Genomic DNA, 280,159 nt, shown 5'->3' with positions numbered 1-280,159 from the left:
GGTCCGGAGGAGCGGTGATGGTAGCTTGAATTAGAAAGGAAGCAGCAGAGAATGAGGAGTGAAAAGACTGGTTTCCATTGTGAAAGTAAAGCCAACAGGCCTTAGTCTGTTCATGCTGCTACCATAAAAATACAATATACTGGTGGCCTATAAAAATCAGAAATGGATTTCTCACAGTTCCGGAAGCTGGAAATCTGAGATAGGTGCCAGCTTGGTCAGGCTCTGGTACGAGCCTTTTTCCGGGTTGAAGACTACTGTCTTCTCATTGTCTCCTCACATGACAGACAGAAGGCTGGAGAGCTCTCTGTGGCTCTTATTCAAGGGCACGAATCCTATTCATGAGGGGTCTACTCTTATCATCTAATTACCTTCCAAAAGTCCCACCTTCTAATACTGTTCTATTGAGGGTTAGGATTTCAACATAAGAATTTGTGGGGGACGCAAACATTCAGTCCATTGCAGGGGAGTTGAGGGAAAGGCAAAAATCCAGGAGTTATATATAGTTCTCATTTTAGACCAGGAGTTCCATCATTCTCAATATATCCTTTTTTTGCTTAAAAAAATTCCAATTGGCCAGGCACGGTGGCTCACGCCTGTAATCCCAGCACTTTGGGAGGCCGAGACGGGCAGATCATGAGGTCAGGAGATCAAGACCATCCTGGCTAACACGGTGAAACACTGTCTCTACTAAAAATACAAAAAATTAGCTGGGTGTGGTGGTGGGCGCCTGTAGTCCCAGCTACTCGGGAGACTGAGGCAGGAGAATGGTGTGAACCCGGGAGGTGGAGCTTGCAGTGAGTGGAGATGGCACCACTGCACTCCAGCCTGGGGGACAGAGTGAGACTCCATCTCAAAAAAAAAAAAAAATCCCAATTTAAGGAAATGTCTAGGTGACTGGTCTGGATGGATCCCACCTAACGCTGAAATGATTCTTGATTCAGGAATGGGCAAAACCAGGTAAGAAGCCCTCTTCTTGGACTCACTGCAGCTGTGCAAATGACTCATTGGGCTTCTTCGGTCCCTAGCCTGGAGCAGAGTAGGAAGAGCCAGCTCCCAGTGGCCCAGCATCCTCCAGGCATGCAAGGTGTGTCAGTCCTCATCCCAAAAGCCCACTGCCCAAGAGGCTTTAGAGACAGCTTGGAATAAGCCCTCTACAGGAGTCCTAAGGATATCCCCTCTTCCCAACCTCAGTCAACAGCTCAGTATTTTGTCATAGGAACACTTGCTAAAGGAAAAACCCCTCCAGCCTCCAGGTCCTTAATCCACACCTGAGGGCAAAGAAGGGTGCAGGTGAAATGACTGACCTGCGGCTAAAACTGGGATAGCCTTTAACCCATCAGGCAAACCCTAGAGTCAACAGTTTTTAAAAACATTAAAGCTGAAGGGGCAACTTCAAATACCTCCTTTATTAGATAAACAAAAGTAGTTTTTCTAACTACTTAGAAATGTAATGTCCCAAATTCTACTCTTTTCATCTTTCAGGGGTATGTCATGGGTTGAACTGCGGCCCCAAAAAAGATACAGTGAAGTCCTCAGAACGTGACCATGTTTAGAAATAGGGCTGTTACCGATGTGATTCGTCAGGATAAGGTCCTACTGGAGCAGAGTGGGCCCCTAACCCAATATGACTGGTGTCCAGGCAAGAAGACACAGACACACAAGGAGAACACCATGTGGAGATGGAACACTGCAGAGATGCATCCACAAGCCAAGGAATGCCTGAGGCTACCAGAAGCAAAGAGAGAGGCATGGAACAGATGTTCCCCCGGAACCCTTAGAAGGAACCCACCCTGCTCTGATCTAGATTGATAAGGAGAATGGAGAACCAGGTATCCATGCAGCTCCTAAAGATAGGCTGAAGCTGGGATCTGGACCTTCAATCAAAGCCTTAAAGGGGAGATCTCAAGTTTCAACACCATGTGTTGGCAAAATGTCCGGTGCTTTACCAGCCTTACCTAAAGCTACCAGAAAGGCTTTTGGAACTGTCAACAGGGCTACAGAAACGCGAGTAAAGACCAACAGACTCCTCAAACTAAAACACCCAAATTTCTCTGCCAAAAAGATGACCAGGAAGACTGTTAAAGCAAAAAGCTCTGTTCCTGCCTCAGATAATGTTATCCAGAAATAGAAAAATTATTTCACTTCAATCTTCTAGATTTTGAGAGTTTTAACCAACCTGACGAGCACCAGATTACAGGCCTCCCCTTGAGTGGAGTACCTCTTATGATCCTTGATAAGGACAGAGAGCTTGAAAAGCTTTTTCAGCTGGGCCTGCCTCCACCTGTGAAGATGCCCTCTCCATCATGGGAACCCAATCTGTTGTAGTCTCTTTCAACCCTTCTGTTGACACTGGATGTTGAATTGCCACCTGTTTGCTATGACATAAATATATATACATATATACATATATATATACATATATACATATATACATATATACATATATATACATATACATATATACATATATACATATATATACATATATACATATATATATATACATATATATGTATATATATATATATATTTTTTTTTTTTTTTTTTTGAGACGGAGTTTTGCTCTTGTTGCCCAGGCTGGAGTGCAATGGCACAATCTCAGCTCACCACAACCTCCACCTCCCAGGTTCAAGCAACTCTCCTGCCTCAGCCTCCCAAGTAACTGGGATTACAGGCATGCACCACCACGCCCAGCTAATTTCGTATTTTGAGTAGAGACAGGGTTTCTCCATGTAGAGGCTGGTCTCAAACTCCTGACCTCAGGTGATCTGCCCACCTCGGCCTCCCAAAGTGCTGGGACCACAGGTCTGAGCCACCGTGCCTGGCCATGCTAGGATGTAAATATTTAAATTTCTTGATGCTTTAGGGTTTATGTGTATTTGTATTAATAAAGCATTCTTTGTTTAACAAGAAAAAAAACTCACCCTGCTAACACCTTAATTTTGAACTTCCAGCCTCCAGAACTGTGAGACAATAAATTTCTGGGTTTTTTTTCAATCACACAGTTTGGTGGACCATGTTACAGCAGCCCTAAGAAACTAATGTAAAGTCAACTGAGTGGAGAAGCTGAGCAATGACGCACAGTGGCAGGTCACTCGTAAAATCTGCTCTCCTGTCAGGAACCCGGGCACATCTAGGATGTGAAACTGGGGAGACCTAGGGTTCAATGCTAGCATACTCTTGTGTTTACTCCAGAAATGTTATTAACTTCTCTAGGCCCTTCTTCTAGGAAAACAAAGGGAGAATGGGATCAAGCCGTCTAACTCAAAATCCTACTGAGACATCTATGTCAGTTTCATTGATGATTTGGGAACATACACATTAGTTTTAAGGTGTTTAGGGGTTTTTTAACTAATTTATATGGGTCCTTTTGGTTTTTTGTGTTTTTAGTTTTTGGGGTTTTGTGTTTTGGTTTTTGTTTGGTTGGTTGGTTGGTTTTGTGTGTGTGTGTGTGTGTGTGTGTGTGTGATTTTTCTGTTGTTGTTTTGTTTTGTTTTTGAGACAGGGTCTCATTCTGTTGCCCAGGCTGGAGGGCAGAGGTGTGATCATAGTTCACTGCCACCTCTGCCTCCCAGGTTCAAGCAATCCTCCTACCTCAGCCTCCCAAGTAGCTGGAACCACAAACGTGCACCACCATGCCTGGCCAATTTTTTGTATTTCTTGTGATAGAGACGGGGTTTCACTATGATGCCCAGGCTCATCTCAAACTCCTGAGCTAAAGCGATCCACCTGCCTTGGCCTCCCAAAGTGCTGGAATTACAGGCATGAGCCACCACACCTGAGCTATTTTTTTATTTTTAATTTTTGTGGGTATACAGTAGGTGTATATATTTATGGGATACATGAGATGTTTTCATACAGACATAGAAAGTGAAATAATCACATCATGGAGAATGGGGTCTCCACCCCTTCAAGCATTTATCCTTTGTGTTATGAACTATCCAATTACATTGTTTTAGTTATTTTTAAACATACAATCAAGTTATTATTGGCTATAGTCACTCTATTGTGCTGAAAATAGTAGGTCTTATTCATTCTTTCTAATTTTTTTGTGCCCATTAACCATCCCCATTGTATTAATTGTTTTCACACGACTGATAAAGACATACCCAAGACTGGTCAATCTACAAAAGAAAGAGGTTTAATGGACTTACAGTTCCATGGGGCTAGGGAGCCCTCACAATCATGGCAGAATGCAAGAGGCACTTCTTACATGGCGGTGACAAGAGACAGAATGAGAGCCAAGAAAAACGGGTCTCCCCTTATCAAACTGTCAGATCTCACGATACTTACTGTCTACCAGGAGAACGGTATGGGAGGAACTGCCCCCATGATTCAATTATTTCTTACCAGGTCCCTCCCACAACACATGGAAATTATGAGAGTAACAATTCAAGATGAGATTTGGATGAGGACACAGTGAAACCGTAACACCCGTCTCCCCCAAAGCCCCCCAATGTTTGGGTTTATTATCATACATTGGGAAATAAAGCTACGATTAACCTTAAAGGTAATTCAATTCATTTTATGTCTTATGTATATTAGACTTTGGGGGCTGTGGTAGGCAGCTTCTAAGGTACCCCAATGATTCCCACCTCCTGGTATTGGAACCCTTATGTAATCCCTCCCTCTTAAGTGTGGATTGCATTTACTGCCTTGCTTCTAACAAATAGAAAACAGCAAAAGTGACAAGCTGTCACTCCCAAGATTCCATTGTAAAAGGACTGTGGCTTCCATCTTGAGAGTCAGAGTCGCTCTTTCTCACAGCTCACTCCAGAGGAAGTCAGCTGCCATGCTGTGAGGTAGCCATGCAGAGAGGCTCACACGGTAGGGGACTGAAACCTGACAATGACCACATGGAGTTGGATCATCTGCCCCAAAAGAGCCTTTAGATAAAACCCTGGGTCTAGCCACCAGCTTGACGGCCACCTCATGAACAACCCTGGGCCAGAGACCTCCAGCTAAGCCAGGTTCAGAATCCTGACACACAGAAACTGTGAGCTAGTACAAAGGTGCTGTTTTAAATCACTAAGCCAGGGTTGGTGGAAGGAGTCATTTGCCACACAGTAATAATGAATAGAGAGATGTCCTGTGGGAATCTGAGTTTTTGCAGCAGGGTCTGAAATGGGTATCCTGAAGACTGGAGCTTGGATGTTCCTCTAATGGCATGGAAATTAAAAGAACAGACTGAGATCAGGGTCAATTTCAGCACAAGGGATGAAACACACACCTCGGGTCTGTGTGCTTCAGGACAAACCTCCACCCCCAGCTCTCCCGGTGCCTGCTTCCTCCCATATCCACACTCCTTTTTTTCTCTTTTTTAACTTTTATTTTAGGTTCAGGGGTACAAATGCAGGTTTGTTATATAGTAAAATTGTGTCTGGAGAGTGTGTTGTACAGATTATTTCATCACCCAGGTACTAACCCTAGTGCCCAATAGCTATTGTTTTCTGCTCCTCTCACTCCTACCATCCTCCACCCTCCAACAGACCCCAGTGTGTGCTGTTCGCCTTTATGTGTCCATGTGTTCTCATCATTTAGCTCCCACTTATAAATGAGAACATGCATATTCGGTTTTCTGTTCCTGTGTTACTTTGCTAAAGATAATGGCCTGCAGCTCCATCCATGTTCCTACAGAGGACAGGCTCTCATTCTTCTTTTATGGCTGCACAATATTCCATGGTGTATATGTACCACGTTTTCTTTACCCAGTCCGTCACTAACGAGCATTTACGTTGATTCCATGTCTTTGCTATTGTGAACAGTGCTGCAATGAACACACATGTGCATGTGTCTTTATGGTAGAATAATTTCTGTTCCTCTGGGTATTTGCCCAGTAATGTGATTGCTGGGTCAAATGAGAAAACAATCCTCATCCACATTCTTTCTCTCCTTCCACCTTTACAAAATTGATGGAGGTCAATCTAGCTTTCCAAATCCACTTGTAGTGGACTGAAAGGCAGTTCCCAAAAAGATATGTCTTCATCCTAAACTCCAACACCTGGGAATACAACTGTAAATGATAAAAGATGTGATTAAGTTAAAGGTTTTGAAATATAGGAAACAATCCTCAACATCACTAATGATCAGAGAACTGCAAATCAAAACCACAAAGCAATACCACCTTACTCCTGCAAGAATGGTCATAATCAAAAAAGAATAGATGTTGGTGTGGATGCAGTGAACAGGGAACACTTCTACACTGCTGGTGGGAATGTAAACTAGTACAGCTGCTATGGAAAACAGTGTGGAGATTCCTTAAAGAACTAAAAGTAGAACTACCATTGATCCAGCAATCCCACTACTGGGTATCCAGAGGAAAAGGAGTCATTACACAAAAAAGATACCTACACACCCATGTTTATAGCAGCACAATTCGCAATTGCAAAAATGTGGAACCAGCCGAAAGGCACATCAATCAACGAATGGATAAAGAAACTGTGGTATACATATACAATAGAATACTATTCAGCCATGAAAAGGAATGAATTAATGGCATTCACAGCAACCAGGATGGAACTGGAGACTATTATTCTAAGTGAAGTAACTCAGAATGGAAAACCAAAATCATATGTTCTCACTCATAAGTGGGAGCTAAACTATGAGAATGCAAAGGTGTAAGAATGACACAGTGGACTTCGGGGACTCAGGGGGAAAAGCTGGGAAGGAGGTGAGGGATAAAAGACCATAAATAGAATTCAGTATACACTGCTCTGGAAATGAGTGGACCAAAATCTCCCAAATTACCACTAAAGAACTTATTCATGTAATGAAATACCACCTGTTCCCCAAAAACCTATGGAAATAAAAATTTTTTAAATTAATTAACTTTTTTTTTAAAAAAAACCTTAAGGGGCCGGGCGCGGTGGCTCAAGCCTGTAATCCCAGCACTTTGGGAGGCCGAGACGGGCGGATCACGAGGTCAGGAGATCGAGACCATCCTGGCTAACATGGTGAAACCCCGTCTCTACTAAAAATAGAAAAAAACTAGCCGGGCGACGTGGCGCGCGCCTGTAGTCCCAGCTACTCGGGAGGCTGAGGCAGGAGAATGGTGTGAACCCGGGAGGCGGAGCTTGCAGTGAGCTGAGATCCGGCCACTGCACTCCAGCCTGGGCCGCAGACTCCGCCTCAAAAAAAAAAAAAAAAAAAAAAAAAAAACCTTAAGGGTTTTGAAGGGAGGAGCTCATCCTGGTTACCTGAGAGGGCTCTAAGTCCAGTGAAAAATGTCCTATGATCGTGAGGCAGGGGGAGATTCCACCCACAGCAGAGTAGACAGTGTGACCACAGAGGCAGAGATTGGAGAGTGCAGAGAGTGCATCCAGAGGTCAAGGAAGACCCAGAGCCACCAGAAGCTAGGAGAAAAACAGAACTGATTCTGCCTGAGAAAACCTCCAAAAGAAGTGCAGCCCTGCCGACCTCCACCCCCACCCCAGCCCGTTGTAATCCTAACCCTAATCCTAATCCTAACCCTAACCCTAACCCTAATCCTAACCCTAATCCCTTCATCAGGGACCAAGCAGGGCTCAGGAAAGTCCACTGTACTATACCTTGGTGTTCAGGAATGTTACATGATCGCTCCTGATTTTTCCCCAGCCACAAGAGCAGAGCTACCCAAGGCCATGGGAACCCACCTCTCATATCAGTGTGGCCTGAATGTGAGACATGGAGTCAAAGGACATCATTTTGGAGCTTTAAGATTTGACTTCCCCGCTGGATTTTGGACTTGCATGGAGGCTGTAGCCCCTTTGTTTTGGTCAGTTCCTCCCATTTGGAATGGGTGTGTACACCCAATTCCTGTACCCCCACTGTATCTAGGAAGTAACTAACTTGCTTTTGATTTTACAGGCTCATAGGCAGAAGGGACTTGCCTTGTCTCAGATGACACTTTGGACTATGGACTTTGAGTTAATGTTGGAATGAGTTAAGACTTTGGGGGACTGTTGGGAAGGGATGATTGGTTTTGAAATGTGAGGACATGAAATTTGGGAGGGGCCAGGGGTGGAATGATATGGTTTTGCTGTGTCCCCACCCAAATCTTGAATTGTAGCTCCCATAACTCCCACGTGTCATGGGAGAGACCCAGTAGGGGATAATTGAATCATGGGGGTGGGCATTTCCCTGATAGTGATTAAGTCTCACAAGGCCTGATGGTTTTATAAAGGGGAGTTCCCCTGCACACACTCTCTTCTGCCTGCCACCATGTAAGACGTGATTTTGTTTCTCCTTCATCTTCCACCATGATTGTGAGGCCTCCCCAGCCATGCGGAACTGCAAGTCCACTAAACCACCTTTCCTTTATAAATTACCCAGTCTTGGGTATCTGTATTATCAGCATGAGAACTAATACACTGTCTCCTCAATGGGACCTCACCCAAGAAGGCTACCTGTGGGCAGAAGATGACCCCAGCAGAAAGAGACTTTGTTGGTAGTACTAGGCAGAGTGTGAGAGATCGGCTGGGCATCACTCACATCCAGAATGGTGTGGGGGCCGGGTGCGGTGGCTCACGCCTGTAATCTCAGCACTTTGGGAGGCCGAGGTGGGCAGATCACCTGAGGTCAGGAACTCAAGACCAGCGTGGCCAACATGGTAAAACCCCATCTCTACTAAAATACAAAAATTAGCCACATGTGGTGGTGCACACCTGTAATCCCAGCTTCTAGGAAGGCCTAGGCAGGAGAATTGCTTGAACCCAGGAGGCAGAGGTTGCAGTGAGCCAAAACTGCACCACTGGACTCCAGCCTGGGTGAGAGAGTGAGACTCCATCTCAAATAAATAAGCAAATAATATAAAAATAATAATAAAACAATAGTGTGGGCAGAGTTCCCAGAGGGGGACACCCAGCAGTACACCCCACATGGATGACAAGAGCACAGTTGAGGAGCCCTCTCCTTTTCCTTCCCTCCCTCCTCCCTTCCCAGACCCTGAAGCCGCTGAAGCAGCTGCTAGCATTGAGTTGAGTTAATGTTGGAATGAGTTAAGGGGAGTTAAGGGGAGAGGAGGTAAATCCAAGAGAGTAAGGACATTGGCCATACACCCACTGCCCATCCCCGCAACCTTCCCCACTGCGGAAAGCCAGGCCTGGGTCAGCTTGAATAGGAGAAGCTTTTTATTAGATGGGAGATAAAGATTTTTATTTAGATAGGACTGGGTTTATTTTCTTAACTTGACAAAAGCAGTTTCCTTTTTGCCTAACATTTTATAAGAATTTTCAAGCATACAGAAAAGTTGAAAGAATAGTATAATAAATACCTATATATTCACCACCAAGATTCAAAAATTATTAACATTGTGTGTATGTGTGTATACATGGTCTTGCTAAACCACTTGAAAGCAAGCTTCAGACATCATGACTCTTCATTCTTAAATCCTTCAATGTACAACTTCTAAAAGAATCAGACTTTTAATGTCTAAAATTGAAATTGATCTAATACCTGAAAAAAATGGGTAAACTATACTTAGCTGAAACATTTTCAAGGAGGGGTGCTGTGGTTTGAATGTCCCCTTCAAAACTCATGTTGAAATGTAATTGCTATTGTGATGGTATTAATAGCTGGGGGCCCGGCACAGTGGCTCATACCTGTAATCCCAACACTTTGGGAGGCCAAGGCAGGTGGATCACCTGAGGTCAGGAGTTCAAGACCAGCCTCACCAACATGGTGAAACCCCATGTCTACTAAAAATACAACAATGAGCTGAGTCTGGTGGCATGCACCTGTAATCCCAGCTACTTGAGAGGCTGAGGCAGGAGAATCGCTTGAACCCGGGAGGTGGAGGTTGCAGTGAGCCAAGATCATGCCACTGCACTCCAGCCTGGGAGACAAGAGTGAAATTCCTTCTGAAACAGGTGGGAACTTTAAGATATGATTAGGTCATGAGGGTTTTGCCCTCATTAGTGGGTTAATGCTGTTATCAGAGGAGTGGGTTAGTTATCCTGGAAGCGGGCTCCTGGTAAAAGGATAAGTTCAACCCCCAGTTCTCTCTGTGTCTCACTCTCACCCTCTTTCACCATGTGATGCCTGCCACCATGTTATGATGCAGCACTAAGGCCATCACTCGATGTGGTACCATGCTCTTGGACTTCCCACCCTCCAGAACCATGAGCCAAATGAATCTCTTTTTTTATTTTTTTAAATTACCCAGTCTGTGGTATTCTGTTATAGGCAACAGAAAATGGACTAAGACAATGTGGGGAGAGAGAAGCAACAGAACAAGTGCAAGGATGGAGGCAGAAGAAAAATAAAAACTATATCCTACTTTACACTCTACAAAATCCAGCCCATAAAATGACCCAGTTTCACAGAGGTAAGACAATTTCAGATCATGACAGGTGCTATGAAGAAAATCAAACAAGACAGAGGTGATAAGAGTCAGGCTAGAAGGTAAGGCAACATTGGAGTGGCTGGTAAGAAATGAAAATCCCCAGAAAAAGAAGATGACATTTGAGATGAGACCTTGATGACAAGGACGACCTGACAATATAAGACAATCAGGAAAACAGCATTCCAGTCAGGGTAACCAATGAGGCCAAAAGCCTGGAGGCAAAAGGAGCATGGAGTAATATTTTGGTGAGGGAGAGGTGGCAGAAAGCACTGAGGGAGGAGAGGTGATCACAGACCAGATCCTGGTGGTCAAGAAGAGGAGTGTGCGGAGAATTTTAAGCAGGAGCATGACTGATTTGACCTAGGTTTCTAGATGTTATGGCTGCTTAGTAGAAAAAGACTTGTTGGGGAGGGCCAAAGTGAAGCCAGGAGACCATCAAGGAGGCAGTTTTCAATCCTCCAGGTAAGAAAGTAAGGTGGCTTGGACCAGGGTGGTGGCAGTGGGGTAAGCATTATTGCTCTCCCCACTTTACAGATGAGGAAAGAGAGGCCCAGAGAAGTTAAGTGACTTGATAAACCTCATGCAGCCCTTATGTGGCAAGATGGTTAAAACGGTAAATTTTGTGTTACGTACATTTTACTACTTTTTATTGTAATGAAATATATATAACACAAACTTTACCATTTTAACCATTTTTAAGGGTACAATAAGTGGCATTAAGTATATTCACGATGTTGTGTGACCATGACTATTATCCATTTCCAGAACTTTTTCAACATCTCAAATAGAAACTCAGAACCCATTAAACGATAACTCACCTGTTACCCCTTTGTGAGCCCCTGGTAACCTCTGTTCTACTTTCTATCTCTGAATTTACCTGTTCTGTGTACCTCCTATAAATGGAATCATAAAATATTTGTCCTTCTGTGCCAACTTATTTTCTCTTAATGTTTTTGGGACTCATTCAGCTGTCATCGTTTTCTTCCATTTAAGACTGAATAATATTCCATTGTATGTTATACCACACTGTTTATCCATTCATCTCTTGATGGAGAGCCGGGACTTTTACCAAGATGTCTGATTCCAACGCTATTCTGGTTGGCGCTGTTGAGCCCAGTGCAGTACCCCCTGTAGCCACCAGAGGGAGCAGAGGGCCCACCAGGCGGGCACACTGCAGGCACCGGGCGGTTTCTGGGAAGAAGAGGAACAGATCCAGCCTTTTGCACACAAAATCTTACACGCAGAAACCATGCAAATAGAGGGAAGCTGGCCGCCAGGAAAGCACCCAGACTATAGAATCGGCCACAAGTGGAGAAAAGGAGAAGGGAGTGTTAGGGCTGGAAGGAGCTGCCCCTGTGATCCTGGTCCAACCCCTAAAATGGAAACAGACGCCTCTGGCCACCCACAGTTTCCCTGCCAGCTGTCCTCAGCATGAACAACCTCCATGCTGAAGAGCTCAGGAGGGAGGCGGAGCGGGGCTGGGTCCAGTAAGGCTTGGGTTCCCATTCCTGCCCTTCTCCAGCAGCGGCATGACCTCCAACCTGTGGCTTGCACATTTTACGGATGAGGAAACTGGGACTTGGAGCTGTTGATTGTCCAGAGCAAGTGGAAGAGGCAAGATCCGAATGCCGCCACGTGCCTTGTGATTCTCTTCTCCAAGCTCAGTGCCCTGGTTTCTTCAGCCGTATCTCATGATATGTGGTCTTTAGGGCTCTTCCCCACCTCATCTGTTTGGCCAGCCTCCCTAGAGGCGAAATGTACAAGGCCCTGTGGCTCTTGAGGCTGATCCGACCACCATGGCCTCCCTCCTCTGAGCACCCAGCCTCTAATAATGCTACCCAAGTTTGCCCTGGCTGGTTTTGGCAGCCACCTCATGTTGACTGAATTTCTGTCAGTTTCAATCCCTCGGCTTTTCTCACATGTGCTGTTGCTAAGCCATTTCTCCCCCACTGCATCCTCGTGCAGCTGGGTCTTTGGATCCGAGTCCAGGAACTGACATTTATCCCTGTCAAATTCATCTTGTTCATTCATCTGACAAACATTTGTTCAGTGCCCACGCCATACCAGGCACCAGGAGTACAGGAACGAAAGACAAGGCTGCTGGCCTAAGGAGTTCACATTGGTATTCATCTCAGCAGTAGCCACCAGTGAGTGAGGGACTACTGTGTGCCAGGCATACAGCCTCTGCGGGGTGCTGTACATAGGCTGTCTTCTTAACCCTTACAGCACTGCAGTGTCGGTGCCATTGTCCCCATTTTGCGATGGGAAAACCAAGGCTCAAAAACTTCATGAGACTTGTCTGAAATGACATTGCCAGAAGGAAGCAGGCCCAGTATTCAACCTTCCAATTGCTTTGGATCTTGATTCTGTCCTCCTACTTAGACACCTTGTATCCCAGCTTTGGGTTCTCTGCAAACCTGATAAACTTTACTTCTCTGAATTTCATCAACAGCACCGAGGAAGCTAAGATGAAATCAGAGCTCTGGGGTGGGCCACCCGTGCCCCCCTGCCCAAGAAAAACAGCCATCTATGATTCTGAACCCTGTGGGTGCAGCAGATACAAATGCACCCAACAGTGAACTCCCGCCCTCACCCCCAGCCCCAGGTTCCCTCCCGTGACAAGCAGCTATGTATATGGTTGCTGTCATCTTTATCATCAAACTGGTCCCTGCTGCCGAGTCCTCTACATGTAGGAGCTCAGCTGTGCTGGCCCTTGCCTTCATCATGATAAAGTTTCATCTGCCAATCCCCCTCCCCAGGAGGGACACTCCAAGTCCAAGGACAAGGGTGGCAAGAGGCAGCTGAGGGGATTTCGCAGGCTCTGAGTATCTTCCTTGTATCTGTGACTTCTCTCCCATGCTCTCTGCTCCTGGAGGCTCAGCCCAACTTTATCATTAAGCTCTTCTGCCACGCTGAGGGAGACCAACTGCAGAGCAGGCCTGTGCAAGGGCCATGGGCAGGAAATAAGGCAGGCAGAATACATGCACTGCTTGGTGGGGTTAGGTATAAAATGGGCTCCAAGCTCCTAGGCAGGACCCAGGGGACACCATACTTCATGACAGAGTTTGGGGTTACCACCTCACAGGACAACGTGCCCTCCCCTCCTCACACCCCTATGAGCTTGCAACAGTTATCATTCCGCCCATTTTTCCAGGCAAGAAAACTGAGGCCCAGCAAGTGTGGTCTGGGGCAGAGCACTACCTCTGCTAAGAGTGTTTCCTGAAAACAGATCTAGGATTTCCAGGGCCCCAAAGGACAGCAAAAAGCAGGGCCCTGCCATGGACACACCAGTGGAGGTAAAAGGACTACAGATGATGGAGGTGACTCCAGAGTTTTAAAGACCCTTAGGACATTGCTGAAAACCTCTAGTCTAGCTTTTTGTGCCTGAAGAGCATCTGGGGAATATAAATTCCCCAACTCCTGCCAGGGTTCAGAGAGTAGCAAACACATCCTTCAGGAAGGCCATGCCTTTGTGACCTTATAGTTCGGTGGGGAGAGGGCAGATAATAAGCAAGTGTATCATTTCAGAGAGTCATGAGTGCTATAAAGAGTGTACGGCAGTAGAGAGAACGCTGCTCTAGCTAGCACGGTCCAGGAAAGTCTCTCGGAGGAGGTGTGATTTGAGGAGCCGAGAAAGACCCAGCCTTGGAAACAATAAGCAAAGAGATGCTGAGTGGGAACGAGGCTCTCCACCCAAAGCATGGATGGCATAGCAGGGGGAAGACCGCATAGCCCAGATAGGAGATCCCAGTGGGGAAGTGGTGGGAAGGTGTCCCAGGGAACCTGACACCTGTCCCCTCCATTCTTCCTTCATTCTCCAAAGCAATGCTCTGTGTCTTCTCCATTTCCTCCCATCTTCAGAATCCATTTCTGCACAAGGCTTAGCCCAGAGCAAGTGCTGGATAAATGTTTGCTGAGTGAATAAACTCCTGAAGACAAGCTAGGAGGAACTGTGAGGACGCATCAGAGGAGATCCTACCTTCCTCTGCAAGGAATCACTTGATGGAGCTGATGGCCCCTTTAGGTGGTTCAAGCAGAAAAGACAAAGGGATTCCAGAAGGTGGGAGGAGGGGTCGCCTACACAATTGGAATATTTCACACGAAAGTCCAGATTTCAAGCTATTTTTAAAATATCTGAAGATCTGGCAACCGAAGCCTGCACATCCCCATGACAACACCGCCTGGTGCTGAGCGGCGCTGCCCCCTTCAGACTGGACATGCGCTCTGCAACTCCCCGCAGCCCCGCGCTCCCCTTCGCTGGCACTGGGCCCACCTCACTCGGCCACATCACCTGGCCCCCTGGGATGAGTCGGCCAACCCTGGCTTAAGACATCGGATGAACAGAAAGCCATGCTGGGACATGGGGACAGTGGCATGTGTCCCCTCCGCCTGCTGCTAAGGAACGTCAGCCTGGGGTCCCGCCCTCGAGTTCTTCGGCAGGTGTCCGGTGTGAGGGAGCTCCGGGAACCACATAATCCGTTCCCTGTGCTGAGTTCTTTGCCAGGTGGCGCGAGGGCTCCAAAATGCAGCGACGCCCTCTTGAGGAAAGAGGCGTCGTTCCAGTGCACACCAGAAGGGAGCGACTCTCCCAGCCGTGCCTTCAGAGCTGCCCATGAGGGACATTCCTAGCCTTGCCCTGGCAACTGGAGCACAGCCCTCGGAGCGTCCTGTGTCCCTGCCCTGTGCCACCTGAGGTGGCAGCTGAGGCCCAGGCTGCCTGGCAACACGATGGGCTCGACCAGAATTGACTGGGCCAGGGCCGCCTCCAGGGTCCCAGGGAGGCCCTCAAGAAACCCACGCACCTGGAAGCGCTTTCGGCCTGTGCCCCAAGGGCTGGAGAGCATTCCTCCTGTTCTGATCTCTCTTCCTCCTATTCTGGGAGTGTCCGGCCTTCCTGAGGCCTGTGCCCTCAGGGCTGACCCTGTCATTAAATACTGTGTGCTTGGCACTGTGCTCAGGCTTTATACACTTTTATTTAAAACCCCAACAATCCCATAGGTAGGTTTTATTCCCCATTTGGCAGTTACGAGTGAGGAAACTGAGGCTTAGGCGGGCATCACCTGCCCAAGTGCACGCAGCTAACAAGAGGTGGAGTCGAGATTCAAATTCAGGCCTGCGGAATCCCCATTCCCTGAACTGCCTCACTCCCATAAAGGAAACTTTAGAATCAACCTGTGAAGGGAGAGAGAGATTGGGGTTTGAGGGCAGAGGGCTCTTCTAGTCACCTTCTCTCCCACTTTAGCCGGAGCATCCCCCGACACCCACAGACCCCGCCTTACCCAGAAGACCTCTATTGTCTGCTTTATACATTGAGATTATGAACCCAATATATTGTTTGAATAAAAGGTTTCTGGTGCTTTCTTTTAAAGAGCCACTTAACTAATGAAGAGAAACAAGAGGCACAGAGAAAGTGATCTGTCCAAGGTCATATAACAAGTGCATCACACAATTCCTGATATCACTAATCCAATCACGTCCATTAGGGGTTGGGGGGCGCTGCCCGGATGCAGCTGCCCCTGGCAGGGCAGTTTAGATGTGTATACTCTGGCTTCACTCCAGCAGCCTCAGTGGGGAGTCGCCAGGCTCCTTTAAACAACATTCCACTAGGACAGGAACAGATGGATAACCCAAGCCAATTAGGAACCAGAAAATCTCCAAGAGGGCGAATGCCCAGAACAGGGGGAGCTCGGGGCAGCAGCCCAGCTCACTGCAAGCCGCACAGTCGAAAACCTTCCTAAAACAACCCCTTGGCTGCCTTGGAGCATAATTTAATCTTCCTTTGATGACTCCGGATCTCGCCCTGCCTCAGGCCTCTCTGAGAGCATCAATAACCGCTGGGCCCAGGTGGGAAGCCGAGGGGCAGGGCGGGACCCAGCTTGACCAGCTGACCCTGACCTGCGGTAGGAGGGAAGCTCAGTCTGGACCCTGCGGGCTGGATGCTGCCTTGGTGGAGAGGGGGGCCCGGGAGGAGAATGGAAAGCCCTCTCCAACCGTAAAGGGGAGCCCTAAGGGGGACCCTCCCTAGCCCCCAAAGCAGGTGGGAAGGGGCAGCTCCCAGGCGTTTCTGGAGGTAGGAACAGAGAGGTAAAAGGAAGCAGGAGTGATATTGAAGACCAGCCTAGGTGACTTTTTTTTTTTTTGAGACATAATCTCCCTTTGTCACCCAGGCTGGAGTGCAGTGGTGCGATCTTGGCTCACTGCAACCTTTGCCTCCCCGGTTCCAGTGATTCTCCTGCCTCAGCTTCCCAAGTAGCTGGGAACTATAGGCGCATGCCACCACGCCCGGCTAATTTTTGTATTTTTAGTAGAGATGGGGTTTCTCCATATTGGCCAGGCTGGTCTCGAACTCCTGACCTTGTGACCCACCCACCTTGACCTCCCAGAGTGCTGGGATTACAGGCGTGAGCCACCACACCCACAGCCTTCTAGGTGACTTTTTAAGGGAGAGGCAATATGTTAATAGTACAGTGCCCCCATAGGCTTCATAGAAAATGTTGGTTCTAAGGGAGGGAATGGGCTTAGGGCCACCCTGCCCTGCCCTGTGCTTCCTGGCTGGGGGATGGTGAGGAGGTCACTTAATCTCTCTTTGCCTCAGTTCCCTAATTATTAATGCTAGACTAGTCACAGGGCTGCCCTGAGGGTTAAACGAGCCTAAGGTTGGTGGCTAGAAGTCGGGGTCTTAGACCGAAGTCTCTGCTGAGGAAAAGACCAGAAGAACAGATAGGCTCTCAGGTGAGACTGGACATTTTGCTTTGTTTTGTTTTGTTTTCTTTGGCTTGTCTGTATTTCCCACATTTTATGCAAGAAACACACATTATTATATAATTAAACTAATATTCAGAGTGAAAATAAAACAGTAAGGACTGCACTTGGTCCCCAGGGGGAAGCGGCTGATCAGGAGAGAGGCCTGTCCATTGAGGGTGGGATGGAAGGGGACCGTTCACCTGTGTCAGAGACACAGACAGGGAGGTCCTGGCTGCTGCCCCAGGGGCCCAGGAGATGGCAGCCCTGCATCCTGGGGGATAGATGAAAGTGACATTTTCTGTCTGGGTATGCCCTAACACGTCCTGAGAGGCAAATCCCCTTCCCCTACTCAGGAGGTGCCAGGCAGGGGAGGCAGCACGAAGGAGAATGCTGCCTGCTCACGGGCACCAGTGTGCTTCCCATTGGTTGTCCTCAGCTCCAAGTCCTCTGAACATCAGTTGAGAAGGACCTTGAACCCTCAGCAGTCAGGCCAGATTCCTTCCCAGACTCTCCCCTCGGTGAGCCTGCCTGGGCTGCTCGCACTGGGTGGATGGACAAAACGGAGGCACCTCTCAGGCTTCCCATTTGGGCCCATGGTGTCCATCCAGCAGCCCTGCTAGGCTCAGCCACGCTGCCCCACCCCCACTGGCCTTCGCTGAGACAGCCCTTTGAGAAGTGCTGGGCTTGGTGGGTCCACAGCACTCTCCCTGCCAGTGATGTTAATCCACAAAAGAAAGTCAAACATTAGCCCGGGAAACAGCTTATGCCTTATATAAGCCCCCCTGGGGGAGGCACAAACACAGCTTGTTAGAGCTGAGCTGCCCAACTACAGCAGCAGCCGGCCCCTAGGACAGAGCAGGGACCTCAACTACACTGATCACCAGCCCCGTCGGACCCAGACCCAGCCACCAGGTGAGGAGGGACGGAGGGCCCCCAGCCCAGGCACCCAGGAATCCTCGGGAATCTCCCGCGGCCAGGCTCTCATTGCGACTGGCCAAGCCACTAGTGCCCTCTGAGACCCACTTCGGGCTCTTACAGATACCCCAGCATGGTGGGCCCAGCCCCAGGGAACTGCCAGAAGCCAGGAGGCTCTGGGCTTGGGGAGGCCTTTCCCACCAGGCAACCTGTACTCTGCTAACCCTGTGTATCTGCCTGGAGCAACTGGGGACATCTGCCACCCACCTCACAATCCGTCCTTTGTAGCCAACATCCAAGGCCGGGCCCCTTGGTCCCTGCTATGTGTCCTGCACTGCTCCGTGCATGCAGCATGTGCGACCAGCCTAGCTGAGCACACACACGCTCGTACTCGCAGGTGCACACACACACAGCACACACCCGAGTTCACACAGCTGTGTCCTTATGCTCCAGCCTAAATGAGCACATACCTATAGATACCTTTGTGTCCACACACCTGGACACACACTTACACCTTTGATCCCATAGCCCTCCATGCAGGTGGGCTCTTCCTCAGGCATCCGCACAAGAACCTGCGGCTCCACACGCCTGAGCTTCCACATCCTTACACAGTCACACACGCACCGCTCCACACACCTGTGCTCGCATAGCCACCTGGTTCACCCTCTCACATATGGTTCCATAGGCCCACGCACCACCAGGCACACGTATACCTCTCCCTGGCCTGTGCCCTGCCCACAGCTCTGGCTCATCTTGCCCCAGTGCCATGACCTTCTCGGAGATCCTGGACCGTGTGGGAAGCATGGGCCGTTTCCAGTTCCTGCATGTAGCCATACTGGGCCTCCCGATCCTCAACATGGCCAACCACAACCTGCTGCAGATCTTCACAGCCGCCACCCCTGTCCACCACTGCCGCCCGCCCCCTAATGCCTCCGCAGGGCCTTGGGTGATCCCCATGGGCCCAAATGGGAAGCCTGAGAGATGCCTCCGTTTTGTACATCCATCCAATGCCAGCCTGCCCAATGACACCCAGAGGTCCACGGAGCCATGCCTGGATGGCTGGGTCTACAACAGCACCAAGGACTCCATTGTGACAGAGGTACGCCTGGGCAAACCCTCTCCCTCCACTTACCCACGTACCCCATACCCTGGCGGGCAGCAGACAAGGCTAGGGTCTGGTGTTCCCAGGAACTGAGGACAGGCCACTGGGCAGGCAAAGAGGAAGGACCTGAGTGCAGAAGTGCCAAGAGCCTTGGCTTCTTCCCACTCGGAGTCCATGCAGTGCTTCAACAAACTGCTACCGAGGGCCTGTTCTGTGACAGGCACAGAGCTCAGCTCTGGGAATACAGAAATGCACCATGCCTGCTCCCAGGGGGTATGCAGCCTGGTGGGGATAGCACCCCTTAAGGAAAATACCACACAAAGAAGTGTAAAATTGCAACTTCAAAGTGACTTTGCACTATGACCTACCCCTGGGGTAGATGTGAGAGTGAGGGCGTGGGGAATGGGCACTGAAGGAATCCTCCCTACACAAAGGCCCCCTGGAACTGAGATAGAAACATCAGCCAAGGGCCAAACAGGCAGTGAGGGAAAGGAGGAAAATTCCATCTTGTGCAAAGGCCCCAAGGTGGGAGGGCTGTGGAGGAGGGACCGCACAGGCTTGAAACGCTCCACAGAAGACCCAGAAAATGTCTCATCCCCACACACAGGCACTCGTGGGTTCACCTCTCGTCCCCGCAGTCCTTCACTGATTCATTGACTCTCTCACCTGCCACCTCAGGGAAATCCAGAGTTAAATCGGACTCTTCAGGGAACTGACAGGCCAGTCAGGAGCCTACGCTAGGATGCAGATGAGAAATTGGGAATTGGCATGTATTGGACATCACTAACTGCCAGGCACATGGGGTGCTTTGTAGACACTGTCTTGCTTGATTCCAACATGATGCTCCGTTGAAGGTGAACTCCATCTCCCCTTACAGAATTTTTAAAAATGAAAAACCTAAGACCCAGAGAAGGGAAATGATTGTCCAGTGCTACATGGCTGGTCAGTTTCAGAACTGGAATTTAGAGCTAAAGCCCATGAGAGGTACAGGGAGACAAATGTTTATGGGAGTCCAAAAGAGGGAGAAACCGTTGGATTCAAGGGAGGCTTCATGGAGGAGGTGGCGTCTGAGCGGTGAGCAGAGACCAGTGTTTTCATCCTCCCTCGGGAACCATGAACCCCTCAAGGGCAGGATCCTGTTTTTCCTCATGAGAAGAGATGTGTTGCAAAGCCCTGGTGCCAAGCACTATATGTCTGTGGGCTCCTGGAGGCCCAGGAGATGTAATCTCTTTAAGAGAAGTATTATCTCCAGTTCGCAGATCAGGAAACTGAGGCTCAGCTTGATTCCATGAACTTCCTATGTTACACATGGCTAGAACCTGGCAGAGGCAGGATTTGAATTTAAGGCTATGTTCAGAGTCTGTGTGATTGCTATTCATTTGTTTAACAAATATTTTTATATAAAGTGCTTACTATGTGCCAGGCATTGTTCTAAGAGCTTCACAGATATTAATACTTTTAACCTTCCTGACAACACTATAAGATAGTTTGTATTGTCATTCTCTCTCTCAGATGGGGAAACTGAAGCACAGAGAGGTTAAGTAGCTTGCTCAAGGTCACATAGCTAGTAAGTTGCAGATTCAGGACCAAACACACACACCTGCACTCCACACCACGACATTTGCTACTCTCATATCCCTAGATTATATCTCCTCCCTGTCATGTTTGCCACTTTTTCCCCCCAGTACCAAGCATAATGCCTGAAACCCATCAAGTATCCATTTACGGACACCCAAGGCATAATACTAAGGACACAAAGTCAAAGAGCCGCTAGCCCTGCCTGCCCTCCAGGAGCACACCGCTAGTGAGACGCAGACCCACACTCAAGGATCCTGGGCAGTTTGGTGGAATACACACGTTTCCCAAGGCAGGGATTTTCTGCCGCTTTGTTTACTACTCTATCTGCAGCAGCTAGAATAGTGCCTGGTACAGGGGAGGTGTTCTGTGGAATGAATGAATGAATGAATATGTGCTTTGTACACTCAGAATGCTCTGAGGCCCAGGAGAGGGTTATCTAATCAGCCTGGAGTGAGGATCAAAGTCAGGCTGGAGTCAGTAATGCCCACACTGTTCATGGAGAGGTGGGAGTTAGTGAGCAGCGCACCCCAGGCAAAAGGAAGGGTGGCGGGGGAGAAGGGTTAAATGCAAAGGCACAGAGGCAAGAAGAAAGACCCAGCACAGTAGCTCATGCCTGTAATCCCAGCAGTTTGGGAGGTGAGAGTTAGTAAGCAGTGAACCCTAGGCAAAAAAAGAGTGGCAGGGAAGGAGGGTCAAATACAAAGGCACAGAAGCAAGAAGAAAGGCCGGGTGCAGTGGCTCACACCTGTAATCCCAGCTACTTTGGGAGGCCAAGGCAGGCAGATGACCTGAGGTCAGGAGTTTGAGACCAGCCTGGCCAATATAGTGAAACCCTGTCTCTACTAAAAACATAAAAATTAGCCAGGTGTGGTCGTGCCCACCTGTAGTCCCAGCTACTCAGGTGGCTGAGACAGGAGAATTGCTTGAACATAGGAGGCAGAGGTTGCAGTGAGCCAAGATCGCACCACTGCACTCCAGCTTGGGTACAGAGCAAGACAACCCCGCCTCAAAAAGTCAAGATTGCAAGGGCCAGGGGAAGGCTGGAGGAGTGAGCAGTAGGATGTGGGGGTCCCCAGACATGGAGCTGGAGAGGGCAGCAAGAGGGCCCATCTTGGATGATACAGAGGTGAAAGTGTAGCCTCTGTCGTAAGGGCAATGGGGAGCCAGTGACTGTGGTGGTGTTAAGCAGGAGAGTGGCACCACAGGTCACCTGCGAAGGCTTGTCACTCTGACTGCCCCTCAGAGTAGTTTGTGGAGTCTTTTAGTCCAGCAGCGGGGAGACCCATTAGCAAGCTGCACAGGGATCCAGGACAGAGACGACAGATAGAAGGGACAGTCAGAATAGACACCAGGAAGGTCAGGAAGTTGGAATCTCTGGGAGCTGGTAACTGAATGCAACTGAATGATGTAGGGAGTGAGGGACAGGGAGGGAGTCAAAGATGCCTCAATAGCCATAAGTAAGTTTCCAAATGTACTTGCCATGCACCTGCGACCTGCGAAGACAAAGAGGAGTAAAACTACCCAGGTCCTCCAAAAACACAGAACCTAGCCAAAGAAACAAAAATCTCACAGGGAACAATTACATCACCATCATCAATAACATTTACTGCATGCTCACACTGTGCCACATGGTTCTAAGCACTTCGGCCACATAAATTCATTTCATCTTCACAATAACCCTCTAAGGTTAGTACCTTTATTATCCCATTTCACAGATGAGGAAACTGAGGGACAGGTCACCGGCCAAAGGCCTCACGTTTCATACAGGATGGAATGAGGAGTCAAAGTCAGGAGTCAGGCTCCAGAGCCTACGGTCCTCAGGAATGCACAACCCCCAACCCACAATCCATAAGGCTGACTGTGCACCCCGCTGCCCAGGGCATCACAGATTGTCCTTCCCTGCCTCTGGTAGCATCTCCAGGGCAGGGACCATGTCTCTCTCACCCATCTCTGTCATCACGGGACTAGATGCATGGCAAGCGCTCAATCAACATTGAATGAAGGACTTGCCCCTCAGAGCCTGGTGGGAGAGACAGACGGGAGGGATGCAGACCCTGCTCACTGCGGGGAAGTGGCTTCCTTTCCAGAAAACCCCTCGAGCAGCCTCTAGGAAGGCCAGACGGAGAGAGAGGTTGCAGGCCTTGAACCCAGTCAAGCATCAGTTCACGCTTGAGCCAGTTCCCAGTCACCATGTCAGCAGCTGAGACAGTTGTGAACCGCCATCCCAACAGGACACCAGAGGTCGCCAGGCCTCAGGGCACTGCACCCTTCTCTGGGTCAGGTCTGGCCCAGGCATTCATCAGGCGCTGGATCCCTGGGACTCTCAGCTGTGAGAGCCCTTAGGAAGCACCCCTGCCCAGCCATGAATGCGTCAGTGGCTAAACCCAGCCAGCCACACTGGTACCGGCACAGCAAGGGCAGACCCTTTCATCTTTCTGTTTCTGGTTCAGCCATAACAAGTCCAGCTCCATGTGCTTGGGTCAGGTTCTGGCGCCCCTTGGCTAGAGACAGAGCAGTGGCTGGACCTTACCTAGAAGTAGGTCTCTGACACAGAGGCAGGGAACCAATACGTTGGCTCCAGGTGAAGAGGGTGGTAATGAGGAAGGCAGGGTATTTGGCGAAGAGCAAGGTCAGTCCAGGTGACACCCGTTAGTAGAAGCAAGGAGTCATCCCGCAAACAGTGAGGGATCGCGCAGCAGAGCTCACAACCTGCCTCTGCCAATGATCAGGAATATCATGATCCCTAGAAGTCTCAGATTCCTCATCCGTAAAAAGGGCTAAGAAAGCAAGTGTGAGGGTTAATGGGGATGACGCAAGCACGGCACTGAGCCCAGGGCCTGGCACACAGCATTCCATTTTCATGTTAGCTGCACTCCTTGCTGGTGCCATGCTTTTTTGCTGTTGTTGTTAATAGGGATGTCTGAGAGCTAGAGGGTTTGTTCCCATCAGAAGAGAAGGGGGATCCCCCAGTAAAAAAGGGTAGCCAGCTCTCGCCATTGTTTCTGGCTCACCCAAGCCCTGACTTTGCCTCCCTCCTCAGCCTGGCCCTCCTCTTCTGCTCAGATCCAGCTCCTCCCCTACAGTCAGCAACCTGGCAAGTGACCTCGCCACTCCAGCTTCAGTCCCCTCATCTGTAGAATGGGGATTTTAAGGATCCTCCCTCTTGGAGTGGGCAAGAGGCCTGGAGGACTGAGCTGGTGGAGTGCGCAAGCCCAGCACTGGGTCTGGACAGGAGTGGAGGCAGTCTCCCTCCCCCTTCTGATCCCCTAAGCTTTCCTGGCAGGGGTGACTACAAATTCCTTTCTCTTGGTGCAGCAGAGAAGGTCAAGATTTTTCAGAATGAGCTTTATTAGGACATTAAGAGGAAACAAAGGCCTTTAAGTCTGGAAAGCATGGGAACACGAGTTCTGGACGCTGGGCTCCCTGGAGAGGCACGTACCCCATAGTCCACACCACTGAACCTCAGCTTGTGGGCCTCAGGGCCTCGGCCGGGCCATGGATGAGCAAGACTCATTTCTCTAAGGGCCCTGGGCTTCCTCTCTGGGCCTTGAACCTCCCTGTCTTGTCTCCAGGGCTGCAAAAAGCCCGTCTCCCACCCTCTCCAGGGTGGAAGAGTGCTCCAAGGAGTCCCCAGGTCGGCTGCTGGAGAAGCAGAGAGGCTGCCTAGTGAGGCCTCCGGGGAGCAGACTTCTACCCGGGGAGGGTCCCCTGCCGAGTCTCTGGTCAGCCACCTCTGACCCTCCTTCATCCCGATCCCCAGTCCTCAGTTGCCCATCTCTCATCTCCAGCAGCACTTCCACTTCACACCCCCATTTGCCCACCCTCAGCCCTGCCGGGGGCTCGTCCTCCCCCATCTCTTTCCTCGCCTCCAATCTGACTCCTGGGAAAAGGCCTGAGAGCCCCCACCCAAACCACTTTTCAAGCCAGCCTGATCCCTATTGACAGCCCTGACCTAGAAAGCCCCTGATTATGTGCACAGGAGGAGCTGGGACCTTCCTATGAGCTCTCCAGGATCAGGAACTCACCAGTAAGCACCCACTATATGCAGGGCCCTGGGCTGGCGTTTGCATCCCTTCTCTCGTGACCCTGCCCATTTTACAGAGGGATATACTGGGCTCAGTACACTGGGCTCAGATCCAGATGGTGGCCTTCCCAGCCACGCTGGTGGGTCAAGCTTTTATAGAAGAAGGGGGGTGTTGAGAGGTCCTGACTACAGAATCCATGCCCTTTTTACTGCATTACCTGTCCTTGTGAGCACAGGCCTTACAATGACTTCATGACATTAACAGTGACAAGAATAATAAGACAGCTATTGTGAATTGAGTGCCTATTGTTTTCCAGGTATAAGTGCTGGATGCTTTTCATTCCTATGTCATTCACAAGCCTGAGAAGCAGGTACTAGGTACCTGTGGGTACTGATGAAGAGGCTGAGCCACACAGAGGTTAAGTAATTGGCCCCAGAACACATAGCTCCTAAGTGGCAGAGCTGGAAACTGATGTCTTTTTGACTGTCCCCAAGATACCTGGCTCATCCTCTCTGGTCCTTGTGCCCCAGCACAGGTTCCTTTGGGGATCCAGGAACGCACATGGGCAGCAGCAATTCTCCCCTAAGCTAGATCTGACCTAGCTCCAAAAGGCCCCTGAACTAAGGCAGGCTATTTCCTTGTTCCTGCTGTAGGGGGTAGGGACCACGTATGTGGTTCCAGGCAGAGCCAGCTCCCCACACACACGGCAGGGCCCCATCCCGCTGATCATGCTCCTGTTCACAAACAGCTCGTCCTGACTCTTTACAGCCCACTTTCTGCCTCATGCTCTGCAGGGGCCACCTGGCCTCGCTTCTTGCTGCTCACTCTTTGGATACGATGTCAGAGCAGCTCATCTGGCTCTGACCTTGACTGCCTCCTTGACCACAATCCCAGCCTATGCTGGGCTATGCTGTCTTACAGTGGCTCAGAGTAACCGCTCCCGTGTATGGTGCCTTTCCTTCAGCAGCCCAGGCCTCAGAACATGGCACGCAGGGAGGCATCGAGGAGATGTGCTCAGGGCCAAGGGCAGCATCTTGGGTCCAACAGACCTGAGTTTGAGTCTCTTTCTTGAAATGAATTAAGCTGTGCTTGAGCAAGCCACTTACCCTCTGAGCCTCAGGTTCTTTGTCTATAAAAAGAGATAACAATAGTACCTACTTTATAAGGTTATTATGGCGTTAATTGCAAAGCTTTCTCCTGAGCATAGTGCTTTTCTCTTTCTTCCCCACCACCTTCCTGATGCATCAGCCCACACAGGAAGGCATGGCAGTGAGTTTCCTACCCTTCCCTTCCAGAACCCAGCTCCCTCGGGGCTCAGCTACATTCCAAGAAAGGAAAAAGATGGTCAACAACACTGAGCTAGGCCAGGCGCAGTGTGGCTCATGCCTGTAATCCCAGCATTTGGGGAGGCTGAGGTGGGTAGATGACCTGAGGTCAGGAGTTTGAGACCAGCCTGGTCCAACATGGTGAAACCTCATCTCTACTAAAAATACAAAAACTAGCCAGGCATGGTAGCGGGTGCCTGTAGTTCCAGCTACTCTGGAGGCTGAGACAGGAGAATTGCATGAACCCGGGAGGCAGAGGTTGCAGTGAGCTGAGATCGCGCCACTGCACTCCAGCCTGGGTGACAGAGTGAGCTTCCATCTTAAAAAAAAAAAAAAGAACACTGAACTAGAATATTGGGAGTGAGAACATTACGTGGAATTGCCAAGTTGATGAGACGGATCAGCCACGGTCATGTCAAGGACTAGACAGAAGCACCAGGAAGTTGAGTAACTAGCTCTGTTCAACCAGCAAGTTACCTTTCTTCCCTCTCTGGGCTTCCTCAATGAAATAAGGATAATTAAATCCAAGGACTCCAAGTGGCACAGCCTATGCATGGAGACATAGTCCAGGGAAACACAAGTCACACTCAACACTTTGAGTAATAATCAAGACATCTGCTATAGGTTTTCTTTTTTTTTTTTTTTTTTTTTTTTTTTTGACACGGAGTCTGGCCTTGTTGCCCAGGCTGGAGTGCAGTGGCCGGATCTCAGCTCACTGCAAGCTCCGCCTCCCGGGTTCACGCCATTCTCCTGCCTCAGCCTCCCGAGTAGCTGGGACTACAGGCGCCCGCCACCTCGCCCGGCTAGTTTTTTGTATTTTTTAGTAGAGACGGGGTTTCACCGTGTTAGCCAGGACGGTCTCGATCTGCTGACCTCGTGATCCGCCCGTCTCGGCCTCCCAAAGTGCTGGGATTACAGGCTTAAGCCACCGCGCCCGGCCTGCTATAGGTTTTCTTAACAGAGCCTCCTTAGGGGCTTTGTACAGAAAGCAGGCCAAAATTCTCCCAGCCCTGTTCACTCATTAATTATTTGCTGAGGAAACATTAACATATACTACGTAGCAACTACTCTGCTAGCCATTAGACATAAAAACTCAAGGCCAGGCGCGGTGGCTCACACTGGTAGTCCCAGCACTTTGGGAGGCCTAGGCAGGTGAATCACGAGGTCAGGAGGTCGAAACCATGCTAGCTAACACGGTGAAATCTCATCTCTACTAAAAAGAAAAATACAAAAACTTAGCCAGGCATGGTGGTGCATGCCTGTAATCCCAGCTACTCAGGAGGCTGATGCAGGAGAATCGCTTGAACCTGGGAGGCAGAGGTTGCAGTGAGCTGAGATTGCACCACTGTACTCCAGCCTGGGTGATAGAGCGAGACTCTGTCTCAAAAAAAAAAAAAAAAAAAAAAAAAACTCAAATGAGACATTCTGTATCCTCAGCAAGATTACAGAATACAGGAGAGCAAACAAGTGAATTAGCAGCTAGAATGCCATGTAATAGGTACCTTACTGGAGGTAAGAACAAGAAAGGGAAATGAGGAACACCTTACCTACCCTGGGCGGCTAGACACTCCTCTCCTCCATTTATCGATCTGACAAACACTTACTGACCACCTGTTTGTACCAGACAACCATAAAAGAAGTTCCTGGCTCTCCAAAAAGATGATATTGACATGAGTTTCAAAAGATTGCCAACATTACTAGAATAAGGGGATCACAACCAACACCAAAGCAAAGAGGAATGCAATAGCCTGGAGGTTCTGCAGTGTAACCTGATTAAATCCAAGGACTCCGCATGGCTCAGACTATCATGGAGACACAGTCAAGGGAAACACAAGTCACACTCTTGATACCTTGAGTAATAATCAAGACATCTGCCATAAGTTTTCTTAACAGGGCCTTCTTAGGGTCTTTGCACAGAAAGCATGCCAAAATTCTCCCTAAATACCTTCCTCTCTCCCAGAAATTCCAGGATGCCTTTAAAATTCTCTCCCATTTTGCTCTACATCTGGTTCCCTATTGCCATGCTTGTCTAGTCCCAATCCTCTTCCGATCAGCCCTTATAAAGCCAGCAGGTCCTTCAAACATTCAGGAGTCATGCCGTATATTAGTTTCCTAGGGCTGCCATAACAAAGCACAACAAATTGGGTGGCTCAGAACAACAGAGATTTTATTGTCTCAGATCTGGAGGCTAGAAGTCCAAACTCAAGGTGTCGGTGTGTCCTCTCCAAAAGCTCTAAGGAAGAATCCTTCCTTGCCTCTGCCAGCTTCTGGTGGTTGCTGGCAACCCTTGGCATTCTCCAGCTTGTAGATGTATCACTCCAATCTCTGCCCCTCTGCATCATAACATCCCCATGTGTCTCTCTCTTTTCTTATAAGAACATGAGTCATGGTGAATTAAGAACCCGCTCTACTTCAGTATAATCTCATCATATTTGACTTAGCTAATTACATCTACGACAACTCTATTCAGAAATGAGGTCATATTCTGATCCATGAATTGTTAACACTTACATGTATTCTTTGGAGGGACACAAGTCAGCCCATAACAGTTGCAGATCTCAGATCTGAGTTTCAGTCTCTGTCTTGAACCACGCCATGCTTGGGTAAGTCACTTACCCTGTGAGATCAGGTTCTTTGCCTATAAAAAGAAATAACATGAGTATCTACTTTATAAGGTTATTATGGCATTATCTGCAAAGCTTTCTCCTGATCTTCAGGGAAGATTTGTGTTGGTCTTCAGGGAAAATAGATTTGTGTTGATCTTTAGGGAAGCCATGGCCACATTTTTCTCATCAGTTCTGATGTGCTTCATTAACCACGAAATCTCTGGAGCAATTTAGAGTGCAATTGAAGTTCAATTTTTTAAAAATATTTAACCACAAAGCACTCCTCCTTCCAAGCTTCAAAACTTCATTGAAGGATGATAATCCTCCAGTAGACAATTTTTCCATAGAAGGTTTTCCAATCTGACTGTGGAAAAAAAATACTTCTCTCCTGCTCACTGGCATGTGGTTATATCCTCAGCACATACAGCCTAGACACTATCCATCTTGACATGCGCTCACTCTGGTGAAATTAGGCAGTTCTCCACATAGCATTTGAAATGTGGGCCCTATGACCGACCTCTCATGTAGACATTGGCAGATCTCTAACTTCTAAGGCTTTCAGTCCCTCTGTTCTATCTGTGGAATGTTCACACATTCAATTCCACAAGTATTTATTGAGTGCCTACTATGTGTTGGGCGCTGTTCTCGACAATGAAAGTACAGTAGTAAACAAAACAGACTAAAAGCCTTATCTTCACCAGGCTGATATTCTTGGGAGAGGAACATGCAATAAACCAAAAAGAGGGAAAATTTTGCAGCATTCTGACGGTATAAGTACTGTGGAGAAAATTAAGTAGGGTAGAGAGGTATAGGCTACTGGGGGTTATAATTGTAAATAGGGAGGTCTCACTGAGAAGATAATATTTGAGCAAAGATCTGAAGGAGGTGCAAGCCAAGTAGCTATCTGGGAGAACATTCTAGAAAAAGAGAACAATATACGTCAAGACTCTGAAGTAGAAGCATGCTTGAAATGTTTATGGAGCAGTAAGGTAAACAATTCAACAAGAGTGGAGTACGTGAGGGAGAGGGCAGTAGCAGGTGAGAGCAGAGAGGTGACAGGGATAAAGATGTTAGCTGATTTTCCAGGGCCTCCTAAGCCATTGTAAGGATTCAGGCATGTTCTAAACAGGACTCAAAGTTTACTCCAGGAATGATATTTTCTATAAATTGCTCCATTTTCTGGTAGAAACCAGCTCATGACAGTTATTCTAAAGCCTACATGATCATGAGCATCATGGTAGAAACCAAGACGCAGCATATCTGGTCTCAGACGGTGGAGCAGGACAGCAGCCTGAAACTATTCCAAGCAGGTCTGACAATTGACCTTCTCATGATCCAAACAGATGATTGATTTCTTAAGGCACTAATTATCATGGAGGTTGGGATAAAAATCTAATTTCCATTTGCAACTTCTTACGGGATGATTCAGGATAGGCTAGGTTATTATAACAACAATAATTCATGGTTTGAAGAATATTGAAGTGTTTCTCTGTCTCACGTAACAGTTCCAAGGTGAGTAGCATTTTAGGCCAGTGGGTGGTTCTGCTCCACAGGGTCATTCAGGGACCCAGACTGACAGCAATTCTCCAGAGTTGTTCTAGTTGTCACCATTCCCACCAACAGGAGGGGAGAAAGCGTGCAAGTCCAGACTAGGGAATCCCTCTTAAGCAGATGACGTGGAAGTAACATCTCTTCTACTCACATTCCATTGTCAAGAACTACATGGCCCCACCCAGTACGAGGTCATCATCGAAATGTGCTATTTACTATGGAAGAAGGGGTGAATGAATTTAGGTGAACGGTAGGTCTGTCCTTTAGATGTTCCTAAAGGGACTTTACACAGCATGCCACAAAGTACCAGAGGTCTCTCTAGATGCCCACTTACATATTCCACCTCACACCCCCTTGCTTCTTTCTTTACCTTTTTCCCTCCCCCATCTCCTCCCAACACACATACCATGCGGACCCCCTTCCCAACTAAAAGGGACCACCGGGCTTGCTGGCCATGCTGGGCCACTCTGAGACAGCTGCAGGACCTGGAGACTCCATCCACCATCATCCTCCCTCACTTGCAGCTGAGGAAAGTGGGAAAGAGCTCCCTGGAATGTGTGGTTCTTCGCCTTTTGGAATGTTTTGCTTCTAAAACATTCTTGTGAGGCATTTCTATTGAATTAAATTCTCCACTTCATTGCACAAGTAATTCAGATGGCTGGAGCAAAGGGTGCATGTTGGGGATTAGCAGATTAGACCAGACAGGTAGGCAGAGGCCAGAGCATGGAGGGCCTCATAAACCTGTGTTAATGGGTCATTATCTTTACCCAAAGGGCAAGGAGAAGCCAGTGAGCACTTTAGGCAAGACCAGGCACCTGATTTGAGTGACGTTTTAGCCCTTCAGGTTATCAGTGAAAGAATGGCTAGGAAGGGATGAGGCCAAAGGGCCAGTAGACCTGTCAAGAGGTTGCTGCGGCAGCCTCATCTGGGCCTCAGTTCCTTTATCTGTAAAATAGGGTGATATTAGCACCTACATAATAAGGTTATTGTGAAGATTAAAGTTAAAACATGGAAAGAGTTTAGAACAGTGCCCAGTACCTAGAATGCCCTCAATAAATATCGGCTGTTATTATTAATCTAAGTGCAAGATGATGAGGGCTACACTAAGGCAGTAGTCGTGGAAATAGAAGAATCCACATTCAAGAAATACAAAAAAGCTAGAATCTTGAAGATCAAGTGATTGTGGAGTAGGAGAGGGAGGAAGGAACCAAGAGGGTTATCAGCATGATCTCACTTATATATGGCATCTAAAAAAAAAAGTCCAATTCACAGAAGTAGAGAGTAGAATGATGGTTACCAGAAGCTCGGGGGGGAAGGGGCTGGAGCAAAGGAATGGGGAGTTACTGATCAAAGGGTACGAAGTTTCAGCTAGATGGGTGGAGTACGTTTTGAGATCTGTTGCACAGCATGACGGCTACAGTCAAGAATAATGATGTATTGTTTATTTCACAATAACTAAAAGGGTGACTTTCAAATGTATCACCACAAAAAATGTCAAGTAAATGAAGTGATGTTAATTAGCTTGATTTCATCACTTCACATTGCATACACATATCAAAACATCACATTGTTTTCATACATGTAAAATAATTATGATTTGTCAATTAAAAATAATATAATTTTTTTTTTTAATAAAAATAAAAAAGAGGCCGGACGTGGTGACTCACATCTGTGATCCCAGCACTTTGGGAGGCCGATCACTTGACGCCAGGAGTTAGAGACTAGCCTGGGCAACATAGTGAGCTCTTGTCCATATAAAATATCCAAAATTAGGCCGGGCGCGGTGGCTCAAGCCTGTAATCCCAGCACTTTGGGAGGCCGAGACGGGCGGATCACGAGGTCAGGAGATCGAGACCATCCTGGCTAACACGGTGAAACCCCGTCTCTACTAAAAATACAAAAAACTAGCCGGGCGACGAGGCGGGCGCCTGTAGTCCCAGCTACTCGGGAGGCTGAGGCAGGAGAATGGCGTGAACCCGGGAGGCGGAGCTTGCAGTGAGCTGAGATCCGGCCACTGCACTCCAGCCTGGGCGACAGAGCGAGACTCCGTCTCAAAAAAAAAAAAAAAAAAAAAAAAAAAAAAAAAATCCAAAATTAGCCAGGTGTGGTCATGCACACCTGTAGTCCCAGCTACTTAGGAGGATGGCTTTAGCCCAGGAGATTGAGGCTTCAGTGAGCCATGATCATGCCACTGTACTCAGCCTGGGCAACAGAGTGAGGCCCTGTCTCAAAAAAAAAATTAACATAATTAATTAATTAAAAATAGAATGTTACCAGTCCCTTAGATTGGGACTTTAATAAGAAGTGGGGTGATAAGTCCCATTAAATCTGGGATGTGCCTGTGACTTTATCCAGGTGGAGTTCTCAACTGGGACCACTGAATCTGCTCCTCTAGGGGTCAGAAGAGAGGTTGGGCTGCAGGTGGAGATTTGGAATCTTCAGCATAAAATAGGAATTGAAGCCATAGGAACAGATGGCATCGCCTGGGGAAAGTGGAGCGAGAGAAGGATTCAGGAAGAGCCCTGGGAAACTTCAAGGGCTAGGCAGAGAGAAAGGAGCCATGAAGGAGAGGAGCGCAGAACAGCAGGAAGCCCGACGGAGGGTGAGATCAGCAGCATCCACATCTTCCAGAGGGCAAGCCAGGCCAGGATTCGGGACGTTGCATTGTACACTGTGACCTTGATAGGCACAGATTCAGTAGACGGGTTGGGGGCAGAATTGAGACATGAAAAGGAGATGAGGATGGAGTGATACCAAGTGCAGCTCCTCGTTCAAAGGAGTTGGCTTTGAAAGGAAGAGAGAAATGAAGTGAATGGGAAAGGAAAGAGGTGTTAAGATGGAGAGATTTGGACACACCTAAATACTGATGAGGAGGAGCAGAGAAAGAGAGACTGGATCTGCAGGAGGAAGAGAGGTGGCAAGGATAGAGGAACGTCCCTGTAGAGGAGAGAAGGCAAGGTCAAGGGGGTAGGCAGAGGGACTGGCCTGGGCTATGTGAGCGGCAGGGAGGAGGCAAACAGGGATGCAGGCAACTTGGAGGGGAGGAAGAAGTTGAGGTCAGACCTCGATGTGGCAGCTGAGTAGACTTTGAGACCCATACGAGAGGCCACACATGCCTGAGGGATGCAGGTCAGGGGCCAGAGTGCCACAGACAAACCAAGGAGCTCTGAGCCAGGCTGAAAAAGGAAATGGTCCTTGGGAGGTAGGGGCTGAGTCAGGACGCTGGGAGAGGAAGCCCACATGTATGAGGGCACAGGCTGAGCATGGCTGAGCAGGCTGTCTACACTGAGTCAGGCTAGCCCTACCTTTCTCTCGTGCAGTGGAACTTGGTGTGCAACTCCAACAAACTGAAGGAGATGGCCCAGTCTATCTTCATGGCAGGCATACTGATTGGAGGGCTCGTGCTTGGAGACCTGTCTGACAGGTGAGACATGGGGGCACAGCCCATGGAGGCATGACCCATGGAGACCCCTCCTTACTCTGCTCCACCCATGCACCCCCAAAGAGGCAAAGAGCTGGGGGAGGGTGGGATGACTCTTGCTGTGTGGCCTTGGGCAAACCTCACTACCTTTCTGGACCATAGCCTTCTCTCCACCCCAAGGCCCTTACAGCTGGAATCTTCCAGCCTTCCTTGTTTTTTTTTTTTTTTCTTAAGACAGAGTCTCACTCTTGTTGCCCCAGCTGGAGTGCAATGGCATGATCTCGGCTCATTGCAACCTCTGCCTCCCGGATTCAAGTGATTCTCCTGCCTCAGCCTCCCAAGTAGCTGGGATTACAGGCGTGTGCCACCACGCCTGGCTAATTTTTGTATTTTTAGTAGAGAAGAGGTTTCACCACGTTGGTCAGGCTGGTCTCGAACTCCTGACCTCAAGTGATCCTCCCATCTTGGCCTCCCAAAGTGCCCAGATTATAGGCATGAGCCACCGTGTCTGGCCTCCAGCCTTCCTTTCTTCCAGGGGTAAAAACCTCCAGGTTTTGGGACACAGCGTAGTGGCTGTGGAGCAGTGGAGGCAGAGAAGATGGACTGCTTAGAGATGGGTGGTCCTTTGACCCCTGCTCAGTCAGCTAAGCTGAGGCGGATGTAGAGGAGATCACTCATTAACTCAAACCTCTAATTGCAAACTTGTCAAAAATAGCAATTACCAAGAAAGCTCTGTCCGGGGAGGGAACTTCATGTGTCCCACAGGAAAAGGTTGGGGGTCGGGTCCAGCCCTTTGCCCCACAGCCTGCAGAGTCACTCCTCTTGGCAGGCACACTGTGGCTAACTCGGCCCCTCCTCTCCTTTGAGCCACAGGTTTGGCCGCAGGCCCATCCTGACCTGCAGCTACCTGCTGCTGGCAGCCAGCGGCTCCGGTGCAGCCTTCAGCCCCACCTTCCCCGTCTACATGGTCTTCCGCTTCCTGTGTGGCTGTGGCATCTCAGGCATTACCCTGAGCACCGTCATCTTGAGTGAGCTGCAGTGGGGCAGGGAGCTGGGCTTTGGGGAGCACCATCCAGAAGCCAAAAGAGAATGGGGTCTGGGTCTGGCTCAACCACAGGCTCCCTGTGACCTTCGTCAAGGTGCCACCCCCTCTCAGGACCTCAGAGGCCTCACTTAAACTTAATTAACTGTGACAACAAACGTAGTAATAGCAGCTATCAGTCTTGAGGACTCACCCTGGGCCTGATACTCTGCTGGGTACACAATCTCCTTCAATAACACCTGCATCAGCGACACTGTTATCCCCATTTTACAGATCAGGAAACTGAGGCAGAACAAGGAAAGTCACTTGCCACTGGAGAAGCAGTAGTTAAGAGCATGAGTTTGGAAACAGACACACCTAGGTTTGAGTCCTACTCCCTTGAGCCTCAGCTGCGGCATCTGTAAAATGGGGATGATGAACTTAGGGTTAGCATCAGAACAGCAGGAAGCCCCAGTGGAGGGCGATATCAATAGCGTCCATGGGGAGGTTATCAGTAGCCGTGGGGATGCAGAAGCTGGTGCCCCTTCACGGGGAGGTGCCTGGGACCTAGCAGAATGCTAATCTGGTCCTTGGACTCCTCCCACAGATGTGGAATGGGTGCCTACCCGGATGCGGGCCATCATGTCGACAGCACTCGGGTACTGCTACACCGTTGGCCAGTTCATTCTGCCCGGCCTGGCCTACGCCATCCCCCAGTGGCGTTGGCTGCAGTTAACTGTGTCCATTCCCTTCTTCATCTTCTTCCTATCATCCTGGTATGTGGCCCTCTCCTCTTCATCTGTTTCCTTAGGTGCCCCAGGGCCAAAAAGGGGAGCCCATACCTGCCCAGGCTGGCCAACTCTGTGTCCCCGGGCACCCTGTCCCAGAGTCAGGGATGGGCACTCCAGGAAAGAGGAATTACATAAACAAATGCATGCTGCAGGAGAGAGCAGGGATGGGGGCATGTGGGGAAGCAGGGCCTGCCTGCAACTGAAGAAGAGGGTAAGTGGAGGTGGATGGGATGGGGACCGGTTGGGAGTGCACAGAAAGCTGGGGGAGGCTGGACTTCATGTGGAGGGAGGTAGAAAGCCACAGAAAGAGTCTGTGGTGCTACAGGCCTGACCAAGTTTCCATCTGTGACATAATAGCCCAGAAGGACAGACCCAACTGAGTGGGGATAACAGACCGATGGGAGGGGACGGTGCAGGGAGGGGGATTCTGGGAGACTAATCTGGGATATACCTTGAAGGAAAAATCTGGAGAATTTGGGACTGCTAGAGTTGAAGTACAAAGGAAAGTTCAAAGAGGAGCCTGAGCCTGGGAACCTGGGAAAATGGAGGTGCCTGGGTCAGAGACCCAGAGTGGGCCGAAAGCTCATTACCAACATGTTGAACCTGAGGCCACACTGAAAGACAGGAAATGGGTCTTCAGAAAGTAGTCAGAGCTGGCCGGGCGCAGTGGCTCATGCCTGTAATCCTAGCACTTTGGGAGGCCGAGGCAGGGGGATCACTTGAGGTCAGGAGTTTGAGACCAGCCTGGCCAACATGGTGAAACCCCATCTCCACTAAAAATACAAACGTTACCCGGGCACAGTGGCGCATGCCTGTAATCCCAGCTACTCAGGAGGCTGAGGCAGGAGAATCGCTTGAACCTAAGAGGTGAAGGTTGCAGGGAGCCAAGGTCATACCACTGCACTCCAGCCTGGGCAACAAAAGCGAAACTTCGTCTCAAATCACAAAAAAAAAAAAAAAAAGTAGAGCCAAAGAGCAGGAAATCCCACAGGAGCTCAGGAAAAGAAGTGAAGTCTTGGAGTGACCTTTTATTGAGTATCTGCTACATGCAAGGCCCATTTTGGGCATCAAACTACATTGTCTGTGATTCTCATGGCTTCTCTGAGTGAGGGAGACATTATTGTCCCCATTTTACAGATGAGGAAACTGAGGCTCAGAGATATAAAGCAATTCCTCAGAGTTACATGAAAAGATCCAAAGCTGGGATGAAACATCAGCTCAGAAATGAGAATAGCAGCTCCCAGAGGGGATGGGCAACCTGGGGCTGAGAGCACTCAGAGTTAGGAGGCGAAATAAGGGTGGGCGATTAGCAGAGTACAGTTGAGAGCCTGGGCCAATTCACTGTGTGACTTGGGGCAAGTCCCATGCACTCTGAGCTTCCAGAATTTTCTAGGTAGCCGGGCGCAGTGGCTCACGCCTATAACCCCAGCACTTTGGAAGGCTGAGGCAAGCGGATCACGGGGTCAGGAGTTTCAGACCAGCCTGGCCAACATAGTGAAACCCCATCTCTACTAAAAACACGAAAAATTAGCCGGGCGTGGTGACACGTGCCTGTAATTCCAGCTACTCAGAGGCTGAGGCAGGAGAATCGCTTGAACCCAGGAGGTGGAGGTTGCAGTGAGCAGAGATCACGCCATTGCACTCCAGCCCAGGCGATAGTGCGAGACTGACTCTGTTTCAAAAAAGAAAAAAAAAAGAAAATGATTTTTCTAGGTAAAATGAAGATAATGTTGCCTGTCACCCAGAGTTTCATGGGTCTGGTACACAGGAAGGCTCACTAACTATAAGCCATTCCTGCCATAATTATCGGGAAGAGGAGGATAGAGTCCAGGCCTTGCCATGGTTTTGGGAGGAAGTCACTGATAATCTTGGTAACAGCAGGCTCAGAAGACCGTCAGGGCAGGAGGAGGGATAGTGATGGGCCCAGGAAGCTGCCACCATCAGCTGGGGCAGTGGCCTGAGGCCAGGTGACCAATGTCCACCCCCTAAGGGCCTCACTGGATCCAGGTCACCCACAGGGGCTACAGCTAAAGCTGACCCCGCCTTGGACCAGACTTCTCCAAACACCACTCCTTTCTCCCCACATCTCAGCCTCTTCCTTTCCTCTTATCCTAGTGACCCTCAGGGACTGCTCAGAATGAGCCAACCTCAAAAGCATAGCCTGGGGGCAAGGGAGAGTGGGGGTGACTGCCCATTTATCAATCCCAAGACCCCATGTTGTGCTCACCCACTCCCCACAACTCCCCCAGCTGAGTTAGTCCTTTGCAGGGAGAATCTGAAGGTTCCAAAGCCTAGTCCCTAACCTCACCTTAGCCTCCATCCCCCTCTCAAGCTGCCCTGTGGGTGCAGCCCTGCCCTGTCTTCTCCAGAGAGGCTGGGAATGCAGCCCAAGGAGGGCTGGGGAGGTGGATGTGCAGGACCCTCCAGCAGTCCAGCCTTGAACATGCCGTCCCCTCCCCAGGCCCCACCTGCCTTGGCCTAGAGCCTGGGGCTCCTAGTTAAGGAAGACACCCAACAATAGCAAGTGGCCCAGGTCGGGGGTGGAGGAAAGGCTCTTCTGGAAGGGGAAGAAGAGAACACTGGAATTTGTGCTGGCTGCAGGCAGCCCAGGTGCAGAGTTTGGCCAAGTTTAAATTCCATGAAACCTGCAGTGAGATAGCTCAGGTTTCTGGTCTTCCTACCCCTTGGCCCTGGCTGTTGATGTTCTTCCAACCTCTCAAAAGGGGCTCTGGAGTGGGAGGAGCCACTGTGACTGGTCTCTGGCCCCCAGGTGGACACCAGAGTCCATACGCTGGTTGGTCCTGACTGGAAAGTCCTCGAAGGCCCTGAAGATACTCCGGCGGGTGGCCGCCTTCAATGGCAAGAAGGAAGAGGGAGAAAGGCTCACCTTGGAGGTAGGGGCTGAGAAGGACTATAGTCTGGGAGCAGAACCCCTGTGCCCCACTCTGGGGCTGGCCCCTCCCCTTGCCTCTGTTTCCCTGGCTCACACCTGATTACCACATCTGATTCCCTGAGTTCCTCTAGAGGCACCAGGCCTGCATCTCCCTCTCTACTTCCTGTCCACCAGCTGGTCATTAATGGCACCCCTCCCCCTCCTCTGCCCCAAGGAGCTCAAACTCAACCTGCAGAAGGAGATCTCCTTGGCCAAGGCCAAGTACACCGCAGCTGACCTGTTCCGGATACCCATGCTGCGCCGCATGACCTTCTGTCTTTCCCTGGCCTGGTAACCCACCTCCTCCCTGCCCGCGCCCCTGGCAGGGGTAATAGACAAGGCCTCCAGCAGGCTCACCTAAGGGCAAGGCCTACGGCATCTGAAAGAGAAGTCAGGGGATCCCCTCTCCTGGGCCACCACAGCCCAGCCCCAACCCCAGAAATCTGCTGCATTCCTGCCCCACACTCAGGTCCAGCCATCAGGGTCTGCTTCCCTCTGGGGTCACAATGCCCCACTCCTCACCCCCAGGACAAATGCTCCAGACACCTTCCCCAGCTCACATCCCTGCTGCTCAGTGTCCCCATGCTCTCCCTCTCTGTCACTGCACCGCTCTGGGTCAGCTCTGTCCTCTGGAACCCCACAGAGCAAGGCTAGACCAATGGGTTTCAGACTTGAAGACAAAAATTATATTTCTCTCAAGTTTTCTCCTCTGTCTGACTTTCTCCAGCTCCCTGAAAGCCCTTTCTGTGACCTGGCTTCTGCTTCCCATCCTGGCCATTTCTTTGTGAATAGGATTCAATTTGTCCAGGAACCCTTCAAAGGGATCCCACAGTTCAGACAGAGGAAGGAAAACATGTGACCCAGGCATACAGCTCTATGCTCACCTCCCCAGTCTGGATGTTAAACTGCTACCCAACCAGGAGAGATCATTTACCGCCTCCTTTGGTCTCCGAGATTCCCTTCAGTCCTGATCTTCTCTAGAGTCAGTTATCAGCACCTTTGCCACCACACCCTGGACCATGCCCACATCAGACATGACCAATCAATCACAGCACTTTCTCCCTGAGCCCAGACACAATCTCAGAGACCTCAAAAGGACACTCAAATAGCCCCCATCATCAGACGCAGTTGGCACAAGAAGTGAAGCTATTCATCATCCTGGTGACCCAATGACCAGCATGGGGAGTGGCCTCTGCCTGGCTGTAGGTGCTAACCAATCCTTCTCTGCCTCTCAGGTTTGCTACCGGTTTTGCCTACTATAGTTTGGCTATGGGTGTGGAAGAATTTGGAGTCAACCTCTACATCCTCCAGATCATCTTTGGTGGGGTCGATATCCCAGCCAAGTTCATCACCATCCTCTCCTTAAGCTATCTGGGCCGGCATACCACTCAGGCCGCTGCCCTACTCCTGGCAGGAGGGGCCATCTTGGCTCTCACCTTTGTGCCCTTGGGTGAGAGACTGGGGCTACCCCAGAACCCTCTGGAAGAGGCTGCCAGGTTGGGCACCAGGGACTTCACTGCTAGCTCTGCTGCTAAGTCACTGTGTTACCTTGAATAACACGGTGAGCAGGTCACTGCACTCTCTGGCGCTCAGGGTCTCTCATCTAGAAAATAATTCAATTGGGCTAGATGACATCAAAGCTTCTTTCCAGATCTGACTTGGACTGGGCAAAGTACGGTGGTATCTGGATACTGTGAAAATTTTTGAAGTATTGGGAGTGTCCTGAGTGATATCACTGTAGAGGATAAGCTGAGATGGTAAAATGACAGAGCTCATGCTCAAGAAAGACCCCACAACCTACTCCATCATGACCTTGGAAAAGCTATGCTTATTTTATATGGGTGTTAGTTGGTCGATACACCTATATCCTTCCAAAAGAACTTGAGGTATTTTAAGACAAGAACAAGAACATATACAACAAAATATAAATGGAAATAGAGGATCAGAGGCAGGGGAAAACACAAATATAGCAGGACACAAGCATGCAAAGCATTAGGAAGAGCGGAAAGACTATTACTCAGCTTTAAGTTTGGATCTGAGCTTCCTGGAAGCCAAAGCAAAAAGGGAGACAAGATCAGCTAAGGAGTGAGAACTCGTGGGTGCTCCCGAAGCCCGAGGCCCACCACATTTTCTTCCCTCTGCAGACTTGCAGACCGTGAGGACAGTATTGGCTGTGTTTGGGAAGGGATGCCTATCCAGCTCCTTCAGCTGCCTCTTCCTCTACACAAGTGAATTATATCCCACAGTCATCAGGTAGGTGCTGGACCTGGGGCCAGGCCCAGCCAGAGGACACAAGTCAGGTGAGACTGTGGCATTTTCCTGTCCTCTGCCCAGGGGAGCCATCCTTTATGAACCCCACACACAGGCTGCCAATCCCTACTCTGAACCCTCGCAGGCAAACAGGTATGGGCGTAAGTAACCTGTGGACCCGTGTGGGAAGCATGTTGTCCCCGCTGGTGAAAATCACGGGTGAGGTACAGCCCTTCATCCCCAATATCATCTACGGGATCACCGCCCTCCTCGGGGGCAGTGCTGCCCTCTTCCTGCCTGAGACCCTGAATCAGCCCTTGCCAGAGACTATCGAAGACCTGGAAAACTGGTCAGTCACTGCCTCTGGCCCCATCAGTGCTCCTCCCTGGGGAAGCAGGTCTGGGCCCAGGGCTTTTCCTGAGCTCTCTGTCCCTAGGTCCCTGCGGGCAAAGAAGCCAAAGCAGGAGCCAGAGGTGGAAAAGGCCTCCCAGAGGATCCCTCTGCAGCCTTACGGACCAGACCTGGGCTCCAGCTGAGGACAACGGAACCCCCTTTCCCTGCCCTCCAGAGACTGATCCTAGCCAGGCACCTTAGGGGTACAGGGAGGCCCCAGATAGGTCCACCCTCCTAGGATGAAGCCTTCTGAGAGCTTGGTGAAGGTGTCTCCATCACCACCACCAGAGCCTCCTGCCCAGCCCTGGCCAGTTCGAAGGTTCAGCCATAGACCTTTCCATACCCATCCCTGCCCTCGTTCTCCCTGCAACCCAGGCCCTGCCATTCTTCTGTCCAGCCCTTCCCCACTGGCCACCTTCCTCCACTGTCCTGGTTCTCTTCCCCTGAGGTCCCCTGATGTCCCCTGGCTCAGTCCTAACAAGACTGAGTCTTAACAAGATAAGAAGTCCTCCCCTTCTTGACTCCCACACTTTTCTTTGATGGGAGGTTTCAATAAACAGCAATAAGAACTCAAGCCATGATGTTCAGGAGTGGGGGTGGGGATGGGAGCTGGCCACTGTGTGGACACGTGAGCATGCGCATCTGTCCATCCACGCTTTCATGTACGACAGGCCTGTGTACAGGCACCACAGGTACATACAAGCTGGACTGATGTGAACATGAGCAAGCATGTGTGAGTGCTCTGAGGTGTGTACACCACACCTGTGCATGAAAATACATGTGTGTGTCTACATGTCTCAGGATGCATGTGAGCAGATAACTGACCACGCCCAGAGTGGCTGCAGACAGAAGCCAGAGCCCCTCCAATCCTGATTCCCTTCCCCTGATCACCCCAAATCTCTGACCTATGTCTCAGCCCCATGCCCAACAGAGAGTTTTTCTCCTGTTAACTGAGAAAACTGCAACGGTAGCTGACTGCTGTCAATGTCTGCTGCCATGTTCCCGGTTCCCTCCAGCCACAGGAGAATGGCCAGTCCCTCCACATCCAGCCTCTCCCACCGGCAGCCATCCCTTTCCTTCTGGGGTCTCTGACCATTCCCTCTATCCTGGCTGCTGCCCATCACCAGTTAAACAAGCTTAGGCTTCTCCCAACTTAACAAAAATCAAAACAAACACATGCCAGGCTGCTGTATCTCCTTCCAAGGGCCACACTGGCCCTTTCTCCCCTTCGAAGCCAGACTTCATAAAGGAATTGTCTGCCTCCCTGTATCCACCTTCTAGCCTCATACATCTCCCCCACTGCACTCCGGCCCCGACCCCTTCTCCCCTTGGAACTGCTTTCACCAAGGACGCTCATCACCTCCCTGTGCTGAATCCATAAGTCACTCTTCAGCCCTCCTCTTACTGGCCTTTTGGAAGATTTGGTCCTACTGGTCACTCTCTTCTTCCTTGGTTTCTGAGAGGCCACGTGTTTGCAGCTCCCTCCCACACACTGGCTACTCCTTCTCAGGCCCCTCTGGGGTATCCTGTAAATGCTGCAGTGTTCACTTTGCCTATCCTGCCCTGACCCCTTCTCTAAGGATCTGCATCCCCAGAATCTGCCAACTGAACAGTTCCATGACCCACCATCTCTGGTAGTGACCAACTAGACCAGAGGCCACTCCAGATCCAAATCTCATTGATCACAAGGGCACTCCAGATCCAAATCTCATTTATCACATACTCTTTCCTAGGCTAGGATTTGAGATCTTAGAGGTTCTTTTCCATCTCTTTGTCCTTGCCCTGGGAAGACAAGCTAGCATGAGGCTAGGCTGGCCCAGATGCAAATAGAGCAGAGAAGGCCAGTTGCAGCAAGAGAATAAGGCAGATGCACAGAGAAAAAGAGAACAAGAGACCACATGGGCCCAGATAAAAAGAGCTGGTGGGGCCGGGCGCGGTGGCTCAAGCCTGTAATCCCAGCACTTTGGGAGGCCGAGACGGGCGGATCACGAGGTCAGGAGATCAAGACCATCCTGGCTAACATGGTGAAACCCCGTCTCTACTAAAAAATACAAAAAAACTAGCCGGGCGAGGTGGCGGGCGCCTGTAGTCCCAGCTACTCGGGAGGCTGAGGCAGGAGAATGGCGTGAACCCGGGAGGCGGAGCTTGCAGTGAGCTGAGATCCGGCCACTGCACTCCAGCCTGGGCGACAGAGCGAGACTCCGTCTCAAAAAAAAAAAAAAAAAAAAAAAAAAGAGCTGGTGAGGCGACTTCCACTGGTTCTTAACAAATTCCAGGTCTCGGTTCCTCATCAGCCCTGGATGCGCTTTTTACCTTGGGATTCTATTAAATATCCCTGAATTCTCCAAATAAATTCCCCTTTCTGTTTAAGCTAACTTGATGGGCTGCTCCTTGTAACCAAACAGCTCCAAAAGCAGATCCTCTCCCTCTATCATCTCTTCAACACTGATGTTCCCCAGGAATCTTCCCTAGGACCTCTTCCTGTAACATTCTTCCCCAGCACTGTCCAGGGGAAATAGAGTGTAAGCCACGTATGTAATTCCAAATCATCTAGTAGCCATTTTTAAAAAGCTAAAAGAAAACAGGTGAAATTAATTTTGAGTATATTATATAAATAATATAATAATATTTGGCCCAATATCTTCAAATATTGCATTTCAGGATTAATCAATATTAACATTATCAATTAGATATTTTATAACCTTAAATTCAGACTAAGTCTTCAAATTCTGGTGTGTATTTTCCACTAGCAGCATATTTCAGTTTGGACTAACTCAATTCAAGCACTCAGTAGTGGCTACTGGCTACCACATTGGACAACTCAGACATACTACAGGGCTTTAATTATCAGACACAGAGCTAATTACTCTCAAATCTGTATTTAGATATTTCAAAGACAGCTTAATAAATATGAAATGGGTCATAATGTACCCCTGCTTCAACATTCTGGTGACTTCCCAATGGGATAAAATCTAAAGTCTTTCACAAGGCCTGCCATGACCAGGCCCAACCTGCCTCAACAGCTTTGGTTTTTAACACTCTCTACCTTGTACCCAGAAATCTAGCCTCAACTGACTTTTTTCAGATGCTAGACTGCCTCTGCTCTTCACCATGTCCAGCGCTTGGCTTCTCCCCATCCAACTCCACAGCACTTGGCTCACGCCAACTCATCCTTAAGGCCTAGCTTGGATGGATTCCTCTGAAAAGCCTTCTGTGACCCCCTCCCCGCCCGCCCCAGAGCCTGGGTTGGGTACCTGCTTATCAGACAATGAACTATGATCACAGTTGTGTCTTAGTGGGTGTTTCCCTGGAAGCAGACTCCAAGACAAGAATTTGAGTCCAAGTACCGTAGATGATTTGGCAGGAGATCCTAGAAAGCATAAGTAGAGGAAGTCAGGGGTAAGTCAGGGAAGAGAATCAAGAGGCAAGAAGAAAAAGAATGAGAAGGGAAGAAGGGTCTCCCATCCCAGCCCATCTGTCACCCAGCCACGTGGGAAGCTGCTGGGACTGGCCATTTGTGATCATTTTGGATGCAGGACTCCCCCTTGCCAACCTGTAGATAACCTGGGGCTGGCACCTAGGACCAGCCATGTGCCACACTGCCCCCTGAGATCTGGCCCTTATGCTGAAAGTGCTATGGGGTTGAATGGGGAGAAGCCACCTAGTTTCTATCTTGGAACCTGGTTTCTACCTATAGAGTTTCTACCTTGGAGCCTAGGATCAGCTGACAGCAGAGCCAGCAATGCCTCCCCTTGGTTTGACTGGGTCTCAACCTGGAGGGAGAAGGACTAGGCTCAGGGAGGAACACTGACCCCACCATGCCCCCATCTTTCGGCTGTCCAGAATTCAGAGTGGTTGCCAGGATGTCCTGGCCATGACTATTCCTGTGCTGCTTCGGGGTGCTTATTGCAAGGACATGCATGAAGGGAAGGGAAGACACCCAGGAAATGCTTTCCAGGTACACGGTCAGGACTCATGGTGAACTGGGATGTTGGTCAGGACAAACTGGCCACTCACAAGACCGGTTCTTCTTGCAATCCCCAAATCCCCATCCTGGATTCTTCCTCCTCTCCATTGCTGCTTATTCCTCTACAACCCCAGCTCCGCTTGCTTTTTCTACTCCCTCCCTTCTGTCTCTAAGCAGGGACTCCACCTGGCTCGATGCATGGAGATCCAATATGGAGCACCACTTTTGGGCAGAGTCCTCATGCTCTGTCAACTCACAGGTCACTGGCCTCATGTCCAGTCTTTAAATGGAAGTCTTTGGAGGAATTTCTAATTTCTGCACCATCCATCAGCCAGGATAATCAGGCCACAAGGCACAAAGCTCACAGTGTATCTCAGAATTCCTTACTCAGAATGTTGCGAGGGGCCTGGCAGACACTTGGAATCTGCTGGACTCCTCCCCAAGTCAATCATTTCAAACCCATGGTTAGGGCATGTGATCTAAGTAAGACTGTTTTATATGATCTGTAAATTATTTATTTGAAACGTCTCACAAAAGAATAAAAACCAAAATCACAGGTAGTCCCACACTTTAAATCCCATTTATATAATGGAATAAAGTTATACAAAATCAGGACTTCTCCCAGAAAATCTGGGATATATGATGGCTGCTGGCATGGTAGGAGGAACAATGGAGTCCAAAGAGTTGAGTTCCAGACTTGCTTGCTGTGTGATCATGGACAAATCCTTTGCCTGCTCTGGGCCTTGGTCTCCTTATGTGTACAATGAGATGTTTTTACCTGAGTGATGGTGTTCAACTTAGATGGCATGTGGTTCTATGGCTCTGGGCCAATCAGAGATTCCCAGATTTGACCCTTTCTCAGTAAGTATGACCAGAATTTAAGTCTACATTCCAGTCAGCACAAGGAAGTGCAATTGTCAGGTTTCAGTGGCCCAGAAGTTTCCCCTAAGGGGCAGTTCCTAGCTCTGGAAATCACTTGCCATGCGAGTATGCCCATCCAAAAACTCTCCATGAGCCAGGAGGCTGCTGGGAATCCCTTGCCACTCAGATGATCCCAGGACCCAAATACAATTCAGGGCCCAGAGTCTCCAATGGAGGCTTTTCCAGACTCAGCCAGGCTCGGAGCTCGTCAGGCAGTCAGGAGAGAGCTCTTCTCCAAGGCGGGGTTGGCACAGGCTTAGAGAGGGAGGGTGCTTGTAGGGGCCCACCATCCCCTGCTGCCCTCAACACTCCACCCACTCCCCCATGAGGGCACCAGGTCCTAGCAGGAGACTGGCCCCACAGTCCCCAAGCTGTTTGTCCAGCTGTCCTCGCAACCCCAGACCACAGGACTCTTATGTATCTTGGCCTGGAGAATGTTGTCAGGCATCTGGATACCCACTGGGTCCCAGCCCAGAACCAACACCAGGTGGGAGGGGGAAGGCTGGGTTGAGTTGCATCCCTTTCTGGGCCTCCCCTTTTCTCTTTTGTACAAATGAGCCCAGATAATTTCCAAAACCCTTTGGGCTGGGCAGTCTACACCTCAACAGCAGCAGTTAAGAACTCAGCTTTGGGCCGGGCGCGGTGGCTCAAGCCTGTAATCCCAGCACTTTGGGAGGCCGAGACGGGCGGATCACGAGGTCTGGAGATCGAGACCATCCTGGCTAACACAGTGAAACCCCGTCTCTACTAAAAAATACAAAACACTAGCCGGGCGTGGTGGCGGGCGCCTGTAGTCCCAGCTACTCGGGAGGCTGAGGCAGGAGAATGGCATAAACCCAGGAGGTGGAGCTTGCAGTGAGCTGAGATCCGGCCACTGCACTCCAGCCTGGGTGACAGAGCGAGACTCCGTCTCAAAAAAAAAAAAAAAAAAAAAAAAAGGAATAAAGTGCTAATGAATGTTACAACATGGGTGAGCCTTGAAAACATTACATTAAGTGAAAGAAGCCAGTCACAAACGCCACATATCCTTTGATTTCACTTACATGAAATGTCCAGAATAAGAAATATGTACAGTCAGAAAGTAGATTTGTGGTTTCCAGGGGCTGGGTGGAGGGGAAACGGGGAGCAACTGCTCATGGGAGGAGAGTTTCTTTTTAGGGTGATGGAAAGTTTCTCGAATCAGATAGTAGTGATTGTTGTACAACTCTGTGACTATACTAAAAGCTATTGAATTGGGCCGGGCGCGGTGGTTCAAGCCTGTAATCCCAGCACTTTGGGAGGCCGAGACGGGCGGATCACGAGGTCAGGAGATCGAGACCATCCTGGCTAACCCGGTGAAACCCCATCTCTACTAAAAATACAAAAACTAGCCGGGCGAGGTGGCGGGCGCCTGTAGTCCCAGCTACTCGGGAGGCTGAGGCAGGAGAATGGCGTAAACCCGGGAGGCGGAGCTTGCAGTGAGCTGAGATCTGGCCACTGCACTCCAGTCCGGGCGACAGAGCGAGACTCCGCCTCAAAAAAAAAAAAAAAAAAAAAAAAAAGAACTCAGCTTTGAAGTTAGACAGAATAGGTTGGAACCAATCAAAGACTTCATGGATCTCAGGGTCCTGATGAATGATAAAAACCCTCCCAGCTTCATGCACAAGGCTGAAGTCTGCATAAACTACACAACATGAACAGGGCATCTCGACTTCTAACGAGAGAAGTTGGACATCAAACTACATCCCTTCAACAGCAAGACTTGGAGATTTCTGCCCCAAAGAATTGAGAAACATCCTTTCTTCTCATGACCCTTGGCATCGGCTCATTTGTATAGGACCTAGAGTGCTTTCTGTAAAATGATGGAATTCTAATCATCCATCATGTTTAGACACATGCCAAGAGAATGACGAAGCTAGGTGGAGGGGCAGTCAGCAGGAGCCAGGTTACCTAGAGGGACAGTTAGAGACCCAAAATGGAAACACATCATAAAGGGCAAGGAAGAGTCCAGCATGGTAAGCCAAGCTCAACAGTCAAGCTAGGACATAGTGGAGAAGGGTGTTAGAGCAGACACAGGAAGGTCAGTTTCCTGATTCAGCCACCCCAGTGATGGAAGTGGCTGGGTGGGCCCAGGCTGGGGAAGAGCTGCAGGCCTTTGGAGGCCAGGTTATCCAGCTGTCCTCCAGCAGAACAAGGAGGAGGAGGATTTCTCTTCCTTGCCTTCCAAAACATTTTCTTCACAAAATGAGATCATGGGGGTTCCTGGGAATATTTTGATAGGAGTCATCTTTCCTTGACCAAGCAGGTATAAGATTGATTATTAAACACACAAACTCTGCAACATCTTTTTTTTTTTTTTTTTTTTTTTCCTTTTTTAATGAAGCCTCACTCTGTCACCCAGGCTGGAGTGCAGTGGTGTGATCTCAGCTCACTGCAACCTCCACCTCCCAGGTTCAAGCAATTCTTCTGCCTCAACCTCTTGGAGTAACTGGGATTACAGGTGCGCACCACCTAACTTTTGTATTTTTAGTAGAGATGGGGTTTCATCATGTTAGTCAGGATGGTCTCGAACTCCTGACCTTGTGATCTGCCTGCCTCGGCCTCCCAAAGTGCTGGGATTATAAGCATGAGCCACTGTGCCCGGCCTGCAACATCTTTTAAGGTAGCGTTTCTCAATCTCAGCACCACTGACATTTGGGGGTCTAGATAATTCTTTGTTGTGGGAGCCTGTCCTGTGCATTGCAGGATATTCAGCGGCATCCCTAACCTCTACCCGCTAAAAGCCAGTAGCACCACAACCATCCCGAGTCGTGACAACCAAAAATATCTCCAGACATTGCCAAGTGTCCCCTGGGGGGCAAAATCACCCCCAGTCAAAAATCACTCTTCTTCGGATAAGATGTACTTAGACCCATTTTCTTTCTAAAATCAATGTGATAGTCTCACCTTTTCACCAGAAACAAGTAAGAAGAGTCAGTAACCACTGAATTACAGAGCATCTGAGCTACTTTAAGCTTCTTATCTATATTAGTTCATTTAATGCTCCAAAAACTCAAGGCAGCAAACATAGCTATTATCCCCATCTTGCAAATGAGGACACTGAGGTACACAGGAGTTTAGTCACTTGCCCCTGGTTCCACAGCCAATAAGTGTGGAGTGAGGGTGTGGGTCCAAGTAGACTGACTCGAGTCCATGTTTTATATAATATGAATTACACAAGTTAATAACAAGAAGCTGCTACCTACTGTCTCTCAGTGTCCCCAATCTGGGATCCAACCAACTGGATCCCATGGAAGCCCATCCAATCAGAGTTCCACACTTCCCTGATCACATGTGACTCAGGAGCCAAAACTCTGTTGGAGGAATTCATGTCATTGAATTCATATCATCTTAGAGTTGTGGCTAAAAATACAGTAAGGTCATGCTCATTGTTTTAAAAAATAACACTATGGCTGGGCGCAGTGGGTTACTCCTGTAATCCCAGCAATTTGGAAGGCTGAGGCAGGTGGATTGCTTGAGCCTAGGAGTTCAAGACCAGCCTGAGCAACATGGCAAAACCACATCTCTTAAAAATAAATAAATAAATAAATACATGTGTACTGGTGCACACATGTAGTTCTAGCTACTCAGGAAGCTGAACTGGGAAGATCACCTGAGACCAGGGAGGTCAAGGCTGCAGTATGCCAAGACTGTGCCACTGTACTCCAGCCTGGATGACAGAGTGAGACCCTATCTCAAAAATAAAGCAAAGAGGCCAGTCGTGGTGGCTCACGCCTGTAATCCCAGCATTTTGGGAGGCCGAGGGGGGCAGATCAGCTGAAGTCAGGAGTTCGAGACCAGCCTGGCCAACATGGCAAAACCTCATCTCTACTAAAAATAACAAAAATTAGCCATGTGTGGTAGCACATGCCTGTAATCCCAGCTACTCAGGAGGCTGAGGCACAAGAATCACTTGAACCTGGGAGGTGGAGGTTGCAGTGAACTGAGATTGCATCATTGCACTCCAGCCTGGGCAACAGAGTGAGACTGTGTCAGAAAAGAAAAGAAAAGAAAAGAAAAGAAAAGAAAAGAAAAGAAAAGAGAAGAGAAGAGAAGAGAAGAGAAGAGAAGAGAAGAGAAGAGAAGAGAAGAGAAGAGAAGAGAAGAGAGAAAAGAAAAGAAGAGAAAAGAAAAGGAGGTGAGGGGAGGGGAGATTGCACCATTGCACTCCAGCCTGGGCAACAGAGTGAGACTGTGTCGGAAAAGAAAAGAAAAAAAGAAAAGAGAAATGAAAAGAAAAGGAAAGAGACACTTTGGACAGAAGACAATATGACTAGGGGAAAATCCGAGGCTTGGAAGGGCCAGAAGAGCCACTGCAGAATCACCGTATGTTGTGTATGACATTGGTCTTAGGTCCCACTCCAAGAGCAGCCTCTGACCTCTGTTGTTTCTTCCAACTGAACAAGCCTGTGGTTCTATAAGACGTGAGCTGTCCCCAGAAGAACAACGACTGGAGTTGTCACATTTAGCAAATAAGGATACAGAGTGCTCAGTCAAATTTGCATTTCAAATCAATGAAGAATTTTTTAGTATAAGTATGTCCCATGCAATATTAGAGACATACTCATACTTTTAAAAATTCTTCATTGACCTAAAATGCAAATTTGATTGGGCACCCTGTAATTTCCCTGGCAACCCTTCCCAAAGGCAGACTATTTGGATATCATCCACTAAAAAGGGCAGAAACTCCTCAAGAGGCCACCACACTTCCCAGAGCCCAGTCTCATTCTTAAAAGGAAGACAAATAGATCCAATAGATCCCACTCTGGCTCCTCCTACCCCCAGATGCCCAGATGCCCCCCCAATACACCCCTCTCCCCACTCCTGCTTCAGTCCACCCTCTCCTGCCCTTTATAACCACTTGGAGAAATTCCACTGACACAAGGAATCCTTGGAGGGTTAATCCTTCTGATACCAAGTCACACTTTAACTCATTCCCTCCAGGTCAAGGATTAAAAGCTGCCCATACAAGGGTCAGGCCTCCAGCAGACCCTGAAAGCTGAGCTGCCCTGACCCCCGAAGTGAGGAGAAGCTGCAAGGGAAAAGGGAGGGACAGATCAGGGAGACCGGGGAAGAAGGAGGAGCAGCCAAGGAGGCTGCTGTCCCCCCACAGAGCAGCTCGGACTCAGCTCCCGGAGCAACCCAGCTGCGGAGGCAACGGCAGTGCTGCTCCTCCAGCAGAGGACGGCAGGCAGGCAGAGAGGCAGAGGTCCTGGGATTGGAAGGCCTCAGCCCCCAGCCGCTGGGCTGGGTCTGGCCCAATGGCCTTTAATGACCTCCTGCAGCAGGTGGGGGGTGTCGGCCGCTTCCAGCAGATCCAGGTCACCCTGGTGGTCCTCCCCCTGCTCCTGATGGCTTCTCACAACACTGTGCAGAACTTCACCGCTGCCATCCCCACCCACCACTGCCGCCCACCTGCCAACGCCAACCTCAGCAAGGACGGGGGGCTGGAGGCCTGGCTGCCCCGGGACAGGCAGGGGCAGCCTGAGTCCTGCCTCCGCTTCACCTCCCCGCAGTGGGGACCGCCCTTTCCCAATGGCACAGAAGCCAATGGCACGGGGGCCACAGAGCCCTGCACCGATGGCTGGATCTATGACAACAGCACCTTCCCATCTACCATCGTGACTGAGGTGAGGACCTGGGGCTCCCCATCCAGGGGCCAAGATGGGAAGATGGGGGCCTTTGTTAAAAAACAAAATGTGCCAGGCGCGGTGGCTCAAGCCTGTAATCCCAGCACTTTGGGAGGCCGAGACGGGCGGATCACGAGGTCAGGAGATCGAGACCATCCTGGCTAACACGGTGAACCCTCGCCTCTACTAAAAGAATACAAAAAACTAGCCGGGCGACGTAGCGGGCGCCTGTAGTCCCAGCTACTCGGGAGGCTGAGGCAGGAGAATGGCGTAAACCAGGGAGGCGGAGCTTGCAGTGAGCTGAGATCCGGCCACTGCATTCCAGCCTGGGCGGCAGAACAAGACTCCGTCACAATAAAAAAAAAAAAAAAAAATGTACATGGAGAAGTTAACTGCTGAGTTTTTTAATTGCTGAGTTAAAAAGAAAAACGCTCTCAGCTATCAGGACCAGAGAAGCAAAGGGCAAAGTGCCAGAGGAAGAGGGTGACATGGACCCCAGAGGACCAGCTGAAGGAGGGGAAGGGGATTCTCTGAAGCCAGGCTCATCCCTGCCTGACCCTTGCTCCTCTCCCCACAGTGGGACCTCGTGTGCTCTCACAGGGCCTTACGCCAGCTGGCCCAGTCCTTGTACATGGTGGGGGTGCTGCTCGGAGCCATGGTGTTCGGCTACCTTGCAGACAGGTCAGTCCTGGGTAGGGTCAAGGAACTGGGCTGGGATTAGGGGCTCAGCTGGGCTCAGGGGGTCTAGGTGGGAGCTTGGCATTGCCAGCCGGGGCTGGTTTGAGAATCTACAGCACCAGTCTCATAATACCACAGAGGTCCTCAAAATACCCCAGCCTAGGCATGATCCAGGGTGAGCCCTCCTCTCCTGGCTCAGCCTGGCCCCCATCAGTCTCCAGGGCCCTGTTACAGGTCTCCCCTCCTCCCACAGGCTAGGCCGCCGGAAGGTACTGATCTTGAACTACCTGCAGACAGCTGTGTCAGGGACCTGTGCAGCCTTCGCACCCAACTTCCCCATCTACTGCGCCTTCCGGCTCCTCTCGGGCATGTCTCTGGCTGGCATCGCCCTCAACTGCATGACACTGAGTGAGAGACACTTACCAGCCCACTCCCCTCTGGCCACCCAGCCCAGCAACCCCTTTCCAGCCTCCCCTCCCAGCCTGCCCCTCCTGAGCCCTGCCTGCCCTCCAGCCTCTCTCTTGGGTCTCACCTTCCTGCCAATAGAACCACCTTTTTCTCAGGCTCATGCCACCCTGACCCCTCATGTAAAAACAAGATTGCAAACTCCATTGTTAGAGCCAGCAGATCATGCAAGAGGCCAAGCAGGCCAGGTGCAGGAGGCATTAGGGAATGGTGAGAACTGTATTCAAAGGAGAGACACATTCATCCAGAGACACCCCAGGCACACAGCTGCTCCAGGCAGGAGATCCTAGGGTTGTCATAGCTTCCCCCTCCTCTTTGATTAATGTAAAATATCCCAGTGTTTTTAATGTTTGCAATTAACTCTAATAATAAACATAGGGTGAGGCGGCATCGTGCAGACAAGACGCGTCCATGGACTGAGTGTGGTCTCTCCATGGGCCATGGATGTGCATCCTCTGATAGATAAACCCCCCCCCCCTTACCCCATGTTTCTCAAATGAGGAATCTGAGGCTGAGAAGAAGGGAAAGGATTTACCCAAGGTCATTCCTCAACCACAGAAGGAAATCCAAGGATTTGGGATTCTCTAGACTAGAGGAATTAACCGGGACTGGGCTAGAACCTGGGCAAGACACCTAAGAAATCCAGCCCCCAAGTCCAGCCTAAGTATCCAAGTCCCTGTCCCAGCAGCCCAATGGGGAGCCCACGTGGACAGGAGGTAGGCCTCTCCAGACCACACCAGAGAGGTGGTCCCACTCCTACCTCAAGACTCCAGGATGCAGAAGAGCCACTGCCTCCTCCAAGCTGCTCTGGCCAGTGAGAGTGGAATCCAGTCCACAGCTGAGGAAGACCAGAAGAATGGTTGCTGTTGAAGACAGACCGAGTGGCCAGAGGTGCTCTCAATGGAGAAGGAACTCTAGTCAGGAGAATGGGTTGAGGAGGAGCAGAAAAAACAAAAAAGTCAAGAATGTGGAGGGGGCAGTTCCCGGATATTCTGAACCCAACTCCCCATCCATACCTCCACTGAAATTGCCCCACTCCCATCACCCCGGCGCTCAACTTACTCGATGCATTTTCCACTGAGCCTTGGGACAGGCCAAGGTTTGGATGGAGGGAGGGTCTTTACTAGCCCAGTAGCCCAGGTAGTTGCAGCATCCTGTCTTAACCCTCTTTCCAGATGTGGAGTGGATGCCCATCCACACACGGGCCTGCGTGGGCACCTTGATTGGCTATGTCTACAGCCTGGGCCAGTTCCTCCTGGCCGGTGTGGCCTATGCTGTTCCCCACTGGCGCCACCTGCAGCTGCTGGTCTCTGTGCCTTTTTTTGCCTTCTTCATCTACTCCTGGTGCGTGGGGCCTAGGGTAGGACATGGTCGCCACAGGAGCCCAGAGGGCTGTAAGGGACAGGGCATCTCCCAGAGCTCAGCACACATCCCATCCCAGAAATGTAGAGAAGGTCAAACCCAATACAATGCCTCTGTGTGGCAGACAGGGAGACCAAGGCTGCGGGGAGAAGGCTTTGCCCCAGGATATCCAATTCTCTGGCTTCCCCCACTCAGTTAGCCTGCCTGCTCTGCTCCCCCTACCAGCAACCAAGAGCTGAGCTTCTGGATTGGGAAATATGTCATTACCAAGCTGGGCACTGCCTCGTGGTCCTAGAGAGAGGGATTTGGCAAGGCCCCCGGGTTCCCAACCTTAAATAAAATCCCATCGCAGGCCCCTGGAAAGACCAGCCCCAGCCCCCCACCCAGCTGACTGGAACTGAAGCCATGCTGACACCCACCCCCACCCCTGCTCCCAGGTTCTTCATCGAGTCGGCCCGCTGGCACTCCTCCTCCGGGAGGCTGGACCTCACCCTGAGGGCCCTGCAGAGAGTTGCCCGGATCAATGGGAAGCGGGAAGAAGGAGCCAAGTTGAGTATGGAGGTGAGATCCCCTGAGACTTCCCATGATAACCTCCCAGGGCTTCATCCTCAAACCCCAAACCCAGGGCCCAGGGAACTCCTCTGAATAAGGGATTAGGGAGGAGCTCCTTGGGAAGATCCCAGGCCCTGAGCTCTGCCGGTCCCAGCAGGTACTCCGGGCCAGTCTGCAGAAGGAGCTGACCATGGGCAAAGGCCAGGCATCGGCCATGGAGCTGCTGCGCTGCCCCACCCTCCGCCACCTCTTCCTCTGCCTCTCCATGCTGTGGTAGGCCCAGAAAGACGGACAGACTGAGACAAAAGGCTGGCTGGGGCGGGAGGAGACACAATGGGTGGAAGAGGCCAGACAAGAGGGTAGGAAGGTCAGCAGACCTGCTGTGAGAAGCAGTAACCCCACACTAGGGATCACCTTTAGGAACCAAATGCCCCCCAGCCTCGACTCAGTCCCAGTCTCCACACAGGACACCAGTCTCCCCATCTTGTCTTTTCACTAGCCCTGTTCCAATATGGAGACACCTCATCAGGACCAATGGGCTCCAGAGTCAATAGACTTACATCATGAAGGCAGAGACCAGTCTGGCTTGCAAAATATTCATAGATTTTACTGGCTTGATGGTGCCTGCCAGAAACACAGGCACAGGCAACAAGATGACTAAAACTCATCTCCAAAGAACACTTTGGCCAAGGCCAAAGAAAATCTTCCTTTCCCTTTGCAACACTCCCCATTATCCTTCCTTCCCATCACCATAGCAATCCCATAACAGTTAAGGGAAACATGATCAGAAGGAACAATCCTGCCAATGAATTATTTGCTTCCAATTTGGGATTTATTCTGAGTCATGGGCTCTAGCCAATAATCTTGAGCTTCATTTTTCGGGCTCTTGACATCTTAAAAAGTACAACACTCATCCCAGGAACATGGACAGGTCCCAGAAGGCTCTGTACTCTCCCAGCTGCCTTGGCCCTGAAGATGGCTTGGATATCCACCTGCCCTCCCTCAGCCCAGCATCAACTGATAAGATGAGAACTAAACCTATGTAAATCCTACACAGCAACTAAGTGAAAATTCCCCCAATTAACTGGGACCCTAGTTATCAGAAGATTGAGAAATTTGGAGTATTAGAGGACTACCTCAATACTTAAACCCTGCAGTTTGATTATATGGTTAAATGAAGAAATATTAGCCAAGACAGATTCCAGCTCCTTAAGCAGGGTACCCAATGCAGCTCCCCCGCTTTTGAAAGAGTACCCCACTTTAAGCCTCCCTAACAAACTCTATACCCCTCTCTTTTCTCTGCTAGGTTTGCCACTAGCTTTGCATACTATGGGCTGGTCATGGACCTACAGGGCTTTGGAGTCAGCATCTACCTAATCCAGGTGATCTTTGGTGCTGTGGACCTACCTGCCAAGCTTGTGGGCTTCCTTGTCATCAACTCCCTGGGTCGCCGGCCTGCCCAGATGGCCGCACTGCTGCTGGCAGGCATCTGCATCCTGCTCAATGGGGTGGTACCCCAGGGTGAGCACCCATGAGCACCTTGGCCCCTTCTCCTCAGCCCCATCCCCACACATAACCCAACCTCTCAGAAGGGAGGGGGCCAATTCCTCCTAGCCTCCACTCCCAAGCTCCAGCTATCCCCCCTTCTTTCTCTCTAGACCAGTCCATTATCCGAACCTCTCTTGCTGTGCTGGGGAAGGGTTGTCTGGCTGCCTCCTTCAACTGCATCTTCCTGTACACTGGGGAACTGTATCCCACAATGATCCGGTGAGTGGGAGCCTAACAGGAGAATGACAGCCTTTCCTTGGGGAAAGACATTCTCCTGTGCACAGGTCGGACCCCAGAGCTAAATCAAGTACATCCCAGCCCAAAGGCCCCTCCCAGCACTCACCATTGCAAGGCACATCGTAGCTACTTAGTACACACCTCATGGCCTAGCTAACACAAGTGTTACTATCCTCTAAGCCCTTACTGGACCCTAGAAGAAGGGTCTTGTGCCCTTATCAGATTTCAGATGAAAGAGCAGTAATCCAAAGCACTCACTATGTACCAGGCAGTGTCTTAAACTTTTCACAAACATTAATTCATTTAATCTGCATAACAAGCCATTGTGGTAGGCACTATCATTATTCCCATTTACAAACATGAAAGCTGAGGCAAAGAGAAGTTAAGTGACTTCTCCAAGATCACACAGCTAACAAATGGTGAAGCACGCATTTGAACCCCAAGCAGTATGTCTCCTGAGTCAATGTTTTTAACCTCTTCTCTCATGAATAATGTTCTTAACTTGCAGATTCCAGCTCCCTCCCACTAGGGATTCTAATCCAATAGGTGTATGTTGGCTTGTTGCAACTATAACACAATTCCTCCAGGTGATCTGAGAACCGTAGTGTAACACAACTGAATCATTTGACATCAGAAACTGAAGCCCAGGGAGGGAAAGGGGCTTGCCCAAAGTCACACAGCAAGTTAAGGGCAGAGGCAAAATTCAATCTTAAGTCTCTTTATTCCTTGGCCAGAACTCTTTCCAATTTCTCTTTTGAAAAAGATCACCAACAGCTGTGGTGGGGGAGGACCATTTGAGCCCAGGAGTTTAAGACCAGCCCTGGCAACGCAGAGACCCTATCTCTACAAAAAAAAAAAAAAAAAAAAAAAAATCGCCAAATGGGTTTGCTAATTAAATGGGGAACGGAGGAGGTACTGGGAGTGTCCTGGGGGCTGAGCCTGAGCTGCCATCCTCCAAATGGGACCAGAGCCTGGGCATTCATGCCGGAACTCTAACCAACACCCATCCGCTGCGGGCCCTGCAGGCAGACAGGCCTGGGGATCGGTAGCACCATGGCCCGAGTGGGCAGCATCGTGAGCCCGCTGGTGAGCATGACCGCCGAGCTCTACCCCTCCGTGCCTCTCTTCATCTACGGTGCTGTTCCCGTGGCCGCCAGCGCTGTCACCGTCCTCCTGCCAGAGACCCTGGGCCAGCCACTGCCAGACACGGTGCAGGACCTGGAGAGCAGGTGCGCCCCCACCCAAAAAGGAGCAGGGATATATCCCAGGTCACACATGCAGGGTGAGGTGGCATGGAGACTCAAGCCCAGGCTTCCTCTTCTAGCCCAAAGCTCTGTGTCCCTTTGTCCCCAGTTGCCTGAGCTTCTCCTAGAATCCTTCCTGGGGATCCCAGCTCTGGGGAGCAGTAGGTGTTTGGGGCAGAGAGCAGGTGGCCAGGCACAGCTGAGTGGAGATCCCACGGGAGCCCCCATCTCCTGGCCCTGGCCTGGAGGCTACATACCCAGAGTGCCATTCTTCTGCCCCCTGCAGGAAAGGGAAACAGACGCGACAGCAACAAGAGCACCAGAAGTATATGGTCCCGCTGCAGGCCTCAGCACAAGAGAAGAATGGACTCTGAGGACTGAGAAGGGGCCTTACAGAACCCTAAAGGGAGGGAAGGTCCTACAGGTCTCGGGCCACCCACACAAGGAGGAGGAAGAGGAAATGGTGACCCAAGTCCAGGGCCTGTGGTTCAGGAAAGCACATTCCCAGGGGTCCACCTCCCTTTATAATCCCCACCAAAACCACATCATTAAAAGGTTTGACTGCATGCCATCTCTCCATGTCTCTCTTGTCTCAAATGGAATGGCCACTCCATTTTAGTCAGCTTCCAGCCCCAGAGGCCATACAGTCCCCTCCCACCCACTCCATCTCCAGGATTTTCCAAACCATCCTAGACAATTAGAAAAGACTCTTGCCTTTGCCCCTCTGTATCCCTCCTTTCCTCCCTCTTCCCTCCCCCATCCTCTAACCTATTCAAATATTTCTGTGAGATTTAGCTAAATATCTAATGCTCCTCCCTTCCCTGTCAGGCTAGAAATTGACAAGAGCTGAAATGACTGGCTGAAATGAAAGCAGCCAATCAGAGGCTTTGTTTCAAGCTCCTCCCCCTCTGTGAGAGCAGGTGGGAACCTCTGACAGCAAAGGAGAAGAAAAAGGACAACAGCTGGCCAGGTGTGGTGGCTCACATCTGTAATCCTAGCATGTTGGGAGGCCGAGGTGGGTGGATCACTTAAGCCCAGGAGTTCAAGACCAGCCTTGGCAACATAGCGAGACCCTGCCTCTATTAAAAAAAAAAAAAAAAAAAAAAACAGCTGTGACTTCAGGAAGTTGGCCCCTCTAGCAGCATGGTCAGGATGATGGAATCTCTAGATTCCAACAGGGTCTGGACTCAAAACCCGCTCTAGATTAGCCTGCTAGCTAACCTAATCCTGCCTGCTGCACTACCTGAGCTCTCTTGGTTGCTCTGCCTCCTGTGGGCTCTGGGCTGGTGGAGGGAAGAGAAGAGGGAAGGGGTTGTGGGGAACGCTAACTATGTGCCAGGCACTGTCCTAAACCATTTGCCTATATTAACTCATTTACTCCTCCCAGCAACCCTTGGAGATTACTACAATCATTCCCTATTTTACAGATAAGAAAATCAAGACACAGAGAGGTTAAGTAACCTGTCCAGTTCATACAGCTGGTACATTGTGGAGTCAGGATTAGAATTCAGACAATCTGGCACCAGGATGTGTGCGCCTGACCCTTCTGCTGCCAGGAGCTGTGAGGCACTGAAACTTTAGCCTCTTTCACCCCCAGGACCCTTCTCCTCCTTCCTTCTGGGCTGAAAAGGATGAGTAGGAGAAGAAGGGAGATGATCATGGGAGGAACCATGTGAAATGAGTTAGGGGTAAGGCAATTTAAGGGTTAAGGTCAGGAAAAGACCAGGATGTCCAGCACCTGTGTCCTCAAAGGAGCTCACTTCAGGGAAGCCTGGGGCAGCCCTATTCGCACCTACAGGTGGCAGGAGTGAGCCCTGCCACGCCCTGCCATAAATGCTCACTGGCACTCTGCCTGGAACCCTATCCCCAGTAGCCAGCCTGGCCCCCAGGGCCAGCCCCTTATCCCCGGGGGAAAGTCCACATTCCTTGAGCTGTACACACTGCCTTGCAGGTAGGACCCCAGGGGCTCGGGTTGAGTTAGGGCAATCTGGAAAGAGGGGTTGGCCTGAAAATCCCCTGAAAAAAAACCACACAGCCCAGGGGGAGCTCACAGCAACTCAGACAACAGGACTCTCCAGGGCAAATCTGGGCACAGCAGAAATCACCACAACCCACCTCACCTCCTGGAACATCTGGAGCCTTGGTGTTCCCCCTTGGTGCTGAAACTCCTCATGCTCCCATTGGTTGCTTGAGGGTCACCAGCCCTACTCACCCTGCAGTTTCTCAGGCAGCACTGCCCTCATGGCTGACCCTCATGGGGCATCTGGACTGAGACTGGGAGACAAGACACATGGATTTAGCCCTGCTTCTGCAGATCTGGGGTTTTGAGACCAGTGACTTGGCCTACTACTGGCTCCAGACCCTGCCAGCAACTCTGACATGCCCTGGTTCCTCCTGCAAGTCTCTCATCTCTGTGCTTATATCACCTGGTATCTGCAGATGCCTCAGCAAGGCTGCCCAGAGCCAGCCATAGCCTGCCTCAGCTGCACCCCAACTGGTACAAGTCCTGGGTGCTGATTCAGCCAGCTCAGACCATGCACACAGAATCCATTCTCCCAGCTCCTGGCCTGGGACTTCCTATACTCATCCTGTGTGCTTGACAAAAGAGAACCCTAAACCATAAACCTTCCTCCCACTTCTAAGTCACCAGTAAGTGACTTCTGACCTTGCCCCCCCAAGGAGTCAGCCCCAAACACAGGCTCAGATCCCATCCTCTAGCCTTGGCCCTGAGGCTGAGTTAGGACACTGTCATGCCCCACCATAGTGGCCTCAGATGCTCTCCCCATTTTTTTTTTTTTTTCTGAGACAGTGTCTTGCTCTGTTGCCCAGGCTGGAGTGCAGTGACACGATCTCAGCTCACTGCAACCTCCACCTCCCGGGTTCAAGCGATTCTCACTGCAATGTCAGCCTCCCAAGTAACTCGGATTATAGGCACACACCACCACACCTGCCTAATTTCTCTATTTTTAGCAGAGACAGGGTTTCACCATGTTAGCCAGGCTGGTCTTGAACTCCTGACCTCAAGTGATCCGTACACCTCAGCCTCCCAAAGTGCTGAGATTACAGGCATGAGCCACCGCGCCTGGCCTATCTCCACTTTTAACCATAGGTCCTATCGTCAGCCAGCTTGGCAGGGCCGTGTAGCCACCCTCAGTTTCCTGGCCAGGATGGTACACTCAGGAGCATCCTCAACTGCCTGGTCCTGTAGAGTGTTCACAAGAAGCCACATTCTCAGGGTTCCATGCTATCATCTCAGGTCCCACCTTGACAGCCCCAGTTTCACACCACTCCAAGCCCCTCCCTTAGGCTCTTCTCTTCCCTTTCCCAGGAGTTTGCATGACCTATTTGGGTCATGTATAGAGCAGATGCCCAAATAGCTAAATTTCATATCATGTGGGAGGCTGAATAATGACCAAATATGCCCACATCCTAATCTCTGGAACCTGTGAGTATGTTACCTTACATGGTAAAAGGGGTTTTGCAGTTGTGATTAAATTAAGGATTTTGAGATCGGGGTTGTGTTATCCTGGATTATCTGGGTGGACCCGATGTGGTCACAACAGTACTTACAAGAGAAAGGCAGGCGATCAGAGTGGGTAGTAGTTGAGACAACAGAAGCAAGAGTGTGGAGTGAAGCAAGAAGGGACCAAAAAGAATTTTCAAAAAACACATTCAAGTCAAAACAGAGACCATAAACCTCAATTCATTCAATAACTTATCATTCAAACCACTAAGTAAACGCATATGGTGATGTTAAAAAAAAAAAAAAAAAAAAAAAAAAAAAAAAAAAAGGAACCACCAGCCAAAGAATGCAAATGGCCTCTAAAAGGCAAGGAAATAGATTCTCCCCTAAAGCCTGCAGAAGGAACGCAGCGGGGTTGACATATTGATTTTTTTTTTTTTTTTTTGAGGCGGAGTCTTGCTCTGTCACCCAGGCTGGAGTGCAGGGGCATGATCTCAGCTCACTGCAACCTCCACCTCCTGGGTTCAAGCAATTCTCCTGCCTCAGCCTCCTGAATAGCTGGGATTACAGGCATGTATCACCATGCCCAGCTACTTTTTGTATTTTTTGTAGAGATGGGGTTTCGCCATGTTGGCCAGGCTGCCTCCCGAGTTCAAGTGATTCTCCCACCTCGGCCTCCCAGATAGCTGGGACTACAAGAGTGCACCATCACGCCCTGCTAATTTTTGCATTTTTAGTAGGGACAGGGTTTCACCATGTTGGCCAGGCTGGTCTTGAACTCCTGACCTCAGGTGATCTGCCTGCCTTGCCCTCCCAAAGTGCGAGAATTACAGGCGTGAGCTACTACGCCCCGCCGACATATTAATTTTAGACATCTGGCCTCCAGAATTATAAGAGAACAAATCTATACTGTTTTAAGCCACTAAATTTGTGGCAGTTCGTTAACAACAGCACTACGAAACTGATATGCATCCCTTGTTCCTAGATTCCTCCAGGGAGGCCCCTAGACAGTTTCTTTTTCCCATGCACCATAATTTTTGTAGGGATGGGATGTAATGTCTGGATCATCATAGGCCGCACCTCTCCCTACTGTCTTATAGCCTGTCAGATTCACAGAGTTTAAATTAGCCACTAGCCCTTGTAGACACTTAAGTTTGGGACTCCTAGACTTCTCTGTGCTACCCTCCCACCACTACCATTCCTTATGTTTAAAAACTGTGGAAGGAAAATTGTGTCACAGGTGCAGGAAGCAAAAGGAAAACACTGACCGGGTAGACCCCACTGCCCCACTGCACCTCCTCTTTCAAGAAAATCATTTGGATGTTCTCTGAGATGTGACTGTTTCCATTGGTTCATGTGATAGTCATAGAACAGTGGAGGACTCTACTGCAAAAATGCTGTAGTAATGGCTGGGTGCGGTGGCTTACACCTGTAATCCCAGCACTTTGGGAGGTTGAGGCAGGCAAATCACCTGAGGTCAGGAGTTTAAGACCAGCCTGGCTAACATGGCGAAACCCCATCTGTACTAAAAGTACAAAAATTAGCCGGGCGTGGTGGCAGGCACCTGTAATCCCAGCTACTCAGGAGGTGGAGGCAGGGAAAGCTTCAACCCGGGAGACGAAGGTTGCAGTGAACCGAGATCGCACCACTGCACTCCAGCCTGGGTGACAAGAGCAAGACTGAGTCTCACAAAAAAAAAAAAAAAAAAAAAAAAAATGCAGTAATAAGCTAGATGAACTTGAGGCTCAACTTCCCTGATCCATTCTAGTGAGGTCTGCTCCTCCTGAAACCCTCCCCCAAGAGAATCCTGCACTTCAGTAGCAACAGCAAGTGCCATGTAAACCACACCCATAGAAGAGACCAAGCAGCCTATAAGGGCTGAATGTAGGGTTTAGATGTAAGTGGCAGACAACGTTGATTCTGGACGGATGTCCAGAACTGTGGCAGCCATCTTGTAACCCAGAGGGAAACCAGAGCATGGACTAAGGCAACCAATGAGGATAATATAATGGAAAGATAGAACTAATCTGGGTGTTTGATGATTTAACCCCCACCGATTCAATCAATACTGGCACCACCTACCTCTACTCTGATTGTTAAGGGTAACAATTTAAATTTAAGTCCTCCTTTTACTTTAAGCCAGTGTGAGTTCGTTTTTCTGTGATTTGCAGTCAAAGATATCTTATATTTTTACAGCTTTATTGAAATACAACAGACAGTTGCTCAGGTGGTGGTGGTGGTGGTGGTGGTGGTGGTGGTGGTGGTGGTGGTATTGTTGAGACAGGCTCTTGCTCTTGGCCCCAGGGTGGAGTGCAGTGGTGCAATCACAGCTGACTACAGCCTCAACCTTCTGGGCTCAAGCAATTCTCCTGAATAGCTGGGACTACAGGCAAGGGCCACCACTCCTAGATAATGTTTGTATTTTTTTTGAAGAGACACGGTCTCGCTACGATGCCCAGGCTGAGTTGCACATATTTACAGTGTAAAATTGGATGCATTTCGACATGCATGAAACCATCACTACAATCAAGACAATGAACATATCCATCACCACCAAAAGTGTTCTCATGCTCCTTCTTCGTGTGGACATAGGTTTCTACTTCTCTTGAACCAGATTCTCTTCCCCAGATTAGTTTCATCTTTCCATTATATTATCCTCAAATATCAAGGAGTGGAATGGCTGAGTAGTATGTAAGGTGTAAGTTTAGCTTTTTTTTTTTTTTTTTTTTTGAGACGGAGTCTTGCTCTGTCACCCAGGCTGGAGGGCAGTGGCGCAATCTCGGCTCACTGCAGGCTCTGCCTCCCAGGTTGACACCTGCCTCAGCCTCAGCCTCCCAAGTAGCTGGGACTACAGGCACCTGCCACCATGCCCAGCTAGTTTTTTGGGGGGGTTGTTTTTGTTTGTTTGTTTTTTGTATTTTTAGTAGAGATGGGGTTTCACCACGTTGGCCAGGCTGGTCTCAAACTCCTGAACTAGTGATCTGCCTGCCTCAGCAGATCCCAAATCCAAAAGAGCTGGGATTACAGGCATGAGCCACTGCGTCCAGTCATATGTTTAACTTTTTAAGAAATAGCCAAACAGCCGGATATGGTGGCTCACGCCTGTAACCCCAATAACTCAAGAGGCTGAGGCAGGAGGACCCCTTGACCCTGAGAGTTCAAGACCAGCCTGGACAATATAGCAAGACCCTGTCTCTAAAAAATAAAAATAAATTAATAATTTTAAACCATGTTTTTAGTAGAGACAGGGTCTTGCTATGTTACCCAGGCTGATCTCAAACTCTTGGCCCCAAGTGCTGGAATTATAGGCATGAGTTGTCACACCAGCCAAAATTTTACAAAAGAAATAGCCAAACAATTTTCTTAACGTTTTATATTCCCACCAGCAGTATATGAGAGATCCAGTTGTTCCACATCTTTGCCAAAACTTGGTATGATTGCTTTTGTTGTTGTTGTTTGAGATGGAGTCTCTCTGTAGCCCAGGCTGGAGTGCAGTAGTGCAATCTCTGCTTACTGCAACCTCTACCTCCTGGATTCAAGCAATTCTCCTGCCTTAGCCTCCTGAGTAGCTGGGATTACAGGTGCACACCACCACACCCAGCTAATTTTTTTGTATTTTTAGTAGAGATGGGGTTTTACCGTGTTGGCTAGGCTGATCTGGAACTTCTGACCTCAAGTGATCCACTCGCCTCGGCCTTTCAAAGTGCTGGGATTATAGGCATGAGTCACCATGTCTGGTCTGATTGCTGTTTTTAATTTAAGCCATTCTAGTTAATGTGTACTGGTATCTTATTGTAGTTTTAATTTACATTTCTCCGAAGACTAATGATCTAAAGCAACTGTTTACGTGCTTATTTCCGTCTAGACCTCTTCTTTGGTGAGGTGTCTGTTAAAAAATTTGCACATTTTTAAATTTTGATTGTTTCATATTGTTGAGTTGGAAACTTTTTATATATTTCAAAAACAAGCCCCTTGCCAGATATGTTTTGCAAATGTTTTCTCCATGTTTATAGCTTGCCTTTTCAGTTTTGTAACAGTGACTTTTGAAGAACAAAAGTTTTTCAACTGTAATGAAGTCCAGTTTGCTGATTTTATAGTTAATGCTTTTTGTGTCTTTTTTTTTAATCTTTGCCAAACCCAAGGTCACTAAATTTTTCTCCTTTTTTTAATAGAAGTTTTATAGTTTTAGCTTTTATATTGAGGTCTATGATCCAATTTATTTTTGTAAATGATGTGAGGTAAACAGATTGTGGTTCATTGCTTTTTGCATATGGATATCCAATTGTTCCAGCACCATTTGTTGAAAGATTTTCTTTTCCTCATTGAATTATCTAAACATCTTGGTTGGAGATCAATTGGCTACATATGTGTGGCTCTATTTCTGGACTCTATTTTGTTCCATTGATCTATTTGTCTTTACATAAATCCCACACTGTCATAATTGATGTAACTTTGTAACTAGCCTTGAACATAGACAGTGTAGATTCTCTAACTTTGTTCAACTTTTTCAAAGTTGTTTTGGCTAGTCTACATGCTTTGCATTTCCATATAAATTTTAAAATCAACTTGTACATTTCTACCAAGAAAACTTCTATGATTTTCATTTGTATTATGTTGAATCATAAATCATCTTGGGAAAAACTGACATCTTAATAATATTGAGCATCCCAATCCATGATATAGTTCTCCATTTATGTAGGTCTTCACAATGATAGTTTGTATTTTCATTGCATAGGTTTTGTACATCTTTTGTCAAATTTATCCCTACAGATTTCATATTTTTAATACTATATTAAAAGAAAAACTTCAGACAAAATAAATGTAACAGATTTTATTGGAGCATTAAAGCATTAATGAGTTGGGCAGCACTTGAAATCAGAAGAGGTTCATGTAGCTGCACTTAAGCACTACAAGCAGATCTTCATAGTCTGAACACAAAAGTAAAGAAAAAAGAAATAACTTAATTGGCTGTAGGTAGGCATTTGTTTTGTTTTGTTTTCTTTGTAGAGACAGGGTTTCACCATCTTGACCAGGCTGGTCTCGAGCCCCTGGCTTCAAGTGACTCCCCCACCTTGGCCTCCCAAAGTGCTGGGATTACAGGCATGAGCCATCATGCTCAGCCACTATTTGTCTTACTTGGGTACCATCTGGTGGAAAGTTCCTAGTTATATAACTAAAGACTAACCAACTATTTGTGATTGGCTGAAGCTTGGTATCTGTTTTGGTTTTGGTTTTTCAAGATTAATTAGTTACAAAGAATGCTTCTAGGTTAAGTTTCAGTTTGCTTGTGTAAGGGTTTCTGGATACAGAAACAATTCCAGGCTAATAACTTCCTGCTTATTTTGCTTTAATAGTTATTATGAATGGTATTCTTATTTCAATTACCAATTGTTTGTTGCTAGTATATAGAAATACCACTGGTTTTTAATGTATCCTACTTGCATCCTGAAAACTTACTCAAATCACTTATTAGTCCCAATAGCTTTTTTGTAGATTCCTCAGGATTTTTGGCATAATCATGCTATTTGCAAATAAAGGTATATTTCCTTTTTTCTTCCTTTCTGGAATTCTTTCATTTCTTTTTGTTGCATTATTACATTGCCTAGAATCTCCAGTACACTGTTAAATAAAAGTGGTGAGAGTGAATACCTTTGTCTCTGAACTTAGGGGAAAAACATTGTCTTTCACAATTTAGTATAATGTTACCTATATTTTTTCCATAGTTGTCCTTTATCAAATATTTTTTGGGATGGGATCCTCCTATGTTGCCCAGGCTGATCTTGAAATCCTGGGCTCAAGGGATCCTTTTTCCTCAGCCTCCTGAGTAGCTGGGACTACAGTTATGTACCACCACACCCGGCTTATCTATTTTGAGAAGTTCCCTTTACGCCTAGTTTGCTGAGAAGTTTTATCATGAATGAATATTGAGTGTTATCAAATGTTCTTTCTGCATCTACTGAGATGATTATATGGTTTTTCTTTTTTTAGTCTATTAGTATGGTGAATTATATTAACTGATATTTTTTAATGTTAAACAAATCTTGCATTTCTGGAATAAACCCCACTTGGTCAAGATATATTACTCTTTTTATATGTTTTTGTTAAATTTGATAAAATTGTATTAAGAATTTTACATCTATCCCAGCACTTTGGGAGGCCGAGATGGGCGGATCACAAGATCAGGAGATCGAGACCATCTTGGCTAACATGGTGAAACCCCGTTACTAAAAAAATAAAAAAATAAAAAAAAATAAAAAAAAAAATACGAAAAACTAGCGGGCGAGGTGGCGGGCGCCTGTAGTCCCAGCTACTTGGGAGGCTGAGGCAGGAGAATGGCGTAAACCCGGGAGGTGGAGCTTGCAGTGAGCTGAGATCCAGCCACTGCACTCCAGCCTGGGCGACAGAGCAAGACTCCGTCTCAAAAAAAAAAAAAAAAAAGAATTTTACATCTATATTCATGAGAGATACCTGTCTCTAGTTTCCCTTTTTGTAATGTTTTGTCTGGTTTTAGTGTCAGGGTAATTTTGGCCTCATAGAATGAGTTGTGAAGTATTCCCTACTTTTCACCTCTCTGTAGGTGTTTGTGTTGAGTTGGTATTATTTCTTCCTTAAATGTTTGACAGAATTAATCAGTTAAGTCATCTGTTCCTGGAATCTTCTTTGTGGGGTGGTTTTTAAGTACAAATTTAATTTCATTTAACATTTCTTGCAGTGCAGGTCTGTCGCTGCTGTGTTTTTTCAACTTTTGTATGCCTGAAAAGACATTGATTCTATCATCATTTTTGAAAGATATTTTTGCTGGCAGAGAGTTTTAGGTTGACAGATTTTCTCTTTCAGCTTTTAAAGGTATCTCTCCATTGTCTTCTGGCTTACATCATTTTTGACAAGAAATCTGCTGCTATTCTTCTATGTTTTGCTTTATATTAATGTGTCTTTTTTTCCTCCAGCTGTTTGCAAGCACGATTTTCTCTTTATCCCCTGGTTCTAAGCATTTGATTATGATGCACCGTGTAGTTTTTATAATATTATCATATCGGCCGGGCGCGGTGGCTCAAGCCTGTAATCTCAGCACTTTGGGAGGCCGAGGCGGGCGGATCACGAGGTCAGGAGATGGAGACCATCCTGGCGAACACGGTGAAACCCCGTCTCTACTAAAAAATACAAAAAACTAGCCAGGCGAAGTGGCGAGCACCTGTAGTCCCAGCTACTCGGGAGGCTGAGGCAGGAGAATGGCGTGAACCCGGGAGGCGGAGCTTGCAGTGAGCTGAGATCCGGCCACTGCACTCCAGCCTGGGTGACAGAGCAAGACTCTATCTCAAAAAAAAAAAAAAAAAAAAAAAAAAAGATCATATCAGAGTTAATTTGCCTCCTTGGATCTGGGATCTGTAGCTTTTATTTTGAACTATTTTGTTTGTTTGTTTCCTTGAGACAGTGTCTCCCCCAGGCTGGAGGGCAGTGGTGCAATCGCGGCTCACTGCAAGCTCCGCCTCCCGGGTTCAAGCGATTCTCCTGCCTCAGCTTCCCAAGTAGCCGGGACTACAGGCGTGCACCACCACGCCCAGCTCATTTTTGTATTTTTAGTAGAGATGGCTTTCACTATATATTGGCCAGGCTAGTCTCAAACTCCTGACTTCAGGTGATCTGCCCTCCTCAGCCTCCCAAAGTACTGGGATTACAGGCATAAGCCACCGCACCCGGACTATTTTGAACTTTTTTCTGGGTCACAATAAGTTACTTTTCAAGGCTTGCTTTTAGGCTTTGTTAGGTGAGAGCAGAGATGCTGCTAATTTTTCCTCTCAAGTGATCTTTCTGAGTTTGCTATGCCAGTGCCCTGAATACTATGAGTTTTGTCGTCACTGTGGCTGGTGGGCAGATAAACTGTTCCTGGCCTGTGTGAACTCTGAGAATCATCTAGGTTCTTGCACCAAATGTATGCATCAACCAATACTCACCTGAAGATTCTATTAATAACAAAAACCACCTACAAATCTCCAGTGCTCTGTGCAGCTTTCTCCTCTCCAGTCCTCTGCTCTGTAAACTCTTGTCACCCGGGTCTCCCCAGACTCCCAACTTTGTTTCCTCAATGCAGGGAGACTTCTGGGCTCTGAGTAGATCCCCTCTCCCTGTTCTGCAGCCTGCAGAGTTTCTCCAGGAAGTAAATTGGTTCATAAGGCTCATTCTGTTTGTTTCCCTCTCTCAGGAACAACTGTCCTGAACTGCCTATTGTCCAATGTCTAAAATTAGTTACCATACAAACCTAATTTGTCAGGTTTTTTTATTAAAGGCAGGATAGTATTTACTATTTACTAGTCCCTGTTCCTCCATCTTGGTTGGAAGCAGAATCCTAACAACTGATATATTATTGTAGTCTCACGACTTCTTGCCAAATACATTTCCATAAACAGAAATGATTGAAGACATTAAAGACAATATTTTCTTATTTCTATGCATAGCATAACAACGGCATTGCAACAGAACTAAAGAAGACATCACTCAGAAATCTTTAACTTGGTTCCAGCTGTCAGGGGCATTCAAACCAGAGCAACTCCATCTTTAATAGGGGCTGGGTAAAGTAAGGCTGAGATCTACTGGATCGCATGCCCAGAAGGTTAGGCATCCTTAATCACAGGATGAGACAGAAGTTCGGCAGGATTGGTACCACAAGATACAGGTCATAAAGACCCTGCTGATAAAATAGGATGCAGTAAAGAAGCCCACGGAAACCTACCAAAGCCAAGATGGCAATGTAAGTGACCTCTGGTCATCCTCACTGCCCATTATATGCTAACTAACTATAATGCATTAGGATGCTGAAAGACACTCCCACCAGCACATCACAGTTTACAAATGCCATGGCAACATCCTGACGGTACCTTACAAGGTCCAAAAAGGGGAGGAAGCCTCAGTTCTGGGAATTGCCTGCCCCTTTCCTAGAAAACTCATGAATAATCCACTCCTTGTTTAGCATATAATCAAGAAATAACCCTAAAAATAGCCAACCACTAGCCCTCAGGGCTGCTCTGCCTAAGGAGTAGCCATTGTTTTGTTTGCTTATTTCCCTAATAAAATTGCTTTCACTTTATCCTATGAACTCACCCGAAATTCTTTCTTATGTAAGGTCCAAGAACCCTCTTTTGGGGTCTGGATCAGGACTCCTTTCCAGTAACACAGCTACGTGGAGGCTGAGGTGACAGGACAGCTTGAGCTCAGAAGGTCAAGGCTTCAGTGAGCCATGATGGTGCCGCTGCACTCCAGCCTGGGTGATAGAGTGAGACCCTGTCTCAAAAAAAAGAAAAAAAAATGCATCTCTTCTGCACCACATATGGAACCAATTGAGAGACACAGCAGTCAAATACCTCACCATGTGGTCAAAAACAATAAAAAAAAACACATGCTCTCTGAAGGTAAAGAGCGTCCAAAAGAAAAGAAGAAGGTAGCTATACATGCCCTGTTCTTTCTTCCAAATTCACCAAATAACCCACTCCTTATTCCATAAGGAAACAAGAAGCCAGACGAATGGAAGTTTCTCCCTCTACTGGCTACCCAGCATCCCCCTTTAGAGAGGAAGAAAGACACTTTCAATTACACAAGGAACACTGTTGTTTTGAATGCATTCAGAATGGAAAAGGAAACGTTCCAGTCATCAGGAAATAACAAACTTCCACAACAACTCTCCCATTGTAAAAAACTAGAAAACTGGGTCAGGCATGGTGGCTCATGGCTGTAATCCCAGCACTTTAGGAGGCCCAGGCAGGCGGATCATGTGGTCAGGAGTTCGAGACCAGCTGGCCAACATAGCGAAACCCCGTCTCTACTAAAAATAAAAAGTAAAAATAAAAAAATTAGCCGGTGTGGTGGCAGGAGCCTGCAATCCCAGCTACTTTAGAGGCTAAGCCAAGGAGAATCGCTTGAACCCGGGAGGCGGAGGTTGCAGTGAGCCGGGATCATGCCACTGCACTCTAGTCTAGGCGACAGTGTGAGACTCCATCTCAAAAAAAAAAAAAAAAAAAAAAGGCCGGGCGCGGTGGCTCAAGCCTGTAATCCCAGCACTTTGGGAGGCCGAGACGGGTGGATCACTAGGTCAGGAGATCGAGACCATCCTGGCTAACACGGTGAAACCCCGTCTCTACTAAAAAATACAAAAAAAAACTAGCTGGGCGAGGTGGCGGGCGCCTGTAGTCCCAGCTACTCGGGAGGCTGAGGCAGGAGAATGGCGTAAACCCAGGAGGGGGAGCTTGCAGTGAGCTGAGATCTGGCCACTGCACTCCAGCCTGGGCGGCAGAGCGAGACTCCGTCTCAAAAAAAAAAAAAAAAAAAAAACTAGAAAACTGAAGGAAATGTGGAAAATAACGAGATTCACACATTGGACGACAGGCAGCAGGCAGCGCAGGACTGTAATTGCTGTGAGAAGGCAAACAGATTATTTAAGGCCCACTATTAGGTTGCTGCAAAAGTAATTGTGGTTTTTGTCATTACTTTTAATTGCAAAACCCGCAATTACTTTTGCATCAACTTTTATCACCCAGGCTTTCTTCCTGGGAGCAACTTCTGGACTGCAGTGTAGAGAGGTAGAATCCAAACAGAGCCAGCAACCTCACTGAGCTGAGGAGAATAAAAGAGAAGTTCAGGATAGCCAAGATTTCTCAGGAGAGGAGAGAGCTATGCAAACAAATCTGCAGAATATAAAAAGTACTCCTACAACTCAATAAAAAGAAGTCAAACACCCCAATTCAAACACAGGCAAAAAAAGTTACACATGCGCTTCACCACGGGAGGTATATGAAGAGCTAATAAGCACATGGCAAAATGCTCAACATCATTAGTCATCAGGAAAGTGCAAGTTAGATCACAATGAGATGTCTCTTCATATTCCTATAAATGGCTAAAATGTAAAAGACCGGCCATACCGAGATGTCGACAAGAATATGGAATAACTGGAACTCTCATCCATTGCTGGTAGAAATGTAAAATTTGGAAACACTTTGGAAAACAACTTGACAGTTTCTGATAAAGTTAAATATACGACCCAGCACTTCTAGGTGTTCACCCAAGAGGTGTGAACGTACATGTCCCCTCACTATACACAAATGTTCATGGCAGCTTTCTTTATAATAGCCAAAAACTGGAAACAACACAAATGTTCATCAACAGGTGAATGAATAAGCAAACTGTGGTTGTACATAAAATGGAATACTATTCAGTATTAAAAAGGAATGGGGCCAGGTGCGGTGGCTCACACCTGTGACCCCAGCACTTTGGGAGGCCGAGGTGGGCAGATCACAAGGTCAAGAGATCGAGACCATCCTGGCCAACATGGTGAAACCCTGTCTCTATTAAAAATACAAAAATTAGCTGGGCGTGGTGGCACGCACCTGTAGTCCCAGCTACTCGGGAGGCTGAGGCAGAAGAATCTCTTGAACCCAGGAGGTGGAGGTTGCAGTGAGAGGAGATCACGCCACCGCACTCCAGCCTGGCAACAGAGTGAGATTCCATCTCAAAAAAAAAAAAAAAAAAAGGAGGGGGGAATGAACTACTGGCACCCTACAAGGTGGATGAATCTCAGAAACGTTTTGCTGAGCAAAAGAAGCCAGACACAAAAGAGGATATACTGTATAATATCATTCATTTGAAACTCCAGAAAAGACAAATCTATTGCCTAGGGTAGAAGATGAGAATTGGCTGGGATACAGTACTAGGGCACTGCTGTGGTGGGAGAGGCAGGAGATGAAAATGTTCTATATAGTGGTTATGTGGTATAAAAATTTATCAGAGCTGACTGTAAATCCCAGCACTTTGGGAGGCCGAGGCAGGTGAATCACCTGAGGTCAGGAGATTGAGACCAGCCTGGCCAACATGGTGAAACCCCATCTCTACTAAAAATACACAAATTAACCAGGCGTGGTGGTTCACACCTGTAGTACCAGCTACTCAGGAGGCTAAGGCATGAGAATCTCTTGAACCCAGGAGGCGACGTTGCAGTGAGCCAGGATCGCACCAATGCACTCCAGCCTGGGCAACACAACGAGACTGTCTTAAAAAAAACTGTCAGAACTTGTAAAAATGTACCCCTAAAATTGATGCATTTTATTGCATATACTAAACCCTAATAAAGTTTTACTCAGGTGCATGAACCATTTGCAAATAACCGGTACTCCCACCTAGGGCCTTGACTCTTGCAATAGAACACAAAGCTGCAGGAACATTTGGGAGATGACACACAACAGCATGTGAGGGTCCAGGGAGGAATGGAAACCTCCAGGGAATACTCCAGTGAAGTCCTAGCCAAACTGTTTCCTGGCCACCCTCAGCTCCTGCCCATTTCTGAGCCAGATTCTCATCAATCCCATGAGCAGCCCATTATCCTTCCAGTGATTTTCCTACAGCTTACATTAGCCACAGTCTGTTTTTGTTGTTTACACCCAACAACCCTGACTAATACAGCCATTCTATCACTCAGCCTAAGAGGCTTCCCTGGCTTCAGTTTCCCTGGCTTCAGTTTCCCTGTGCTTCCGGGTTATGGCTCTCTCTCTTTTTTTTTTTTTTTTTTTTTAGTAGAGCTGAGTTTGGCTCTACTTGCCCGGGTTGGAGTGCAGTGGTGTGATCTCGGCTCACTGCAACCTCTGCCTCCTGAGTTCAAGCAATTCTCCTGCCTCAGCCTCCCGAGTAGCTGGGATTACAGGTGCCCGCCACCACGCCTAGCTAATTTTTTGTATTTTTAGTAGAGATGGGGTTTCACTATGTTGGCCAGGCTGGTCTCGAACTCCTGACCTCATGATCTGCCCACCTCGGCCTCCCAAAGTGCTGGAATTACAGGTGTGAGCCACCACGCCCAGCCCAGGTTATTGCTCTTATGATGGAAGTATCAGCCAGGACTCTTTCAGTTGTAAGTGACACAAAACTAACTGGCTTAAGCCCTGCCTCCAAAAAAAAAAAAAAAAGCAGATTCGTTAGCTTCCATGATTCAGGCACCCAACATCATCATGGATCCAGGTTCTTTTCAACCCTCTCCTCAGCAGGTCAACAATTTCCCTCATGACAGCAAGAGGGCTGCCATGGCTACAGGCATCATCCCCTCACACAGCATCCAAAGGCATCAAAGGAAGTGACTCCTCACATATCTGTTTAGAAGAACAAGACATCTCTTTTGAAGACCTTTCCCAAAAGCCACCTCCCCCACAGTGGGCTTCCTGCCACATTTCTTGGCTAGAATTGTGTTACATTACAGATATAAGTGACAGCCTTGGGCTGCCATAACAAAATACCACAGGCTGGGTGGCTTAAACAACAGAAATTTATTTTCTCACAGCTCTGGAGGCTGGAAGTCCACAATCAAGCTGTCATTAGGTTTGGTTTCTCCTGAGGCCTCTCTTTGGCTTGCAGATGGCCGCCTTCCCACCATGTCCTCACATGGCCTTTCCTCTGAGCACGTGCCTCCCACCCTGCTGTCTCTCTCTCTTCTTGTAAGGATACCAGTCACACTGGATTAGGGCCCCACCCCATGATCTCACTTAACCTTCATTACCTCCTTAAAGGTTCTATTTCCAAATATAGTCACATTGGGGGTTGGGGCTTCAACATATGAATGAGGAGGACAGAATTCAGTCCGTAACAGGGGCCAAGATGTCAGAACACCTGGATTCGCCTGGGCCCTGTTCACGGCGCAGACCCCAGTATGCCCAGACCCTTAAAGAATGTGAAAGCACCTGATGGCTGTTTATCATGTCACATATACTGGTACAATTCTGGAAAGGGGGAAAAAAATGGGAGTGGATTAGAGAGGATATTCTGATGAGAAAAGAGACCCTGCTGACACACCTCTAACAAAGACTTCCTCCTGCAAGTGAAGGTTGAGCTGTGGCCTGGCCCTCAACTAGGGCTGAAGGCCCAGACTGCAGGATCCGCGCAGAGGCGATGCTCGCAGGTTAAGGGATTCCAAAGCCCACGCACCACAGCATTTCTACGTGGGCCCTTCAGAGTCTCCCCAGTTCAGTCTGGCTCAGAGTGAGGTAGGACCCGGCCCTGAGACAGGAGAGCTCAGCTCAGGCTTCATGCTCACACCATCTTGAGCTCCACTTCACCCTGGGTGCTTTCCCTTCCTCCCTACCTGTTCCAGTGTGGTGAAGAGGCTCAAACACGTCCCTCCCTCACAGGAGGGTACTTTCCTCCGCCAGATCCAACTTTACTTGCCCATTTGACTTCCTGGAACAAACGATTGACGTGATGAATCTGATAATTAAATGTCTGACTCTTGAGTCAGTTTAACTTGGTGCTTCAAAAGAAGTTATAAAAACTACTGGACCGGGCTCGGTGGCTCACACCTGTCATCCCAGCACTTTGGGAGGCCAAGCCAGGCGGATCACCTGAGATCAGGAGTTTGAGACCAGCCTAGCCAACGTGGTGAAACTCCATCTCTACTAAGAATACAAAAATTAGCCAGGCATGGTGGCAGGCACCTGTAATCCCAGCTACTTGGGAGGCTGAGACAGGAGGATCACTTGAACCCAGGAGGCGGAGGTTGCAGTGAGCCGAGATCGCGCCATTGCACTCCTGCACTCCAGCCTAGGCAACAAGAGTGAAACTTCATCTCAAAAAAAAAAAAAAAAAAAAAAAAAAAACCTACTGCTGGCCATTAGGGGGCCTAGGGCTACAGCAGACCCAGGAACTGATGAGTGCAGGAAACAAAGGCAGCCCCTCTCCTCCCCGTCCGCTGGAAGAAAGGAAACAGGTTGCTTGATTTGCAGACCCAGCCCCCAGTCACTTGACCAGGCCTAGTTCCATGGCCTTCAATGACCTCATGCAGCAAATGGGGGGTGTCAGCTACTTCCAGCAGATCCAAGTCACCCTGGTGGTCCTCCCAGTGTTCCTTCTGTGTTTGCACACTACTCTGCAAAACTTCACTGCCACTGCCTCTCCACACCCAACCCCTGCCACCCCCACCTGCCGCCCCCACCCTCAGCAAGGACAGGTGGCTGGAGGCTTGGCTGTCGCAAAACTGGCTGGTGTGGCCTCAGTCCTGCCTCCACTTCACCTCCTCCCAGCGGGGACCACCTTTTCCTAATGACACAGAGGCCAACAACATGGGGCCATAGAGCCCTGCATCAATGGCTGGATTTATGACAACAGCACCTTCCCGATGACCACTGTGACTGAAGTGAGGAGAGCTGGGCCCTCTGCCCCCTTCCAACCCCTGTGCCCTCATCTTACCATCCCACCTAAAGACGCAGACTGTGCAACCTTGACCCAAGTTTGTCTGAATTTGGGAAGACCCTGGAGCTTCGAAGAGTTTTACCAAGGATGGAGCTAGGGAGCTTCCTGGCGGAGGAGACATGAAGTCCTTGCAGAGAGCTGCTCTCTGCCTCCCAGCCCCTACCAGAGAGAGACACTGCTGCAGTTTAATGTTCTACCTCATTTTCTCAAAATGTCAAAAAACCCTGAGGGATAAGACAATTCCATAAGGTGAAGAGGTGATACAGAGAAAGGGAGAGAGGAGGAGTACACGTGGTGAGGGCAAAGGGGACATTCCCGAGCAGGGGATTCTGGACTCAGAGTCTTAGAAACAGAAACTGTTTGCTGACTTCATCTAGAAATAGCTCTTAGCAGCTGGGGCCAGGAGATGGAGAGCAGCCAAGGAACGAAGACGGGAAAGAGAAGATGGTTATGGGGGGGGGGGGGGGTCCTTTCATCTCTAGTGATTTAACGCCCCTCCCCGTAAACATACACACACACGTGCAATTGTAGCCACCCTGGCCTGAGTGGTTCATCAGGCTGCTTTCTGTACTTAGTAGCGGTCACACTCATCATGTTCTTAACATCTGTTCTAGTCAATGGTCTTTTGGTCATAAAGAAGAGAAGCCCCGTCGAATCAGCTCTTGGGAAAAGGGGGCATGACTGCAAGGATACACAGATTACAGGGAATTCAAGAACAGGAAGCAAACTGTGTTCAGGCCTCATGGAAACTGGAACCAGGAACTGGAGCACGAGAGGCATCTCTGTACATTGACTCCATTCCTCTCTCCTACTCAAATCCGTTTCAACTGTGTGCTCCTCTTAAGGGATGACTACCAGTCCCAGCTCTGATTCATTATTTCTCAGATTTAGAACCCAGCAGCAACCAGAACATTTCCGTGTATCTTAATTCACATTCCTAGAACAGGCTCTGATTGGCTTAGTGCCTCATATTGATGCACCGCCCCCCACCACTTAAGTCAGGTGTCAACACTTTATCTCATCAGTGTACCAAAGAGGAGTATAGTGAGATTTTGTGGCCCATTGTCCATTAGTCACAGTTGTGCAAAGAAAAGATGCCCTTGGCTGGGTACGGTGGCTCACGCCTGTAATCCCAGCACTTTGAGAGGCCGAGGCAGGTGGATCAGTTGAGGTTGGGAGTTCAAGACCAGCCTGACCAACATGGAGAACCCTCATCTCTACTAAAAATACAAAATTAGCTGGGTGTGGTGGTACATGCCTGTAATCCCATCTACTCGGGAGGGGGAAGCAGGAGAATCACTTGAACCCAGGAGGCGGAGGTTGTGAGCTGAGATCGCACCATTGCACTCCAACCCAGGCAACAAGAGCAAAACTACGTCTCAAAAAAAAAAGAAAGAAAAGATTACCTGAGAAGGGCTGCAGTCAGGCATAGCCCCCACAAACCTGCCTCATGCAGCAACTCTCTGAAACTGGTAAAAGTTAAGCAATATTCCTACTAGAAAGACCCAAGACACAGAAGCAGAAGGTAACCAATATGGCTAGTCTTCTTCTGATGCATGTAGGCCTCATATGCAATCCCCTCCATGCAGAGTTATGGATACTTTCTTCATTATTTGCTAGCCTCAACCCAAGTTCTGAGATATCTTTGTCCACCCACCTTAACTTGTATGTCATCCTCCCAATTCGGCTTCCCTATTTTCCTTCTTAAACTCTACTCTCTGTGTTCCAAGGCCAACAATACTCCAGGAACTATCAACCCACCTGTTGCTCTTCTGTTCAAAACCGCAGGCAGTTCCATCCAAAAGCCTAGATTCCTTGCTGTCCAGAGAATGTGGGTGAGTGAGCATCTTGGATTTCCTTCTAAATGGAGACTCGGTAGTAATCTCCTTACCATTTTTGGTGTTAGTAACTGACCACATCAGATGCACACAGTTATTTCATCAGGATAACTGTGTACATCTGATGTGGTCAGTTACACTAAATTCCAAATATGTCTATATGTGAAATGCCAGAAATAATCCAATCCTCTTCCAATAGGCACTGGGGATGGTACCATCGTCCACTACCACATATAGGCATGGGGCACTAAAAGGCCTATTTTATAACCACAGCCAAGAAACCTCTTCCTTGGGCCAATAATGTCAAAGCCTGTGGCTGCATCAGGAGAACATCTCATTAGAAGGATGGGTAGCTTGCATGCATAACCTAATGTGAAGCTGGATTGTTAAGCAAATGAAATGGCTCATAAGCCAACAGGGGTTACTTAAGAACAAAACATTCAGGACGGGCACAGTGACTCACGCCTGTAATTCTAGCACTTTGGGAGGCCAAGGCAGGTGAATTGCCTGAGCTCAGGAGTTTCAGACCAGCCTGGGCAACATGGTGAAACTCTGTCTCTACTAAAATACAAAAAATTAGCCTGGTGTGGCGGTGTACACCTGTAATCCCAGCTACTTGGGAGGCTGAGGCAGGAGAATCACTTGAACCTGGGAGGCGGAGTTTGCAGTGAGCTGAGATCGTGCCACTGCACTCCAGCCTGGGCGACTATAGCAAGAGTCCATCTCAAAAAAAAAAAATAACAAGACATTTTATCGTTTCATTGCAATGAAGACACCCCTGCCCCAAGGCCACATGGCTGTAACTGGTAAGCACAACACAGGTAGGTCACCAAAGAAAGACAAGCCCCAGGATGCCCCTCAGGAGGAACTCCCGAAGAACCCAGTATCCCAAAGGGACACTTCAGCACTCTGAATACAAAGCAAAACATTAATAAATATAACAAGAAAAACATGTAGGCCATGGGTTTTAATAAAAAGCCTAGCCAGGTGCAATGGCTCACTCACGTAATCCCAGCACTCTGGGAGGTTGAGGTGGGAGGACCGCTTGAACCCAGGAGTTTGAGACCAGCCTGGGCAACATAGTGAGACCCTACTCTATTTTTTAAAAAACTCAATTAGCTGGGAGTAGTGGTTCATGCCTATAATCCTAGTTACTAGGGAGGCTGAAGTAGGGCTGCTTGAACCCAGGAGTTCAGGGCTGCAGTGAACTTGTTACTACAGCAACCTCAATTCTTGCCTCCTCAGAAGAATTCGACTGAAGGACATAAGGCAAAAGAGATCGAGGCAAGTTTTAGAGCAGGAGTGAAAGTTTTTTTAAAAGCCTTTAAGCAGGAATGAAAAGAAAATAAACTACACTTGGAAGAAGTCCAAGCAGACACCTTGGAAGTCAAGTGTCCCATTTGACCCAGGACTTGGGGTTTTATATGCTGGCCTACCTCTGGCGTCTTGCATCTCTTTTCCGGTGGAATGCTCCTGGAAGGTTATGCAACAATTAAACGCCACCATTTTGCCTCTTAATGCGCATGCTTGAACTCACTCGCCCAGCTCCTGAGATCTTGTTGAGTAGTTGCCGATCACCAGTTACAGGTGTTTTTAATCTATTGTGAAACTGCCTTTCCCTGGTGATGACTGCGACCAATTATTACGTTAGAGAGGCAGTGTGACAACTGCCTGATCATCACCTGATGGTCGCCTGACATTGCTGGTGGGGTGGGGGGACCCTCTCCTGCCCCACTCATGCCTGGCTAGCTACCTATGGTAACAAGCTATGATCGTGCCACTGCATTCCAACCTGGGTGACAGAGACATCCCATCTCAACAACAGCAGCAACAACGAAACCCTGCCTGATCCCTCCTGTTATTTTCTTTTGAGTTAAATATCCTGGGTGATATGGTTTAGCTGTGTCCCCACTCAAATCTCACCTTGAATTGTAATAATCCCCATGTGGCAAGGGCAGGGCCAGGTGGAGACAATTGAATCATGGGGCAGTTACCCCCATACTTTTTCTCATGGTAGTGAATAAGTCTCCTGAGATCTGATGGCTTTATAAATGGGAGTTCCCCTGCATAAGCTCTCTTGCCTGCTACCATGTAAGACATGGATTTGCTCCTTCTTCACCTTCTGCCATGATTGTGAAGCCTCCCCAGCCATGTGAAACTGTGAGTCCATTAAACTTTTTTCTTTATAAATTACCCAGTCTCAAGTATGTCTTTATTAGCAGTGTGAGAACAGACTAATACACTGGGCAATAACTAGCAACATCTATCTGAACCTATATCTATAAGGACTCTTGTTTGCAAGTGGCTGTAATTCAATTCTAGCTAATTTGAGCATAAAGGGGGTGTGTATATAAAGGCTCCCATTACCAAAGCAAAGATGGATAGAGGTGGAGCTGGCTCTAGGGACATTGAGAACCAGGGTCATGTCATCAGAATTCTTGTGTGCTCTCATCTTTGCTTGTCTTTCCATGCTGGGCATGTCTGTTGCACACAGGAACCTTCATACGGTGGCCACTTGCCATTCTGGGCTCACCCCTAATAACCTTGTAACCAGGGAGAAAAAAATAAACGTTTCTGTCTCCCACCTCCAACTCTGAAATATCCCCCACCTCCAACTTTGAAACACTGATTGGCTGGCCTGAGTCATGTGCCTACACATTAGTCCACTGACTGTAGGGCAGGTGCGTGAGTTATTATGAATGACCCAGCCTAAGTCTCCTGTTCACTCCCGCGCTGCAGATGGATAACAAGCACCATTTCACCTCTCTGCTTCCTGGTTCCACTGTCATTTGTTTTCTCTTTTCCTCCTTTTCTTTCCTCTGAGGCCAGTCTCATAGCATCTGTCACTGATCACAGCTTTTATCAAGTTAGCAGTGCAGGGCTGTCCTGGGCAGTAATTCTCAGTGTCCCTCAAATCTAACCCTGTCTCTTCTTAGGTTTTGGTTCCTGTTAGTGATAAAGTAATTATCTATACTTGAGGCCCAGGAATACACGGAAATATGAGATCCCCAGGGGTTTCAGGTGTACATGAAGAGAACTCAGATGGTGAAAGCCATAATAACCCCAAGGTGGTACAAGCCCCCATGCAACTATTGCTTTTGCAGGCAAGAAGCACCTTAGAGGAAACCAGAGGCTGAGAGATTCTTGCTAAGTATTTTGTATGCATCAGTCAATCATTAATCTGGACTACATGTAGATTTCATCGTTAGACGGCATGTAGATTTTGTTTTCTTTGCACTCCTCTGACTTCTTGCCTCTTTCCTACATTCTCTTGCTTCTTATCTTCCCATTCCTCAGTTCCCATCCAGGCTGTCCTCATCACACGCACCATGGTGTGTCCCACAGGCATCTCCACAGCCATATTCCATTCACGTATTTCCATTAAAGTGCTGTCAAGTCAGCTCCCAGTCTTCTTTGATATAACCCCAGAATCTCTTTCAAATAAAAGTTATGTGGCCGGGCAAGGTGGCTCACCCCTATAATCCCAGCACTTTGGGAGGCCAAAGTGGCCGGATCACCTGAGGTCAGGAGTTTGAGATCAGCCTGGCCAACATGGCGAAACTCCATCTTTACCAAAAATACAAAAATTAGCCAGGCATGGTGGCAAGCGCCTGTAATCCCAGCTACTTGGGAGGCTGAGGCAAGAGAATCACTTGAACCAAGGAGACAGAAGTTGCAGTGAGCCAAGACCGTGCCACTGCACTCCAGCCTGGGCAACAAGAACGAAACTCCATCTCAAAATAGCAGTTATGTGAATAAAGTAGGGAAAAAAAGGCCATTCCTGTTTGGAGAAGGTGTTCAAATGCCAGTATCTCAAATTTTACATCATGTGGTATTTGCATCCACAAGATACTAAAAATACCACAATAATAATTACATTAACAAATAAGGATTTCTTGCCAACAAAATCAACATTATCAAGTAACTACACCTGAAGGATGAATTCATTTAGATATATATTAACATATTTTAGGGCCATTCCCTAATCATTCTGGTCATTCCAGTCCCTTTTCCTTTTTTCTGTTAACAAAAGAAATGACAGTTTAAAAATCCATTCAAAAATCCATATATTTAATACAAAAATGAGTTATTAATTTTAAAGAAAATGCCACAACTATTTGTCATTTTAACTTAATTTTAATGGTACATCCTTCAGCACTACGGATTTTCTACAGGGTATGGAGCCGTTTTACTCCAGTTAAGAGAGGAAGTACTTTCAAATCAAGAATTTTTTCTTAATTTAAAAGAACAACAAAATTATTCAAGAAAAAGAAATGGGGGCCGGGTACAGTGGCTCACACCTGTAATCCCAGCACTTTGGGAGGCCGACGTGGGCAGATCACCTGAGGTTGGGAGTTCAAGACCAGCCTGACCAACTTGGAGAAACCCCGTCTCTACTAAAAATACAAAATTAGCCGGGCGTGGTGGCGCATGCCTGGAATCCCAGCTCCTCAGGAGGCTGAGACAGGAGAATCACTTGAACCAGGGAGGCAATTGCAGTGAGCCAAGATCGCGCCACTGGACTCTAGCCTGGGCAACAAGAGAGAAACTCCATCTCAAAAAAAGAAAAAAAAAAGAAAAGAAAAGAAAAAAAAAGATATGAGCTATCAAGCCATGAAAAAACTTGAAGGAAACTTAAAAGCACATCGCCAAGTGAAAAAAGCCAGTCTGAAAAGGCTATACACTGCATGGGTCCAAGTATATGACGTTTCGCTTTTTTGTTGTTTTGAGGGGGGCAGGGGTTGTTTGTTTTGAGACAGGGTCTCACTCTGTCCCCCAGGCTGGCATGCAGTAGGATGATAATAGCTCACTGTAACCTCAAACTCCCAGGCTCAAATGATCCTCCCACCTCAGCTTCCCAAGCAGCAAGCACTACGAGCATGCACCACCTCACCTGGCTAATTTTTTCTTTCTCGCTTTTTGTAGAGATGCGATCTCACTATGTTGCCCAGGCTGATCTCAAACTCTTGGGGTCAAACCATCCTCCCACCTCAGCCTCCCGAAGTGCTAGGATTACAAACGTGAGCCCCTACACTAGGCCCAGCTATATGACATTCTGGAAAAGGCAAAACTATGGAGACAGTACAAGGGTCAGTGATCACCAGAGTTCAGAGGGGATAAAAAGACAAATAGAGCACAGAGGATTTTGTAGGGCAGTGAAATTACTGTATGACACTGTGAGGGTGGATATATGTCATTACACATTTGTCAAAACATGTAGAATGGGCGGGGTGCGGTGGTTCACACCTGTAATCCCAGCACTTTGGGAGGCCGAAGCGGGTGGATCACAAGGTCAGGAGTTCAAGACCAGCCTGGCCAAGAAGGTGAACTCCTGTCTCTACTAAAAATACAAAACTTAGCTGGGCGTGGTGGCACTCTCCTGTAATCCCAGCTACTCGGGAGGCTGAAGCAGGAGAATCACTTGAGCCTGGGAGGCAGAGGTTGTGGTGGGCCAAGATCATGCCATTGTACTCCAGCCTGGGTGACAGAGCAAGACCCTGTCTCAAAAAAAAAAAAAAAAAAAAAACATATGGAATGTACAACACCAGGAGTGAACCCTAATGTAAACTCTGGACTTGGAGTTCAATGTAGGTTCATCAGTTGTAACAAATACCACTCTGGTAGTGTTGTTGATAGTGGAGGAGTGTGTGTATGTAGGGACAGGGAATATATGAGAAATCACTGTACTTTCCAGCCAATTTGGCTGTGAACCTGAAACTGCTCTAAAAAACAAAATCTACTTCAAGAAAGAACAACAGGCTGGGTGTGGTAGCTCACGCCTGTAATCCCAGCACTTTGGGAGGCTGAGATGGGTGGATCACTTGACATCAGGACTTCAAGACCAGCCTGGCCAACATGGTGAAACCCCATCTCTACTAAAAATACAAATATTCACCAGGCGTGGTGGCGTGCACCTATAGTCTCAGCTACTCAGCAGGCTGAGGCAGGAGAACCGCTTGAACCCAGGAGGCGGAGGTTGCATTGAGCTGAGGTCATGAGGTCGTGCCACTGTACTCCAACCTGGGCGACAGAGCAAAACTCTGTCTAAAAAAAACAAAAGAACAAGAAAATTTACATTATTGGTTTAGTGCCAATTGTTGTTTATTCAGGGTTACAGATAACCAAAACTCTCAAATATGCTTATGCAGAAATGAAAAGTTAATGGAAGGATGTAAGAGTATTTCACAGAACACAGGGTCAGGAATTTGAGCCCAGCCTCATGAAGGACTAAGACCACGCAACTTGAGTCTCCATCTCTACTCTCTGGCACTGACTGAATCCTGGTCCTGACTTCTCTCCAACTGGATTACTTCATTTTACCCTCCCCTCTCACCATGGCCTCCTCTTCCTCCTCCTCCCTCTCTTCTGTTTTCTACTGTTTTCTGCTTTCACATTGGCCCAAACTTTGGGTCCCACTCCAACATTGGATGTCCTTACAAATCTCGCTTCTCTGAGTCACATTTCCTTTTTTTTTTCTTTTCCTTTTTTTTTCTTTTTTTTTTTTTTGAGACGGAGTCTTGCTTTGTCACCCAGGCTAGAGTGCAGTGGAACAATTTTGGCTCACTGCAACCTCTACCTCCTGGGTTCAAACAATTCTCCTGTCTCAGCCTCCCGAGTAGCTGGGATTACCAGTGCCCACCACCATGTCCAGCTAATTTTTGTATTTTTAGTAGAGATGGGGTTTCGTCATGTTGGCCAGGCTGGTCTCAAACTCCTGACCTTAGGTGATCCACCCACCTTGACCTCCTAAAGTGCTGGGATTACAGGAGTGAGCCACAGCGCCCAGCCTATATTTCCAAATTCATAAAATAGACTCTTGTTAGCTCAGTCTAGCCCTGGGGTCAGGTGTCCTCAGTTGTGTTGGGAAGAGACAGGCTCAGGAGGTAAAATAAGACTTCAGGAGTCCTGAGGAGAATGAGGGGTTAGTTCTCAGAAAAGGAAAATAGGCTGAGCAGGCACCCCAAAAGCCATCTTTTCCAGTTTGTAAAATAATTTGGCCAGGCGCAGTGGCTCACGCCTATAATCCTAACACTTTGGGAGGCCAAGGTGGCTGGATCATTTAAATAATCCAGTTGGAAGTGAGCTGTGGTCCCAGCTACTCAGGAGGCTGAAGTGGGAGGATCACTTGAGCCTGGGAGGCGGAGGTTGCAGTGAGCTGAGATTGCACCACTGCCCTCCAGCCTGAACAACAGAGTCAGACTCTGTCTCAAAAAAAAAAAAAAAAAGGGCCGGGCGCGGTGGCTCAAGCCTGTAATCCCAGCACTTTGGGAGGCCGAGACGGGCGGATCACGAGGTCAGGAGATCGAGACCATCCTGGCTAATACGGTGAAACCCTGTCTCTACTTAAAAATACAAAAAACTAGCCGGGCGACGAGGTGGGCGCCTGTAGTCCCAGCTACTCGGGAGGCTGAGGCAGGAGAATGGCGTAAAAAACCCGGCAGGCAGAGCTTGCAGTGAGCTGAGATCCGGCCACTGCACTCCAGCCTGGGTGGCAGAGCAAGACTCCGTCTCAAAAAAAAAAAAAAGAAAGAAAGAAAATAGTAACTTGAATAATTCTCACCAGGAAATAATGAGAAAGATTGGGTAGCAGGGGAGGAAGCTGCTCTTTATGTGCTAATCCCAATGTAAGATCCTCCTCTCCACGAGAAGAGACAGATTATTCTCCCCAGGTCTTGTGTGGGTGCCCATCAATGCCCGGCCAAGCCTGCCTGAGGTCTCCCAAGAAGACAGTGGCAATCCTTGGATTAGAACCCAGGACTCCTGCCAGGTGTGGTGACTCATGCCTGTAATCCCAGCAATTTGGGAAGCTGAGGCAGGTGGATCACTTGAGCTCAAGAATTCCGGACCAGAGGCTGGGCGCGGTGGCTCAAGCCTGTAATCCCAGCACTGTGGGAGGCCGAGACGGGTGGATCACGAGGTCAGGAGATCGAGACCATCCTGGCTAACACGGTGAAACCCCGTCTCTACTAAAAAAAAATTCAAAAAAAACTAGCCGGGCGAGGTGGCAGGTGCCTGTAGTCCCAGCTACTTGGGAGGCTGAGGCAGGAGAATGGCGTAAACCCGGGAGGCGGAGCTTGTAGTGAGCTGAGATCCGGCCACTGCACTCCAGCCTGGGTGACAGAGCGAGACTCCATCTCAAAAAAAAAAAAAAAAAAAGAATTCCGGACCAGCCTGGCCAACATGATGAAACCCTGTCTCTACTAAAAATACTAAAAATACAAAAAAAATTAGCTGGACATCGTGGCTCACACCTGTAGTCTGACTAAACCCTTGGGATAAAGCTTAAAAGTGTGATTATCGGGTCAAAAGTCCAAAAAACTGGTAAGACTTTTCACAGATATTTCTGGAGATATTCTACTCTCCAGAAAAGTGAGATTTTGCAAAAGTGTATTAGATACCCTCATTAACACTGAATGTTCTTGCTCTGAGAAGCAGAAAATAGTATGTTGTGTTAATTCACATTTATTCGATTCTGGAAGGAGTTGGACATTTTTTTCACATGATTTTGATCTATTTATAAATCTTTATCCTATAAACTTCCCATTCATATCCCTTATCCATTTCCTTTTTAATGATTTATAAGAATCATCTTTTACATGAATGATATTAACTTATTAGGGCTGGGCATGGTGGTTCATGCCTGTAATCCCAGCACTTTGGGAAGCCAAGGCAGGCAGATCGCCTGACGTCAGAAGTTCAAGACCAGCCTGGCCAACATGGTGAAACCCCATCTCTACTAAAAATGCAAAAGTTAGCCAGGTGTGGTGACACACACCTATAGTCCCAGCTACTCAGGAGGCTTTGGCACGAGAATCACTTGAACCCAGGAAGTGGAGGTTGCAGTGAGCCGAGATCACACAACTGCACTCCAGCCTGGGCAACAGAGTGAGACTCTGTCTCAAAAAAAAAAAGATATTAGCCTATCACCATATGTGATCAATAATTTTTGCATTTTAAAATCTTTTACATTTATTACTTTTTTAAAAATATTACTTTTTTAAAATAATGACCTTCTATTGCTTTATATAATCACATCTATCCATTTATTTCATATTCAGCTTCTGTGTTTTGGGTTACATTTAGAAAGGCCTTCCTCTCCCCCTAAGTATAAAACTATTCACCTAGATTTTCTTCAGGCACATATGTATTTGTTTGGGCTTTCATGTTGTATTATAGTTTCATCTGAAATTAGTTTAGCATAGGGTAGGAAGTAGAATTCTATTTTTTTTCCAGATGAGCTAATTGTCCCAAATACATTTAATGAATAGTTCCACCTTCCCTGGCTGGTGTGAAACACCACGCTTATCACATACTATTTCTGGACTATTTCATCTCATTGATTTGTCTGTCTATTCTGGTGCCAATAGTGTTCTGTTTAATTCTTAATTACAGTGTGGCACATATATGATTGTCTTCTGTGGACAGCTTCTCACTGTGCCCTTCACCAGTGCTGAGGCAGGACACAGAACATATCACATCTCAGAGCAAAGCTTCCCCACAAAGTGTCACTAAACATTGTCGATTTTTCCAAGACTTCATGGGGAGATAAAGGAGACGTTTACATCACATACCACACAGCACAAAAAACTTAACAGGCATTTCTGTTCTCCCTCAAATCCTTCCTTGGCTAACAGCCATACATGTTTCCTCTCTCTCCTGACTCTTCTCCCATTTAATCTCTGAGGTCTCCTTCACTGTCCTAAAAAATCATGTCTGGCTGTAAACTTGTATAAGTCACTCAGCAAAGCAAAACTCCTGCCATTAAATAAATCTTTACTTCTTAGAATTCATCAGTTCATCAGATCAGTTGTTACTTGAGCATTCCAGTGGGGAGGGATGAACACACACACACACATACACACACAAAACTTCCCAGTACAATCAACTTATACAAGCAAGCAATCATCAAAAGCTGGTCTCTTAGGACAGGGAATTAGAAGGGGAAAAAGGAGACCTATTGCTAAGTAAAAAATATTATTTTTCCCAGATAATTTTTTTTGGGGGGGACAGTCTCCCTCTGTCACCCAGGCTGGAGTACAATCAAGCAATCTCAGCTCACTGTAGCCTCCACCTCCCGGACTCAAGTAATTCTCGTGTCTCACCCTCCTGAATGGCTGGGATTACAGGCATGTTCCACCATGCCCAGCTAATTTTTCTTTTTGTACTTTTAGCAGAGACAGGGTTTTGCCATGTTGGCCAGGCTGGTCTTGAACTCCTGGCCTCAAGCAATCCGCCCACCTCAGCCTTCCAAAGTGCTGGGATTACAGGCATTAGCCACCGCACCTGCCCTTTCCCAGATAATTTTTAAATGTTGTCTAATTTCTGGCCAGGTGCGGTGGCTCGTGCCTGTAATTCCAGCATTTTGGGAGGCCGAGGAAGACAGATCATTTGAGCTTAGGAGTTTGAGACCAGCCTGGCCAGCATGGTGAAACCCTGTCTCTACTAAAAATACAAAAATCAGCCAGGTGTGGTGGCACGCACCTGTTAATTCTAACTACTCAGGAGGCTGAGGCAAGAGAATCACTTGAACCTGGGAGGCGGAGGTTGCAGTGAGCTGAGATCCGGCCACTGCACTCCAGCCTGGGTAACAGAGGGAGGTGTTCTCAATAAATAAACAAATAGAATTAAGGGAAGATTTTCTTATCTGCAATTGAAAGATTAAAAACTCCACTCACACACAGCACAGGGCTGATGTAAGGTCTAAAGCAGAGAAGAGATGTGAGAGTAGTTTGCCAGCTGCAGTTGCTATACAGATGTATCTTGCTCTCTGCTCCTGCCCCAGGTCTGTATTCTTCTTCAGCTCCTGCCCCAGGTCTGTAATCGTCCTCAGTTTCTACAGTTCAGTCATAAGTCTGCAAAGTTTGGAAATCAATATCTACCTAAACCAAGTGTTCTTTGCAACTGTGAATCCACTATTTTATTTATTGGGCTTTTTGGTCACCAGATTTCTGGGCCACAGGCCTACTCAAATGGCCTCCTTGCTGCTTTCAGAGATCTGTATTCTGGCTTGTGCAGTGGTACTCCTGGGTGAGCAGCTGCGGTGCCTCTGCTCCTGTCCTAATTCTTACCCAGACCCAAATCTGCCCCAGGTCAGCTACCTAGAAGGGTGGAAAAGACCCAAGATTCCTTCAAACTTTTCCTAGCACCTTGCCATCATCTTCATTCCCTTCCATATCAGTTATTCCTCTGCATTACAATGGTCATGTTAGGAAAAGACTATGCTACTGGATCTAGAACTGCGTCTTCATCTATACAAGAGAACTATGCCTATGATAATGTAAGTGAGTGAGGTTTTAGGGGAGGGATCCTGGGATAGGACAATCAGGCCCTAGAGCAGATTTCAAGTTGGAAAGGGCACAAAGGCCAATCAACTATTTCTTAAGGCAAGAAAGGAGGACAAAAACATGAAAAATCAAGGTAAATAAAAGACAAAAGGTAAGATGGTATCAATAACTCCAAACATCTAAGTCACCACAATAAATGCAAATGAATTAAATTTACCAATTCAAAGGCAAAGATATTCCAAATAACATTTTTTTAAATCTAGTTCATGCTTTTTACAAGAAACTCAGCTAAAATTTTGTGTATATAAATGTTAAATGTAGAGAGATGGAAAACGATATAGCAGACAAATATTAACCAGAAGAAAGCGATTAGCTACACTAATAGTAGTCCAAATAAACTTTAAGATCAAGAAAAGGTGCAATGGTTAAGAATTTGGCTCTGGAACCAAAGTTTTTGGTTCAAATGCTCAGTTACCTTAGTTGTAAAACAACAACAACAACATCAACAATAACAATAATGCCATAAATAAATTAAATAGAAAACTAAGATATAATATAGAAGCTCAACAAAACAAAAAGTTGGTCTTTAATAATATCAATAAAATGGACAAATCTTGGGTAACAATAATCAAAAAATGAAGGATAGAGGACATAAGCAAATATTATGAATGAAAAAAAAACAGAACTAAAGACTCAAGAGTCATTAGAAAGATGCAAAAAATCTATGAACAAGCCTATGCTGATGAATTTAACATTTTTGAATTTCAAATAACACTGAATACTTTATTTTGTAACAGCTTTACTTATATGTAATTCACATACCATACAAGTCATCCATTTCGAGTATACAATTGAATGATATTTAGTATGCTCATAGATATGTACAACCACCACCACAGTAAATTTTAGAACACTTTCATCCCCTCAAGCAGAAAACCTGTATCCTTTAGCTTTCAACCCCCAAACATTCATCTCTATCCCCTATCCAATCCTAAGCAATCACTAATCCTTTTTTTTTTTTTTTTTAAGGAGTATCACTCTTTTCGCCCAGGCTGGAGTGCAATGGTATGATCTGAGCTTACTGCAACCTCCGCCTCCTGGGTTCAAGTGATTCTCCTGCCTCAGCCTCCCAAGTAGCTGGGATTACAGGCACCTGCCACCATGTCCGGCTAATTTTGTATTTTTAGTAGAGACAGGGTTTCACCATGTTGACCAGGCTGGTCTCGAACTCCTGACCTCAGGTGATCCACCCGCCTTGGCTTCCCAAAGTGCTGGGATTACAGGCATGAGCCACCATGCCCGGCCCCACTAATCCATTTTCTATCTCTATAGATTTGTCTTTTTTGGACATTTCATATACATGGAATCATATACTATGTAGTCTTTTATGACTGGCCTCTTTTAGCATGATGCTTCAAAGTTCATTCACGTTGTAGCATATATCAGTACTTCATTCGATTTTATAGCTGAGTAATATTCCATCCTATGGAAATATCAATTTTGTTCATCCATTTATCAGTTGATAAACATCTGAGCTGTTTACACCTTTTAGCTATTATAAATAACGCTGCTATGAACATTTCTGTACAAGTTTTTGCATAGACACATCTTTTCATTTCTCTTAGGTACAGATTGAAGTGAAATTGCTGAGTCCATTTGGTAACAGTATCTTTAACTTTTTGAGAAACTGCCAGACTGTTTTCCAAAGTGGCTACCCACCATCAGCACGTATGAGGGCTCTATATCCCGACCAACATTCATTACTATCTGATGTTTTTATTACAGCCATTCCTAGTGGGTGTGAGGTAGTATATTTTTCTTACAATTTTTATTTTAGGTTTGGGGGTACATGTGCAGGTTTGCTATACAGGTAAATTGCATGGCACTGGAGTTTGGTGTACATATGATTTTGTCACCTGGAGCATAGTACCTGATAGGGTAGATTTTTTTTTTTTTTTTTTTTTTTTTTTTTTTTTTTTTTTTTGAGATGGAGTCTTGCTCTGTCACCCAGACTGGAGTGCAGTGGTGCGATCTCGGCTCACTGCAACCTCTGCCTCCCGGGTTCAAGCAATTCTCCTACCTCAGCCTCCTGAGTAGCTGGGATTACAGGCACACGCCACCATACCCAGCTAATTTTTGTATTTTTAGTAGAGATGGGGTTTTGCCATGTGGGCCAGGCTCGTCTTAAACTCCCGACCACAGGTGATCTGCGCACCTCAGCCTCCCAAAGCGCTGGGATTACAGGCGTGAGCCATCAACACCTGGCCTATAAATTCAATGCGATTCTGATCAAAATCCCATTGGCCATATTCAAGAAACTGGCTAGGCAAATTCTAAAATTTACATAAAAGTGCTAAGTGCCAAGTAGAATTAAGATGCTCTTTTTAGAAAGAACAAGGTAGAAGAAATTGCCCTACCAGAAGTTAGTACATATTATAAACTCTTACTGTATCACTGTAGTAATTAAGACAGTAGATGATGGTGCAGGATAAACAAAATAGGCCAGTGGAGAAGATCAAGCCCAGAAACACATAGAAGACACTTGAGGCGGGGCACGGTGGCTCACGCCTGTAATCCCAGCACTTTGGGAGGCCAAGGTGGGCAGATCACGAGGTCAGGAGTTCGAGAACAGCCTGGCCAACATAGTGAAACCCCGTCTCTACTAAAAATACAAAAAAAAAAAAAATTAGCTGGGAATGGTGGCAGGCGCTTGTAATCCCAGCTACTCGGGAGGCTGAGGCAGGAGAACTGCTTGAACCTGGGAGGTGGAGGTTGCAGTGAGCTGAGATCAGATCAGCACTCCAGCCTGGGTGACAGAGCAGGACTCCATCTCACAAAAACAAAAAAAAAAAGGAACTTGGGAAGTGACAGAGGCGGCACTGCAGATCACTAGATAAAACACGGACTATTCAATAAGTAGTACCAAAACATGTATTTACCCACATAGGAAAGAAATAAAATACAATCCATACTCCAACCTTAAAGAAAAATGAATTCCTGCTGAAGGGAGGAGAATTTAAGACACAAAAAGTGCTAGCAAAAAAAAAAAAAAAAATTGATAAATGTTTCTGGTTTCAAGTGTTTTAATTTGGGTCATCTGTTTTACTCTATAGAAGGTGAAAAGAGTAAAAGACGGAATTTACAAGGATTTGTATTCAGAATTTATAAAGAATTTCTGGAAATTGATTAGAAAAAGGATTTCTATTTCCATTAAAATAACAAAATTACACTGAAAATCATTGCCAAAAAAAAGGTATAAAGTATTTTTAAATAATCTTAAAAGAACCGAGGAACTAGAAAGCTAGTAAGGAAAAGATAACCTTAAAAGCACCAAAAAGCAGCCGAGCGCGGTGGCTCACTCCTGTAATCCCAGCACTTTGGGAGGCCGAGGCGGGCAGATCACGAGGTCAGGAGTTCGAGACCAGCCTGACCAACACGGTGAAACCCCGTCTCTATTAAAAATACAAAAATTAGCTGGTCATGGTGGCATGCGCCTGTGATCCCAGCTACTCAAGGCAGGAGAATCACTTGAACACGGGAAGTGGAAGTTACAATGAGCCGAGATTTCACCACTATACTCCAGCCTGGGTGACAGAACATGACTCCGTCTCAAAAAAAAAAAAGACTGGGCGCGGTGGCTCATGCCTGTAATCCCAGCACTTTGGGAGGCCGAGGCAGGCGGATCATGAGGTCAGGAGATCGAGACCACGGTGAAACCCCATCTCTACTAAAAATACAAAAAAATTAGCCAGGCGTGGTGGCGGGCACCTGCAGTCCCAGCTACTCAGGAGGCTGAGGTGGGAGAATGGCGTGAACCCAGGAGGCGGAGTTTGCAGTGAGCCAAGATCGCACCACTGCACTCCAGCCTGGGGCGACAGAGTGAGACTCCATCTCAAAAAAAGAAAAAAAGCACCAAAGAGCTAGAAAGATAGTAAGGAAAATGGGGCCGGGTGTGGCAGCTCACACCTGTAATGTCTTTGGGAGGCAGAGATGGGCAAACTGCTTGAGACCAGGAGTTCAAGACCAACCTGGCCAACATGGCGAAAACCCATCTCTACCAAAAAATACAGAAATTAGCTAGGTGTGATGGCATGTGCCTGTAGTCCCAGCTACTCAGGAGGCTGAGGAGCGAAGGATCACTTGACCCCAGAAGGTTGAGGCTGCAGTGAGCCAAGATCACGCCACTGTACTCTAGCTGGAGCAACAGCATGAAACTTTGTCTCAAAAAAAAAAAAGAAAAAAAAGGAAAATCTAGGCCAATCATCTAAGGAAAAGTGCAAACCCAGAGAGGTAAGCGAACACTATATATAAAATGAGAAAATATATATGCATTCACTTCAGCATCGGAATCAACTATTTAACACAGTACTGGGGGACCTGACCAATACCACTGTAGTAGGAAAGAAAAGAACATAAGAAAATTAAAAATTAAAAAAGAAAAGTTAGAAATCTCATTACTTAGAATATGTTCTAAAAATCTCATTATTCAGGCTGGGCGCGGTGGCTCAAGCCTGTAATCCCAGCACTTTGGGAGGCCGAGACGGGCGGATCACGAGGTCAGGAGATCGAGACCATCCTGGCTAACACGGTGAAACCCGTCTCTACTAAAAAAAACACAAAAAACTAGCTGGGCGTGGTGGCAGGCGCCTGTAGTCCCAGCTACTCGGGAGGCTGAGGCAGGAGAATGGCGTAAAACCTGGGAGGCGGAGCTTGCAGTGAGCCGAGATCCGGCCACTGCACTCCAGCCTGGGTGACAGAGCGAGACTCTGTCTCAAAAAAAAAAAATATCATTATTTAGAATATGTTCATCAACCTGGATAAATGAACAAAATCAACAAACAATTAAAACTAATAAGAGAGTTCTGCAAGGATGCTGGATACAAAACCAAATTACCAAAATATCAATAGCAATAACTTAAGAAGCGATAATCTAGAAAATATTGTTTTGAAAAGTAAGATACCACTCAGAATAGCACCAAAAGATGTATATCATTAGGGAATTAACAAAGGACACCCTGTTAAATTTGTTTACAGTTTTTCTTGATGCAAGAAGAAACAGAATTGAGAGCTTGGAGATAGACATGTAAATATGTAAATTTGATTATATCAAAAAGGATTTCTGCTTACTGAAGGACACAATGGACAAATTTAACAGATGACAGATTGAGAGGAGAGATTTGCAACTCTTTTTTTTTTTTTTTTCCTGAGACAAGGTCTGGCTTTATTGCCCAGGCTGGAGTGTGGTGGTGCTATCTCGGCTCACAGCAACCTCCACCACCCGAGCTCAAGCCATCCTCCCACCTCCGCCTCCTGAGTAGCTGGGACTATAGGCACTCACCACTATGCCCAGCTAATTTCTGTATTTTTTGTAGAGACAGGGTTTTGCCATGCTGCCCAGGCTGGTCTCAAACTTGTGAGCTCAAACCATCCACCTGCCTTGGCCTCCCGAAGTGCTGAGATTACAGGTGTGAGCCTCTGTGCCTTTAACACTGACAAGACTCCTTCAACAAGAAAAAGGAACACTAGTAGTAGACACACGGGCAAAGAAAATGAATAGACATTTTACAGAGAAAGAAATCCAGAAGATTAATCACCACATGAAAAATAAGATAGTGGCTGGGTGCGGTGGCTCACGCCTGTAATCCCAGCACTTTGGGAGGCTGAGGCAGGTGATTCATGAGATCAAGAGATCGAGACCATCCTGGCCAACATAGTGAAACCCCGTCTCTACTAAAAAGACAAAAATTAGCTGGGCGTGGTGGCGCATGCCTGTAGTCCCAGCTGCTTGGGAGGCTGAGGCGGGAGAATCTCTTGAACCCAGGAGGCAGAGGTTGCAGTGAGCCAAGATCACACCACTGCACTCCAGCCTGGTGACAGAGCAAGACTCCATCTCAAAAAAGAAAAAGAAAAAAGAAAAATGAGATAGCATTTTACACCCATTAAACTGGCAGCATTGGAAAGTCAGGTAATGGCAAGTGTTAGTGGCCACATTAGAATACAGGACTCCGATATCCTCACATGTCTCAAATGCACTGCTGGTGGGAGTGAAAGTTGGTACCACCATTCCGGAAAGCAATTGGCAACATTCACACCCATGAACACACACACTCCGGTAATTCCCTTCTTGGGCCTGTATCTCAGAGAACTTCTCACAAAGGCCCTGATGGAGACATGTACAAGGACATTCACTGCAGTATTGTTTGAGGTCATGGGTGTTGGCAACAATCTAGATCCCCATAGCCAGGGGAATGAGTGTTTAGGTAAAATGTGGAGACAGGCACACCATGGCATAGTATGCAGCAGCAGGTAAACACCATCGACATAAAAATCTCTTTAAAACAAAGTGCTGAATGGAATGAAAAATAGAATAAGATCTATTGCCTATACCACTAAAGTAAGTTAAAATATTTGCACACAAAACAATACACATTTTTTTTTTTTTTTTTTTGAGACTGAGTCTTGCTGGGTTGCCCAGGCTGGAGTACAATGGCACAATCTCGGCTCACTGCAACCTCTGCCCCCCAGGTTCAAGCGATTCTCCTGCCTCAGCCTCCTGAGTAGCTGGGATTACAGGCACACACCACCATGCCTGGCTAATTTTTGTATTTTTAGCAGAGAGAGAATTTCACCACGTTAGCCAGGCTGGTCTCAAACTCCTGACCTCAAGTGATCCACCTATCTTGGCCTCCCAAAGTGCTGAGATTACAGGCATGAGCCACCAAGCCCGGCCAACAATACACATTTTATAAGAACATATACAAATAAAAGAGTGCACATCAAACACAATACACTAGTTGACTTTGGCAGGAAGGGAATTAGAAGTGGGTAATGGTGATAAAGGGGAATAACATTCAAGGGTAAAACAAGGGGCCATTGCAAAGACAAAAATAGAGGGTCATGAAATTCAACCCTCTGCACCTGACATTAAAAGAGAAATGCAGAGAAGGAACCATCAGGTAGCTAGTTTAGATAAAATGATCAGGGCAATCAGGGAAGTCTCCTCAGTAAAGATCAAAGGTAAAGACCAAGTTAAAGACCAAGTCTGGGCTGGGCACAGTGGCTCATGTCTGTAATCCCAGCACTTAGGGAGGCTGAGACAGGCAGATCACTTGAGTCCAGGAGTTAGAGACCAGCCTGGTCAACATGTCAAAACCTCTATCTCTACTAAAAATATGAAAATTAGCCAGGCATGGTGGCGGGCAACTGTAATCCCAGCTACTTGGGAGGCTGAGGCAGGAAGAATTGCTTGAACCCAGTAGGCGGAGGTTGCAGTGAGCCGAGATAGCGCCACTGCACTCCAGCCTGGGTGACAGAGCAAGGCTTTGTCTCCCAAAAAAAGAAAAAAAAAAAAAAAAGGACCCAGTCTGATGGTTTTAATGTGTAAACAAAGGGACAGAGCACAAGATAAGAGAAGAGGTAGGCAGAGACCAGTCATATAGGGACGTATAATAAGGTCAGATTGTATTCTAGTAATACAATGGGACATCACTGGATGGTTTTAAGCAGAGGGTGAAATGATCTGAATTATGGTTTTAAGAGAATACTTTGGCTTTTGCATAGAGAATGGGGTGGGACCAGGGAATCAGAGTCAAGGTCAACAGTAGAAATGGGAAGACCCGCCAGGAGGCTACTGCAATAGTACAGGCAAGAGGTGAAAATCACTCAAGTGACAAGTTTGTATTAGTTCATTTGCATGCCGCTGATAAAGACATACCCAAGACTGGGCAATTTACAAAAGAAAGAGGTTTAATGGACTTACAGTTCCACATGGCTGGGGAGGCCTCATAATCATGGTGGAAGGCAAGGAAGAGCAAGTCATGTCTTACATGGATGACAGCAGTCAAATAGAGAGCTTGTGCAGGGAAACTACTCTTTTTAAAACCACCAGATCTGGTGAGGCTTATTCACTCTCATGAAAACCACACAGGAAAGACCCACCCCCATGATTCAATTACCTCCCACTGGGTTCCTCCCATGACACATGGGAATTGTGAGAGTTACAATTCAAGATGAGATGTGGGTGGGGACACACCCAAACCATATCAGTGGTGGACAGAGGTTGTAGAGATAGAGAGAAGGGAACTAACCATGTGTGAGTTTGGGAGGAACAGTTATCCAAATTCCTATTTTGGATGTGGAAAAATAAGGGAACAGGAGGCATCAAGGATAATTCCTAGATACTTGAGCTTGAGCAAGTAGGTGGTTAGAAGTGCCATTTACTAAGATGCGGGAGGAGCAAGCTTGGAGGAAGAAATGAAGAGTTCCTTGACCATACAAAATTTGAGAGGCCTTTTAGACACCCAAGTGAAGACATAGAGTAGCTTGATATGTAGCCTGGAGCTGGAGAGACAGGTTGGTTAGGAATTTGTTCAGTCACACAGTAAGTTCAGATTAGAACTGGAACCTAGACTTCCTGGTTCAAAATCATTCACTCCCCCTTTCCTTTTAGCTAAATTAAATGCGATCATTTGACCCTGCAGCAAATGTGAAAAGAGGAAGCCAGGGTGGCAGGCAGTGTAAGGGCACCCACAAGTCCCATGGTCCTCACCAAGGTGCTCCTCCTTCCCACAGGCAGAGGGGTCTGAGCATGACAACAACTACGACCAATGGTGGCACCATCCTAAGCCTACTGGTGGACATGGCTGCTGAGTTCTACCCTTCTCTGTCTTTATTTATCTATGGTGTGGTCCCTGTGGCTGCCAGTATCATCACTGTCCTCCTGCCAGAGATCCTTGGCCAGCCACTGCCCAACATGGTGAAAAGGTGGAGAAGGACCTGGAGAGAAGGTGGGCTGCACCCTCCCCCAAGCTTCTTTTGTCATAAAAGGTCAGACCAGGGGAGAGCAGGGACTTAGGCAGGGTCATGCAGCTGGTCTCTGATGGAGCCAAGGCTGAAATCCAGGCCCCCTGAATCCTATTCTCACACATTGGCTGAGTCCCAGGAAACCTCCCTGAGACTCTCAGCTCTTGGAAATAGTGGGTGGCTTTGGATATAAAGTAGGACGACTGAGCACAGACACTTAAAAAGAATCCCCCAACTCTACTCCTGAACGCTGTTTCTCCTTCCCTCCCAGGTGGAAAGAGAAACTGGGGCAGCAGCAACAGGAACAGCAGATGGTCCCACTCCAAGCCTCCTGAGGACTGAGAAGGAGCAGAGGGTGGAGAGGAGGAGTGCTGTATCTCTTGGATATCCACACCAGGAGGTAGGTGGAGAAATGGCAGCCAGTAGAGGGCAGGGCCTATAAGGTCTCAGAGAAATGCTTCCCCTGGGCCCCACACTCCTGGCCAGACCCACCCAAGACCACTTCATTAAAAGTAACTATGGAGCCAGCCCTCTAGTCCCAGCTACTTGGGAGGCTGAGACAGGAGGATCACTTGGGCCCAGGAGTTCTAAGCAATATGCCGATGGAGTGTCTGCACTAAGCTCAGCATGATGACCTCCTGCAAGCAGGGGACCACCAGGTTGCCTAAAGAGGGATGAACTGCTCCAGGTCAGAAACGGAGCTGATCACTAGTGGGATCACACTTGTGAATAGCCACTACACTCCAGCATGGACAGCATAGCAAGACCCTGTCTCTTTTTTTTTTTTTTTTTTTTTTTCCGAGACGGAGTCTCGCTTTGCCGCCCAGGCTGGAGCTCAGTGGCCGGATCTCAGCTCACTGCAAGCTCCGCCTCCCGGGTTCACGCCATTCTCCTGCCTCAGCCTCCCGGGTAGCTGGGACTACAGGCGCCCGCCACCTCGCCTGGCTAATTTTTTGTAGTTTTTAGTAGAGACGGGGTTTCACCGTGTTAGCCAGGGTGGTCTCAATCTCCTGACCTTGTGATCCGCCCGTCTCGGCCTCCCAAAGTGCTGGAATTACAGGCTTGAGCCACCGCGCCCAGCCTGACCCCGTCTCTTAAAAAAAAAGAAAAAATGCACGATTTATCCCATTGTTCCCCTCTGGCCCATACATAGTGGCCACTCCACATTAGCCAACCCTTGGTTCAAAACCCTTCAGTGACTATCTATGTAGAAAATCCAGTGGAATCTACAAAAACACTACTACAACTAAAACATGATATCAGCAAGGTTGCAGGTTATAAGATCAATATAAAAAAAGGAATTGTGGCCAGGCGCAGTGGCTCACGCCTGTAATCCCAGCACTTTGGAAGGCTGAGGCAGGCAGATCACAAGGTCAGGAGTTTAAGACCAGCCTGGCCAATATGGTGAAACTCCATCTCTACTAAAAATACAAAAATTAGCCAGGTATGGTGGCTCATGCCTGTAGTCCCCGCTGCTTGGGAGGCTGAGGCAGAAGAATCGCTTGAACCAAGGAGGCAGAGGTTGCAGTGAGCCGAGATCATACCACTGCACTCCAGCTTGGGTGCAGAGTGAGACTCCGTCTCAAGAAAACAAAACAAAACAAAAAAAGAATTGTGGCCAGGAGCAGTGGTCACGCCTGTAATCCCAGCGCTTTGGGAGGCCGAGGTGGATGAATCACCTGAGGTCAGGAGTTCGAGACCAGCCTGGCCAACATGGTGAAACCCTGTCTCTACTAAAAATACAAAAATTAGCTGTGCGTGGTGGCGTGCACACCTGTAATCCCAGCTACTCGGGAGGCCGAGGCACAAGAATCACTTGGACCCAGGAGATTGAGGTTGCGGTGAGCCAAGATCACACCACTGCACTTCAGCCTGGGCAACAGAGTGAGACTCCGTCTCAAAAAAAAAAAATTGTGTTTCTAAATACTAGCAGTAAACAATCAGAAATTGAAATTTAAAAAACAATACCATTTACAATAGCATCAAAAAATATAAGGAGACAGCAAAAAGATCAGTGGTTGCCAGGGGTTCAGAGGGAAAGGAGAGAGATGAGTAGGCCAGCATGGGGGATTTTTTAGGGCACTGAAACTATTCTTTATGGTACTATAATGGTAGATACATGACATTATACATATCAAAACCCTCAATAACCTATAAGGCAAGTAATAGCATTATCCTCAAGGTGAGGAAGGCTAGGAGATATATTTGAACCTGGAGAGTTAGCTTGGCAGAATTCAGGATGTGTATACACATACACACCCCTTACTCCTTTCCTTCCTTGCCATTTTCTCTACTCCCTTAAAGGTTTTCTTTTGGTGATAGAGAAAAACGTTATGTCTTGCTCCTCCTCCTCCCACTTCAGCCTTTCCTGGAAAGGTAAAAGGAGCTAAAAAGAAGGCAGCCAGTAAGGAGGCTTTCTTTGAGGCCCTTCCCCTCCCTGAGGTGGGTGCAAATATCTGGAAACAGGAGGCAAGAAGAAAGGAGAGAAGAATGCAGAGGCAGGGGACAATAGCCCCTCCTCCCTAGGCCAGATCCTGGCTGCAGGAGCAGTTTGCCACCTTACATCTAGGCCCTTGCCCAGGAAGTTCAACCCCTCAGCTAACCTTAGCTTTTCTGTTGTACCTTTGGACTTTTCTATAGCACTTCTGGACTTTTCAGTAATCCTGCCTCTAGAGAGCCCTAGGCTGGCAGTAGGGAGGCTTTTCGCACAGCCAGGAGAGTGACTGAGGTCTGATCTCCTCCAACCTCCATCCTCAGGTCTTGCCTCCTCCCCAACCCCTTCCTGCCTTTCCTGGGCTGGTAGGAGCCAGTGCTGATGGCACTGGGGAAACCGCATGAGAGCAGGATGAAGGACAGCCACGACCAGCAGTTCAGGACACAACCCAGGATGCCCGGGGCCTGCTCTGCTGCTCACATCAGGAAGGACCTGAGGGTGCAGGCCATGAGGTGCTCTGGCAGGGACTGCAGAGTGGCCAGAGCAGGGTGGGATGAAAGCTGTGGCTGCCCAGCACAACAGTTAACCATTCACCAGGTCCATCTGCCCACCCAAGGCCTGCTCTGGGCTAACAGGACCCTGCCCTAGGCCTAAGAGCCTGACTCCAGCCACATCCAGAGCCAGGCATGCACTGTCCCAGCCCCAAGGAGAGGAGGAAGAGGGCTGGCATTACCCACAGCTGGCCCTGCAGGGGAAGGGGGCAACCATGCTAAGGCTAACCCAACACGCAGGTCGGTCCTAGACGGGTGCTAGATTTAGTCTCCAGACCCACCCTTCTTCCCTGCCCTGATCCCGTCCCCTAGCCTTGGCCTGATGACCCCCAATCTACCAGCCCAGCCTTCAGACCCTGAAGGTGGCTCTGACTCACCCCCCAACCCCCCACCTCTCGGCCTTCGTGCTGCCCCAAGACCCTGTTGCCAGGGTTAATCTCCAGGCCTCATTTCCCTGGTCCTGCCTCAGCTGAGAATGCGAGGATCTGCACAGCCTTCTCTCTCAGCTTCTCCACCTGCTGCAGCTACCCTTCCTGATCAGATGGCCGATTCAGGGTAGTCCCCAATGTGAGCCAAGTGAGTGCCCCTTCCTCCATGTGTCCCCACCCCTGTCCCTGATGCCCCGCCCTTCCCTGGTCTTTAACTGCCTCTCAGTCAAACTCACACCACCATCAAGCACAGAGTTTCTGTCCATTACCTCACCAAGACTGGCTAATACCATTTCACAGGCCAGGAACATCTTGTCCAGCCCACTGCCATCCCCTGGGCCAGGCTTCTCCACCTAATTTCTTCCTGGCCCATTATTTGGTGTTCCTGTCCAGTCCATCCTCCCACGACTCCAGAAGGATCTTGAGTCACCAGCCTGCAGTCTACAGCCAAGAGTAGCATAGAGTGAGTGAAGCGTTGAAGCAATGGACTTACCTCTCCTGTCTGAGCCCTGCCTGATCCAGTCTCTTTTTTTTGAGATGGAGTTTCGCTCTTTCGCCCAGCCTAGAGTGAAGTGGCACCAACTCGGCTCACTGCAACCTCTGCCCTCCTCCCCCCGCACCCAGGGTTCAAGTGATCCTCCTGCCTCAGCCTCCCAAGTAGCTGGGATTACAGGCACCCACCACCACGCCCAGCTAATTTTTTTCTATTTTTATTTTTAGTAGAGATGGGGCTTCACCATGTTGGCCAAGCTGGTCTCAAACTCCTGACTCGTATCTGCCCACCTCAGCCTCCCAAAGTGCTGGGATTACAGGCATGAGCCATCGCGCCCAGCCCTAATCCAGTCTTTAATTGAAAGTTTGATATTAGGCCAGGATTACACGCCTGTAATCCCAGCACTTTGGGAGGCCAAGGCGAGCAGATCATGAGGTCAGGAGATGGAGACTATCCTGGCTAACATGGTGAAACCCCGTCTCTACTAAAAATACAAAAAATTAGCCGGGTGTGGTGGCGGGTGCCTGTAGTTCCAGATACTCAGGAGGCTGAGGCAGGAGAACGGCATGAACCTGGGAGGCGGAGCTTGCGGTGAGCAGAGATTGAGCCACTGTACTCCAACCTGGGCAACAGAGCGAGACTCGGTCTGCCACTGCACTCCAACCTGGGCAACAGAGCGAGACTCGGTCTCAAAAAAAAAAAAAAAGAAAGAAAGTTTGATATTTTGTTCATCGTGAACTTTTGCATTAATTTTGGTTTTTAAAAGCTACATTAAAATATTATTTATCATAATTGTTGAGTTTTTTTGCATCCTCTTAAATTTGCACCTCACCTCACCCTAGTCCCAACCCTGCCCTGCACACACACCTTCCTCGGCTGCCCACCGCTTAAGGGACATTCAGTGACTTTCATGACTGGCTCCAGCCAGGCTCTCTGGGCTCCTCTTTATGTGCCCACTGCCCCAGCTCCCAAACCTTTGCATGATCTCTATCATAATCTTTATCCCGTAGAAACCTGATGGTTTGTTTACTATTACCTGGGCAAAGAGAACACTAGTACAAAGTCCTTAAGTCGGAAAAGTGCTTGGCAGGTTCTGGGAACTGCAAGGCCAGTGTGGCTGGGGCAGAGCAGTGAGGAGTCAGTGGCAGGAAACGAGGCTAAGTAGGAAGCAGGGCTGCTCCTGTGGGAACTCAAGCTTTACTCTGAGAAGGCTGGAGAGTTGTGAGAGCATTTTGAACAGAGGAGAGACATGATATAACGTACATATCAAAAGGGCCTGAGACAGTAATCCAGGTGAAATACAACACTAGCAAGATCGCAGTGGTTGCACTCTGGATGTATTTAAGGAAAAGACAAGAGGATTTTCTAATGGATTAGGTTTGGCTTGTGAGAGAAAGAATGGAGTCAAGGCGGGGCTCCAAAGATTTTTGGAGCTACTGAGCTACCGAAAGGACAGGGTTGCCACCTGCTGAGATGGGCAAGGCTGTGGATAGAGCAAGTTTGGGGTTTGGGATGAGTCATGACTGAGATGATTCTACACATCCAAATGGAGCTGGCTGGCAGGCAGCAATAATGACAGTGGTAATAATAAGCATAGCTCCAGCCGTAGGGCTCACTCTGAGTCAAGCATTTTTCCAACACTTTCCATGTCTAAACTTATTTAATCCTCATCATGGCCCTAGGATGTAGAGCTATTATTATTCCCATTTTACAGAGGAGGAAATATTGGATAGACAAGACTGGTGTTCAGAGGAGGCTAGACATACACATTTGGGAGTCATTAGTGTGTGGGTGGCATAAGCTCACCTGGAAAGTGGGTATGAAGGTCCAAAGACTAAGCCCAGACGGGCGTGGTGGCTCACGCTTGTAATCCAAGAACTTTGGGAGGCTGAGGTGGGTGGATCACCGAGGTCAGGAGTTCAAGAGCAGCCTGGCCAACATGGCAAAACCCCATCTCTACTAAAAATACAAAAATTAGCCAGGCGCGGTGGTGCATGCCTGTAATCCCAGCTACTCAGGGAGCTGAGGCAGGGAGAATTGCTTGAACCCAGGAGATGGAGGCTGCAGTGAGCGGAGATCGTGCCACTGCACTCCAGCATGGGCGACAGAGCAAGACTTCGTCTCAAAAAAAAAAAACAAAAAAAAAGTTGAGCCCAGACACTCCAAAGTTCAGAGCAGGATGGCAAGGAACATCTGCAAAGGAGAATGTGGAACAACAGCCAGGGGAGTAGGAAGAGACCCAAGAGGCGGTGTCCCCAGAGGCTAAGCACAGCAAGGATTTCTAGAAGGAGGAAGTGCTGAAGAAAAAGCACTTTGGAAACTGCACATTGAGATCATCATATGAGGAGACAGTTTTGGGTTGGGCACTGGCCACTAACTGGCCTTTGGCAAATCACAGGGCCTCAGCTTCCCCATCTGTAAAATGGTTCTTTAGAGATTCCCCAGCTAGGACACCCTGTGGCAGGCCCTATCCTTAGCACCATCTCAGGACCACTGCTTGGACCAGGCTTACCACCCCCATCCCTCTCCTGTCTTCTCCTTACCCTCCCCTTGGCCCCAACCCCCACCTCCCACCATTTATCTCACTAGAATTTTCTGTTCATAATCTGCAATTTTGCTTCTAAGGGGTTCCCTTACCTTGAACCAGGCTGGGGGGTTGAGGGCAGTGTTACTGTAAATAGTTGTCCTCAACTCCTGAGATGCATCCCTCACTCAGCCAGGGTGCTCAATTGCTCTCCTCTGGCCCAGGCCCCTGGCTCGGGCCCAAAAACCAAGTAGGTTGCAGCTGCAGCTGGAGAGAGGAAAGAGGCTGCCTATTAACCCCCTAGAACCCAGAATCTCAGAAACTGCTTTGGAGAGGAAGGCTGGCGCCATGGGTGGGCAGTGGGACTAGGGCTTGGAGCTGCAGATCGAGGTGCAGGAGCGTGGAGCTGGGAGCCAGGAGACTTGGGGCTAGAGGCCTCATGTAGGGGATAGGAAATGAGGTCTGTTGATTGAAGGCTAAAGATGGAGGCTTGAAGCTGAGCCTGGGAAACTTGGGACTAGGGTCTGGGATTAGGAACCAGAAAACCACGTACTGGGGCTGAGGGTGGCTGTCACACTGACCCTACCAGAAGAGCCCAGACAGCACCCCTCAGGTCCTCTGGGAACTGGAAAGGACCAGAGAAGGGGCAGCAGGATGAAGTTGACCCCTCTAGGGGACTGAGCCAGGGAGGTCACAGGAAGCCAGGCGCAGGAAGGGCTCCCTAAAGAGAGTACAGTAAGGGGTCCAGAGGTGGGCAGTGTCTGGGAAAGGTTGGGGCCAGGGAAAGGAGTCCTTCAAGGGGGCAGGAGTAGAGGCCGAATGGGTGACGGGCGGTGCCTAAAACTATCACATCAGAGCTGGAGGTTTTCTAGATAAGCCAGTCCAGAGTGACCCACCTGTGTTCCTCAGAAGCCGGTCCTATGAGACGCTCCATGTTAAAAAAACATCCTGTGGAGAAATAAGTTTGGGAAATGCTAATCGTTCTCTTTGCCTCTCAGAGGCTCTCAACACACGTTTGCCATGTATTTGCTTGGAGAGGTTCCTGCAGTAAAGAAAGCCTAATTAATTTCCCATTTAATCACAGAGGCCTTTTTAAAAACACAAATAAATAAATAACACCTACTAACATCCACAAAATAGACTGAGGAACACTAGGCTAGCCTGAGTTCCCGTTTTACTTTCAGAGACACTGAAGCTCAGAGGATAGAGGGATCTGCCAGGACACAGAACAGAGTCAAGTCCCAGGTGTCCCATCTTCAAGGAACATCAGAGCTGGGAGAGCCCACTGAGGCTACCAGGTCCAACTTTGCCTCCATCTCCACTCCATGTACAGAAGAGCAGACTGAGGGTGGGAAAGAGGCCATGACTCCTCTTCTACAAGGTGCTAGACAGGGTCCTGCGACTTGACTCAGTCTGGTGCCCTGACATACCACACAACCTCCAAAACCAGATCACCCTCCCTGAACAGGCCTGCACCCTCCACATAGGGCCAGCTTCTACTGACCATCCGTCTACCTTCCTTCACCTTTTTATCCTGTTCCTGGGAAATGTATGGGCTCCAGTGTGCCCTAATACCTTTCCCAAAATCATTTTGTCTCCCCAACAAGCTCATAAGCCCCATGGTTTCTGGGCTCTGATTTCTCCTGTTCCCTTCCCTGTCCTTCTTGCCCCCGTCCCCTTTCCACAGAGATAGTGCCAGGAGTGTCTCAGCTCCAGACCTTGTCCAAGGAAGGAAGGAATGAAGGAAGGAGGAAGGGAGGCTTTTCCCAAAGGGCAACCTCTCAACAGGAAATGGTAGCAGTGCAGGGAGAGAGGCAGGAGCTGGGCTTGGTCCGTCTGGGGTTTGGATGGTGGCGGACAGCTCTGCTTGGGCCCAAGCCTCCTCATTTGTATCCCTGTGCCTTTCCCCCAGGGAAAGCACAGTGCTGGGCATAGACTCCAGTCCGATCCTTAGGATGGAGCTTTATTACCAAGCTGGAGGAGGCAGGACATGCTATGGGCTGCACTGTGTGGTTTTTAAACTAGTGAAACTCTGGTGACCTGTCCCCTGAATGCAGGGCAAGGGAACAAAGGGTCCCCATAAGGAGGGCTACAGCTGGGGCTGGGCTTTTATTCATGTGTTCCTTCAGGCTAGGCTGTTATAATAAGAAAACTAGAGCAGACTGGGCATGTGCTCAAGAGAGAAGTTGTTCACGCCTGGGGGGAAGACATAGGGATACAAGTGAGGAGGCTTGGACCCCAGCAAAGCAGTCTCCCATCATCCAAACCCCAGACAGACCCAGCCCATCTCCTGCCTCTCTCCCTGCACTGCTACCATTTCCTGTTGGGAGGTTGCCCTTTGGGAAAAGTCTTCCTTCCTCCTTCCTTCATTCCTTCCTTCCTTGGACAAGGTCTGGAGCTGAGACACGCCTGGCCCCACTATCTCTGTGGGAAGGGGGCAGGGCAAGAAGGACAGGGAAGGTTGTCTACATGCACCCTATACCCTCTGGCCCAGCACTGCTCATTCTCGGTCTCCTCGGTCTCCTCAAGGGGCTTCTTGCAAACCCCCAAAATCCCCAGGGAACGGAAGCTCTAGGCGGCAGGCCCCTCTCCCTGCCCCGGCCTCCAGCCACAGAGCTCAAGTCCTAACTTGATTGTGCACTGTTAATCACTGCGTGTGCCTGCCGGCAGAGTAAACAGGCGGCCTCGGAAATCCTCTCATTCTCATCAATCTCTGACCCGGTCAGGCCTCCATCAGCAATGGGGCTGGCAGGAGGCGCCAAGGGGGCGGGGAAGGGGGGCTGTGGGTCCAAGATCATGTCAGGTCCTAACGAAAAGGCTGATTGCCCCACAGTGGGAGCCAAGCTTTGGCCTTCGCCTCGGCGGGGAGGAGGGGGAGACTTGAGGACCCGGCGTTCAGGGAACTGGGGGAGGGAGCGGGCAAGGGGAGAAGGAGGCAGGAGATGAGGTGGATACATCGCCATTGACATTTGGGGAACCTTTAGGATAGGGGCAAAAGCAATGATTGGAAGTCAACTAGTCTGGCTCTGGCATGTACTAGCTGTGTGACCTTGGACAGGTTACTGAACCTCTCGGTGCCTCGGTTTCTTCATCTGTAAAATGGGAATAATTCTACCTGCTTCGTCAGGTTATTATGAAAATTAAATGAGTTAAAGCAGAAAACACTGAGAGGGTGATGACACATTGCTGGTGCTATGCAAGTGTTTGTTAATATAATGGGACCACAAAATGAAGGATTGCGGGAGACATCGATTTAGGAATTTCCCAGGAAACTCCCTCGTACAGATAGCAGAGGGTGTTCTCAGCTAGTTAGGCTCCAAGCTGTGGACAAAACTTGCAAACTGGGAAGGGGTTAAGAGGGCAGATTGTTACCTAACCTCCCTGGGCCTCAGTTTTCTGTCTGCAAAATGGGGACCTTAACTGCGCCTATATCGCGGGGCAGTCCTGAAGATTAAATGAGAAACTGCCCACAAAGATGTTATGAATGCGGTAGCGAGGAGCTAGCCCTCAATGAAGGGCAGCGAGCTCCTATGCCTTCCCAGCGTTAGCTCTGCCCAACCCCTTACCCACCCCCACCAACAAAAGGCCTGCACTGGGGCATGAAGGGGTTATAAGTGCTGTTATTCCTCTCCCTGAGAAGGAGAGTGGACGCTTGGCACCAGGCCCCTCTCCCAGCCCAGGCACTCCAGCCCCTCGCCGAGCCCCTCCTAGGCAGGGAGCTGGGTGGGCCCCCAGGGGCCGCGGCAGGGGCGCGGAGGGTCGTGGGCGTCACCAGAGCACCCCCGGACGGCAGTGACTGAGGTGGAGAACCCCTGGGAGCCAATAAACAAAAGTTCTCGACCCGGCAGGCCGGGAGGATAAAGGGCGACCCCCGACCCACCGACTTACTTGCGGCGCCTGTGCAGGGGCGAGGGGCGGGGGGGGGGTCTCGCGGAGAGGCGAGTACATTTGACATTGGGGGGACCTTTAGGATCGGGGCAAAAGCAATGATTGGAATTCTACTGGCCTGACTCTGGCACCTACTAGCTGTGTGACCTTGGACAGGTTACTGAACCTCTCAGTGCCTCGGATGTACTTCTGCGAGGGTCTCAGGAAAGGAACCGGGCTGAGGCTCCACTCGCCCGGCGCCTTCCCACCCATCCTTCGTCATCGTGGGCTTCAAGCTTTGGCCTTCGCCTTGGGGGGAGGAGGGGGAGACTCGAGGACCCGGCGTCCAGGGAACTGGGGGAGGGAGCGGGCAAGGGAAGGAAGGGTGAAACTTCGCTGGGCTGGGAGCAGGGGATCCTGAAATCTGCACTGCCTCACCCGGGTCACGACCCTGGACGAGCGGATTCCACTGTACAGAGTTGGGGGTTGTCTTGAGACCTGGACCTGCTCTGACCCCAAATTCCCGTTCGAAGCTCCTCGGGGCTCTAGCAGTTTCACGTGGGACCTACACTCGCCTGGGCCCGGGCGCGTACACCCTGTGGCGGAAAGCTGGGGAGCCCAATGTCCGCAGACCCAGCGAAGCAGGGTCGACGCCGTGAATCAGGTGTTTCGAGCAGCGAGTGGTGCGAGCTTCCATAGGGCGGGGGAAGGTGCCTGCTTCCTCCGTCGGGCCGCAAATCCACGGCACGTCCAACTCCAAGGCGGCAGCCAGTGGCCTGGACTTCCAGGTCATGTCCTCATAGGTGGGGACAGAGGACGCTTAGGGATGCCCTGTGGGAAAGCAGTTCCTCTCCACGGCCAGGTCCAGCGGGGAGTCCGAAACGCCACGTTGCATTATCTCAGGTCCCAGCATTCACTATCCCTGGTAGGACACTGGGCGCCCAGTCAACTCAGCGGAGTCTCCGGCCGGGCCATAAGGACCCGGGAAGGGCAGGAAAACACGCGAGGCGCCGCTTTCGCGACCACCCCAAAGCAACCTTTTCTTCGGGAACTGCCGGCAAGACTTGGGGCGGTAGAGTGGAGCTGCTTCTCCGCACTCCCCCTGCCCTCCGGCGCCCAGCACGTAGCCGGGCAGGAAAGGTGAAGAGTCTACGAGGCCTCAACTTCGAAACAGGACTCGGGAAATCCCGATTTCCTGTCCCAATAAGATGCCTTTGTTGTGGCCGCGTCCGCTCTCACCTCGGACGGCGGGGACTCTGGGGGCCCCTTGCTGGGCCAGCTCTATCCGCAGCCCCGCCCTGGATTTGAGTTTCTTGTTTTTCATCTGGGAATTAGTGTCTCCTGGAGTCCTGGCGGGAAGGGGTGCGTGGGAGAGAGGAAGTTGAGGGCCTAAGGCCATTGAAGGTGAAGGCGCGAGGAGGGGAGCCCTCAGGTCGACCCGCTGCCTCCCACCCGGACTCAGAATGCATGCTCGAGGACAGAGGAAGCAGCACGGTAAAAGTAGCACTTTTAGCTGGGTTTGAGTTTCTGACACGGATTAAAACCGAGGGGGCGAAGACTTACACTCCAGGTCTGCAGCGCACTCCCGGAGCCTGCTCACTTCCTTCCTCTACCCACCTGCGGCCTTTTCGGACCCTGGGAATCTTTAAAATGCTGTCCCACAGTCCCTGCCGTCCCCGGAACTGCAACCGGTGCTAAGCCCCAGGATGGCTCCAGGCGCACTGACCGCAACCTCCATGAACCACAGGGACTCAAGCCGCTTGTAAATCTACTCATCTGTAAAATGGGAATAATGGAACCTCCCTCATAGAGTTGTGAAAGTAAGTTAAAGAATATAGGCCGGGCGCGGTGGCTCACGCCTGTAATCCCAGCACTTTAGGAGGCCGAGGCGGGTGGATCACGAGGTCAGCAGATCAAGAGTATCCTGGCTAACACGGTGAAACCCCGTCTCTACTAAAAATACAGATAATTAGCCGAGAATGGTGGCGGGCGCCTGTGGTCCCAGCTACTCGGAAGGCTGAGGCGGGAGAATCGCTTGAACCTGGGAGGCGGAGCTTGCAGTGAGCCGAGATCGCGCCACTGCACCCCAGCCCGGGCGACAGAGCGAGGCTGTGTCTCAAAAAAAAAAAAAAAAAAAAAAAAAGAATAAAGAGGCCGGCTGGATGCGGTGGCTCACGCCTGTAATCCCAGCACTTTGGGAGGCCAAGGTGGGTGGATCATTTGAGGTCAGGGGTTCGAGACCAGCCTGGCCAATATAGCGAAACCCTGTCTCTACTAAAAATACAAAAATTAGCTGGGCGGTAGTGGCGCTCACCTGTAATCCCAGCTACTCGGGAGAATCACTTCAGCCTGGGAGGCGGAAGTTGCCGGTAAGCCGAGATCACGCCACTGCACCCCAGTCTGGGCGACAGAGTGAGACCCTGTCTCATAAAAAAATGTAGAGCACTTAGCAGTTCCTGACACATAGTAAATGCTCAATAAGTATTATAAATAAGAACAGCCGGGCGCGGTGACTCAGTAATCCGAGCACTTTGGGAGGCCGAGCGGGGTGAAGGCGGGAGGATCCCTTAAGTTCAGGAGTTCAAGACCAGCCTGGCCAACATGGTGAAACCCCGTCAATAAAAAATTTAAAAAGTAATAATGCCGGTGGGGTGGCGTGCGCCTGTAGTCCCAGCTACTCAGAGTGGGTGAGGAGATAGGGTTGCAGTGGGAGGATCGCTTGAGCCCGGGAGGCAATTACAGTGAGCTCTGATCGCGCCACTGCACTCCAGCTTGGGCAAGAGACTGAAACCGTGTATCAAAAACAAAAAAAATCCCACAATGATGGCTTTCACTCTCTGCAGACGCACGTGCCACATTTTACCTGCAGAAGCGCAACTAACCCGGCAAACAACCTGGTCGGGGAGGTATTTCTGCCCTTCTTGTCACAGATGAAGAAACCGAGAGGAAAAAAAAAAGAAACTGAGACCTAGAGAGGGGTCTAGCTTGCTCAGGCCGCTTCAACTAGAAAAAGGCCAATCTGTATCCGCACGCAGGGCACTCTCCTCCTCCACAGTAAGGGAGCCGAGACTGGGGCCGAACCGCGCAAGGGTGACTCCACGTTCCCTCCGTGGCACAGAGGAGTGAATTCTCTATCAGGCGACCAAAAATAACAACCAGCAGGAGCCGAGACCCGAGAGTCAGCCCCCACCCGACCCAGCCAGAGATGGGGGAGAACTGGAGGGGGTCGCGCGGGGGCGGGGCCAAAGCCCCACGTGCGCCGCCTGCAGCCGCTTCAAGAAGCCCTTTGTCGCTAGCAGCCGCGTTCGTGCCGCACTCGGCGGCTTAAAATAAAGACAATGTTCCCAGCCTCCCTGCGGCTAAATCGGGCGCGAGTGCGGGGGTGGTGAGCGAGCCGGGCGGGAGCGCTTCTCCGGGTCCTACCTCTCTTCTCTCCTCCTGCCTCAGTTTCCCCATCTGATAAGGGTGACCTAGCCAAGTCTGAGCAGGGAAGTCAGAAGAGTGATACAGTGGTGGGGGGGTGGGGGGGGCGTCATCCCCTTGCATCCGCGACTGCACAGACTTCAGAAGGAAGCCGCGTGGGACAGAGGGGGGCACTCAGGAGGAGGCAGGGGAAAGCTGGACACCCTCCCCGCCCGCCCACAAAATAAGTGTTTTTATTTCTAAAGGGACGTGTGCAGAGGCGGTGGGAGAAGAGAAAAGGGAGACCAAGGAGATTGGGGGGAGGTGGCAAAGAGGGAGCCTGATTCAGATTCGGAAATGGATGTTGAGTGTGGAGGCCTAACACCCCCACACTCAGCCACGTGTACGCGCACAAGTACACGCAGCCCCACCGCGCAGCCCAAGCCGCAGCCGCAAATCCAGGGCAGTCCAGCAGGGGGCATCCCGAATCCACGCCCAAGGGTAGGGACTGGTCTAGTTCTGACCCAACCCTGACCAGCTGAGTGACCCTGGGATGAAGGGGGATGCTCACTTAGATTTCTGTCCAAGCTGCAGCGTCTGCTTGACTTCAGCAGGGAGGAGGACAGGGTGCCTGCTGGAACCCCAGCTGGCTTTGAGAAGCACAGATGCCCCCACATGTACCTGTCATGTGTGCCCACCAGTAGCTGCTGGCCAAACCCCAGGAACTCCAGTTTCAGCTCCACTTGGCTCCATTGGCCAACTGGACTCCTGGGTGAGAAAGCCCCAGGTTACCCTCAGGCACCAGCATTGGCGGGGTTGTGGGCAGGAAGGGGGCGCTCAGTGGGGGAATGAGTAGGGGAAACCCCTGCCCCAGACTCCAGAGCCCTGCGCTTAGAGCCAAGGAACCCGAGTCCAAACACCTGCCCGGCACATGCTAATCATACCTCTGCTTTTCAGATTTCTCACCTACAAAATGGGGATAATTGATGCTCCCATTCCTTCCCGCCTCTCAAGCCAGGACTTTGACACAGCCCAGTGGGGCAAAGAACACAGCAGCCCCAGCAGGCAGTCCCTGCAGCCTCCAACTCTCCTCCTCAGTAAGCTCCCTGGGAGGTCTCTAGGGCCAAACAGAGGCGGTGCAGGACCCACATCTCTATGGCAAATGGCACCCCAGGGGTTCTATCTCTGAGGAAGCTCAACACAGAAGTCCAAACCAGCCTGGCAGGGAGGGATGCTGGCCTCACCCAGTAGGGCTGAGGGAGATGGGGAGGAGGACTCATCTCCTCCCAGGTACACACCTGTGAGCCCTGAGTGGGAGTCAGGGGAGACAGAGTTTGACAAGCTGGGAGGAGAGCTGTCTGTCTGCCTGTCTGTCTTCCAAGTGGAAGCTTGGGGTGGAGCAGGCAGGTAGAGGCTGCCTCACTCGTCAGAATTAGCAAGTTCCACAGTTGGGCAACACTCAGCCACACATCAGATACAGACACACGTGTGCACATGCATCCTGCCTCCAGACTGACAGGGTCACACCTGCATTTACACAGGCTACATGATGACATGAGGACACAGGGACACATACATGCAGGGCACCCAGCCGCAGATGGGGCAGGCACCTGGCCCTCTACTCATCCCCGAAAAGCAGACACCCATATAACCTCACAACGGGCTACGCATAGCCCAATGCTAGTGCACACAGCCCAGCACGCGGGCACGTTAGCTCAGCCCCCAGGGCGGGTGCGCCAGCCCTCTGGGTCTGTTCCAAGTTGGAGCCTCTCACGTGAGGCCCAATGTGTCATTTCCAAACAGAAGGAATCTAGCTCTCTCGCAGCAGGGAGGAAGAGCAGGGTGTGTAGTTGGGTGGGTGGGCGCGTGGGCATGTGCAGGGGGGAGGGCGTGTGTGTGAGGGAAGCAGGCATGTGAATACCAGGGCAAGTGTGTTAGGGCATGGTGCACATGGGTTGGGGGCTCTAAGGTTGGGTGGGGGAAGGAGTCCAAGGAAACAGTGTGCCTTTGTGAGGGTGTGTGTGCCGCTGGGTCTGTGCAGTGGGTGTGGGTGTTTGTCTCCCTGTATCCGCCTTCTCTACCGTCCTGGACTTTTAGCCTTCCTGGGCTCGCCTTCCTCATGTCCTTCCTCCTCCCTCTTGGGTCTCAAATTGGGTGCCCTGGTGAAGGAGGGGGGCACACTCTAGAACCTAGTCCAACCCCAGACGCTGCCTGAGGCTTCCCTCCAGCTCCCCTCCCTTCCTTTTCTCCCTTTCCTCCCTCCCTCTCTTTCCCTTTCTCCCTCCCCCCTAAGGCTGGCGTGCCAGGGGGTGGGACATGCCAATCACTGGCTGTGCCTCTCCCGCTGCCAGCACAGGGCGCAGCTCCCCCCGGGAGCCAGGTGTTTGGGTCCCTGGAGACGCCGCCGGCCCCCAGGGAGGCAGTGGGGCTGAGGACCCTACAGACCCCTCTTCAGCCCCATGGTGAGTACATTTGGGAGGGCTTGGGAGGGGCTGCTCTGAGGTAGAGGGTAGGAGGGTACTGGGGAGCGGGGGAGGGCAGGGACCAGAATGAGATGGAAATAGGGATGGACTCCCAGAGATAGGAGGAGGCCAGGGAGAGGTCTAGAGGGCAAGGGGGCTCTGTAGCATTGAACACTGGCTGCTCCAAACACTCGGCCTCCTGGCTTTGAGTGGATATATCTGATGTTTTTCTGGGCTTCAGCTGGCAGCGGAGATGGAGACCCCCCTCAGGAAACTGGACCTGAGGCCCAGAATGGATTAGGCTGCCTGGTAGAGGCAGAGCCCCCAGCACCCTAGGGGCAGAGTGGGAAGGGCAAAGGGCCAGGAAGCAGCCCTTGCCATCAGCATCCTGTGGGAGGTTGACTCCCATCTTGATGGGGGTGCCAGTCCTAGAACCTCCTCCTCTCCTCCCTCAGGACACCCCGAAACCCACCACCCCCGTCCACCTCAGCTCCCCCGAGATGGACTGAATCAGTCTGCTGGCCAGACAGAGAAGCTGGAAGCCAAGGTGGGTGTCGGGCCAAAAGCCAGCAGACCAGGCAAAGAGCCCCAGGGCTCTTTGGGGACAAATGGGCACATGAATGGTCACACTGGCCAGGGAACGTGGCCCTGACGTGCGCAGGGGCCCAGAGGACCATCCTTATGTTTCTAGTATCTTGGGTTCCCGCAGGGTGGATCTCAGTCCTATATCCAGTCAATGCATGGATACCAATGGGCACCCATGCCAGGTGCTCACCCCAGTGCCCGCAGACTGCACAATGTAGGGATGGTCTAGGGGCCATGAACTCTGATTCTCGTACAGCCATCAGCTCCTGGGCAGGCCAGCTGGAGGGGGGGTGGTCAGCTCTCATTAGGTCATCCAGACATGTGCAGTTTAGAGGTTATCAGAGCCAGTGGAGAGGGGTTCACCTCTTTGCACAAAACACACCTGCAGCTCCACCCAGACTGACCCAGGACCTCTGCCCAACTGGCTAGAAGGAGTCGGGCAGTCTCCGGTGGCCAGACGTCTCCTTTCTTGGGGTAATCAGCTGTTCACTGGGCTCTCAGATGAGAGTTCTCTGCCCTCTGACCTCAGCCACCTGGCAAGCTGAAGTCGCTATCACTGCTGAGATATGAAAAGGAAGGAGGTAGTGAAATGGGCTGCAGAAGATGTGAGTCTTGGCTCACAGCTGACAGCTGGCGGCTGGAGTTCTGAGAACTGAATTCTGAAGTGTAATGGGGAGTCCAAAGTGTCAAGAAGGGGCTAACCAGAGGTTAGAGGTCATATCAGACCTAGAAAGGAGCCTTTCATTGTATGGAGGGACGGAGGCTGAGAAAGGGAAAGGGACATGCTCATGGTCGGAGAAGAGATATGTAGGGATCCAGTTGGAGCTTGGGCTCCGCATCCTCAGCACAATGCTGCGCTGCCGCCTCCATGAGCAGGAAGATGGGGTGGGAGAGCAGGGGGCGCAGTAAGCTCTGAGACGCAGAAGCTTGGGCTCCCAGCAGGCGGGGAGAGGTGGGTGAATTGCACTGGGTTTCTGCTCTGCTGTGGTGCCATGGTGATGCCTACAAGGATGGAGGAGGGAGGGAGAGAGAAGAAAGGAAATGAGGAGGGGAGTGCAAGGAGCCAGGAGCAGGGGGCTTGCGGAGAGGAGGATGAGGGACCCAACACCTCTGATGCCACACTGGCAGAGTGAGGTCTAGGGTCCAGCTGCTCATGCCCACGCTCTGGCATGGTCTGGCCAAAGTCAGGCAACTGCTTAAGATCCATCATGGGTGAGCAAATTTGGCAGTGATTCTAGGGCTGATGCTCCTCTTCCAGCTAAGTGGTGTGTTTTATGCAGCATTTAACTGATGACTGCTGCCCTCCACAAGGCTGGTTGGCCCTCCCAATGGCAACTGTTGAGCCTTGAAAATATGATCAATTCTATCTGTTTACTCCCTCATTCCCAAAGCCAGGCATCAGGGGTGGAAGTTTTGTGCACCTTAATGGGTCAAGAGCTGCCGTCAAAGAAAAGTTAACCCTGAGGGGAGAGCTGCCCCATCTGGGCTGGCTTCTGGGGTCAGGCCCTAGCAGAAGGGACCAGTGAGTAGACCTGGCCAGAAGGAGCGCCCTCCTCATTGCATATGTGAGGCCTCAGGTGCCCAATCCCACAGCCCCCTCCACATACCTTCCACTCCCCAATATTATCCCCTCTCCCTAACCAGGGCTCTACCAGCTTCCAGGCCCAAAATCACAAGATGGCTCCGCTCCTCCCTCCTAAATCTCTTCCCCAGCATCCCTCATTCTCTCCCTCCCCTTCCATACTCCTTGGCCAGTGGTAAGTTCAGAAAAGCCTGGTGTTCAGGAATCCCTCTCCCCATTTCTCTTTCCCTGCCTCCCCCAGTGGTTCTCTCCCCTCCCAGTTCCTCTCTGAGCCAGATCCCCAGCCCCTAGGGATTGGTCCTGGGCGCTGGCAGTCAACAGTCTGGCCTGCTGTAATAAAGGCTCTGACCTCATCCCTTAACCCTTTGAGCCCAGGCTAACATTTTCCTCTCCCCAGTGATAAATGCCTTGGCATGTCCATGTCTGTCCTGTCACCTCACTTAGCTTCCCTGCAGCCGGGTGAGGCAGAGTTTCCTCGGTCCATTTTACAGACAAGGATGCTCTTGTCTATTTTTCTCCTATGCTCTCCAGCCAGGCAGGGCCTCACTCAGGGGTGCAAGGACCTGGCAGATGAGATGTGGGAGCTCGAGGGAGAAGAGGCGCCTCTGGACCATGCTCTGGACCTGGTCCTGACCCCCACAGGCTCACCTTCAGGCTCCAGGGTCTGCAGTTGAGTACACACGCGTACATTTATTTCACAGGTATTTACTGAGCAACTACTATGTGCCAAGCCCTGGGATAAAGCACTGAATGAGACAGACACAGCCCCTACCCTGCCCTTTAAAGGGCTCCAGCAGACCCACCCTCTTCCCACAGCGCTGTCATCACACATCACATGGATATACGACAGACACTGCCGCGCACACAAGGAGGCCAGATTCTGAAAGAAGGACCAATTGCTCATCGTTAACTGATTCAAAGCAGGGCTTGAGTAAGCTAACTGAGGCGGGCAAGGAGGCTGGCGAACCCCCCCAACCTCTCAAGAGCAGGAGTAGGGTTGGAGAGGTTGGTCTCGGAGGCAGACGGCCTGGATCCAAATCCTGGTTGCATCGCTGATGAGCTGTAAGGTCCTTCAGGTCATAATGCCTCAGGTTAGGCCTTTTGCAAACTGGGATAACAGGACCTACTTCCCGAGGAGTTGTAACAGATTAGATCGAGTTTATAATGGTTATGTATATAATGCTTAAAGCCATGTCTGGTATATAGTATGCAGCCAGTAAATACCAGTTACTATAATATTAGTAATTTTTCTTTGCTGCTATTTATGTGTAAGGAGTATTGGTAATGTTATTAAAGGCTTCTAACAGCTTTCATCAGGAGACCACAGTCCTGGAGAGAAGCGCCTCCCTGCTTTCTCACTATCTTCCTGAACTCCAGGCGAAACACCCTCTGAGGATGTGTCCCTACCCATCACACAAAGCTATGGGCCCACCTCCACCATTCCCAGCCTTGCTCAGCAATGCACATACCCTCACACACAAACACTCATCCTAGGAGTTCACCCCATCCCACAGAAGGACCACCAGGTCAGGACGGTCTTTTACCCAAGGTCACACAGCAAGACAAGAGCTTGCAGCTAGGCAGAGGCAGTGCCAAGGACTGCCTCGGGGGTCTTCCTGCTGCCCACTGCAATCCCCATGGACAAACTCACTGCATATGTGAGCCCCAGCCCCCATGGATGCCTTCACAGGACGTGCCCTGCAAATGCAGCTTCAAGCCCCCTTTTCAACCAGCTGGCTGTCCTGAGTCCCTCCTTTTTAGAGATTCTAGAGCTATCACTGAACCCCGCACCCTAACCCTCAGCCTAGGGCTGGTCTCCCCAGGGGAATCTGCCACAATCCTGGGAAACCAGGTTCTTTCACAGTCACCGTCTCACTGATCCCACAGGAGCCTTGGACAGGTAGAAGACTGCCCCACGTCGACAGTTAAGGAGACTTGGACAAGGTCACACAGAAGGGACTAGAGCGCATCTCCAGGAACCTTCTCCTGAGCTCTTTCTCTGTCCAAGAGAGGGCTGGGGGGTGAGGACCTCTGCTTCTGATACAGAGGAAAGGCAGTCATTCATTGATGGGTGTGTTCTTGGGCTGCATCATAGGGGCAGAAGATCTAGACAGTGGCAAGAATCAGGTTCCAATTCTCTGAAACTCTCTCTGGTGACTTCTCTTCCTGCCACCTGTCCCAGGAGAGAGGCCTTAGCCCTCATCTGGCATAGTTGGGGCAGAGGGGTTTTGCCGAGGAGGTGTAAAGGACACAGACATGGAGCCCACAGGTCCAGGTCAGAATCCCACCTCCGCCACTTCTGTGGGACCATCAGAAATCTACTTTGCAGCCTGAGCCTTAACGCCCTTATCTATAATAGAAAGATAGAGCATCCCATGGGATGTCACTGAGGTGTCCTGTGGTTAAGGGAAAGAATATATATTAAGTACCTGCCATCCAGGAGGCATTAATTATGGTGGTTAGCAATATGACTATTAAAATGGAAGATCTGATGGCCGGGCGCGGTGGCTCAAGCCTGTAATCCCAGCACTTTGGGAGGCCGAGATGGGCGGATCACGAGGTCAGGAGATCGAGACCATCCTGGCTAAGACGGTGAAACCCCGTCTCTACTAAAAATACAAAAAACTAGCCGGGCGAGGTGGCGGGCGCCTGTAGTCCCAGCTACTCGGGAGGCTGAGGCAGGAGAATGGCGTAAACCTGGGAGGCGGACCTTGCAGTGAGCTGAGATCTGGTCACTGCACTCCAGCCCAGGCGACAGAGCGAGACTCCGTCTCAAAAAAAAAAATAAAAAATAAAAAAATAAATAAAATGGAAGATTTGGAAGGGATTTCCAGACATCAAGGCAAGGGACTGCCGGCTTCTTCACCTCCAAGGACCCCTCTAAGAGAGGTCCTCACCCCCAAGGACTCCTTGAGTTACTGCTTCTCATAAGCCCCCTGTTCTGAAAGCATTTTTTAATTCACCAAAGTTATAGCTAGCCTTGCAATGAGCACCGTGTTCCCACCCCGAGCTGATGTCATTTCCAGCCCCAAGTGAGATCATGTAAGTGAGCCTTCAGCCTTGCCTCAGGGACCTGGGTTCTTTCTGTTCGGCACCTTGAGATGTTGGTTTCTGTACTCTGTAAAATCTCCCCAGACACCAGGCTTGTGCAACTCCTCCATTACAAATGAGCAAACTGGGAACCAGAGCAGAGGCGTGCTTGGGGTCTGGAGGGGAAGGGGCATGGTGGGAAGAGGCTGGGCATTGGATCAGGAGAAGGAGTGGAGAATAACAACAGACCGGGCACAGTGGCTCGTGCCTATAATCCCAGCACTTTGGGAGGCCGAGGCGGGCAGATCACTTGACATCAGGAGTTTGAGACCAGCCTGGACAACAGGGTGAAACCCTGCCTCTCCTAAAAATACAAAAATTAGCTGAGTGTGGTGGCAGGAGCCTATGATCCCAGCTACTCAGGAGGCTGAGACAGGAGGACTGCTTCAATCCAGAAGGCAGAGGTTGCAGTGAGCTGAAATCATATCACTGCACTCCAGCCTGGGTGATGGAATGAGAGTTCATCTCAAAAAAAAAAAAAAAAAAAAAAAAAAAAGAATAACAATAAGGCTTTAACTTTTTAACTGAGTGTCTGTTTCAGTGCCAGGCACTCTGAACGGTATCATCCTCACAGCTGGGGATGAGGGCAGCAGAGGAATGAAAGACTGACTGGTTGCTGATGGTCACACAGCAAGGAAGGCTCAGTGCCGAGCTTCAAACCCAAGACTGGGAACTACAAGGCCAGGACTAGGGTGAATCAAGCAAGGCACTCGCCTCGGAGCAAAATGTAAGAAGGAGACATAAAAATACTCACTGATCAAGAGAAATAATATCATAATAATATTTTTTTAAATCAAATAACAAATTCCAGCCCACAGGCTGGCTGGCTGTTTTTGTAAATAAAGTTTTATTGGAACCAGGGTCAGGATTAGGGTGAGGTGAGTGAGAAAGGGTTACACAAGTACAGGGTGGACCCTGTCTTTATTTAACATGTTGTTTATCTTGGATTTTTTTTGCATTAACTTCAATTTTTGTAAACATTACATTAAAATATTTTCTTGATTACTAAGTTTTGGGGCACCCCTTACATTCTGCATGGGAGGCAAGTGCCTGATTTTCACCTTACCCTAGTCCTAGTCCTAGCCTGCTGAGGTATAAGGAGTCAAGCTTTTTTTTGAGGCGGGGTCTCACTCTGGCACCCAGGCTGGAGTGCAGTGGCATGATTGCGGCTCACTGCAACCTCTGCCTCCTGGGCTCAAGTGATCCTCCTGCCTCAGCCTCCGAAGTAGCTGGGACCACAGGTGCCTGCCATCGTGCCTAGCTGATTTTTATATTTTTAGTAGAGACAGGGTTTCACCAAGTTGCTGAGGCTGGTCTCGAACTCCTGAGCTCACGTGATCTGTCTGCCTCAACCTCCCAAAGTGCTAGGATTACAGGCATGAGCCACCGCGCCAGGCCTAAGGAGTCCAGCTTTAAAGGCTGCACCATGCCCAGGCAGATGAGAGGCCCCTGCAGCAGGGCAGGGTGCAGCCTCTCAGGCTAGCGACTTCCTCTTGTCTAACTCAGCCTTTGCAGGTCTTTGTCCAGGGCCCAGAGCTACAGAGCTGATCCAAACTACCAGGAGGGTATGGCATGGGGGGCAGTACCCAATCTAGGAGCCAGGAGACCTTGGACTAGACAATGCCTTCTACTCCCTTTTCTCTGGGCCTCAGCTGCTCCCTCTGAGCAATGGGCATTAAGTAGCACTGAGCTCAGAAGATGACAGTGACAAGAACTGCACAAATTCTCAAATTCTAAAGGGTAGTGTTTACCAGTGGCCTCACTGGGGAGAGTGCCAGCCTAATCCCAGCCTCCAGCCCAATGGCTGACTTTGTTTAAGGGAAAGGGTATGGCAAAACTTAGTAATCAAGACAAATCATATTTTAATGTAATATTTTTAGAATTTGAATTAGCAAACTATGATCCCCAGGCTGGCCTTCAGTTCTTGTAAATGAAGTTTCATTGGAACAAACTGCTTGGGTTCAAATCCTAGTTCCTACCTTCCTTGCATGATCTCGTACAAATTCTCTTGCTTGGCCGGGCACGGTGGCTCAAGCCTATAATCCCAGCACTTTGGGAGGCCGAGACGGGCGGATCACGAGGTCAGGAGATCGAGACCATCCTGGCTAACACAGTGAAACCCCGTCTCTACTAAGAAATACAAAAAACTAGCCGGGCGAGGTGGCGGGCGCCTGTAGTCCCAGCTACTCGGGAGGCTGAGGCAGGAGAATGGCGTAAACCTGGAAGGCGGAGCTTGCAGTGAGCTGAGATCCGGCCACTGCACTCCAGCCCGGGCGACAGAACAAGACTCCGTCTCAAAAAAAAAAAAAAAAACCAATTCTCTTGCTTTTCTCAGCCTCAGCTTCTTTATCTATAAAATGGAAACAATAGCTGAAGTGAGCCGAGATCGCACCACTGCACTCCAGCCTGTGTGACAGAGTGAGACTCCATCTCAAAAAAAAAAAAAATGGAGACAACAGCAATCTCTTGATCATAGGCTCCTGCTAAGATTAAATGAGATTGGCCGGGTGCGGTGGCTCACGCCTGTAATCCCAGCACTTTAGGAGGCCAAGGCAAGCGGATCACGAGGTCAGGAGATCGAGACCATCCTGGCTAACACGGTGAAACCCCGTCTCTACTAAATATACAAAACATTAGCCGGGCGCGGTGGCAGGCACCTGTAGTCCCATCTACTCAGGAGGCTGAGGCAGGAGAATGACATGAACCTGGGAGTCGGAGCTTGCAGTGAGCCGAGATTGTGCCACTGCACTCCAGCCTGGGTGACAGGGCGAGACTCCGTCTCAAAAAAAAGAAAAAAAAAAAAAAAAAAAGAGAGAGAGAGAGAAAAAAAAAGATTAAATGAGATTATGCATATAAACCCTTTAGCAGCAACTGGCACTCAAGGGGCACTCAATAACAACAATGAGCGTTATTATTACTAGTTGCTGTTGTCATAGTATCAGACATTTCTTTTTTTTTTTTTTTTTTGAGACGGAGTTTCACTCTTGTTGCCCCAGCTGGAGTGCAATGGCACAATCTTGGCTCACCGCAATCTCCGTGTTCTAGGTTCAAGCGATTCTCCTGCCTGAGTTTCCAGAGTAGCTAGGATTACAGCCATGTACCACCACGCCTGGCTAATTTTGTATTTTTAGTAGGGACAGAGTTTCACTATGTTGGCCAGGCTGGTATCGAACTCCTGACCTCAGGTGATCCACCAGCCTCAGCCTCCCAAAGTGCTGGGATTACAGGCGTGAGCCACCATGCTCGGTCAAGAAGTAGATCTTTCTAGGCAGCCTAGCACGCTCATCGCTACACATCCTGAGAATTAAAGGAGACCTACTGTGTACCATGTGCCAGGGCCATTCTAAGCATCTTACATGCATTGATTCGTTTAATCTTTATCACCTGAAAAGAGGCAATGGTCTTGCTAATAGGTATTAATACCATTTTTCAATTGAGGAAACCTAGGCATATGGAAGTTATATCACTAGCAATAATCACACATCCAGTGAACAAGATAGACTGGATTCAAATCCAGACAGTCTGGCTCCAGAGTCCAGGTTGCACATGCCCCCTCATGTGCAAACTGTCCCAGACACACAAGCACACACTACCAGCCACAGTCCTTGCTCATTCTGTCCCCCACTGAACTCACCACGCTGAAAGTGACTTGCGCACACTGAGGGTTCACGGCAAGCCATGGAGATGCCCTCAGCCACAAACCACCCAGGTCACCTATCACAGCAGCCTGTCACAGGCCAGGTGCCCAAGGAACACCGGGGCTCAGTGGACCCTTGACCAACATCTCTCCCTTGGAATTTTCCCAACAGTATAGCCCCTGAAAGCCACAGCTGAGGGTCAGGGGACCATCAATCTCTTCAATGGACAGATGGACACCTGAGGCAGAACAGGAAGGGACCCACCAAATCACATGGCCGCAAAGCCCCTGGCTGAGCTGCCTAGACCCTCACCCTTCCATCTGGCTTCACTGTGGCTGTGGGGGCCTCCTGCCCAGCCAGCAGGTTGTTAAGGGCCGTGGTCTTTCTCTTTACTCAGCCTTAGTACCTGGACCAGATTCCAGATCCAAGAAAAGTCTGGGGGATCTTCCCATTCCCCTTGCTTCCCCCCACTTAGCTGGGGCCCAGGAACAGAGCCAGGAGAGGGAGGGAAGCCTCCCACACCCCATATGGGACCAGACCCCCCTGAGCTAGGAGCTGAGGCCCTCATTCCTGCTTCCTGCTTCTGCCCCAGACCTTCTTTTATTGGTGGTGGTTTTTCGTTTTTTTTTTTTTTTTTTTTTTTTCTGAGACGGAGTCTCGCTCTGTTGCCCAGGCTGGAGTGCAGTGGCACAATCTCGACTCACTGCAACCTCCGCCTCCTGGGTTCAAGCAATTCTCCTGCCTCAGCCTCCCGAGTAGCTGGGACTACAGACACCCGCCACCGCGCCCGGCTAATTATTTCCATTTTTAGTAGAGATGGGGTTTCACCATGTTAGCCAGGATGGTCTCGATCTCCTGACCTCATGATCTCGCTGCCTTGGCCTCCCAAAGTGCTGGGATTACAGGCGTGAGCCACCGTGCCGGCCTGCCCCAGACCTTCTTACTGCCAAGTGAGTGTCTGAGTCCAGCCCAATTTTCCCTGCTGCCCTCATGGAGAATTCAGTTCAGCCCCAAATACCACCCACTACATACATATGTAAACCCACATGCACAGAAAAACGTGCAGAAAAAAATATACACATGCACACACCCCTAAGGTCCCTCTGTTCCCATCTCTGTTGATCTTCTCAGGAGCTCCCTTTTCTTCCCATCTCTCCTTATTAGTGGAAGAATCCCACTAGAGCACCACATACCCAGGGAGGGTGAGAATGGGTTCTTTTCTTTTTTTCCTCTTTTAGGACACATTTCTGTTCTCGCGGGTTCTATCATACTATCTCTGTCACCACGGCCAAGCCTTGCAGCTGCTCAGAGCCACAGTTGCCTCACAGCGAGATGGGCGTAATAAGAGCCCTTTCTCCTAGACACGTACAACAGTTAAATTAGATAATTCGTTTAGGTGGCTAGCACTGTGTCTGGCATGCAGTGACTACTCAGTAAGTGAGGCCTTTAATAAAGTTGAGTGAAACGCTTTGAGAATTTGGCAGGACTGTATACAAAGTGAGTTTCCCAACTCCTGCCACCCGAGTTATGTAAGACAGGAATTTGCGGTCATTTCCCAGTGAGAAAATTGAGGCCAAGAGTCTGAATGGTAACACTGGAATGAAGATTCAAATCCCTGGATCCCAAAGCCACTCCACGCTGCTGGCAAATCCACTTATGGCTGGGAAAGTGCATGATAAATGACCATGAGTGGGCATCAGTAAGGGAGGCCGGTGCTATCTGCTCTGAAGCTCTGCAAGGGCAGGCGTTACATCCCCAGCATCTTCCAATAAGGGCTATCAGAAATGTCCAGTGGCCCAACCAAAGCCCATGTCCTCTCTTTTCAGGTGATGACTTTCCTCTGAGGAAGCCCTGTAGCGTGCCTGGAGGAAGGGGCTCTCCAACCCCAGCCCCGCCTAGCCACCATGAACACCTCAGCCCCACCTGCTGTCAGCCCCAACATCACCGTCCTGGCACCAGGAAAGGGTCCCTGGCAAGTGGCCTTCATTGGGATCACCACGGGCCTTCTGTCGCTAGCCACAGTGACAGGCAACCTGCTGGTACTCATCTCCTTCAAGGTCAACACGGAGCTCAAGACAGTCAATAACTACTTCCTGCTGAGCCTGGCCTGTGCTGACCTCATCATCGGTACCTTCTCCATGAACCTCTATACCACGTACCTGCTCATGGGCCACTGGGCTCTGGGCACACTGGCTTGCGACCTCTGGCTGGCCCTGGACTATGTGGCCAGCAATGCTTCTGTCATGAATCTGCTGCTCATCAGTTTTGACCGCTACTTCTCCGTGACTCGGCCCCTGAGCTACCGCGCCAAGCGCACACCCCGCCGGGCAGCCCTGATGATCGGCCTGGCCTGGCTGGTTTCCTTTGTCCTCTGGGCCCCAGCCATCCTCTTCTGGCAGTACCTGGTAGGGGAGCGGACAGTGCTGGCTGGGCAGTGCTACATCCAGTTCCTCTCCCAGCCCATCATCACCTTTGGCACAGCCATGGCCGCCTTCTACCTCCCTGTCACAGTCATGTGCACGCTCTACTGGCGCATCTACCGGGAGACAGAGAATCGAGCACGGGAGCTGGCAGCCCTTCAGGGCTCCGAGACGCCAGGCAAAGGGGGTGGCAGCAGCAGCAGCTCAGAGAGGTCTCAGCCAGGGGCTGAGGGTTCACCAGAGACTCCTCCAGGCCGTTGCTGTCGCTGCTGCCGGGCCCCCAGGCTGCTGCAGGCCTACAGCTGGAAGGAAGAAGAGGAAGAGGATGAAGGCTCCATGGAGTCCCTCACATCCTCTGAGGGAGAGGAGCCTGGCTCCGAAGTGGTGATCAAGATGCCAATGGTGGACCCGGAGGCACAGGCTCCCACCAAGCAGCCCCCCCGGAGCTCCCCAAATACAGTGAAGAGGCCAACTAAGAAAGGGCGTGATCGAGCTGGCAAGGGCCAGAAGCCCCGTGGGAAGGAGCAGCTGGCCAAGCGGAAGACCTTCTCACTGGTCAAGGAGAAGAAGGCGGCTCGGACCCTGAGTGCCATCCTCCTGGCCTTCATCCTCACCTGGACACCGTACAACATCATGGTGCTGGTGTCCACCTTCTGCAAGGACTGTGTTCCCGAGACCCTGTGGGAGCTGGGCTACTGGCTGTGCTACGTCAACAGCACCATCAACCCCATGTGCTATGCGCTCTGCAACAAAGCCTTCCGGGACACCTTTCGCCTGCTGCTGCTTTGCCGCTGGGACAAGAGACGCTGGCGCAAGATCCCCAAGCGCCCTGGCTCCGTGCACCGCACCCCGTCCCGCCAATGCTGATGGTCCCCTCTCCTGTATCCCTCTACCCCAGTCCCCAGGAGAGGTCAGTGGGAAGTGGGCAGGGGCTGCATCCTCAGCCCCAGGGCCCTGCTCAGGCCTCACCTGGCTTCCCAGGCCCCTGGGTCACCTTCCTGGGCAGCCCAGAGAGACCCTGCCAACTTTCCAGACTTTGCTATTCCCAGGCAGGGAGGGAAACCTGGGGAACTGGTTTTTCTGTTCCCTGCTAAGTGAGAATGGGCTCTTCACCAGGAAGAAGGCCCGGGAGGAGGATCCGGGCTTTGGACTCCTTGTTTGCCTTTAGGCAGGAAGTCAGGAGCCAGCAGGGCGGGCCAGGAGAAAGAAGGCTTAACATTAAGTATTCCTTGGCCCAGCGGCCGCCCGGATTGTGGTGTTGAGATGGTGCGCCGTGGGGGGCACAGTCAGGAACTGAACCGGCCACTGGGAGAAAAGCCTGACTACAGGGAGCTGGGGAACCCGACCTGGGGATCCCCTCACTTCATAGGCAGAGCCCGACCACCTGGGCCCTAGGCATACTCTCCAGGATTGTCCAGACCCCCGACATATGTCCCCAGAGGGTCCCTAGGTGGGTCAACTCCAAGGCAAATGTCCAAGCATCAGCAAGACAATGACACTGGAGGGGTCCGGCTTGGCTAGTCACACATCAAGTCCCAAGGCAGCAACAGGACCGGGAGCCAGGTGTGCTGACTGTCCTACAGTATCATTTTCCTGGGAGTGGGAGTCAAGTGTGTCTGCTATCCAGCCCCACATCCATACCTCCTGCCCCAGAGAAGCCTCAGTCCCTCCCTCCTGGCTCACAGCCACCACCTGGAGGATCTGCTCCATGCAGATGTAGCCAGGCCTCCCGCATGCTGCCTGCCTCCGGCCCTGCCCCACACAGGCCTGGCCCAGCCAGCAGGTTCTCTCCTGTGAGCTCCCCAATCCAACCCGTGCATGGCCTCCCAGCCACCCGGATCTCCAGGCCCAGCCTGGCCCCAAATGTTCTTTCCTTCATCCTCAGCAAGTGCTGAGTCTGTGAATAAAGCCACATAACCAGCAGGCACTAAGGTGCCTTCCTCCCTGTGTTGGCTCAAGGCCTTGGTCTCAGGCCAGGGCTGGATGGGGCAGGGAGGGCCCAAGTACTTTGGAATGTGGGCCGTGGCCCTGAAAGTGGTTCTAGGAGGGACAGCACTGCATGGTTGGATCTACTAAAGCCTGGGGACCCCGGCACCACGGAGTCCCTGGCTCAGGTGAGTGGGGCTATAAAAGGCAGACTTGACCTCTGAAAGTGAGGCAGCTGGGTCAAATAAACCACCCCTGCCCACATCCCTGCATATTCTCTATTGGCTCTGCCATACCCAGGGAGAACAGAACTCTTCCAAACCCCCACTTACACATGAGGAGATAAGGCCCAGAGATCCAGGAGGATTGTTCAGGGTTACCCCACAAAGCAACACCCAGACTTCCAGGTAATTCATAGCCTCCTGACCTCTGGACTCTTCCGTGAGTAGATGAGAGGCCTAAAGTATTTGGGCCAAAACACACCATGAGGATGACCCTCAGGTCAGGTTATAAGGCACTTCTTTGGAGAAGGGTCCCCAAAGCCCAACGCAAAGGAATTCTAGAGAGGTTAATCCCATAGTCTGGAGTAGTGGTTTCCAAGACCGTCACCGGGTTCAGCGATTTGCTAGAACGATGCATAGAACTCAGCAAAGCTATTATCCTCACAGTTTATTACAGTGAAAGAACACAGAGCATAAAACAGCAACAGCAAAAGGTGCACAGAGCAGAGACGAGGAGAGACCAGATACAAACTTCCAGCTGTCCTCTCCCAGTGGAGTCGTGCAGACTGTGCCCAGTCTTCCAAGCAATGATGTATGACAACAAAATGAAGTACTGCCAACCAAGAAAGCTCAGCAGAGCTTTGGTGTCCAATGTTCTTGCTGGAGGCTGGTCATGTAAGCATGGTTGACCACCCACATGGCTGACCTTACTTAGTCTCCAGCCCTTCCAGAAGTTAAACTGATACCTTGTGGCCCAAGGAGCAAAGGTAAGCAAAAACACTTACCAGGCAGGATATTCCAAGGGTTTAGTGTTATCTTCCAGGAGCCAGGCAAGGCCAAACCTTTCTTTGAAATGTGCAAATGTGCAGGGTTCGGATCATCCAGACCTACTGAGTGAATCTGTCATTTCACAGTGGTTCTGATCAGTAGCCTCAGTATCACCTGGGAACTTGTTAGCTATAAGAATTCTCAGGGTCCCCCTAGATTCACTAAATCAGAAACTCTGTGGAACTCACCACCTGTTTTTAACAAGCCCTCTAGGTGTTGTGATGCAGGGTAAAGTTTGAGAATCGTTGGCCTAGAGGGATGAGGCCTGGGTGGAGCTAAGCCCTTGCAGAGGGAGGAGTGGGGATTCAGCCCGCTTGTAGCTGTTGGGACTCCCAGGAGCCTTTGGAAGGAAGCTTCCAACACGATGGGAAATGGTATCCATTGAAGATCTAAACAGGATAGGCTAGCCAAGAACTACAGCACTGTGAGAATGACCCTAGGATCCAAACCCCATATCCCCTTCCCACCAGCACAGCTTACTGGGTTGTGAGTTCAAGATCGTAAGAGGGCCCCTCCCTTACCACTGCTCCCTCACAGCCCTAAGGCCCCTTTAAGGCTAAATGTCCTGCCCCGTGTTAAAGGCGTTGAAACTGAGGTCCTGGCAGGCAGAAGGACTAAGCAAGCTGAGCAGTGCTGGGAGAACAGGAACTTTGGGGTCAGATTAACCTGGTCTCTATTGAAGACCGGAAGTGGAGGGGGTCAAATCTGGTATTCACATCAGGAATGGGGCTAGAAGTTCACACTTGTCGCTTGTCCCAGATGCAGGTCTGACCTGCCATGTCCCTCACTGAACAACCTTACACATGTCTCTTCTGAATGTCTTCATCTCTGAAATGGAAACAAGCCCTTTGCAGAAGAGTTAGGAGGATGAGAAAGACTGTAGGGAAATGCCCTCAATGGCTCTATGATGAGTGTTACCACGGGACAGGGCTGCTCGCCGATAAATGCCAGAAACCAGGACTAGTTTCAGACCCAGCTCTGACCCTACACCTCCAGCCTGAGCTTTGAAAAGCCCATGCCCCCAGTCCAAGGAGAAGAAGCTGAAGCCGCGTCATGGCTTCGTTAAAAGAGTTTGGGGGACCAAGTTTCAGCGGGAGAGGGTGTGTGCATTCCAGGAAGGCTTCCCGGAGATGGGGTCTGTGCCCTCAGTCCTCTGAAGCAAGATTCCCACAGGCCCAGCTGCCAGAGAATTGGGGAAACGGGATAAGCCCAAAGAGAGGGTGGCTGGACATGGCAACGGTCCACCCCAAACACTCCACCACTACCCCGTTCTGAGAGTCCTTCTTGGCCCCAGAAACAAGGGCGAGTACGCGCCTGAGCTGGAAATAGGGAAAGAATGAAGCGGTTTTGTGAATGCTGTCTTCCCCCCACTGCTCCCGACCCCTTCTCCAGCCCTGAGAAGTTAGGATCCTCTCTCCTTCTGCACCACCTTCCTTCCACTCCCACCGTATTGCTTTAGCGCCATCTGCTGGCAATCACAGGAATAGCTCTGCCAAAACACGGCTCTTGGAACCCGCCTGGGCCTGCTCCTCAAACAAGACCACAGGACAAGATGGAGTAGGTGGTTTTGGCCACCCCAGTCCCTGCCCCCACGTCTCAGCAGGTACATCAGACCCCAGAAGAATCAGCTTCCTTGGATACCACTATAAACTTGCAGAGACAGGCCCTACCTCTCTGGCCAGTATACCAAATTCACCAACAAGGAGATAGAAGGTAGGGGGCTTGGCATCTAGGAACAGCTCCATCTTCTCCTAATCCCCCATGGCCCCAGGCCTCTGGAATCCTTGGTTTTATTCTTAGGACACTGGCTGGATTTCACAGGACTCATGCTGACCCAACTGGAAATTGAGACAAGTACCTGCCCACCTTTAGAGCACAAAAGTCTTTTGAATGCCCAGGTGCCCCACACCAGCCTCACACTCTAACGGGCTTGAGGGGGCTTGAGGTTATTGCTTCTGACATCGTTGTTGTTAGCATCTTTGGTAACACACACAAACTGGATAACCCCACAAATCAGACTGTCACACAAAATGGGCCTGAAAACGGTTCTCTTTCTTCACTGTGAGCCCGTCCTTCCCCTGCCCTTGAGTTTCACTTTCTCTCTTGATATTCTTGGCCTGGCTAGCACCACCATTCACACAGTTGCTCAAAGCAGAAAGCTGGGAGTCATCCCAGACTCCTTCTCTCTTTTACCCGCTGTGCTTAGCCTATCTCCCGAATAGTTCCCAAATTCATCCAGGTTTCTGCATCCTGACTGCCTCTAAACTAGTCCAGGCTTCTTGCCTGAAGTGCCGAAACAATCCCTTAATTCAGGGATTAGCACATTTTTTCTGTAAAGGGCCAGATAGCAAATATTTTAGTTTTAGACTCTGCAGACCAAGAGACAGAATCAAGAATATTATGTAGGTGCTCCAATGTTACACAGTCTCTGTCACTACTATTCCTCTCTGCTGATGCAGCCAAAAGCAGCCATAGACAATACATACTTAAATGAGCATGGCTGTGTTCCAAAAATATTTTCTTTGAATATCACTGAGATTTGAATTTCATATAATTGTTCTTGTGTCACAAATACTATTTTTGTTTATTTTTCAGCCTTTTAAAAATGCAAAATTCAGGCCAGGCGTGGTGGCTTACGCCTGTAATCCCAGCACTTTGGGAGGCTGAGGTGGGCAAATTGCCTAAGGTCAGGAGTTCGATACCAGTCTGGCCAACGTGGTAAAACCCAATCTCTACTCAAAATAAAAATTAAAAAATTAACCAGGTGTGGTGGTGTGCACCTGTAATCCCAGCTATTTGGGAGGCTGAGGCAGGGGAATTGCTTGAACCAGGGAGGTGGAGGTGGCAGTGAGCCGAGATCACGCCACTGCACTCCACCCTGGGCAACAGAGGGAAACTCCATTTAAAAAAAAAAAAAAAGCAAAATCCATTCTTAGCTAATGACTGGTACAAAAACAGGCCTCCTAGACATAGTCGGCCAACCGTGCCTTAATTGGTCCCACTCCCATCCATTCTCCATGCTCTAGCCAAAGTGATTTTGCCAAAACACAGATCTGATGCTTTCAACTCCTTGCTTACAGCTAGCCAATCGCTTAAAATAAAAATGCAAGCTCCTTAGCCTTCAAAAGCCTTCCCATTCAGCCCTACTTAATTCTTCAGCCTCTTCCATGACATCTCCCCGCACAGACCTTAGTCCCAGCCTCTGGAATTCTCCTGGTCCTCACACAGGTCCTCAGCTTACTTCTTCATGGTTTTACTCCTTTCAGTTCCTTTGCTTAGAATAGTCTTTTCTTACTTCACCTGGGAAATTTATATACTTCCTTCAAGAGCCAGAGAGAAAAAAACAGCCCCCACCTGAGGGGGTTGCAGGGTGTCCTCAGGGGCACAGCGGGTTTCAGTTGAAGCCAGATGGTGGAGGAAATGGTCAGAGAAGAGGCTCAGACGCAGAGGCACTGGCAGACGACTGAACAGAGAGGGCACAGCAGAGAGGGCTGGGAGGAAGGGCCCAGGCAGTAGAGGGAGGGGATATGTGGGACACATGGGGAAGGGTAGGGAAATGGCAGTTAAAGCAAAGACAGGCCGGGCGCAGTGGCTCGCGCCTGTAATCCCAGCTCTTTGGGAGGCCGAGATGGGCGGATCACCTGAGGTCAGGAGTTTGAGACCAGCCTGACCAACATGGAGGAACCCCATCTCTACTAAAAATACAAAATTAGCTGGGCATGGTGGTGCATGCCTGTAATCTCAGCTACTCGGGAGGCTGAGGCAGGAGAATCACTTGAACCTGGGAGGTAGAGGCTGCGGTGAGCCGAGATTGCGCCATTGCACCCCAGCCTGGGCAACAAGAGCGAAACTCCGTCTCAAAAAAAAAAAAAAGAAAAAGAAAAAAGCAGAGACAGACCCACATGAGCCCACTCCTCCTTCAGCAGTCCTCCCCAAAGACCCATCCTGCATCCTGGAGGGCTTTTTGTGCACTGGGCCAGCTCCAAGGTCCTGGAGAGTACGGATAGTGTCTCATTTTGTGGCAATCTCTGCCATCGCCTCACTCCCAGTGCCATTCCAGGACACCTACTGTGGTCCTCTCAGTAGGTGTAGGTCCACCACACCATGGATTGCTGGTGATTGAGCCGAGATTGCGCCATTGCACTCCAGCCTGGGCAGCAGAGCAAGACTCCATCTCAAAAAAAAAAAAAAAAAAAAAAAGAACCACTTTGGTAACGGCAGGACCAGGACAACCAGGGCTGTCCAGATCCAGAGCTAAACCAAGGTGTTATCTCAACACGAACTCCTCTGCTCACAAGCTGGATGACTTTTGGCAACTTTTTTAACCTCTATGAACTTTCATTTCCTTACTGGGAAAATACAGCTGCTATATTTTCCTGATGGGGAGTTCAGTTCAGATAAATATTTGCCAGGTCCCCACTCTGTTTCAGAGACTGTAGGAGCAGGGAACAGAGAAGTAACTAGAACATAGTCTCTGCCCTAGAGAAGCTCACATTCTAAGAGCTTTTAAAATGTGGGTTGTGACCCCATTAGTGAGTCATGAAATCAGAGTCATGATTAGCTTTTTTTTTTTTTTTTGAGACAGAGTCCCACTCTGTCACCAGGGCTGGAGTGCAGTGGCCGGATCTCAGCTCACTGCAAGCTCCGCCTCCCGGGTTCACGCCATTCTCCTGCCTCAGCCTCCGGAGGAGCTGGGACTGCAGGCGCCCGCCACCTCGCCTGGCTAGTTTTTGTATTTTTTAGTAGAGACGGGGTTTCACCGTGTTAGCCAGGATGGTCTCGATCTCCTGACCTCGTGATCCACCCGTCTCGGCCTCCCAAAGTGCTGGGATTACAGGCTTGAGCCACCGCGCCCCGCCAGCTTTTTTTTTTTTTAATGAACTTGTTTAAAAGATTTGAAAATACTGCGCTGTGACACATAATGAGGGTAAGTAGTACTTTTTGAAACTTTTGTTTCACTTTAGAAAGAGAACACAGATGCATGTTTGCATGCACCAGATCATTAGGTAAACTATTTCTAATGGTGGAACACGGTACTAGGAGTTTGAAATCTCCTGGACTGGGAGTCACTGAAAGGACTAAAGGAGATAAAGCACGTGGATTAGTTTCGTAGGGCTGTGGTAATGAGGTACCACAAACTGGGTAGCTTATAACAGAAACCCGTTGTCTCACAATTCTGCAGCCTGGAAGTCTGAAATCGGGAGCCTAGAAGTCTAAAATCAAGGTTTTGGAGCAGACTTGCTCCCTCTGGAACCTGTAGGGAAGACTCTTTCCTTGCCTCTTCCACTTCTGGTAACCCCAGGCATTCCTTGCCTTACAGCTGCCACACTTCAATCTCTGCCTCAGTCATCACGTGGCATTCTCCGCTCCTCTGTCTAAGTCTTTCTGTCTCTTCTCTTCTTTTTTTTTTTTTTTTTTTTGAGATGGAGTCTCGCTCTGTCGCCCAGGCTGAAGTGCAGTGGCACGATCTCAGCTCACTGCAAGCTCCGCCCCCGAGGTTCACGCCATTCTCCTGCCTCAGCCTCCCATGTAGCTGGGACTACAGGCGCCCGCCACCACGCCCGGCTAATTTTTTTTTGTATTTTTAGTAGAGACAGGGTTTCACGGTGTTAGCCAGGATGGTCTCGATCTCCTGACCTCGTGATCCGCCTGTCTCGGCCTCCCAAAGTGCTGGGGTTACAGGCGTGAGCCACCACGCCTGGCCTGTCTCTTCTCTTCTAATAAGGATACCAGTCATGTTGGATTAAGGGTCAATCCTACTCCATTGTGACCTCATCCTAATTAACCATATCTGCATTCTCTGGTACTGAGGGTTAGGGCTTCAATATATCTTTTTAGGGTACACAATTCAACCCGTGACATTATAGGACAGTGCCCAGCACCTCGTCAGGCTCTCAGGGAGAGTTCTTTGAGCTTGTCTCCTGCGGAGAGCCAGCCCAGGAGCCTTCAAGCACCTGTAAGTCTAGGGCTTCAAGTCTGGGTGCTTGAGTTGGGAAGTACTAAACCATCAGAACCTCTAGTTTCCTGTTGTTGAAACGCAATGCAGAAATCTTGCAAAGCCAAAAAATACTGTGCCTCCACATATTTCTCAGAGCATACCAGATCTTGAGCCTCTCCTCCCTAATTCAAACTTCCCTAATGCCTGGAATCCCTCCCTCTTCTTTCCTCCTCTCTTCTCCCAATCCCCCCAAAGGAGATGATATGGAGTATGGCAAGAGTTTGGGAGCCAGAGTTTTGTGAACATGGACGAGTCACTTCATTATTCCAAGCTTCAGTTTCCTCATCAATAAAAGGGGGACAAATCATGCTAAGCACGTTATATGTTAAACACTCAGAAAACACTGGTTTCCTTCCCCATTCCCTGCAGTCTTCACTTTCCCTTTATTCCTCTCTGCCTCTGCCCAACCAAGCCTAGGCCAGCACACTTCAGACCCTGACCTCTCAGAATCTGTCTGTGACATAGTAGGCAATAATTTTTTTTTTTTTTTTTTTTTTTTTTTTTTTTTTTTTTTGAGGCAAAGCCTCACTCTGTCACCCAGGTTAGAGTGCAGTAGTGCCTTTTCAGCTCACTGCAACCTATGCCTCCTGGGTGCAAACAGTTCTCCAGCCTCAGCCTCCTGAGTAACTGGGATTACAGGCATGAGTCACTGCGCCCAGCCTCCTCCTCTTAAATCTGGCCATCATCCTGGCTGGGTGACCCACTCAACTCAATAGTGCCAGTGTCATGATGTCTTCAGCCCCAAGGACCTTATCCTCTACCGTGTGTCAGTCAAATCCAGAGCCTTCAACTGCTCCTGCTTCAAGATCTAAAACCCCAATGTCTTCCCCTCTCACTCTCCCACCCCCTCAGCCTCTCACCTTCCTGCAGGCCCTGTCCTTGGCCGTCCTCAGCAAGTGCTTTCCTTCCCTGAACAGCCTGGACCCTGCAATCTTTCCTCAGCACCACCAATACTCACAATCCCCCGGCCCCTTGCTTCTACTAGAAATTCACCACCCTGGGTCAATGCCGCCACCATCCATCTTCTCTGACCCGACACATGGGCAGTCAAGCACTGCTGGAAAAAGCTCACACTCTCTGGCAGATTGCCACCAGAACAAATGCAGGGCTCCTGACCTCTGCTCAGGAGCCTCATGGTGCCACCTCACATCTTTGTGCTTGTCCTCAGTCAACTCCCTTGCCTTATTCCCAAAAGTGCTTGTTCTCCACTTCCACCTCACTTCATGGCTGCTCACTTCTCTGGCTTGCTGCCTGCACGATTTTTTTTTTTTAAGAGTTGGGGGGTCTGGTGCGGTGGCTCATACCTGTAACTGCAACGCTTTGGGAGGCCAAGGCACGTGGATCACCTGAGGTCAGGAGTTCAAGACCAGCCTGGCTAACATGGTGAAAACCCATCTCTACTAAAAATACAAAAATTAACCAGGTGTGGTGGTGGGCACCTGTAGTCCCAGCTACTCGGGAGGCTGAGGCAGGAGAATCGCGTGAACCCAGGAGGCAGAGGTTGCAGTGAGCCGAGATGGTGACACTGCACTCCAGCCTGAGTGACAGAGCAAGACTCCGTCTCAAAAAAAAAAAAAGACTTGGAGGGTCTCGCTCTGCCACCCAGGCTGGAGTGGCTCACTGTGACCTCAAATTACTGGGTTCAAGAAATCCTCCCACCTCAGCCTCCCAAATAGATGGGACTACAGGAACACACCACCATACCCAGCTAATTTTTTTTATTTTGTAGAGACAGGGTCTCACTGTGTTGCCCAAGCTCATCTCAAACTCCTGGGCTCAAACAATCCTCCTACCTCAGCCTCCCAAAATGCTGGGATTATAGGCGTGAGCCACCACACCTGGTTTCCATGTTGATTTAAATGAGACAATATTCTCAAATTCTTTGTTTGATTAAGAAATCTTGCAGTGACTGGGTTTATTCTACCTCATGGGCGTGGGAGAAGAGGAATGTGTCAATGCTCCCCCTCTGGCTTAACAAAGAAAACTCACAGGTATTTATACCTTCTAGAAAACAGAGATGTGAATTTAAATATTATTGCCAGGGCAACACATTATTAAGGAAGACAAGCAATCAGAACCACAAGCTTTTTAAAAGTTAAAGGTTACTTTCGCAGGACAAAGCAAGTCTCACAAATTTAATTGTCTAACAAGACTCCCTTGTTAGAAATAACATTTGCAAAGATGGTTTTACATGCACAAAAGAATCTGCTTTTTATTTCTGCTGCTGCAGAAGAAGAGGGCACATTTTCTCTTTCTTATCATACTGAGTTTTTTTTGGGTTTTTTTTTTGTCACCTCCAGTTAGAAGGACCTGGAGTCTTCAAGGCACCACCAAGAGAAACAAAGGCAAGCTGAGAGGTTGATCTCAAGCCAGTTGTTCCCACCACCCACTACATGGCAATCAACTTGCAAATGTCTCAAACAGTGGCTCTCCCACACTCCTACATCAGAACTTGTCAAATTTGTGTGTGCATAGGAATCACCTGGGATCTCATTAAAATGCAGATTCTGGGCCAGGCGCGGTGTCTCATGCCTGTAATCCCAGCACTTTGGGAGGCTGAGGTGGGTGGATCACCTGAGGTCAGGAGTTCAAGACCAGCTTGGTCAACATGACAAAATCCCACCTCTACTAACAATACAAAAATTAGTGGGGCGTGGTGGCACGTGCCTGTAATCCCAGCTACTAGGGAGGCTGAGGCAGGAGAGTTGCTTGAACCTGGGACGGTGGGGGTTGCAGTGAGTGGAGATGGCACCACTGCACTCCAGCCTAGGTGACAGAGCAAGACTCCGTCAAAAAAAAAAAAAAAAAAAAAATGCAGATTCCAGTTGAGCACAATGGCTCACATCTGTAATCCCAGTGCTTTGGGAGCCTGAGGCGGGAGGATTGCCTGAAGCCAGAGGTTTGAGACCAACCTGGGCAATGTAGTATGATCCCATCTCTACAAAAAGTTAAAAAAAAAAAAAAAAAAAAAAAAAAAAAAGCCAGGTGTGGTGATGCATGCCTGTAGTCCTAGCTACGCAGGAGGCTGAGATGGGAGGATCCTTTGAGCTCAGGAGTTCGATGCTGCAGTAAGCTTTGATGGCACCACTGACTCCAGCCTGATTGGCAGCAAGACCCTGAGTCAATAGGTTTGGGTAGACCTGAGAATCTGCATTTCCAACAAGTAAGTTGTTACTGTGGTTGCTACTGGTCGCCAGACAGATACTGTGAATAGGAAGGTCTGAGGTGTTTATTCACAATTTCTCCTTTCTCCCCAAACCTCCAACACTTGGAGGTTTATCACACCCCATAAATCTATATAATTATTATTAATTCTCTATTAATTTTTTGTTTCTTGAGACAGAGTGTCACTGTCGCCCAGGCTGGAGCAGTGGTGCAATCTCGGCTCACCACAACCTCTGCCTCCCGGGTTCAAGCGATTATCCTGCCTCAGCCTTCCGAGTAGCTGGGATTACAGGCATGTGCCACCATGCCCGGCTACTTTTGTATTTTTAGTAGAGATGGGGTTTCTCCATGTTGATCAGGCTGGTCTCGAACTCCCGACCTCAGGTGATCCACCCCCCCCCCCCCCCCATCCCTGCCTCCCAAAGTTCTGGGATTACAGGCGTGAGCCACTTCGCCAGGCCCCCTCAGCAGCATTTGACAGCATTCACCCCTTCCTCCTCACTTGGTCCCCAGGACCACATCCCTCTGCCTATCTCACTGTCGCCTCATACTTTGTCTGTATTGGTGGCCACCCTCATTTCTCCAACCTCTGAAGAGCTGAGTCCCGGCGCCTCTTCTTTTCCCTCTCTGCACTTACTCCTCTGACCACCTCCTATTATCTCATGGCTTTAAACACCAGCTGTGCAGAGGACTCCTAAATTCACTTCTCCAGCCCAGGCCTCTCCGTGAACAGCAGGGCAGTATGTCCAGCTGACGTCTTCACATTTCCACTTTAATGTCTAAGATTTCAAAGGCATTAAAGGCCCAAACTCAGCTGCCTATTTCTCCTTTTAAGTCCACTCCTTCTGCAGTCTTCCCCATCTCATTAAATGGCAAATCCAATCTTCCAGCTGCTCAAACCAAAAATCTTAAAATCACCGTGGATGAGGCAGAGGTTGCAGTGAGCCAAGACTGAGCCACTGCACTGCAGCCTAGGTGACAGAGCAAGACTCCATCTCAAAAACAAAATTAAAAACTAAAAATAAAATCAGGCAGGGCTCGGTGGCTCACATCTGTAATCCCAGCACTTTGGGAGGCTGAGGTGGGTAGATCATGAGGTCAGGAATTCGAGACAAGCCTGACCAATATGGTGAAACCCCGTCTCTACTGAAAATTCAAAAATTAGCTGGGCATGGTGGTGGGCGCCTGTAATCCCAGCTACTCGGGAGGCTAAGGCAGAAGACACGCTTGAACTCTGGAGGTGGAGGTTGCAGTGAGCCAAGATGGCACCACTGCACTCCAGCTTGGGTGACAGAGCGAGACACCATCTCAAATAAAATAAAATCACCATTAACTATTTTATTTCTAGGGCCACACTGACCACATCAGCATCATTGTGTGAATTTTAAAAGGGTGTCCCAGCAGAGCAGTGACAGTATCATGGGTGCATGATTTGGCAACTGGATGGAGTCGTTTTTTGTTTTTTAGATTTAAGGACTCACTCTGTCGCCTAGGCTAGAGTGCAGTAGTATAATCATGGCTCACAGCAGCCTCAATCTCCCCAGCCCAAGCAATCCTCCCACCTCAGCCTCCCAAGCAGCTGGGACTACAGGCATGTGCCACCATGCCAGGCTATTTCTTTTATTTTTTGTAGAGATGTGGTCTCGCTATATTGCCCAGGCTGGTCTCACACTCCTGGCCTCAGACAGTCCTCCCACCTCAGCTTCCTGAGTAGCTGGGATTGCAGTGGAGAGAGCCCTTTGTAAGAAGTAAAAGGTGATCTCCCTTTGTCCTTGAACTCGGGACACGCAAGGGCCGTTGCAAATGGAACATGTTCTGAATTTCAGCATCACCCACATCCCACCCAGGGTGGCCAATACCTTCATACAGCACGCCTTTGTGCCCAGCCACACACATCTTGGCAGAATGTCTCCTGGCGACAGCATCCCAGGCTGTTCCAGTTAAAAGACAATTGTACTTCCTGCTTCTTGGCGCTTGCTTCCTGCCCATTTTCCAAGTCTGGTCCTGTTTCCTCTTGGCAGTTCCTGGTGGCCTTCCAATAAATTCTTTTGCTGCTTCAGAAAACCAGGTGCTCCGGCCAGGCACGGTGGCTCGCACCTGTAATCCCAGCACTTTGGGAGGCCGAGGCAGGCTGATCACGAGGTCAGGAGATTGAGACCATCCCGGCTAACACGGTGAAACACCGTTTCTACTAAAAATACAAAAAATTAGCCGGGCGTGGTGGCGGGCGCCTGTAGTCCCAGCTACTTGGGAGGCTGAGGCAGGAGAATTGCTTGAAACCTGGAGGCGGAGCTTGCAGTGAGCCAAGATCGCGCCACTGCACTCCAGCCTGGGTGGCAAAGCGAGACCCTGTCTCAAAAAAAAAAAAAAAAAGAAAGCCAGGTGCTCCAACTGATACCATCTAGAAACATGTACAAATCCCTCTCACCCCTCAAATTTAAAAAATCAATTGCTCCACGTTCTCTTGGAAGTGCTCTGGAGAAGATCACCCGGAAACCACGGATGCTCTCCTTGTCACCAAATCTGAAGGCCACCTGGGACAGTTCTACCAATACCAACTGGCCTCTTCTTGTCTTCCTATCCCCAGTCCCATGCTCTGTTCTCTGCCTTCTATATGGGTCTCTCTTCAACTGTCTCTAGTCTATAGATGTTGCCAGTCCTCAGGGCTCCAATCTCACCCTTCCGCCCTTCTCCACCCACACACATCATTTATCCTCACGGCAAATCCCCCACCTCTACCCCCAGGGCTCCCAGATCTTGCCCTCTGCTGAGTTGTAGACTCTACCCTGCTGGAAACCTCCACCTGCAAGGAGAAGGGCACCCAGCGTATCTGCATGGAGCTGATCAGCTTTTTCCACCCTCAGCTACTTTTTTTTTTTTTGAGAGGGAGTCTCGCTCTGTCACCCAGGCTGGAGTGCAGTGGCACAATCTCGGCTCACTGCAAGCTCCACCTCCCGGGTTCACACTATTCTCCTGCCTCAGCCTCCGGAGTAGCTGGGACTACAGGAGCCCGCCACCTCGCCCGGCTAATTTTTTGGTATTTTTAGTAGAGATGGCATTTCACCATGTTAGCCAGGATGGTCTCGATTTCCTGACCTCGTGATCCGCCCACCTCAGCCTCCCAAAGTGCTGGGATTACAGGCGTGAGCCACCGCGCCCGGCCTCTTGTTCTTTTTTTGTTCTTTCTCTTGTTCTTATCTGAGCTTGTTACATAGATTCTAGTGTCCCATCCCAGACCTTCTGAATCAGAACATCCAGGAGAAAAATTCAAGGCTTTTCTTTCTTTCTTTTTTTTTGAGATGGAGTCTCCATCTGTCGCCAGGCTGGAGTACAGTGGCACAATCTCGGCTCACTGCAACCTGCAACCTCCGCCTCCAGGGTTCAAGCATTTCTCCTGCCTCATGCTCGGCTAATTTTTGCTATTGTAGAAGAGACAGGGTTTGACCATGTTGGCCAGGATGGTATCGATCTCTTGACCTCATGATCTGCCCGCCTCGGCCTCCCAAAGTGCTGGGATTACAGGCGTGAACCACCGCGGGAGACCAAGGCTTTTATTTCTAATCGTTGCCCTCGGGCATAACTCAGCAAACTTGGGAAACACTGACCTGCTCTAAGAATAATTTGGGGAAGGTGGCTAAAAATAAACTTCCAGCCAGGCGCAGTGGTCCACACCAGTAATCCCAGAACTTTGGGAGGCCAAGGTGGGTGGATCAGCTGAGGTCAGAAGTTTGAGACCAGCCTGAACATGGTGAAACCCCGTCGCTACTAAAAAAATACAAAAATTGAGTGGGACATGATGGCAAGCACCTATAATCCCAGCTACTTGGGAGGCTGAGGCAGGAGAATTGCTTGAACCCGGGAGGCAGAGGTTGCAGCGAGCTGAGATTGCGCCACTGCACTCCAGCCTGGGCGACAGAGACTCTCTCTCAAAAAGAGTAATAAAATAAAAGTGAAATAAACTTTCAAGCTCACACCCTTGGAGATTCACGGCATATCCCCCTTGGAGATTCTGATTTGGTGTAAGTTGGATGGGAAAATTTTTTCCAGAGGATTCTGCATAACCAGGCTGGGGACCACTAATCTATATGATGGGGTAAAGTACAGTCAACTTGAGCCATGGCTGTTAAAGCCCTTTGTGCTTCAGCCTCTGGTTGGTTCTCACCACTCTCCCAAGTTGTCCAAAATCATGCTTTATGTCCCAGTTACAGTTCCTCACACTCATCAGGCTGTCTCAACTGAGCAGTGGTACATAATGTTACCTTTTCCTTCACATGCATAACGTCAATGCCTACTAGTGCCTCAATCTCAGCTCACATGAAGGCTCCAAGAAGCTTTCCCTGATCCCTCTGGGGTTAAACTCCTCCTCGGTCCATCACGGGGCCTGGTGCTCTACAGCCTTTTGTTTTTTTGTGTTTTTTGAGACGGAGTCTTGCTCTGTCATCCAGGCTGGAGTGCAGTGGCACGATCTCGGCTCACTGCAAGCTCCACCCCCGGGTTCACGCCATTCTCCTGCCTCAGCCTCCCCTGAGCAGCTGGGACTACAGGTGCCCATCACCGCGCCCGGCTAATTTTTTGTATTTTTATAGAGACGGGGTTTTCACCATGTTAGCCAGGATGGTCTAGATCTCCTGACCTCGTGGTCCGCCTGCCTCGGCCTCCCAGAGTGCTGGGATTACAGGTGTGAGCCACTGCGCCTGGCTGCTCTACAGCCTTTATCTCAGCCCCGATTACTTACACATCTGCTTTCACTCCCCATCAGTGAAGGTCAGATCAGCAGAACAGTATTTTAGGTTCGTTTATGTCCCCAACACGTAGCACATCAATTGGAACCAGAAGAATGGCTCAGGCTGACAGAGATGTCCACCCTGACTCATGATCCAAAGGCAGGTAATTGGCCAGGGATCCCAGGAAGGACCAAGTCCATTGGCACGTGGGGCTTGACCATGGTACTAAGGCCTGGGTCTCAATGGCAGCTCCACTGCTGTGTCTAGAAAGGCCCCTTTACTTCTCTGAGCCCTCAGCCTCCATAAACAGGGTCCCCACAGTCCTCCTAGGTGTGTCATAATGACTTAAAAGTGAAAGTCATTAAACCAATGACTTGTTACATTGTTCTCAGTGTGTGGTGCCCTTAACCCTTAAGAGAGGGTCTCAGTGCTTATCACGTCAAGCATTTGGTCCTTTGGAGGTTGGAAATCGTGGAATTACAGGCATGAGTCACTGCGGGAGGCCAAGGCTTTTATTTCTAATCATTGCCCTCAGGCACAACTCAGCACACTTGGGAAACACTGACCTGCTCTAAGGTTAGAAAACAGGGTCTTGTTCACCCCTGTACCCAGAAAGTTGAGGATGGTACCAGAGACAGAGCAGTAACTCAAAAATGCTTGGTAATGGCTGGGCGCAGTGGCTCATGCCTGTAATTCCAGCACTTTGGGAGGCCGAGGAGGGCAGGTGAGGTCACAAGTTCAAGACCAGCCTGGTCGACATGGTGAAACTGTCTATACTAAAAATGCAAAAATTAGCGGGGTATGGTGGCGGGCACCTGTAAATCCCAGCTACCCAGGAGGTTGAGGCAGGAGAATCACCAGAACCCGGAAGGTGGAGGTTGCAGTGAGTCCAGACACCACTGCACTCCAGCCTGGGTGAAAGAGCAAGAGTCCATCTCAAAAGTAAATAAATAAATAAAATAGTAAATTTTATGCCATGTGTCTTACAATTTTTTTTTTTTTTTTTTTTTTGAGACAGACCCTCACTCTGTCACCCAGGTTAGAGTACAGTGGTACAATCATACCTCATTGCAGCCTCAACCTCCAAAGTTCAAGTGATCTTGCCGCCTTGGCTTCCAGGGTAGCAGGGACTACAGGCACATGCAACCATGCCCAGCTAATTTTTTTTTAAAATAGAGATAGGGGTCTCACTATGTTGCCCAGGTTGGCCTCAAACTCCTAGCCTCAAGAAACCCTCCCACCTCAGCCTCCCAAAGTGCTAGGATTACAAGCATGAGCCACCACCTGGCCTTACTATATTTTTCGTAAGTGAAAATCTCCCTGGTGGTCTAGTGGTTACAATAGGGGGAAAAGATGAAAATTAAATAAGCATATAACCATAATGAGGCTCCATCCATAACAGCACCATGATGAAAACTGTCTAAGAGGGGAGTCCAGGAGGCAGAGGAAGGAGAAAAGGGAGGGCTGGAGCTGGGACCCTGGGAAAGGACATGAACAGGGAAGTGTGGGGAGCCTCAGGAAGAGGCCCAGAGCGGGGAAGATCCAGAAAGTGGGGCAGTTACTGAGAGAGAAGGGAAACCCTAGGCAGAAGGAAACCAAGGCCCAGCAGGCTGGGTGTCTTCTCAGGAACTGTGCTCTGACAGCCTCAGGATCCTGGGCCTTAATTTGGGTCTTTTAATGTCTTGATCTCTCCCACTACACCAGAAAACTCTCAGAGGCCCAGGCCCACTCCAGGACACAGCCCATGGGAAGTGACGCCTGCACCAGTGACCTGCATTCTTTTTTTTTTCCCCAAGACTGAGTCTCGCTCTGCTGCCCCGGCTAGAGTGCAGTGGCGTGATCTTGCTCACTGCAACATCCACCTCCCAGGTTCAAGTCTGTCTCAGCCTCCCAAGTAGCTGGGATTACAGGCGCCCAACACCGCGCCCAGATAACTTTTGTATTTTCACTAGAGATGGGGTTTCACCATATTGGTCAGGCTCTTCTTGAACTCCTGACCTCAGGTGATCCAACTGCCTAGTCCTCCCAAAGTGCTGGGATTACAGGCATGAGCCACTGCGCCCAGCCAGCTTTCTTTTCTGTAAGAAAGCTGAGAGCCAAACTAACCCCAAGGGCCACGAGGCCTACGCAGATCACTAATACTGCAACAGGCTCCCATAGCAAATACTGCGGATCTGCTTGCAAAATAAACGCAGGACCAGCTGGGCGCAGTGTGGCCTGTAATCCCAGCACTTTGGGAGGCCGAGGCAGGCGGATCACAAGGTCAGGAGATCGAGACCATCCTGGCTAACACAGTGAAACCCCATCTCTAATAAAAATACAAAAAAATTAGATGGGCCTGGTGGCAGGTGCCTGTAGTCCCAGCTACTCCAGAGGCTGAGGCAGGAGAATGGCGTGAACCTAGGAGGTGGAGCTTGCAGCGAGCTGAGATCATGCCACTGCACTCCAGCCTGGGCAACAGAGCGAGACTCCTTCTCAAAAAAAACAAAAAAGAAACGCAGGACCCAAATACCACCTGTACTACTACCACCCTAAAAAGTATTCTAGGTTGCAGGAACAAACCATCTTAACTGGCCTGCCTGCTTGTTGGCTAGTAACAGCCAGTGAGTCTGTTAAATTCCAAGTGAGACCATGTCACTCCGCTCAAAACCCTCCAACAACTCGCATTCCACTCCCTCAGACCCTATGTGTAGTGAAGAATTAATCTTACTTGGAAGTCTGGCCTTTACCCTCGGCTACTGGTAAGTGCCTTCTAGACCCATGGAATGTCCTAACAGGAGTGAGCTTTGGGGACAGGCAACCTCTAGGGGAAATGGAGACAACTGAAGGCCTTAGCCCAAAGCTCCCTCAGGGACTGAAGACTAAAGGTCAGCCACAGAGCATTATGTGATTAAGCACCAAGGGAATTCGGCACACCCAAGGATCAAGTGAGCTTCCCTGGTTATGCCTCCATCATAGCCGGGAAGAGGTACCAGGACTCCATTGCAAGAAGACAGCAGGAAGCTTCCTATTTAGCTCCCTCCCACCCTGCCCCAGGCCTCTCATCCTTTGGCTGGTTCTGGGCATGCTTTTGCTGTAATAAAACCATAATCCCAATACCTTTCTGAGTTCTGTGAGTCACTCTAGTCTATTACCTACCTGAAGGTGGTCATGGGGATCCCTGAGCTTGCAGCTGGTATTGAAATGAGGACAGGGCCGGGCGCGGTGGCTCAAGCCTGTAATCCCAGCACTTTGGGAGGCCGAGACGGGTGGATCACGAGGTCAGGAGATCGAGACCATCCTGGCTAACACGGTGAAACCCCGTCTCTACTAAGAATACAAAAAAAAAAAAAAAAAAAACTAGCCAGGCGAGGTGGCAGCGCCTGTAGTCCCAGCTACTCGGGAGGCTGAGGCAGGAGAATGGCGTGAACCCGGGAGGCGGAGCTTGCAGTGAGCTGAGATCCGGCCACTGCACTCCAGCCTGGGCGACAGAGCGAGACTCCGTCTCAAAAAAAAAAAAAAAAAAAAAAAAAAAAGAAATGAGGACAGACTTGTAGGGATCATGCCCTCCAACCATGTAGGCTGCCAAACTCTCTGCACCCTATGTGACCACCTTATTACAACTGTCATGATCTGCCCACTCCTTGCCGACGAGACTTCATCCCTTTACTCTTCTCACTCACATCAGCCAGGCTCCCACCCCTCAGTCCCAGGAAGCCCCTTCCCCAGATACTCACCAGGTGAACTCCCTCACTTATTAAAACACTGTCACCATATCCAATGCACTACAACTGCTGTGTCTTTTTTCTGTGCTCCCCACATGAGTATCAGCCACAAGGAGGCAGGAATTTTTGTACTGTGTTCCCTGCTATGACCCCAGAACAGGGCTAGTTTCTGACACGTGCTGAGTGTTCAACAAATTCTTGAACGCATGACTTCTAGCATCCTTTAGAAACACCTTTTAAAAACCAGACCATCACACCCCTACCCTCCGTGAAAAGCCAAGTCCGCAAAAACAGGAAAATTAACTATGTTTAGCTAGATAGAGCCCTTTGCTGAGGGAGATGAAGTTAACAGTCGGCAAGACCCAGGATGTTGAGCGAGCCCCGTGGCCCGGCATGGGTGAGGCATGGGTGCTATCCCAGCCGACACCTCCATGCTGTTGACTTTGGGGGGCCCCCCTTCTCTGGGCCTTGGTCCCTACGTAAATAATGAAGGAGTTGGAGCAGTAGACTCATGGGAGGGGAGGAAGGAGAGAAATTCCTGCGATGAGAGATGCAGAGGGAAGACAAGACCTCACCAGGCAGGAGTGACTTTTATTTGAAGGCAGAAAACACCCTATTTGGGGGTTCATTTATAATCTGCAACAATTTTGTTTTTGTTTTTTAAAAAAGGGAAAAAAAGAGAAAAACCAGAACCCAGAGGGCCTGGGAAGGAAAGAAGGGTAGTGGGTCCACGTCAGGCTGCGGTCAGGCCGCATAGGGGAAGCGGAGCAACAGCCCTTCGTGAGGCTCCAGTTTCAGGCGCTCCAGCTCAAGCGGGGAGCCCTCCTCACGGCCTGGCTGGGTGCTGAGCACAAGGTCAGCCTTGGTTGGCAGGCTGGCGCTGGCGGGCAGGTCAGAGGCCTGCAGCCCAGCCAAGAGGCCCACATCCCCAAAGTTAAGCACTACCAGAAAACGCTCATTCTGGTCCCAGTGACGGATATAGGAGAAGAGTCCAGGCCCAGAGGAGAATGTATGGAAGTCCCCATGCAGTAGGGAGCGCTCCTTACTCCGCTGGTCACTCAGCTGCCGGAACAAGGAAAGGAGGGAGCCAGGGTCTTCACTCTGGCCCTAAGAATGATAAAAACATAGTGGAAGCATGTGAGGGGGTCCCCTGGGTACAGACTTCTACAAGCCCAGCCCACCCTCCACTGGTCATGGTCTGCCCATCTAAAACTCTTACCTTCACAGTCATGTTGGCACTTACAGCCCCTGGGATGTCAGGGAAGCTGGACTCATCCCACAGCATAACTGGAGCCTCCACAGGCTGAAATGCAGAGAAAACAGGACTTAAAAAAGGCCTGGGGTCAGGCATGGTGGCTCACATCTGTAATTCCAGCACTCTGGAAGCCCAAGGCAAGAGGATCGCTTGAGCCCAGGCATTTGAAACCAGCCTCAGCAAAATAATGAGCCCTCATCTCTGCTACAAAATTTTTAAAAATTAGCTGGGTGTAGTGTCCCTATAGTCCCAGCTACTGGGGAGGCTGAGGAGGGAGGATCACTTGAACCCAGGAATTTGAGCTTGCAGTAAGCCATGACTGCACCACTGTACTCCAGCCTGGGCAACAGAGTGAGACCCTGTTTCAAAAAAAAAAGCCCTGGGCCCACTGTCCCTTATCCCTCTTCCCATTCCCATCCTCATCGATATACAACCTCCCCTACTCATGTCTGGCTTTTTTTTTTTTTTTTTTTTTTTTAAACGGAGTCTCGCTCTGCTCAGGTTGGAGTGCAGTGGCACGATCTTGACTTACTGCAACCTCTGCCTCCTGGGTTCAAGCGATTCTCCTGCCTCAGCCTCCCGAGTAGCAGACTACAGGTGCTCGCCACCACACCCAGCTAATGTTTTTGTATTTTTAGTAAAGACAGGGTTTCACCATGTTGGCCAGGCTGGTCTCGAACTCCTGACCTCAGGTGATCCACCCACCTTGGCCTCCCAAAGTGCTGGGATTACAGGCATGAGCCACCACGCCCGGCCTGGCTAACTTCTACTGCATGAGTGAGGCAGGTCCCCACCTCAGGGTCCTCACACATACACTGTTGCCCCCCAGCCGAGAGCTCCCAGATGACTGCCAGCCAGCTCCTCTCACTTCCCTCAGGTATCTGCTTGGTTATCTTACCACATCTCCTATGGCTGCTCTCTATAAAACAAGCCCCATCATCCCCTAGTCTGTAGGCTACTTACCCTGCCTTCTTTTGCATAGTACTGATCAGCAGCTGGCATTTTATTTAGGCATATCTAATTATCTAACCACCTCCAGCTCTCTTGTGCAATGCTGTATCCTCAGTGTAACAAATAAAAATTACTCTATAAACATCTGTGGAATAAATGAATAACTGGTTCTATAAACATCGTGCTGATGGCAGGGTGCAGTGGCTCGCACCTGTAATCATAGCCGTTTGGGAGGCCAAGGTGGGAGGATCACTTGCGCCCAGGAGTTTGAGACCAGCCTGGGAAACACAGTGAGAATACACCTCTAGATTTTAATAATTAGCTGTGGCCAGGTACAATGGCTCACACCTGTAGTCCCAGCACTTTGGGAGGTCGGTGCAGGCAGACCAGTTGAGCCCAGGAGTTGGAGACCAGCCTGGGCAACATAGTGAGACCACACCTAATTAGCTGTGGCCAGGCACAGTGGCTCACACCTGTAGTCCCAGCACTTTGGAAGGTCAGGGCAGGCAGATCGATTGAGCCCAGGAGTTGGAGACCAGCCTGGACAACAATAGTGAAACCCTGTCTCTACAAAAATTAGCTGGGCGTGGTGGTGTACACCTGTATTCCCAGCTACTTGGGAAGCTGGGAGGCAGAATTGCAGTGAGACATAATCGCACCACTGGAATCTAGCCTGAGCAACAGAGCAAGACCCTGTCTCCAAAAAAAGATGAGCTGGGCATGGTGGCACACACCTATCTATGGTACAGATCCCAGCTACTTAGAAGGCTGAGGTGGGATGATCACTTCAGCCTGGGAGGCGGAGGCTACAGTGGACCAAGATCATGCCACTGCACTCCAGCCTGGCCAACATAGTGAAATGCTGTCTTTAAAAAAAAAAGTCGGGCATCAACACTAACCCTGCGTCTAAAGCTTGTGAATGCCTTTGTAGTAGTACCCCACCACGTATATCTTTCTTTTTCTTTTCTTTTCTTTTTTTGAGGAGTCTTGCTCTGTCACCCAGGCTATTGTGCAGTGGCGCAATCTCAGTTCACTGCAACCTCTGCCTCCTGGTTCAAGCAATTCTCCTGCCTCAGCCTCCTCCTGAGTAGCTGGGACTACAGGTGTGCACCACCACGCCTGGCTAATTTTTGTATTTTTAGTAGAGACTGGGTTTCACCATGTTGGCCAGGCTGGTTTTGAACTCCTCACCTCCAGTGATTCACCCGCTTTGGACTCCCAAAGTGCTAGGATTACAGGCGTGAGCCACCGTGCCCAGCCACTGCCATGTACTTCTCCACTTATTTGTCTGGCTCCCTCACTAAGCTATGAGCTTCCGAGGGCACAGAGTCTAGCACAGTACCCACTGTCCAAAGAATAAAGGAATAAATAAATGAATGGTGGCTACCATAGCAAACATCTGCCAGGTACCAGGCATTACCATTGAAAACATGCCCTCATTTAATCCTAATCAGCCTTCAAGAAATGCAGTAACACAAGGGATGACCAAAATTCAGAAAGGTAAAATAATTTGCCCAAAGTCACACAGCTACCCAAATACTGACTAGGAATCAAATGCGTTTTCACCCCAAGGCTCACGTCTATCTGCCGCCATCCCCAGAATCATCATAAGATGGATAAACAACCTCCCCGTGACAGACAGACAGCAAGCAGTACCTGTCCAGGAAGGGCAGCCGCCTTCAGGCCAATCTCATCTCCGTAGCTGAAAACAGGGGTCCCTGGCAGGGTGAAGAGCATCAGCTGGTAGAGTCGGAGAAGCTGAGCCGGCAAGAAGGAAGTCAGGAGCCCTGCCTGAGACAACTACAGGGAGAGACACTCTGGTGAGCCCCATAACCCACCTCTGCCTCCGTCTCCCAGCAACGCTTTCTTCTCCCATCTGCCCCCTTTCCCACCAGCATGGTACTCACACTCCAGCTGCACCAGCGATTGCCAGTAGCATTCAAATACTGTGTGACTAGGGATTTTGTATGCTCCCCAGTAAAGCTGGAATCAGACAGGTATGAGCTAGTCAACAGCAAGTCTTTGTTGGATTCGAGTAGGCTCACGATCTGCTGAAGGTCGGAGGAGTTAGTCCCTGCAATCAAGAGCCTGCAGAGGGGAGGGAGGGGGTCAAGGTTAGTATAAGAAAGAAAGAACGGGCCGGGCGCAGTGGCTCACGCCTGTAATCCCAGAACTTTGGGCGGCTGAGGCAGGCGATCACCTGAGGTCAAGAGTTCGAGACCAGCCTGACCAACATGGAGAAACCCCGTCTCTATTGAAAATACAAAAATTAGCCGGGCATGGTGGCACATGCTTGTAATCCCACCTACTCGGGAGGCTGAGGGAGGAGAATCACTTGAACCCGGGAGGCAGAGGTTGCGGTGAACTGAGATCGTGCCATTGCACTCCAGCCCAGGCAACAAGAGCGAAGCTTCGTCTCAAAAAAAAAAAAAAAGAAAGAAAGAATAAAGGTAAAGAAAGTCCTCTAGACTAGGAATCCCCCATTCTTAGGCCTAGCACTCCACTGAGGGGTTCCCACAATGGAACTCCGTCAGCAGAATGGCACCCGCACCCACCTATCTTCACTGAAGCCCTTGGTGATGTTTTCCCACTCAGCCAAGAATGAGGATGCATCCTAGAAAGAAAAAAGTAGAATCAAGGAACAGGGAATATTACTAGGCTCTGGCTGAGTCCCTCTGTTCTCGCCCAAGCTTTGTCCCTAATGTGGAAAGGGAACTCACCTTCAGATTCTCTATGTCTCGAACCTGGAACCCATCCACGCCAGCTTGCAGCCAAAACTCCAGAGCATCCTATAGGGGACAGAAGAATAGAGGACAGACATCAATTCTTAGGAAAAGGCTCAGAAAATTCCAGCCCACACTAAACCTCACCCACCCCACACTTATCCAGGAGCTGGGGAGAGAGGCCTGTGCCTTGCCTCGTCTTTCCCACCTGCACTACAAAGGTTTACCCTTTGGACCCTTCCAGTTCTACCCTTCCACTGATTTTCTTAGTGCTACAGCATTTTAGTTCTCTATTCTTGCCTCTGGCAAATCACACAGCTTCATCTTTGAAAGCTACAGAAAAGGCACCAGAGAAAAGGTACATCCATAAACAAAACTTCTTTTAACACTTAGCATTGGAATGTTAGTGTATCTATTTTAGAGATGAAAAAACAGAGAAGCAAGGAGACGCGTCCACGGTCATTCACAATCAGTGAGCAGCAGACAGGATCTAAAATGTCAGTCAAGATTGCCCCTCTCCTAGTTTCCTGAGGTCTGGGGAAGGTGTGAGCACAATAGCTGCTCAGAGCAAGGCCAAGGATGAAAGATTGAAATTCAAAGCACAGCCCCAGGGCAGTTTAGAGTTGAAAAGAGGCCAGTGCTGCAGAATGGAATCCTGGCAGTCATCCTGCACACACCACAGAACTTCACCCCCACTCTCCTATTCTTCCCTTTCTCTGGGCCATGTACCCTCTCCTCTGGTCTCCATTTCCATCTGAGACCCTCACGCCAAACCATCCAATCCAAAAACATTCCCTCATCAGCATCTTTTAACGGGTCCCCTAGTAACTGGCAAGGCCTAAACTGGATGATCCCAGGGTCCTACCCAAATGCTGGGAGTCCAGACTTCTATCTTAGCTACGAGCAGTGTCAGTATCTGCTTCCATTTTTGTTCTACCCATTCTGAACATGTCAGTGTCCTAGGACCCAGACATCAGGAGCTAGGGTAACATTCAAAGTCCTACTCCTAGCCTGCTGAGTATAGATTTGAGCCTATGGCAAATTAGATACCTTGTATGGTTATACAGGGAATTGGAAACATCTATAAAATACCTGGCACAGTCCCAGACACATAGAGTACCCCAGTGCTTATAATTTCAGACTGGGCTCTATTCCAAATACATCAAACAAGAACTGGGAAACCAGTCAGGGCAGGATTCCCACAGATAAAGGGCTTCCTCTCCCAAAAGAAAGAAAAATCAAACTTCCAGACTGACATCTGAGAAGGTCCCTTCCTGTCACTGTCTCATCCTCAGAGCCAAGGAAATAAGAAAAATAAGAGGTCAGAAAAGGAACAAGAAAAACAGGTGTGCTGTTGGCCTATCCTTTGGCTATAGGAGGAGGCGTTCCTGCTTGGTCCCAAGGAGCAAAGGGACCCTCAGCTGCAGCCAGGCTGGGTCTACGGGGCTTGCTGTGAAAGGACTATTCCAGCCCCAGCATCTGACTTCCACCAGCCATCAGCTCCAACACTCACCTTCACCTTGGTGGCCACACTGTCAACCTGGGTGGAGAACCACGAGTTCTCACCCCGGTAGTTGGGAGTGAGGTCCAGAATGACACGGATGCCTAGAACAATGAAGAAAGACGCAGTCATGAGACAGTCTGCGAGTTAAGGGGAAACAAGAAAATCACAAATGCAAGTCACTGAGTGTTTCCTATATATTATTTGGTACAAAAGCTTGAATTGCAACCCTGGCAAAATTCATTCCATTGATACAGATGTGAGCAAGGAAGGGCCTTAAGATACTGGAAGGCAGGCCAGGCGAGTTCAAAACCAGCCCAGTCAACATGGTGAAAATCGTCTCTACTAAAAATATAAAAATTATCCCAGTGTGGTGGCACATGGCTGTAGTCCCAGCTACTCAGGGGGCTGAGGCACGAGAATCGCTTGAACCCCAGAGGAGGAGACTGCAGTAAGCTGAGATCGTTCCACTGCACTACAGCCTGGGCGACAGAGTGAGACTCCATCTCAAAAAAAAAAAAAAAAAAAAAAAAAAAGATATTGGAAGGCAGAAAGTTTATAGTGCAGAGAAGTGGCCCCTGTGTTCACTCCCAAAGTGAACCTTTTTAAACATGTGTCTATACTGAGTTGTAAAACAATATTTGGGATTTTTCCCCCGCAAAGAACCTACTGTTTTACAAGTTTAAAACCACTGGTTTAGTAAATATCTACATTTTGCAAATAAAGGCACTAAAGCCCAGAAGTTAAATGACCTGTTCAAGATGCTACAGCCAAATAGAAAGCCCCCAAACGACTAGACAAATCCATTTTGGGCTGAAGACTAACAAATCTCCCCTCTACCTGCCCTAAGAAAACTCAGAGCTAGTTGGGAGGAAACGAGACAAAAGTTCTATTCTACTTTTCCTCTGGCCAAGTCTTTTCTAGCTGTTTCCTTGGGAACCCCAAGATACCCACTCTTTTTTTTAGCCGACTGCAAGAGACTGTCAAAATCTTCCTTGGAGCCAAAATTGGGGTCGATCTGCAGCAAGTCGGTCTGAGCGACATCGTCCTTCTGGTTCTTGTGAAGTGGGCCCAGCACAAGGCCCTTCACCTTCAGAGAGCTCAGGTAATCGAGACGCCCCTTCAGACCTGAAATGGGCGGCTGGGTTAACAGGTGAGGCCCCTCTGAGGGGCCCCTGACCTCCCCACTCTCCCTTCTCCCAGAGCCTAAGGATGGGACGGGGAGAAAGGAGGGGGAGAGGGGGTGATGGGGAGGCGAGGCTGAATCACCAGACTCAGAGGAGCTGATGTAAGGACTCCTGCACATTACTTGAGAAACCGGTTGCAACTGGCTTCTGGCACCGCGGGGAGGGAGGACGCTGAGTCACCCACCCTCGTGACAGAGAGGCGGGTCGGCTTTCTTCAAAGAAAGGAGGGAAGGGCAATGTGCCGGGGAGGGGGTGGGGGAAGAGGGAACGGTCATCGGTACCGGATGGAGGGGAGAACCATCTAGATTCGTCTGGGGACAGGGGAGGGGGTCGGTGCAGGTCACCAGATTCAACCCGGGGCACCCTGGGCGGCGGCGCGCTCCACTCACCCGCCAAGTTGCCCGAGCCGTGGCCCTGGAAGGCCTGAAGGTCACCGATGCGGTAGAGGGCGCCCGTGTGCCACCACTTCTGCGCCGGTAGCTCGCGACAGCGCGGCGCCCGCACGATTATGACCACGGCACCCGCCAGCATGCCGAGCCAGCCGAGCCAGAAGAGCAGCAGCAGCACCCAGCGGGTACGCACCCAGCCGGGACTGCCCGCCACCTTCAGCAGCTCCTCCTTGGACAGGCCCGTGAACTTAGCTGCGGCTGCTGCCTCCGCCTCGTCTTCCGCCACCTTGATCTTCACCAGACCATTCTTCTCGGCTCCCGCCACGGCCATGGCAGCCCCAGACGCCGCGTTCATCGGCTGCTTCTCGGGTTCTAACTCATTCAGCTCCACCTCCTTCATATCCACCTCGGTGTCCTGGCTCATGGTGCCTGCAGAACCGGCGACACGACGAAGCTTGAGGTCAGATGGTGGCTCAACCCCTGCCCGGACCCTCGGACCCAGAACGGTCTCCCGGCCTGTGTGCCTCCGCGCAGCTTCAGCTACTGCATCTGCTCAGCAACAGGCGGCCTCTGGGAAGGGGCAGCGGAGCCCCGCCCCAGCCCGCCCCTTAAGGTGGAACCTCGGGGACTGCCCCAGCCGTGGGCGGCTCAGGGTAGTAAAGTCAGGAACACGCCTCCGACAGTACTTCCTGCGTCGTCCAATTTCTGATCTCCAACCTGTCTAAACCTAAGGTTCTTTTCAACCTGACTCTGGGAAGGCTTGGCACGGAGCCACCTTTAAGTGGACGAGGCCTGTGATCCCGTCCCAAATCCCGAGGCCCCTCCAGTGTCCTTGAGGCCTTACCGCCCCCAAAGGCCCCTCTTCTTCCGTTCCAGCAGGCTAGTAACTACCCCAACACCATCCTCCATTTGCCCCTGGTTCACAGCTCCGGCCACCGCCGGGTTTTCCCAACTTCGCATGGCTACTTGCGCTCTCAGAGGCAGCCAGTCACAACTTCCGCCTTTTCCCCGACCAAGGCTTGCCCTCTCAGGCCTCTGGGACTTGGCGCTAGACCTCTGCTTCCATGCACGGCTTACTCCCACTCGTTTTTCAAGACTCATCTTGAATTTATTTCAAGTAATTCCTCATGCAGCAACTATTTATTGTGTACTCACTACAATACTTTGTTAACTTTATTGAATTAACAAGAATCCAGTCTTCTTCACAGTACGTTAAAATGAACGGTTTGGGCAGGAGAGTTGAGGTAGACACCCCCCTTCGTATCCTACCCCACCCCCAGCTGCTAGCACCTGGATTTGGCAGCTAGGAATCAGACATCCAGAAGAGACTGATAGGGCTGTAATGAACATAACAGAGCTAGGTCTCAGAGGCATCCACTTTCTTCCTAGAATAGACCAGAAGATGCCGTGGCCAGACTCTCCCACCTTGCAGGGTCTATCACGGTCATCCCAAACTCCCCCACGGTCCTGTCTCCCTATCACTTCACTATGTTAGGCCTTGGAGGCAGCTGATACTGCAAAAGCTTTGAAGAAGCCTAGAATTCCCTCTAGAATTCCCTCCACAGGGTCCTTGGATTGAAGTGGGGCAGAGAAAAGGTTCACAGCAGGAAAATACCAGACATCAACACCATGAGGTGCCAACACTCTCAGGAACTCCTTGTTCCTAAACAGTGCCAGTTGGGCTACTTTCAGAGAGGAGCTGGAGGAAACCGGTTCTTTCTCCCTTTCCCACCTAGGCTGGAAGCCAAGATTGCTGTGTATTTGGAAGAAAGCAAAAGCCAAGATCTTAAGTAATAGCACAGAGAAAAGGATCATCTTCTGCTAGCCCCCTCTGCAACCCCAGGCATCCATCCTCATCCCCACCCTAGGAACAAGGGGTGCAGGGGGCAGCCCCGGGAGAAGGCGAGCAAGTGGGTTCAGATCAGTGCTCAAAGATGATAAGAGGTCCAAGGTGTCCTGCATGTGCCAGATAAGAAGTGCCAACCAGAGGTTCTGAATGGACTTTTATCTCGAGCACAAATGCTCAAGGCTGGGTGCAGTGTGACTCATGCCTGTCACCTAGCCCTTTAGGAGGCCAAGGAGGGAAGATTTCTTGAGGCCAGGAGTTTAAGACCAGCCTGGACAACATATTGAGACCCAATTTCTAAATAAATAGATACATACATTTTAAAATTATCTGGGCCTGGCTGGGCATGGTGCCTCACACCTGTAATCACACCTGCTAATCCCTGTAATCCCACTTCTCATGCTGTGGCATGAGAATCCCTTGAACCCAGGAGGTAGAGGTTGCAGTGAGCTGAGAATGGGCCACTGCACTCCAGCCTGGGTGACACAGCAAGACTCTGCCTCAAAAAAACTAACAGGCCAGGTGTGGTGGCTGACACCTGTAATCCCAACACTTTGGGAGGCTGAGGCTGGCAGATAACTTGAGGCCAGGAGTTCGTGACCAGCCTGGCCAACATGGTGAAACCCCATCTCCACTAAAAATACAAAAATTAGCTGGATGTGGTGGCACACGCCTGTAGTCTCGGACTTGGAGGGGGGAGGCATGAGACTCGCTTGAACCCTAGAGGCAGAGGTTGCAGTGAGCCAAGACTGCGCAGCTGCACTCCAGCCTGGGTGACAGAGTGAGACTATCTCAAAAAAAAAAAAAAAAATCTGTGACTGGTGATGTGTCCCTGTAATCCCATGAGGTGCCAACATTCAAGGGAAGCAAAAGCACGAGGATCACTTGAGTCCAGAAGTTTGTGAGGCTGCAGTGACCCATGGTGGCACCACTGCATGCCAGCCTAGGAGACAGAGCAAGACCTCAGAACAAGGTTGAGAACTGTGGGGTCAGAAGCTGTCTTTGAGATGGTCCAACATGACACAGTATCTCACTCACAGACCCTCATGGCTCCAAATGGCTCAAGTCAATTCCTTTTGTTTTGTTTTGTTTTTTTGAGACAGGGTCTCACACTGTCACCCAGCATGGAGTGCAGTGGCACGATCTCAGTTCACTGCAACTTTTGCCTCTCAGGTTCAAGTGATTCTTCTGCCTGAGCCTCCCCAGTAGCTGGGATTACAGGAGGCGTGCACCACCACACCCCGCTTATTTTGTATTTTTAGGAGAGACGGGGTTTCACCCCGTTGGCCAGACTGATCTTGAACTACTTCAGGTGATCTGCCCACTTCGGCCTCCCAAAGTGCTGGGATTATAGGCATGAGCCACTGTGCCCGGCCTGAAGTTAATTCCTTCTGCATGCATAAAGAGGATAACAGCTTGCCTCTCCAATCTTACAAGCTACCACTGCTTCACAGGCACTACCCTCCAGCCACATCAGCCTTGAAACACCTGCCAGTCTCACAACACACAGGCTTTCTCAGGCCTCTGCATCTTGTACATGCCATACCTCTGCTGTTGGCCCTTCCTATTCGTCCACTCAACCTCATGAGTTCCTATTCATTCAAGATCTAGCTCAAGTGACAGCTTTTCTCAACTCCCCAGACAAAATTACTTTCCCTCCACCATGCATCTGCCTCTGCTACAATCATGTCCCATTTGTTTATTACATTTCTTTGTCTGGATGTCTCTTTATCCTTGAAGACAAGTGGCAGGCGCCTTGTGCTATTGTCAATGAACCTGCCTATTCCCTGCCTATTCGGAGGCAGCATATAATAGGCACTTCGCAAGTGGTTGGTAAATAAGTGGATGAACTATGTCAATCAAAACCAGTATTTCCCTTCGTAAAAACAACTAAACAGGCTAGGCGCGGTGGATCACACCTGTAATCAGCACTTTCGGAGGCCAAGGGAGGCAGATAATTGAGGTCAGGAGTTCAAGACCAACCTGGCCAACGTGGTGAAACCCTGTCTCTAATAAAAGTACAAAAATTAGCCAGTCATGGTGATAGGCACCTGTAATCCCAGCTATTCAGGAGGCTGAGGTGAAAGAATCACTTGAACCCAGGACGCAGAGGTTGCAGTGAGCCCAGATCACACCACCGCACTGCAACCTGGGCAACACAACAAGACTCTCTCTCAAAAAAAAAGAAAAAAGAAACAACCGAAAAAAACTAGCATGTGAAGACAAAGGCAGGAAAATGGAAAAGAATTTTAAAACACTGTATCATATCAAGATGAACCTGTTACTACAAGAAAACAAACCAAGACTTGTAACTGTTCAACCAAAATAAAACAAACTGCCAGGCACTGTGGCTCACGCTTGTAATCCCAGCGCTTCGGGAGGCCAAGGAAGTCGGATCAATTGAGGTCAGGAGTTCAAGACCAGTCTGACTAACATGGTGAAACCCCGTCTCTACTAAAATTACAAAAATTAGCCAGGCATGGTGGCGCCTGCCTGTAATCTCAGCTACTTGGGAGGCTGAGGCAGAAGAATCACTTGAACCCAGGAGGCAGAGGTTGCAGTGAGCCAAGATCGCACCATTGCACTCCAGCCTGGGCAACAAGAACAAAACTCCATCTCAAAAAAATAATATAAAATATAATAATAAAAACTAATAAATTAGGAGATGGAGGACAGGAAAACAAAGACTACAGAGAAAAAGACTAGAGAAAGGGACCGGAGGTAACTAGAGAGCCTCAGATCCTGCCATATGTGTTGACATAAAGCTTTATATTTACTATAGGAATGCGAAGAATATAATTTTTCAAGAGTTTAGCCTTCAAGAGAAGGCTGGGACAAAGCAAAGGAAAAAAAGCAGTTTGGCAGTCCAGATGCCAATAAGGTCCACTTGACACTCAGACAGGCAGATGGCGGTGGAGCCCTGAAATGCAGAGGGCCAAGTAGACAAAGAAAGTTCCTTTCTAACCCTCTGCTGCAAAAATCCGTTACATGCTTCCTAACACATGACAATTACTTGATTTTAGCCTAAAAATAACACATTTATTTTTCCTCAAACATGTAAAAAGGATTGACCAGGTACAGTGGCTCATGCCTTTAGTCCCATTGCTCTGGGAAGCCAAGGCAGGAGGATCACTTAAGCCCAGTAGTTCGAGACCAGCCTCGGCAACATAGGGAGACCCCATCTCTACAAAAATTAATAAATTAGCCAGGCATGGTGGCTCACTCTTGTGGTCCCAGTTACTCAGGAGGCTGTAGTGGGAGGATCACTTGAGCCCTCAGGTTGAGGCAGCAGTGAGCTGTGATCAAAATCACACCATCGAAGGCCGGGCGCGGTGGCTCCCACCTGTAATCCCAGCACCTTGGGAGGCTGAGGCGGGTGGATCACGAGCTCAGGAGATCGAGACCACGGTGAAACCCCGTCTCTACGAAACATACAAACAAAAAATTAGCCGGGTGTGTTGGCGGGTACCTGTAGTCCCAGCTACTCCGGAGGCTGAGGCAGGAGAATGGCGTGAACCCAGGAGGCGGAGCTTGCAGTGAGCCGAGATCCCGCCACTGCACTCCAGTCTGGGCGACATAGTGGACACTCTGTCTCAAAAAAAAAAAAAAAAAAAAACACACACTATCGCATTCCAGCCTGGCTGACAGAGCGACCCTATCTGAAAACAAACAGGTCAGGTGTGGTGGCTCATGCCTGCAATCCCAGCACTTTGGGAGGCCAAGGCAGGTGGATCACCTGAGATCAGGAGTTTGAGACCAGCCTGGTCAACGTGCTGAAACCCCATCTCTATTAAAAATACAAAAATGAGGTTGGGCGTCGTGGTGGGTGCCTGTAATCCCAGCTACTGGGGAGGCTGAAGCAGGAGAATCGCTTCAACCTGGGAGGCGGATGTTGCAGTGAGCCTAGATCGTGCCATTGCACTCCAGCCTGGGCAATAAGAGGGAAACTCCATCTCGAAAAACAAACGAAAAAACAAACAAACAACAAAAAACATATAAAAAGGATTTCTTTTTTGAGACAGAGTCTCGCTCTGTCGCCCAGGCTGGAGTGCAGTGGCACGATCTTGGCTCACTGCAAGCTCCGCCCCCTTGGTTCACGCCTTTCTCCTGCGGACTACGGGCGCCCGCCACCACGCGCAGTTAATTTCGTCTTTTTTTTTTTTTTTGTATTTTTAGTAAACACGCGGTTTCACCGTGTTAGCCAGGATGGTCTTGATTTCCTGATCTCGTGATCCACCCGCCTCGGCCTCCCAAAGTGCTGCGATTACAGACGTGAGCCACCGCACCAGGCCCATGTGTTACTTTTATAATTAGAAAAAGTTATATATCTTGGCTTACTACAGCCTTAACTTCCTCAGCTTAAGAAATAGTCCCACCTCAAGTGGTCCCTCCTACCTCAGCTTCCCAAGTAGCTGGGACCACAGGTACTTGCACTATGCCCAGCTAGTATATATATATTTTGTTTGTTTTTCTTTTCTTTTTTTTTTTTTTTTTTTGAGAAAGAGCTTCCAATAATTTATGTAGATCTTCCCTCTGCCCAGAGATACAGAGTTTAACTCTGTACCTTTTGAGTGTGGGCTGCGCTTAGTGACTCTCTTCCGAAGAGTGTGATGACAGAGTTTTGGAGGGCCAGGGGAGGGAGAAAATGAGGATGCAGTATTGTGTGATCATGACTGCAGAAATAGCTGGTGTTGGAGGGCCTCAGTGATTATTTTAAGGTCTCTTATTGCTACTTAGCTTTTTTGATGAGATTAAGTGTGCTGTCTCTGATCAGCTGAATATCTGATGTCATTAATCCAAGGATAATATGTTACAAGTACTGCCCCAGCTTTTCCATGTATTGACCTGCTATTTCTCTGGTGTTTATCTTTTAGTATTTGGTTGCATTTGCGAGAATGGCTTGCTGCAATGTTGTTCATTCGTCTAACTTACTTGAATACTGGATACTCTTCAGATGGTGCATTTATTTCTCTTCTCCTAAGAGATGACTTTGGTTCTATTTCTTTCACTCTTTCTGGCTTTTATCCCCACTTTGCATTCTTCAGCCTTTACTAAGACAACCCTGACAGTTCTCTTCTTTAGCAGCCAGTGTCCCTCCTGTAGGATTCATAGTAACAATTAATAGTATTCTGACATCGGTTCTTCAGATAGTAACTGCCAAGTGAACTGCTTTGGTTGGAGTCTCTTTCTCTGCTTTAATTTCAACCATGCTTTGACTTCCAAATGCTCAATTCCTTAACCTCACCCATCTTTCATCTTTCTTTCTTTTTTTTTTTTGAGACAGATTCTTGCTCTGTCACCGAGGCTGTAGTGCAGTGGTGCAATCTCAGCTTACTGCAACCTCCGACTCCCAGGTTCAAGCGATTCTCCTGCCTCAGCCAAGTAGCTGGGATTACAGGCACCTGCCACTGTGTGTCGCTAATTTTTGTATTTTTAGTAGAGATGGGGATTTGCCATGCTGGCCAAGCTGGTCTCGAACTCCTGACCTCGTGATCGTCCCACTTCAACCTCCTGAATAGCTGGTATTACAGGAGTATGCAACTATGCCTGGCTAATTTTTGTATTTTTTGGTAGAGACAGGGTTTTGCCATGTTGTCCAAGCTGGTCTTGAAACCCTGGGTTCAACTGATCTGCCTCCCAAAGTGTTAGCATTAGAGGCATGAGCCACTGCACTCAGCTAATGAATTCTTTTTTAAAAAAACTGAAATGCGGTGGGGCTCATGCCTGTAATCCCAGCACTTTGGGAGGCCGAGGCGGGTGGATCACAAGGTCAGGAGTTCAAGACCATCCTGGCTAACACGGTGAAACCCTGTCTCTACTAAAAATACAAAAAATTAGCTGGGCGTGGTGGTGGGCACCTGTAGTCCCAACTACTCAGGAGGCTGAGGCAGGAGAATGGCGTGAACTCAGAAGGCAGAGCTTGCAGTGAGCAGAGATTGCACCACCACACGCCAGCCTGGAGTACAGAGCAAGACTCTTGTCTCAAGGAAAAAAAAAAAAAAATGAAATGGCTAGGTGTGGTGGTTCTTGCCTGCAATCTCAGCACTGTGAAAGGCCAACGTGGGAGGATCTCGTTGTTGTTGTTGTTGTTTTCTGAGACAGTGTCTCACTCTGTTGCCAAGGTTGGAGTGCAGTGGCACGATCTCGGCTCACTGCAAGCTCCACCACCCAGGTTCACACCATTCTCCTGCCTCAGCCTCCCAAGTAGCTGAGACTACAGGCACACGCCACCACGCTCAGCTCATTTTTTGTATTTTCACTAGAGACGAGGTTTCACCATGTTAACCAGGATGGTCTCGATCTCCTGATCTTGTGATCCACCTGTCTCGTCCTCCCAAAGTGCTGGGATTACAGGCGTGAGCCACCATGCCCACCAGGAGGATCTCTTGAGTCCAAGAGTTCAAGACCAGCCTGGGCAACATAGTGAGACCCTGTCTCTACAAACAAATAATAACCAAAAAAAACCCCACATATACAAGAGTAGAAAGATTTGATGGGCACGGTGGCTCACGCCTGTAATCCCAGCAATTTGGGAGGCCAAGGTGGGCGGATCACAAGGTCAGGAATTTGAGACCAGTCTGGCCAACATGGCGAAACTCCATCTCTACTAAAAATACAAAAATTAGCCGGGCGTGGTGGCAGGAGCCTGTAATCCCCGCTACTCGGGAGGCTGAAGCAGGAGAATTGCTTGAACCCGGGAGGCAGAGGTTGCAGTAAGCCAAGAAAAGGGCCAAGAATAGTAAAGATATCTAAAGAAAAAAAAAATCAGCCAGGCGCGGTGGGTCACGCCTATAATCCCAGCACTTTGGGACGCCGAGGCGGGTGGATCATGAGGTCAGGAGATCAAGATCATCCTGGCTAACATGGTGAAACCCCGTCTCTACTAAAAATACAAAAAAAAAAAAAAAAAAAAATTAGCCGGGTGTGGTGGCAGGCGCCTGTAGTCCCAGCTACTCGGGAGGCTGAGGCAGGAGAATGGCGTGAACCCTGGAGGCGGAGCTTGCAGTGAGCCGAGATCACGCCACTGCACTCCAGCCTGGGAGACAGAGCGAGACTCCGTCTCAAAAAAAAAAAAAAAGAAAAGAAAAAGAATTGTATTTTTAAAGACAAATTCTACCAGATAGCAAGCATGTTATTTGCTAAAATAATACTTACCTGTAACCTCAACATTCTTGGAAGCTGAGACAGGAGGATCACTTGAGGCCAAGAATTGAAGACCAGCCTGGGCAACACAGTCAGACCCCGTCCCTACAAATAACAATAATAATAATAGATAAAGTATGGCTGGGCACAGTGGCTCACGCCTGTAATCCCAGCACTTTGGGAGGCCGAGACGGGTAGATCACCTGAGATCAGGCTGGCCAACATGGCAAAACCCCGTCTCTACTAAAAATACAAAAAATGAGCCAGGCATGGGGGTGGAAGCCCGAAATCCCAGCTCCTTGGGAGGCTGAGGCAGGAGAATTGCTTGAACCTGGGAGGTAGAGGTTGCAATGAGCCAAGATCACGCCACTGCACTGCAGCCTGTGCAACAGAGCAAGACCCCATACCAAAAAACAACAAAAAAAGACAAGTCCTACCAGGCAGCAGGCATGTTATTTGCTAAAGTAATAATTACCTGTAATCAGGCTGGGCGCGGTGGCTCATACCTATAATCCCAGCACTTTGGGAGGCCGAGGTGGGTGGATCACAGGTCAGGAGTTTGAGACCAGCCTGGCCAATATGGTGAAACTCCGTCTCTACTAAAAATAAAAAAATTAGCGGCCGGGCACGGTGGCTCAAGCCTGTAATCCCAGCACTTTGGGAGGCCAAGACGGGCAGATCGGTCAGGAGATCGAGACCAGCCTGGCTAACACGGTGAAACCCCGTCTCTACTAAAAAATACAAAAAACTAGCTGGGCGAGGTGGCGGGCGCCTGTAGTCCCAGCTACTTGGGAGGCTGAGGCAGGAGAATGGTGTGAACCCGGGAGGCGGAGCTTGCAGTGAGCTGAGATCCGGCCACTGCCCTCCAGCCTGGGCGACAGAGCGAGACTCCATCTCAAAAAAAAAAAAAACTTAGCTAGGCGTGGTGGAATGTACCTGTAGTCCCAGCTACTCCGGAGGCTGAGGCAGGAGAAACACTTGAACCTGGGAGGCGGAACTTGTAGTGAGCCAAGACCATGCCAGTGCACTTCAGCCTGGGCAACAGAGCAAGACTCCATCTCTAATAATAATAATAATAATTACCTGTAATCTCAGCATTCTGGGAAGCTGAGGGAGGAGGATTGCTTGAGGCCAACAGGTCGAGACCAGTCTGGGCAACACAGTGAGACCCCAACTCTACAAAAAAAAATAATAATAATTATGTATAAAGTAACAATCATAGTATGCTAAAAACACAGGGATGGGCAAATGTCCAATGGAACAGAACAGAGCCTAAAAATAACCCATGCATATTTGAAACAATATATGACAGAGATAATATAATCACTGGGGAAAGAATGAACTATTTATCAAATGGCACTATAAAAAATAAAATTAGATCACAACTTCACACCAATCACACAATTATATTCTAAGTAATCAAATTGGCCGGGCACGGTGGCTCACACCTGTAATCCCAGCACTTTGGGAGGCCAAGGCGGGCAGATCACAAGGTCAAGAGATTGAGACCATCTTGGCCAACATGGTAAAACCCCATCTCTACTAAAAATACAAAAAGTAGCTGGGCGTGGTGGCGCACGCCTATAGTCCCATCTACTTGGGAGCCTGAAGCAGGAGAATCGCTTGAACCCGGGAGGCGGAGGTTGCAGTGAGCCAGGATTGCACCACTGCACTCCAGCCTGGCGACAAAGCAAGACTTTGTCTCAAAAATAAATAAATAAATAAATAAATAAATAAAGTTTTAGAAGAAAATAAGAATATCTTAGGCCGAGTGCGGTGGCTCATGCCTGTCATCCCAGCACTTTGGGAGGCCGAGGAGGGCAGATCACCTGAGGTCAGGAATTCAAGATCAGCCTGACCAACATGGAGAAACCCTGTCTCTACTAAATACAAAATCAGCCAGGGGTGGTGGTGCACGCCTGTAATCTCAGCTACTTGGGAGGCTGAGGCAGGAGAATCGCTTGAACCCAGGAGGCGGAGGTTGCGGTGAGCAGAGATCGTGCCATTGCACTCCAGTCTAGGCAATAAGAGCGAAACTCTGTCTCAAAAAAAAAAAGGACAAAAGAGGCCAGGCGCGGTGACTCACGTCTGTAATCCCAGCACTTTGAGAGGCCAGGGCGGGCAGATCACAAGGTCAGGAGTTCGAGACCAGCCTGGCCAGAGATCAGCCTAGCCAACATGGTGAAACCCCGTCTCTACTAAAAATACAAAAATTAGCCGGGCATAGTGGTTCATGCCTGTAATCCCAGCATTTTGGGAGGCCGAGGTGGGCGGATCACAAGGTCAGGAGATCGAGACCATCCTGGCTAACACGGTGAAACCCCATCTCTACTAAAAATATAAAAAATTAGCCAGGCGTGGTGGCGGGCGCCTGTAGTCCCACCTACTCAGGAGGCTGAGGCAGGAGGATGGCGTGAACCTGGGAGGCGAAGCTTGCAGTGAGCTGAGATTGCGCCACTGCACTCCAGCCTCGGCAACAGAGAGAGACTCCCTCTCAAAAAATAAAATAAAATAAAAATACAAACATTAGCTGGGCATGGTGGCAGGCACCTGTAACCCCAGCTACTCAGGAGACTGAGGCAGAAGAATAGCTTGAACCTGGGAGGCAGAGGTTGCAGTGAGCCAAGATCTCACCACTGCACTCCAGCCTGGGCGACAGAGCAAGACTCCAACTCAAAAAAAAAAAAAAAAAGAAAAAAAAAAAAAAAACACAAAAAAATAAACCATTAAGAAAAAGACAAATAAATTTTGCAACATTAAAAGAGAAAAAATTATGCATCTACAACTTGCCATAACAAACTGAGAAGACAAGCCACAAATAGAAGACATACTATCTGAAACTAATACAACTAACAAAGTAGATGAAACATACAAATTATCACTAAAAATCAGTAAGAAAAAGCACAATAATTCAGCAAGAAATAAAATCACTGAATAGAAATTCTATTCTAATCACATAATAGAAATAGCCAATTCAGGCCAGGCGTGGTGGCTCACACCTGCAATCCTAGCATTTTGGGAGGCCAAAGTGGGTGGATCACTTGAGGTCAGGAGTTCGAGACCAGCCTGGCTAACACGGTGAAACCCTGTCTCTACTAAAAATATAAAAATTAGCAGGACATGGTGGTGCATGCCTGTAGTCCCAGCTATTCGGAAGGCTGAGGCAGCAGATTCACCTGAACACAGGAGGCAGAGATTGCAGTGAACTAAAATTACATCACTGCACTCCAGCCTGGGCGACAGAATGAGACTCTGTCTTAAAAAAAAAAAACCCAATTCACAAAATTAGATATACAAAAGAATGTAAAGATTACAGAACCTCATTAGTAATCTGGAAAGTTCAAATTAAAATGGCAAGAAAAATAGAACTTCATGTCCATCAGATTGGTAGTATTAAAACATCTGACTAAACCAAGTGATTACAAGTATACAAACTGCATAAGTGGCAACATTATTTGGTACATTCGGTCTAGGAGAAAAATTTGCAACTGCCTATAGAATGAAGATGCTCTTTTACCCAGCAACAGTCCTAGCTAGATTCATATCCTAGAGAAACTCTCACACATGTACACAAAGCAATATATAAAAGATTTCACTGCAGCACTGGTTATAGTAGTAAAAAACATTTTTTTGAGACAGTCTCACTCTTGTTGCCCAGGCTGGAATGCTTCTGAGCAGTGCAGAGCTGATGACAGGAGAAGCAGTCACAGAGCTGAGCTACTCAAGATATACGGGGAAGTATCTTTCAACACATACCAGAGGCCAGATAGCATTGCTTAGCTGCCAAAAGCCAGAAATATGCACTACCATAAAACTGGCAATGTTGCAGGGGTAGGTAGCCATGGGGAGTTCGATTCAGAGTTGTGGATACAACAGAGCATGGCATCCTTAGGGGAAAAATATGTGGATAGCCAAAAAGGATGCTACAAAGAAAAAAAGGCAAGAATAGAGAAGGAAGAGGCAGCTAAGAGCCATCACCACAATACACAGTCAAAATCCTTCATTCGGCTCCTGGATCTGAGCCAACTTTTTTAATCTAGGCTCACTGCAACATCCTCCACCTCCAGGGTTCAAGGGACTCTCCGGCCTCAGTCTCCCTAATAGCTGCGATTACAGGTACACGCCACCACGCCCAGCTAATTTTTGTATTTTTAGTAGAGACGGGGTTTCACCACATTGGCCAAGCTGGTCTCAAACTCCTGACCTCAAGTGATCTGAACACCTTGGCCTCCCAAAGTGCTGGGATTACAGGCATGAGTCACCACACCTGGCTGAACCGACTTTAACATCCAAAACTCAATTACTGAAGAGGTGCCCAAATCCCTAGGAAAGGATGCTAAAACTGTATGGCTCCGCCAGTTCCTCCTAAAAGGGAGTATGTCAACATATCACCCTCTCAGACAATTGGGTAAAGGGAAATGCCTAAATACTTTGAGGATTTGGGGCACAAGATCTGAACTGACATTGAGATCTGGAAACCCAAAGCATCATGATCCCTGCATTAAAGTGGGGACTTACAGGTGTCAGGCAGTAACTGAAGTCTTAGCCAAAACTTACTAGCTCATAGTAAGTCTGCTTGTCCATGGACTCATCACTAGTCATTTCCTCAGTTCCAAGTGTTTAAACGAGGGCTGGGCATGGGAGGCTGAGGCAGGAGAATTGCTTGAACTCAGGAGGTAGAGGTTGCAGTGAGCTGAGATTGCGCCACTGCACTCCAGCCTGGGCGACAGAGTGGGACTCTATCTCAAAACAAAAAAACAAACAAACAAAAAAATTAGCCAGGCGTGGTGGTGCATGCCTCTAGTCTCAGCTGCTTGGGAGGCTGAGGTCCAAGAATTGCTTGAACTCGGAAGGTGAAAGTTGCAGTGAGCCCAGATGGCACCACTGCAAGCCAGCACATTCCATCTCAAAAAAAAAAAAAAAACATTTAACAGGACTGATGTACTTAGGAGTTGAAGTAATCACATTGGGTCCTTGGCCTAAGAGATAAGAGTTATCACAGTGGGACAGACAAAGAGCTCTCTAAAACCCCTCCCTCTCTTCAGTCATGATAGTAAATCAAAAGCAGTATCACATCCTGGGGAGGGACAGAGATCAGTACCACCACTAAAGACAAAAAGGATGTATGGGTGTGGTGTCTATCACATCCACACCTAGAAATATATCTCCAGCCCACATACTAGGTAAGCTGCCAACTTTGACTCAAACTGTGAGTAGGAAACGGCTCTGCACCAAGTCTAGGCTGCAATGCACACGGCCTTGCCACTTAAGCCATGCAACCCAGCAGATCCTGGGGGATCCAAAGTATCAGTAGCGAAAAAAAGATGCAGTGGAGAACTTATGGCAAGCTCCTATGGCAAAAGCACAATGCAAGTCCCTGAGATTCTGGAGCAAGACCAAGCTGTCCAAAGCAGGGAAGTAGGTGCCTTTTGAGAAACAGCGTCAAGGCTGTTACTGGAAAGCTTGACTATGAAGCATCCAGAACTGCCCCATTATGAATTGGGTCTTGTCAGACCTATCAAGTCATCAAGTCAGACAGACCCTTTAGTCAGACATTAAGATGGAAATGGTATATCCAGGATGAAGCTGAAAGCAGAACCAGAAAACATTAGTACACTGCATGAGCAGGTAGCCCAGACACCCATGTTACCTACCGCAGTTGTAAAAGTACCTCTTCCCTGGAAGACCACCTCAATGCCACACTCCTCCACAACCCAGGAAATTCTATGCTATTTCTTTTGGGCCAGGTACCTGTTTCCCAGCAATTTGGTCACTTGAGCCTAGGAGTTGGAGACCAGCCTAGGCACCATAGTGAGGCACTGTCACACTCCAAAAAATTAAAGAATTAGCTGGGTGTGATGGCACGTGCCTACAGTCCCAGCTACTCAGGAGGCTGAAGTGGGAGGATCCTCTGAGCCCAGGAGTTCAACACTGCAGTGAGCCGTGATCACACACTGCATTCCAGCCTAGGCAACAGAGTGAGATCCTGGTTCAAAAAGAAATTGAGGCCCAGTGTGGTGGCTCACACCTGTAATCCCAACACTTTGGGAGGCCAAGCCAGTCTGATCACTTGAGGTCAGGAGTTCGAGACCAGCTTGGCCAACATGGTGAAACCCTGTCTCTACTAAAAATACAAAAATCAAAAATCAGCCGGGAGTGGTGGTGGGCACCTGTAATCCCAGCTACCCAGGAGGCTGAGGCAAGAGAATTGCGTTAAGCTGGGTGGCAGAGGTTGCAGTGAGCTGAGCTCAAGCCACTGCACTCCAGCCTGGGGAACAGAGCTAGACTCCATCTCAAAAAGAAACTGAGCCTTTTTTCCACTGTCGTGTCTACCAGTTCCCTGCCAAGCACTGGTTATTTGCATATCCTTCTCCATTGATTGAGGCAGTGCCTCTTGCTGCCAGGTGGGGGCAGTGTTGCTCCTTGAACAAACACTTTCCAACCCTCTCAAAGAGCAAAATCATTTGGAACATTTATAGCATTCCCAACATAAAAAGGCAAACTGAAAAAAACTTATAGAGGTAACTAATAAATGTATATTGAGTCCTATTTGTGAATTGTATTCTGCTAGACAATAGGGATAGCAGGATGATTTACCCACATTGAATCAAACCCCAGGGGGTTTATTGTGGGTGGGAAGAGGTAGATTAGGCTTGGGGGAGCAGTGGTGATAGGGAGGCAGGGCTTCTTTTTCCTGTAGAGATGGGGGTTTCGTCTTACTATGTTGCCCAGGCTGGTCTCAAACCTCTGGCCTCAAGGGAGCCTCTCACCTTGGCCTCCCAAAGTGCTGGGGTTACAGGTGTGAGCCATTGGCCGTTAGAAGCAGGGCTTTTTTTTTTTTTTTTTCTTTTTTTTTTTTTTGAGACAGAGTCTCACTCTGTCGCCCAGGCTGGAGTTCAATGGGGTGATCTCAGCTCATCGCAATCTCCACCTCCCGGGTTCAAGCAATTCTCATGCCTCAGCCTCCCGAGTAGTTGAGATTACAGGCACACTCCAACATGTCCGGCTAATTGTTGCATTTTTAGTAGAGACACAACTTCACCACGTTGCCCAGGCTGGTCTTGAACGCCTGACCTCAGGTGATCTGCCCGCCTCGGCCTCCCAAAGTGCTGGAATTACATGCCCGGTCTAGCAGCACTTCTTAATGGCTGTATTGATCAAGTTGGGCTATAGCTTAAAGACAATGGAGAGGCACTGAAGGATTGTGAGCGGAAGTGAGACCTGACCAAACCTTTTTTTTTTTTTTTTTGAGAGAGAGGGTTCGCTCTTGTGGGCCAGGTTGGAGTGCAGTGGCTCGATCTCAGCTCACCGCAACCTCCGCCTTCCTCAAGTAATTCTCCTGCCTCAGCCTGCTGAGTAGCTGGGATTACAGGCATGCACGACCATGCCTGGCTGATTGTGTATTTTTAGTAGAGACAAGGTTCCTCCATGTTGGTCCGGCTGGTCTCAAACTCCCAACCTCAAGTGATCCACCCACCTAGGCCTCCCAGCGTGCTGGGATTACAGGCATGAGCCATCGTGCCCGACAGACCAGAGTTTTTCTTTGTAAAGATCGCTCTGACTACAGTGTGGAGAATGAACTAGAAGGGAAGAAGCCAGAGCAAGAAAGTCAGACTAAGTCTGTTACCTACAGATTGCTTTGGGAGGCCAAGGCTGGAGAATCACCTGAGCCCAGGAGTTTGAGACCAGCCTGGGCAACACAGCAAGACCTCTGTCTATACAAAAAGTAAAATAAATTAGCTGGGCATAGTGGCCAGTGCCTGTACTCCCAGCTCAGCCCAGAGGATTGCTTGAGCCCAGGAGTTTGAGGTTACAGTGACCAAGAGTGAAACCCTCTTTTCTTTTTTTGAGACAGGGTCTCTATTTGTTGCACAATTAAAGCTCACTGCAGCCTTGAACTCCTGGGCTCAAGCAATCCTCCCCACCTCAGCCTCCCCCAGAACTGGGACTATACACATGCACCATCACACCCAGCTAATTTTTATTTTTGTAGAGACAGGTCTCCGTATGTTGCCCAGGCTGGTCTCAAACTCCTGGGCTCAAGTAGGCTGCTTGCCTTGGCCCCCCAAAGTGGTGGGATTATGTGGGGGAAAGAAAAGAGCGATCAGACTGTTACTGTGTCTATGTAAAAAAGGAAGACATAAGAAACTCCATTTTGATCTGTACTAAGAAAAAATCTTCTGCCTTGAGATGCTATTAATCTGTAACCCTAGCCCCCAACTCTGTGCTCACAGAAACATGCGCTGTATTGACTCAAGGTTTAATGGCTTTAGGGCTGTGCAGGATGTGCTTTGTTAAAAATGTGTTTGCAGGCCGGCCGCGGTGGCTCAAGCCTGTAATCCCAGCACTTTGGGAGGCCGAGACGGGCGGATCATGAGGTCAGGAGATCGAGACCATCCTGGCTAATACGGTGAAACCCCGTCTCTACTAAAAAATACAAAAAACTAGCCGGGCGACGAGGCGGGCGCCTGTAGTCCCAGCTACTCGGGAGGCTGAGACAGGAGAATGGCGTGAACCCGGGAGGCGGAGCTTGCAGTGAGCTGAGAGCCGGCCACTGCACTCCAGCCTGGGCGGCAGAGCAAGACTCCGTCTCAAAAAAAAAAAAAAAAAGTGTTTGCAGGCAGTATGCTTGGTAAAAGTCACCGCCATTCTCCAGTCTCGAGTACCCAGGGACACAATGCACCGCGGAAGGCCACAGGGACCGCTACCCAACAAAGCCTGGGTATTGTCCAAGGTTTCTCCCCACTGAGACAGCCTGAGATATGGCCTCATGGGAAGGGAAAGACCTGACCGCCCCCCAGACACCCATAAAGGGTCTGTGCTGAGGAGGATTAGTGAAAGAGGAAGGCCTCTGTCTCCTGCTCGTCCCTGGGCAATGGAATGTCTCGGTATAAAACCTGATCGTACATTACATTCTATTTACTGAGATAGGAGAAAACCGCCTTATCGATGGAAGTTAGACATGCTGGCGGCAATACTGCTTTTTTTTTTGAGACGGAGTCTCGCCTTGTCACCCAGGCTGGAGTGCAGTGGCGGGATCTCAGTTCACTGCAAGCTCCGCCTCCCGGGTTCCCGCCATTCTCCTGCCTTAGCCTCCCAAGTAGCTGGGACTACAGGTGCGCGCCATCACATCCAGCTAATTTTTTTGTATTTTAGTAGAGAAGCGGTTTCACCATGTTAGCCAGGATGGTCTCGATCTCCTGACCTCGTGATCCGCCCGCCTCAGCCTTCCAAAGTGCTGGGATTACGGTGCTGGGATTACAGGCGTGAGCCACCGCACCCGGCCGGCAATACTGCCCTTTACTGCACTGAGATGTTTGTGTAAAGTCAAATATAAATCTGGCCTACATGCACATCGAGGCACCGCACCTTTCCTTAAACTCATTTATGACAGAGTCCTTTGCTCACATGTTTTCCTGCTGACTCTCTCCCCACCATTACCCTATAACATCCCCCTCACCAAGATGGTAGAGATAGTGATCAATAAATGCTGAGGGAACTCAGGGACCGGTGCCGGTGCGGGTCCTCCTTATGCTGAGTGTCAGTCCCCTGGGCCCACTTTTCTTCCTCTATACTTTGTCTCTCTGTCTTATTTTCTCAGTCTCTCGTCCCACCTGACGAGAAATACCCACAGGTGTGGAGATGCTGGCCCCCTTCAGGATTACAGGCGTGAGCCGCTCTACCCAGCCTACTTTTTTTTAAATGCCCTCTTTTCTAGTAGATTCTATGTCACTACACAAGAGGTTGCAAACTCACAATCAGGGCCACCTTTGGCCCACGGGCATATTTTGGTGTTTTGTTTGTTTGCTTTTGAGACTCGCTCTTGTCCCCCAGGCTGGAGTGCAGTGGGGTGATCTTGGCTCACTGCAACTTCCACCTCCCGGTTCAACCGCTTCTCCTGCCTCACCCTTCTAAGTAGCTGGGATTACAATCACCCGACACCGCACCCACACCACGCCCGGTTTATTTTTGTGTTTTTAGTAGAGAAGGGGTTTCACCATGTTGGCCATGCTGGTCTCTAACTCCTGACCTCAGGTGATCCGCCCACTTCAGCCTCCCGAAGTGCTAGGATTACAGGCATGACCCACCGCGCCTGGCCAAAAAAATTTAAACTCAACATTTTAAAGTGGGTAAATACACAATTCTGGACTTCTGGATTCTTTTGAAAACTATCTGATCACACAGAGACAATACTGTCACAAGGCAACAATCAGCTGGAGCTGTGAAAGGGCTGCCCAGTTCACCAGAGTCCTATCTCAGTTCATTTCACTTACCTACATTACTTAGCTGATTTCTGTACGTCAGTTGGAGACTCCTAACCCAAATCCCCTCTTTTCCACTTCCACTGCTGTAACACTTGCTAGTATTGAATCCTCTTGCCTAAACTACTATGGCAATCTAATTAATGACCTTATCTCTATCTTATCCCCCAATGTCTTATCACTTTCCTACTTAAAAACTCTCCCTGGTTTTTTTTTTTTTCCTATGATTCAAGTGATTTAGCTTTGCTCTCAAGGTCCTGCTTATCTGGCTTTCCCCAGGAAATACATTCCAGTTTTATATTCTAATACTCCCCTTTTGCCCATCTTCCATGAATTGTAGCCACACACTTCCTTCTTTTTCTAGCACCAAGCTTGTGCTCCAGTTGTTTCTTTAACCAGAATTCCCCTCCGGAGTCTTTCAACCCTTTCAGGCCCAGACACCCTATAAAGCATTTCCCAACTGCCATTCCCACTCACAACCTCCCCAGCCTTGTCTGTCTACTCTGGGCCATCTTGATTTTCTATAGTTTATCTGTCCCACTTTTTTTTTTTTTTTTTTTTTGAGACAGGGTCTCACTCAGTCATCCAGGCTGGAGTGCAGTGCAGTGGCTTGATCACAACTCACTTACAGCCTCAAACTCCTGGGCTCAAGCAATCCTCCCACCTTAGCCTCACAAGTAGCTGAGGCTACAGGCATGCACCACCGCTCCTGGCTAATTTTTTCTGTTTTTCTGTAGAGATGGGTATGGGTTTCTCACTATGTTGCTTAGGCTGGTCTTGAACTCTTGGGTTCAAGAGATCCTCCCGCCTCGGCCTCCCAAAATGCTGAGCCAGGCCGGGTGTGGTGGCCTACGCCTGTAATCCCAGCACTTTGGGAGGCTGAGGCGGGAGGTCACCAGAGGTCAACAGTTCGAGACCAGCCTGGCCAACATGATGAAACTCCGTCTCTCCTAAAAATACAAAAATTAGCGTGGCTTGATGATTGCGGGAGCCTGTAATCTCAGCTACTCAGGAGGCTGAGGAAGGAGAATCGCTTGAACCTGGGAGGCAGAGGTTGCAGTGAACCGACATCCCGCCACTGCACTCTGGGTGACAGAGCAAAACTCTGTCTCGGGAAAAAAAAAAAAATGTTTATAAAGTGTGCTTGTACACGTAGATGTTTACCACGAACGACTGAACTAATGCTGTCCGGTCTCAGTAAAACAGTCTACAGCTGACTGCAACCATAGTGATAAGGCAGGAGTTGCAGCAGGCAGCACCGCGGGAGTCCTTTAAGGTTCCCCATCAATAAAATGGGGGTTGTCATCCTACCTAGCTCTTGGGATTTTGATGGATTAATCGATTAATACAGTGTGCTTAAAACGGTGCTCCATAAATGTTAGCTAATGTTGGCCTGTAGTAGTCCAAGATCTAAAGAAAACGCACCAGAGGGCAGGACATAGGGGACCATTTAGGAAAAAATCAGATACTGTCTTCAGTGGAGCACTTACTCCCTGACTTACTTTCCCGAAATGGCTCCACCAAAGGGGACCTCCTCCCGAGTTTAGCTCGGGATCCAGTACCTGAGTCATCCCCCGCGCTGAGACCCTGGACACCAGCCTCCGAATGTGAGCCCGGCAGCTGGCGCGGAATCGAAACGACGGCGGTCGAGGCTTCAGGAGGCTGTAGCTCCATGGAGGCGGATCCTGCACACAGGTTTCGGGTGTGTGGGGGCAAGGGGGAGCTCAGAACAGGGTTAGCGGATAAGCAGTCGTGACCGTCAGTCCAGGATCCGCGTGAGGCAGTGATCTCACCGCTCCTGCCACATGCATTGGGTGAGAAAACTAAGCCGCAATGCGGTCGGTGAGCTTCCGGAAGACGCATGCGCGCCTTTTTCGCGCCGCAAGTCCAGGTAGCGCTTTGTCCACGCCCTCCTTCCCTGGAACTCTCTACCCACAACTCCCCGGGGTCGCATGCGGTCAACGTATGCGCGTGCGCTCGCCATAGCCCCGCCCCCAAATCCCGTGGGCCTCTGCGGGATGGTATTTAATCATCGTCCGTGCCAATTTCGGTCTCATTGTTCTACTGCCGCTGGTGAGTGTTTTTCGTACGTTTTGTAGCTGCCAGTCTTTTGTGCTTTGTCTTTTCTTTTGAACGATTTTGCGAACATCGCATAGCACGCGCTATGCCTTCTGTGTTATAGCTGTCTGGCCAGGGTGACTGGCGGGTGAGGTCTTGTGGGTAGCCTCGAGACTTAAAAGTAGCAGCGGGGCTTTGTGATGTGAAGGACAAAATGGCGATGGCAGGCCGTGCGGGTCCCCTCCCTATGATGAGGACCTTTTCACAGACCTGTACTGAGCTCCGTGAGGATAAGTGACTCTGAGGAGATGGGCCCTGCAAGCCTCCTACTTGGCCGTCGGTTCAGAAGATAGCGTTTTCGAAATGCCCCGTGTTGACCTAATGTCTTCTTGGACTCTTGTCTGCAGGGTTTACGCGCACGTTGGAATCGAAGAGAGCTCTATGTTACAGTAAGTTCTTATGGCCATTTCTTAACCTCTGCTATTTCGTTGAGTGTGTGGAAGTTGCTACGGGGATGATTTTACAACCTGAACTCTCTCTTTCTGATGGATTAGTGGAGAAAACACAAAAATTCTGAGTAGCACTGTACTGTACGCAATAAATGTTAGGGACTTACTGATTTGTCTGAGGTGTTAGTGAAGGGTGTTATTTTTTCAGATGTTTAGCCCACAAGAGGTCACTGGTGAAGGAATGGGACAAGACCCATCTTTCTGCAAAGCCAGCGCTACAGTAATGTTCCAGGTAGGTGTACCTGGTTTATGTTCGTATAGAAGAGACCTTGGTAGAGAACCACTCCGTGATGAACACAAAATGACAAGCATATGGCTGAACTTATAAGTGATGTCATCTTACTACTGAGAAGTGACAGAGAGGTCTTGAGGGGTCTTTGAATGACTATTTTTAGGTACATAAAATGCCTTCCTCTGTTGTCTACAGCATCTCATAATCTGTCTTGAGGAATTCAGCTGCCTCCCTGGGTGAATACAGGTAATTATTCAAATTGGTGTATGTCATCTCTGTAAATGTTCACAAGAGAACAAGTGGCTGGTGGAAGCAATTTTTTTTTGGCGCCTTCCATCTTTTTCCTCTTGAAATAATTTTCTGGGAAGCAAGGGTTCGCTGTTATCCTCATCCATATATCGATCACTTTACTGTCAGATGATTTGAATTGATAAGCTGATGTTCTGTGAGGTACAAAAATTAATAGCATGTTAGAGTTCTGATGGCAGTTGTTGATTATGAATAAGTTTCATTCCATCCTAATACCTTAAAATAACTAATTTGCTTTCCTTCCCAGCTATTCCTCATGACAGTCTGCCTCTATCTTACAGTAAGTTGCTTTTTTAATTCTATGGGCCTATTATCTAATTGACAACTTAGCCATCTTGATGTTTGTTACCAAAGCCTGTTTAAACCATAAAGTTTTCTGGTTCCTCTTGTTCCCTGTAGTGATGTTTCCAGACCTCCCCTTTTGTCTCTCAGATAGATGCCCACTGATCTGCCCAGGGTCAGACGAATGCTTGTCAGTTGTAGTTTTCCACGGTTCAGCTTCAATGAGGAGGAAACATCCTGCCTCACCTCACCCCTGTTGTAGCCTGGGAACCATTTGTGAACCCACCAGGGTTAACTGAAAAAGGGCGTGAGAGCTTATTCCATAAGGAACTGTCTGAGGCATTTGGTTACCTTTTTTTAGCTTGTCCACTAGCAACCGTAACTAAAATAGTTTTTGGCTGTTTGGGATAATTAGCTAATTGTGATTTTTTTGATTCAGGAGCAGCTTGTTGCTATATACCATTGAAAAACCTTCAGACCTGGGAGGTTAGTTGATTTTTTGCTCCTTACCGCTTGCTTATGCCACCGAGTAGACAGTTTCTATGATGAATCAAACTAGCTCACTATGACTGACAGTGAAAATCCATGAACACCTGAGAAACTGGAGAATGCAGGGAGTGGGGGGTAACCATGTCTGAGGAATCTTTACCAACAGTTTTGTTTTTCTCTAGGTGTTATTAACCAATAACCTCTTTGGCTCTAAGGTGAGTAATTTCACTGTATTCAATGCATTCAGCACATAGAGTAGAAAAAACTGCCTTTTTAGGCCTGTATATATGATGACTTACATGGAATCTCGTTCGGCTGATGACTTGCTGTTGAGACTGTGAAATCTGATTTTCTAAGAATGATGGGTGGGAACAACTTAATGCAGGATATGAGAAGCACTACTGACTTGGTCTTCCTCCTTTCAGGGCCAGCACCTTCTCTCTAGCACTCAAGAGGAGTTTGAGGTAAGTGGCTGTGCAATAGCTGCCATCAATGGCTGCTATATACAATTTTCTCTGATTTTTGTGTGTGATAGCACTGTGGTCTGGGTGGATGTGTACAGATATAACTGGCTTAACCCAAATCTTTGATCTCCTGAACCACCAAGTGATGATCACCTGCTCACCAGTGATGAGCTGAATACCGCCCCAGTCTGATCAATGTGACTGAAAGGTATTTTCTGAGCTGTGAGCCTGCCTTGCAATGACAACTTGTAAAAATTACAAGTTATTTGAGGAGGCATTACAGCCAATAGGAAGTTCTTGGGCTAAGTAGTGTTTCCTCTAAAATGCCCTGAAACTTCTGTCTGCCAGGCAACAGATATAGTTCAGAGATTGTAAAATGTACTGTAGAGTGAAAGTCTCTCAAGACTACATTTTTTTTCTTGATTTTTCAGGAAAACTAGGTGTTACTGTTCACTCGACTGAAGTTACAGGTGAGTAAACCTAAATGTAAGGTGAACTATGCTAAAAATTCCCCATGAAGAAACTTTCAAACGTCTTACTCTCTGTCCTAGTCCCAGAGCCTGTAAAGGTGAACCCACTGGGACTGGCTGGGGGAAAAGAGGAAGATTTGTTCCAGAAGGGAACTGTCTGAGGGATGACAAATATTTCTATACAAAGAAAGGGAGTAATCACCACTTGTTGAAAACATTGATTTTAATTTTTCCAGGTCTGAGTAAAGAACAAGGTGCATAAAAAATGGTGGGTATCTGTTTAAATATTTAACTGGTTTTATAATAGCAACCTTTTACTCTTAAGCTACATAGTGTTAAATATTGTGTACATTCATATTTTCCAATCCAATAAGAACTTTTGATTTTCCTCTGCAGGAATCTGTCTTGGAGGACATCAGAAGGTGAATTTTCCAAGTCCTTGGATAACCAACCTAGCTGTTGAAGTTACCACAGCATATTTTAGTCGTCTTAATGGCGTGGCTGCTTTTTTTTTAAGCTTTACTGTGAATCATGCCTTTGGGTGGGTCTGCCTGGGCACAAGGAAGTGACCCCCTGAGAGTTTGCTATTTTTACCTGGGTTTTACCCAGCTTGCTTAGGCAGTCTGTCTAATGCTGCATTTCCTACTCCGAGGCAGCACTCAAGGAGCCTAATTTATCAGCACACTTTAGAGACTTTTTCCCTAGATGTACCCCACTGAAGGAATTTTAAATGAAAAGCTTGCTGGGTTTAGGGGGTCTTTTAATGTTAGCAGACGCTGGGAGCCAATGAAACAGTTGAGGGTTTGCTGTGTGTCCATGTTTCTGTATTTTATCACCCCCTTCCTGCAACATTATTTCTGTGGAATCTACCTGCCCTTTTGTTTTTTAGATACAAGGGCTTGGTTTTACTACCAAGGCTGAGCTCAAGGCCCCAGCCTTAAGAGATCCTCCCACCACAGATTTCCAAAGTGCTCGGATTGTAGGTGTGATTCATGGCACCCAGACTTTGCTGCCTTTCTTAAATGATCCAGGCTCAGAACCAAAACTCAGGCACTGCATAGATGGCCAGTTTGGCAAACTACTGACCTAGCTTGTTACCAATTGTTGATTGAGCTTCCCATAACTCCATTTCTGTTCCTCTGTATACAGCCACCTTCTATTCCCATCATGAGCCTTTAGGTCTCTATTTGCATGTTGCAAATACTATGTGCCATGTAGGTAGCTCATTCAGGGCCTTGCTCTAAACTACAAAAAAGGTTCCCTTGAGTGGCTGTCAATTTGTGTTGCTGTATTGGTTGTTGATGAAAATAATAAAATGATTGGTTACATAGTCCTGTTTTTGTGTGTCTCCTTAGCACCAGTGTGTAAATTTCCATGGGAAACTGGCTTCCTCTCATGTTCCCTCAAGTCCCTGGAACTGGAAGGGACACCTGATAGGGTTTGCCTGCTAAGCAGTGTGTTTCCCTCTTGCCTAGTCTTACGGTGCAGTGACATGATCGCAAGCTCACTACAAATTCAAGCATTTGGGCTCAAGAAAACCTTCACTTTAGCCAGCAGGTTGGAGTCTCATTCTTGTCACCCAGGCTGTAATGTGGTGGCATGATCTCAGCTCACTGCAACTTCCACCACCTAGGTTCAAGCCATTCTCCCTGCCTCAGCCTCCTGAGTAGCTAGGACTACAGGCATGTGCCACCACACCCAGCTAATTTTTAGTAATTTTAGTAGCGATGGGGCTTCATTGTGTTAACCAGGATGTTCTCGATCTCCTGACCTCAGGATCCTCCCGCCTCGGCCTCCCAAAGTGGTGGGATTATAGGTGGGAGCCACCGCGCCTAGCCAAATAATCTATGCTTTTATTTATTTTGAGATGGAGTTTCACTCTTATTGCCCAGGCTTGAGTGCAATAGTGGGATCTCCCCACTGCAACCTCCGCCTCGGGTTCAAGCGATTCTCCTGCCTCAGCCTCCTAAGTAGCTGAGATTACAGGCATGTGCCACCGTGCCCAGCTAATTTGTATGTGTGTATATATATATATATATATATATTTTTTTTTTTTTTTTTTTTTTTTTTTTTTGTAGAGACTGGATTTCTCCATGTTGGTCAGGCTGCTGATCTCTAACTCCTGACTTCAGGTGATCCGCCTGCCTCGGCCTCCTCAAGTGCTGGGATTACAGGCGTGAGCCACCGCACCTGGCCAAATCTCGCTTTTTAATTGGCCTTGAGGAAGAAGGGAAAGCACAAGGACAGTGCCAACCTGTGGATACTGTGGGGGTAGAGTTGTGTATGGTTAGTCAGCAGCTCTCAATGTTTTCAGACGGTCTCACTGTGTCAGCCAGGCTGTGGTACAGTTGTGCAATCACAGCTCATTGCAGCCTAAACTTCCTGGGCTGCAGGGATTCTCCCACCTCAGCCTCCCAAATAGCTGGGACTACAGGTGCACACCACCACGCCCAGCTAATTTTGTATTTTTGGTAGAGACGAGACAGTTTCACCATGTTACCTAGGCTGGTCTTGAACTGAGCTCAAGCAGTCCACCCAATTCGGTCTCCCAAAGCACTGGGATTACAGACATCTACACCTGGCCGCTTTTCTTTTTCTTTTTTTTTTAAGCCATCAGGTATTTAAGCCGGTTCTCAATCTTTTTAACCAAGCAGCCCCCAAACCAGAATATTTTTGGAGAGATTTCTTCAGTGTTTTGGGAATTTTTTTTTTTTTTTTTTTTAGAAGCTCTTTGTCACCCAGGCTGGAGTGTAGTAGTGTCATCATGTCTCAACAGAGCCTCAAGCTCCTGGGCTCAAGCGATCCAACACATCAGTTTCCCGAGTAGCTAGGACTATAGGGACATGCCTATTATGCCCAGGTAATTTTAATTTTTTGTAGAGAGAGTCTCACTATGTTGCCCAAGTTGGTCTGGAACTGGACTCAAGTGATCCCATTGTCCAGTGTCTCAAAGTGTTGAGATTACGGGCATGAGCCACTGCACCTGGCATCCCTCAAAAGAGCAATTTTTTTTTTTTTTTTTTTTGAGACGGAGTCTCGCCCTGTCACCCAGGCTGGAGTGCAGTGGCTGGATCTCGGCTCACTACAAGCTCCGCCTCCCGGGTTTACACCATTCTCCTGCCTCAGCCTCCCGAGTAGCTGGGACTACAGGCGCCCGCCACCTCACCGGGCTAGTTTTTTTTGTATTTTTAGTAGAGACGGGGTTTCACCGTGTTAGCCAGGATGGTCTCGATCTCCTGACCTCGTGATCCGTCCGCCTCGGCCTCCCAAAGTGCTGGGATTACAGGCTTGAGCCACCGCGCCCGGCCAAAAGAGCAATTTTTTAAATCTTCCCTGAACTTGGAGACTCCAACCTGCATTGACAGGTAGCCCCCCCATCGGGTGATTCTGTTATAAGCCGTCAGATAATGACTACCCTTATATTTCTCAGAGTGTTTGGGAGAATGGATACCAAGTAGTGATAAGTTATGGGATTTCTAACCGTTTTTATTTATTTGTATTTTTATTTTCATTTATTTTTAAGAAGGAGTTTTGCTCTGTCACTCAGGCTGGAGTCCAGTGGTGTGATCTCAGCTTACTGCAACCTCTGCCTCCCGGGTTCAAGTGATTCTCCTGCCTCAGCTTCCCAAGAAGCTGGGACTACAGGCGTGTGCCACTACACCCAGATAATTTTTGTATTTTTAGTAGACATGGGGTTTTACTATATGTTGGCCAGGCTGGTCTTGAACTCTTGACCTCAGATGATTCTCCCACCTCTCCCTTCCAAAGTGCGGGGATTACAGGTGTGAGCCACCACACCAGGCCCTGCTTTTAATTTCTGTTTGTAAATTTTAGGATTTCAACAGTCAGAATTTTAAGAACGGCAATTCAGCTGAAACAACACACATTTTTTGCTCATTAAATGGTAGCCACATAGACTTGAGAGTTGTCATCACAATCAATACAACCACAAGAATGGAAGGGTCAGTTCTGAGACCACCCAAGGACCATAGGGGAGCACCAGAATTCAGAGATGGAGGATCAGCAGAGCAGAGACAGAAAAGCAACGAGAGCAGCAGGAACCTGCGCGGTACTGACTTGCGCACTGAGGGAGGTATCCCCACTGCCCACAGTTGAATCTTTTGTTAAAGCCACAAAGAAGTCAGGTGGGGACTGGCCAGGTGCAGTGGTTCACACCTGTAATCCCAGCACTGTGGGAGGCCACGGTGGGCGGATTACCTGAGGTCACAAGTTCAAGACCAGCCTGGCCAACATGGTGAAACCCCATCTCTACTAAAATTAGCTGGGTGTGGCAGCGTACGTCTGTAGTCCCAGCTACTCAGAAGGCTGAAGCAGGAGAATCTCTTGAACCTGGGAGGCAGTGGAGGTTGCAGTGAGCTGAGATCACGCCACTGCACTCCAACCGAGGCGACACAGCAAGAAAAAAAAAAAAAGGCTGTGCGCAGTGCCTTGCGCCTGTAATCCCAGCACTTAGGGAGGCTGAGACGGGCGGATCACCTGAGGCCAGGAGTTCGAGACCAGCTTGACCAACATGGAGAAACCCTGTCTCTACTAAAAATACAAAATTAGCCGGGCGTGGTGGCACACGCCTGCTTGAACCCAGGAGGCGGAGGTTGCGATAAGCTGAGATCACACCATTGTACTCCAGCCTGAGCAACAAGAGAGAAACTCCATCTCAAAAGCAAAAACAGAAATGAGAGTAGGAGAAAATGGAGAAATGGAGAAGGCTGGAATGATTGAAGCCTGGCTCCTCACATTTCTTCTGTACATTAATGACTCAGACTACAACGTTTCTAGTGAGAACCTCTTCCCTAAGCTCCAGATACATCAAACAAACCTCCCACTTAATGTACAATGAGACATTCAGCTCCTTAATTCCCTGCGTTCTCCCTGCTCCTCCCCTCAACTCCATCTCCCCACCCTAGTAAATGGTACCAGCACCAACAAGCCCCTCTATCTCAAATGTAGCAATGTGCTCACCAGAAAAACCAAGGCCTTGTGTTTTTTGTTGACTCCCGTTGGGTTACGTCCTAGAGGAAGGAGGAGAGACAACGTGAGACAGCCAAACAAACAACTGAATATTATTGAAATCGTGCAGTAGTTCTTGACCAAGGGTGTTTTTTGCCCACTAGGGGACATTTAGCAACATCTGCAGACATTTTTGGCTATCACAACTTGGAGAGGGGAGGTATATACTACTGACAACTACTGGGTACTGGGCAAGGATGCTGCCAAATCCTACAGTGCACGGGACAGCCCCTCTCCCCCATCACCCCCCAAACAATGAACTGTCCAGTCCAAAAACTCAATAATGCTGAATTTCAGACACCCTGAGATTTAAATATTTACCGGCAAAGAAAGTGTGATGCAGCAAGAAAGGTGGTGGTCAGAAGGCTGGGTGTAGTGGCTCATGCCTGTAACCCCAGAACTTTGGGGGGCCGAGGTAGGCGGATCACCTGAGGTCAGGAGTTCAAGACCAACCTGGCCAACATGGTGAAGCCCCATGTCTACTAAAAATACAAAAATTAGCTGGGCATGGTGGCACACACCTGTAGTCCCAGCTACCAGGGAGGCTGAGGCAGGAGAATCGCTTGAACCCAGGAGACGGAGGTTGCAGTAAGCCGAGATCGCACCACTGCACTCCAGCCTGGCAACAGAGCAAGATTCTGTTTCAGAAAAAAATACAAAAATTGGCCCGGTGGGGTGGCTCACGCCTGTAATCCCAACACTTTGGGAGGCCGAGGCGGGTGGATCACGAGGTCAGGAAATCGAGACCATCCTGGCTAACACGGTGAAATCCTGTCTCTACTAAAAAATACAAAAACTTAGCTGGGCACAGCGGTGGGCACCTGTAGTCTCAGCTACTTGGGAGGCTGAGAAAGGATAATGGCGTGAACCCGGGAGGCAGAGGTTACAGTGAGCCGAGATTGTGCCACTGCACTCCAGCCTGGGCAACAGAGTGAGACTCTATCTCAAAAGAAAAAAAAGTGGTCAGGGAAGGCATCCCTGAAGGGGTGCTGTTATGCCCAGACCGTTTATTCCCCGAAGAAGAACACCAGAGTCCAGAGTCAAAGCCAAGCGGCGAGGATCTTTACTGCAAGTTCGAACTTGGTCCCTCTGCTCCACAACATACAAGATGGCCCCGAACAATGCGTGCGCTCGCTTTTTATAGCCCGATGTAAATAGGACTTGTAAGGTTACAGAGGAACAAGGAAATTCTTTAGGTTACAGCATTACAATTGGTTAACATATTAAGTTATACATTTAGCGGTGATCTATTGGTTCCCGTGCTTTCAGTAAAACTATAAACGGCTGTGTCGTTATCAGGGATTTTTCCAGGTGGTGTTCTAAAGTTGAGATATATGGTGGGACGCGTTTGTACTGGGCTCAGGAAGTTGAGAGATATGGGAGATATATGGTGTTTGTACTGGGCCCAGGAAATTGAGAGATATATGGTGTTTGTACTGGGCCCAGGAAATTGAGAGATATATGGTGTTTGTACTGGGCCCAGGACTGAGGAATGTGCCTGATTTCTTTCAGTGACACTTGAGCTGAGACCTGTAAGAAAAGATAGGGAGACACGGGCAGAAAGGTCCAGGTTGAGGAAACAGCAGATGACATAAAAAGGACCAATGATTCATGTGGGGAAAAGAAAGAGAGATCAGACTGTTACTGTGTCTATATAGAAAGAAGTAGACATAAGAGACTCTATTTTGTTCTGTATTTGAGATGCTGTTAATCTGTGACCCTACCCCCAACCTTGTCCTTGCAAGAAACATGTGCTGTGGTGACTCAAGGTTTAACGGATTGTGGGCTGTGCAGGATATGCTTTGTTAAACAAGTGCCTGAAGGCAGTATGCTGGTTAAAGGTCATCACCATTCTCTTAATCTCAAGTACCCAGGGATACGTACACTGACTGCCAAAGTTCACAGGGACCTCTGCCTAGGAAAGCTAGGTATTGTCCAAGGTTTCTCCCCATGTGATAGTCTGAAACATGGCCTCGTGGGAAGGGAAAGACCTGGTAGTCCCCCAGCCTGACACCCGTGAAGGGTCTGTGCTGAGGAGGACTAGTATAAGAGGAAAGGCCTCTTGGCAGTTGAGATAGAGAAAAGCATCTGTCTTCTGCCTGTCCCTAGGCAATGGAATATCTCCGTGTAAAACGCATAAAACGATTGTATGTTCTGTTTACTAAGATGGGAGAAAACCGCCTTAGGGCGAAAGGTGGGACTTGCTAGCACAATGCAGCTCTTTATGCACTAAAAGAGTTTATGGAGATGTTTGTATATGCATATCAAGGCACAGCACTTCTCCTTAAACTTATGTCACAGAGATCTTTATTCACATGTCTTACTGCTGACCTTCTCCCTATGATGATCCTATTATCCTGCCACTTTCCTTTTTTTAAGATGTTAAAGATAATGATCAATAAGGCCGGGAGCTGTGGCTCAAGCCTGTAATCCCAGCACTTTGGGAGGCCAAGACGAGCGGATCACAAGGTCAGGAGATCGAGACCATCCTGGCTAACACCATGAAACCCCGTCTCTACTAAAAAATACAAAAAAAAAAAAACTAGCTGGGCATGGTGGCGGGCACCTGTAGTCCCAGCTACTCAGGAGGCTGAGGCAGGAGAATGGCATAAACCCGGGAGGCGGAGCTTGCAGTGAGCTGAGATCCGGCCACTGCACTCCAGCCTCGGCGACACAGCGAGATTCCGTCTCAAAAAAAAAAAAAAAGATAATGATCAATAAATACTCAGTGAACTCAGAGACCAGTGGCGGTGTGGGTCCTCTGTATGCTGAGCGCTGGTCCCCTGTGCCCACTTTTTCTTTCTCTATACTTTGTCTCTGTGTCTCATTTCTTTTCTCAAGTCTCTGGTTCCACCTAACGAGAAACAACCATAGGTGTGGAGGGGCAGGCCACCCCTTCAGATTCTTCCTGCATTCTTGAGGCAGAAACAATAGGACTGACTGATGGAGCAAGGAGAGGGGAGAGGAAGGAAACATAAAGGATGACCAGGTACAGTGGCTCACACCGTTAATCCCAGCACTTTGGGAGGCCAAGGCAAGAGGATTGGTTGAGACCAGGAGTTCCAGATCAGCCTGGGCAATACGGCCAGACCTCATCCCTACTGGAAAAAAAGAAAAAATAGAAGGATGAAGGATGTTCCAGCAGAGGCAGGAGAGATCATTCATTCTGGACATACGGAGTTTGAGAGCCTCCCAGACACCCAAGGAGAGTCACACTGGCAGTATGACATAAGGTTAGGATGTGGGCTCCAGAATCAGGTTGCCTGGGGTTGGTGTCTGCCTCTGCCATTTACTGACTGTGTGACCTTAAGCTGGGTGCAGTGGCTCACATCTGTAATCCCAGCACTTTGAGTGTTCGAGGCAGGCAGATCACGACGTCAGGAGATCGAGACCATCCTGGCTAACACAGTGAAACCCCATCTCTAATAAAAATACAAAAAATTAGCCGGGCCTGGTGGTGGGCGCCTGTAGTCCCAGCTACTCAGGAGGCAGAGACAGGAGAACCCGGGAGGCGGAGCTTGCAGTGAGCCGAGATTGCGCCACTACACTCCAGCCTGGGTGACAGAGGGAGACTCCATCTCAAATTAAAAAAAAAAAAAAGAAAATCACCTGGCCACAGTGCCTCAGTCTCCTCTTCTGTAAAAGGGAACATTAAAAGCACCTACTTATCTTTTAAGGTTGTTAATACATATAAGGCACTTGTAATGGTGCCTGGTAACAGTGACCAGTAGGCTAGAGACCTGCAGTCAATCATTAGCAGAGAACAGAGAAAGAAAGCCAGGGCCCTACATGAGACCTTTTAATAGAATGTGAATAGAGAGAGAAAATTCAAATTCCTGGCCAGGCATGGTAGCTCATGGCTGTAATCTCAGCACTTTGGGAGGCGAAGGCAGGAGGATTGCTTAAGGCCAGGAGTTCAAGACCTGCCTGGACAATATAGCAAGACCCCTTTTCTACAAAAAATTAAAATTAGCCAGGCATAGTGGTGCATGCCTGTAGTCCTAGGTACTTGGGACGCTAAGGTAGGTACTTGAGAGAGTGGCTTGAGCCCGGGAGGTCAAAGCTAATTCCTAGAGAACCAGGGAGCAGATAAAATTAGCAAGGGTAAGATTGATGTCCAACAGGTAAGCCAGTGTTTCTTTCTTTGTTTCATTTTGTATTTTTATTTATTTTATTTTGAAGGGGTGGCCTGCCCCTCCACACCTGTGGGTGCTTCTCGTTAGGTGGAACGAGAGACTTGAGAAAAAGAATAATACACAGAGACAAAGTATAGAGAAAGATTAAACAGAGACACATAATTCCAAAATTTATTGCAGTAGAGTTTCCAATAGACTCAATCCAAGTCGTGGGGTTTAATCTATGAAGATTTTTTGCCACTTGATCTAACGCCTCAGCTCTAGGCACAATATTTAAGTGACTCTGAGAGGCTTCAAAAATTTGTTGTTTTAATTTAGAAATGTCTAAAGTGAGATTATCTTCTCTTCCCTGTAAATGGTGTCTAACCATGTCCCAGTGATGTTTAGACTCATTATAAATTTGGGGTGTAATACAAAAATCTGACGTATTCCAGTCACACTGTAACTGGAAACGATGTTCCAAGCTCACGAGTCTATCTCCCATCCAAGTGACAGTTTGTCTAAGATCATGAATTTGATTAGCTAATTTTTGATTGATACCAGATTGTGAATTCCACAACCTTGTGGAATTCTTTTGCCAATTGTCAACAAAGCTTACTGTCTGAACAGAAGAGTGCAATGCGACTCCTGCCACAGCGGCTGTAGATGTGACTGCAATTAATCCCATAATCACTGCAATTAAAGTAAAAATGAATCTTTTGGATCTATTTAAAATGCCTTTTAATACTTCAGTTAAAATATGGATGGATGGCGAGGCCTCCCATGGTCGATCCATGGACACAGGGATCCACAGGCCTTCTCTTGCTCTCACTAGCAGAATACGGTGCTGCCAATCAAAAGTCGAATCAATGCAAGTAAACAATCTGCAATTTTCACACGTTATAGTTTGGGAGTCTGGTTTAATAACTATATTTCCTATGACTAACATATAAGGGGGTTTTACACAACTTTGTAAAGGAACTGTTAGATTGGAATTTAGGTTGATAGAGTAAAATGTCTTATAATCTCTTGTTTCTATAGTTTGGTTTCCAGACCAAATTCTAAGGTGGTATGAAGCCACAGTAAGCCTCCATAATTCTGGATGTTCAGGACCAAACACCGGACTTATTATATTTGGTCTTGGAGTAGAGATTCCCTTTTCTCCCCATTTCCAAGGGTAGAAAGACTGTAATTTTTTGTGCCTATGTTTGTCTACATTTTCTGTTAAGTCACTGTCAACAGTTGGACTCACTAGTGCACTGGGACAGAATTGAGTTTGTCCTGTGCAATTGTGGTAGAATTGACCTCGAGGTGCCCAATCTATAACAGTTCCAAATGTATTGTTTTGTAAAATCACGGCACTATCGGCCACACATTCTTCCCAAACTAAATCTCTTGTTTCTATGGAAATCTCCTTGGGGCAAGGTTTTCCTTTTGGCTTAAATTTTAATGATCTTTGATAAGAGAAGTCTTGTAAATAGTTTATCTGTGGTTTGAGTGACATTCCGCTTACCATGTGATAAGTAAATCTACAGGTGGGATTGAGAGTAGGCACTTCTACCAACCAATTTTGGATAGCAGGCATTAAACATCCTGGTGCTTTCCCTAGACATATAGGAGGATAACGATACCCAATGGAAATATTTATCATCATTCCTTCTTCCTCCGGTTTGGCAGGGCAATGATCATCTGTGGGACCAGCTACCCACACACTATTATTAACATATACTTCAATAGGATTATCCATGTGACTGCCTGAATTAAGGGCGGGAAAGGCACATAGGCCCAGTAGGTATAATTAGCTGCAGCTGCTCCTGCAGGCATGGGGAGACTTACCACCGTTGATACAACCGTTAAAGCTGCAAGCAGCATTTTTTCTGAGGTTTGTGTCACCTTTGTGCTGGCTAGGCTTTTTCTAGCTAACAGTGTCAGCTTCTTTAACTGTGCCCAGGTCGGCAGCTCCGCCTTCTTGGTGTGTGGTGACTTCACCTGTTTTTCTAACATCACCACTTGACTCATCATGCGAGTCAATGGTGCTCGATTGCAGTGTTTCCGTCTCCGTGGAGGCGCTTTTCTTTGCATCTCCGCTGGGTTCATCGTAGAACTTCAAATGTCTAGTGGGTATCCAAACAGGAAGCTGATTTTCTCCTGGTGAAACACAAGCAAAAACTCTTCCCCAGGTTATCACCTTCCCTATTTCCCATGTCTTATTTTTGTTGTCTTTCCACCAAATCAGTTTTCCTTCATGTGGACTGTTCTTTTTACCAGTAAGATGTTGTTCTGCAGAAGTAGTAGTCTGATTTCTATAAATGTTTAAAAATTTTAAAGTATAGAGTGCTAGATGAAGCTGCATCTGAGGAGAGGTACACTCCTTACTGTCTCCCCCTTCTTTTTGTTTAACTAACTGAGTTTTGAGTGTTCTATTAGTTCTTTCAACTATGGCCTGTCCTTGGGAATTATAAGGAATTCCTGTTGTATGTGTAATATTCCACTGATTTAAGAATTTTTGGGGCCGGGCGCGGTGGCTCAAGCCTGTAATCCCAGCACTTTGGGAGGCCGAGGCGGGCGGATCACGAGGTCAGGAGATTGAGACCATCCTGGCTAACATGGTGAAACCCTGTCTCTACTAAAAAATACAAAAAACTAGCCGGGCGAGGTGGCGGGCGCTTGTAGTCCCAGCTACTCGGGAGACTGAGGCAGGAGAATGGCGTGAACCCGGGAGGCAGAGCTTGCAGTGAGCTGAGATCTGGCCACTGCACTCTAGCCCGGGCCACAGAGCAAGACTCCTTCTCAAAAAAAAAAAAAAAAAAAGAATTTTTGGAAAGCTTTACTACAATAACCTGGTCCATTGTCAGTTTTAATTTTTTCTGGGACTCCCATTATAGCAAAACAAGATAATAAATGTTTTTTAACATGGGAAGTACTTTCTCCTGTCTGGCATGTTGCCCATATGAAATGTGAATAAGTATCAACTGTTACATGAACATATGATAATTTTCCAAATGAAGGTACATGGGTAACATCCATTTGCCATAATGCATTAGGACACAGACCTCTGGGATTAACTCCTGCCTCTTGAGTGGGCAGGTGTAGTACTTGACACTGGGTACAATGTTGTACAATATTTTTTGCCTGTTTCCATGTGACATCAAATTTGTTTTTTAACCCTGCTGCATTTATATGAGTCAAAGCATGAAGTTCTTGTGCTTTTATGAATGCAGAGGATACCAGTAAGTCAGCTTGTTCATTTGCTTTAGTTAAAGGTCCTGGTAAATTAGTATGTGCTCGAATATGAGTAATATAAAATGGGAAATTCCTTTCTCTTACAGTTTGTTGTAACAAATTGAACAGCTGGTTTAACTGATCATCCATGCTATATTTAATTAGAGCTGTCTCAACATCCCTTGTAGCCTGTACTACATATGCAGAATCTGATATAATATTAACAGGTTGATTAAAATCTTCTAACACTGTAATGACTGTAACCAACTCTGCCCTTTGAGCTGATTGATATTGAGTTTTGACTACTCGCTCTTTTGGCCCTGCGTAAGCCGCTTTTCCATTGCCGGAACCATCAGTAAATACTGTCAGAGCATTTTCTAAAGGTTTATGTCTGGTAATTTTAGGTAAAATCAAAGTAGTCAATTTTAAAAACTGGAAGATTTTTGTTTTGGGGTAATGATTATCAATAATTCCCACAAAATCAGCAAGGCCAATTTGCCATGCACCAGAATTGATAAAGGCTTGTTTAACTTGTGCCTTGGTTAAAGGAACAACTATTTTGTCTGGGTCATTACCACACAATTTTATTATTCGTAATCTTGTCTGACCAATTAATGTAGCTATTTGATCCAAGTACAATGTAAAAGTTTTAATTGTACTGTGGGGAAGGAATGACCACTCCACAAGATCAGTATTTTGAACAATGATGCCTGTTGGAGAATGTGCAGTAGCAAAAATCAAAAGTTGGAGTGGAGCTAAAGAATCTATTCTACTTATTTGCGCTGACCGAATTTTTTCTTCCACTAATTTAATTTCTTTTGTTGTCTCTGGGGTTAATATTCTTCTACTATTTAAGTCTGGATCTCCTCTTAGGATAGAGAACAAATTTGACATGGCATAAGTAAGAATGCCTAGAGTTGGCCGAATCCAAATAATATCGCCTAACAATTTCTGAAAGTCATTTAATGTTTTTAATGTGTCTTTTCTTATTTCTGTTTTTTGTGGCTTTTCTATTTTCTATTTGCATCCCTAAATAATGAAAAGGATCAGAGGTTTGGATCTTATCAGATGCTATTGTTAGTCCTGCGTTGGCCACCTCTGCTTGCAGAAATGTGTAACAGTCAATTAATTTTTCTCTTGTTTCTGCAGCACATAAAATATCATCAATATAGTGAATGATATAACAATCTGAAAATTTGTCTCTAACTGGTTGAAGGACTTGACCTATGAAAGTTTGACAAATAGTTGGACTATTAAGCATTCCCTGAGGTAATACTTTCCACTGAAACCTGGTGGCTGGTTCTTTATTATTTATGGCTGGTATGGTAAAGGCAAATTTTTCACAATCTTGCTCTATCAGAGGAATGGTAAAAAAGCAATCCTTAAGATCAATTATAATTAAAGGCCAGTCTTTTGGGATCCTGGCCGGAGAGGGCAATCCAGGTTGGAGAGGCCCCATGGGTTGAATTACAGCGTTTACGGCTCTTAAGTCCATTAACATACGCCATTTGCCTGACTTTTTCTGAATTACAAATACAGGAGAATTCCAGGGTGAGAATGAAGGCTCAATGTGTCCCTTTGCTAATTGTTCCTTTGCTAATAAGTGTAAAGCCTCCAGTTTTTGCTTTGGTAGCGGCCACTGATTTACCCATACCGGTTTTTCTGTTTTCCAAGTTAATGGAATGGGTTTAGGAGGCTCTACAGTGGCCGCCCCTAAAAAGGATACCCCGTTCCTTTTCTTTTTTGATTTTTCTTAGTCGCAATTGGGACTTTAATGCCATTTTCATTTTTTCCTAATCCCTTTCCTGGTATATATCCCATTTTAGTCATGATTTTTTGACTCATGGGGCTGTATAATGGAGCAGGCATAATGATTTCTGCACCCCATTGTTGTAACAAATCTCGACCCCATAGATTAACAGGAATTGAAGTAATCATTGGCTGAACAGTACTTTCTTGATTATCTGGCCCTAAACAATGTAAAATCATTGTACTTTCATACACTTCTGAAGCTGTGCCTACGCCGACAAGTCTTGTAACAGCCTTTTGTTTAGGCCAATTTTTTGGCCACTGATTTAAAGCAATGACAGAGATATCTGCTCCTGTGTCTACCAACCCTTCAAACTGTTTTCTTTGAATAATGGCCTTACACACAGGTCTGCTCTCAGAGACCAGACTTGCCCAATATGCAGCCTTTCCTGCCAGATCAGTGCTTCCGAACCCTCCTGTTCTTTTTATCTCACTGTTTTTAACTTTAATATAAGGTAGGAGTAATAATTGAGCGATCCTGTCTCCTGGACTGGCACTCCAAGGAATTGAGGAACTAATAACCAATTGAATTTCGCCTTTATAGTCTGAATCAACCACACCAGTATGAATTTGAACTCCTTTTAGATTTAAACTTGATCTTCCTAAGATTAGGCCTACAGTCCCCTCAGGCAATGGGCCGTATACCCCTGTGGGGATTTTCTGTGGAGGCTCCCCTGGAAGCAGAGAGACTGCTTGTAAAGTACATAGATCTACTGCTGCACTGCCACTTGTGGCGGGGGATAATTGCTGTATTGTGATAACTGGCTTATTCCCTGAGACACTTGCGACAGTGGGGGTTGTTGTTCCTGAAAACCCTGGGGAACAAAGGGTTGAATTTTGAATGCCCCAGTTTGTTGCGGGGCCTGAGGCTGGCCCCTCCTCTCGTTTCCCGACAGTGGTTGTCCATTTTTATCAAATTTAGAACGACATTGATTACCCCAATGTTTTCCCTTTTTACATCTTGGACATAGGCCAGGTGGCCCTTTATCTGTTGTTGTAGTAACTTGAGTAGTTACATTTTGTTTATTTGTGACTAGGCAATTCTTTTTTAGATGACCAATTTGACCACAATTATAGCATTTTCCCCCAAACGTTTTCACTTGTCCTCCTAAAGCAACTCCTGTGATTGCTTGAGCCATAAGCACAGCTTTATGCATAGCTCCTCCAATTCCATCGCAGGCTTTAACGTACTCTGAGATTACATCTGATCCTGCAGGAACCCTTCCTTTTAATGGCTTAATGGCTGATTGACAATCTGGATTGGCGTTTTCATACGCCATCAACTCCACTATGACTTTACGGGCATTCTCATCGGTAATTGACTTTTGAGCAGCATCTTGAAGTCTTGCTACAAAATCAGGGTAGGGCTCTTTTGAGCCTTGTCTTACTGTATTAAAGGAAGGGCAGGCAGTTCCTGGGTCTTGGATTTTCTCCCAGGCCCTAAGGCAGATAGCCCTGATTTGCTCAATGGCCTCATATGGCATTATTGCTTGTTGGTCAACAGTGCTCCAATTTTGACCTATTCCTAATAGTTGATCTGCATCTATGTTAATTGGAGGATTGGCAGTCCTATTTCTTCGGACCCGCACTTGTGCCCCATCAATCCACCAAGTCTTAAATTGTAAAAATTGAGAGGGTGAGAGTGATGATTTTGCCAGAATCTCCCAATCATAAGGAATGAGTCTATGTCCATGAGCAATGGAATCTAATAATGTTCTCATGTAAGGAGAGTTGGGTCCATACTGTTTTACTCCTTCTTTCATTTCTTTTAGCATTTTTATAGAAAAGGACTGATATCTGGCTTCAGCTACGGGAGGTTCTCCCTCTTGGGCCCCTTCTCCAGGTGGTCTTGCTTCTAATATTACTGGGAATTGCCACGCCTCAATATCTCCCTGTTTTCTTGCCTCATCGATAATTTTATGTATTGCACTACCTTGTGTACTAGGCGGTGCTGTAGGATTAAGTCTCATGGTGGGCGGCTGAGGATATGGCGCCCTGCCCTGTGGCACTGGCAATGCTCCTGGCTGTCCATACAGATTTTCTGGAGGCTGCAGATACTGCAGTTCAGCTGGCGGCCAGTATTGATAGGCTACTGGCGGCTGGATCTTACTTTCTACCTGCTGATATTGTGGACACTGTATTTGGATTGGCATTGCCGTGACAGAGACTCTATCTTTTTCTATTTGATCTTCTTTTGGAGTTTGTACTTGTCTAACCTGCATTTGAGGTTCTAAGGTTGCAGGCATCTGAGCTGTTGTAAGAGTTGGCCATCATGGTTTAGACTCTGATGGCTCTGCTAATTCTGGATCTTTTTCCTCTAATTTTAACGTTTCAGGATATATTACCTCCTGTAATTGATTATTGTCAACATTTTGCGTTGACCGAGCCATTACCGGCTCTGCTACACATTTACAGTGTGAACTTTCTTTTCCTTTCCAGGATTGTATCCCTGCCTCTTTTTCACAATCTACTGCACAGCTTTTAGGGACATCAGAAATTGAAATGTTATCTTCTTCTGTTTGCAATGGTTCTAAAGCTACTTTAACAATGACCCAATCATTCCATACTGTAAGTGGGATGATTTTACCTTCCCTACTTGCTTGTTTTAATTCTTTGCCAATTTTTTCCCAATCTTTTAGATCTAAAGTTCCCTGTTCTGGAAACCATGGACAAAACTGTTCTATTGTTTGAAAGAGCGTAATTAGATTTTTGGTAGACACTTTAACTCCCCCTCTTTTTAAGAGAATTTTTATAAAGCTGCGATAAGAGGCATATTTACTTTTAGTTTGCCCCATTGTTACCCTAGGTTCTTCCGAGCGCACAAGCTTACCGCAAGGCTGACTGTAAACGTACTCGGGAGTCTCTCGTCGACTTGTCCTCAATGACCACGCTCCAGCGTACCTTCACCTTAGAGAAAAGCCTCCACGTTGGGCACCAGATGAAGGGGTGGCCTGCCCCTCCACACCTGTGGGTGCTTCTCGTTAGGTGGAACGAGAGACTTGAGAAAAAGAATAATACACAGAGACAAAGTATAGAGAAAGAAAAGCAGGGCCTAGGGGACCGGTGCTGTGCTTACAGAGGACCCACACGGGCACCGGTCCCTGAGTTCCCTCAGTATTTATTGCTCAAAAGATAAGGGAGTAAATCAGCAGTAAGACATACAGATACACGGAGATGTTCCATTTACCCAGGGACGGGCAGGAGACAGATGTTTTTCTTTTACTGAGATTTAAGAGAATGGTACTGACCTTCAACCACAAGCAGGCTTTAAGCATTTGCCTAACAAAGCACATTCCTTACAGCCCAAAATCTTTTCAACCTTAATTACCACAGCGATGTCTCTAGCAAGGACAGGATTGGGGGTAGAGTCACAGATTAACAGCATCTCAAATACAGAGCCAAATGGAGTCTCTTAAATTTACTTCTTTCTATATAAACACACTAACAAGCCGACCTCTCTTTTCCCCACATGGGCTCCCATTTTTGTTAATAGATCTCTCCCCAACAAGGGGCAAGGGCTCTCGGGAATAACTAGGAAGGAGTGAGACACCTTTCCTGTTCCCAAGTCTACGGTCCTCTGAGTTGTCCAAGGATATTTTTTAATTCCTGTGGCTCCTTGTACCCAAGATGAATTATCAGACAATTTTCCATAAGTGTTGACCAAGACTGAATGTTGCGCCCCGGTATCGACTAGGAACTGAACCGGGGACCCCTCCACTTGCAGAGTTACCCTAGGTTCGGGGAGGGGGTCCGAACCCCGTCCCCCCTAGTCGGAATCCTGGGTAACAAGTATGGGGGTAGGTCTTCGCAACCCTGAGTCCGACTGCCTCTTTTTCTTTGGGCAGTCTTTAATCCAGTGGCCATGTTCTTTACAGTAAGCACACTGATCTTTTTCTAACTTTTGCTTAGGGCCTTGTGCTTGTTTTTTTCTTTGGTTTTTCTCTGCTTGAGGGAAGGCAGCCATCAGGACCCTGGTCATCTCTTTGGTAGCTTTTAACTGCCTTTCTTCTGGGGCATCCCTATTGTTGTATACCTTACTGGCAATGCGGAGGAGATCCTGCACCTGTTTTCCTTCTAAATCTTCTAGTTTTTGTAACTTTTTCTTAATATCTGGTGCTGCCTGGTTTACAAAGGACATTACTACCGCTGCCTGATTCTCAGGTGCTTCTGGGTCCATAGGGGTCAACTGTCTGAAAGCTTCCATTAACCTTTCTAGATAAACGGTAGGGCTTTCTGTCTTTCCCTGCAACACTGAATACACTTTAGCGAAATTAGTGGGCTTGCGAGCTGCCGCCCGGAGACCTGCCATTAGAGTCTGGCGGTAAATGAGCAGTCGTCCCCTACCTTCTGCCGTGTTGTAATCCCATCTAGGTCTGGTCAGAGGGAAGGCTGCATTGATGAGGTCAGGATTGGCAGTCGGTTGGCCCTCATCTCCGGGAACCAGTTTTCTGGCCTCAACCTGTATCCTTTCTCCTTCTTCCGTCGTGAATAGAATCGGAGGAGTTGCTGACAGTCGTCCCAAGTAGGCTGATGGGTAAAAATAACACTGTCTAATAATGATGTTAGGTCCTTAGGGTTGTCTGAGAACCGGGCATTCTGGGATTTCCAATTATACAGATCACTAGTGGAGAAGGGCCAATACTGGAGGTGGGGGAGCCCAGTATCATCGGGGGGTCCTATTTCCCTGAGGAGCAGCGCTGTAGTGGAGTCGGGGGGCTGCGAAGCCTGTTCGCGTGGGGTACTGCCCCGCGTCAGTCCCGCAGGCCCCCCAGGACTGCTTTCGCTTCCCACCACTCCCGGTGCTGCCGCGGCTTCTCGGTTTTCGCGTTCTCTCGGGGAAGCAGCCGGCGGAGCCTGGAGCTGAGGGCCGGGGTGTGTGTAAGGTGGGGGTTCTAACGACAGGGGGTCTTGGCTGTCAGGCAACACAGGGGCAGGAGGGGCGGATGGGATCTTTTGTCTCTGGGAATTTTCCGCAGGCCGCGTGACTAACGCCTTACAGGGCTCAGGGGCTAGCACGAAAGGGATCAGCCAAGGTAGCGGATCTTCCACAAGGTCTTGCCATACCAAGATGTAGGGGATCTGATCAGGATGCCCCGAACGTCCTGGTAGGAAAATTTTAGTTTTGACCTTAGTGATAATAGGGAGGCAAAATGTTCCCTCGGGAGGCCACCCTACGCCGAAAGCGGGCCATTCTGAGCGGCATAAAGTTATCAATTTCCCTTTCTTTAGCTCTACACTAAGGTCATAGCCCCTAGCTTTGACATCTTTAAAGTTATTTAAAAGGAGAGAGAGAGGAGTACTCTGGGCGCTGCCCATTTCAGGAACCCCTGGAGGTAGAGAAAGGGATACAGAGAAATATCAGTAACAGGATTTGAAGTAACTTTTGTCTCGTCCAGCGGCTCCTGAAAAGTGAAAGTGAGTTCTAAACAAGTAACAGTCTACAACAGCAACAACAGACAACAGTTCCGCAAGCGCGTTTTGGGTTTAGTTCCGGATCAGAATCAGACGGGCCAACAGAATACAGAGGCCCCAGATGGGCACCGGAGGACGTCTCCTACCGGTCCCTGGTGGCTGTCTTATAGCGCGTCCGCCAAGACAATGCCAACCTCAGTACAGATCCCGCGGGATTCCTTAGAGAGACAAAGACAACCAAAGACAAAGCTGGCTCACTTACTGATCAGTGATGATCCGTTGACCTGGGGTCTGGTGGGCTTGGGGAAAATCCCTGAGGAGCCCCCAGATGTTGTGCCCCAGTCCTTTAATTCCCCAAAGAAGACCACCAGAGTCCAGAGTCAAAGCCAAACGGCAAGGATCTTTAATACAAGTTCGAACCTGGACTCCCGACCAAAAACTGTTCGAGAGCCCCCGACTGGGTCTGAGACAGCGTTATATAGTCAGCAGTAAACAGGCACAGAGTCACAGAGGATTTTGTGCAATACAGGTTTGGGATTGGCTGATTTGGCCGTTTATGATTGGTTCCCGCCTTTTGGGAGTTTCAGTTATTCTTTCAAACACTCATGACTTTTATCAGGGGACTCTCCAGGTGGCGTTTTTTTTTTCCAAAGTTGAGATATATGGAGGAATGTGTTTGTGTTGGTGCTGGGCTCAGGAAGTTGAGATATATGGAGGAATGTGTTTGTGTTGGGCCCAGGGCTGAGGAATGTGTGAGTGTGTTTGATCTCTTTCAATGCAAGGTGCAGGTCGTGCCTCGCCCCTATGTCCTCAGTTCTCACAAACTCCCGAGAGTGCGTGTCACCATTTCCCCGTTTAACTGAGGAGGAGACAAGGGCCTAAGTACCAAGCCTCAGGTCATTAAGTCAGGAACTGGAGAGCGGGGAGCCCAACCTCCTTTTTTGGACTCCAAAACCTTTGCTTTGAAACCCCGCCGCGGCTTCTCCCAAGAAAGGTCCCAGAGAGGGGCGCCCCCACCTGCAGCACTGTCCCGCCGCCCCCTGGAGAGCCCCAAAACCTCTAGGCTGGGAGACTAACGCCACAATCTGGGAAAAGGAGGCCACGCGGGTATTGAAATCACGATTGGTATGTGGGCCAATCCCAGGATCCTAAAAAAGCGAAAGGGCGGGTTTATGCAAAACAAACGGAGCAGAGAGCAGGCGGGAGAAGCAGTACAGGACCATTAAATAGGTCTATTTCCAAACTATAGCCACTACTATTAAGAAAGAATAATGAAAACTGAGTTTCGGAATAATAACGTCTTGGAAAATAATTTAATATTTAATGACTACATAGTTACCATAACTGTATACAAGATGGGAATGATAAGGCCACCAAGGCGGCGCCATTGGAAATATCGCTTCTCGGCCTTTTGGCTAAGATCAAGTGTAGTATCTGTTCTTATCAGTTTAATATCTGATACGTCCTCTATCCGAGGACAATATATTAAATGGATTTTTGGAAACAGGAGATGGAAAAGGAGCTTGCTCCGTCCACTCCACGCATCGACCTGGTATTGCAGTACTTCCAGGAACGGTGCACCCAACCCCCCATGGGGGTAATATTACGTGTTAAAGAAAAGAACTACAAGAATAAAAGAAAATCTGATCGTCACATCCGTGTCATCTGACGTCAGATGTGTAGTTTTTTTTGTATGGTGAGTAAAGTGTGTACGGTTTTACTCTGGTTTTGCCATCGTAAATGAAGTGTTGAACTACCGTCTCAATTCAATCGATTTTTCTATTTCAGTTTTCTGGGTGGTTGGGATTACGAAGATGCGTGCCGCCAGGCCCGGCTAAATTTTTGTACTTTTAGTAGAGATGGGCCTTCACCGTGATATAACCTGATCTTGTGATCCGCCCGCCTCGGCCTCCCACAGGCATGAGCCACCGCGCCCGGCCTCAGTTCTTTTTATCGTGTATTTAACGCTTTTCTCCTCATGGTTTAACTAGAAACTGAGGCGGAAGAATCTCTGTAACTAAGGAATTCCAGGTCGACAGTGAACTGTGACAACACTCGAATTTTTTTTTTTTTTTTTTTTGAGACTGAGTCTCGCTGTTTCGCCAAGGCTGGAGTACAGTGGGCTCGACTTCCGCTCACTGCAAACTCCGCCTCCTGGGTTCACGCCATTCTCCTACCTCAGCCTCCTGAGTAGCTGGGACTACAGGCGTTCGCCACCACCCCGGCTAATTTTTTGTATTTTTTTTTTTTTTTTGAGGCGGAGTCTCGCTCTGTTCTGGAGTGCAGTGGCCAGATCTCAGCTCACTGCAAGCTCCGCCTCCCGGGTTTACGCCATTCTCCTGCCTCAGCCTCCCGAGTAGCTGGGACTACAGGCGCCCGCCACCTCGCCCGGCTAGTTTTTGTATTTTTAGTAGAGGGGTTTCACCATGTTAGCCAGAGTGGTCTCGATCTCCTGACCTCGTGATCCGCCCACCTCAGCCTACCAAAGTGCTGGGATTACAGGCATGAGCCACCGCGCCCGGCTATCCACCTCTTAACGAGTAAACGAGGCCGGGCGCTGTGGTTTAGTAATACGAGCTGTAATCCCAGCTACTTGGGAGGCTGAGGCAGGAGAATCGCGCCATTGCATTCCAGCCTGGGCGACAGAGCGAAGGTCTGTTATCTTAAAAAAAAAAAAAAAAAAAAAAAAAAAAAAAAAAAAAAAACAATAAAAAAACCTTCGGTTTCCTTTTCCCATCTTTCTTTCTTTTGTGACATATTCCAGAACGAAGCCCCACACATCGTTAATGATCTGAATCGTTTCCAAAGTGTTTCTTAAATCGTTTGTTGTTTCTTGTCTAACAGTCCAGAACACATATTACATAACGGAGCCGGGAAAGAGACTAGGGCTGGCTTGACCCGGCCACGCAGTCCAGGAAAGGTGCGTTTCACTCCAAGTGCAAAATGATCAATGTACTCTTCCGATCTCCCTAAACAAGCACCTCCTGGTTTCATTTTCGTAAAGCAAAACAAGCAAGGAAGCTTTACTCTTTCGGCTCTTAGAACTCCAAGAAACTGGGCCGGGCGCAGTGGCTTACGCCTGTTATCCCATCCCTTTGCGAGGCCGAGGCGGGCGGATCACGAGGTCAGGAGATCAAGACCATCCTGCCTAATACAGTGAAACCCCGTCTCTACTAAAAATACAAAAAACTAGCCGGGCGTGGTGGTGGGCGCCTGTAGTCCAAGCTACTCGGGAGGCTGAGGCAGGAGAATGGCGTGAACCCGGGAGGCGGAGCTTGCAGTGAGCTGAGATCGCGCCACTGGCTCTCCAGCCTGGGCGACAGAGCGAGACTCCGTCTCAAAAAACAAACAAACAAACAAACAACAACAACAAAAACTCCTAGCAACTGCACTGCCCTGCCTCGGACTCGACGCCCGCCGGTGACGCACACGCTGCGCCGGAAGTGCGACCCATCTGCCTCCAGGCTTTGTCATGGCTGCTGCTGCCGCGCGCTGGAACCATGTGTGGGTCGGCACCGAGACTGGGATCTTGAAAGGTGGGTGGCAGGCTCGGGCGTCGGGAAATGCAGGGGTGCACTAGCGCCCCTAGTGTGACTGACGCCCTCCTCTCTCAGGGGTAAACCTTCAGCGAAAACAGGCGGCGAACTTCACGGCCGGAGGACAGCCGCGGCGCGAGGAGGCAGTGAGTGCCCTGTGTTGGGGCACGGGCGGCGAAACCCAGGTGAGTGGCCGCTGGCCGGGCCGGAGCTGGGGGCCTGGGACACAGCAGCCTCGCTCTCCTTGCCATCTTGCCCTTCTTTGCCGCAGATCCTGGTGGGCTGCGCGGACAGGACGGTGAAGCACTTCAGCACCGAGGATGGCATATTCCAGGGTCAGAGACACTGCCCGGGCGGGGAGGGCATATTCCGTGGCCTCGCCCAGACCGACGGGTAAGACCAATCCCCTCGCTAAACGCAGGGCCTAAGAGAGAGCTTTGATGCTCCCTGCAGATACTGGAATGATGGCGACAGACAATCTGAGTGACACGGTTTTCAATAGGTGACAGAGACCTGGGTTTCTGCCTTACGTAGTTAATGCCTGTAACACATTTATAGAACACCTACTGAATTCCAGGCACTGGGCGAAGTACAGGGGCTGCTGGTAAAATTTCTGCTTTCAAAAAGTTCTCATCCTCCAAGGTTTTTCACCTTACTCCATTATAACCCTCTGAGTTTTGTGTGTGTGTGTGTGTGTGTGTGTGTGTAGACGGAGTTTTCGCTCTTCTTGCCCAGGCTGGAGTGCACTGGCGCGATCTCGGCTTACTGCAACCTCCGCCTAGGAGAACTGCCTCAGCCTCCCGAGTAGCTGGGATTACAGGCATCCGCCACCGCGCACAGCTAATTTTTGTATTTTTAGTAGAGACGGTTTCACTGTATTGGCTAGGCTGGTCTCGAACTCCTGACCTCAGGTGATCTACCTGCCGCGGATCCCCAAAGTGCTGGGATGACAGGCGTGAGCCACTGTGCCCACCTGTCATTTAACAGTTTTAAGCAAGTCTGGGTGTGGTGGCTGATACCTGTCATCGCAGCACTTTGGAAGGCCGAGATGGGTGGATCACTTGAGGTCAGGAGTTCAAGACCAACCTGGCCAACATGGTGAAACCCCTTCTCTACTAAAAAAATACAAAAATTAGCCAGGTGTGGTGGCGCATGCCTATAATCCCAGCTACTTGGGAGGTTGAGGCTGGAGAATCGCTTGAATCCGTCCCTCAGAGGTTGCAGTGAGCAGAGAGAACACCAATGCACTCCAGGCTGGGGAAGACAGCAATACTTCATCTCAAAAAAAAAAAAAAAGGAGCCGAGCGCGGTGGCTCACGCCTGTAATCCTAGCACTTTGGGAGGCCTAGGCGGGCGGATCACGAGGTCAGGAGATTGAGACCACGGTGAAACCCCGTCTCTACTAACAATACAAAAAATTAGCCGGGCGCGGTGGCGGGCACCTGTAGTTCCAGCCACTCGGGAGGCTGAGGCAGGAGAATGGCGTGAACCCGGGAGGCGGAGCTTGCAGTGAGCCGGGGATCGCCGGGATCGCGCTACTGCACTCCAGCCTGGGAGATAGAGTGAGACTCCATCTCAAAAAAAAAAAAAAAAAAAAAAAAAAAAAAAAAAAAAAGGTTGTAAGCATTCATTCATTAATTCATTTACATATTTTGAGACAGAGCCTCACTGTGTCACCTAGGCTTGAGTGCAGTGGTGCATTCATGGTTCATTACAGCCTCAGCCTTCTGAGGTCGAACGATCCTCCCACCTCAGCCTCCTGAGTACCTGGGACCACAGGCAGGTGCCACCCTGCCCAGCTAAATTTTTAAGTTTTTTGTAGAGAGAGGGTCTCACTGTGTGGCCAGGCCGGTTCAAACTCCTGGGCTCAACTTGAGCTCAACCAACAAGGTGATATACCTCTGAAGGCAAAGATTAGGAAGGTGCTAAGTGGTTGGATTACTGGCCCTGCTTTCTTCCAAAGAGGATGAAAGAGGGCTGTGAAGCAGGCTGCATAGGTTTGGTGGTGGCAATTCTGACAAGTGAGGTCTAGAAAGCCTCTGGGGGGGACTGGATGTTAGAACTGGGTCTTGAGGGATGTGTAGAATTTTGACTGGTGGAGAAGGGAATAAGGGTATTCTAGAAAGAGGGTACTGCCTGGGAGAGGCCAAGGACTGGGGGCATGCTATAGGGTACATAAATAGGATAAATAGCATTTGATTTGGAAGTTGACAAGAAGGAACCTTTTTTTTTTTTTTTAATGCAGAGTCTCACCCTGTTGCCCAGGCTGGAGTGCAGTGGCATGGTCTTGGCTCACTGCAACCTCCAACTCCCAGGCTCAAGCGATTCTCCTGCCTCAGCCTCCCAAGTAGCTGGGATTACAGGCATCCACCACCATGCCCGGCTAAGTTTTTTCTTTTTTTTGTATTTTTATTAGAGACAGGGTTTCACCATGTTGGCCAGGCTGGTCTGCATCTCCTGACCTCAAGCGATCCGCTCACCTTAGCCTCCCAAAATGCTGGGATTACAGGTGTAAGCCACTGCACCCAACCAAGGAAGCATTTTAATACAAGATGGACACTATATTAGGTTGGGATTAAATGTAAAGGGCTTTAAGTGCTAGGTTGAGAGATGTGTACATTTATTGGTGTTGGTGAGTTATTCATTTTTTGTTTTTGTTTTTCTGAGAGACAGAATCTTGCTCTGTCTCTGAGGCTGGAGTGCAGTGGCATAATCCCGGCTCGCTGCAGCCTCCACCTCCCTTGTTCAAGCGATTCTCCTGCCTCAGCCTCCCAAGTAGCTGGGACTACAGGCATGTGCCACCACACCCAGCTCATTTTTGTATTTTTTAGTAGAGACAGAGTTTCAGTATATGTTGGCCAGGCTGGTCTGGAACTCCTGACCTCAGGTGATCTGCCTGCCTCAGCCTCCCAAAGTGCTGGGATTACAGGCGCGAACCACTGTGCCTGGCTGAATTACCAGTTTTTGAATAGCAAGTACCATAGTCAGCACTGGGAGCCTGTAGGAGTATGGAGGATAGATTGGAGACAGCAACTGGGAGACTTTTGTCACAGCTCAGGCAAGTCGATACAGAGCCTGAACCCAGCTGGGGAGGGTTGGCAGGCATGAGAAAGAACATAGGCGCAGTCTGTGCAGATCCTGGGGAGAGACTTGCTTGGACTTCTTGAGATACTTTAAGCAAAAGACTGACATTTAGTTCCTGAAACCCAGAGCAAGGAACACAAGAAGCTGGTGTTTGACTTTGACCAAACCCTAAATTCAGACCAGTCCCATTTCAATCCTTTTAGAACTACTGATCCTGAGCCCTGGTAAGCAACTCAAGATTCAGATAGACCAGTACAGCCAAGTGCTAGACACAGCTGTGAACAGCAAAAGCACTCCGGAATATTACAGGGTTGATTTCTAGCTGCGTTTGTAACATAGCTGAGTGGCAAATTAGCTTCTCAGCAATTCTGTTTCCTCACTTGGTAAACCCTCACCCTGTTGAGTAAGTTGAATTAACAGATTAGGAAGCTGGAAGCTGTCAGGCTCTGCCTAGAGCCCAGTGACCTAGAGGCTTTCTTCTAAACTGGACTGTTAGTAGGGAATCGGGTTGATAGGAGTTTGGGGCCTAGAGAATACTTTTGTACTTTTTTTGTTTGTTTGTTTTTAAACATTAGTCAAGTCTAGTAGTGAGAAGGAGAGAAAGATTAGAACAAGGGGTTTAAGCACTTAAAAAATCCCAACTCTGTCCTTTCTCTGCAGCACCCTCATCACATGTGTGGATTCTGGGATTCTCAGAGTCTGGCATGACAATGACAAGAACACATCCTCTGACCCAGTGAGGCTTCCCTGCCCTGATGGTTGCGGGAGGGGGGCTGGGGTAGGTGCCTAATGATCATGTTGGGGAAGGGAGGATTAAGAACTCTAGAACGAACTCTTATCTCCCATTCTTTTTAGCTCCTGGAACTGAGAGTGGGCCCTGGGGTGTGTAGGATGCGCCAAGACCCAGCACACCCCCATGTGGTTGCCACAGGTGGGAAAGAGAATGCTTTGAAGATGTGGGACCTGCAGGGCTCTGAGGAACCTGTGTTCAGGGCCAAGAACGTGAGTGACAAGAGTGTGAAGGAGCTGTTCCTGAAGTTGAGGAAGGCTGTGGCCACTGACTATGCGTCAGAGACTAGATGGGCTTTAGGGGGCGAAGGAGGGCTGAAAGGAGGAGCACATCAAGCCCCCCACAGCCCGGTTCCCCATCTGCCCACCCCACCAGGTGCGGAATGACTGGCTGGACCTGCGGGTTCCCATCTGGGACCAGGACATACAGTTTCTCCCAGGATCACAGAAGTTTGTCACCTGTACAGGGTACCACCAGGTAAGGTGTCATCTCACCCCTACCTTCTCCTGGGATAAAGCAGCCTTCTGGAGAAATGGCCCCCATGGTTTGGCACAACTGCCTTTCTCACCATTCTGAGCTCAGAGGAGCAAGCGCATCCCCATCTGTTCCAACCCTGTCCCTGAGCCCATGACCTTCCTCTGCTGCATTCTAGGGTGGAGTTTCCTGAACTATGCTGTTTTCCTCCCACCTGGAAGAGAGGAAAGGAGAGTGGATCCCCTTCACTGTGGGAATTATAGGGTGCAGGTGTCAGAGGACATTGGGCTAGGGGTTAAGAGAACTGGGTTCTGGTCCTGATGCAGCCTCTCTGATTTGCTTTGGGACTGAGGCCTGAGCCTCCCTTCTCTGGCCTCAGCTCCTCAGCTTTACAGGAAGGGCCCAAATGAGGAATCTTTATGGCTGTCTCATTTGACGTCTTGAGACACGGGTAGGGCTGGGTCACTGTATTTGTCCTGTTTCCTTTGCTTTCTGCACATTGAAGTCTGATCTTGGTCGTACGCCTTTGCTCAAAACACATATGAGGGCATCCTCTTTCGTCCCTCGTTCAGGCTAACCTCTGCTTGAAATGTAGCACCCACCGACTACTAGACTGACTTGCTTTTCCATCCCTCCATTTCCCCTAGATGGGAGTATGGGGGGATGTAATGCTCACACACTTCCAACCTAGGGGACCTCTCCCCTCAGCTCTGTCCATTTATGCTGCGAAGCAGCTCTTCTGACACCCTGATGCTCAGAGAAGAGCATACATCTAAGATGAGAAGGTTTCTGACAGTGGATCATAAATAAGAGAGCAGTGTGCAGGGAGCAGGTGAGGATGCAGAGATGCCAGAGGGTAGGTGCAGGGTGAGGATACTTTCTTTTTTTTTTTTTTTTTTTTTTTTTTTTTTGAGACGGAGTCTCGCTCTGCTGCCCAGGCTGGCGTGCAGTGGCCAGATCTCAGCTCACTGCAAGCTCCGCCTCCCGAGTTCACACCATTCTCCTGCCTCAGTCTCCCAAGTAGCTGGGAACTACAGGCGCCCGCCACCTCGCCCGGCTAGTTTTTTTTTTTTTTTTTTTTTGTATTTTTAGTAGAGACGGGGTTTCACTGTGTTAGCCAGGATGGTCTCGATCTCCTGACCTCGTGATCTGCCCGTCTCGGCCTCCCAAAGTGCTGGGATTACAGGCTTGAGCCACCGCGCCTGGCCGGGGATACTTTCGTGATGCTTCAGTCTTCCTCTAGGTTCGTGTCTATGACCCAGCATCCCCCCAGCGCCGGCCAGTCCTAGAGACCACCTATGGAGAGTACCCACTGACAGCCATGACCCTCACTCCGGGAGGCAAGTGAGTGTTTAGAGGGGAAGGGGTGGGAGGGTGGGGCTTGGGAAGGGCTCCAGGAGGTTACTGCTGACTCCGCTTGCCTCTGGTCTCATCCTCAGCTCAGTGATTGTGGGAAACACTCATGGGCAGCTGGCAGAAATTGACCTTCGGCAAGGTGAGTGGACTAGGGTATGTTGGGGGGAAAGGAAGGAGCAGGGAAAAGGGTAAGGATTCCCTCTAAGGCAGTGCAGTGGGGCCAGTGAGGCCTCATTCAGGTGCCAGATTGCCTGGGTTCAAATCCTGGTTTCCTCAAAAGCTGTATGACCTGAAACTATTTCAACTCCCTGTGCCGTAATTTCCTCACCTGCGAAATGGAAATATTAGTGGAAGTTCCAGTCTCAGTTTTTTTTGTTTTTTTGTTTTTTTTTGAGACGGAGTCTCGCTCTGTTGCCCAGGCTGGAGTGCAGTGGCCGGATCTCAGCTCACTGCAAGCTCCGCCTCCTGGGTTCCTGCCATTCTCCTGCCTCAGCCTCCCGAGTAGCTGGGACTACAGGCGCCCGCCACCTCGCCCGGCTAGTTTTTTGTATTATTTTTAGTAGAGACGGGGGTTTCACCGTGTTAGCCAGGATGGTCTCGATCTCCTGACCGCGTGATCCGCCCGTCTGGGCCTCCCAAAGTGCTGGGATTACAGGCTTGAGCCACCGCGCCCGGCCCAGTCTCAGGGTTTTGTTGCAGATTAAATGTTGAAATGGAAAGTGATTGGAACAGGAAACAATGAATGGTTGATTATTGGCCAGCCAGTTATCACGGATGCTTCCCCCCTTCTCTAGGGCGTCTACTGGGCTGTCTGAAGGGGCTGGCAGGCAGTGTCCGTGGGTTGCAGTGCCACCCTTCAAAGCCTCTACTAGCTTCCTGTGGCTTGGACAGAGTGTTGAGGATACACAGGATCCAGAATCCACGGGGTCTAGAGCATAAGGTAAGTCATCTCTCCCACCCCAAACTCATGGTCTTGTGGAGGCTCCGCCTCCTTTGTCCCCTTTCATGTTTCTGTCTCAGCATGCCTGGCTCCTTAAGGTCCTTCATCTTTTGCAGGTTTATCTCAAGTCTCAATTGAACTGCCTCCTCCTGTCAGGCAGGGACAACTGGGAGGTGAGCAGTTGGGTCCGGTAATGTGGGAACTAAGGGCATAGATGTGAGGACCTCCTTATGAAGAGGAAAAGGAGGCAGCTGGAATGCAGACCTGGGACTATCTGTTTACCTGCCTGGTCACTTAATTTCTCTGAGAGGCATTAACAGTTAAAATCCTGAGAGGGTTATTGCCAAGAGCATGGATGGGGTTGCTTTCTGGGAGCAGGGAATAAAGGTGGTGGTACCCAGAGGGATTATTTCTCAGCCAGGGTCTCCTTCCCTGTGGGTTTGTCCCTGTGCCCCTGACTACTTTTTCTCTTTTTTTTTTAACTTCTTTTTGTGGAGATGGGGTCTCCTTATGTTGCCCAGTCTGGTCGCTAAGTCCTGGGCTCAAGCAATCCTCCTGCCTTGGTCTCCCAAAGTGCTGAGATTACAGGTGGGAGCCACCATTCCCAGTCCCCCTGACTCCTACGCTTTCTTCCCACTCACCAGGATGAGCCCCAAGAGCCTCAAGAACCCAACAAGGTGCCCCTAGAAGACACAGAGACAGACGAACTTTGGGCATCCTTGGAGGCAGCTGCCAAGCGGAAGCTCTCGGATTTGGAGGAGACCCAAGGAGCTCTCCAAACCAGACGGAGAAAGAAGAAGCGGCCTGGGTCCACCAGCCCTTGATGCCCCTGTGCCTGCCCACTTTGTAAATAAACAGCTGAACATCCACCATGACCCTGAGCCTTTTGTGATGGGAGAAAGGAATGAGGGGTAGCTTGGGGTGGGGGCTCCCTGAGCTGGGGCGACGGGATATCTGATGTCACAAAAGCCGGGCCTGGAGGCAGGTAGGCTGGCATGGGTGGCAGGGAGTCCAGGGCCACGCGGGGCCATGGGCTGCTGCCAAGACAAGGACTTTGAGATGTCGGATGAGCAGTACAAGGAGGCAGAGTCTGAGGACGTCAGGGAAGATGGGACCAGAGACACACACCGAGGGCCCAGGGAGTGTGAGAAGGGGCTTCCCGAGGGTAGGGGTGAGCTCAGAGGCCTCGTCGTCGCCTCAGGCGCCGAAGGTGTCGACTTGAACTCCCCGGACCATCGGAATCACAAGTCGAACGAAAGCCTTCTGATCACCGTGCTGTGGCGGCGACTATCCATGTTCAGTCGTCGGGGCTCCTCGCGGTCAAGCAAGAGACAATCAGACCAGATTCGGTCATCTATGTTCAGTGGTCGGGGCTCCTTGCCGTCAAGCAAGAGGCAATCAGATCAGATTCGGAAGCAGGAGCGTCCGATCCGAGAAGGCAACCAGGAGGAGCCGGAGAACGGATGACCCCAGACCTGCTCTTAGTCCGCCCCAACCTCCAGAGAATAAAATTGCTAACGTGTACCTGCACCACCACTCCGGGAACTGGGCGCGGACACCGCCGGGCGGCTGGTTCTTTAAGGCTCCTCCCCGGAGGCGGGCCCAGCCCCCTGGGCTCCCGCTGTAGTACTCCGGGGCGGGGTCACGGTAGCGCCTTAGCCAATGGGAGGGGGGGTGGCTCTTGCGCTCGGATGTGGGGCGTGTCTTTCGGGTCGCCTGGCTTGAAAATGCGTGGGACCGCCCCCTCGTCGCCGGGGGTGGGGTTACGTGTAGGTGACGTGGCCGCTTCTAGTCTGGTCGGGTTTCGGCGGCTTCAGTGCCCGGGGAGGAGGCAGTGACGGCCGGGGAGATTGGTAGTGGCGGCGGCGGCAGGCGGCAGAGGGGAGGTAAGACTTGCTCTAAGAGGGGGTCTGGCCGCCGTGTCAGCTCTGGGGCAGTGGTTTTACAGGGGCGACGACTGGCGGGGGGAAGGGAACCAGGGGCGAGCAGGCAAGTCCTGCCGGCCCGGCTCCTGGTGAGCGAATTCCTTGCCGTCCAATCAGGAAAGCCTCTGTTGAGAGAGACGTCGGTCTTAGCTAATGAGTGGTTGAAGTCTTCCAGAAGGCGGACCTTGGGCGGGGGGTGGGACTTCCTGTTTCAAATAAACACCCAGAGGTTTCCCCCTCCGCCCACCGAAGTGTGTCAGTCTTTGGAGGTCTGTCACCGGCCCCCGCCGAGGGGCCGAAGGAAACCACGGAAACGAAAGGACTGGGTTAGGGCCCGGGGCAGTTACACGGGCCGGGCCGTAGTCTTAGAGCCACGGGACTTGGCTCTGGCCCTGTCTCTGCTTCAGGGCCCCCGGCCCGCGCTCTGGCCGCCAGAGCCAAGTTGGAAGAAGAGTCTGAAGCGGGTTCGACTTGGAACAGGGGAAAAGCAGGGCCCTTTCCGCTGCTGGCCCGCCCCAGGATCTGCGAGCGTCTTGGGCGCGAAAGTCCATGAGAAGTGCGGAAGGGGCTCGAGGATTCGTTGATTGGGGTGGGGCGGGGAGTTTGGGGAAAGAAGCTGCCTGGGGAATGACACTCTCCCCTCCACAACAGTCCGAGGTTATGCGTCTCAATGATCCCGCGGAAACGCTACGGGTCTAAGAACACGGATCAGGGTGTCTACCTGGGTCTCTCAAAGACACAGGTCCTGTCCCCTGCACCTGCTGGCAGTAGCAGCAGCGACATCGCCCCTCTACCCCCCCCAGTGGCCCTCGTCCCTCCCCCTCCCGACACCATGTCCTGCCGGGATCGGACCCAGGAGTTTCTGTCTGCCTGCAAGTCGCTGCAGACCCGTCAGGTAAGGACCTGGAGTGGAAAAGGCGAGGAGTGAGCCATACTCAAATCTAGGAAGGACTGTGCTCCACCACTGTTAACTGAAGTAATTCTTGGGGGTACCTGATGGAACTGATAGGCTTGGATGGGGCCAGTAGGGTCTGCTGTAAGCAACAGAGAAGAGGTTGGCTGGCTAACTAGACGCAAAGACTTAGACCTTTTTTTAGGAGGAATTCCTTGGAGGACAGGATTGCTATTCTGGAGAGAGTACTTCAGAGAGTACTTGGCTGCAATATAATTGGTGTGAATAAGGAACAAGTTCTAGGAAGAGCCTTTAGCTGAGAAACACGCACCTTGAATTTTCCAATATATTTCTACCATAAATTTGCTCTGTAACCATGAGAAAATTAGTTAATCTAGTTACATCTTAGTTTTTATCTCTGTAAGATTAAGGACATTTTCTAGATCAGTAATTTGTTGTTTTTGTTTTGTTTTGAGATCTGTTTTCAACTCTGTCAACAGGCTGGAGTGTAGTGGCGTGATGATAGCTCACTGCAGTCTTGAACTCTTAGACTCAAGGGATCCTCTTTCCTCAGCCTCCTGAGCAGCTGGGACTACATGGATGCACCACCCAGCTAATTTTTAATTTTTTTCGTACAGGCAGTGTCTCACTATGTTGCCCAGGTTGGTCTGGACACAAACACCTGGCCCTAGACAAGTAATTTGTATCAAAATAACTTAGGGTTGGATGTGGTGGCTCATACCTGTAATTCCAGCACTTTGGGAGGCCTAGGCCAGAGGATCACTTGAAGCCAGGAGTTAGAGAGACCAGCAGGGGCAATGAAGCAAGACCCTGTCTCTACAAGAAAAAAAAAAAAGCTGGACGTGGTGGCATGTGCCTGTAGTCCCACCTACTTAGAAGGCTGAGCGAGACCCAGTCTCTTCCTCTCTCTTTTTTTTTTTTTCATTTTTTTTATTTTAAGAAGGAATTTCGCTCTTGTCACCCAGACTGGAGTGCAGTGGTGCAATCTCAGCTTACTGCAACCTCCTCTTCCCTGGTTCAAGCGATTCTCCTGCCTCAGCCTCTGCAGTAGCTGGGATTACAGGTGCCCGTCACCGTTCCCAGCTAATTTTTGTATTTTTTTTTTTTAGTAGAGACGGGGTTTCACCATGTTGGTCAGGCTGATCTTGAACTCCTGACCTCAGGTGATCTGCCTTCCTCAGCCTCCCAAAGTGCTGGGATTACAGGCATGAGCCACTGCGCCCAGCCTCTCTCCTTTTTTGGAAACAGTGTCTCACTCTGTCACCAAGGCTGGAGTGCAGTGGTTCTATCTCAGCTCACTACAACGTCTGCCCTCCTGGGCTCAAGCAGCCCTCCTGCCTCAGGCTTCTCAGTAGCTGGGATTATAGGCATGTGCTACCATGTCTGCCTAATTTCTGTTTTGTTAGTAGAGACGGGGTTTTACCATGTTGCCCAGGCTGGTCTCGAACTTCTGTGCTCAAGTGATCCACCTTCATCTTCTCAAAGTGCTGGGATTACAGGTGTCAGCCACTGCACTCAGCTCCTCTTAAAAAAAAATTTGGGAGTGCTTTCTAATTATTTATTTAATTAATTAATTAATTATTTTTGAGATGGGAGTTTCGCTCTTGTCACCCAGGCTGAAGTGCAGTGGCTTGATCTCAGCTCACTGCAACCTCCGCCTCCTGGGTTCAAGTGTTTCTCCTGCCTCAGCCTCCCAGGTAGCTGGGGTTACAGACATGTGCCACCACACCCGGCTAATTTTGTGTTTTTAGTAGAGACGGGGTTTCTCCATGTTAGTTAGGCTGGTCTCAAACTCTCGACCTCAGGTGATCTGCCCGCCTCAGCCTCCCAAAGTGCTGGGGTTACAAGCACCTGAGTAAGTATTTGTTTGTTTGTTTGTTTGTTTGTTTGTTTGTTTTTGAGACGGAGTCTCGCTTTGTTGCCAGGCTGGAGTGCAGTGACATGATCTGGGTTCACTTCGGCCTCCGCCTCCGGGTTCAAGCGATTCTCCTGCCTCAGCCTCCCGATTAGCTGGGACTACAGGCACGTGCTACCACACCCAGCTAGTTTTTGTATTTTTAGTAGAGACGGGGTTTCACCATGTTCGCCAGGATGGTCTCCGTCTCTTGACTTTGTGATCTGCTTGCCTCGGCCTCCCAAAATGCTGGGATTACAGGCATGAGCCACCGCACCCGGCCAAGTAACTGTACTTATTTATTTATTTATTCATTTATTTATTTATTTTGAAACAGAGTCTCGCTCTGTCACTCAGGCTGGAGTGCAATGGTGGGATCTCGGCTCACTGCAGCCTCCAGGTTCAAGCAATTGTCCTGCCTTTGCCTCCTGAGTAGCTGCCACTACAGGTGCATGCCACTGCACCTGGCTAATTTTTTGTATTTTTAGTAGAGACGGAGTTTCACCATGTTAGCCAGGTTGATCTCGATCTCTTGACCTCATGATCTGCCTGCCTCAGCCTCCCAAAGTGCTGGGATTACAGGCGTGAGCCACCGCGCCTGGCTGAGTAACTGTGTTTTTAAATATTTTTACTGATGGCTGGGCATGCTGGCTCACACCTGTAATCCCAGTACTTGGGAGGCTGAGGTGGGAGGATTGTGCGAGCCCAGGAGTTCAAGACCAGCCTGGACAATATAGCAAGACCCTATCTCTACAAAAAGTTAAAAATTAGCTAGGTGCAGTGGTGTGCCCTGTAGTCCCAGCTACTTGGGAGGCTGAAGTGGGAGGATTGCTCAAGCCCAGGATGTCAAGGCCACAGTAAGTTATGAGTTATGATCATGCTATTATACTCCAACCTGGGAGACAAAAGTTATGAAAAAGTGTTTTTCAGCTCATGGTAAAGCTGCTCTTCTATATGATCTCCAAGAACTTTGCAGTCATCCTTATTGATTTCCTGATTTGAGGAATAGAATGGCAATACTAGCTACCATTTATTTAGTGCTTACTATGTACCAGATAGTTGACTGAAGTACTTTTCAGCCTTTTTGTTATTTAACCTTAGCAACAACAATGGGAGATGTGTGGATTGTCTTCATCTTATAGAAGAGGAAGTAGAGATTCAGAATGTTTTAAGTAACTTGCCCCAAATCCCCCAGCTAGTAAGTGGTGAGTCAAGATTTGAACTCAGATCTACTTGTCTTCAAATCTGGGCTCTAAATGACTTCCACTCATAAGTCTGGATCATCTGATGGATGCCACCAGTACTAGAGATAGTTTAGTGGACCCCTTAGGAAGAGTGAAAGCTGGAACTGGGGAAGGGAGAACTAAAGTTGTCACCTCCTGCCATTGCTTTTCAGAATGGAATCCAGACAAATAAGCCAGCTTTGCGTGCTGTCCGACAACGCAGTGAATTCACCCTCATGGCCAAGTGAGTTGAGAGAAGCTTTCTGGTGGGGTGATACAATGTCTGGAGAAAAGCAGACTTGCGATCAGTGTCCTTGGCTGTGAAGTCTGGGATTGGTTGTGCTGGAGCTTATGTGGGAAAAGGCCTCCTGCCCTTTCCCCCAGTCTCACTAGTGGTCATTTGCAGGCGCATTGGGAAAGACCTTAGCAACACATTTGCCAAGCTGGAGAAGCTGACAATCTGTGAGTGTTTTTGGGGTCTTTCAGAAGTGGGGCAGTAAATCAAAGAGGGCTGAGGGCTATATTCCCTGAGTTTTGTTGTTGACCTCACCCATTGTGGCTTCTTGTTTGTCTCTGTAGTGGCAAAGCGCAAGTCCCTCTTTGATGACAAAGCAGTGGAAATTGAAGAACTAACATATATCATCAAACAGGTGAGCTACTAGCCATCAGGAGAGCCCAGCATTCCAATCAGATCACTTCTGTCTTCCTGTCATTTTCCATTGCCATGGGGACCCAGAGCAAGTTTCTTTTTTTAGAGAGGGAGTCTCACTGTGTTGACCAGACTGGAGTGTTGTGGTGTGATCCTAGCTCACTGTAGCCCTTAACTCCTGGGCTCAAGCTATCCTCCAGCCTGAGCCTCCTGAGTGGTTGAGACTATAGGGACATGCCCTCATACCTGGATAATTTTTTTTTTTTTGAGACAGAGTTTTGCTCTTTTGCCCAGGTGGGAGTACAGTGGTATGATCTTGGCTCACTGTAACCCTCACCTCCCAGGTTCAGGCGATTCTCCTGCCTCAGCCTCCCCAGTAGCTGGGACTACAGGCACCCGCCACCAATGCCTGTCTAATTGTTTTATCTTTATTAGAGAAGGGGTTTCACCATGTTGGCCAGACTGGTCTCAAACTCCTGACCTCAAGTGAGCCGCCCACTTCGGCCTCCCAGAGTGCTGGGATTACAGGTGTAAGCCACTGCACTCAACTGTAATAACAACTTTTATTTATTTATTTATTTATTATTATTTTTTGAGACAGAGTTTCACTCTTGTTGCCCAGGCTGGAGCACAGTGGTGTGATCTCAGCTCACCACAACCTCTGTCTGCTGGGTTCAAGTGATTCCCCTGCCTCAGCCTCCCGAATAGCTGGGCACATGCCACTGTGCCCAGCTAATTTTGTATTTTTAGTAGAGATGGGGTTTCTCCATGTTGGTCAGGCTGGTCTCAAACTCCTGACCTCAGGTAGTCTGCCCACTTCAGCCTCCCAAACGGCTGGGATTACAGGCGTGAGCCCCAGCGCCAGGCCAATAATAACTTTTATTTTCTTTTTTTTTTTTAAAGACGTTGTCTTACTCTATTGCCAGGCTGGAGTGCAGTGGTGCGATCTAGGCTTACTGCTACCTCCACCTCCCAGGTTCAAGCGATTCTTTTGCCTCAGCCTCCCAAGTAGCTGGGACTATGGGACTATAGGCATGCGCCACCACACCCAGCTAATTTTTTGTATTTTTAGTAGAGATGGGGTTTCACCATGTTGGCCAGGATGGTCTCAGTCTCTTGACCTCATGATCTGTCTGCCTTGGCCTCTCAAAGTGCTGGGTTTACAGATGTGAGCCACTGAGGAATTGTGTGTATGAATATAATTCTGTTGATGCTTCTTGAAGCTACAGTGCCTTTGACTCTTCCCTTTTCCTGAGTACTGTCCAGGGGCTTTGTTGGTCATGCTCTAGACCCAAGATTTTGGCCTTTGAAAGGGTTCTGTGGCCAAGAGCATGGCCTCACAGAATGGAGCAGGGCAGTAGGCTGGAGGAGTAAACAAGTTATTTACAAATGGATGAAGGCCTACTTTGCCTCTTTCTAACTCTTATCTGCAGGAACTGAGCCAGAGCAAACACTAGACCTTGGAAAATCCTAGCAGGCCCATCTGGTCGGTCTGACTGGGATACTCTCACTCCAGCTAGTAACTTCCACCTTGCCCTTCCTACCAGAGATGGCCATTGGGAGAGATGCTGACTGAGGACTCCTTGGCTAATACTTTGTTTTTCCCTGGACTCTTTTACCAGGACATCAATAGCCTCAACAAACAAATTGCTCAGCTCCAGGATTTCGTGAGGGCCAAGGGCAGCCAGAGTGGCCGGCACCTGCAGACCCACTCCAACACCATTGTGGTCTCCTTGCAGGTGGGAGCTGGGGAGGAAAGGAAGGAGGCAAAGGGGAAGAATGTGGAGTCTTCTTTGGTTGACTGTCTCTCCTTTTCTTCTAGTCGAAACTGGCTTCTATGTCCAATGACTTCAAATCGGTTTTAGAAGTGAGGACAGAGGTGAGAACAATTTGCCTAGGAGGGATAGGAATATGGGGGTAAAGATCCAAGAGGAAATGGGGAAGGTACACGTTCTACAGGGTCATGGGGCCAATGGTGGTAATCTCTTTAACATGCCTGCTTTCTAGTGGCTTCAGGTCCTTTGCGTTTTTCCCCAACCCCAGAACCTGAAGCAGCAGAGGAGCCGGAGAGAGCAGTTCTCCCGGGCACCTGTGTCAGCCCTGCCCCTTGCCCCTAACCACCTGGGTAAGTCAGAGGTAAAACGGGAAGCCCCGGGAGGTAAGGTTACTTACTCTGGTTGTGATGGCATCCTCTGAAGGCACTGGTTGGGTAGGAGAGTGGAGGGTCAAGGAAGTTTCTAGGCTCTATCTCTCAGAGGCCGAACCAGATGGTTGAGATTTGTGATCCACATTTAGACTCCCACATTCTCACTGTTGGGGTGAATTCAGTTATATTCAGAAGAATGATAATTTCTAATTTTTTTCGTACACTTACCTTTATTCACATTCTCTCATTTAATTTTCACAACCATCCTTTGAGAAAGCAACTATTATTATCCCCCATTTTACAGGTGAGGAAACTGAGGCTCAGAGAGGTTAAATGACCTGTCCAGGGTCACAAGGCTAGTAAGTGCCAGAGCTGGGATTCAAACCCAGAGCATGTGGGCTTTGAACCTGCTTTTAACTGTGAAGATGTGCCACATCCTGTTTTCTCCCCCAGGGGGTGGTGCTGTGGTTTTGGGGGCAGAGTCCCATGCCTCCAAGGATGTCGCCATCGACATGATGGACTCTCGGACCAGCCAGCAGCTGCAGCTCATTGACGAGCAGGTACCCAGGCTCTGAACTAGGGAGAATCAACTTCTCCATTATCCTCTGTGGTTCCCAAGAGAGTGTTTGGAGTGTGCCATGGGCAGAATGGCAAGCTGGGAGGGCTGTAAAGATGCAAGTCTGACCCTGAAGAAGCTGATGGTGCTCATGTGCTCTCTCCCTCTCCTGAAGGATTCCTACATCCAGAGTCGGGCAGACACCATGCAGAACATTGAGTCAACAATTGTTGAGCTGGGCTCCATCTTTCAGCAGTTGGCACACATGGTTAAGGAACAGGAGGAAACCATTCAGAGGTGAGACATACTCTCTCACCCCAAACAGAGGAGCTTTCTCTTCCCCGTGGATTGGCATCTTAAAGTCCCCAGGGACTGCTTGATGCCCTTTGGAAGATAGAGTGAATTCTGCCCACCCATGGGACCCAGTTCACCTGCTTCCATCCACCCAACAAGTATTTATTGAGCACCTGTTCATGTGAGGCACTGTTGCAGGTGCGGGAGATACAGTGGTAAATAGGACAGTAAAGTCTCTCTGGAGCTACTTTGTAGCATGTGTAAGTGTATGGAATTTGATAGGGCAGATGAGGACAGCTGTGGAAAAGAACTGACGAGGCTGGCATGGTGGCTCACACCTGTAATCCCATAGGCAGCATTTGGGAGGCCGAGCAAGGCAGATCGCTTGAGTTCAGGAATTCAAGACCAGCTTGGGCAACAAAGTGAGACCCTGTCTCTACAAAAAAATACAAAAACTAGCTGGGCATGGTGGCATGGGCCTGTAGTCCCAGCTACTCGAGAGACTGAGGTGGGGGGATGGCTTGAGCCTGGGAGGCAGAGGTTGCAGTGAGCCAAGATCATGCCACTGCACTCCAGCCTGGGCGACAGAGCCAGATTCTGTGTCAAAAAATAAAAATAAAAATTGACCAACAAAATTTCAGGTAGTAATGAAGACTGTATACAGGGTTAAAGTAGGATGATGTGTTAAGAAAGTAATGGATGGGTACCTGTAATTCCAGCACTTTGAGAGACCCACACAGTCACCTGAACTAAGGAGTTCGAGACCAGCCTGGGCAACATGGTGAAACCCCATCTCTACAAAAATAAAAAAATTAGCTAGACGTGGTTGCACAGGCCTGTGGTTCCAGCTACTTGGGAGGCTGAGGTGGGAGGATGACTTAAGCATGGGAGGTCGAGGCTGCAGTGAGCCATGATGGAACCACTGTGCTCCAGCCTGAGTGACAGAGCGAGACTCCACCTCAAAAAAAAATAAGAAAGTGACTAAGTAGGTATATCAGATTGTGTGGTAGGGAATGCTGCTCTGAAGACATCACATTTAAGTAGAGACTTGAATGACAAGAGGGATCCAGCCAGGCAAAGAAGAAAGAGTGAGTGTTCTAGGCTGAGTGGACAGCTAGAGCAAAGCCTTGTAATGGGACAGTCTAACTATACGCAAGAATCAAGAAGGCCTGCGTGGCTAGAAAGTAATGAACAGGGATAGAGAAGTACAGGGTGTACTGGAGGGATGTAGGCAGAGGCCCAACAATGGGCTGGCCTCTCTGTTCCTCTGGTGCCTCCTGCTACTACAAGAGGTTTTATCTGCTCCTCCTCTGTGGTGCTTAGCATTCAGTCAGTCAGTTATGGGAAATACAGCAGTGGACAAAAGAGGCAAAATCCTTTCCCTTGTGGAACGTGTAGCCATAGGGAGATAGATGTGAAAAAGTCATAATAAATAAATAGTATGTTTAAAAACAAGTCATAAATGCAAAAAAAAAAAAAAAAAAGTCAACACAGGATAAACTAATCAGGAGTGCCAGGTTTGGAGGGAGGTAGGCCTTATTAAGAAGGTGGCATCACACTTGGGAGAAGGTGAGGAAGTTAGGTACATAGACTCTGGCAAAGAACTCCAGGTTTGATAAGTTAACGGACAGCAGAGACTACTGCAGCTGGGATCAGTGAGGAAGAGAGTTGTACAAGGTGTGGTCAGAGGGGAACTGTTGAGACCTCTTGGGACCGTTGGTGGGCCTTAGCTTTTATTCCAAGTGACACAGGGAGCCATTGCAGGGGTTTGTATTTGTTTCTGTTTTTGTTTCAGACAGAGCCTTGCTCTGTTGCCCAGGCCGGAATGCAGTGGCGCAATCTTGGCTCACTGCAACCTCCGCCTCTTAGGTTCAAGTGATTCTCATGCCTCAGTCTCCCTAGTACCTGGGACCACAGGTGTGCACCGCCATGCCCGGCTACATTTTGTATTTTTAGTAGAGACGGAGTTTTGCCATGTTGGCCAGGCTGGTCTTGAACTCCTGGCCTCAAATGACCTGTCCTCCTTGGCCTCCCAAAGTGCTGGGATTACAGGTGTGAGCCATCACAACTGGCCAAATACATTTAACTTTATTTTATTTATTTATTTATTTATTTTTATTTTTATTTTTGAGATAAGAGTCTCACTCTGTTGCCAGGCTGGAGTGCAGTGTCACAGTCTCGGCTCACTGCAGCCTCTGCCCCCTGGGTTCAAGTGATTCTCCTGCCTCAGCCTTCTGAGTAGCTGGGACTGCAGTTGTATGAGACTATGCTCAGCTAATTTTTGTATTTTTAGTAGAGACAGAGTTTTACCATGTTGGCCAGGATGGTCTTAATCTCTTGACTTCATGATCCACCCACCTCAGCCTCCCAAAGTGCTGGGATTACAGGCATGAGCCACCATGCCCGGCGTTAACTTTATTTTTATTTATTTATTTATTTTTGAGGTGGAGTTTCTCTCTTGTTGTCCAGGCTGGAGTGCAGTGGCACCTCTCGCCTCACTAAAACCTCCAGGTTCAAGCAATTTTCCTGCCTCAGCCTCCTGAGTAACTGGGATTACGTGCACCCACAACACGCCCAGCTAATTTTTGTATTTTTAGCAGAGATGGGGTTTCACCATGTTGACCAGGCTGCTCTTGACCTCCTGACCTCAGGCAATCCACCCACGTCAGCCTCCCAAAGTGCTGGGATTGCAGATGTGAGCCACTGCGCCTGGCCACATTTAACTTTAAAACAAAAATTATAATAGCATATACTCTGGGATTTATAAGGTATGTAGATGCAACAAATTTAACTGTAGAATAAAGGATGAAGCAAGAGGGTTTCAAGATTTTGACAGGTTTTTCTTTTTTTTTTTTGAAATGGAGTTTCGCTCTGTCGCCAGGCTGGAGTGCAGTGGCTCAATCTCAGGTCACTGCAGCCTCCGCCTCCCAGGTTCAAGTAATTCTGCTTGAGCTTCCCGAGTAGCTGGGATTATAAGCGCCTGCCACCACGCCCAGCTAAATTTTGTATTTTTAGTAGAGACGGGGTTTCACCGTGTTGGCCAGGACAGTCTCGATCTCTTGACCTCATGATCTGCCTGCCTTGGCCTCCCAAAGTGCTGGGATTACAGGCGTGAGGCACCGCGCCCGGCCAATTTTGAAGTTTATATGAAGTAGGCTGTGAAAAGTTAACAAGGTATATTGTCGTCCTTAGAGCAACCGCTGAAATAAAAGAGAAGCTCAACAACGACATACAGCAAGAAGAGCAACAACCAGATTGAAATGGAAATAGAATTTTAACCAAAATTTCAGTTAATTCAAAAAAAAGGACAAGAGAGGATAAACAGAAACAAAAAATAAAAGAGAAAAATAGAAAATAGTGCCGGGCGCGGTGGCTCACACCTGTAATCTCATCACTTTGGGAGGCCGAGGTGGGTGGATCACAAGCTCAGGAGATCGAGACCATCCTGGCTAACACGGTGAAACCTCGTCTCTACTAAAAATAGACAAACAATTAGCCAGGCATGGTGGCAGGCGCCTGTAGTCCCAGCTACTTGGGAGGCTGAGGCAGGAGAATGATGTGAACCCAAGAGGCGGAGCAGTGAACTGAGATCACGCCACTGCCCTCCAGCCTGGGCAACAGAACGAGACTCGGTCTCAAAAAAAAGGTAAAATGGCAGCCCTAAATCCAGCCTTATTAAAAATTACGTGTGGCCTCAAGTGATCTCCCCGCCTTGGCCTCCAAAAGTGCTGGGATTACGTGTGTGAGCCACCATGCCTGGCCAGATTCTGTCCCCCTTTTTTTTTTTTTGAGACAGAGTCTCACTGTGTCACCCAGGCTGGAGCGCAGTGGCGCGATCTCGGCTCACTGCAAGCTCCGCCTCCCGGGTTCACGCCATTCTCCTGCCTTAGCCTCCCAGGTAGCCGGGACTGCAGGTGCCCGCCACCATGCCCGGCTAATTTTTTTTTGTATTTTTAGTAGAGACAGGGTTTCACCATGTTAGCCAGGATGGTCTCGATCTCCTGAACTTGTGATCCGCCTGCCTCAGCCTCCCAAAGTGCTGGGAGTACAGGTGTCGGCCAATTCTGCCCATATTTAATCTCCGTCCCAGACCTGCCTCCTAAACTCCATATATCCATATTCCTGTTCAACATCTCCACTTACTGGCCTGGGAGTGGTGGCTCATGCCTGTATTCCTAACATTTTGGGAGGCTGAGGCAGGTGGATCATTTGAGGTTCAGGAGTTTGAGACCTGCTTGACCAAAATGGTGAAACCCCATCTCATTAAAAATACAAAACAAAAAAATAGCTGGGCATGGTGACACATGCCTGTAATCCCAGCTACTCTGGAGCCTGAGGTGGTAGAATCACTTTAACCCTAGAGGCGGAGGTTGCAGCGAGCTGAGATCGTGCCATTGCATTCCAGCCTGGACAACAAGAGCAAAACTCTCAAAAAACAAAAACACAAGCTGGGCGTGGTGGCGCACTTCTTGGTCCCAGCTACTGTGAAGTCTGAGGCAGGAGGATCTGAGCCCCGGGGGCGGAGGTTGCAGTGAGCCGAGATTGCGCCACTGCACTCCAGCCTGGGTAACCGCAACACCCTGTCTCAAAAAAAAAAAAAAGTTATTAAAAAGTTAAATGTATTTTAAAGAAATTAAGAGGAAGACATGGTAATAGTACTCACATATTTACCATCTTCACTGTTCTTCATTCCTCCTTGAATAGATCTAAGTTTCCCACTGGTATCTCTTCCCTTTATCCTGAAGAAGCACTTCCTTTGGTATTTTTTTTGTAATGGAGATCTGCTGACAACAATTTCTTTCAGTTTTCTTTCATCTGAAAAGAAAACAAATCTTTTTCACTAACTAAATCAAAACTAAACTTTTTTCACCTTCATTTTTTTTTTTTTTAAGATAGAGTCTCACTCTGTTGCCCAGGCTGGAGTGCAGTGGTGGGATCTCGTCTCACTGCAAGCTCTGCCTCCCGGGTTCACGCCATTCTTCCTCAGCCTCCCAAGTAGCTGAGACTACAGGCACCTGCCACCATGCCGGCTAATTTTTTATATTTTTAGTAGAGACGGAGTTTCACTATGTTAGCCAGGATGGTCTCCATCTCCTGACCTCGTGATCTGCTTGCCTCGGCCTCCCAAAGTGCTGGGATTACAGGCGTGAGCCACCGCGCCCGGCCTCACTTTCATTATTGAAGGATGTTTTCTCTGGATATAGAATTCTGAATATACAGTTGTTGTTTTTTTTTTTTTTTAACTTTTTATTTATTTTTTCCTGAGACAGGGTCTCACTCTGTTGTTGCCCAGGCTGGAGTGCAGTGGCACGATCATGACTCACTGCAGCCTTGACCTCCCACCTCAGCCTCCCTAGTAGCTGGGGCTACAGGCATACACCACCACACCAGGCTGAATTTTTTTTTTTTTTTTTTTTTTGGTGGAGACGAGGGTTTCACATGTTGCCCAGGGAGGTCTCAAACTCATGGGCTCAAGAAATCTTCCCACCTTGACCTCCCAATGTGCCTGGCTCATACAGATTTATTCTTTTTTTTTTTTCCGAGACGGAGTTTTTAGTCTTGTTGCCCAGGCTGGAGTGCAGTGGTGCGATCTTGGCTCATTGCAACCTCCACCTCCTGGGTTCAAGTGATTCTTGTTCCTCAGCTTACTGAATAGCTGGGATTACAGGCACCCACCACCACACCCAGGTAATTTTTTCTGTATTTTTAGTAGAGACAGGGTTTCACTATGTTGGCCAGGCTGGTCTTGAACTCGTGACCTCAAGTGATCCTCCCACCTCTGCCTCCCAAAGTACTGGTATCACAGGCATGAGCCACAGCACCCGGCCTGATCATGTCTTTTTTTTTTTTGAGATGGAGTTTTGCTGTTGTCACCCAGGCTGGAGTACAGTGATACAATCTTGGCTCACTGCAACCTCCACCTCCTGAATTCAAGAGATTCTCCTGCCTCAGCCTCCTGAGTAGCTGGGATTACAGGCGCCAGCCACCACGCCTGGCTAATTTTTTATATTTTTAGTAGAGTTGGGGTTTCGCCATGTCGGGCAGCCTGGTCTCAAACTACTAACCTCAGGTGATCTACCTGCCTTGGGCACCCAAAGTACTGGGATTATAGGCATGAGCCACCACGCCCAGCCTCTGAGTTGTTTTTTTTTTGTTTTTTTTTTTTTTTTTTTTGAGATGGAGTCTTGCTCTGTCACCCAGGCTGGAGTGCAGTGGCCAGTGGCCGGATCTCTGCTCACTGCAAGCTCCGCCTCCCGGGTTCACGCCATTCTCCTGCCTCAGCCTCCCGAGTAGCTGGGACTACAGGCGCCCGCCAGGTTGCACAGCTAGTTTTTTGTATTTTTAGTAGAGACGGGGTTTCACCGTGTTAGCCAGGATGGTCTCGATCTCCTGACCTCGTGATCCGCCCGTCTCGGCCTCCCAAAGTGCTGGGATTACAGGCTTGAGCCACCGTGCCCGGCCTCTGAGTTTTTTTTATGTGTAAATTTGTCTTTAACTAAATTTAGGAAGTATTTGGCTATTAAACATTTTTCTGCCTCTTTCTGTCCTTTCCATCTGGAAATATATACATATATATGTTTCCAGATACATGTCTCATCATAATAAATTTATATTTATTATATATATATTTTTTCAGGTCAATCTGCTGTTAAGCCCATTTGGTGAATTTTTTTAGATAATTTTCAGTTTCAAATTTACACTTGGTTCTTTTTTTCTTTTTTTTTTTTTTGATACGGAGTCTCGCTCTGTGGCCCGGGCTGGAGTGCAGTGGCCGGATCTCAGCTCACTGCAAGCTCTGCCTCCCAGGTTCACACCATTCTCCTGCCTCAGCCTCCCGAGTAGCTGGGACTACAGGCACCCGCCACCTCGCCCAGCTAGTTTTTTGTATTTTTTAGTAGAGACGGGTTTCACCATGTTAGCCAGGATGGTCTTGATCTCCTGACCTCATGATCCGCCCGCCTCGGCCTCCCAAAGTGCTGGGATTACAGGCTTGAGCCACCGCGCCCGGCCCACTTGGTTCTTCTTTAGAGATTATGTTTCTCTGCTGTGACTTACTACTTTCTTAGTCAGTACAATCATATTTTCCCTCAGTTACAATAGCTGCCTTAAAATTTAATTCTCATCATCTGGATTATCCTAGGGATGTTTCCTTTCATTGTCTTTTCTTTTCGGTATGGGTCACAGTTTCCTGTTTCATTGTTTATCTACTAATTGAGGATTTTATCATGCATGTTATAATTGACATAAAGATTCTGGATTATGTTTCTATAAAGAATATTAACTTTTTTGTTTTCGCAGGCAGTTAACTTCGCTGAAGTAAGATCGTTGTTTTTTATATTTCTTCTGTGGTTTATGTAATTTATGGAATGGTCAGTCTAATAGGAGCTACCCAGGCATTACTGGAAGCAGAACCTCGAAGAGTGAGAAATAGTCATTGGATTCAGCAATGGAGATATTGTTGGTGACTTTGAGTCAGATTCAATAGAGGGATGGGAGGAAAAGCTTGAATGCAATGCCGTTTAAGAGAGAATGAGGCCAGCCATGGTGGCTCTTGCCTGTAATCCTAGCACTTTGTGGGGCTGAGGCAGGCAGATCACTTGAGGCCAGGAGTTCGAGACCAGCCTGGGTAACATGGTGAAACTCCATCTCCACTAAAAATACAAAAAATTAGTTGGGCGTCGTGACATGTGCCATCACCAGAGACTGAGGTTGCAGTGAGCCAAGATCACGCCATTGCACTCCAACCCGAGTGACAGAATAAGACTCTGTCTCAAAAAAAAAAAAGAATGAGAGCAATTAGAAAGAGTAGGAATAGATGAATAGACAGCTCTTTTTTTTTTTTTTTTTGAGACAGAGTCTTGCTCTGTTGCCAGGCTGGAGTGCAGTGGCGCGATCTTGGCTCACTGCAACATTCACCTCCTGGGTTCAAGCAATTCTCTTTCCTCAGCCTCCTGAGTACAGGCACGCACCACCACACCCAGCTAATTCTTTTTTTTTTTTAGTAAAGGAGATGTTTCACCATGTTAGCCAAGATGGAGAATGGACAGCTCTAAGAGTTTTGCTTCAAAATGGAGAAAGGAAATGGAGTAATAGCTGATAGGAGGAAGTTAATCAGAAGTTTTCTTTTTTTGTTTTTTTAATATGAAAATTTGGGGTTTAGGCAAAGTAGCTTACACCTGTAATCCTAGCGCTCTGGGAGTTCAAGGTGGGAAGATCGCTTAAGGCCGGAAGTTCGGGACCAGCCTAGGCAACATAGCAAGACCCTATCTCTCCAAGAAAATGGAAAATTAGCCTGGCATGGTGACATGCCTGTAGTCCTAGCTATTTAGGAGGCTGAGCGGAGATCACTTGAGCCTAGGAGTAGGAGGTTACAATAAGCTGTGATGGTGCCATTGTACTACAGCCTGGGCAATAAAGTGAGACCCTGTCTCTAAAAAATTTTTTAAAAGAAAAATTTTAAATTTACCAGTAGGTTGAAAGAACCATAGGAAACACTAATACATCTACAACCTACACCCTACATTCAGCAGTTCACAGTTGGCCAGACTGGCTTTATCTTTTATTTTTCTGAACCATTTCACAAGGTGGCCGATATCATGACACATAGTCCTTAAATATTTTAACATGCGTCTCCTAAGAATACACAAATTCTCTTTAAAAACCACATCCAGTACTCACTTCAGCAGGACGTATATTAAAATTTGAATGATACACAGGTTAGCATGGCCTCTGCACATGGATGGCACAAATTTTTGAAGCATTCCATATTTTTTATTACCTGGGTGATGAGATAATATGTATACCAAGCCCCAAGACATGCAATTTATTTATAGAACCAACCTGCACGTGTACCCCTGAAACTAGAATAAAATTTAAAAATTAAATAAAAAAATTAAAACCAGACTGGGCACGGTGGCTCACACCTGTAATCCTAGCACTTTGGGAGACTGAAGCGGGCAGATCACCTGAGGTCAGGAGTTTGAGCCCAGCCTGGCCAACATGGAGAAACCCATCTCTACTAAAAATATAAAAATTAGATGGGCATAGTGGTGCACGTCTGTGGTCCCAGCTACTTGGGAGTCTGAGCCAGGAGAAGTGCTTGAACCTGGGAGGCGGAGGTTGCAGTGAGCTGAGATTGTGCCACCGCACCGCACAGAGCGAGACTCTGTCTCAAAAAACAAAAAAAACCACACCCAGTTATCGTATCTGTGAAAATTATGGATTTCCTAATATTATGTATTATCCAGTGAGTGTCACCACAGAGTGATACTCTGTCTCAAAAAATAAAAAATAACCCAGTTATAATATCTGTGAAAATTAACAATTTCCTAATAATTATGTATTATCCAGTGAGTTACGACAGCGAGACTCTGTCCCAAAAAATAAAAATAAAATAAAAACCACACCCAGTTGGCTGGGAGTAGTGGTTCATGCCTGTAATCCCAGTACATTGGGAGGCTGAGGCGGTTCACGGGGTCAAGAGATTGAGACCGTCCTGGCCAACATGGTGAAACCCCGTCTCTACTGAAAACAAAAATCAGCTGGGCATGGTGGTGCGTGTCTGTAGTCCCAGCTACTTGGGAGGCTGAGGCGGGAGACTCGCTTGAACCTGGGACGTGTGGGTTTCAGTGAGCCGAGATTGTACCACTGCACTCCAGCCTGGCAACGGAGCGAGACTCTGTCTCAAAAAAAAAAAAAAAAAGACACCCAGTTATCATATCTGTTAAAATTAACTATTTCCTAATACTATGTGAAATCCAGTGAGTGCTTACATTTTCCCAGTTGTCCCCAAACTGTTTATTAGGTTTTTAAAAATTAGAAAGCCAGGCATGGTGGCTCACACCTGTAATCCCAGCGCTTTGGGAGGCCGAGGCGGGCGGATTACCTGAGGTCAGGAGCTGGAGACCAGCCTGACCAACATGGAGAAACCCCATTTCTACTAAAAATACAAAATTAGGGCGTAGTGGCACATGCCTGTAATCCTAGCTACTCAGGAGGCTGAGGCACGAAAGTCGCTTGAACCCAGGAGGTGGAGGTTGCAGTGAGCCAAGATCGTGCCATTGCACTTCATCCTGAGCAACAAGAGCCAAACTCCATCTGAAGTAAATTAATTAAATTCTTCCTCTTTTCTGAGGATCACTATAGGCTTTAATTATAGGTTTTAATGTATTGTCTTATTATTAGGGCAATGATTATTGTCAGTGCTCAAGTTGTTCCAAATATGTCTGGTGGGAGTCTAGAGGGTTTAAAAGGCTGAGAGAAATGTATGTTTGCATGCCAATGGGAATGATGCAACAGATAAATTTTAAAATGATGAAGTAGGAGAAAGATGGGAGAATTCTTGAAATGATGTCCTTAGGAAGGTGAGAAGTGGCTCCAGCACAGAAATCAAGGCTTGGCTCTAAGAGGAGCTGGTGATAGGTGGGAAGACAGGCTATTGTAGCAATGCAGGGGGTGGAGCGGCATTTATCTTCAGACCACTTCAGTCTTCTCAGCTCGTTAAGAAGAAAGGCCAGTAGAGGAGAGGATAGGGAAGAGGAGGTGTAGGAGGTTTTAGGAATCCACTCCTGCTCACTTGCTCTTATCCCTTTAGTCAAGGTCCAACCCTGATTGATCTTTCTTCCCCGCATTATCTAGCAGAGTGCTTTTGCTCTACGTTGTTGATCATGTGAAACTGAGTGAACACCTACATTTGTATAAAGCCACTTTCTGAACGTCAATCCACTAAGCAGCCTCACACATTTGATTGGCCAAGGTAAAAGAAAACACTTGGAGATTCTGATTCGAGAGATGTGAATGGAGTGGGCTTTCAGGGAGCTTCATTTTTACAAATTCTGTAGAAGTTCTGATGAGCATCCAGGTTTGGGAACCACTGATTTTAAAAAAAGTTTGTTTATTCAACTACTGTATGTTGAGCACCGGCCATTTATAAGGTACTGTGAGTACAGCTGTCTTGATCCTAGAGTCAGGAGAATTGACTAATATTTGTTGTTGTTGTTTGTTTGAGACAGTCTCACTCTGTCACCCAGGCCGGAGTGCAGTGGCACGATCTTGGCTGACTGCAACCTCTGCTTCCCAGGTTCAAGTGATTCTCCTGCCTCAGCCTCCTGAGTAGCTAGGATTACAGGCATGTGCCACCATGCCTGGCTAATAATTGACTGATTTTTTCTTTTTTTTTTTTTTTTTGAGACGGAGTCTCGCTCTGTCGTCCAGGCTGGAGTGCAGTGGCGCGATCTCCACCCACTGCAAGCTCCACCTCTCAGGTTTGTGCCATTCTTCTGCCTCAGCCTCCTGAGTAGCTGGGACTACAGACGCCCACCACCATTCCCAGCTAATTTTTTGTATTTTTAGTAGAGATGGGGTTTCACCGTGGTCTCGATCTCCTGACCTCGTGATCCGCCCACCTCTGCCTCCCAAAGTCCTGGGATTACAGGCATGAGCCACCGCACCCAGCCCTTCTTTTTTTTTCTTTTTTTGAGATGGAGTCTGGCTCTGTCACCCAGGCTGGAGTGCAGTGGCAACCTCCACTTCCTGGGTTCAAGTGATTCTTCTGCCTCAGGCTCCCAAGTAGCTAGGACTACAGGCGCAAGCCACCACGGCCCGCTAATTTTTGTATTTTTAGTAGAGAAGGAGCCATATTGGCTCATCTCACCATATTGGCCAGGCTGGTCTCGAACTCCTAGACCTCATTATCTGCCCACCTCAGTCTCCCAAAGTGCTGGGATTACAGGCGTGAGCCACCGCGCCTGGCCTGACTGATTTTTATCTATTTCAGCTGAGACCTAGGAAACCCCTTGCAGAGTTAGGCCATAAACACCATAGCTCCTTGAGCTATGTTGTATTTTGAATATTAGAATATTAAGACTGGGCACAGTGGCTCACTTCTATAATCCCAGCTCTTTGGGAGGCTGAGACAGGTGGATCACGAAGGCAGGAGATCGAGACCATCCTGGCTAATACAGTGAAACCGCATCTCTACTAAAACAATACAAAAAAATTAGCCGGGTGTGGTGGCGGGCACCTGTAGTCCCAGCTACTCAGGAGGCTGAGGCAGGAGGATGGCGTGAACCCAGGATGCGAAGCTTGCAGTGAGCCCAGATCACGCCACTGCACTTCAGCCTGGGTGACAGAGACTCCGACTCAAAAAAAAAAAAAAAAAAAAGAATATTATTATAGATTCAGTGAAACAGGGTTATAAAAGATATTTGAGTTCTTTCCTCAATCAATATACATCTAAAATAAAATAGCATATAGGCAACTTTACATTCTAGTCTTCCTTGAAACAGTGTCGTAAGTAGTTTTCACTGTTAGCATGCATTTGCTCATTGCTTTAGCAAACATTTATTGCTGCTGTGAGCTTATCCTGCTGGGTCTGAGGATAAGAGGGTGAAAGACCATTCTGGTCCTCCTGGAGCTCACTAGTAGGAGAGACATAAGTTGACAGTAACAGCCCAGTATGATAGGGCAAGAAGAGAAGGGGATGAGGCTGGGTGCGGTGGCTCATCCCTGTAATCCCAGCACTTTGGGAGGCCAAGGCAGGATTACTTGAGGCCTGGAGTTCAAGACAGCCTGTGCAACACAGAGACCCTATATCTATTTAAAAAAAAAAAAAGGGGGGGGGCCGAGATAACTCAGAGTAGGTACTGCTCCTAGGTGGGGCCAAGGGGCCTTCCCAGAAGTGATACCAAGCTAAGACTTGAGGGGAATGCCAGCCCAAAAAGGGGAAAGGAGAAGCTGTTCCATGTGAGGGAAAAACAGCACAGAAATGAGAAAGAACTTGGTAGATTCAGGAGTGCAGAATTACTCAGCATGGCTGGGGGAGTGGTGAGAGGCAAGGCCAGGTCACAAATGACCTGTGTGTCACAGCAAGAAATTCGGTGTCAGGGAGAGAACATAAGAAGAAGTGAGCAGATTGATGCTGGGTGAGAATGAGGTTTGTTCTGGATGTGCTGAGTGCCTCAAACTTCATGGGACAGCTAAATGACAGTTTAGTAGGCATTTCATGTTCTGATGTTTCGAAGAGAAGGCAGTGCAAGACGTAAGGACTTAGGACAGTGGCCTCTTGGTGAAACCCTGGGCATAGACCACCCAGAGACAGTGGGTAAAGTGAGAAAAAGGTCAGGACAGATTCCCCCATGGAGTCGGGGTATGTAGAGAAGGGAAGAATCTGGCCAGACTGAGGAGGAAGTTTGAGGAAAATGAGAGAAGAAAGCAGAGAGAGAAATGTGTCCTTAGAACTTGGGGTAGAGGAATTTTAAGGAGTGGTTATTTCTCATTGCTCCTGAGAAAGTTAGAGGTAAGGATATGTTGGAGTCCGGGGTGGGGGTGGGGGTGGGGGAGGCTTGAATTAATTGGATCAGTGCCAGTATTTTCAGCAGAATGGCTCAGTAGCAATTTTACAGTATGTTGGAGCATAAAAGGGAAATAAGGAAGTAGAATTTATGGGCAACCATATACAAAATAAATTTATGAAAGGATGCAGTCTTTAAAATAGGTGTAGACATTCATATGCGTCCTCCCTGCATGCCAGTGGATCTGGGTTTGAGCACTTGCTCTATAAACCACTGATTAAGTCTGAAGTTCTTTGGGATGCAGATTCTTGGGCCCCAACCTAGAATTTCTGGTTGTGACACTTGAGAATTTTTATATTTGAGAATTCAGCAGGTGATTCTTATTTTTCCTAAGGTGTGAAAACCACTGATCGAATGTTGCTCATTTTCCTTTTCACCTCATAAAATATTCAAACTACAGAAAAGTTGGGAGGATAGCACAATAAACACTCATATTCCCTTCACCTGTAGTCACTAACTTTGTTTTCTTCTTTGTTTTTTTCTTTTCTTTTGAGACAAGTTGACACTCGGGCTGTACTGTGGTAGCGCAATAATGGCTTACTGCAGCCTCAAACTCCTGGGCACAAGTGATCCCCCCAGCTCAGCCTCCCCAGTAGCTGGAATAACAGGTACATGCCACCGTGTCCAACTAATTTTTAAATTTTTTTCTTTGTAGAGACAGAGTCTCCTATTTTCCCCAGGCAGGTCTCAAACTCCTAAACTCAAGCAATCCAGCCACCTTGGCTTCCCAAGTGCTGGGATTACAGGCATAGGCCATCTGGTCTGGCTACCAGTTGTTAACATTTTATCACTTTTTTTCCTCTCTTTCTTTTTTCTTTTCTTTTTTTTTTTGAGACAAAATCTCGCTCTGTCACCCAGACTGGAGTGCAGCGGTGCGAGATCTCGGCTCACTGCAACCTCTGCCTCCTGGGTTCAAGTGGTTCTCCTACCTCAGCCTTCTGAGTAGCTGCGGTTACAGGTGCCTGCCATCACATCCAGCTAATTTTTGTATTTTTGGTAGAGACAGGTTTTCACCACGTTTGTCAGGCTGGTCTCAAACACCTGACCTTGTGATCCGCCCACCTCAGCCTCCCAAAGTGCTGGGATTATTGACATGAGCCACCATGCTCAGCCTTTCCCCTCTCTCTTTTGCCGAATTATTTGAAAGTAGGTACAAATTTCATGCTGTTTTATCCCGAAATACTTCATTCAGCATGCTAAGAATAAGGCAATCTCCTGAACAGCCGTAATGTCATTTTCTTTCTTTTTTTTGAGATGGAGTCTTGCTCTCTTGCTCAGGCTGGAGTGCAGTGCCACGATCTCCGCTCACTGCAAGCTCCACCTTCCAGGTTCCAGCCGTTCTCCTGCCTCAGCCTCCTGAGTAGCTGGGACTACAGGCACCCGCCACCACACCTGGCTAATTTTTTGTATTTTTAGTAGACATGGGGTTTCACCGTGTTAGCCAGGATGGTCTCAATCTCCTGACCTCGTAATCCACCCGCCTCGGCCTCCCAAAGTGCTGGGATTGCAGGCGTGACCCACCCCGCCCAGCCCATAATGTCATTTTCAAGCTAAGAAAATTAACAATTCTCCAACATGATCCAGTAATCAGCCCATGTTCAAGTTTCCCCATCTGATATTTATTTTATTTATTATTATTATTATTAAGATGCAGTCTCACTCTGTCACCCAGGCTGGAGTGCAGTGGCGCGATTTTGGCTCACTGCAAGCTCCGCCTCCTGGGTTCCAGCGATTCTCCTGCCTCAGCCTCCCGAGTAGCTGGGACTACAGGTGCCCGCCACCAGGCCTGGCTAATTTTTTGTATTTTTAGTAGAGACGGGGTTTCACCATGTTAGCCTGAATGGTCTCGATCTCCTGACCTCATGATCTGCCCGTCTCGGCCTCCCAAAGTTCTGGGATTACAGGCTTGAGCCACCGTGCCCGGCCCCCATCTGATACTTAAAACAGAAGTTTTTATCTCTTTTAATTTAAGACCCAGGAAGATTCACATTTTGCATTCGATGTGTCTCTTTAGTGTGCCTTTCGTTTTATTTTTCATGACAAATTAAACATTGATGAAATTAGGGTAAATACTTTTGCCATGATGATTACATTAGTAGGCACTTGATGAGGTTGTCCCTTTATTGCTGATGTCAATTGAATCACTTGTTCAAGGTGCTGTCAGACCAAGCACACTCATCCCTTGGTATTGTGGGGCATTGGCTGTAGGAGCCCCAGAGGAAACCAAAATCCGTGCATCCGCAAGGCCCATAACATCTTGTCATATTATGGGCCTACTACACACACATCCTCCGATATACTTATTTAAATTTTTTTTTTTTTTTTTTTTAATAGAGACAGAGTCTTACCATGTTGTTCAAGCTGGTCTCCAACTCCTAGGCTCAAGTGATACTCTTGCCTGGGCCTACCAAAGTGCTGGGATTACAGCCCGGCCAAAACTAGGGCCCATATACCTTTTTTTTGGTGTGTGTGTGTGTGTGTGTGTGTTTTTGAGATAAAGTCTTGCTATGTCACCCAGGCTGGAGTGCAGTGGCACAATCTCATTGCATCCTCGAGCTCCTCAACCTCCTGGGTTCAAGCTGTCCTCCCACCTCAGCCTCCCAAGTAGCTAGGACTATAGGGTCACACCACCACACCCAGTTAATTTTTGTATTTTTTGCAGAGATGGGGTTTTCCCATGTTGGCTAGGCTGGTCTCAAACTCGTGAGCTCAAGCCATCTGCCCACCTCAGCCTCCCAAAGTGCTAGGATTACAGGCGTGAGCCACCATGGCTGGCCGTAAAGCTTTTCTTATCCCCTGACTTCCTGTCCATGTCATTACGTTTTCCTTTTTCACTCAGAACCATGATTTCTTGACCGTAATGGTCTGTGAACATTTTTCCCCTTACAATAAATATAATACATACTCACCAGATAAAAATCTAAATACCGATGAGCAACAATTATAACTAACATTTTTGGGGCTATTGTGGGTTAGGGACTTTATACTAACTAATTGAAGACTTGACAGCCTGAGAGAAGGCAGGGCTTGGGTTATCCTCATTTTGCCGGTGAGGAAAATGAAGCTTGAAGTTTAGACTAAAGAGTCTTAAGCTAATAAATGGCAGAGTTGGTTTTCAAGCCAGAAATAACTTGTTTATAGTGTCCTTCCAAAACCTTTTCTATACACAAATATATATAAGAATGGGATCATATTGTGACCATCTTTCCATGTCAATAAATAGACTTCAGCAGCATTCTTTTTAATCCAGTGTCCTTTTGTTTCCTCTTCTCCCGGCCTTGTCCCCAGGATCGACGAGAACGTGCTAGGAGCCCAGCTGGACGTTGAGGCCGCCCATTCAGAGATCCTCAAGTACTTCCAGTCAGTCACCTCCAACCGGTGGCTCATGGTCAAAATCTTCCTCATCCTCATTGTCTTCTTCATCATCTTTGTGGTCTTCCTTGCTTGAACCCTCTCCACTCTGAGGCACTCTGTTGGGGTTTGGGACCCTCCTGGGAAGGCAAGTGGCCAGTGCTGCCACTGAGCCTGTGCAGGGTGCTTGGGAGAAAGGCCCTGTTTCCCTGGAACTGCAAAGAATGGCCACTGTCCCTGATCCCCCACCCCTTGCCTCTGGCCACCCTGTCCTCCCCCCACCACCCTCAGGCCTATGAAACACACAGGGTTCTAGATTTGGACTCTGCTGTGAAGTGACTGGAAGGGAGCAAAGGCCAGCTGGGGGCCAGTGGGGTAGGTTGTCTCCACTAGGAGACTTTTATAAACCCTCTCTAGCCTCTCCCAAAGGAAACGCTGGCAGCAAAGGGAGATGATGCCCTTCCCCACCTTCCTGTGAGTGAAGAGAGGAAGCAGCCCCAGGGACCAATTTTCCCAATTGACCTCTTTCTTCCTCTTTCACCATGTGAGGCAGGGAGCCCTGAGCCCTTCAGCTGCCTGCACAACCCCTGACATTGGCTGCTGGTGACTCTCAATCTGCCAAATGTGCTGCAGCCCGTTTTCTCCCAATTACAGCAAGACTGTCAGCCTCACTAGCCATGTCATCATTTCTGGGTGGGAGCGTCGAAGGGCCTAGGCAGCGAGTGGAGTGAGCCCACTGCCCAGTGCCAGAACTGAAAGGGTTGGGCTAATGGCTCTGCCAGGTATCACTGCTGAGGCAGGCTATTTTGGGCTCTGACACACAGCTGCCTCTAGGCAGGGGAGAACCAAGTGTTGCAACACTTGATTAGCGTGGAAACTTCCTTTCACACGGAAGCAGGATCCCAGAGGGGGTCCCTGATTGTTGGCAGCTTCCAGGACCATCTCAAGCGGTGTTTGGACCTATTTCATCTGTATCCTCCCAACTATTTGGCCTTAATTCTTCCTTGAGCTAAGCAAGGCAGAAGCTCTGCCTGCTGCCAGGAGTGGAAGGTGAAGAATTTGTTCCCAACTCCAGTTGAGGCTTTTGATTCCCTCCAAGCACTTCACCAAATCAAAGCCAGTCACAGAGAATGGAGGAGACACCTGCCCAAAATACCCACCGTCCAGAGAGATTAATGTGCTTTGTTCTTCCTGACCAAGACTCGCAACCACATTCTGAGGACACTCGAGTGCCCCTGTCTCATACATTCCAAAGGAAGCTGAAGCTATAGAGACAACAATCAATCAGGGGCTGGTGATGGTGCTTTTGGGGGTCTAGGAGAGCCCAAGGCCCTGATATTTTAAAATCTCCTCCTCGGCATCTCCAGCAAGTTGCCACTGCTGGTGAGCTGCACTGTCTGCCCCGTTGATACGATGGGTTTCTAACAGGGGACGCCATTGATGGAAGGTCTGTGAAGACAGTGCTCGGCAAACCCCTGACAGATGTCGTCTCATTTGACTCAGCAACTCAGGGCGGGGTGGGGGAAATTCATAGAATAGAAATTCATTTATTTCACAAATATATGTTGAATTTTTACTATGTGCCAGCCATAATACCTGCCGAGTCAAGCCCTCGAGGAAAAAAAAAGCCATTAATTAGTCAACGTTCGAGCTCACATTCTAATTCTCAACTTCGTGATTTGTTAATCCATCTTATAGGCGAAGAAAGCGAGGCACAGACAAGGAGCCGAGCTGAAACACTGGCTAGATGCCGGTAGGGGTCTGAGCCATCACTCCCACCTGGAGGCGCGGTCTCCATTCCTCGGAAGCCCTTGGTACGGCCCCGTTCCCCGCTGAGTTCTGGGCTGCAGCGGCAGCACTGTGCTCTAGCACTAACTCTGAAGCTGCCAGGGCAGCGTCAGCGGACAGAGGAAAAGATGCGGGGACCTGCTAGCTACCAGCACGGGTTCAGCAAGCTCAGGCCTTGGGCGGGGCGCGGAGGGTCAGGTCCCGCCCCTCGCACGACGGCCTTAAGTTTGCGCACGCGCAGGGGGTCACGCTTTCTCCGGGCGGCGGCACCGCCCCCAGCCTAGGACGTCAGCTGCGCGCGACGTGCTTTGCTATATAAATGCGGTGGCGCCTGGCGTAGGGACGCTTCGGTCCTGAGCGCTTTGGCGTTCGGTCGTTTGCCGGCGTAGCGGCCAGCGCTTGAGCCCGCCCTTGCTCTTCGCTGTGGCATGGCGGACGAGGGGAAGTCGTACAGCGGTCAGTGCTGGTCCTCGGGTCGGGAACCGGCTATCTGGGGCGCGGGTGGGCGGCGCCGGCCTAGGCCTCAGCCCCCGGGGCGTGAGGCCGCCAGGGGCCCGGCGTCCGCGGGGAGCGGCGCGCGGGGGGTCGGGGGCACTCGAGGTGGATTACCGAGTTGTTGACTCCTGGATTCCTCCTGGAATCCTGGTGTTGGGGGACTTGCGGCTCGGAGCGGGTGGCTTGGGGGTAGGGGGACGGGATTCCTTTGAACTTTGTGGGTGGTTGATGCCTGTCAGTTCGGTTTGGCGGCCTGACTCTTCCTTTAATGTGAGTTAGTGCCCTACTCGTGGGCTGCCCTGGTGCCCTATTTTTTGCTGCGTCCAGTCTGTCTTGAACCTTCGGGCCTGGGCTTTGGCTTAATATTCGAGACTTACACATCAACTGGATGTTCCAGTCTGAACACTACACTGGGTGTTAGTTCTTTGTAGTAGTTAGGAGTGCATGGTGGAGGTTGAAACCGTGAATTTAAAACTCTCCTCTTCCACCCCTTTAAAGTGGAATACAACAGTATTTCTTAAGGCGGGGGCGTGGGGGGGGATGAGATCATTCCTATCAAGTGCCTGAAGCATAGTGGCCGGTACTGGAGAACAGTTCTCAGTGAATGCTAGCTGCGCCTTCCGTGTTCTTTTTTCCTAGGGTCATTTGTTGAGATTCATTGTTTACAGAGTGCTCGGTATTAGGCAGATCTCTTTTGGGAGTTAGGGACCCATTTTAAGACGCTAGTCCTACACAGCATGAATCAGATCATATTCCTGGATTCCAGGGTCCCTGGTTAAGCACCCTAGCCTGGCACTACCACTAGAGCCTGAGTCTAGAAATTGTCTCCCGAGTTAAAGGGCGTTTCTGGCCAAGGAATCGAAGAGCTCCTCAGAAAACTTCAAAGTGGCAATTTGAGAACAAGGAGAATTTTTAGAGGATCCTTAAACTGATCATATTTGTAACTGGCATCTGTACTGTATAGACAAAGTACTGAGTGGCAGATTTCAGGTGGCTTTCAGAGGTCTGATTTGTGTTCACTTACACTTTTGGGTCTCACATTTATACATTCTGCTTCTAATTCCAGTTTCTACTTCATTTTTCAAAAGTCCTACACAGATTTCCAATAACTTTTCCTTGATGCTGACCTCCCACAGAGAGGGTTCTTTCCTGTGGACAGGTAGCGGAGTTTGCATGGAGATGGCCTGTGTAGTTAGTGTGTATCTCTTCCAATAGTTCAGAGTAGAAACTATGATTGCCACACCAAGCCGGACCAGTTACTTCTAATTTGTGTTCCTGTTTCTAACTCCAGAACATGATGATGAACGCGTTAATTTCCCTCAAAGAAAGAAAAAAGGCCGGGGTCCCTTCCGGTGGAAATATGGTGAAGGAAACCGTAGGTCTGGAAGAGGCGGTTCTGGTATTCGGTCTTCCCGCCTGGAGGAAGATGATGGAGATGTGGCAATGAGTGATGCCCAGGATGGTCCCCGAGTACGATAGTAAGTGACCAGTTGGTCTGGTTTGAATTTAGTGGCTCATGAGATTATATGGCCCTTTTACTGTCCATGTCATTTCCCTTCCTACCTGTTATAGTGAGAAATGCCAGGACTAGCTTAGTGATTGAACAATCTTAGTTTAGTCCCACCAACACAGTGCAGGAAGGTCTTTGAGAAGACTTTCCTAGCATTTGTGGTCATTTTATTCTCTGTTTACCCACAGCAACCCCTATACCACCCGACCTAACCGTCGGGGTGATACTTGGCATGATCGAGATCGCATTCATGTTACTGTGCGGAGAGACAGAGCTCCTCCAGAGAGAGGAGGGGCTGGCACCAGCCAGGATGGGACCTCAAAGAACTGGTTCAAGATTACAGTAAGTACTTTGAGAAAGTAGATGGTACAGTAGAGATAGGAGGCCATGTTCAGAGTGGAGATGTTTAATTTTATTCCACAAAAATTATTCTTTTTTTTTTTTTTTTTTTTTTTTTTTTTGAGATGGAGTCTCGCTCTGTCGCCCAGGCTGGAGTGCAGTGGCCGGATCTCAGCTCATTGCAAGCTCCGCCTCCCGGGTTGACACCATTCTCCTGCCTCAGCCTCCCGAGTAGCTGGGACTATAGGCGCCCGCTACCTCGCCCGGCTAGTTTTTTGTACTTTTTAGTAGAGACGGGGTTTCACCGTGTTAGCCAGTATGGTCTCGATCTCCTGACCTCGTGATCCGCCCGTCTCGGCCTCCCAAAGTGCTGGGATTACAGGCTTGAGCCACCGCACCCGGCCCTTTTTTTTTTTTTTTTTTTTTTAAATGGAGTCTTGCTCTGTCACCCAGGCTGGAGTGTGGTGGCGTGATCTCAGCTCACTACAACCTCCGCCTCCTGGGTTCAAGCGATTCTTCTGCTTCAGCCTCCCGAGTAGCTGGGACTACAGACACCCACCACCATGCCCGGCTAATTTTTATGTTTTAAGTAGAGACGAGGTTTCACTGTATTGGCCAGGCTGGTCTTGAACTCCTGACCTCATGATCCGCCCGCCTTGGCCTCCCAAAGTGCTGGGATTATAGGCATGAGCCAGCACACCCAGCCCAAAAATTATTCTTGTTAGCTGATTATGCCACAGTCAAGTATCTATCTTTTCTCCTAGGAATCAGTATCTTCCAACACCTTAGAGCAGGTTCAGAGAAGGGGTGGAAGAGAAATATGAAAACTGTGGTTGTGGAAGGAGTAATTCCTCTGGATGTCTTCATTTGGCTCAGGCTGAGTATGGGGCTTGGAGTCCCTGGAGTTCTCTGAGGGGCAGGCAAGGTGTAAATAATATCTTGGAAATTTTAGAATCAAAAAAAATTGATTTTTTTTTTGGAGGGATTATAAGCATAAGTGGACTGGGTACAGTGGCGCATGCCTGTAATGCCAGCAGTTTGAGAGGCTGAGGTGGAGGATCACTTGAGGCTGGGAGTTCGAGACCAGTCTGGGAAATACAGCAAGACCCCTTCTCTACAGAAAATTTTAAAATTAGCCGGGCATGGTGGTGCATGCCTGTAGTCCTGGCTATTCCAGAAGACTAAGACAGGAGGATTGCTTGAGCCCAAGAGATGAAGGCTGCAGTGAGTTATGATCGCACCACTGCACTCCAGCCTGAGTTACAGAGTGAGGCCCTGTTACTAAGAAAATATAGCAAGTGTTGGCCAGGTGTGGTGTCTCATGCCTGTAATCCCAGCACTTTGGGAGGCCGAGGCGGGTGGATCACCTGAGGTCAGGAGTTCGAGACCAGTCTGACCAACGTGGTGAAACCCCATCTCTACTAAAAATACAAATAATTAGTCAGGCGTGCCTGTAATCCCAGCTACTCGGGAGGCTGAGGCAGGAGAATCGCTTGAACCTGGGAGGCGGAGGTTGCGGTGAGCTGAGATCGTGCCATTGCACTCTAGACTGGGCAACAAGAGCGACGCTTTGTCTAAAAAAAAAAAAAAAAAAGAATATAGCAAGTGTAAGTAGACAGAAAGGAAGTTAAAGAATCTATGTATGTCTCAAGTAGAAAAGCTGGTACTGGTCCTTTCTTTAGGTAGTCTTTTAAAGTTTGGTAGAAGGTATAGAAGGGATTGTATTGGGTCTGCTATTCAGCCTTACTTATCGTTCCCTTCTTTTATCTTTCTCTCATTGCTAGATTCCTTATGGCAGAAAATATGATAAGGCATGGCTCCTGAGCATGATTCAGAGCAAGTGCAGTGTGCCCTTCACCCCTATTGAGGTAAGACAAGGCCTGAGTGGCTGGCTGGCCAGGCATCCGGGATGGTGAAGGGGCAAGCTGGACTCCCAGTGTAATGCCCCTCCCCAAGGGTCTCTGGACTCCCAGTGTAATGCCCCTCCCCAAGGGTCTCTGGACTCCCAGTGTAATGCTCCTGTTTCCTCTTGCAGTTTCACTATGAGAATACACGGGCCCAGTTCTTCGTTGAGGACGCCAGCACTGCCTCTGCATTGAAGGCTGTCAACTATAAGATTTTGGATCGGGAGAACCGAAGGGTGTGTTTAAAGGGCCTGGCTTGGCTGGAGGTGGAAGTTGGTGCTCAGAGCAGGGACTGGGTCTTGGTCTGAGGTCTTGCGGCTTAGGCTTCTCTCGAGTTTTCTGTGCCCTTTGTGTCTTCCCTCCAGATATCTATCATCATCAACTCTTCTGCTCCACCCCACACTATACTGAATGAACTGAAGCCAGAACAAGTAGAACAGCTAAAGGTGAGGCAGGCTCAAATTAGATGTTTCCAACCCAGTCTTACCACTTCTCACAACCCCACCCCACTCATACCACCCCAGTGACCACTAAACCCTTCTTTTACCTCTGTAGCTGATCATGAGCAAACGATACGATGGCTCCCAGCAAGCCCTTGACCTCAAGGGCCTCCGTTCAGACCCAGGTTGGTTGACAGCAGTAGTTCTCAGATAGGTGGTGACAAGGTGGAATCTGTCAGGGAGGGAAAGTTTGAGGATGTTTTACTGCTAATGCTGCCCTGGGCAAGCCCTTCAGCCTTTCCTTTCCTTCCCTTCTGCTTCCTGAAGATTTGGTGGCCCAAAACATTGATGTTGTCCTGAATCGCAGAAGCTGTATGGCAGCTACCCTGAGGATCATTGAAGAGAACATCCCTGAGGTAAGGCCTTTGGCCCAGTATTAGGCATGAGGAAGCAGGGTGGGTTAGATAGGATGTGGCTGGAGGGCAGATTCGTCTCTGATCCACTTGGTGGTGGTGCTTCCTCTAAACTCCTTTCTCCTCACAGCTGTTGTCCTTGAACTTGAGCAACAACAGGCTATACAGGCTGGATGACATGTCTAGCATTGTTCAGAAGGCGCCCAACTTGAAGATCCTAAACCTTTCTGGAAATGAAGTGAGAATTGATCGCTCGGCTATATTTTTGAAGGGATGGGTAGAGGGTGTAGAGAGTTTGTCCGGTGATGGCAAGAGGCAAGAGAGAAAACTTGGGCCAGATGTGCTGGTTTGCGACTGTAATCCTAACACTTTGAGAGGCCAGGGCAGGAGGATCACTTAAGGCTAGGAGTTCGCATGCCTGTAGTCCAAGCTGCTCCTGGGGGCTGAGGTGGGAGGGTTGCTGGAGCGCAGGAGTTCAAGGCTGCAGTGAGTTATGATTGCGCCGTTGCATTCTAGCCTGAGCAACCTGTTTCAAAAAAATTTTTTTAATTTAAAAAATAAATTAGTCAAGCATGATGTCATATGCCTGTAGTCCTAGATACCCAGGAGTCTGAGGTGGGAGGATCTCTTGAGTCCACGAGTTTGAGGCTGCAGTGAACTATGATCATGCCACAGCACTGAACTTGGGTGACAGAGTGAGACCCTGTCCCCCCCAAAAAAAAGAAAATTTTAAGAGATTAAAAAAGAAGATTTCAGAGCTAAGCATAGGGGCTGGAGGTATGGGGATCCAGCTGGCTGTCTTCACCAGGGTCTCCTCCCTTTTTTCCTTCTACCATTTGCAGTTGAAGTCTGAGCGGGAGTTGGACAAGATAAAGGGGCTGAAACTAGAAGAGCTCTGGCTCGACGGAAACTCCTTGTGTGACACCTTCCGAGACCAGTCCACCTACATCAGGTCAGTTGTAGCCTGTGTCTCCCCTCCTGGGGACCTTCACCCCCTGGGAGGCTGAGCTAATGCATCCTGACCAGGGCCGGTCTGCGGAGATGTGCAGCCCTGAGCTGGAACCACCTGTCCTTTGGGAGGATCACGTGCTCCCCACTTTGGTCTGTCTATGTCTTCCAGCTTTGTCCTGAGATCCTTTCTCTTCTCTTCTGACCTGACTATCTGTTTGCTGGGTCTGTGGCTTTTCTCTTTCTTCCTGAACACAACCTTTTCTAGAATCTCCCTACCCTGTTGTTCCAGGAAAGGCATCTCTCCTTTCTACTCTGACCAGAGGGTATTTTGTACATACCCTATAGATGGGGTTGCCTTATACCAAGAGCCTGGTGTCTGTGGGCTGAGGAAGCCCTCCCTACCTGGGACTTCCTTACTGAGATGGGCCTTCCGTCCTTTGTATTGTGATGGTCCCTCTTGCCCTTGCGGGAAGAGGGACCCTTTTCTCAGGATCCACTTGCCCAGGGTTGTTGCCTGGGCATTCCTGCCCATGCTGAGGTTGAGGCCTCCTAGGGGCTGGTGGCATGCAATCTGTCTATCTTGCCCAGTGCTGTGAGCTGGGCTCTCCCTGAAGAAGAAACCTGGGTTCCCGAAGACGTGATCAGAGCTGGGGCCCCGCCAGCAGGCGAGGGAATCCCAAGGCAGGTGCTGGGCGTGGAGGCCACGGGGGCATAGGCTACTAAGGAGACAGAGAACTGACCCCCTCGGGGGCGCTGCCTCTCCCTCACTCACACACTGCACGTCACCCTGTTTGGCCCCGGTGGATGGCTGGTTAGCCAGAGACGGGTAAGATTCCTCAGGGAAGGAACAACCTAAGACAGGCACAGTCGCAGAGGGGCCATCAGGAGATAACTTGGGGGCAACAGAGGTGGGGCATGGACCCTCACCCCCACAATCCTGCAAGGGCCTGAACCCTCACACCTTCTGAGGGAGGTCTCCTGCCCCCATGGCTGCTTTGCTCCCCACGCCCAGTTCAGATCGGGACCCAGGTAGCTGACAGAGACCTGGCCAACAGCAAGTGCCCACTCACCACAGCAAGGATTTGTTTCTCATTTCTACCTTGGACCACAGGGATGGGGCAGCTGAAAGAAAGGGCTGTGTCAGTTTCTCCCTTTTTTCCCTCATTTTTCTAGATGCTTTTTTGCCTTGTAGTTCTTTTCCGTTTTTCTTTGCTTTCTCTTTCTTTTTCTTCTCTGTCTCCTATACCTCCTCATCTCTCCCTTGCCCCTGCCCCATCTTGCCTTTTTCTCTTTTTCCTCCTTTTCCTCTCCTTTCTTACTCCTTGGCTTCTCCTCTTCCTGAGCCCCACCTGCTCATCTCCCTGCCCCAACATCCTGTGCCATCCCTGTGGTGTGTTTGGGTCTTGGCCAAGGCCAGACCTGGCAGAACTGATGGATACCTGGTGAGGCAGCGGAGCCCCTGGGCTCCCACCCCATTCCCTCCTCCCGGGGCTGCACAGGTGAGTAGGTGGAAGGTAAGGGGGGCAGGGAGGGGAAAGAGGTCCTGGGCTTAAAGCCTAGGCTTGGAGTACTGCTCCTTGACACTCAGGGTCAGGCAGAGAGAAAAGAGACAGCCTTCAAGGCAGTCCATGTCTGGGTGCCCCGGGTCAGGTGGGGAGTGGGGCCATTTTTCCCTGAGCACAGGCTGGGAGGGAGTGGAGGGATGAGCAGGATGGGATGGGCTGTCCCTCGGGTTTGGTATATTTGCTCCTAGAGCAGCCCAGGAGGCACGGTGGCTCTGAAGCATCACTCACTTCTGTCCCGTTCTTGACAGCGCCATTCGCGAACGATTTCCCAAGTTACTACGCCTGGTAAGTCCATAATTTTTTCATTCTAACAAGCACAGTGTCTCCCACTCACAAGGATTCCTGGATAGTTTTCTTTTCTTTTTATTTATTTTTTTTTTGAGGCGGAGTTTCACTCTTGTCGCCCAGGTTGGAGTGCAACGGCGCGATCTCAGCCCACCGCAACCTCCGCCTCCCAGGTTCAAGCAATTCTCCTGCCACAGCTTACTGAGCCTGAGTAGCTGGGATTACAGGCACGTGCTACCATGCCTGGCTAATTTTTGTATTTTTAGTAGAGACAGGGTTTTACCATGTTGGCCAGGCTGGCCTCAAACTCCTCACCTCAGGTGATCCATCCACCTTGGCCTCCCAAAGTGCTGGGATTATATGCGTGAGCCACCTTGCCGGGCCCTTTTTTTTTTTTTTTTTTGATGGAGTCTTGCTCTGTTATCCAGAGTGCAGTGGTGCAATCTAGACTCACCGCAACCTCCGCCTTCTGGGTTCAAGCAATTCTCCTGCCTCAGTCTCCCGAGTAGCTGGGATGACATGCATGTGCCACAACGCCCGGCTAATTTCTTTGTGTATTTTTAGTAGAGACGGGGGTTTCACCATGTTGGCCAGGATGGTCTTGAACTCCTGACCTCAACTAATCCATCCACCTTGGCCTCCCAGTGTGCTGGGATTACAGGCGTGAGCCACTGCGCCCAGCCTAGATTCCTGGATACTTTTCATGATGCTTTTATACGTGACTTCTGATCCTTCTCTCTCAGTTCTTTAGTCTACTTATGCATCCAGCCTTTTTCTCTCTGGTTTAAACTGTCAACTTTCTTTTTTGTTTTTTGAGACAGGGTCTCGCTCTGTCATCCAGGCTGGAGTGCAGTGGCACAATCGTAGTTTACTGCAACCTTCGCCTGCCAGGCTCAAGTGATCCTCCCCCTTCAGCCTCCCAAATAGCTGGGACTACAGGCACACACCACCATGCCCAGCTAATTTTTGTTTTTTTTTTTTTGTAGAGATGGGTTTTGCCATGTTGTCCAGGCTGGTCTAAAACTCCTGGGCTCAAGCCATCTGCCTGCCTCGGCCTCCCAAAGTTCTGGGATCACAGGTGTGAGCCACTGCCCAGTCTACACTGTCAACTTTTACTTCCTTTCCACAGGATGGCCATGAGCTACCCCCGCCAATTGCCTTTGATGTTGAAGCCCCCACAACGTTACCGCCCTGCAAGGTAGGAAGCATGGACTGAGTAAGACTTTATGTATGGAGAGAATACTACTTCCATGTTCCTAGTATCTTGTTTGATTTCAGGGAAGCTATTTTGGAACAGAAAACTTGAAGAGTCTGGTCCTGCACTTCCTACAACAGTAAGTATCCCAGGGCCCCCTCTCCCCACCCCGGGGTTGGCAGGGAAAGGTGGGCAGACCCAGGTACACCTCAGCCGCACTCTTGTTTTTTTTTATTTGTTTGTTTGTTTTTTGGACAGTGTCTCACTCTGTCACCCAGGCTGGAGTGCAATGGTGTGATCTTGGCTCACTGCAACCTCTGCCTCCCAGGGTTCAAGTGATTCTCCTGCCTCAGCCTCCCCAGTAGATGGGACTACAGGCGTGTGCCACCACACCTGGCTAATTTTTGTATTTTTCATAGAGACGGGGTTTCATTGTGTTGGCCAGGCTAGTCTCCAACTCCTGACCTCATGATCCACCAGCCTTATCCTCCCAAAGTGTTGGGATTAGAGGCATGAGCCACCGCGCCTCTTTGTTTGTATTTTTAGTAGAGACAGGGTTTCGCCATGTTGCCCAGGCTGGTCTTGAACTCCTGGGCAAAAGCTGTTCATCCACCTCAGCCTCCCAAAGTGCTGGGATTACAGACATGAGCCTCCATGCCCGGCCACAACTCACTCTTGGGAGCTACTGGGTCCTTTTATGGCTCTAGACCACATAGTCCATACTTTCTCTTTTGATTTTCCCATAGGTACTATGCAATTTATGACTCTGGAGATCGGCAAGGGCTCCTGGATGCCTACCATGATGGGGCCTGCTGTTCCCTGAGCATTCCTTTCATTCCTCAGAACCCTGCCCGGTGAGTATCACATCCCAGAATTTCCCCGGGACCACTGGGTTTCCCAGCAGATACAAGGCAGCACCTGCTGGCAGCACTGCTCTGAACACCACGTCCATTCCTCTTATTCCCCCAGAAGCAGCTTGGCAGAGTATTTCAAGGATAGCAGAAATGTGAAGAAGCTTAAAGACCCTAGTAAGTGTGTGATATGAACAAAATACGATGGGAAAAGGGCATGGGAAGGAATCAGTCATAGAACTCAGGGGTGTGTGGCAGCACCACTGAGCTTTCTCCTCCACCCACAGCCTTGCGGTTCCGGCTGCTGAAGCACACGCGTCTCAACGTTGTTGCCTTCCTCAACGAGTTGCCCAAAACCCAGCATGACGTCAATTCCTTCGTCGTAGACATAAGCGCCCAGACAGTAAGCTCCTGTTGGTGCCCTGACAGAAGCCTAAAATTGGGGTGGGGGTGGCATTTCATAGACAAGGGGGGGCACTCAGGCTCTGAGAAGTGTACATTGTACCCGATGCTGCCTCTCTTTCAGAGCACACTGCTGTGTTTTTCTGTCAATGGAGTCTTCAAGGAAGGTAAGAATCTTTGGAGTCCTGAGTTTGTAGCATGGTCCCACCCCCAGCTGGAATTTTCCTCAGCACTCTTAGCTTCCCAGCTACTTTCTCTCCCATTTTCTTTTTGAGTGCCTTCTCCCATTCTGAACCCAAGCCGTCTTGGCTTGGCCTAGTTCTCCACCTGTCCTTTCTGGATATGGGAAAAGCCTGGGGATTAGGAGGACTTTGGAGTCAGGCAGTTCTTAGTTTCCATCCCAGTTTTGGTTGTGTGGGGCTGTGGACAAGTAACATTACCTCTAAGACAGATTCTTTATTTGTAAGTTGGGGTTAAGTAATAGCCATCTCATAGTGGTGCTATAGGAAGTAACTGAAGTGACTTTACAAGTAATTACTTTTTTTTGAGACGGAGTCGTACTCTGTCACCAGGCTGGAGTGCAGTGACGCAGTCTTGGTTCACTGCGACCTCCGCCTCCTGGGTTCAACTGGTTCTCCTGCCTCAGCCTCCCAAGTAGCTGGGACTATAGGCGCACACCACCACGCCCAGCTAATTTTTGTATTTTTAGTACAGACGGGGTTTCGCCATGTTGGACGGGACCCACCTGCCTTGGCCTCTCAAAGTGCTGGGATTATAAGCATGAGACGCCGCGCCCGGCCGCAGTCATTACTATTGTCCTTTCTGACCCGGCCCTTCAGCCCACCTCTGCTTCCCTCATGCCCGTACATACTTAATCATCCCTCTCTGACCCGCTAGGATTCTTTGTATCAAAGAAGACCGTGATTCAAGAAGCCGTTTGTAAACATAAAGCACTAGTGACCCTAAGGTGTCGTTGCTGTTCTCATTGCAGTGGACGGAAAGTCCCGGGATTCTTTGCGAGCCTTCACCCGGACGTTCATTGCTGTTCCTGCTAGCAATTCAGGGTAAATATTCTGCTTTTCACGTTGGATACCAGTCCTAATCATGGCCAACAGTGTGGTGATTGGAAGGTAGAGTCAGTCTTTGGGGTGATTTCAGAAAGGCAACAGGAAATCAGAGAAAGCTCACATAGTAGTTAAGAGCCAGTTAGTTAATAGCTTGGCTCTGGAATTGTACCGTCTGGGTTTTCACCCTGGCTCCACTACTTCCAGCAAGTAGGCTGCTGCCTCATCTGAAAATTCATTTAACAATATTCACTTCCTAAGTTTGTCGTAAGGATGAATAAAAGAGCTAAGAACTGTCCATGGGTTGGGAGAACTCTAGTGTGTTTGGTAGATAATCCTTCCAAACATTGATTCCATGGGAGGGGATAAATGATAAAAGGTAACAATAGCTAAGAGTGGGAGGGGGGGACCTTGTGGATATTGAAAGAATCAGAGAGTAGGAATGACGTTGGGAGGATGACGTTATTTATCTGTCTAGCTTTTTAAGTGCTCTTTGTCCTCAAGGCTATGTATTGTAAACGACGAGCTATTTGTGCGGAATGCCAGTTCTGAAGAGATCCAAAGAGCCTTCGCTATGCCTGCACCCACGCCTTCCTCCAGCCCAGTGCCCACCCTCTCTCCAGAGCAGCAGGAAATGTTGCAAGCATTCTCTACCCAGTCTGGCATGAACCTCGAGTGGTCCCAGAAGTGAGTACTGGGCATGTGTAGGATGCGGTGAACTGAAGTAGGGCCAGTAGTAAATAATGAGAGCTCCCGATGGTTTTTTGTGTGTGTGTTTTTGTTTTCTTTATAGAGACAAGTTCTTGCTCTGTCATCCAGGCTGGGGTGTAGTGGTGATCATAACTCACTGTAGCCTCTAACTGCTGAGCACAAGCTATCCTCCCACCTCAGCCTCCAGAGTAGCTGGGCCTACAGGCATGTGCCACCTTTTTTTTTTTTTCTTTTTGAGATGGAGTCCTGCTCTGTTCCCAGGCTATAGTGCAGTGGTGCGATCTTGGCTCATTACAACCTCTGCCTCCCAGGCTCAAGCAATTCTCCCGCCTCAGCCTCCCAAGTAGCTGGGATTACAGGCACATGCCACCATGCCTGGCTAATTTTTTGTATTTTTTTTTTTTTTGGGGGGGTAGAGACGGGGTTTCACCATGTTGGCCAGGCTGGTCTCGAATTCCTGACCTCGTGATCTGCCCACCGTGGCCTCCCAAAGTGCTGGGATTACAGGCATGAGGCACTGCGCCCAGCCAGATTTTTATTTGCTTGTTTGTTTTGAGACAGGGTCTCACTGTGATACCCAGGCTGGAGTACAGTGGTGTGATCACAGCTCACTGCAGCCTCAACTGCTAGGGCTCAGGTCATTCTCCCACCTCAGGTACCTGAGTAACCTGAGTAACTGGGATTACAGGCATAGGCCACAGCACCTGACTGATTTTTCTGTTTTTTTTTTTTTTTTTTTTTTTTTTTTTGAGACGGAGTGTTGCTCTGTCGCCCAGGCTGGAGTGCAGTGGCCGGATCTCGGCTCACTGCAAGCTCCGCCTCCTGGGTTTACGCCATTCTCCTGCCTCAGCCTCCCGAGTAGCTGGGACTACAGGCGCCCGCCATCTCGCCCGGCTAGTTTTTTGTATTTTTAGTAGGGACGGGGTTTCACCGTGTAGGCCAGGATGGTCTCGATCTCCTGACCTCGTGATCCACCCGTCTCGGCCTCCCAAAGTGCTGGGATTACAGGCTTGAGCCACCGCGCCCGGCCGATTTTTCTGTATTTCTTTGTGGAGATGGGGTTTTGCCATGTTGCCCACCTAGGCCTCCCAAAGTGCTGGGGTTATAGGTGTGAGTTACCATGCCTGGGTTCCTGAAATTTCAAAAGGCAAAACTTTTGGCTGCTTAAAAAAACCTAATAGTTGGCCAGGCGAGGTGGCTCACATTTGTAATCCCAGCACTTTGGGAGGCTGAGGCATGCATGTCATGAGGTCAGGAGATCAAGACCATCCTGGACAACATGGTGAAACCTCGTCTCTACTAAAAATACAAAAATTAGTGGGGCTTGGTGGTCCATGCCTGTAGTCCCAACTACTCGGGAGGCTGAGGCAGGAGAATTGCTTGAACCCGGCAGGCAGAGGTTGCAGTGAGCCGAGATCGTGCCACTGCACTGCAGCCTGGTGACAGAGCAAGACTCCGTCTCAAAAACAAAAAACCAAAAAACCCTGATAGTCTACAAAAAATTTACCTGTGCATAAATTAGCATAAAGATTTTTAAAGGTTGCCGGGCGCAGTGGCTCACGCCTGTAATCCCAGCACTTTGGGAGGCCGAGGTGGGCGGATCACGAGGTCAGGAGTTCGAGATCAGCCTGGCTAACATAGTGAAATCCGTCTCTACTAAAAATACAAAAATTAGCTGGGCATGATGGTGGCACCTGTACTCCCAGCTACTCGGGAGACTGAGGCAGGAGAATGACTTGAACCTGGGAGGCAGAGGTTGCAGTGAGCCGAGATTGCGCCATTGCACTCCAGCCTGGGCAGCAGTGAGACTGCGTCTCAAAAAAAAAAAAAATTGTTAAAGGCAAATGGAAGTTCCTTTTCATATACTGTTCTGCAACTTAGTTTCTTTACTTACACCATGAACATCTTTCCCTATCACTGTAAAAACTATCTTGGGCTTCTTGACAGCTATTTATTATTCCTTATCTTTGATAAGCTATTGGTAGAATATTTGGACTTTTACTAATTTCTCATTTGTATAAATAGTGCAAGGATGTATAAGAATGTACATGTTTGTTGGCAAACTTGGGTGCTTTTATGGAATGGACTTCCAACTGGCATTTAGGGGTCAGAGTTCTTACAGAGCTGCCTGTTCTTCCACTCCAGGTGCCTTCAGGACAACAACTGGGACTACACCAGATCTGCCCAGGCCTTCACTCATCTCAAGGTAAGGTCTGCAAATACAGTAACAAAAAGACTAGGATCTCTGGGCCTTCCGGAGGTCAGGTTAGCCGGGGTTGCTGAGTGGGGATGGTAGACCTGCCTCTACTGACCTTCATTTTTCTCCAGGCCAAGGGCGAGATCCCAGAAGTGGCATTCATGAAGTGATTGTAGTCATGCCCCAGAAGCAGCTCCCCCTGTAAATAGTCCTTGGATATTACCGTCTGGTTGTCGTCTGTCATCTCCTCCTGTGTGGCCCTAGGCCGCCCCGTGACTGTGACCGAGGGAGGGAGGGCTGCCTGATCCCTCTCCTCGCCTGCCCTGGAAGCCTTCAGAAGATTGAGCCTCACTGATGCCCGGAAGCCAAAGCTTACTTTGTAGAACTGACACTAAACTACCCGAAGGACTTAGGTGCTTTGTGTACTTAACCCCAGGACCTCCTTACTTTTTAATATAAAGAGTGATGTTGTATTTTGTGTTCTGCGTTCTGGATTGGTTGTCTCCTCCCAGCCCTGAGCGGGAGGGCGGGCCTTCTAGCGGGGGCGCCCAGGGAGGGCGGAAGGCGGCTCCGCGACAGGAAGTCCCACCCCGGAAGTCGGCTGGCCATGGCGGTGCCTTGGAGGCGGTGGCCCACTGGGCTGCTTACTGTGCTGCGACCCCTGCCCACGCCCCGGCCCCTGCAAGGCGCGACGCTGCAACGGGATGTGTTGCTCTTTGAGCATGATCGGGGCCGCTTCTTCACCATCCTCGGGCTGTTCTGCGCGGGCCAGGGCGTCTTCTGGGCCTCCCTGGCTGTGGTAGCCGTGTCCCGGCCCCCGGTCCCGGTGAAGCCTCTGGATGCGGAGGTCCCAAACCGCGGCCCCTTCGACCTGCGCTCCGCTCTCTGGCGCTATGGTCTGGCCGTCGGCTGCGGCGCCATTGGTAAGACGTGGGCTGGCTTCCCACTATGGCAACGTGGGGTGACGGGACACGACCTTCTCTATACAGGCAGGGAGAGTCGGGGGCTCCCTATACAAGAGTGGTGGGCGGGCTTAACCCTACAGAAATTCGAAACACTGGCCGGGCGTGGTGGCTCATATGCTGGGAGGCCGGAGGCGGGCGGATCACTAGGTCAGGACCTTGAGACCATCCTGGCTAACACCATGAAAACCCGTCTCTACTAAAAATACAAAAATTTAGCTGAGCGCGGTGGCATGCGCCTGTAGTCCCAGCTACGCGGGAGGCTGAGGCAGGAGAATCAATTGAACCCGGGAGGCAGAGGTTGCAGTGAGCCGAGATCACGCCACTGCACTCCGGCTCAGTCGCATTCCGGTCTCAGAAGAAAAAAAAAGCGAAACACGTGTGTCCCCGAGCGCCGTGCCCTGTCATAATCTAGGCTGAGGTCTCCCCTTTACTCTGCGACCTTGAGCAAGGTCCTTAAAGCTCTTCGTCCTCCCATTAAATGTCTACAAAAGTTGTTGGGAGGAATAACAGGATTGGGGTGTATAAGAGCTCAGTACTGCACTCCAGCCTGAGCGACAGAGCGAAACTCAATCTCAAGCTCAGTAAATATTACTTTCATCCCCAAGATTTCTTATTCAGAGGGCACTGGAAAAGTCGTTACTTAGATGTACAGTGAAAACCCCTCACCCTAATCTCTGCCCTTCCTGCAGGAGCCCTCATACTCGGTGCTGGTCTTCTCTTCTCTCTCCGGTCCGTGCGCTCAGTGGTGCTTCGAGCTGGAGGGCAGCAGGTGACCCTCACCACTCATGCCCCTTTTGGCTTGTGGGCCCATTTCACAGTTCCTTTGAAGCAGGTATCTTGCATGGCCCACCGGGATGAAGTCCCTGCCATGCTACCTCTGAAAGTCAAAGGCCGACGCTTCTACTTCCTCTTGGACAAAGCTGGACACTTCCCTAACACAAAACTCTTTGACAATACTGTGGGTGCCTACCGGAGCTTGTGAAGAAACGACCTCAAGTCACTCACCTCTCCAACAGGATAGAAACGGAACCTTGGGGAGCCAGGTGTGTTGGTTCACACCTGTTGTAATCCCAGCACTTTGGGAGGGTAAGGCAGGAGGACTGCTGGAGCCCAGGAGTTTGAGACCAGCCTGGGCAACATAGTGAGACCTTGTCTGTATTTACAAAAAAAAAAAAAAAAAAAAAAAAAGCCAATCTTAGAATGGAGTAACCACCAGGGTCACACAAGGAGGTTAAGATTCATTAACAACAAATAAAGGAGCAGTCATCCCTAGGGCAGCTGCCTAACAGTACCTCTAAGTTTCAATCCATGTCTGCTTAGCCTTCACTCCTTCCTCCTATCTAGTTGTACTTTAACATCAAAAGCTCACAAGATGAAGACAGTAATATAGTATTTTGGTACAAAAACAGCTGTAGGAAGAGGAGTAGGGGGGCCTGTCATTACGTTTCCCCCCTGAAAGGAAAACTAAGACTCCCAACATAAACAGGGCCTTGCGGGGGGCAAGAGGATTGCAGGCACTTGGGCATGGAGTCTTTGGCTGCAGGAAGCACTCTGGTTATTCTTCAGGAATGGGAAAGGCGTGGCCCAACAAGAGCATCTGTCTCAGAGCTCCACTCAGGGTCACCCCTCTCCAGAGGCCGGTGTGGGGTGGCTTCAGACTTCCACTGCACGACCTGGAGCACCAAGACCACACACCACAATACCAAATTCACCCAAGAAGAGGTCTGTGGGAGACAGGGACAGGAGTGTCAGGAATGGGACCATTTCAAATCCAGTCCATCCCACCCACACACCACTCTTAACTGCTGAATTTTAGGCTGACAACCCCCTCAGCTCCTCTCACTGGTGAGCCAAGCTCATAATACGCTGGTGAGCACCCACACAGCTACAGATACTTATGTGAATCTTTCCTTCTATCCTTGGGTCTCACTTCAGCACTGTGTAGGTTGGAGTAAAACTGCAGAGCAGTTCCGGGGGGTCTCCATGGAATTTTCTGGGCTTCAGAACAGCTGTGAGGCCAAAGAGACAGTTGTGAGAAAGGGTGATAGTTTATATCCGAGGCACACCTGTGCCCAGTGCCCTATGAGTTGAGAGCAACTGATGGGGATAAAAAGGAAATCATAGGACCCTGGTGCAGAGGGAAGGTAGCCCTAGCCAGGCTTCCCTCCCTCTCCCATTACCTAATTGTACTGTTCAGGGAGATGATGGAGTTGCAGAGAGATCTGGTGCCAAATCGAAGGATACAGGCAGACACCAAGACCAGGAAGATGGCTATAGCTGAGATGGCCAGTGCAATGCGCAGCCCTATAGAACCTCTGAGAGGGAGAGAACAAGCCTTGTGGTGGAGGCGAGGCTCAGCCTACCTCAGACCCTGGCCCTCATGGTTGGGCAGTCACCTGTGGGAGTCCTCAATGCAGCTGCTGTAGATCCAGAAGAGCAGAAGCAGGAGGCAGTAGAGGGCCAAGAGGCCAGAGGCCCCAGCTACAAAGTAGCAGAGGGATGGTGCCGAGGGATGGGATAAGGCCAGGGAGGAGCCATTCAGGGTGGCGACACCATACAGGGGACATCTACCACTGAAGGAGCCCTGTGGAGAGAAGCTGCTGAGTCCTAGATTTCAGGTTAATGCCTCTGGATGCAGTGTCTTGGTAGGTGTTAGTGATAACCTAGGCCAGGACCATTCCAGGAAGTTATTTGTGCACTGTCAGTTCCTATTTCTGGGACAGAGATATTGATGGAGAGGGCCTGTTGGGGAATCAAACCTGCAGTGGCCAGAAGGATCAAAAAATAGCCAATGACTATAGAATACAATGAGCTTCAGAGAAGCCTCATTAATTCTGGTCTTTGTGCAGAAACCTTAGAGTAAACCCAGGCCTTGTATATCCTTCAACAAATAACTACCTCTGAGGGTATTTTGTTGTTTTGTTTTTTGAGATGGAGTTTCGCTCTTGTCACCCAGGCTGGAGTGCAATGGCACGATCTCGGCTCACTGCAACCACCGCCTCCCAGGTTCGAGCGATTCTTCTGCCTCAGCCTCCCAAGTAGCTGGGATTACAGGCATGAGCCACCACACCCGGCTAATTTTTGTATTTTTAGTAGAGGCGTAGTTTTGCCATGTTGGCCAGGCTGGTCTCTAACTCCTGACCTCAAGTCATCTGCCCGCCTCAGCCTACCAAAGTGCTGGGATTACAGGCGTGAGTCACCGCGCCCTGCGAATCTCTGAGGTTTTCTCATGGTGTAAGATAGGCACACTAGTGGCTACTTTATAGGCATTAAATGAACCCATGTTCACTAACCAGATTACCTGGCTGGGGTAAAGGATGTAAATTATTGGCTTCCACCTTTACGTCAGCGTTTTCTACATCTCTTATTTTGTCATTTAATACACTGTGCTGCAATCACGTGGCATCTTGATCATCTCCACTACGCTATGCTTTATTTCTCGACAAAGCTCAGCACAAAAGGCTTCTGATTTAACGGATGGACGCAGGTTCCGCATCGACCTCTGTTTCAGAACCACAGTAAGGTCAGCAGGAGCCACGAAACCCGACTCCATCTAGTGCTTTAAGACGGCACTGACCCGTCCCTTTGGCGAGAGTACAACTTCGAAGTATGACCTGGCCCAGAGTAGCCACAAAGCGCGATTAGCCTCGCTGCATTTCAGGTACAGGCCGGTGCCAGCCGTGCCTTACCAGGTCCACCGGCTCCGAGCAGCAGCGAGCTCGGTGGGAAAGCGACAGTGGCCTCGCCACGTCAGGACCGGCCAGCTCCCGAGCCTACCTGACCCCGCCCCGCAGCCGCACCTGGGTCCGAGTCAGCGCCGCGGCCGCCACGGCCCCGCACAGGAAGGTGGCAGCAAACAGCGCAAGCTCGACGCGCTGCAGCCAGGGCAGCGCCATGGCGCCCTGACCACCAGGAAGCGCCGCCGCAGCCTCAACCCGGACAAACCCCACCTTATCCGGCGCGACCCACGAAGGTAGAGACGTCACTTCCGGGGGCGGGATTTATTTACAAAGACGGAAGCGCTCACCGACTCACAACGGCAAGTACAGCGAGTAGTCCGAGAGCGCCCACCGGCGGGCGGGGCGGCTGGTGCGGCCGATCATGGGCAGCTTCTGCACGTAGCGGGAGGCCGGGCTAGGCCCGTAAGGCGCGGGGAATGCAGTCTGGAAAAGGCGCCCGCGGCAGCGCCTCCCAGCCTGCCGCCCGGCGATGATGAAACGAAAGTGCGGGGCGCCGCGCGGGGCGAAACGGCTCTTCTGGAAGACGTCGCGGGTGCCGGTCCCGGGGCCCTGCTGCCGGGGTGCCCCGCGCGCCCGATGCACGCGCGGCAGGGGCCTGCTCTCAGAGGTGGCTGGCCCAGAGGCCGACGTGGGGCCGCCTCCGCCGCTGCCCCTGGGGCTCTCGTCGCCCTGCGGGCTGACCATGGCGCTTGCCGTCAGCTGCGGCATCTTCCGCACCGAGTCCGGGGCTGTCGCCGGCTCCTTCTTGTCCCCGGGAGGCCGCGGAGCCGTGGGTGCAGGCTGGCCGGTGCCGAAGCGTGTGGCCAGGCTGTCACCGAAGAAGGCGTAGAGCTCCCGGTAGATGTCCGCCAGGGTCACCGAAAGAGAAGGGTCCTCCGGCCCCGCTCCCCCTGGCGGCAGCGGGAGGCCGGACCCAAAGCTGGGCTCTGCACCGCCCCCGGAGGACGACTCTTGCAAGAGAAGGCTGTCCCATGGCAGGTCGTCCAGGCGTCGGCACCCCCTGCCACCTGGGCCACCCCTGTTGGGCTCTGCTGCCTGGGCCTTCATCTTCAGCAGTCGCTCTACGGCCACCTGTAAAAGCCGAGGACTAAGATAGGCAAAAAATTCGAGGAACCTGGGCCCATCAAATACTCCAAAGTAAGCCTGCTTGGCTGCTAAGCTCATGCAGGGAAGGGAGGCTGGAAGGGGATGGTACTCACCAGAATGGCTCCATAGACTTTGTGCCCATCTGCTTTGACCTGTGCATTAGATACTGAATAATCATCCAGCACAGCCTGCAAGTTTGTCCAGTACGTGGACAGGTGTGGGTACAGGACTCGTTCTACTGCCTGGAAGGAAGAGAAGGAATGCAGTTAGCATCTCTTTGATACTTATTCCCTCTCTAGGACCCTTTCCCATGAAACACCTACCTTTATTTCTGATCCTAGACAGAGCTCAATCCTCCTAAATTCCCTGATTGGCATATTCAGCCATACATTTATTTGGAACCTACTGTATACCTAAGCTAGGCATTGGGAATAAAGGTACAAAGGTAGACAATAAAAAGTATACCCAGTATCACTACCCTGTGTGCCAAGGGCTAAAACAATGCTCATTGCTAACAACTCCAAAATTTAGTTTGCCTACTGCTACCCCATACAATCAGGCAAGTACTGGCTTCACTTAGATGTAAACTGAGACTCAGTTCAAACAATCTGCATAAAAACCACCAACCAGAGACTTGGACTCTGATTATACAATTTAAAATCCTGTGATTGGCCAGGCGCAGTGGCTCACACCTGTAATACCAGCACTTTGGGAGGCCGAGGCCGAGACCTCCTGAGGTCAGGAGTTCAAGACCAGCATGACCAACAAGGTGAAACCCCGTCTTTACCAAAAATACAAAAATTAGCCGGGCGTGGTGGCAGGTGCCTGTAGTCCCAGCTACTAGGAAGGCTGAGACAGGAAAATTGCTTGAACCCAGGAGGTGGAAATTGCAGTAAGCCAAGACCGCACCACTGCACTCCAGCCTGGACGATGGAGCAAGCCTCCATCTCAAAAAAAAAAAAATTCCTGTGATTACTTTGGGGGAAAGCAAGACTTCAAATAAATGACATTTGTGATGGCCTTTGATGGATGAGGCAGAGTTCTGTGGTCATTCATCCACAGCACGAACACTTGAAAGTGTTGACAAAATTGTCAAATTCCTAAAAAACAAAACTTACTGCTGACTTGAGAATATGAAAGCTTCAATAATTCTGTAACTATGGAAGACGCTGAAATAGTAGTTAAGAATTAACTATAAAGAGGCCGGGCACGGTAGCTCACGCCTATAATCCCAGCACTTCGGAAGGCGAGGTGGGTGGCTCACAAGGTCAGGAGTTCAAGACCAGCCTGGCCAAAATGATGAAACCCTGTCTCTACTAAAAATACAAAAATTACCTGGGCGCAGTGGCAGGTGCCTGTAATCCCAACTACTTGGGAGGCTGAGGCAGGAGAATCACTTGAACTCAGGGGGCGGAGGTTGCAGTGAGCCGAGATCACGCCACTGTACTCCACCCTGGAAACCCCATCTCTATTAAAAAATACAAAAAATTAGCTGGGTATGATGGTGGACACCTGTAATCCCAGCTACCTGGGAGGCTGAGGCAGGAGAATCGCTTGAACCCAGGAGGCAGAGGTTGCAGTGAGCCGAAGTCGCGCCATTGCACTCCAGCCCGGGCGACAGTGCAAGACTGTGTCTCGAAAAAAAAAAAGAAAATACCATGCCAGAATTTACAAAGGTCTACAGACACTCAAGAAAAAGATGGGCCAGGTGCAGTGCCTCACACTTGTAATCCCAGCACTTTGGGAAGGCCAAAGGATCACTTAAACCAAGGAGTTTGAGACCATCCTGGGCAATGTAGGAGGACCTCATCTCTATTAAATAAAAAAAGAAAGAAAAGATGATCTAAATCTTATGAAAGTAAATATAAAAAAGAAATACTCCCGTCATCAGGCCAGTGATTCTAAAACCAGACAAGGACAGTACATGGAGGAAACGTGTTTAATTTCACTCATGAATATAGGTAAACCCTTTTAATATTTAGAAGACCCAAAAGTAATTAAAATGCATTACAGTCCAATAAAAGTTTTGGATTTTTTTTTTACAACTATCCCATGACCCAGTTGAGTGTATCATGGAACTATAAAGATTGTTTACTATCAGGAAATCTGTAATAACATTGGCAAATAAAAGCTGAAAAGCCTTAGGATCATTTCAAAAGATGCAGAAAAAGCATTTTATAAAAACCCAATATAAATTGATAAAATTAAGAACATAGGCCTGACGCCGTGGCTCACGTCTGTAATCCCAGCACTTTGGGAGGATAAGGCGGGCAGATCATGAGGTCAGGAGATCGAGAGCATCCCGGCTAACACAGTGAAACCCTATCTCTACTAAAAATGCAAAAAAATTAGCCGGGTGTGGTGGCAGGCGCCTGTAGTCCCAGCTACTCTCGGGAGGCTGAGGCGGAGAATAGCGTGAACCTGGGAGGCAGAGCTTGCAGTGAGCCGAGATGGCGCCACTGCACTCCAGCCTGGGTGACACAGCAAGACTCCATCTCAAAAAAAAAAACTCTCAAACAAATTAAGAGTATATATATATATACACACACACGTATATATACACACACGTGTATATATGTATGTGTACATATATGCGTGTATATATATATATATATATTTTGTGTGTGTATGACAGGGTCTAGCTCTGTCGCCCAGGCTGGAGTATAGTGGAATGATCATGGCTCACTGCAGCCTCAACCACCTGGGCTCAAGCAATCCTCCCACCTCAGCCTCCCAAGTAGCTGGGACTACAGGTATACGCCACCACACCCCACTAATTTCCTTTTTTATAGAGGCAGGACTGCTGCCTGGGCCTTCATCTTCAGCAGTCACTCTACGGCCACCTATAAGAGCCAAGGACTAAGATAGGCAAAAAATTTGAGGAACCTGGGCCCATCAAATATTCCAAAGTAAGCCTGCTTGGCTGCTAAGCTCATGCAGGGAAGGGAGGCTGGAAGGAGATGGTACTCATCCTGGTACCAACCAGGATGGTCTCGATCTCCTGACCTCATGATCCGCCCGCCTCAGCGTCCCAAACTGCTGGGATTACAGATGTGAGCCACGGCACCAGGTCTATATTCTTAATTTTATTCACCATGTTGCCCAAGCTGGTCTCAAACTCCTGGGTTCAAGCAATCCACCCACCTCGGCATCCCAAAGTACTGGGACTACAGGTGTGAGCCACTGACCCTGGCCATAATTTTCTTTTTTTCTTTTTCTTTTTCTTGAGATGGAGTTTCACTCTTATTGCCCAGGCTGGACTGCAATGGCGCGATCTTGGCTCACCACAACCTTCACCTTCCTGGGTCCAAGCAATTCTCCTGCCTCAGCCTCCAGAGTAGCTGGGATTACAGGCATGGACACCTTGCCCAGCTAATTTTGTATTTTTAGCAGAGACAGGGTTTCTCCATGTTGGTCAGGCTGGTCTCAAACTCCCAACCTCAGGTGATCCGCCCGCCTCAGCCTCCCAAAGTGCTGGGATTACAGGCGTCAGTGAGCCACCCACCATGCCCAGCCAACCCTGGCCATAATTTTTTTTTCTTTTTTTTTTTTTTTGAGACGGAGTCTCGCTCTGTCGCTCAGGCTGGAATGCAGTGGCCGGAGCTCGGCTCACTGCAAGGTCCGTCTCCTGGGTTCACGCCATTCTCCTGCCTCCGCCTCCCGAGTAGCTGGGACTACAGGTGCCCATCACCACGCCCGGCTAGTTTTTTGTATTTTTTAGTAGAAACGGGGTTTCACCGTGTTAGCCAGGATGGTCTCGATCTCCTGACCTCGTGATCCGCACGTCTCGGCCTCCCAAAGTGCTGGGATTACAGGCTTGAGCCACCGCGCCCGGCCTAGCCATAATTTTCTTAATCTGAGAAAGAGTAGCTACCTGTACACACACAGTAAACATCACCCTAAATGGGAAAGATTATTAGCACATCTTTTATAACTGGAAAGGAGACAAAGATGTTCATCATCATGTGTATATAACATTAGTAATCCTAACAATAAGAAAAATAAAGGCATGCCAGGTGCGGTGGCTTACACCTGTAATCCCAGCACTTTGGGAGGCCGAGGCAGGCGGACCGCCTGAGTTCGGGAGTTCAAGACCAGCCTAACCAACATGGAGAAGCCCATCTCTACTAAAAATACAAAATTAGCTGGGAGTGGTGGCGCATGGCTGTAATCCCAGTTACTCGGGAGGCTAAGGCAGGAGAATTGCTTGAACCTGGGAAGTGGAGGTTGCAGTGAGCCGAGATCGTGTCACTGCACTCCAGCCAGGGCAACAGAGCAAGACTTCGTCTCAAAAAACAAAAAAAAAAGCCTGGCGCGGTGGCTCACGCCTGTAATCACAGCACTTTGGGAGGCCAAGGCTGGTGGATCACGAGGTTAGGAGATCGAGACCATCCTGGCTAACACGGTGAAACCCCATCTTTACTAAAAAATACAAAAAATTAGCCAACCGAGGTGGCGGGCGCCTGTAGTCCCAGCTACTCGGGAGGCTGAGGCAGGAGAATGGCGTGAACCTGGGAGGTGGAGCTTGCAGTGAGCCGAGATCGCACCACTGCACTCCAGCCTGGGTGACAGAGCAAGACTCCATCTCAAAAAAAAAAATAAATCAAGGAAATAAAGCTGTCATTATTTATACATGATATGATATGATCATCTATATTAAAACCTCCAAAGAATCTATAATTAGCAATGATAGTTTAAGAAAGCAGCTGGACAGTACTTGCCTGCTGATCGTATAGGGTGGCAGTTTGCAAACTGTAAATTGATGTTGCTAACAATAAGCATTACATATGCCTTCTTAGCCCTTCACCCATATGACAGTGATAGCGGGGTCACTATTATCTGTCTTTATACCCTGTATGTATCCCCAGTGCTTAGCAAAGTAACTGGATAGTTTAGGAAGATAGGAATGTAAAAGTGAATTACATTTCTATACAAGAGCAAGAAAGTAACACCATAAAGACACCATTACAACAGCATCGAAGGACAGCAAGAATCTAGGAATAGTTTGTGTTTTCTTGTTGTTATTTGGATTTTTTTTGAGACAGAGTCTCACTCTGTCACCCAGGCTGGATGGAGTGCAGCAATCTGGCTCACTTCAGCCTTGACCTCCCAGGATCAAACAATCCTCCCACCACAGCCTCCCAAGTAGCTGGGACGAAAGGTGCATGCCAATCACGCTAGGTTTTTTCTGTTTTTTGGGGGTTTTTTTAAGATGCAGTTTTGCTCTTGTTGCCCAGGCTGCAGTGCAATGGCGTGATCTCAGCTCACCGCAACTACCTCCCAGGTTCAAGCAATTCTCTTGCCTCAGCTTCCCAAGTAGCTGGGATTACAGGCACACACCACCACGCCCGGCTAATTTTTGTGTTTTTAGTATAGACGGGGTTTCTCCATGTTGGTCAGGCTGGTCTCGAACTCCCGACCTCAGGTGATCTGCCCTCCTTGGCCTCCCCAAGTGCTGGGATTGCAGGTGCAAGACCACGCCCAGACACACTCGGCTTTTTTCTTTTTTTTTTTTTTTTGAGACGGAGTCTGGCTCTGTTGCCCAGGCTGGAATGTAGTGGCACGATCTTGGCTCACTGCAACCTCCACCTCCTGGGCTCAAGCCATTCTCCCTGCCTCAACCTCCTGAGTAGCTGGGATTACAGGTGCCTGCCGACACGCCCAGCTAATTTTTTTGTATTTTTGTAGAGAGGGGATTACACCATGTAGGCCAGGCTGGTCTTGAACTCCTGATCTGAGGTGATCCACCTGTCTCGGCCTCTCAAAGTGCTGGGATTACAGGCGTGAGCCACCACGCATGGCTCACTTGGCTAATTTTTAAAATTTTTTGTAGAGATGGGATCTCACTATATTGCCCAAGGTAGTCTTGAACCCTTAGGCTCAAGTGATCCTCCCACCTCAGCCTTCCAAAGCACTACGATTACAGACATGAGCCACTGCACTAGGCAGAATTTTTTTTTCCTCTTTTTCTTTTTGAGATGGTATCTCACTCCGTTGCCCAGGGTTGAGTGCAGTGGCACGATGTTTCACTGAAACCTCCACCTCCTGGGTTCAAGCGATTCTCATGCCTCAGCCTCCAGAATAGCTGGGATTACAGGCATGTGCCATCATGCCCAGCTAATTTTTGTATTTTAGAAGAGATGGGTTTTTACCATGTTGGCCAGGCTGGCCTTGAACTCCTGACTTCAGATGATCCACCCTCCTGAGTCTCCCAAAGTGCTGGGATTACGGGCGTGAAACGCCACACCCCCAGCCCTCCTTTCTTTCTGTCTTTGTCCTTTGTATCTTGTTTCTATTTTTTGTCTTTTTTTTACTCTTGTTTTTCTATAGTTTAGTGGATCCATAAAGAAACAGCTTTTTAAAGTATGTGTAGATTCTATTCAGGGAAATTTTGAAAGCATCCGAGAAGCCTGTGAAGACCTAAACAAAAATTGAGATATAGGGGGAAGGGGCAGCAGGCGCCATGTCCAGCCGGGAAGGTGGCAAGAAGAAGCCACTGAAACAGCCCAAGAAGCAGGCCAAGGAGATGGATGAGGAAGATAAGGCTTTCACGCAGAAACAAAAAGAGGAGCAGAAGAAACTCGAGGAGGTAAAAGTGAAGGCCGCAGGGAAGGGGCCCCTGGCCACAGGTAGAATTAAGAAATCTGGGCCGGGCGCAGTGGCTCAAGCCTGTAATCCCAGCACTTTGGGAGGCCGAGACGGGCGGATCACGAGGTCAGGAGATCGAGACCATCCTGGCTAACATAGTGAAACTCCGTCTCTACTAAAAATACAAAAAACTAGCCGGGCGAGGTGGCGGGTGCCTGTAGTCCCAGCTACTCGGGAGGCTGAGGCAGGAGAATGGCGTAAACCCGGGAGGCAGAACTTGCAGTGAGCCAAGATCCGGCTACTGCACTCCAGCCTGGGCGACAGAGCGAAACTCCGTCTCAAAGAAAAAAAAAGAATGGGCAGGAATTTATAAAATGGGGGGACATCAGTATCTGTCATATAGGACTTTCGAAAGGATAAGACATTTAGACACAGAAAGTCAAGCTATCACTGAGGCTGGCCTAAGGCCAGAACTCAGTACATGGCAGTGGCAGGCACACACCATTTTGGAGATAAAGACACACAAGTACTATTTTTCTAACACAAATGGGAGTTCTTACGGCTCTGTCTGTGAGAAAGGCCAGGGTGCTCACCTTCCAGCCAAGAGCATGCAGCCCCACCACGGCTCCATAGTGACAGCAGAGCGGCCGCACAGGATCTGCCAGGATCTTCTGCAGGGACAGCAGGATATGCTGATAGAGGCCACTTACAAGGTCCCCATGCGTCCTGTGGGAGCACCATTCAGTTAGTGAGGGGAATGAGGCACAGTGCCACCCAACAGGGCACAAGACAACACCAAGAGAATAGCATCTGTACGGCACACTCAGGCGTGCTGGGGTTAAGTGAAGAAGGCTGCCAGGAGTGACTGGCCTAGAACCTGAGGGCTGAAGAACCAATACCTTGGCGTATTTGTTATCCATTTTCAGAATCCCAGTGTGTCACAGCACACCAGCTAGGACGCTCCGAGGGAAAAAGTTTCCCATCTTCTCATAGACCCTCAAAGCCACAGGCTTCGCCCCATTTCCTTACCCCAACCCACTTGGCTCTGCAGCAATCCCACCCTTTGCTCAGGTCTACGCCCAGTGGCTACCAAAAGATGTGGCTGAGCAGGAGGGCAGCGCCATCCCGCAGAGTCCAGTGGTCATTCAGGGGGTTGATGGAGGCAGCCAGTGGCTCCAGGACACAGTAGAGGACACTGCCCACCAGACAGCGGACATAGGGCCCCAAGCACAGGTGTGGATTCCGAAACAGGCTCCGTGCCACCTGCAGCAGCCGGTGCAGTTGCTCCAGGTCATGACTTACAGATTTCACCTGTTGGGAGAAGAGGGTAGCTTAGGGAACATGAGGGGACAGGCAGGAGCCCACCATTCTGACAGCACTTGCCATGAGCCCTACACCTGCTGGGTCATCTCTTCCTTACAAAACACTCTCTCTGTCCCAGCCTGGTCACTTACCCCACTAACCACATAAACAAAGTAAGGCAGGAGCGCCCCAATCTTGGAGTTCGTCTGCAAGTCCTGGAGTGCAACCTAAAAGGAAGGGCCCAGACTGCATTGGATCCACCAGAAAACTGTAAAACATGAATATGTTATTCTTCTGGAAGGCAGTGTATCACCTTATTCATGTTTTACAATTTTAAATGTTCATATTCTTTGATTTAGCAATTTTATTTCTATAAATGTAACCTACAGAAACTCATTCACATATACCTGCATATGGCACGGAATACAACCTGAATGTCCAACATATTTTTAACTGAGAAAGGTAATCTATAAAACCAGATGTTTAATATAATACCACTTAGATTTTTATGAGAGTCATCATAGTTGATACAGAGGAAAAAAAGTAGGTGGAGGAACAGACTTTTCAGTTTCTTTTTCTCTTTTCTTTTTTTTCTTTGAGATGGAATCTCGCTCTGTCGCCCAGGCTGGAGTGCAGTGACTCAACCTCGGCTCACTGCCACCTCTGCCTCCTGGGTTCAAGCGATTCTCCTGCCTCAGCCTTCCAAGTAGCTGGAATTACAGGCGCCCGCCACCACGCCCAGCTAACTTTTGTATTTTTAGTAGAGACAGGGTTTCACCATGTTGACTAGGCTGGTCTCAAACTCCTGGCCTTAAGCAATCCGCCCGCCTCAGCCTCCCAAAGTGCTGGGAATACAGGCGTTAGCCACTGTGCCTGGCCCTCTTTTTTTTTTTTTTTGAGATGGAGTCTCACTCTGTTGTCCAGACTGGAGTGCAGTGGCACGATCTCGGCTCATTGCAACCTCCACCTCTTGGGTTCAAGCGATTCTCCTGCGTCAGCCTCGCGAGTAGCTGGGATTACAGATGCACGCTACCAAGCCCGGCTAATTTTCTGGTATTTTTAGTAGATATGGGGTATCACCTTGTTGGCCAGGCTGGTCTCGAACTCCTGGCCTGACATGATCGGCCCACTTCGGCCTCCCAAAGTGCTGAGATTACAGGCATGAGTCACCGCACCCGGCCACTTTTTTTCTTTCTATGTTTTCTTTTTTTTTTTTTTTTTTTTTTTTTTGAGACGGAGTCTCGCTCTGTCGCCCGGGCTGGAGTGCAGTGGCCGGATCTCAGCTCACTGCAAGCTCCGCCTCCCAGGTTCCCGCCATTCTCCTGCCTCAGCCTCCCGAGTAGCTGGGACTACAGGCGCCGCCATCTCGCCTGGCTAATTTTTTGTATTTTTTAAGTGGAGACGGGGTTTCACTGTGTTAGCCAGGATGGTCTCGACCTCCTGACCTTGTGATCCGCCCGCCTCGGCCTCCCAAAGTGCTGGGATTACAGGCTTGAGCCACCGCGCCCGGCCTATGTTTTCATATCATATGTACGTCTACAGTAAACATACACTAGTATTACTTTTTTTTTTTTCTTTGAGAGGGAGTTTCCTTCTACCAGCCAGGCTGGAGTGCAGTGGCACGATCTTTCTTTTGAGACGAAGTTTTGCTCTTGTTGCCCAGGCTGGAGTGCAATGGCGTGATCTAGGCTCACAGCAACCTCTGCCTCCGGGTTCAAGCAATTCTCCTGCGTCAGCCTCCTGACTAGCTGGGATTACAGGTGTCCACCGCCACACCTGGCTAATTTTTGTATTTTTAGAATTTTTTTTTTTAGTTTTTGTAATTTTAGAACTCCAGACTTCAGGTGATCCACCCGAATGGCGCAATCTTGACCCACTGCAACCTCTGCCTCCTGGGTTCAAGCAATTTTCCTGCCTCAGCCTCCCAAGTAGCTGGAATTACAGGCACCCACCACCATGCCTGGCTAATTTTGTATTAGTGAAGATGGGGTTTCACCACGTTGGCCAATCTGGTCTCGAACTCCTGACCTAAGTGATCCACCCACCTCTGCCTCCCAAAGTGCTGGGAGGCCAAGGAAGGATTGCTTGAGGGCAGGAGTTTCACCAGCCTGGGCAACACAGTGAGACCCTGTCGTTAAAAAAAAAAAAAAAAATTGGCTCATGCCTGTAATCCCAGCACTTTGGGAGGTGGAGGCAGGTGGATCACCTGAGGTCAGGAGTTTGAGACCAGCCTGGCCAACACGGTGAAACCCTGTCTCTACTAAAAATGCAAAAATTAGCCGGGCATGGTAGTACGCCCCTGTCATCCCAGTTACTTGGGAGGCTGAGGTGGGAGAATTGCTTGAACCCAAGAGGCAGAGGCCGCAGTGAGCCAAGATCACACTACTGCACTCTAGCCTAGGTAACAGAGCAAGACCCCATCGCAAATTTAAAAAAAAAATTTTTTAATTAAAATAATAAATAAAAATTTAAATATTCATAGAATTAGGCCAGGCACAGTGGTTCACACCTGTCATCCCAGCACTTTGGGAGGCCGAGGTGGGCGGATCACCTGAGGTCTGGAGTTCGAGACCAGCCTGGCCAACATGCTGAAATCCCGTCTCTATTAAAAATACAAGGCCGCTAGCCGGGCAAGATGGCGGCGCCTGTAGTCCCAGCTACTCGGGAGGCTGAGGCAGGAGAATGGCGTAAACCCGGGAGGCGGAGCTTGCAGTGAGCTAAGATCCGGCCACTGTACTCCAGCCTGGGCGACAGCGAGACTCTGTCTCAAAAAAAAAAAAAAAAAAAAAAAAACAAGGCCGGGCGTGGTGGCTCACGCTTGTAATCCCAGCACTTTGGGAGGCCAAGGTGGGTGGATCACGAGGTCAGGAGATCGAGACCATCCTGGCTAACACGGTGAAACCCCATCTCTACTAAAAAATACAAAAAATTAACCCGGCATGATGGCGGGCGCCTGTAGTCCCAGCTTCTCGGGAGGCTGAGGCAGGAGAATGATGTGAACCCAGTAGGCGGAGCTTGCAATCAGCCGAGATCGCACCACTGTACTCCAGCCTGGGCGACAGAGTGAGACTCCATCTCAAAAAAAAAACAACGAAAAACAAAATTAGCCAGACGTGCTGGCACATGCCTGTAATCCCAGCTACTCAGGAGGCTGAGGCAGGAGAATCGCTTGAACCTGGGAGGCGGAGGGTGTGGTGAGCTGAGATCGTGCCATGGGACTCCAGCCTGGGCAACAAGAGCGAATCTCCATCTCAAAAAAAAAAAAAAAAAACAAGTTCATAGAATTTACAAGTTCAAATTTGCGCCCCAACTTGGACCCACTCGCTCACCTTCATCAGTTGCGGATCATCCCCTAGCACAGCACGAGTCACCTGGTGATAGTACTTGAGAAGGTCATCCGTCAGTGAAGACACAGCACTGGGCACTGCCAGAGGACAGGCAGGAAGCAGTGACAGGTGGAGAGCTGGCCCTCTCCCGGCCTTTCCAGCCTCCCCCTGCTCAACCACCACTCCCACACACATCCACGAGAAGCCTTTCAGTCAGGACAACCAGGGCAAGAGACTCCCACTGCTCTTAGGGTCTGCTCAGCCCTGACCATCTAGGCTCCACACATCTCTGTGCTCTGTCCTGTCTTCCACCCACCCTCTGCCGGACAGACTCCTGAGAGCTTCAGGTTCTGTGAAGGTCTGCTCAGCATACCCTGGGGGTGCAACACCGCCCCAGCATGCTGCCCAGACTTCCGTCTTAGCATCCAACACGCTGCATCATGACTGCTTACAGGGCTGGGCTCCCATCTCCAACTCTGAGCCCTCTATGCAGAGCCCAGTGCCCACTCAGACCACGGCACAAGGCAGGCATGGGTAAACACATGTTAGATGCAGACTCGGGGGCACACAGGCACCACCCTCACAACCTCGGAGGCACACAGGCACCACCCACACAACCTAAGGGAGAAAATTCATCCCAAGGGCCTGTTTCCTGCATCACCCCTTACCCGATCCTTGAGGTGCCAGGTTCCCTTTGCCATCCAGGTAGGAGACGTGAACTAGAAGCAGTGTAGAGAGATGTGTCAGCCTGGCGTTCTGCCCCTAGGAGTACTGCCTACCCTTCCAAGTTCTGCCTCTTCCACCAGCCAGCCCATCACCACTTCTCTTCACGGCCCAACTCCCATCCCCAACCCACGCAGGACCCCAGCAGCCACCTCTGACAGCTGTCTCGGCACAGCCTTTGGGGATGTTGGTAGCCAGGGCCAGCTCCACCAGGTTCACCTCTCGATCCTCAGGAAAGTAGAGTTCACCCTCCCTGGCGGGGCGCATGGGCAATGCCTCCTGGGATCCATAACCACATACAGCCTGAGGAAAAAGGGAATTGGAGAGCAGCCTGAATCCAGGGACGGAGCAGGCATCAGGATCCAGGATGAGGCTCTGACCAGGGCAGACAGCCCATGTTTGAGGGAAGTCCAGAAGTCCCAAGAAAAGTGGTAGAAGCGTGGGGCTCAGAGCCACCACTGGGGACTTGCCTGGAGCATCCTGGGCTCCTTGGGTCAAGGGAGAGAACATGGTCGCTCCTCCCATAACTGGAACGGTCCTGAGCCCCACACCAAGCAGGTCCTCCTTATTCACACTCACTCACTTTGAAAACTCACTAATGTCTTCTAAACATGGCCTTCCTCTCTCATCTCACTGCTCCAGAAAAACCACACCATGGCCGGGCGCGGTGACTCACGCCTGTAATCCCAGCACTTTGGGAGGCCGAGGCGGGTGGATCACGAGGTTAGGAGATCGAGACCATCCTGGCTAACACGGTGAAATCCCGTCTCTACTAAAAATACAAAAAGTTAGCCGGGCATTGTGGTGCGCGCCTGTAGTCCCAGATACTCGGAGGCTGAGGCAGGAGAATGGCATGAACCCGGGAGGCGGAGCTTGCAGAGAGCCAAGATCGCGCCATTGCACTCCAGCCTGGGCAACAAAGCGAGACTCTTGTCTCAAAAAAAAAAAAAAAAAAAAACCCCACACCATGAGGCCCTAACACGTAGCCTGAATGCCTTCTTTTTCTCTTGGCCTAGTTTAAGCCAAGCTCAAGTTCTTCACCACCCTTTAAGGCCCAGCTCTAGTCCCACCTCCTCCAAAAAGCTTCCTCTAACCTCTGGGCCCCCAGTGGCCTCCTCTCCCTCTTTTCTGAACATGTAGCCCAGGTGGGCTGGGCCTAGCACCTGGTCTGCTGTTGCTATCAGTGTCTTGCTTCTCTTATGTGCGCGTTTGGTCTTTTTTTCTTTTTTTGTTTTGAGACAGAGTTTCGCTCTTTCACCCAGGCTGGAATGCAGTGGCATGATCTTGGCTCACTGCAACCTCCGCCTTCCAGTTTTAAGCGATTCTTCTGCTTCAGCCTCCCAAGTAGTCGGGATTACAGGCGCCCGCAACCACACCCAGCTAATTTTTGTGTTTTTTTGTTTTTTTGACACAGAGTCCTGCTCTGTCACCCAGGCTGGAGTGCAGTGGCGCAATCGCGGATCACTGCAACCTCTGCCTCCCAGGTTCAAGCGATTCTCCTACCTCAGCATCCTGAGTAGCTGGGGTTGGTTACAGGCACCCACTGCCACAGCCAGCTAATTTTTGTATTTTTGGTAGAAATGGGGTTTCACCACGTTGGTCAGGTTGGTCTCAAACTCCTGACCTCGTGATCTGCCCACCTCGGCCTCCCAAAGTGCTGGGATTTTAGGTGTGAGCCCCTGAGCCCGGCCTTTTTTTTTTTTTCTTTTTTAGAGACAGGGCCTTGCTCTGTTGCCCAGGCTGGAGTGCAATCTCAGCTCACCGCAACCTCTGCCTCCTGGGTTCAAGCAATTATCATGCCTCAGTTTCCTGACTAACTGGGATTGCAGGCATGCACCACGAGGCCCAGCCAATTTTTGTATTTTTAGTAAAGAAAGAGTTTCGCCAAGTTGGCCAGGCTGGTCTTGAAGTCCTGGCCTCAAGTGATCTGCCCACCTCGGCCTCCCAAAGTGCTGGGATTATAGGCATGAGCCACCACGCCTGGCAGCATTTGGCCTTAATGTCTCGCCACACTGATAGCCCTGAACTGGACATGGAAGTGGCCTCATGCCACCTGAGCCCTCTGTGGCCTGCACCCCACTCACCTCCACGCTGCTCCATCTGAGGGCCCTGTTGAAGTCCTCAACCGTCAGCTTCCGGCGTTTGGTGTGCTTCATGAACTGAGAGCTATTCTGGAAGGGAGGGAACAGAAGCCACAGTCAAAGGATGTGGAGCAGGGAGCGTGGGAAACCCCAAATGAAGTGGGCCAGACTGGAGAGAAGGCAAACCGGAGACCACGCTTAGCGATCAGAAGCACAGATTCCGGCCGGGCACAGTGGCTCATGCCTGTAATCCCAGCACTTTGGGAGGTCGAGGTGGGCAGATCATGTGAGGTCACGAGTTCGAGACCAGCCTGACCAACATAGTGAAACCCCGTCTCTAATAAAAGTACAAAAATTAGCCGGGTGTGGTGGTGGGCGCCTGTAATCCCAGCTACTCGGGAGGCTGAGGCAGGAGAATCGCTTGAACTCGTGAGGCGGAGGTTGCAGTGAGCCGAGATCGTGTCATTGCACTCCAGCCTGAGGCACAGGAGTGAGACTTTGTCTCAAAAAAAAAAAAAAAAGCCTAGATTCCGTCTCTGTTCTTGTACAAAAACACCCCCTAGGTGTCACATCTTCTGTCAACACCTCAGTTTCTCACATGTAGAATGTGAGTATGTACCCGCTCTGCCTGCCCAGCAGGGCTGTTGTGAGGAGCACATGGGAAGATGCCTGGCAAGCGCTTTGTCTGCTGGAAGCCCAGACAGCTACAAGTAGAGCTCTGTAAAGGCGTGGACCGTCTCTGTTGTATGGAGCAGGCACCCAGTGTACACTTGAGTGAATCAATGAGGGTAGAGGTTAGTAAAAAGGCAGGAACAAGGACAGTTGGAGGTATCAGGGGGTGAGGGGAGTGTACCTGCGTGGCCTCTCTCAGACGATAGCACACGTCCTCCGCGAGCAGTGCCGCCACCTCATCGCTCAGCTCCAGGCCCGTGCTCTCCGCCATGAGCCGGACAGACTCCCGAGGGATCTCCACAAATCGCCGCTCTTCTCGCTCCGACATGGCCCCAGTGGAGCTGGGAGTGGAGAAGGAAGATTGGAAAAGCTGCCTCAGTCTCCTGGAGAGCTCAGGAGTGTGACCCAAGGCCCTCCACACCAGCCTTGCTGCTCGTGCTCTGGAGTTTCTGAACAAGGAGCTCTGAGTACCCAGACGAGGAAACTGAGGCTCAGAGAAGGAAAGAGACTGGCTAGTGGGACAAGAACAGTGAAGCTAGAGGAAGTCCAGGCGTTGGGGTTCACAGAACTAGGTCCCATTCCTGCCCTGTCACCTTCTATGTGAATTTGGCCAAGGCCTCTATCAGTCTGAGCCCTTGTGTCCTAAATTATAAAACAGGCATTAATTGTAAAATAATCCCTGCCCTCTCCAGCTCACAGGGTTGCTATGAAATGAGACGATCGATATGGTTTGGCTGTGTCCCCACACAGATCTCACCTTGAATTGTAATAATCCCCACGTGTCAAGGGCGGGACCAGGTGGAGATCACTGAATCAAGGGGCTAGTTTCCCCCATGCTGTTCTCCTGACAGTGAGTGAGTTCTCAAAAGATCTCATGGTTTGATAAGGGGCTTTCCCCCTTTTGCTCGATACTTCTCCATGCCGAGACCACGTGAAGAAAGACATGTTGGCTTCCTCTTCCACCATGATTGTAAGTTTCCTGAGGCCTCCCTAGCACTGTGAGTCAATTAAACTTCTTTCCTTTATACACTACCCAGTCTTTTTTTTTTTTTTTTTTTGAGTCTCGCTGTGTCGCTCAGACTGGGGTGCAGTGGCATGATCTCGGCTCACTGCAACCTCTGCCTCAAAGGTTCAAGCAATTCTCTGCCTCAGCCTCCCGAGTAGCTGGGATTACAGGCACCCGCCACCACACCTGGCCAGCTAATTTTTGTTATTTATTATTTTTTTTTTGAGACAGAGTTTCGTTCTTGTTGCCCCCAACTCTCCTCCCTCAGCCTCCCAAGTAGCTGGGATTATAGGCACGTGCTACCAGGCCCAGCTAATTTTTGTATTTTTAGTAGAGACAGGGTTTTGCCATGTTGGCGAGGCTGGATAGTAGCTGGGCTTTCTGCCTATGTGTTTGGTCTTCCTCAGTTTGGCTGCAAGGCCTAAATGCAGGAACCTGTATTTTCACAGGACATGGCACAATAAGGACCCGACAAAAACAGAAGCTGATGACTCACTCTCACAACGCACACCACAATGAGAAGGTAGGTTCACATGCGCCAAAGTGAGGCATCAACACCTCAGACAGGAAGCCCCAGATCCACGATGACCCACCCAGCCACTGCCCCCACTACTCCTCTGGCAGGGATCAATAGGTCACCAGTGATGTCCAGGTCCCTACATCCAAGGGCAGCTATGTGGCTTCTGCGCAGCACTCCTCCCAATGGCTCCCCATTGTCTTTGAAATAAAGAACAAATTTGAACAACGGCTCTGGAAGCTCTGCATGTGCTGCCTACTTCTGCAACACCTCTTACCTCTTACTTTCTTGTGTTCTGCATTCCCACCTGTGGCCTCCTTTCATTTCCTTAAATACACCTATTTCCGGACCTTTGAACGCTGTTTTCTCCACTTGGAACTCTCTCCTCCCTGTCCTCCACCCCTAATCCCTTTGTCTCGTGAACTGCTACTCACTCCTTCAGATTTCAGTTCAAATGTCACTTGCTCAGGGATGTCTTCCTAGATCCCCCAATGTCCTTGCACTCTGCCTTCAAACCAGTTATAAGAATTTGTAGCCGGGCCCGGTGGCTCACGCCTCTAATCCCAGCACTTTCGGAGACCAAGGTGGGCCTGCGCCACCACGCCCGGCTAATTTTTGTATTTTTAGTAGAGACAGAGTCTCGCCATGGTAGCCAAGCTAGTCCGGAACTCCTGACTTCATGTGATCAGCCCACCTCGGCCTCCAAAGTGCTGGGATTACAGGCGTGAGAACACGGAGCCTGGCCCGACGAACTTTTTTTTTTTTGGAGACGGAGTCTCGCTCTGTCACCCAGGCTGGAGTACAGTGTGGCGTGATCTCGGCTCACTACAACCTCCACCTCCCTGGTTCAAGCAGTTCTCCTGCCTCAGCCTCCCCAGTAGCTAGGACTACAGGCATACGCCGCCACGCCGGGCTAATTTTTTTTTTTTTTTTGAGACAGAGTCTCGCTCTGTCACCCAGGCTGGAGTGCAGTGGCCAGATCTCAGCTCACTGCAAGCTCCGCCTCCCGGGTTCACGCCATTCTCCTGCCTCAGCCTCCCAAGTAGCTGGGACTACAGGCGCCCGCCAACTCGCCCGGCTAGTTTTTTGTATTTTTTAGTAGAGACGAGATTTCACCAGGTTAGCCAGGATGGTCTCGATCTCCTGACCTCGTGATCCGCCCGCCTCGGCCTCCCAAAGTGCTGGGATTACAGGCTTGAGCCACCGCGCCCGGCCGCCGGGCTAATTTTTTGTATTTTAGTAGAGACAGTGTTTCACTGTGTTGCCCAGGCTGGCCTCGAATTCCTGAGCTCAGGCAATCCGCCTGCCTCGGCCTCCCAAAGTGCTAGGATTACAGGCGTGAGCCACCGCGCCGGGCCACGAATAGCACTGTACTATGCCTGAGACATAGCTAAGTGCTTTATATGATTACTTCACTATATCCTCAATAATAAGATATTATTATGTATTTCGTCTATTTCACAGGCAAGGAAATAAAAACTCAGAGGTTAAATGTTCCATTACTTCTCCAAGATCACGAAGTAAGCACTGAGTAAGTAGGGAGGGGGAGCAGAAACTCAACCCCTTGCTCCTAATCATTACTCTATGCCGCTCCAGGAGCCGCCAGCTGTGTGGGGAACAAGGCCTGAATCACAGCCCAAAGACATGGGTTGGAGACCCACCCCTCGGTGACCCGAGACCCGCCAATAGATCACTGTGAAGCTACAGTTTCCCCATCTGTAAAATGGGAGTATTTAGTCCACCCGCGCGAAAGGCGCGGAGGCAGTTTTCTATTATATGCCAGTACACGAAGTCTAGATTGTGACCAAAGTCTCCCGCTCTTCAGCCACCTCTCCTCCGCATCCTCAGCCACTAGTCAAACTGGCGAAGAGACGTGGGAACTGACCTCCGCGGGCCGGGCCTCGGCGACGCGCATCCTCCCACCCGGCCTCGCCCAGCCCAGATCGGGAGAGGGGGCTGCGGGGGGAGGAGGTCAGGGGTCACTGAACTTGGGTCACGTGGTCAGCCAAGGGGGCGGGACCCCACGGAGCGGGCTCCAAGGCCGGTGAGTAAGCGGTCGGCGGCGGGAATGGGGAGTCCTTGGACCAGAGCAGGGCCTGCTCACCTGAAGACCCCAGCGAGGCGAAGGCTGCTACGGAGACGACGGCGGCGGGGGCGGCGGCGGCGGCGCCGCCCACTCACCAGCTCACTAATTCCCTCTCTGGGGGCCCCGGCCCCGCCCTCCAGAAGTACAGCCAATCGGCGGGCGCCTTGGAAAGTTTCCGGCCTCCAGGAGGCTTCCTGGCTCCTGATTGGCTAGTGTGAACAGACTGTAGAGACCGGCGGTCACGAGACGCTGAAGATTCGCGCTTCTTAAAGCAACCTCTCTTGCTACGTTTGCGAGTAGGTGTGTATTATGTTTTGACACACGTTTAATAAGCATATTTTATTTTTTTACTCACTCCAATAGTCACGAGGAAATAAACAGTCTCAAGGACAGCGTCTTCATTTTCTTTGTCTTGTTTGCTCCCGAGTTTCTGAGCACCTGCATTTTCGGGGCTGCAGCAAAGCTTTAGATTTTGATGTCTGGCTTAGTTTTCCTGACCAGCCTACCTCCCCAGCATCACATACCACTTCCCCTTCCTGGAGGGATAGATGGGGCTCTCGGTAGGTGCTCTCTGCAAACAGAGGGGACTTCTTTTAAAGTTTTTTTTGTTTTTTTTTTAATCAGTGTTGACCAGGTTGGCCTCGAACGTGTAGCCTCGCCTCCCCGCGTGCCAGGGCAACCGGCCTGAGCCAGCGCGGCTCCCAGCAGAGGGGACTTCTGACCGGGCGGAACATCCCGCGCAAGCTTCGGACTCCAGGGTTCCGCTCCTTCTGCACCTACTTCGTATTCTGCCCAAGTCTGTGAACCAAATACAAGCCCTGGCCTGCCTTGCCTTGCATGACCGTTGGACACGCACTCTGACGGCTCTCTTTCTCCAACTCCCACTGCGTTAGCAGCTACTTGGACAGTTCTCAATTGATCAGCAGTGGGCTTAGTGAGTAAAGGATGGTATTTGGAGTCAGACCGAGCTGGGTTAAAATTCTGACACTGCCTTTGGGCAAATTACCTAATATGGGGTAATAATGCGCACTTCACACGGTTGTTGTAAATTAATGTCTGAGAGTCTCTGGCAGAGTTGGAGGTTAAATGTTCTTTCCTGGCCGGGCGCGGTGGCTCACGCCTGTAATCCCAACACTTTGGGAGTCCGAGGCGGGCGGATCACCTGAGGTTGGGAGTTCGAGACCAGCCTGATCAACATGGAGAAAAACCATCTCTACTAAAAATACAAAATTAGCTGGATGTGGTGGCACACACCTGTAATCCCAGCTACTCGGGAGGCTGAGGCAGGAGAATCGCTTGAACCCGAGAGGCGGAGGTTGTGGTGAGCCAAGATCGCACTACTGCACTCCAGCCTGGGCAACAAGAGTAAAACTCAGTCTCAAAAAAAAAAAAAAGAAAAAAGAAAAAGAAACTTTCTTTCCCTCATACGTCACAAGGCATACAGTAAATTCCTTTAGGTTCACCCAAGATGGGGTAGTTCGCACTGGGTGAACTACGGGAGCATAAGGGAGCACGAATGTACACATTCTCTCTCTTCCCCTCTCTTAGGGCTAGATGGTGCTGCCGCTGGAAAAATCCTCTGGGAACAGAGCTGGCAAAGCCAGATGGATGCGACTGTGGTTGTCATGGCAACCCCACCAAAGGAGACTGTGACCCTGCTGAGTCTCTTCCAGTTATATTCAGAACCATATTAGAAGTGGTTTAGGCCGGGCTCGGTGGCTCAAGCCTGTAATCCCAGCACTTTGGGAGGCCGAGACGGGCGGATCACGAGATCAGATAGAGACCATCCTGGCTAACACGGTGAAACCCCGTCTCTACTAAAAAAAATAAAAAAAAACGGCCGGGCGCAGTGGCTCAAGCCTGTAATCCCAGCACTTTGGGAGGTCGAGACGGGCGGGCGGATCACGAGGTCAGGAGTTCGAGACCATCCTGGCGAACATGGTGAAAACCCGTCTCTACTAAAAAATACAAAAACTGGCCGGGCGAGGTGGCGGCGCCTGTAGTCCCAGCTACTCCGGAGGCTGAGGCAGGAGAATGGCGGGAACCCGGGAGGCGGAGCTTGCAGTGAGCTGAGATCCGGCCACTGCACTCCAGCCTGGGCTACAGAGCAAAAATCCGTCTCAAAAAAAAAAAAAAAAAAAGAAGTGGTTTCAAACGTCTGCCCACCTGTGCGTTAAGAGAAAGAGGGGCCTCTCCTCTAAGCTCTGACTGAGCCTGAAGTCAGCTTAGCCAGACCTGGGCAGCTGGCAGACCTCCTTGCTTAGGTTTACTGTTCTGGACAGCCATCAGCAACCCTGGAGACACTAAAAGATGGGAGGGAGGCCGGGACTGCCAGGAACCTGTTAGATGTAGTGAACCTGTATCCAACCTGTCTGGAGCTCATTTGCTCCCAATCCGAGTGGAGGCAGGGACCAGGGAAGGCAGTAGTGACACCTCCATGGCCACAGATGGGAGAAAGATGGCTCGTTCTACACACCCAGCGCCTGGCAAGAACCATGATGGCTTTGTTGTGACACTTTTTTTTTCTTCCTTTTTTTGAGACAGAGTAGCACCCTGTCGCCCAGGCTGGAGTGCAGTGGCACAATCTTGGCTCACTGCAACCTCCACCTCCTGGGTTCAAATGATTCTCTGGCCTCAGCCTCCCAAGTAACTGGGATTACAGGCACTCGCCACCACAGCCAGCTAATTTTTTTTTATTTTTAGTAGAGACAGGGTTTCACCATGTTGGCCAGGCTGGTCTTGAACTCCTGGCCTTGTGATCTGCCCACCTCTGCCTCCCAAAGTGCTGGGATTACAGGCGTGAGCCACCATACATGGCCAGAGTCAGACTGCTTTTATTCATTTATTTTTATTTTTATATTTTTTGAAATTGAGTCTCGCTCTAGCACCCAGGTTGGAGTGCAGTGGCGTGATCTTGGCTCACTGCAATCCCTGCCCTCCAGTTTGAAGTGATTCTTTTGCCTCAGCCTCTGGAGTAGCTGGAATTATGGGTGTCCGACACCATGCCTGGCTAAGTGTTGTAACCTTTGTATTTTTAGTAGAGATGGGGTTTCACCATGTTGGCCAGGCTGGTCTTGAACTCCTACCTTGTGATCCGCCCGCCTCAGCCTCCCAAAGTGCTGGGATTACAGGCATGAGGCACCATGCCCAGCCTTTTTTTTTTTTTTTTTTTTTTTTGAGACAGAGTCCTTGCTCTGTTGCGGAGGCTAGAATGCAGTGGAGGAATCAGCTTACTGCAACTTCCGCCTCTGTGGTTCAAGGGATTCTTGTGCCTCAGCTCCCTGAGTAGCTGGGATTACAGGCACGCACCACCACACCTGGTTAATTTTCGTATTTTTAGTAGAGACTGGGTTTAGCCGTGTTGGCTAGGCTGTTCTCAAACTCCTTACCTCAAGTGATCCACTCACTTCGGCCTCTCAAAGTGTTGGGATTACAGGCATGAGCTACCACGCCAGGCACAGACTATTCTTAAAAAATCACAGCTCACTAGCTGTGTGACCTTAGGCATATTAGTTCACCTATCTGACCTGTCTCATCAACTATAAAGTGGGATAACGAAATCTACTCCATGGAACTGTTGTGAAGATTCAGAAATGTGTGTAAAGGATTTAGCATGTTGCCAGGCACATAGTACACTATTACCCTGTGACCTCTTTAGGAGGCTATAACTTTCAGACTCCCTTACTACCAACCTTAAAAGCTCAGAATACTTCTGGAAACCACCTCCAGGGCATCGCACTGGTTCCCTTCCTCCACAGGTGATAGCCTTTCTTTTTTTTTTTTCTAATTAGTGCCAGCCTTTTCGATACCACACCCTACATCCTCACCGGCACCCACGTGCTTAGGATCCATGAGCTGCTTCTTTGTCCGTCAGTTTCTTCCTTTCAGGCTTGGTGTTATTGCCCTATTTGAGAACTTGGGAAGAACTCCAGGACCCCAGTGATCCTCCCACCTCAGCCTCCTAAGGACCTGAGACTACAGATACCCACCACTGCACTGGCTTAGGGATGCATCATATAATAATTATGATCATTAAAAGTTGAGGCCGGGCGCGGTGGCTCAAGCCTGTAATCCCAGCACTTTGAGAGGCCGAGGTGCACGGATCACGAGGTCTGGAGATCGAGACCATCCTGGCGAACACGGTGAAACCCTGTCTCTACGAAAAACACAAAAAATTAGCTGGGCGAGGTGGCGGGCGCCTGTAGTCCCAGCTACTCGGGAGGCTGAGGCAGGAGAATGGCGAAAACCCGGGAGGCGGAGCTTGCAGTGAGCTGAGATCCAGCCACTGCATTCCAGCCTGGGCGACAGAGCAAGACTCCGTCAAAAAAAAAAAAAAAAAAGAAAAAATACAAAAAACTAGCCGGGCGAGGTGGCGGGCGCCTGTAGTCCCAGCTACTCGGGAGGCTGAGGCAGGAGAATGGCGTGAACCCGGGAGGCGGAGCTTGCAGTGAGCTGAGATCCGGCCACTGCACTCCAGCCTGGGCGACAGAGCGAGACTCCGTCTCAGAAAAAAAAAGGAAAAAGAAAAAGAAAAAAAAAAAAAGTTGAGTGCCCATCATGGACCAGGCTCTATGCCAGCCACTTTAACATATGTGTGATACAGCAGCCTCCAAAAAGGGTTTTCTGCCCATTTTATAATGAAGAAACAGAAGGTCATCCAGCTAAGACTCTTCTTTTTGTTTTTGTTTTTTGTTTTTGTTTTTTTTGAGGCGGAGTCTCACCTGTCACCCAGGCTGGAGTGCTGTGGCCGGTTCTCAGCTCACTGCAAGCTCCGCCTCCTGGGTTTACACCATTCTCCTGCCTCAGCCTCCCGAGTAGCTGGGACTACAGGCGCCGCCACCTCGCCCGGCTAGTTTTTTGTATTTTTTAGTAGAGACGGGGTTTCACCGTATTAGCCAGGATGGTCTCGATCTCCTGACCTCGTGATCCGCCCGTCTCGGCCCCGCAAAGTGCTGGGATTACAGGCTTGAGCCACCGCGCCTGGCCGTTTTTGTTTTTTTTTGAGATGGAGTCTCGCTCTGTCGCCCAGGCTGGAGTGCAGTGGAGGGATCTCAGCTCACTGCAACCTCCCCATCCCAGGTTCAAGCGATTTTCCTGTCTTATCCTTTATCCTCTCGAGTCCAGCTAAGACTTAAACCAGCTCTGTATCAATCCGAATACCATGCTTTCTTGTTTTCTGCTACAGCTCTGCTTCCCAAGGAAGTCAAAGAAAGTTAAAGAAAAAAACAAAACATAACTGAAATGAAATTTCACAGATTAGTAGATAGGAAATGGACAAGCTGGGAAAGGGCATTCCAAGTTAGACAAATAGTATTGCCGAGGTATAGTGTCAGGGAAAATTGGCATGTTTGTTTAATCCTGTAGGCATTTCATACATTTTTGTACCCTAACTAGATTCTGAGCCCTTTTACATCTTCAGTTCAGTTTAGTATAGTGATATACTGTTGTTTATATACCCATCTTAGGAAGGGCTGTGTTGAGATCCTATAGCCTGTGTCATTACTAGCCTCTTGTTCATCTCTCCGTCTGCTGTCTCCTCTCCCTGCTTTCCCAGTTATGCTCTTGGTTGCTTTTTTTTTTTTTT

The 280,159-nt window shown here is 49.1% G+C and overlaps 10 protein-coding genes, 1 long non-coding RNA gene, 10 other non-coding genes and 2 pseudogenes across 34 annotated transcripts; 20 read left to right on the top strand and 3 right to left on the bottom strand.

The window, feature by feature from the left end:
* Positions 1-996: 996 nt before the first annotated feature.
* Positions 997-2,360, top strand: LOC104673298 (annotated as a pseudogene).
* A 15,500-nt stretch (positions 2,361-17,860) lies between these two features.
* On the top strand, positions 17,861-41,549 carry SLC22A8 (solute carrier family 22 member 8). 4 transcript variants are annotated; one of them, XR_749433.1, is made up of 11 exons: positions 17,861-17,977; positions 18,722-19,079; positions 33,488-33,591; positions 34,462-34,616; positions 35,217-35,385; positions 38,171-38,294; positions 38,508-38,623; positions 39,568-39,782; positions 40,477-40,585; positions 40,667-40,931; positions 41,019-41,549. XR_749433.1 is itself a non-coding variant. In XM_010376575.1 (11 exons), the coding sequence occupies exons 2-11, from the start codon at positions 18,747-18,749 to the stop codon at positions 41,116-41,118; spliced, it is 1,500 nt and encodes a 499-aa protein (XP_010374877.1). In that variant the 5' UTR covers positions 17,861-17,977; positions 18,722-18,746; the 3' UTR covers positions 41,119-41,549. The 4 variants fall into 4 exon arrangements, 3 of the variants coding, with proteins under 3 accessions (XP_010374877.1, XP_010374876.1, XP_010374867.1); XM_010376575.1 differs by having other exon boundaries at positions 39,568-39,653; positions 40,728-40,931; XM_010376574.1 differs by having other exon boundaries at positions 18,743-19,079; positions 40,728-40,931; positions 41,019-41,547.
* Positions 41,550-50,815: 9,266 nt separating this feature from the next.
* On the top strand, positions 50,816-58,162 carry SLC22A6 (solute carrier family 22 member 6). Its single transcript, XM_010376553.2, has 10 exons — positions 50,816-51,511; positions 52,089-52,192; positions 52,443-52,597; positions 53,830-53,998; positions 54,454-54,577; positions 54,726-54,841; positions 55,875-56,089; positions 56,227-56,335; positions 57,379-57,582; positions 57,884-58,162. Exons 1-10 carry the CDS (start codon positions 51,143-51,145, stop codon positions 57,969-57,971), a joined length of 1,653 nt encoding a protein of 550 aa, XP_010374855.1. The 5' UTR covers positions 50,816-51,142; the 3' UTR covers positions 57,972-58,162.
* A 55,868-nt stretch (positions 58,163-114,030) lies between these two features.
* CHRM1 (cholinergic receptor muscarinic 1) lies at positions 114,031-127,595 on the top strand. Its single transcript, XM_010376533.2, has 2 exons — positions 114,031-114,353; positions 125,075-127,595. The coding sequence occupies exon 2, from the start codon at positions 125,153-125,155 to the stop codon at positions 126,533-126,535; it is 1,383 nt and encodes a 460-aa protein (XP_010374835.1). The 5' UTR covers positions 114,031-114,353; positions 125,075-125,152; the 3' UTR covers positions 126,536-127,595.
* Positions 127,596-146,805: 19,210 nt separating this feature from the next.
* SLC3A2 (solute carrier family 3 member 2) lies at positions 146,806-175,577 on the bottom strand. Of its 3 annotated transcripts, XM_030917793.1 has the most exons (12): positions 175,054-175,577; positions 164,313-164,405; positions 163,242-163,334; positions 154,241-154,669; positions 153,619-153,792; positions 152,677-152,768; positions 151,161-151,229; positions 150,996-151,054; positions 150,348-150,528; positions 150,097-150,240; positions 147,454-147,537; positions 146,806-147,341 (listed from the first exon to the last, which is right to left on the bottom strand). In XM_030917793.1, exons 1-12 carry the CDS (start codon positions 175,352-175,354, stop codon positions 146,979-146,981), a joined length of 2,082 nt encoding a protein of 693 aa, XP_030773653.1. In that variant the 5' UTR covers positions 175,355-175,577; the 3' UTR covers positions 146,806-146,978. The 3 variants fall into 3 exon arrangements, with proteins under 3 accessions (XP_030773653.1, XP_030773654.1, XP_010374797.1); XM_030917794.1 differs by lacking the exons at positions 163,242-163,334; positions 164,313-164,405; positions 175,054-175,577 and adding an exon at positions 161,019-161,181; XM_010376495.2 differs by lacking the exons at positions 163,242-163,334; positions 164,313-164,405; positions 175,054-175,577 and adding an exon at positions 155,085-155,258.
* LOC104672671 lies at positions 175,540-179,643 on the top strand. Of its 2 annotated transcripts, XR_749430.2 has the most exons (11): positions 175,540-175,564; positions 175,957-175,998; positions 176,207-176,290; positions 176,486-176,536; positions 176,847-176,879; positions 177,321-177,367; positions 177,553-177,585; positions 177,796-177,834; positions 178,266-178,304; positions 178,541-178,572; positions 178,701-179,643. It is a non-coding gene; the product is annotated as an uncharacterized LOC104672671 (long non-coding RNA). The 2 variants fall into 2 exon arrangements; XR_749429.2 differs by lacking the exon at positions 175,540-175,564 and having other exon boundaries at positions 175,883-175,998.
* Positions 176,056-176,131, top strand: LOC115893745. The gene has a single exon (XR_004053800.1). It is a non-coding gene; the product is annotated as a small nucleolar RNA SNORD26 (small nucleolar RNA).
* LOC115893744 lies at positions 176,341-176,412 on the top strand. The gene has a single exon (XR_004053799.1). It is a non-coding gene; the product is annotated as a small nucleolar RNA SNORD27 (small nucleolar RNA).
* LOC115893743 lies at positions 176,703-176,777 on the top strand. The gene has a single exon (XR_004053798.1). It is a non-coding gene; the product is annotated as a small nucleolar RNA SNORD28 (small nucleolar RNA).
* On the top strand, positions 177,098-177,224 carry LOC115893751. Its single transcript, XR_004053806.1, has one exon. It is a non-coding gene; the product is annotated as a small nucleolar RNA SNORD22 (small nucleolar RNA).
* Positions 177,419-177,483, top strand: LOC115893742. The gene has a single exon (XR_004053797.1). It is a non-coding gene; the product is annotated as a small nucleolar RNA SNORD29 (small nucleolar RNA).
* LOC115893746 lies at positions 177,654-177,723 on the top strand. The gene has a single exon (XR_004053801.1). It is a non-coding gene; the product is annotated as a small nucleolar RNA SNORD30 (small nucleolar RNA).
* Positions 177,991-178,059, top strand: LOC115893747. The gene has a single exon (XR_004053802.1). It is a non-coding gene; the product is annotated as a small nucleolar RNA SNORD31 (small nucleolar RNA).
* Positions 178,344-178,470, top strand: LOC115893750. Its single transcript, XR_004053805.1, has one exon. It is a non-coding gene; the product is annotated as a small nucleolar RNA SNORD22 (small nucleolar RNA).
* Positions 179,644-199,285: 19,642 nt separating the features above from the next.
* On the top strand, positions 199,286-199,476 carry LOC115893808. Its single transcript, XR_004053856.1, has one exon. It is a non-coding gene; the product is annotated as a U2 spliceosomal RNA (small nuclear RNA).
* Positions 199,477-201,224: 1,748 nt separating this feature from the next.
* On the top strand, positions 201,225-208,941 carry WDR74 (WD repeat domain 74). Its single transcript, XM_010384857.2, has 11 exons — positions 201,225-201,426; positions 201,505-201,611; positions 201,698-201,819; positions 205,171-205,246; positions 205,366-205,512; positions 205,676-205,777; positions 207,018-207,118; positions 207,214-207,269; positions 207,925-208,070; positions 208,187-208,243; positions 208,715-208,941. Exons 1-11 carry the CDS (start codon positions 201,363-201,365, stop codon positions 208,892-208,894), a joined length of 1,158 nt encoding a protein of 385 aa, XP_010383159.2. The 5' UTR covers positions 201,225-201,362; the 3' UTR covers positions 208,895-208,941.
* An 854-nt stretch (positions 208,942-209,795) lies between these two features.
* On the top strand, positions 209,796-235,044 carry STX5 (syntaxin 5). 6 transcript variants are annotated; one of them, XM_030918121.1, is made up of 12 exons: positions 209,834-209,956; positions 210,403-210,551; positions 210,647-210,890; positions 214,199-214,269; positions 214,432-214,487; positions 214,605-214,675; positions 216,297-216,413; positions 216,497-216,553; positions 216,718-216,799; positions 217,274-217,380; positions 217,552-217,673; positions 234,311-235,043. In XM_030918121.1, the coding sequence occupies exons 3-12, from the start codon at positions 210,666-210,668 to the stop codon at positions 234,468-234,470; spliced, it is 1,068 nt and encodes a 355-aa protein (XP_030773981.1). In that variant the 5' UTR covers positions 209,834-209,956; positions 210,403-210,551; positions 210,647-210,665; the 3' UTR covers positions 234,471-235,043. The 6 variants fall into 6 exon arrangements, with proteins under 6 accessions (XP_010383160.2, XP_030773984.1, XP_030773981.1 ...); XM_030918122.1 differs by lacking the exon at positions 210,403-210,551 and adding an exon at positions 228,309-228,426 and having other exon boundaries at positions 209,852-209,956; positions 234,311-234,429; XM_010384858.2 differs by lacking the exon at positions 210,403-210,551 and having other exon boundaries at positions 209,796-209,956; positions 234,311-235,044.
* Positions 226,342-226,443, top strand: LOC115893726. The gene has a single exon (XR_004053785.1). It is a non-coding gene; the product is annotated as a U6 spliceosomal RNA (small nuclear RNA).
* A 135-nt stretch (positions 235,045-235,179) lies between the features above and the next one.
* On the top strand, positions 235,180-250,956 carry NXF1 (nuclear RNA export factor 1). The gene is made up of 22 exons (XM_010384860.2): positions 235,180-235,756; positions 236,072-236,617; positions 237,948-238,134; positions 238,355-238,508; positions 240,290-240,373; positions 240,541-240,645; positions 240,775-240,855; positions 240,965-241,034; positions 241,177-241,265; positions 241,393-241,500; positions 242,105-242,214; positions 244,027-244,063; positions 245,193-245,261; positions 245,342-245,397; positions 246,005-246,112; positions 246,228-246,286; positions 246,397-246,512; positions 246,636-246,678; positions 247,503-247,575; positions 248,080-248,262; positions 250,432-250,492; positions 250,615-250,956. The coding sequence occupies exons 2-22, from the start codon at positions 236,590-236,592 to the stop codon at positions 250,651-250,653; spliced, it is 1,860 nt and encodes a 619-aa protein (XP_010383162.1). The 5' UTR covers positions 235,180-235,756; positions 236,072-236,589; the 3' UTR covers positions 250,654-250,956.
* Positions 250,957-251,020: 64 nt separating this feature from the next.
* TMEM223 (transmembrane protein 223) lies at positions 251,021-252,753 on the top strand. Its single transcript, XM_010384864.2, has 2 exons — positions 251,021-251,406; positions 252,138-252,753. The coding sequence occupies exons 1-2, from the start codon at positions 251,091-251,093 to the stop codon at positions 252,428-252,430; spliced, it is 609 nt and encodes a 202-aa protein (XP_010383166.2). The 5' UTR covers positions 251,021-251,090; the 3' UTR covers positions 252,431-252,753.
* Positions 252,754-252,817: 64 nt separating this feature from the next.
* On the bottom strand, positions 252,818-255,408 carry TMEM179B (transmembrane protein 179B). 2 transcript variants are annotated; one of them, XM_010384863.2, is made up of 5 exons: positions 255,249-255,408; positions 253,845-254,032; positions 253,629-253,763; positions 253,359-253,457; positions 252,818-253,172 (listed from the first exon to the last, which is right to left on the bottom strand). In XM_010384863.2, the coding sequence occupies exons 1-5, from the start codon at positions 255,342-255,344 to the stop codon at positions 253,157-253,159; spliced, it is 534 nt and encodes a 177-aa protein (XP_010383165.1). In that variant the 5' UTR covers positions 255,345-255,408; the 3' UTR covers positions 252,818-253,156. The 2 variants fall into 2 exon arrangements, with proteins under 2 accessions (XP_010383165.1, XP_010383164.1); XM_010384862.2 differs by having other exon boundaries at positions 253,379-253,457; positions 255,249-255,407.
* A 26-nt stretch (positions 255,409-255,434) lies between these two features.
* TAF6L (TATA-box binding protein associated factor 6 like) lies at positions 255,435-274,776 on the bottom strand. Of its 2 annotated transcripts, none has more exons than XM_010384865.2 (11): positions 274,594-274,776; positions 271,148-271,307; positions 270,298-270,384; positions 268,366-268,516; positions 268,159-268,209; positions 267,494-267,588; positions 264,317-264,391; positions 263,953-264,173; positions 263,456-263,588; positions 256,388-256,516; positions 255,435-256,259 (listed from the first exon to the last, which is right to left on the bottom strand). In XM_010384865.2, exons 2-11 carry the CDS (start codon positions 271,292-271,294, stop codon positions 255,480-255,482), a joined length of 1,869 nt encoding a protein of 622 aa, XP_010383167.1. In that variant the 5' UTR covers positions 271,295-271,307; positions 274,594-274,776; the 3' UTR covers positions 255,435-255,479. The 2 variants fall into 2 exon arrangements, with proteins under 2 accessions (XP_010383167.1, XP_010383168.1); XM_010384866.2 differs by lacking the exon at positions 274,594-274,776 and adding an exon at positions 274,375-274,517.
* Positions 262,558-263,378, top strand: LOC115893533 (annotated as a pseudogene).
* Positions 274,777-280,159: the final 5,383 nt, after the last annotated feature.

The sequence above is a fragment of the Rhinopithecus roxellana genome, chromosome 15, assembly GCF_007565055.1.
Source record: "Rhinopithecus roxellana isolate Shanxi Qingling chromosome 15, ASM756505v1, whole genome shotgun sequence".
NCBI classification, from domain to species: domain Eukaryota; kingdom Metazoa; phylum Chordata; class Mammalia; order Primates; family Cercopithecidae; genus Rhinopithecus; species Rhinopithecus roxellana.
The sequence above is the reverse complement of the archived record's forward strand: the minus strand, read 5'-3'. Positions and strand labels throughout refer to the sequence as shown.

Bases quoted from the DNA above. Each gene is read 5' to 3' on its own strand.
- SLC22A8 (XM_010376574.1), top strand. From the start codon at position 18,747: ATGACCTTCTCGGAGATCCTGGACCGTGTGGGAAGCATGGGCCGTTTC. The intron at 33,592-34,461 runs GTGAGACATGGG...TTTGAGCCACAG, and splicing joins CTTGGAGACCTGTCTGACAG to GTTTGGCCGCAGGCCCATCC. The intron at 40,586-40,727 runs GTAGGTGCTGGA...GAACCCTCGCAG, and splicing joins TTATATCCCACAGTCATCAG to GCAAACAGGTATGGGCGTAA.
- SLC22A6 (XM_010376553.2), top strand. From the start codon at position 51,143: ATGGCCTTTAATGACCTCCTGCAGCAGGTGGGGGGTGTCGGCCGCTTC. The intron at 51,512-52,088 runs GTGAGGACCTGG...CTCTCCCCACAG, and splicing joins CATCTACCATCGTGACTGAG to TGGGACCTCGTGTGCTCTCA. The intron at 52,598-53,829 runs GTGAGAGACACT...CCCTCTTTCCAG, and splicing joins CCTCAACTGCATGACACTGA to ATGTGGAGTGGATGCCCATC.
- CHRM1 (XM_010376533.2), top strand. From the start codon at position 125,153: ATGAACACCTCAGCCCCACCTGCTGTCAGCCCCAACATCACCGTCCTG.
- SLC3A2 (XM_030917793.1), bottom strand. From the start codon at position 175,354: ATGCGTCTTCCGGAAGCTCACCGACCGCATTGCGGCTTAGTTTTCTCA. The intron at 163,335-164,312 runs GTAATTATTATT...TGTTATTTGTAG, and splicing joins CCAGAATGCTGAGATTACAG to GGACGGGGTCTGACTGTGTT. The intron at 152,769-153,618 runs GTGGGTATCTTG...TCATTGTTCTAG, and splicing joins GCAGTCGGCTAAAAAAAAGA to GCATCCGTGTCATTCTGGAC.
- WDR74 (XM_010384857.2), top strand. From the start codon at position 201,363: ATGGCTGCTGCTGCCGCGCGCTGGAACCATGTGTGGGTCGGCACCGAG. The intron at 205,247-205,365 runs GTGAGGCTTCCC...CATTCTTTTTAG, and splicing joins AGAACACATCCTCTGACCCA to CTCCTGGAACTGAGAGTGGG. The intron at 205,513-205,675 runs GTGAGTGACAAG...CCACCCCACCAG, and splicing joins CTGTGTTCAGGGCCAAGAAC to GTGCGGAATGACTGGCTGGA.
- STX5 (XM_010384858.2), top strand. From the start codon at position 210,666: ATGATCCCGCGGAAACGCTACGGGTCTAAGAACACGGATCAGGGTGTC. The intron at 217,381-217,551 runs GTACCCAGGCTC...CCTCTCCTGAAG, and splicing joins TGCAGCTCATTGACGAGCAG to GATTCCTACATCCAGAGTCG. The intron at 217,674-234,310 runs GTGAGACATACT...CCTTGTCCCCAG, and splicing joins CAGGAGGAAACCATTCAGAG to GATCGACGAGAACGTGCTAG.
- NXF1 (XM_010384860.2), top strand. From the start codon at position 236,590: ATGGCGGACGAGGGGAAGTCGTACAGCG. The intron at 236,618-237,947 runs GTCAGTGCTGGT...TTCTAACTCCAG, and splicing joins CGAGGGGAAGTCGTACAGCG to AACATGATGATGAACGCGTT. The intron at 250,493-250,614 runs GTAAGGTCTGCA...ATTTTTCTCCAG, and splicing joins AGGCCTTCACTCATCTCAAG to GCCAAGGGCGAGATCCCAGA.
- TMEM223 (XM_010384864.2), top strand. From the start codon at position 251,091: ATGGCGGTGCCTTGGAGGCGGTGGCCCACTGGGCTGCTTACTGTGCTG. The intron at 251,407-252,137 runs GTAAGACGTGGG...CCCTTCCTGCAG, and splicing joins CGTCGGCTGCGGCGCCATTG to GAGCCCTCATACTCGGTGCT.
- TMEM179B (XM_010384862.2), bottom strand. From the start codon at position 255,344: ATGGCGCTGCCCTGGCTGCAGCGCGTCGAGCTTGCGCTGTTTGCTGCC. The intron at 253,764-253,844 runs GTGACTGCCCAA...TCTCCCTCTCAG, and splicing joins TGCATTGAGGACTCCCACAG to AGGTTCTATAGGGCTGCGCA. The intron at 253,458-253,628 runs GTAATGGGAGAG...TTGGCCTCACAG, and splicing joins TCCCTGAACAGTACAATTAG to CTGTTCTGAAGCCCAGAAAA.
- TAF6L (XM_010384865.2), bottom strand. From the start codon at position 271,294: ATGTCGGAGCGAGAAGAGCGGCGATTTGTGGAGATCCCTCGGGAGTCT. The intron at 270,385-271,147 runs GTACACTCCCCT...CCTCCCTTCCAG, and splicing joins GTCTGAGAGAGGCCACGCAG to AATAGCTCTCAGTTCATGAA. The intron at 268,210-268,365 runs GTGGCTGCTGGG...CACTGCTTCTAG, and splicing joins TGCCGAGACAGCTGTCAGAG to TTCACGTCTCCTACCTGGAT.